The sequence below is a fragment of the Stegostoma tigrinum genome, chromosome 3 (genome assembly GCF_030684315.1).
Source record: "Stegostoma tigrinum isolate sSteTig4 chromosome 3, sSteTig4.hap1, whole genome shotgun sequence".
In the NCBI taxonomy this organism is placed as follows: domain Eukaryota; kingdom Metazoa; phylum Chordata; class Chondrichthyes; order Orectolobiformes; family Stegostomatidae; genus Stegostoma; species Stegostoma tigrinum.
In genome coordinates, this window is record NC_081356.1 from 62,975,521 (window position 1) to 63,263,878 (window position 288,358).

General features: G+C 40.3%; 1 protein-coding gene across 13 annotated transcripts; it reads right to left on the bottom strand.

The window, feature by feature from the left end:
• Positions 1-40,605: 40,605 nt before the first annotated feature.
• Positions 40,606-237,813, bottom strand: LOC125451054 (transducin-like enhancer protein 4). Of its 13 annotated transcripts, none has more exons than XM_048527742.2 (21): positions 237,243-237,813; positions 236,871-236,968; positions 235,532-235,595; positions 235,357-235,401; positions 172,761-172,823; positions 169,711-169,785; positions 132,098-132,133; positions 120,281-120,461; positions 115,488-115,504; positions 79,372-79,491; positions 78,263-78,316; positions 70,915-71,067; positions 69,361-69,493; positions 68,863-69,047; positions 64,138-64,211; positions 62,664-62,913; positions 56,678-56,925; positions 50,497-50,644; positions 48,745-48,895; positions 46,768-46,844; positions 40,606-43,944 (listed from the first exon to the last, which is right to left on the bottom strand). In XM_048527742.2, the coding sequence occupies exons 1-21, from the start codon at positions 237,264-237,266 to the stop codon at positions 43,837-43,839; spliced, it is 2,304 nt and encodes a 767-aa protein (XP_048383699.1). In that variant the 5' UTR covers positions 237,267-237,813; the 3' UTR covers positions 40,606-43,836. The 13 variants fall into 13 exon arrangements, with proteins under 13 accessions (XP_048383699.1, XP_048383698.1, XP_048383696.1 ...); XM_048527741.2 differs by having other exon boundaries at positions 120,281-120,464; XM_048527739.2 differs by having other exon boundaries at positions 169,681-169,785.
• Positions 237,814-288,358: the final 50,545 nt, after the last annotated feature.

Genomic DNA, 288,358 nt, shown 5'->3' on the forward strand with positions numbered 1-288,358 from the left:
TGTAGCCCAGTCCAATGAGTGACATAAATGGACAGCTCTGGACAAGAAATGTTCGGCTCCATTGACTGGTAATCATTTAACCTCATCCAGGTTGTCTCTCTGACTATTTCCGAGTGGAGATTTGCTCAGGCCTTCAACAGAATTGCTGAATCTGACAATTCTTCCATAGCGCAGAACTGTCAGAGGAAGGCAAACCATGCCCCCCTTCTCCCCTCCAACCCATCACGGCAGTCAGCCTCTGTATTCTGAAATTTAGACATACTGAAAGACATTTTGAAAGCTGCTGTCAAACCTTAAGTGCAAAAGGTAAATGCGACACTAGGGTGCCAGACGGGTAAGGGAGTTGGGTGCCAGGTGAATATGGTACAAGTTGCATTGTGTTCCAGTTGGGGAGGGGGGTTGGATGCCAGGTGTAGGATGCCAGATGAGTAGGGGTGAGGCTGCCATGTAGGTAGAGCACCAATCGCATAGGGTGACACCTGGGTAGAGGGTAAAATGCCAGAAGGGAGTTGGGTGACAAGTAGGCAGGGTGCTAGTGTACAAGGTGGTGAGATAAGTGATACAGTTTTTAGGGGAGGTTGGGAAAATGGGAAAATCAGGTTCAGTAGAGACACAGGAACAGTGAGGATCCTGAATAATTTGAAAAAAATCATTCACTTCCATCAAAAGGTGATAATACAGCAGACAATAGCCCTTTAACATTGCACACATGTTAGCATAGATTATATTTTTAAATCCTAACACAGACTTTAACCTCACAACCTTACTTAATAGTGCAATCTGAACACCATTTTGTGTAAAGAAAGCATTTCAATAGTATTTATTTTGGTCATATCACACAACAATGGTTGAGCCGTAGTAATACATGTTCCCATGCACTAAGAAATCAATTTATGCAATAATTTGTAAATGGATACAATTAGCCTCAGCCATATGACAAGTTATAGTTATGTAGCTGTATGTATATACCTGAATCACATACACTCATCATTCATACTCATTTTGCATTCTCGCATTCAACCACTGTCTCAGTCACTATCTCACTCATTCACACTCTCTTACTCGACCTTTTTATTCAATCAAACTCAGTTATTCACACTCGCACATACAATGCTTTACTGACGTATATAGTTGCTCACTCATTCTTCCTCTGTGGATCTCCCACTCCTTCACGGTCTTTCACTCAATTGCTCTTTGAATCAGCCTTTTCATTCAATCTCACTGAATTTCTTGCTTACAGTCTCTCGCTCAGCAACTCCACATGCTTTTCAGTAAGGCCTGAAGTTTTGTCATGATAGAGAGGCTCATCCTTGCCTCTGAGACAGGGAGGTTTTTTTTCAAAGAAGGGAAACTCCTCTGGTTTGCTGACATTTATTCTTTAGCTAATATTACTCGAATTGCTTTATCATGTTTGGTATTACATACCTTTTGTGGGATCTATCTAGGTACTCTTTAGCTATTATGTTTCCAGTACAACAGCAGTGGCAAAACGTCAAAGCCTTTATAGACCAGAAGGCATTTCAAAACACTCTGATACTGTGAACTGCATTATATTCATATAAGCCTTTCTATTTTCTTCAAGGATCTAATTTTTCTCTACTTGGTGTAGTGGCTCATAACATTCTGATAATTGGGCAGTTCTTGATTGCAGCAAATATTAATTTTCTGAAACCAATTGAAGAAAGGTCTAGGCCTGAAACGTCAAGCTTTCCTGCTCCTCTGGTGCTGCTTGGCCTGCTGTGTTCATCCAGCTCTACACCTTGTTATCTCAGATTCTCCAGCATCTGCAGTTCCAACTATCTCTGAAACAAAAACAAATCCACTTTGACTAATTTTAGCTTTTGTGTTGGCCTGACCTCTTGGACTTTAATTTTCTTCTCAGAATCGAAGTAACTGATGGATCATTCCATTTTTATTCCTGAGGAACTGAACTGCAATTGATGGCAAAATGTGATGCCCATGTTGAGCATCAAATTTGAAGTGAATTTACCCTGAAACTGAATTTAGAACCTATGCATATTAATACTAATTGCACAAAAAGTAAGGTATGCAACAGTATTCTTATACAAAGTTGAATGGCACTGTAAGATTAGACTGAGCTCATCATGAGGGCTTTTTAAATTAACGTCAACTGGTTATGTCCTAATATTGAGTTTAAAGATCCTATTTTTGTTTAAATTTCAATATAGGCTTTAATTGTTATCTTAAGCTATGGTCACAATTATATGATGAGAAAGGGAGCATGGAATGGGGGTAAACATCAGAAATCTTGAGGGCGTGAAAGTCCTGCCGAATTTCATGACAGAGCATTGTTATTGAATTTTTGTAATCCAGTTCCTACTCAGTAGATTGTCAGGTTGGTAGGCCTGTTGCCAGGCAGAAAGACCAATGACAGAAGATCATGGTTTCAGATCATTTGGACGATCCCTGAAAATGTGAGGTGTCAGAGCTGCATGGCAGTACGGAAGAGGGACGTGGCAGTTTGAGGGGATCTGTAGATTCAGGGGCAAGAGATTCAAAATCTAATGTTGATTGATGGATGTCAATGCTGCTCTTCCTTGTTCCCAATAAATCCTCTAAAAAGTGCCTTCCTTCTACAGCAGCTATATTAACTACCAGGACAAACTGGCTCCACAACAGTTAAATTTCAGGTTTGTTACTGCACAGTGTGAACCTAGTTCAATATGCATTGACCTCATTCTCTAAGACATGACACTGATAAACCATGCAATCTGCTGGTATAAAACAGCAACATGCAACATCAAATAGTAGTAGTACATGGTAGGCTAAGATAATCTTTCAACATCTTTCATTTTCAACGTTATCTTTCATGGTCATCAGATATCTCAAAGCAATTAAAACCAGATGAAGTACCTTGAAATATAATCAGTGGTCTCCTGTAGGAAACATAGTAGCCAGTTTGCACGCAGCAAGCTCTCACAAGCAGCAGCCTGATAATAGCCAGGTCATCTTTCTCTGTGATGTTGATTGAATGGCAAATAATTTCCAGGAATAACAAACAAGAATAAAATCCACATTATACTTTGAAAGGGTGCCAGGAGAAACTTTATGTCCTAATTTGTATTATCTATCCCTTTCACTCTCTTACTTAGCAAGAATCTACCTACCTCTGCTTTGATAATATTCAAGGACTCTGTTTACACCAAACTGTTAGGAAGAAAGTTTGAAAGATTAACGACTTTCTGAGAGAATTATTTTAAAATTCAGCTTGGTTTTAAACAGTTATCTGTCAAAACATCCCCTCCAAGTTGTTTCTCTCTCCAGTCATAAGATATGGGCATCACTGAATAGGCCAGCATTATTGCCTATCGCTAATTGCCCAAAGGACAATTAAGAGTCAACCACTTTGATCTGGGCCTGAAATCCTATTTATGCCAGACCTGGTAAGGATGGCAGGTTTCCTTCTCCAATGGAATGGACATTGGAGGAAATAATTTTTGTTTTAAACTTTGTTACCATAAGACTACTTTTTAAATTCCAGATTTATAGTAAATTTAAATGTACCCATCTGCACTTGTGGGTTTCAAACACATATGCCCAGAATATTAGCATAGGGCTCCAGGCCATTAGATCAGCGACATTGCCATTGTGTCACCATGTCTCTATCTAACCTGTCACGAGCCCTCAGGATTTTATATATTGCAATCTTACTTTTCTAAATTCTAAGAGGCACAAGTCTAACTATTCCACATAAGACAACCCTCTAATTCCAGCTATGAATCTGGTAAAGCTTCTCTGAACCGCCTCCAACACATTTACATCCCTCCCCAAATAAGATGAACAATATTGAGCACAGTACTCCAGATGTCTCACCAATGCCCTCCCTACTTTAGTATTCAATTCCTCTTATGAAAAATTATAACAACATATTGGCTTTCCTAATTACCAGAACCTGTATTATCAGCTTTCACAACATACACACAAGGACACGAGATTTCTCTGCATCTCAGAACCCTGTAATCTTTCACCATTTCAATAATATGCATATTTTTTATTCTGCCTGTCAAAATGGACAGCTTAACAATTCCCACATTTTAGTCTGTTTGCTAAATATTTGCTCACCCACTTAAACTATATCTTTTTGAAGCATCCTTATGTCCTCTTCACAAAATAATTTCCTCTCCCTTTGTGTCATCAGCAAATTCGGCAACTGGGCCATCAGTCACTTCATCTAAATTAGTTATGTAAATTGTAAGCAGTTGAGGTCTCAGCACTGATCCCAGTGGACACTCCATTACATTTGCTAATATGTAAAGGACCCTATTTGTGCCTACTGTCTGCTTTCTGTTAGCCAGCTAATCATTTATAAATGCTAATATACTAACCACTATATTGTGAACTTTTATTTTCTGAAATAAAATTTATTGGAGAATATTACCAAATGCCTTCTGGAAATGTTTTCTTTTTCAGATCTTTTGCTCTTAGACTGAAATAAGAAAAGAACTGTTTTAAAAACCAAGGATTGTGGAAAGGGTTGCTACACTTTCAAAAGCAAACCAATGGCATTTATGTGCTGTTTACACTGCTGGCTCTTCAATCATTGGGGAGATTTAGTTGCAGGTGAACTGGCACCAAGAGATGTGTACAAAATTAGATTTGGCCAGCAACAAGTACCTGATTGGTCTGTGGAGTGCTGACAAGCTGTTGATGACAAAGGACTTCTGCCTGTCAACAATGACCTGATGTCAAGTAGCCAAACAGCTTATGAGTCATAACCCTTGGAGTTTCTCTGCCATGAAAAACAATACCAAAATGCCTGTTTGTTTTCCTTCACTATTTGTTGTTAAGTTCTAACCAATAATTCAGGGATTTTTGTGCCTCTTGCCTGCCAGTAATCATTCCTGGAGAAGACTGGCTGAGGAGCATCAGGTCCTGTCAAGCCAAAAGGAACATGTCAGTAAACTCTGGATAGAGGATTTTCATCTGCCTCCCCAGGTATCCCCCCATCTATCTTGTCTATTTTTTTTAAAGAGTGCCTATCTGCATGAGTGTGTAGGGAGAGTTTTACAAGGAGTTGAAACTTTTAACCCTTAGAGTTCCACAAAGACATTTCGTAAGTGCCAACCTGTACCCAGGTTCTATTTATTGTAATAAATAGCAATTATTGTTAAGTACAGAAATGTGGCCCATGGTTTCTGTCAACTTGGGTCTGAAGAAGACAAGCAAATTCGAAAATTCTGCACACTTTGATAAAATTCTCACTCTCCATGACGATTTTAGAAAAAATGACCTTTTATTTCCAGTGCACCAGTGGTGTTGAGCTTTTTGATACTGTTGCGGAGGCACTGATCAAAGCAAATGAGGAGTACTCCATCATTCAGCACACTTGAGCCTTGACAGGAAGACGGGATCTGTGGACTCAGGAAATTATTTACTTGTTGTAGGATTCCTTGCCTCTGATCTGTTCTGGCATTTACAAATATCTATATTGTTGGTCAGTCCAGTTAGGTTTGGGTGGCACAGTGGCACAATGGTTGGCACTGCTACCTCATAGTGCCAGGGACCTGGGTCTGATTCCACCATTGGGCAATTGTCTGTGTGGAGTCTGCACATTCTCTTTGTGTCTGCATGGGTTTCCTCTGGGTGATCCAGTTTCCTCTCACAGCCCAAAGATGTGCAGGTTAGGAGGTTTGGCTGTGCTAAATTGTCCCACAGTGTCCAGGGATGTGTAGTCTAGGTGGATTAGTCATGAGGAATACAGGGCAACAAGAATAGGGATGTGGAGTTTGTCTGGGTGGGATGCTTTTCAGAGGGTTGGTGTGGACTTGATGGGCTGAATGGTCTGCTTCCACACTGTAGGGATTCTATGATTCTCTGATTTTGTGACTAACGGTAACCTCAAGGATTTGATAGTGGTGGATTCCATGAAGATAATTCTGTTGATTGTAGAGAAAAGATAAATCCCAAGGGCCTCATAACTTACATCCTGTGTTATATACGTGATGGATGTAGAAATAGTAGATGTACGTTTTTTGTCACCTTCCAAAATTCTGCAAATTGAGGAATAGAGATGGTAGATTGGAGGCTGGGAAGTGTAACACCGCTCATTAAAACAGGAGGAAGGGTAAAATGGGAAAACTCCAGTCTGATCAACCTAACATCAGTAGTAGGTAAAATGCCCGGATCTATTATAAAAGATACACTAACTGGATACTTGGAAAATATCAGTTAAAAGTCAAACTCAGGATAGATTTATGAAAGGGAAATTATATTTGACAAACCCACCAGAACTTTTAGAAGACATATCCAGTAGAATAGAAAAGTAAGTATCAGTGGATGCAGCATTGTTTTAATTTCATAAAGCTTTGATAAAATTCCATATAAAACATTATGGTGCAGAATCAAAATACATGGGAATGGTGGAAATACACTCACATGGGATAAGAATTGGTGAGCAGGGAGGAAACAGAAGGAAGGAATATATAGGTATTTTTCAGAATAGAAGTCAGTGACTTGGGAGTATCTCACATATCAGAGATTGCTCCCTAATTAATCACAATAAATACTGAGAATTTGGATGAGGGATTTAAAGATGATGTCTTCGAGTTTGATGACACAAGATTAGTTAATGTAAAGAGGCTTCAAGCAATTTAAACAAGTTGCGTGAGTTGGCCGATGCATGACAGCTGCAGTATAACATGGATATAAATGAGAGTTATCCCCATTGGTGTTATCTACATCTAAGTGGTGATAGATGGGGAAATGTTTATACACGTTGAAACCTAGGTGTCCTTTTACACCAGTCATTGAAAGCCTGCATTCAGATGTAGCAAATGGTTAGGAAGGCAGGTGATATGCCTTCCTTGCAAGACAGTTTGAGTACAGGAGAAAGGAAGTTTTGCTGCAGTGTACAGGATCTTGGCGAGAGCACACCTGGAGCATTTTGTTTACTTATGATCCCCTTACCTAACAAAAGACATAATTGCCATAAAAATGGGTAAAGGTAAATAGAAGCCATAGAAGTAGCACAGCAAATGTTGATCAGGCTGAATTCTGCAATGGCACGTTTGTTGTATGGGGAGAGATTAGATTGACTGGCCCTGTATTCACTTGAAAAGAAGGAGCCCATACAGGGCTGGACAGACAGGTTGAAATCCATCCCCCCCCCCCCCCCCCCCCGCCCCCCGACTTAGGGTCCCAGGACGAGGATTCACAATCTCGGAATACAGGCTTGAACATTTACGGCTGAGATGAGAATAATTCCCTTCACTCAGAGGTTGCTGACCTGGTTAAATTTTCAATCACATAAGGTGGGGAAGACCAAGTCACTGAACATATCTGAGAAATAACTAGATAATCTTCTAAACACTAAAGGTGTCAGGGGGTATGGGAAGAGAATAGGAATATGGAGTTGAGATAGATGTTCATTCAGGATCATACTGAATGGTGGAGCAGGCTTGAATACCACTGCCACCATTTTCTATGTTTCTACGTTAAAATTAGATTCTCTCTGTTGGAGTGGGTAATTGCCTGGCAATTGTGTGGCATGGATGTTACTTTCCAATCATTAACTGAAGTCTGGATAATGTCTAGGTCTTCTACATTTGGATACGGACTCCTTCAATAGCTGAAGAGTTTGTAATGGTGCTGCACATGAAGCAATCATCAGTGAATATCCTCACTTCTAACCTGATGGTGGAGGAAAGTCATTGATGGGGCAGCTGGAGATGGTTCAGCATTGAACACTTCCCTGAGAAATTCCAGCAGGGATGTCATGGAACTGACATGACTGACCTTCAGTAACCACAACCATCTTCCTTTGTGCCAGGTACAACTCCAGCCCCTGGTAAAACCAAAACTGATAGGATTGTATTTTCATCAGGCAGACACCTCAGTTTTAGGTATTCTTGGTGCTGCTCCTTGCATGCTTTCATGTACACTTATTGAAGCATAGCTGGCCTCCTAGTTTGATAGTAATAGTACTGTAGGTGGATATACTGGGCCACAATATTTCAGATTATGGTTGAGTATAATTATGCTGCTGTTGCTGGCTTACAACATATCATGAACATGTGGTCTTTAGTTGCTGGATCTGTTTGAAATCTATCCTATTTACATGGTGGGAAGTTTTTCTGATCTGTTTTTGTATCTCCTACAAGGTCAGATATCAAAGAGGATAAAATCAAACCAGCAGACCCATCAATGTCACATCATTCAAGCTCACCCTCTGTTAGAGAGATACTTCAAATCACTTGGCCATCACTTGCAATTAGAAAGGGCCACACAGCTTGTTGTCTTCAGGGAAGGAAATTAAATAGATTAGGGGTATTCCAGGTTAAGTCTCAATATCAAGAAAGAACAATGTCCTTTGTGAAGAACATCTGAGAGGTTAAAGATGGTCTGGCAGAAACGTGAGCTACACGTCACAACCAGGATCAACGGCCCTCAAACAAGACACTAATAATACTTGCAGGTCTAATGAGATTGTGTTCTATGAAAAGTGTAGTCAGAGACTAGGGGGAAATGGATTGTGGTAATTGTAATACAGCTATGTACATGATATTACAATGGTTAGCCAAGGCAAAAAAAGTCAATGTTTCAATTTCTGAACAGGTTAATATTCATGTTACATTGGATCAACCAATTCTACTTATTTCACATACAAGGAGTAGATGGGTGCAGTAAAGGAGACAGACTCCAGCTTTTAGAGAGAGCCATATAGCTGTACCAGCTCATACACTCCTAGTTATTATGCTTGTCTCCTGGTAAAGTACCCCATGATGGGATGACAGTGTAAAAGGGGATGTGGACTAATTGGATCAGCTACAATATTATTGCATGCAAAGCAGACGCTATGCACTGAGTTTTCCAATCCTCCTCATTTGTACATTGGTTCATATATTCAAAGTTTCATGAAGTGCTGCAGAACTTGAAACTTGTTGAGGATGAAAGTGCCCTGGCAGCTGCCAGGTTAGTGAATGCACAGAAGGAAGAATTTTTTGTTAAATTCACAGACCAGCTGAATATTTAGGGAGTTGGAGACATTCCTGTTAATGAATCATATGTGAGCTCAGTCAGTGCCTTGATGGACAGTTGTGTACAATAGATGATGCCTTCTGCTTGTGGGAATCCAATGATGAAGGCAAAGTCCATACTGCTCCTTGTCTGCAAGTTCCCATCTGTTTATCATTTTATGTGGCATGCAGTTCTTACCAACAAGGTATCAGTGACCTCTGAGATGCTTGAGAGATGCACAATGATCTGGCAGGACACAGAGGCAAAGAAGTCCAAGATCACAGGGATTTTAATGGTTACCAATATTGCATGGTGAATTGTTTGGAGAGGTCTGATCAGTCCCACAGTGACCTGGGTCCAAATCTGCCAGATAGATGTAATCTCCTGTGGTACCTACTCTGTAAAGTTCCCATGTTGTTCCTTCTACAGTTGTGTGCTCAATGTTAATGATACAGCTTCCATTACTTCTTGTCCCACTTTCCAAACCACCCCTCCCACAATCCTCTTTCATCATCATAATAACTATATTACAGTTACCACAACTCAATGTTCCCTAAACTGCCTTTATCTAGTCCTGAGAATATTGATTCTTGTCTCTGCTTGCCGCATCTCCACATTCTACCTTAATTCCATAACTAGCTGTTACCATGATTGCGGTCAGTTATATTCATAATGCCACTGATAGTTTCCTCGATGGCCCAGAAATGATGGACCATATACAGAGCAAATAAGTCACATCTGACCAGATAGTAGGGGTCTGCTGGATGGTACTGCAGACTGATTCTTGGAGAACTACTATCATGCATCACGTAGATCGTTCAAACTTCAACCATGGTGAAATGTTTTAGTTGCTTGGATGAATCAATGAAAAAGAATGCCATAGCTAATGAATTTATAGGAGTAGGATTGTGCACTTTTGAAAATGCACTGTTAGTGAGTCATTAATAGGGGAAAATACCTGATGGTATGCTAGTTTCTGCCGCATAGTAAGTTCCAAACGAAATATCAAGTCAGCCAAAATATTCAAAGGTAGATGACTATCATGAAATTGTTTGGGGAAGGATCAAAACTATTTTTGTTTACTTTTGTTATAATTAAAAATTTACATGATTTCAGGTCAAAGAAGATCTGTTCTGGCCCAGCTTGAAAATCTCTCAGATTCCGGACAAATTTATATTGTAACAGCTGGATAAATGACTTTTTGTTGTAGTTAGAAATATCTTGTACATGCATAGCCGTGCTCAGGCCCTCAACTGCACTTTGTTACTGCAGACGCTAAAATAAACAGACGTTAATTTTCTAGTGCATATGGAGATCATTTTGACAGTTGGTATAAATGGGATTGGGAACTGGTGAATGTGGCAGCCAGTCAGTAATCCAGATTCACATTAAATGTTTGCATTACAGCTCCTGTGAAACTTCTGTTTGCTAGTCTAAATCCCTGTATAAATCCAGCAAGTTGTAAAAGAACCTCAAATCACATCATAACAATAATTACTTCAATTCATACACTGCTCTGGAATAACAGTGAACAATGTCATGTAGGTGTTCATGTACACTCCTCTTTTGACAGATGAAAGAAATAATAACATTTACATGTGTCTGCAGAAGAGATGTTAACATTTACATTCTTTAACAGAACTTGAATTTTAATGGAACTGAAATGTCATAAGATCAGTAGCTTCCCAAGATTCACAAAAACTAGGTCTTCTACAAAAGGCCACCTCTGAAGGGCAAGTCATAACTTGCACCCTTACTTGTTTAACGATTAGTACTTCGCTCTTCAAATACTGCTGTAATTCAGCTCATTGTGCTTCAGATTTTTAAATTACAATGTACAATACCCAAGGGTTGCACCAGTATTATCTACATGGTCTGACATAAGAATGGTATCTGCTAGATTTCACATTTGAAATTTCAAGCAAGGAGCAATCTTTATATTGCTTAAAATATAGTTTGTTCTCATAAATTTACTTCTGATTATTTTATGATGCGCTATTTATGATATAAGTTAATATCTTTGGTGGTATAGTGATAGTGACACTGAACAAATGTTAATAAATAATAGCAGTGGTTACTGGGGCTGAGAAGATTAGCTTCCACAAACATACCCAACTTTATTTGTGCTAAATATGACTCCAACCAAAAGACAGGAGATAGGGGACATACTACATGGATATTTTGTAAAATGTTTAATGTGAAGAAGGCTACGGGAGGCAGTGAACATGAGGAAATTAAAAGTGACATCTTGAAAAATGTCCATATTGGAGAGGAGATTGTGCTGAATGTCTTAAAATGTGAAAAGATGGATAAATCCCTGGGATCTGATCAAGTGTACCCTAGCATTTTATGGGAAGCTAGGGATGTGATTATTGGTCCCCTTACTGAGATACTTGTATCTCTAATAGCCACAAGTGAGCTGCTGGAAGACTGGAGGTTAGCTGATGACGTGCCACTATTTGAGAAAGGTGACAAGGAAAATCCAGGGAACTATAGACAAGTGAGCCTGGTGGGCAAGTTGTTGGAGGGAATCCTGAGGGACAGGAAGGCAAGGACTGATTAGGGATAGTCCACATAGCTTTGTGCATGGGAAATTGTATCGCATGAACTTAAGTGAGTTTTTTTTAAAAGTAGTAACAAAGAGGATTGATGAGGTCTGAGCAGTAGACATGGTCTGTATGGACTTCAGTAAGGTGTTCGAAAAGGTTCCTTATGGTAGATTGGTTAGCAAGGTTAGATCACAGGGAAGAGAGGGAGAACTAGCCATTTGGATACAGAACTGGCTCAAAGGTAGAAGACAGAGGGTGGTAATGGTGAACAGCTGCCTTTCAGACTGGACACATGTGACTTGCAGTGTGCCACAAGGATAAGTGCTGGGTCCTCTGCTTTTTAATCATTTATATAAATGATTTGCAGATGAACATAGGAAGTATGGTTAGTAAGTTTGCAGATGACACCAAAATTGGGAGTGTAGTGGCCAGCCAAGAAGATTGTCTCAGAGGTGTGGCAGTTGGAGTTTAATTTAGAGAAATTTGAGGTGCTGCATTTTAGAAAGGCAAGTCAGAGCAGAACTTATAGATTTAATGGTAAGGTCTGGGGGAGTGTTGTTGAACAAAAAGACCTCAGAGGACAGGTTCATAATTCCTTGAAAGTGGAGTTGCAGGTAATTAGGATAGTGAAGGCAGTGTTTAGTATGCTTGCCTTTATTGGTCAGTGTATTGCGTATAGGATTTGTGAGGTCATATTGTGACTGTACAGGACCTTGGTGAGTCCACAATTGGAATACTGCATGCAATTCTGTTCTCCCTGCAACGGGAAGGATTTTGTGAAACTTGAATAGGTTCAGAAAAGATTTACAAGGATGTTGCCAGGGTTGGAGGGTTTGAGCTTTAGGGAGAGGCAGAATAGGCTAGGGCTATTTTCCCCAATGCTTCAGATGCTGAGGAGGTGACCTTATAGAGGTTTATAAAATAATAAGTAGCATGGATAGGGTAAATAGGCAAGGTATTTTCCCCAGGATGGGGGGAGTTCAAAACTAGAGGACATAGGTTTAAGGTGAGAGGGGAAAGATTTAGAAGTGACCTAAGGGGCAACTTTTTCACACAGAGGGTGGTGCATATATGGAAAGTGCTGCCAGGGGAAGTGGAGGTATCTGTACAATTACATTTTTAATTTTAAAAGGCAGCTGGATTGGTATATGCCTAGGAAGGGTTGAGACGGGTACATGCCAAATGCTAGCAAATGCGACCAAAAACCAGCACTATGAAAGAAAAACACTATGAAAGACAGACAACATAACCATTACCAACACAGAGGAAGAATGAAAGTGAGAAGGAGTTTAAAACACACTGATTTTACACAACCTGAAGAGGTACTTCATATAAGTTTGGGGAGGTAGGCAAAATATCTCTGAAGCTTAAATCTGCAAATAAAGATTAGAGTCTTTGGAGGATGTATCGGTGGATATGTAAATAGGAAATGGGGATAAAGACTTGGAGAGACTTGTGGAGCAAAGGGTTAACTGTATTAGTCCTAAAAGCATGTGCTGAAGGAATTATGAAGATGCCAGGTCTCAGGAGACTGAGCCCTAATAGAAGAAACCACAATTTAAGTCTTGATCTATCATCCTTCATTATATAGTTTATAGGCAATCAAACATTAAAATTCGCTCTAGATTTGTATTCATCCTTTGGATGTCTCAAACTCGTAGAAATGTCTGATAAAATGCCAAAGAAAAGCAACTTATGACAGCTCAATGATTGCTATTTATATGTGTCATAGACCTACTTACGAAAAGGATAATGATGGACGTGTTTGAGCAAGATTGATAAAGTTAAAATCTAACCTCAGACGGGACAAAGTGATCCCTTATTGATTCTGCAATGCATAAAAGAGCCAGAAACATGACTTTGGTTTACAATGGTTAAATATAATGGCCACTCTGCATACTTAATAAACAATATTTGTTGAGGAATTAAGCAGGATGAACAAATCACATACAGGGAATGGTACCTACTACTGTCAGCCAATCTGCCATGGAGCCAATTAGATGTTTCCTTCTCTTCAAATAACCATGACGGCATATGAGTTGATAGCTACAAACTGAAGAATCAGACTATGTATACTCACAATGTTTAACATCCACAAGGCAATTGAAGCTGATAAATGATCATATTTGTCAAGATTCTCAAATACAAGACATTTACTCCTAAGAAAATTGGAGCTTACAATAGAGGAACCCAATAATGGACTTGTGGCTCAGGTCGCACTTCAAGTGGTACACTCAAATGTGCAACATGAACCTTTACTTGGTTGCAATTGATTTAATGAGCTTAACCTTACCTCAAGAACTCTGTAATAATCATTATGAAGATTGTGCAAGTAGTGCTTAAACAAAGACATGACTGGTTTCATTAATGTATTGCTGCAAGATATCGGGAGGTAGAAAGAACAGATTCTTATTCAACAATGTCCATTATGAACAGGATGGTATCAGAAGCTATTGCTGAGGCTGCACAGAACAGCTTAAATATGAAAATTTATTATCACGCAAAGTAACAGATTGGGTTGAAACAGTTACTCACTATTTCAAACAATTACAAATGGACAAAGTCTAATAAGGGTCAAAGCCACATTGACCATGGCGAGATTTGTAACAGAATCAAAGTCCAATATAGCAGAACTTATGTTGACAGCTTTTCACTCCATTTTTGTACTTTTCACAAGTGACATGGTAAGATTCTCATGAGAGAAAGTCCAACAGATGAGGGTTAAAGCTTATTAAATGCCATGTTACAGTACAAACTATCTTGCTAAAGTTCAACTTTCTATCTTGTCCACCAAATGAGATATACATCAAGAAAACTTGCCATGGAAATCAGGGCAAGCTCCTGATGAATTCAGCTTCCCACTTGTTCAAAGGGTTTCCATGTTGGACACCAGACATCAAAATTTCAGGATAAACTCAAATGGCACTGGCAACATCCAGCCCCCATTCATGGACACTGGCATACAACAACACGTGCCATGAGGGTTCTTGGAGGCTGATACATCTCTAAGCCACTTATAGGATGCTTCTGCATTTCAATACTATACCTTGGTGTGCAATGTAAATTATCATTCGAATACTGCTGCAAGGACATTGTGTGCTCAGGGACATGCAGTCAGCACAGTGGCACATACCAAGTCTCTGTGCCATGCCCCAAACATAAATTTACTTAGTCTTACTCACTCACTCACTTACTTAATTATTTAGACTTAGAGTTGATGTTATTTAGTCTTTTATTGGCATCACTCTCCTTTTTTTATCCTACTTTATAATATCTGACTTTCACTCAATCCTGCTGTTTTTATTTTAATCAATTTTCTCAATGAGAGCCTATTAATCATTCATGACAGCAGCAACAACTTCCAGTGGCTATTTTGATCGTTATTGGGCCATAGTTTTGGCACATTTTTGTCATGCTATTCTGTACAATGCCCGTGATTTATAAAGAACAAAGTTGGACTGAATATTCTAAATGCAGCCAAACAGTCAACTTTTTTTGCCTTTGAATCGATCAAGGATTCAAGCCACATCCCGGGGTTTGAATGCATAATCTACAGTAATCTACCATAATATCATAGTTGGAAGTGCCATATTTCAGATGTTACCTGTTTTCTTGGTTGGATACATAAGACATCATGGTAATTTTTCTCAAGTGGGATCTCTAGGTATCCTGATCAAATTTTATGCCTCAAAGAAACACTTAAAATGATCTTAAATACACTTCACTACTGCTGGTGGAACTTGCTGTGTAGAATATTGTTTGTATTACAACAGTAGCCACACTTCAAAAATTTTATTCACAGAAGGGCGAAAACAGCATGGAGTGGTTGAAGCATCCTCTCAATGTTTGACAAAATGATCTTCTGGAATCCATAAATCCATTGATGAGAAGTAGCATTGAGATGGTTAAAATTTTGATTAAACCCACCTTAAAATGATCGAATGTTCACAGTGATGGTTTACACAGACCTTACTTCACTCTCAGCAGTAGTTCCTCCATGTTGAATTGAATTCAACTTTGTGAAGGGATTTAATTTTAATTTTAATTAATTTAATTTAATTTAAAACTGGAATTACACTATTTGCCTCAAGCTGGACATGGTGCTGAGAGTTAATGAGCGTTTCCATGATTTGGGCATAGTTTTAACTGTTTTAGACTGTGATGGAACAAATGTTGATGAGACGGCAAAGGTCTCTTTAATCGTAACCCTTATACTTGAGTTGGTTTGGAAAGCTGTTTCTGAAGTTGAATCTGAGGCCATATTTATATAATCTCCTTGCATCTCACATGTTCAATTTTGATTGCCAAGGTGTTGAATTTTTTCCAACATTACACCATTGTGTCCCATGAGGAGGCTTTCCTTCATTTGTGTAATTCAAAGACTTTTCAATTGATTGGTCATAAATTAGATGGCAAAAATTTAGTGTGGAGCAGAATTCCTAATGAACAGTTGAACCAGTAGCTGAACATCAACATTTGATTGGTGAACCATTGTGTACACATTGGAAACCAGCTTGTGGAGTTGTGAGTCAATCTGTTAACTTTTGTATATAGAATAGCATACCTGTGAGGTTACAGAACTTTTGTTTTAAGATTATCATGTGCATCTGATAGCAGTGGAAAAAAAAACTGCAAGTTTTAAATCTGTTTTTTTTGTGAAGGTTTGGACAAACGCAAACATAATTGTTCTTAGATCGGTATGTTGACGTCTGGTGGAACAGCTTAGGGCTGTTTTATAAGTCTATACATTAGATTTGTTCTAAACCAGACAGAAAATCATTTGCCACCTGAAAAAGACATGATGAAGCTGAACATCTAAAATTTATCATTAGGAAGAAATAAAGGCTTCTAAAAATGGAGGAAAAATAATATTCCAGTGCCTACAGTTGAGAAGAAAATACTCTTCAGGTGCATTATTCAGTGACATGCCAAATTGTATTTTCTTTTAAAATCTTGTCTGCTACAGTTCATCTGCTGCTGTGTAAATTATATGCAAACAGAAATCTGTCTCCTGTGAAAATGCAGCCTTGTATGTTACATTAGCTGCTAAAATTTCAGCATGTTTGATCTAGTTAAGGGCAAATAACGAAATGTCTTCTGTTTTTGCAATTTAAAACAATTATTACAACAAAGAAAAAATGTGATTTTATTAAAAAGATTTGTCTGTTGGTCATGTACTTTATGGTGCTTGTCGGAACTATGCTGATTGCACTGGTTAGTTTGCTTTCCCAGTAAGTACACATTATTTGGTTTGTTGAATCATTTGCCAACAATTTAACTCAAATCTTTTTCTTTAATTTCATTTTGATCTAATTGTGTTCTATTAAAACAAAAAGTTCAGTTTCTTAACCACATCCCAATAAGCACAAAATAAATCACCGAAGTACTGAGATTACCTTCAATATAGCAAGAGTGACAGCAGAGAGACTCACTAGTGCTGTATAAATTAAGTTATTAATTGTATTTATTAGCAGGTATGTGTACCCATGATGATGATGATGATGATGATGTTATTACCATATATAGATCTGTCTTGAAACATTCCTGTGTTCATAGTTATATTGAATAAAATTTGTACTTTGGAACTGCTATACAAATTTGCTTTAAGTTCCCAAACATTTGTTTGGCAGTATAAAAATATTAGTGATTAGGTGACAGTCACAAAATTAGAAAAGATTGGAGACCATGAAACTGAAAATGATTAACATATTTCACACCAGCAGGATAAAAATCAATTATAACATGTGTGAAATATCATTTAACAGAGTACAGTGTGCAAAGCAATCCAGGAAACCTATGCCAGTAGAATAATCACACTAGGCCACATGTGAAGCAACTGTTTGATATTTCAAAGACAGTACCAACTGCAGAGCTTGTAAGATAGAGACATTTCTCACCCTTGAAGGAATGTTTATGACATTAGGAATTGCATTTGTTACATCAAAATTCATGTCCTTGCTAAGTTGAAGAAATGTTAACCCAAAGTCAAATTTCATTTTGAGACACACTTCTACAGTAATTTTGACATTTGTGATTATATCTTTTAAATCGCAGTCTGAGTAAAAGCAGCAGCTGCACAATGAAGCAAACAAAAGCTTGAAGAATGCAATTTGGAAAAGATACTCAGGGACAAATACTGTGCCAGTGCTGTACGTTTTGGGACAAAAGTGACAAGGTGTCTAACCTAAAGGAACAGGTTTCAGGTAGCCATAGCACCAAGTACGTCAGCCAACATCTTAAAAGAGAGATTCCCAAACTGTGGGTTGTAATCTCCACTGCGGCATGGGATTGAGAGCTCAGGAACAGTAGAGGCAGAAGTGGAGCAGAGACTCAGATTAGATTTTGCAGTTCTGGGATCTGATTGGCAAGGCCAGTTTGAAAGTATGTAATTATTTTTAGCTGACAACCTGGCCTGATCTGATGAGCTCTGAGGCCCAGCTGCTGACACCAACAGAAGTTACTTAATCAGCAGTGTCTTAGTTGTTATTTGTGCCCATCTCCTTGCTGTTTGCTTCAAAACCTCACTGTCAGCCAGCCCACACTAACTGCCCTACCCCCACACTGCCACCACCGCTTTCAAAATTTTCACTCTGGAGTGGCACCAAGTCTGAACTAATGAAAATTGTCACATCAGAAGAAAACTTAAGTTCACTAATGCCATTAAGTATGGAAACTGCTGCCCTTACTGGGTCTGGACTAAATGTAAGTCCAGTCTCACAGCAATGTGGTTGAGTCTTAGGTGCCCTCTGACAATTAGGATTGGCCAATAAATAGGTTTTACGTAGCCCATGACTCCGACATGCTATTAATGAATAAAAGAAAACACTGCCTTAAAATTTAAATTTACTCATTTTACAGCTTACAACAATCTTATAGTGTTGGATAAGATGAAATTATTTAATTAAAATTGCATATATTTGTTATTTTTTTCCAAAGTTTTTGTGCCTGATTGCGTTTGCAGTGGCAAGTTAGCTTGCAAATGATACCTCCTCAGGCAAGGAAGTACATTTCATATGGTTTAAAAAAAGAGATGAAGTGATGTTAGCATTTTTCTCTCCATATTTCCTTGAAAAAAGAAATTGGCATTTTTTCCTGGGACAAAATAACTTGGACGACATTTTATTCCATCTGTCGTATTCTTATTCCACTCTGACCCTGTCTATATCTCTCGAAAGCATCATATCCATCTCTTTATCATTTATTTTCCTAATAAAGTTTGAATCACCATCAAACCTGAAGCTCAGTCACCCAATGTCAATCATACACGTTGATTGCAAATTCCTGTGGCCCAAGCACTAATGCTTAAAATATCCCAGTTAGCATACTAACCCAGAATGCTTCGCTTTCTGTCCTTTTCCTAATTCTCAGTCCAGGTTAATATATTATCTCTATTCCTAATTTTTGGAATAATTTTGACCATCACATTTCATTGAATGTTTTTAGAAAACACAAATACACTACAGCCACTGATTAATACTTATCTATACTACTGGATACATGCCAAAAAAAATTGCTTGGAGATGGAATTCCATTTTATAAATCTGCCATGACTTTGATTCTAAGTGTGGGACTTTATTAGATCAAATGGGAATGGGAAGGGAAAGTTGGAAGGAGATGGGGATGGCAGCTTGATCTTGACCCCTGTTTCTGGAACAGCTCTACACTAGCTGAGTGATTAAGACCAGGCAAGCAGGATTGCCAACCATTCAGCAGCTGGAAATGAGAACTGGAGGTACAGACTACATTGTCAGCTCACATGGAGGCAAGTGAGGGTACAAGTTTAAAAAGTCCAAGCTTCCTTTGGTCATTCATCCCTCCTTCCCATTAATTCCCCAGTATCACCCTATCAGCGTGAAGCATGAAATTTAGATGATTTGTTCCCTTTTAAGCTGGTGAAATATCTAGTTTACATGGCATATTTACAATACTAACTAGGTAAGATCGCAATTTATGAAAAGTAGGGCTGTTAACAAGGGATTTAACAAGCTATGACGACTGTCAATTAGGAACTCGCTGCTGCCTACTAGGAATCTTGCTATCTTGAGAAAAATGAACAAGATGCAGTGATATGAAGTTGATGTTGTGGTTGGCCTTGCTGAACATCTTTCCGAATTTTAGCATTCATCATGCCATAGCTCACACCACTCAAAGCCTGATAAAAAGGACATGGTCCAAGCTTATTTTGCATTTTTAATTGTAGACTGAAATGGAAAATGGATTGTATTTAAAAGAAAGGTTTGTGGAAAGGATTGCTGCATTTAAAAAAGTAGCACTGATTGTAAGTGTTGTTTACAATGTTGTTTATTCGACTAGTGGGGGAGGTTTAGTTTCAGACATACTCTCACAAGGAGTGTGTACAAAACTCAACTTGACTGGGAAAACATAGCTGATTGGTCTGTCGAATGATGACCGTTGTTGATGGCAAAGGCATTCTTTATGACAACAAATAAGTGACAGGCTTCCAGATAGCTGAACAACTTATGCAGTAATGATTGCCCCTCCCGGAAAGAAAATGTTGTCCTTTCCTCTGCAGTAAAATGAAAGCACCTAAAGCCTGCAGAGAAACAGTTCATTTTCCCTTGTCAGTTTCTGTAGGCTCACCAATGAGTCACACCCTATATAATTTACAAACTTTTTGCTCTGTATCTTCTGCAAGGAAATGAAAAACATTTTAAGAAACAGATCAAGCAGCAGCGAGTGCTGTCAAGTCAAAAGGGTTCACAAGAAACCCTGTGGACATGGACCATTGGAACTGACTTCCCAGTTTCTCCCTCAAGTCTTTAACTTGTGATGACGTTGGAAGTAATGGGACTTGATTTCCAACATGTGATGCTGGTAGCCCATCATGTTAGTGCTAAAGATACCAGCATTACCTTGCAAACAATAAAGGGACAACTGTAATCATTGGCCACTTTAATCTGCTTATATATTGGGCAAATCAAATCAGCAACAAAACTGTAGAGGAGGAAATCCTGGAATGATTACGATTTGGCTTTTTGGGTCAATGCATTGAGGAACCAATTAACAAACAGACCATTTTTGTAATCGGAAAGGAAAAATTAGCAATCCACGTGTGTGTGGGCCCTTGTGGAAAGAATGATCATATTATGAAAGAATTCTTCATTAAGATGGAGAGTGATGTAATTGATTCTGAGAATAGGGTCCTAAATCTAAATAAATGACACTAAAATGGTAAGAAATGCGAGCTGGTTATGACAAATTGGGGTACGTCACTTAAAGAGATGATGGTGGACAGGGAATGTCAAACATTTAAAGTGCACATGGAGCAACTGTAACAATCGCTGTTCATTCCTGTCTGGCAGGAAATTAAATAGTAAAGATAGGCCAAGCATGGATAACAAGGGAAAAACAGGAAATAGATCAAAGAAAGGCACATGCAAATTGGCCAACAAAAAAATGCAGCCAACATGAGGATTGGGAGCAGTTTAAATTTCAGCAAAGGAGGACAAAAGGATTGATAAACAGGGGAACAATAAGAGTATGAGGAAGCTTGTGGGGAACATACAAACTGACTATAAAAGCTTCATAATATATGTGAGGAGAAAGTATTAGTGAAGACAAATGTAGGTCCTTTACGATTAGAAATAAGTAAAGTCATAATGGGGAGCAAAGAGATGGCAGACTAATTAAACACAAATTTTCATTGTGTTCTCAAAGGAAGACACACATAAAGTCCCAAAAATGTTGGGGAATGCAGGATCTAATGAGGAGGAAGAACTGCAGGAAATTGCGATTAATAAGGAAATGGTGTTGAGAATTAAAGGTTGCTAAACACCCAGGACCTGCTAATCAACATCCCAAAGCATTTAAAGGAAGTGACTGTAGGAATAATGGGCAAAATGATGATTAACTTGTAAGATTCTATAGATGCTGGAACAACCCCTACAGATTGGAGAGTAGCTAATGTAACCCACCATTTAGAAAAAAAGTAGAGCGAAAACAGTAAGGTCCAAACTGGTTAGCCTGACCATCAGTAGTGGTGGAAAATGTTACAGACAATTATAAAGATTTAATCGCACACATCTGCAAAATAATGACAAGATTGAACAGTCTTAACATGAACTTACGAAAGGAAAATCATACTTGACAAACCTACAGGAATTGTTTGAGGATGTAACAAGTAGAGTTGATAAGGGGGAGCCTGTGGTTTACTGAGACTTTTAAAGGCTTTTGATAAGTTTCCACATTAGATATTAGCAATGTGAAATTAAAAGGACAAGAGATCTGAGATTGTGTGCTTAAATGGGTAGAGAACAGGTTAGCACAAAGAGTAGGGATAAATGGCCTTTTTTAAAGTGGTAGGCAGTAACCTGTGGGTTACTGTGGGGGTCAGTGCTAGAACCTCAGCTATTTGCAATATACATAAATGATTTCAACGAGGGAACTAAATGTAACATCTCCAAGTCTGCAGACAACATAAAGCGGGTAGGAAGGCGAGTTGTGAGGATGATGCAGAGGTACTGAAGTATGATTTGGGCAAGCTGAGTCATGGAGAAGTGCAAAACAGATGAACTGCACTCTGGTTAATTGTGGCATCCATTTTGTTAACAATAGCAGGAAGGCAGATTATTTTCTGAACAGTGATCGATTCAGGGAAGTTCACCAAGATCAGGGTTTCCTTTTACACTAGTTGCTGAAAAGAAGCATGCAAGTGCAGCAGATAGAGAAGGCAGCAAATGGGTTGTTGGCCATCATAGCAAGATCTGAGTACAGGAGCAGTGATGTCTTGCTGCAATTTGCAGGGCCTTGGTGAAACCACACCTGGAGGCTACTGTATGCAGCTTCGGTCTCCTTATCGGAGGAAAGATATTCTAGCTACAGCGGGAGTGCAACAAAGGTTTACCAGACTGATTCCTGGATTGGCAGGACTGACGTATGATGTACGAGACTGGATTAGTAAGGACTATGTTAACTGGGGTTTAGGAGAATGAGGGGGGGATCTCACAGAAACCTATACAATTCTAATAAGAATAGACAGGATAAACACAGGAAGACTGTTCTCGAAGACCAGGGTGTTCAGAACTAGGGGTCATAGTTTATGGATTATGGGGTAGGCCATTTAAGACTGATGTGAGGAGAAACTCTTCACCCAGATAGTAATGAGCCTCTGGAGTTCTCTGCCACAGAAAACCGTTGAGGCCAAACCATTGAATGTTTTGAAGAAGGAGTTAGATGTAGTTATTGGGTTCAAAGGAATTAAAGAGTATGGGGAGAAAGTGGGAGGAAGGTATTGTGTTGGATGATCAACCATGATCATGCAGAATGCCTGAGTAGGCTCAAAAGGACCAAGGGGCAGAAGCAGCAAGAAGCGCGCTAACTAAAAAGGCATTGTGCCTATTCCTTTTGGGTGAGTAACAATCATGTTCCTTGTTTCAAACAGCTCAAACTAACCAGGAAAGGGCCAAGACTTGTGATGAGGTCCTAAGCTTTGTCTCCAAAACAGAAATTGGTGGAGAAACTCAGCAGGTCTGGCAACATCTGTGGAGAAAAGCAGAGTTAATGTTTCAAATCCACATCTGGTGAAACACGGTAGCTATGCCCTGGGTTAAACATGTCTATCAACACACACACACACACAGTAAAAGTAGACTATTCCACCAGTGGATACGATCAGGCCAAATCTCTTTGATGACTCAATTCTACTTTCTTACCAACTTGAAGAGCTTTGATTCCTTTGTTACTCAACAAACTATTAGAAACAACCTCAATGACCTTGCCTGGTGTCTCTGGGAAAAGGTACACAAAGATACAGGACCTTCACCTAGAGAAAAAAAACTCAACTCCACCTTAAAATGGGAGACAGCTCCTCTTAAATGGGAGACCCCTCATTCTAGCCTCTTCCACAAAGGCCTCATTCTAGCCTCTTCCACAAAGGCTGAGATTTTCTCAGTGCATTGTTATAGCTTCCTTAATAATTGATTCCAGCATCTTCCCTATTACAGATGTTTAGCTACCTGGTTTACAGTTTCCTGCTTGTTGTCTCCCTCCTTTCTTCAGTAGAGAAGTCACAATTGTTACGTTTCAACCTGGTAGGTTCCTTCCAGAATCTAAGGACATTTGTAAAATTAGGAACGAAGTGTTAACTCTATCTGCAGCCACTTCTTTTAAGATCCTAGAGTGTGAGCTATCAGGCCCATGGGACTTGTCAGACGTCAGTTCTAATCAATACGTTTAAACCTAGTGATGGTAATTGTTTTAATTTCCTCTCTTCCACTGACCTTTTGCTTTTCGAGTATTCTTGGGAAGTTTTTTGTCTTCTACAATGAAACACAGGATCCTTGTTCACTCCTTCTATCATTTCCATGTTTCCCAATAATAATTCTCCAGGTTCACCTTCTAATGGAGCAATACTCAATAGTTACTATTTTCCTTTTTATGAACTTTATATTTATAGCCATTCATTTCTCATACTCTAGTTTCTCCCTGATTTTATTTTAATCATTTTTTCTAGCTTCCAAAATTTGTTCAATCTTCTGACCTACTCTATTCTTGTATGCTTTTTCTTTCAATTTGACATCAATCTTAACTTCTTTAGCTAACTACTAATGGTAGTGCTTAGTGAAAGTCCATTCCAGTCCTAGCAGATATACGAACATATGAATTAGGAGCAAAAGGCGGCTACTCAGTGCCTTGAGCCTGCTTCACCATTCAACAAGACCATGGATGATCTAATTTTAACCTCAATTTCACATTCTTGCACATCCTTGATGACCTTTACACTCTTGTTTGTAAAGCATCTCTCTCTCTCTTCACCTTTACCGCTGGCAACAGGCAAGTAACAGACCCTTCTTGGATATGCATTTGGCTAGAGTGAACTGTGACCCTAACAACAGTGTCTCTTATTAGTATATTTCTATTTAATCACCCCATGGTCAGTTTACTCCTACATTTTGCTGCCTCCGTTCTTGTTCATAGAAGCTGTGAGAACCTCAAGCCCACTGGACAATTGCAGGGGCTGAGAACCCTTCACTTCTACCTCCTTGATCTTCATACTTGCCTCAATCACTGTCGTGCCTTCCTGTCCCTGGCTTCAGAGCAAATCCAAAGATAATGTGTCTCTCCCTGGTGTTCCACTCCTGAATGTGCCTGAAGAAAGCTTGGACAATGAGCCAATTATAAATGAAGAAAATAACAATAAAACAGAAATGTAAGTTATGGTAGAACTTTATGCTATTTAGAAATATTTTAACTTAAAATCAAATTTAAAAATACAAAATCAGCTTCTTTCTACAGTACATAATAAATGTAAATAACATGAGATCTATAGTCTCCTATAAAACCCAAAATTATTGGCTTAAATTATGCACATTGCCTAGGTCAGAACTGTAGGAGATACTGCGATATTAGAAAGCTAATAGCTTGCTGGCCTTCATAACAATAGGAATTGAGTATAGGAGCAAAGAGGTCCTTCTGCAGCTGTACAGGGCCCTGGTGAGACCGCACCTGGAGTATTCTGTGCAGTTTTGGTCTCCCAATTTGAGGAAGGACATTCTTGCTAGTGAGGGAGTGCAGCGTAGGTTCACGAGGTCAATTCCCAGAATGGCGGGACTATCATATGTTGAAAGATTGGAGCGACTGGCTTTGTATACACTGGAGTTTGAAGGATGAGAGGGGATCTGATTGAGACGTATAAGATTATTAAGGGATTGGACACTCTGGAGGCAGGAAGCATGTTTCCGCTGATGGGGGAGTCCAGAACCAGAGGACACAGTTTAAAAATAAGGGGTAGGCCTTTTAGAACAGAGTAGAGGAGAAACTTCTTCACCCAGAGAGTGGTGGATATATGGAATGCTCTGCCCCAGAAGGCAGTGGAGGCCAAGCCTCTGTATAGTTTCAAGAAAAAGATAGATAGAGCTCTTAAAGAGAGTGGAATCAAGGGTTATGGGGATAAGGCAGGAACAGGATACTGATTGTGGATGATCAGCCATGATCATAATGAATGGCCTACTCAAGCACCTATTGCCGACTTGTGTATCAAACCTAGTGTTATGTTCAGGTGGGGAGTAATTGACAACTTACCGCTGCTGATATTTTGAAATGCTTTTAGTCAACCTGTTGTGTTATGTCATGACACACCTCTGGCAGTTGGGACTTGAATTCGATCTTCTGGCTCAGAGGTAAGGATGCTACCTCTGTGCCATAAGATCTCCCAAAGTTGGTGTTTTTTTCTTAAACAAGTTCTGGCATACTAAGTGAGTGAAATCTTGCTTAAGTGTATAAAGATCAGGTTCTAGTATTGTGTCCTTCACTGCTTGTCTGAGTTCTTTGAGAGTCCCATTTAATTGAATTAACTGAATTCAACTCGAGTAGGATAAGAGCATGTGAACATAGGAATGTGAGTAGCCCATTTTAACCTCTGGAATCCATTTCAAATTCAATGTGACGACAGCTGATCTGTGAATTAATTCCACGTACCTGCCTTTGCCTGACTTATGATGCCTTTGATTATAAATCTAAGATTAATTGATTATCAATGTACTGTATTCTCTGAGGCCAGTTTGTCCTTCCCAATGTGTGGTGTGCACAGTTTCTCTGAGTAGTCTAGGTGTAGCATATTCGGGGCTTTGTATAGCTGAAGCATGATTTCTACCCTTGTATATTCTAGCCCATTATCTTTTGAATTGTTTTCCATGTTTTGTCTTATTTTCATGCTCTGTTTACTCCGATTATTGATTTAGACCTCCACTATGTATAGCTTATGGATGATCTTGTACTTGCGGCAGCTGGATTTCAAAGCAGACAATTTTGCTCCAAGTGTAATGTATTAGTATTCTTTATCATTGCTGACTGGGTTATCATGTACTGCCCTTGAGAGGGTGTTGGTGAACTGCTGAAATCCTTGGTCTAGGGCCATAATAGTGCTGTTTTGAAAGGGTTCTGGGATTTTGACCTTATAAGCAGTGAAGGAATAGCAGTGTAGTTGAGTCATAGCAAGAACTGCAGATGCTGGAGTCAGAGGTAACGAAGTGGAGCTGGGGGAACACAGCGGGCCGGGCAGCACCGGAGGAGTGGGAAGGTTGATGTTTTTGTTCAGGATCCTTCTTCGGAAATGGCGGGGTAGCAGGAATGGAGCTTAGAAATAGAGAGAGGAGGGGTGGGGCTGGAGAGGGTGGGTGGACTGGTGATAGGTGAGTGCATGTAAGGAGTGGTGGGGATTGGTCAGTGAGGTGAGAGGGGCGGGTAGGTGGAAGAGAATATGGACAGCTTGTGTCAGGTCAAGGAGGTGGGGATGAGAGGGATGTTTGGATGTGGGATAAGACTGGGGTTGAGGAGATTTTAAAGCTGGCGAATTCCATGTTTAGGCCATCAGGCTGTTGGTTCTGGAAGCAGAACATGAGTTGCTGCTCCTCCAGTTTGGGGGTGGCGTCATTGTCACTCAGCAGAAGGCCCAAGATGGACATGTCATCGAGGGAGCAGTGGGGGTGGTTAAAATGGTTCACAAACAGTTTGTTGCGTACAGAACGCAGATGCTCTACAAAACGGTGTGAGTCTTCGTTTGGTCACAACAATGTACAGGAGGCCACATTAGGAACAGTGGATGCAGTGGGCCTGAACTATAGCCTTCTTGCCTGTCTATCCACCCCTCGCAACATTCTATGCAAGCATTCACTTATCGCCATCTCACCTGCCATCCCCATCCCCACGCCTTCTCGCTCTCTTTATTTTTGAGCTCCCTTCCCCCTCGCCATTTCTGAAGAAGGGTCGCTACCCGAAATGCCGGCTTTCCAGCTCCTCTGGTGCTGCCTGGCCTGCTGTGTTTCTGCAACTCCACACTGTTATCCCTAGTTCTGAGTCAGCCTGGTTTATTGGTTGGAAGGAAGCCTGAAGATGTTGATATTCCCCATGTATCTGCTGCTGTTATTCTAGTTGGGAAAGATTGGGGTTGGAAGATATTGTTTGAGTTAATGCAGTGCATCACCTAGATGTTAAATTCTGATAGTCCATTGTATCATTGATGGAAGCGAATATTAAAAGTAGTGTCTTAGGAAACAATAAAATGGGCTGCCTTATTCAAGATTATGTCAAGCTTGAATGTTGTTGGAGCTGCATGCATCCAGGCAAAAAGAGCAGATTCCATCACCCACCTGACTTGAGCCTAATTGTCAACAAGCACTGGGAAAACAGGAAATGATTATTTGCTACAGACGTCCTGGCTTCTTAACTGCTCTTGTAGCCAAATGTTTGCACGGCTGGTCCAATTTAACTTCCGGTCAAGTGTAGACCCCCAGGATGATGATAGTGACGAACCCTGTGAACGCAATGCCAGTGAATGTAAAGTCAAAATGGTTTAGCAGTCCCTTTTTGGAGTTGGGAATTGCCTGATACATATATCATGAGCGATCCTCCCCGAGCAGGGGACAGTCCCTGCTTTTATACCCTTTGTTTTATGTATCTGCCAATTCAATTACTACATCTGAGAACAGGATACAGCTTTGATCGTCACGAAAAAGTACAAAATGCGGAGGAATGGGATTGTGGGAGATATAGCAGTTTGGATCGGAAATTGACTTTCTGAAAGAAGACAGGGTGGTAGTTGATGGGAAATGTTCATCCTGGAGACCAGTTACTAGTGGTGTACCGCAAGGGTTGGTGTTGGATCCACTGCTGTTTGTCATTTTTATAAACGACCTGGATGAGGGCTTAGAAGGATGGGTTAGTAAATTTGCAGACGACACTAAGGTCAGTGGAGTTGTGGATAGTGACGAAGGATGCTGTAAGTTGCAGAGAGACATAGATAAGCTGCAGAGCTGGGCTGAGAGGTGGCAAATGGAGTTTAATGCAGACAAGTATGAGGTGATGCACTTTGGTAGGAGTAACCGGAAGGCAAAGTACTGGGCTAATGGTAAGATCCTTGGTAGTGTAGATAAGCAGAGAGATCTCGGTGTCCATGTATACAGATCCTTGAAAGTTGTCACCCAGGTTGACAGGGCTGTTAAGAAGACATGCAGTGTTTTAGCTTTTATTAATAGAGGAATCGAGTTCCGGAACCAAGAGGTTATGGTGAAGCTGTACAAATCTCTGGTGCGGCCGCACTTGGAGTGTTGCATACAGTTCTGGTCACCACATTATAAGAAGGATGTGGAAGCTTTGGAAAGGGTGCAGAGGAGATTTACTAGGATGTTGCCTGGTATGGAGGGAAGGTCTTATGAGGAAAGGCTGAGGGACTTGAGGCTGTTTTCATTAGAGAGAAGAAGGTTGAGAGGTGACTTAATTGAAACATATAAAATAATCAGAGGGTTAGATAGGGTGGATAGGGAGAGTCTTTTTCCTAGGATAGTGACGGCGAGCACGAGGGGGCATAGCTTTAAATTGAGGGGTGAAAGATATAGGACAGATGTCAGAGGTAGTTTCTTTACTTGGAGAAGAGTAAGGGAATGGAATGCTTTGCCTGCAGTGGTAGTAGGTTTGCCAACTTTACGTACATTTAAGTCGTCATTGGATAAGCATATGGACGTACGTGGAATAGTGTAGGTTTGATGGGCTTGAGATCGGTATGGCAGGTCGGCACGACATCGAGGGCCGAAGGGCCTGTACTGTGCTGTAATGTTCTATGTTCTATGTTCTATAATGAAAGCTAAGGGATGTTACTACCTTCCGGAACACTTCTCCCCCTCCTTGGGGTATCGTGTCCGAAGCTTGGCCTCAAGCTCATTAACTCTAAGCCAAGGTTTCTTAAAGCACGGACACTTATTGCAAATATTGCTGCCATCCATCACACTGGCATCCTCTATCCACAGAAACTACCGCTGCAATACATCACCCTCACTTACATCTATATTTTGTTTTCACCAACTAATTTTCTTAAATGCATTTTAATTAATGCTTCTAGTCCTGCTTGTCATCATCTTATATCAGTTATTGTTATAGTTAGTCTGGTTGAAATTTCCCCAACTTAAATAACAGAAAATATTCACAAACCAATTTCTTACCTTCTTTCCCGTTAAATCATAGTTTGATGTTCTTTAGAATATTCTGATCCCACAGGCTCAACCTGTTAGCTTCTTCCCTGCTGTTATCAGGCTAATGGATGGATCTCTCATATGTTAGAGTTGATCTTTCTTTGCATCTTCTCTGTAGCTGTAACACAGCTGCATTCTTTTCTATGCTCTAATGTACATACACAAGTTATGATTTGCCTGGATAGCATGCAAAACAATACTTTCCACTGTATCTTGGTGCATGTGACAATAATAAATCAAATCAAAGCTGTATCTCGGTTACCCTCCATTTCTGGTATGCAACTTTTGTTTTCTTCAACTATTAGAACTTTAAAAATGCAGGAAATGGGGCACCTCTTTCTCACTCTGCACCAATTTGTACACGTACCAAATTCCTGACTTCAAACTTGATCAACATTGCGTTTACATATAGTTTCCTCTTCTTATAACCCCTTACCCTGGCTCCCATAATTCCTCAAAAGACAATTATACATTCTAAAATTTCCTATTGTAAATTTCAATGGGAAACACCTGTATTGAGACCTTCCTCTGGTCATCCTACGGCAAAACTAGGTAAGCTCCTATTTAATAATAAATTTTAAAAATTTCAGAGCAGATATAACAAATAGCATGTGATATGAATATTTTGAAGGCAGAGTCAAAATGGGAGTGACATACTTCTACTCACTACTATTAATTGCCTGTCATACAATATTTATTTCATTACTAAGTGTAGGATCATCCATATCCATAAACTATCAGTGTCTAGGACCTTTTGGCAATTCTGCTGATTATGACAATTATATGCAAAACATTCATTTTAATGATATTCAGCTTATAAGCATCATGAACGCCAAACATCTGTGCTTATTTTCCTTTTCGGCTGTTCATGAAGACAAATGCTCTGAATTCGTGGCAGACTTATTACAATATGATTAAAGATCCACTCTGAGTAGCAATGGGATGTCTGGTTTATCTGTGCGGTAGCTCTGCTTGGGGAATATTGAAGTGTGTTTTCTCAATTCCGAATGAGTTAGAGATGGGACAGATGACATACTGGTTATCTGAGGTTCTTACAAACTTACACATCAAAATCACTGAAGTAAAGGGTAAAATTGAGGCTCTTTGGTGTTAGTGAGTATAATTCAGATAACAGATTTAGGAAAAGTTAATAAGCCTCTGTTTATCCAAGAGCTTACATACTCAAGATGATTTCTTAGAAACTCTACACATTTACAGACCTGTGTTGAGCCAAGGTTGCTCTGGTTTACACAGAAGTGAATGGGAAATTCTTCTTTCCCCGAGTTGTAATGTGTTCACAGTGTCATGATCTTGCTTGGTCAAACATGTGTTACAAGTCAGGTCTGCATCAGTATCTGCAGTTTTCTAAAGGGAGAAGTATACATCTTTTACAACTTCCCTCCCAAGTTTAATGTGCAACTTAACCTTTATCTTTTATGTTCAATTGCAAAATATGTCCACGTGTAATTTCTGGACAGTTGAAATAGATTAGCAATTTATACCTTCAATAGCCATTTTGGCAATTGTTTTCAATGCTAGTTAAAATACAATACAAAAATAACCACAAACCAGAACAGTGAAACAGCATGTTATATTAAAAGAATTATGTTACAGTACAGAGACCACTAGAGACAGACTAGTTGAGGTTACATTTCCAGTGTTTCAAATCTTTGCTTTAAGTAAAACAGAGATTACTATTTTCTCATACACGTATGAATATCTAGTGTGGTCCTGCAGCATTTTACACTTCTGTCCTCCTACTGTCACATTTATAACTAGTCATATGTGACCAGTTCCTTTTAAATATACAACAAACATTCAGAACAGAAATGCATATTGTCCATCCATTAGTTATAAAACATAACTACTGATTTTAAGAAACTTTTAAATATAACAATTTTTCTAATGAAGAAAAGGGGATAAAAAGCTAACATGTTGACCACAGGGCACTTTCAGTAGTACATAATGCATCTGTACAAAGAAACTTATTCCTTAGTTAGCCATTTTTTTCTTTTTGCTTACTTGTGTTATAACAGCAATTTGGTAGCTCTAAATCTTAACATTATAGTTAAAACCTGGACAGCTAGGGTGAAAAGCTGCATGGCCTCAGAACCATCCCATTAACAGGCACATTTTTATTTAAATTTAGTGGTATAAAGGCTATCAGCAGACAGGAATTAATATAACAAATATTTGCAATTATTCTAAGAGATTTATCACAATATTAATAACTAAAATTGAGGATATGGTGGACAAGTTCCTTGAAGTCAGGTGATCCACCAAAATGGCCAAAAAGGCCCCTGGGCACCCAAACTAGATTTCTACATCTTATGCATCTAATTGAGAAGCATGGCTGGTTTCCTTTTAGGCTTGGGGCAGACAGTTAGGCCTGAACAGATTTAAAAGAGAGAGAGGAAATGAGGAAGGAAAAAGAAAAAAATAGCCAAAATGTAGCAGTCATCGAAATGTACAACAGCGTTGTTATTTTGTAGACTTGCTCGCTATCTTCCAATGCTATTTGTGTTACCTTATAGAACTAAGGCCATTATTTGGACCACAGGTTTGCCAAATGTGTGCATAAAAATATAGCAGTCACGGGAACATCACTCACAACATAAATGCACTTTACAGAGTTTTTAGTATCATTGTAATGAATAATTGGTGATGTCATCATGTCCAATGAAAAGATTACAAAATGATCAACATTCCAGAATGATGCTCAGCACTGCATCTCCCGTCCCAACTACTAATTAGACTTCCACATAACCTGCATTTACCTTTGAAAATGAACAGCACTGATAAAATGTCAAAGTTTGATAATTTTGAAAAAAAAAGGTTTTGAAGAGCACAAACATCATCACTTCCACTGCACATAACATGTTAGGTGTCACTCTATAATACCCTTATCATTTTCCTACTGGCACACTGCAGACTGCAGAGTTACATATCTGCTAGACTCAAGCTGAGTCAATGGTCTAAAATTATGTAGTACATAGCTATAGAAAATTGTTGATAAATGCAGTGTCCATGACTGATCAACTCCGTAACTATATACAGTGGTGAGCATTATGTTTAATACTTTATTCAGACAACATTAAAAATATTAAAACAATGCTCAGTCATGAATTTAGTTCCAGTGGTAAATCAATCAATCTCTTAGTACACATCTAACACTAGACTAACAAAGTCTCAGTGCCTGGAGTGGACCATAGGATTGATTTATTTTTTGTGTTAATCACATTGGCAATGATTTAACGTTAAGCACATAGGGGACATAGAAAGTTAACTTGTCTACAATCTTCAAAACATATTAAAAATCACTCTCAGAATGACAGATTTCACATCAAAACCAGTAGAGCTGGTCTTCATCGTACAGGTATCTGGGTGAATACAAGTCACACAACAAGTCATTTTTATTTTTTTGGAACCAGAATTATATTTTGATAACCAACCATAAGTACATCTCTGCATAAGTAGGCATTTGCAATATCTGGATATCTAATCCATACAAAAATTTAAACTCCTGGTTCAATGCCCCTAATGAAAGAGGGGAAAAAAGAAACCCACTGATGATCTATTGTCAATTTTCTCGGTGCACTAAAACAAAATATAAGTCAGTTTAATTGTAATGATGGGTATACTAGACTTGATCATTTAGAAAAAGGTTATTTGAACTTCCAAACAACTGGGGCAGAATTGTGTCTACGCCACCTCGGTGTAAAGCAGCTGATGGAACTAGAGTGTACATTTCAGCAGGAAGTATTCCATGCAAGGAAATATGGCATTTAGATTTCCCCAACTGCCTCTTGACATATCAGAATGAGAATTGGGCAAGATCTTCCTTGCTGATACACAATTTCCGAGCTTGACTTGTCTGGTTGCATTTGATTTGACTAAACAATAGAAGTGAAAATCTGTTTTTTCTTTCCTGAAGAACATATCTTTAAAACAACTTGTCTGCTACATTAGGAAAACAAATACTGTGTTATTTTAAACTATTTTTTCTGTTCCTTTCCAATAACAATTAGAGCTTTGTATTTAATTAAACAGGTATTTCTGAAAAGCGTACAAGTTTTGTCAGAGCTTTTTTGCTTCCGTTCATCAGGACAATTTAGAAGAATCCAAATTCAAAGGGAAAACCTTACTTTATATTGCATGAGAGATCAGTGTTGATTGTTTGGCAAGTGGACTTTGATTGGTAGAGGTGTAGCCAATAGGGAATGCAGCCATTACTGCTGATTGACAGTTAACAGCCACACTTTGCTTAAATTGGAAACCAGGCAGGTTGACTCCAATTGGTCAAATCATTGCCCTGAGAAATGAACCACACGTGGCTATCACCTACTTTGATGTGTTGAAACAGGCGTCAAGTGTGTACATGTTCTTTCTGTCTGCAGAGATTATGGCTGTGTACATTAATATAATTAATAGCAGTCAGAGTTCATTGTCAACCAATCAGCATTCTCTTCTCATATATTATAAATGTTGGATTTTCCCATGAATTTGTGATCTTGTGAAGCATCCTCATGACTGCAAGGCAAAACATTTTGATAAACTGTGTCTTTTCTCAGTAATACTGAAGTCTATTGCACCAAATAACTATTTGTAAAATAAACACTTAAATATCAAGTGAATTTTTTTAAACAACTGTATCCATAAATATGCACTTTTGCTAAAATACGCAATTGTTCACATTTTCAAGGTCCTCAACTGAACATAACATCTGGCAGATCACAAAGATATCATTCTTCCCTTGGTTTTACACCCCTTACTTCATTCTCATGACCAATAACTACTCTCTACATTCACATGGCATCTCCCACGTTAAAAAAAAAATCATCTTTGACAGGAAGAATGGTGATGCTGTACAGGAACCATGAATTAACTAAAGCACCTTTAAAAAGGTTTTGTGGAGGCATTTTGAGAAATGGTGAGATAAAACAGCAAAAAAATGCAGAGATAGTAGGAACTGCCAATCGTTGCTGAAATCCAAGGTCGACAAACAGGAGGCTGGAAGAACACAACAAGCCAAGCAGCATTTGGAGGAAAGGAAAAGTCAACATTTCGAGTATTACCCTTCTCCATGACAACAAAGTAGTTTATGGAAGCTTTTCCATATTTTAGGGATTTGATAGCTGAAGACTGCCACTGATAGTGAATCTGAGGGAATGAAGATCCATAACACAACAACAGTTTGTGTCGGCCTGCAAATAGCAGTGTAAAACCTCTACAGACAGACTTGATTCACTGAATGAATGCAAAACCTTCATCCTTTTGTTAAAGTCCAATGTGGTTGAGCCAACAGGTAGATTTAAACTGCTGAACACTTACACAAATGATCTTTGCCTGGAATGCCACTGGGAAAAACTAAAGTCTTGAAATGAACAAGAGTTCCAATGATGGGGATGGTCAAGTACGCACACAAAATAGATGATAATCTGGAGGTGATCAGATGAGAGATCAGGATCAATCAGATTCCAAGGCCGTACACCATGTTCAGTTCAAGCGAGCAATCAGAGAAGAAAGTACACATCTGAGGTGAACAGAATTACTTTGATTTCTACATGTTGAACTAAGAAAAGTTCTGGCTTAACCTAGCAGACTTCAAATTTAAAATGTCTATGCGTAAGACCAATTTCATTAAATTACAAGACTTAGTTTTTGTGACTATTATCATATTCTCTTGAACGTGTATTTTGATTTTTCAAATTGAGCTACAGATTCAGTCCAGCTTAAGGCATACTGTTACACGATGGTATATCTGAAAATGTACGGCGAATTCAAAGCTCAAGTCCAATCTAGGGAATACTTGATATGGAAAATGAAAGTACTTTCTGCACAAGAATCAGCAACATGGATAGACCGACGGAGCTTGTATTAAATTTTTCTATTGTTAAGTTACAATAACACAGGGACTTTTAGGGCTCAGTTATTCATCCTAACCAGTCACAAAGAAGTTCATAAAACGTATTGAAAATTGTCCCTTTGAAATTATCTTCTACTGTTGTTATTACGATCTCCACATAGTCGAGTTTCCTGAATGTGATGTAAGGGTTGGATTTTCTGAGCCTAGTCCCTGTTGAGCAGTGAATCTATTTGCAGATCAGGAAACAGAATGGTATGGGAGTTAATTTTGTTGTGGCTCTTCATTTGAGCCACAACATTAGAATCTCACCTTAGTTAGGGAAAAATGATTTTGTCAAAGAAACGATTACTAATTAAAGGGACTATGACATGGATTACAAAGGGCTCAAATATACAAGGGGCAGTTTTTGTATTTTACAGCAACTGCAGTAATGGATAAGGCAGTTCACTGGGTCTCTGACTCTTGCTTGGAGATCCTGCAGTGCAATTTGAGAGACTTAGTGGAGGTGAACTCTCCAAAGGCCAAAAGGAGAAGTGGACAAGTTCTCCAAACAAGCAAGCTTGAGTGTAAGTGACAGAAAAAGTAAGGTCGTTTCACCAAGAGGATCCAGGCCTCAGGAAGCTACAGTTGGTGAGGCATAAAAGTTTCAGATGTCAAGTCGCACTCTGTGACTCCAAATATTATTTTTGCACAGCACTACTCTTGTTGACGCACCTTTAGTTCCATTCATTTTCTTTCTGCAGGTAGATTACATCACATCCTAGACAACATATATACTCACATTCATCATGTTATCCTTTTGAACCCAGAGTCACATTCATCAATTACAAATGTTGTCTTCCTCTGGAGACAGAAGCATGCGTACTTTTGGAAAGGCACAGATTGAATATTAGTGATATGGTAAGTGGTGGTCACTTTATTGGTTACTGATAATGCGTGCCATCATAGATCAGTGGGAAGGAGGTCTTGTTCCAGGAGATTGCCAGAATTAGTAACACCCTGCAGGGATAAGCTGAGTTCCTGAAGCACTGGTGCTCAGACATGTTGGGAGAGATGATCCTCTCCCTGCTGATCCCACTTTGAAGGAGGTCTTCCTACCTGCCAGCACAATCTTAGTTTCCATCACATTTGCCCTGACAATGAGCATGTGACAGAGCAGAACGTAGCTGGGGCTTCTGTCGCTGACTCTAGTGACATCAGTGATGGTGTTACATCATGTCTGGTCCACAATCAGAGATGCAAGTTGCAGTTGCAGAAGCTGCTTTTATGTTGTGTAAACTAATAGCAGGGAAGTGTAGTTGACAGTAAGTGAAGTGTCAGACAGGTTAAGTACCTTCCAAAAAGTTGACGATCACTGCCAAGAACCAAAACCAGTCAGACAGAAGGGCTTTGAACAGCAGCCTCTCAAAGGCCATGGCTGAAGCTTCTCACTTTCACTGAAAAAGCTTTTTTCCACTGTACATTTAGCTCAGTATACCTGGCAAGTTAGCATCAATTGGTCTATCTTGAGCGGCAAATCCACAATACATGGATAAAACAGTACTCTGTTGCTTGTTAATTACTAACTTAATGTTAGTTCTTGAGACAAGAGACCCAAAAATCCCTGCCGTAGTGATTGTAATGGAGGTCAGCCAGCTGGAATATGAGCTCCCTGATTGGGGTTTTTAATCTGATCTGGTTATGGAGCCCAGGCTGTCAGGTAAAAAGGAGTGTGTCAGAGATGCTGAAACTCTAGTAGTACTGTCTCATTTAGGAGGCAGCTAAAGTCAAGAACTGGTCATGCACAAATAAAGGCTGACTTGGTGACTGATATTGGCTTCTATGGAGTTGTTTCACCTGCTGGTCTTCAATTCTGGTGAAATTTGGAAAAAGGCAGAATGACGCTGGGATTCCAACATCAACTTTAGGACATTTATACTTCTATAAGCACAGAAACCTGATTCACCTTCCTAAAAAGTTGGAGGGCTGCCAACTGCCAAGATTGGCTGCATAAACAGCCCGTCCCACGGCCCTGAAATGGCATAGAATTATAATAGAAGCAGTGAAATATAGAAGAAACCTACCAGTCTTCACTTCTCAAACTTCATGCCTTCTGAATACCAGCTCATGCCTTGCCAGTCATCATGCTCCTCTATGCAACTCACACGGCCCCTATACCCTCCAGATACAGTTACAATATTTAAAAGTCATTTGGTTAGGAAAGCTTTGGAGGGATTTGAGCCAAATGCAGGCAGGAGGACTAGTTTAGTTTGGGAAAATGGTTAGCATGGACTAGTTGGAGCAAAGTGTCTGCTTCAATGCTTTATGACTGTATGACTCCATACAAATCTACGGACAACTCACAAAACCCCACTCATGCCATAGCCTTTTACAGCCCCTATACCAACTAAGTGCTGTGGTCAGATATATTGGTGATGAAAATTGCTTCTTGCTGCATCCATAAATTGTAGATGCATAAAAAAATGTTCCGTCAACATTCTCCACTATGAGTAACAATGGTGGTTGCTGGGTTTGGGAACAGGATTTCTGGAAGCAGGGATATGGGCACCACTTGGCTAAGGAATAGAATCCTTTAACCTCAGTGAAGATTTTGGACTTGTCCATGGTTACACTGTTGTTGTTAAGGTAGTTTTAATTCCAAATTTTTAATTAAATGCAATTTCCACCAGCTTCCATGTTGGGATTTGAACCCATGTCCCCAGAACATTAGCTTGGGGTTCTGGGTTACTAGTCCAAGAACATTACCACAACTCCACTATCTCCCCCTAATATTAGATTATCACAAAAATATTTATAGTTTGCTTTCCATCAGATCTGCCTGCACATTTCAGCAAATCTATAAAGGGGTAATAAGAACTTGCTAATATATCCTGTCGATAACATTCCAGAACACTTCATAACCGTAGACGAAATGATTGAAACCTACACCAAGGTGACTTATAAAGGAGGAGAGCGAGTGGGTAAGCGGAGATTCAGGATGGAATTCCAGAATGTAGACCCAAAATGGATGATAAAGTTGCCCTAGAGGGGAGCAATGCATAAAAGTTAGAGGCTGACACAGACAAAATTCTTCTCATCAATGTGATGACAAGGTTAATAAAAGGAAATAGCAGAGATTTTAAAAATGCAGAAGAGAATTTTAAAGTGGAGGTGGAGGATGTACATTAGAAACGCGTTGTTCAGAACAGAATTATGGATGACAAAGTTTTGGATGAGCAAAAGTATATGGCAGGGGGAGGGGAGTAGGAGACTGGTAAGGAAACCACTGAAATATCAGAGGCTGGAAGTCACACAGCCAGAAATGAAAATTTCAAAAGCAGACGGTTACCTGGAAACAATGTGATGTAATGAAGATTATGATTGTTATTGTTGCATCTTCATGTAAACTTTACTTTTCATCTTGTCATGTACTGACTTAAAATTAAGATAAGATGATGTTATATCCTTGTTTATTATGGAGTTCCCAGGTGTCAGTAATAGATCTGAATTATGAATACCAGGGAGTTCTGGTGCATTAGTAATAGGATGTGGTGCATCGAGCCGTGCAAAGTTGGCAAAGTGAAGGTGAGCAAATGTCGTCAACGTTGACCACATGAAATCTCTACAACACTGCTGCCAGGACTTGGAGCCAACTATGAAAGTTGACCTTGTAGCCATCTGCTCCCACTCTCTTCCAACAGTTGTCCTCAAAGATCTCCTGGTTCCGTAGGAGAAATGGCATCTCTCTTACTGCTCATCTTGATCACCAATGCTTCCAATGAACATCGTTTACCCTGGAACTTACTCTAGAAAGAGACAATAAAATGTGAGGCTGGATGAACACAGCAGGCCAAGCAGCATCTCAGGAGCACAAAAGCTGACGTTTCGGGCCTAGACCCTTCATCAGAGAGGGGGATGGGGGGAGGGAACTGGAATAAATAGGGAGAGAGGGGGAGGCGGACCGAAGATGGAGAGTAAAGAAGATAGGTGGAGAGGGTGTAGGTGGGGAGGTAGGGAGGGGATAGGTCAGTCCAGGGAAGACGGACAGGTCAAGGAGGTGGGATGAGGTTAGTAGGTAGCTGGGGGTGCGGCTTGGGGTGGGAGGAAGGGATGGGTGAGAGGAAGAACCGGTTAGGGAGGCAGAGACAGGTTGGACTGGTTTTGGGATGCAGTGGGTGGGGGGGAAGAGCTGGGCTGGTTGTGTGGTGCAGTGGGGGGAGGGGATGAACTGGGCTGGTTTAGGGATGCAGTGGGGGAAGGGGAGATTTTGAAACTGGTGAAGTCCACATTGATACCATATGGCTGCAGGGTTCCCAGGCGGAATATGAGTTGCTGTTCCTGCAACCTTCGGGTGGCATCATTGTGGCAGTGCAGGAGGCCCATGATGGACATGTCATCAAGAGAATGGGAGGGGGAGTGGAAATGGTTTGCGACTGGGAGGTGCAGTTGTTTGTTGCGAACTGAGCGGAGGTGTTCTGCAAAGCGGTCCCCAAGCCTCCGCTTGGTTTCCCCAATGTAGAGAAAGCCGCACCGGGTACAGTGGTCCACTGTACCCGGTGCGGCTTTCTCTACATTGGGGAAACCAAGCGGAGGCTTGGGGACCGCTTTGCAGAACACCTCCGCTCAGTTCGCAACAAACAACTGCACCTCCCAGTCGCAAACCATTTCCACTCCCCCTCCCATTCTCTTGATGACATGTCCATCATGGGCCTCCTGCACTGCCACAATGATGCCACCCGAAGGTTGCAGGAACAGCAACTCATATTCCGCCTGGGAACCCTGCAGCCATATGGTATCAATGTGGACTTCACCAGTTTCAAAATCTCCCCTTCCCCCACTGCATCCCTAAACCAGCCCAGTTCATCCCCTCCCCCCACTGCACCACACAACCAGCCCAGCTCTTCCCCCCCACCCACTGCATCCCAAAACCAGTCCAACCTGTCTCTGCCTCCCTAACCGGTTCTTCCTCTCACCCATCCCTTCCTCCCACCCCAAGCCGCACCCCCAGCTACCTACTAACCTCATCCCACCTCCTTGACCTGTCCGTCTTCCCTGGACTGACCTATCCCCTCCCTACCTCCCCACCTACACCCTCTCCACCTATCTTCTTTACTCTCCATCTTCGGTCCGCCTCCCCCTCTCTCCCTATTTATTCCAGTTCCCTCCCCCCATCCCCCTCTCTGATGAAGGGTCTAGGCCCGAAACGTCAGCTTTTGTGCTCCTGAGATGCTGCTTGGCCTGCTGTGTTCATCCAGCCTCACATTTTATTATCTTGGAATCTCCAGCATCTGCAGTTCCCATTATCTCTAGAAAGAGACAGCTGCCTTGGTGATCATTTTGTCATTATTTAAATAGTAGCAATATTCTTTGATACAGATAGGATAGCTGCATTTACAAACTGAAGTCTGGCTACCCCAAATGGCTTATGAACAACAATGCAGATCATCCCTGCTAAGTACAGAGATGCCAGTGGTATTAAGACGACACTAGTGTGAGGCCTTTTTGCTCAGATACTGCCATCATTCAGATGATATGGGTGCATCAAATTTACATGTCCATAAGTACAGGCTCAGACACGTTGCAAATCAGAACTCATACTCATAAAACTTAACCTGCAGCTCATAAAACCAGAAATAAACAATAGTTCTCATTGCTCAGTTGAGATCTCTAAAGCTATTGACAGTAGGATGCGGGGACCACCTATTCCAACTTTGGATTCATTATGGTACACAGTTAAGCTTCTGTTCTTGATTTTCCAAATCTGACTCTCTGACTACTGAGCATCAGTGTCATGAATACCTGGATGAAGACCAAGAAGAACACCAATACAAGACTAACAGGAGCAAGCTTAGGAGCTGCAAACTAAACAGTGATGTAGTCATTGCTTGGAAGAAGACTCCTATATCACAAACTGATGCAGAAAATCGAAAGGAATTTGACTTAAATGGCTGCAGAAGGGTGATGTTTTCATTGTGCTGCTTAGGTATGGAGATAGTTGCCATTGACTCACAGCAAATATATTTATCGTGATGATAAATTGGAAACTGAACTTTCATACACCCTCAAGTGAGGATTACTTCCTCTTGAATTTGCCCTTGATGCACACACATGGAATTCAGTTCTTCCTTCTATTTTGCCTCGTGCTTTCAATCTGTGGGAGTTTACTCAAGTAAATATTACAGTACTCATTTCTTTCTGATGCACTCAAACACTGGCAGATGAAAATGTTCTTGGCAACTCTTGCAAAATGTTAAAATAGAAGCCTACATTAAAGTGGTCAGGAATGTAACCTAAACCTAGGAAGCTACCTAGAAAAAATAAACTAAACGTACAAAACTTCCTTCAAAGGGAATAAGGTTAATTTAGATAGCAAAGAACCAATTACCATGTTTCCAAGAACAGACGGGAAGCCTATTGGTGTCTGTTAGATTTTTCTGGGTGCAATAGTTAAATAATGTGAAACAGGAAAATTGAGAATACTGATGATATTTGGGCCAAAGGCAAATTTTTGCAAGCTGTACTTGAACTGAAATATTGAGAGATACATTACTGGATAAACAATAAAGAATACATGGTCCACAGAGGTAATGATATATCCAATTGTCATAGTGAGAAGCTTCAGTAATTTAGCAGAACCAATAAGTCCATTCAATATAGTACATTCATCTCAGGGTTTATACAGCAATGTTTGGACAGTTCATGACAGTCTCTTCATTGTAAGTTACTTTATTTTTCTATTATCACGCTTATACAAATGGCAGACTATATTAGTATTGGTGCATTGGATGTAAATCCTGTTGACATTCAAATCTATGTAAAGGTTGTTCATGAACATCAGTCACAAACCCACATACAAAATCTCCAACTACCACAAGAGATAAAGCATTCTGCATTATTCTTATTTCAGGAGTTACAGCTGACTTCCTTCCTCCTTTTATTCCTTATTCTTCCACAACCGTATAATAATGTTAGACTTTTTAAGTTGGCAAATAAAAACTGCTTTTCATCAGTCACTAATTGACTGTCCATGACATTGCTCACAGGAAATGAAGTTTAGGTATGGAAGTGGAAACCAAGGTCAGGAAGTGAGAATGGTGAGGTTGAGAAGTGAATTAGAAACAAATGAGGTCAGAAGGGATTGTAGTTAATAATGATTAATTTTCAGATTGGAAGAGGTTTGAGGAGATTAAGAAACAACCATTCATTGGTTAAGGACAATGAATACAATAATAGGAACATTTATTACAAGAGCACTTTAAGAAGTGATCAGAGCATTCCAAGACTTTTAGGGAAGATTGAGAAGACCAGAGCCTGAGACGGTGTAACAATTTTGACTGACAACAGGTTGAAATTGTTTTTAAATGACCTCAAAGTTAAAAGTGGGAGGATAAGGGTCAGTAAGGCCTGTGCAGAGAGCCAAAGAATAAAATCCTGTGGATTAGTTGATGCATTTGAAGCTTTGGAAAATGTACAGAAGGTAAACAATTGGTCTGAAGGTGGGGATGACCATATGAGGGATAGATAAAATATGGAATGGATGACTTCAACCACTTAACTTAGAATTTTGATTTTGTATTTTCCATTACAAAATTTAACTTAAGCAATTTATGGTGTGGGGCACTGAGGAGTCAACCTAGCTGCTCGAAAATATTTATTTTAAGAAAGGGGTCTGTTTGATCACTTTATTGGTAGCTATTTTTCAGAAAGTATGAAATAATTTACAGAGTTTAATGTTTTCTGGTTAGATTTTTTCCCCCAATATGTGAAGCACCTGAGACAATCAGCATGTTTCACAATTTACAGATTTCTCACACCCTTAGATACTTTCTGCCCTATTCTTCACAATGCTTGGAATATAGTGTGGTATGATATTCATTCTTGTTACTTTCAATCCTGTGCCCTTCTGACAAAAACAATGTTAACCATTTTCAAGCATCAAGTGATCATTCCAGGACATATCAAACCTTAAGGTTTCTGGTTGCCTTACCTTCATATTTTCAACAGGCTTCACTTTTGGCAAATTTCAAGAATATTACTCAAACTTGACAATCCTGTTTAAAAATATTTTGCTAATATTGTAATACAATACAGAATTAATAAAACACAAGATCAATCAATACTGAATAGAAGTACCACCCTCCAACCCCTTTCCCAATGAGCAATAACTGACCTTGATCACCAAGGCTGAAAGAGAGCTTTGGTGAAATTAATTACAAAAAATCTTGAAAAACAAAATAAATAGTTGAAACCTTCTGGTCCTTCATTCAATTAATGGCAAAAGAAGCTTGTCCCATCCACTCAATAACTGGATTTTGTGGGTTTTGTGATCCTAGATGGTTGTGTCCAGACATTATGATCAAATACAGCACAGAGCTGAGAAATGATACCAAGGACATTAAAGTCTTTGTTTTGCAAAGTCAGCCATAAAGAGCAAATCTAACAAAAGTGCTATAGTGAAAGGTATCTTTGTGTTCAGGCTCCATTCCTAATAAATAACTTCATAGACTGTAGCCTTCTTGTCCCCAGAGCCAGTGACAATGTATTTATCATCCACTGAGATGTCGCAGCTCAGCACTGAAGAGGACTCTTTCGACTGTGAAGTTTAAAAAAAGTCAAATAAATGTAAGTGAAAGAAAATAAGCTTGTCTATATTATTATGGAACACTTAGCGCCAATGAGTACTTTGTTAGAGAATAAACAATGTAAATAATTACACAGAATTTAGTAGTATGCCACGTTTAACTTCATGCTCCATTGCTGTCAACACCAATTTTAACAGAAGCGCGATTAGGTCAACAAACTAATGCTACTGCCTTCACGTGAGTAGTCTTTGTTTTTTTCTCCTCAACTATTTCCTAAGGCCAAACCACTTTCTTGGCAATATATGCCTTGCTTTTCTGGTCTGTCTGTTCAGCCTGCCTGTATGAATCAGTGATGTATGTCCCCATTCAGAAATGGGGTCAAGAATTCCAACTCTCAACCACAATGTTGTTGATTTCCAGCTCGAGTGCAGACACAGTGGATTCTACAGCACTTTGGATGCTATATAAGCATTGTTTCTGCATAATGTTCCACAACATAAACAAATAATTGTTGGAGTTATTTCACATGATCCAATGGATACTGTCTCAGAATCGAACAGACCTAAGCCATAATAAAAATTGCAAGGCTAATGGACAGATCTCTGTTTGAGCATACTGAGCATACTGCCTGGAAGCGCTCAAAGAAATGCTAATGGGATGGGCTGCATATTCAAAAGGAAACCTGTACAATTTTCTTGTCGGTTAAATTAGCTGGGCAAAACAATTATGCTGGTTTGCTAAGGGTGTAGTATCATCCTGTGTGATCTTCTTCTATTTGCTAATTTCAGACAATTGATTATACCTACTGAAGGAATAAGGAAATCATTGTGTATCTTTTTGGAACATTTGTTCCTGTACTTTTAATGAAGGAATGTATGTATTTACAGAAATTTTAATTTCTAAATTTTTTTGGTGGTCTTAGCCTTTTTAAATTCACTATGATTGGCACAAAATTTACTATTTAATTTAATATACATTTTAATTCATGTGCAACTGCAATTTGTTGACATATTACTATCTACACTCTTTTCCTTTCTCCTCTCCCCAAAAATTACATCACCCACATTTACAGTATTCATATACGCGCAGTTTAGAAATCTTGTGGAAATCGGTGCAAATAATAAAAAATAATAATAAAAAAGATATAATTTTGAGCCCAATCACACAACCAAGATCTATGAGAATATATATCTATTAATTTGGTAGACTACATCCAGTGAACTAGCTAAACAGTGACTTTGGCTGTGAATTTAATTTTTGATTACATTAAGGGAGGAAAAGCAAGAGCTAAATTGACTAAAATAAGAAATCAAAATTAATAAATGTCAGTTGACTAAACAGCCAGTTAAAGCTTATCTATCCTGTATCCTAAGACTCTGATAACAGCATGAGTCAAACTAAAGTTTTTGGCTCTATTTTTCTTCCAGTAAACTGTTCTCATCATTACCCTGGTTTGAAATAAAGCTTCCTCTTCAGCAAAAAAAATACACTTCACCTCCTACCTTTATAAGCTTTCTTATATATTTTTCTTTGTAAAGAAAACTACCGAGGGTGATGAAAATGTCTAAAACACAAGATGCTGATATCTTTCCTCATAGATCAACCTATTTGGAACAAATCTTGTTATTCTTCCCTGTATCTTTTCTAATGTGCAAATCCCCTTTTTTGTATTGTGAAGTAGTGGCTGACAAGATAGTATAACCAACACAATTAAAGCCTAATTGGACTATCTTTGCAAACTTGTCCTCACTTTGAAGTGAAAATGGATTAAGGCACCAGAAACACATTGCAAATCTTTGCAGTTGATATATGGAGTCAACTTCATCTCCATACTCTGGACTTGTTTCAGATCCAGATTCAGGACAAGTTACTGTTCTGATGGACTGGGCTAATCTCAGCCAGTTTATTTATTTTTTGCTAATTCATTCACAGGATACACAGTGCATCTTGCGAATGGCACATACTGCTGCAACTGTATTTCAGTAGTGGAGGAAGTGAATGCTGAAAGTGTTAGGTGGGATGCCATTCAAGTAGGCTTAATTACGTTGAGCTTGAGTATTGTTGATGTTACATTCATCCAGGCAAGTGATCTGTATTCCATCATACTCTTAACTTGTACCTTGTAGATAGTGAACAGGGTTTCAGGAGTCAGCAAATTACTCCTTGCAGAACTCCCAACCGCTCTTCTGCACTAGTGTTTATATGGCTAGTCAAATTCAGTTTCCGGTCAATAGCAGCTCCCAGCAAGTTGCAAGTTGGGGGCACAGCAATGGTAATACCATTTACTTGCTTGCTTGCTATTACAAAATGACCTGTAGTCAAACATTTTATAAATGTCCAAAAGGGTTTTGATGGGAAGTACTGAAATGTTGAACCATATGAGCACAAAAGAACTGGTGAGAAGGTGGGATCTCTCACCGTCAGTGAATTTTAATAGTTTTATATGGTTATGTTTGTGCATTGTTTCATGTCAACGAATGTCATGTTTCCCTCTCCCAATAAAAAGCTCAAAGAGCTTCATCTGATTTTATACTGTAATTGTAATTAGTTAGAAATAATAATTGACATAATATATTTTTATGCCAGAATAAAAATAATTTAAAGAATAAAAGAATAGAATGTTTGAAATATCTTTAAATGCATCTATTGCAGTCAATAAAATTGAAGTAAATTGGGCTTCTCGATCTCCCTTGGGTGTATTCTTCAGATTTTACATGCACACTAAATTACCAGGAGATTCAGTGATCTATTGTCTATGGATTATAAACACTTCAGTGTTTTAGTACAGCATAACATAGGCTTGGAGACAGAAATTATTAACGATCCATCCTTACCTGAAATATGCTTGCTCCATAAGGTGTTCTCCAGGCGTTCAGCAGATTATCCTTGCCAGTGCTTACAAACCACTTACCTAGAAGTCAGTTTCAAACAAAAAGAAATCACAATTTTCAGAAATTATTTTTGGGTTTATAATCACCATACTTTTTTTAATAAAAAGGTCATTATTTTGCCAAACACCATTTTCTGTGAGAACCTGTATTCTGGATTGAAAATTGCTTATAATGTACTCAAATGAACTTTCTATGGTATTTTAGGAGCATAAGAAATATGATCAGGAATAAAATATTCATCCCCTCAAGCCTGCTCCACCATTCTTTAAGATTATTGCTGATCTGTCCCATGCCCTTTTAGTGCCAGCTGATCATAGCCCTCAACTCCTTGATATTTCAATAATCTGTCTAACTCTGATTTAAATACTTGCAGGGATATAGCCTCTACAACTTATCTTCTATGTTTCAGAATCTTATGTTTCAACAAGCTCATCCCTCATTCTTCTAAAATCTAATGAATTCAGGCCTAACTCATTTAGTCATTCTTGATAATTCAACCCCTTCATTCCAGGAATCAGCCATATTAACATCTTTTGACCAGTCTCCAATACCAGTATATCCTTTCTCAAATATGGGTCCAAGATTGTAAAGTGTTGCAGGTGCTCACCAACACCATGTATAGTTGTAAAAAGACTTCTCTATTTCAAACTCTGAACCCCTAGCAATCAATGCCATGATTCCATTTGCCTTCATAAATACTTGTCGTATATGTGTGCTAACATTTTGTTTCATGCACAAGAACAGCTAGAACCCATTGTGCTGCACTATTCTACAGCCTCTCTCCATTAAAATAATTTTCAACCTTTCGATTCTTCCTACAAAAGTGCATAACCTCACCTTCCCTAAAATAAATTCCATCTGTCAATTAATCTGTGTCCCTTTGTTGATTCCTATATCCTCATCATAACATGCCCTCCCATCTATTTTTAAATCAACAGCAAATGTTGATAACAATACACTCTGCCAGCTTCTCCAAGTCATGAATATAGATAATAAATAATTGAGGCACTAGGTCTCATCCTTGCGGCACTCCATGAGTTACATATTTTCAACCTGAAAGAGATCCAACGTACTAGAATCTGGTGTTTTGGAATATTTCAACCAATGTGTCCACTATTTCTGTTGCACTATACTACTTATAATTTTTGCCTCTTCCTATCACAATGTTGACTTGTTTATAGCACTGTAATGGAACCATGGTAATGCATTTAGCATTGAATCATTCACACTTAAATTTGGTAAATTTTCTCCCATTAACCTTCAATTATTCAGAAGGTTGATCCTTTTTGTTTATACATCAAAACTGCTTCCACAGATAATCAAAACGGCATTTATTATCATTGGCTAAATTCACTTCAAACTGAGCACTAATCAAACATAAGAAAAATAGAAAACACCAAAAAAAAACTAAAAGGAAGCATTAAGAGTTACCAGAGGTGTTCCTGTCTAGTAAGAATTTACATAAGGTTGCACAATCATGTAGATGGGGAATTATTTGTATAATCATTACGCCACCAGCCTGCTGAAAAGGCCAGCTTTTCACATGCAAACACATCTAATTTAGCAGCTAAAATGTTTATGGTTGAGATGAGTCCTTAGTTCTGAACAGGGAAAAAAAAATTCTTCCAAGTAGGCAAGATGAACTCCTGATGGAAACCAGCAGGAAACTTCGTTCAACATTCAGTGAGCAAATTGAGCAAAGGGAATATTATTGGAGTCTAACTACTACTTTCAATGTGTGCCGAAGGGTGAAGGGGGTGTGACTTTGCCATCAAGTCCCTTTGAAGGGAGAGGATTCAAGGTCAGTTTAGTCCCATAAGCATTTTTTTTTAAACTCAGCTTTCTTTCCCCCCTTTAAGAACAGTTGAATATGCATCATCGACACACATGATAATAAATAGTATCATAAAGAAAAAATACCACAATGAGCAAACTTAAGGGACAGCACACAGCTCTCATGGAGATGCAATTGGTATTTGTCCGGCTTTGTCACATGCAGAACCTCGACATTGCTGTTTTCCATTCCAACTGCAAGCCACTCTCCAGTGGGGCAATATCCCAATGAAAAGATCTAGGATGAAACACGAATCATAACTAGCCTTTAGAATCGCTTCTCTACAAGAGAGTTCATTTAGTAAGTAGTTTCAGAGATAGCAGGAACTGCAGATGCTGGAGAATCTGAGATAATAAGGTGTAGAGCTGGATGAACACAGCAGGCCAAGCAGCATCAGAGAAGCAGGAAAGCTGACATTTTGGAGCTGGAGCCTTCTCAATTTTTTCTGAAGAAGGCTCTAAGCCCAAAACGTCAGCTTTCCTGCTCCTCTGATGCTGCTTGGCCTGCTGTGTTCATCCAGGTCTACACCTTGTTATCTCATTTAGTAAGTAATAGGGCATTAAAAAAATCTTGATTGTCCTAAAGCAATATATGATCAATTTTGCAAAGAAAATATTCTGATGCAATAACCTGTCAGTGGAGTTATTAGTTCTCTAATGTAATGATGCTGTAAGGATTACCTTTCCCTATCAGTAAAGCATTTAGGATACTGTAAATGGAAACTTCTGAAGGCACGCATTTTCAGATATAGTTGAAATGAACACATAAATTTCAGAATGTTATCCATAAACACAAAAATATGTGTTTGAAACAAAGTCTTCCAAGCGCAGCCTTCCATCTCAAAAATAAGATTATTGCCATAACAGTCAGTTTTGTGATAAGGATTGCCTGGTGTGGCTCAGGTGACCTATTCTAGTATGGTAGTATCTACTGCAATTGCTGCACATGAACACAAAGGGCTGAGAAGGTGCATCATTCGCTGGCCTCTATTATCTCTGGGCTCTTAGCTAGTTTAGCTTTTCATTTCTCCTCACCTCTTCCAATGCCTTTCTAAACAGTCAATTTCTAGAGGTCACAGTAGTTAGTGATATATCTCAGTTGTTAGTTTTAATAACTGAAGTTTTCAAATCTTCAACATATGGAAATGTTTTGATTATACTGCCATCTCATAAATTTGGTTAAGCCAGCAGAGAGGTCACTGGTTTAGCAAAGATAGTATGCTGACAGAATGAGCATGCTTTCGGATCTCTGAGTTGGTACCATTGTCATGCCAGAGGGTGTGTTTAAAGCAGCTAAGGGGTAAACTGTCTAATGTTTTATTTTGCCTAGCATAAGTTGTTCAGATAACATAGATTTCAGCAGGGGTGCGGACTTGGTAGACTTGTTGTTTGGTATTCTGTCAGGTTCCTAGTGTTCCACAGCCTCTTATTCAGTTTGTTCATAATAGCTGAAGCTTTTCTGATGCATGTGTGGATTGCATGTGACAGATTGTGAAATTTAAACTTATAAAGCCATCAAAAATTTCAAGTAGACAATTGTCAATGCTGATAGATGGTGCTATGACAAAATCCTGGTCAATTTCCACAATGTTATAAGGCAATTGCTTATGCAAACAGTAATTCTAATATCTTTATACCAAAAACAAAACAAATTGCAGAGCACATATTTAAATCTTAGCCAATAATTGTAAAGCATATTTGGGAACCTCTACTGGCATAAAGCTGCAGCAATCTGTTCATTTGACATTCAAAAATAACTTCAAATTTGCTATTTTCTTGGCTTTGCCATCTTACAAACACTTTTATCCCACAAATTTTCCCATTCTCTCACACACTCACCTGAGATGTGAAGTCATGCTGCTGCAGTTGCCTTCCTTCTCTGAGATCCCAGGATCTTACAGTGTTGTCTAAACCTCCCGTCCAAAGTTTAGTACCATCATTTGAAATGTCAATGCAGCTGGCTCCATCTGTGTGACCTTGGAACTGCCTATTAGCATCAAGCAAGCAATAGGTTTGAGCACATTTCCTTATGGGGTCACATTGTTCTTTATATCAACAATTGTGCTCATGGTCCTCCTGCATCATACATTTGTTAAATTCACATTTTAGAAGACATATTCAACCGTTAAAAGACTGACATTACTGAAAAGTTTTAAGATTGCCCAAGAATGCCACACCGAAATACTAGGTTGAATTTTCGTCACCGAGGTGGGAAATTGAGTTGGATTGGTTTTTAGTTGTGAAAGAAAAGAAACACTGATTACTATTCAGATTTTTAGCTGGGGCAGTATTGAATTGATATGGAGGTGGATTCCCTGCCCTCTCAAAACAAATGTTGGAACAATGAAAGCGGGTTCAATGAAATGTTGGCCTCATGGTCTTATCAGACTATGGGACTAGGGAGCTAGGTGATATCCTGGGGACCCAGGTTCAAATCCCATCATGGCAAATGGTGAAATTGGGATTCAATAAAAATCTGGAAATAAGAACCTAATGACAACCATGAATCCATTGTTGATTGTTGGAAAAGCCCATCTAGTTCACTGATGTCCTTTGGGAAGAAAACTGCCCTCCTTAGCTGGTCTGGCTTACATATGGCTCCAGACCACGGAGCTATAGTTGATGCTTAAATTGCGCTCAGGGCAATAAATGTTGTCCTAGCTAGTAACACCCAATCCCATCAATGAATTTTTTAAAAAATCATGCATCAGGAACAACTCTGTATCCTTCTGCCTCCTCTCTCACCTCCTGTTCCTCCACCATTAATCTCTCATCCTCCAAGGCCTCATTATCCTCAAAGTCTGTAGTTCTTTTGAGAACCACCTTATGAACAGTGTACCACAGGACTGCAATAACAAATGCTTTTGCAGGATGGAATTGGAGGGCATGAGGCAAAGCTGGATCAGGAGGCACCAAATCTTGTCATTAGTAGCCAATTAGCAGTACAGTGGCTGTCAGACTGAACAGGCAGCACTGTTTGTACTGCCTTTGTGCTGCTGCTTTGGGGCCCACTAGTATCCTTTCAAAGGTGGATCATTTCAATGGAGGATGCATCTATATCAATCAGAAGTAGAGTGGGGCATCCTGGACTGGCAAATGATAAAGGATTCGTGGCAGCTTTCAGGAATGCACCTACAGGACTGGATTTTACGTTTGTCAACTGGTGGGTTTGAAGGCAGAAGGGGCATTTAAGGGGTGGGGTAAATGCCGGGAGAGGGGTAATTGGGGAAGCTTTGGGTGACTTGTGCTTATTGAGACTTTTACACTTTGTTTCACCCTTACTCCTGTCCTCAGCAAAGTCATCCCTTCTCCAGATTTCCTTACTTCCCTTCACTAAGATGTCAGACTCCTTGGTTTGGTGGGACTGCCCATTCCCAGAGGTAACAAAGTAGTTCACTTGTGCAGTGATTTTGATGGCTACTGAAAGGGCATAGTAACAAGTGCTGCAAGGTCTTTAGCAACGAAGAGCACAGATCCAAGAGCCTACCTACCTGGACAGTCACAGTCTCTTACAGCACTCAATATCCTCCAGGTGCCACTGCCTTTGGTGGTGTGTCCGCTGTTGAGGACTTGGTATCTGTGGGTGTTCTACCCAGTCTTTCCTCTCTTATACCCTGTTAATGCTTGGAGCTGTTGTCCCCATCTGCAGGGTGCTGTCCTTTGGTCCCTAGGCACAAAACCTGACAGTTGTGTCCATATTTTCCATTGAAGCTTTCTAGCTGGGCATTTGTTACCTCTGGGAACAGCAAGTCCCACCAAGCCACACTAAGCGTGTTAGCAAAAGGAGGTAAGGAAGTCTGGCCTGACGTAACTTGGCAGTCTTACCCATTATTCTTTGTTCCCTTAACATTTTGGGGCAAGTGTGGAGTTATCCCTATCTGAGTGTCCACTCTCCTTGCTACTGCCCAGCACCAAGGGCACATATTACCAAGCGCCCTTTGACTGCTGACCTCAAGTGATTCTCTGGGGCAGCCATAACCAGCTGCCCACTATGCTACCTGCCTCCCCTCTGACAATCTATTTCTGGAGACAGATCCAAGCATCTGGCACTCCATAAATTGGAATATTTATTCAAAACCAGCATTTGATGAGCTTTAAAATAGCTTAAATTGAACTTAGTTGGAAGGAGAATGGGCTTCCTGTCTCACCCCATGCCCAGCCTGTAGATTGTTGTCATATCGGTAACAGCATAATGAAACAGTTACACAGCCTAGTACTGTTGTTTGTAAGCCTCCTCATACGCAACTCCATTCCCACCTTGGAGAGACCTTAAAAATTTAGGCCACTGACATTCAGTTGAATACAGAAAATACATCAATGTCTTATTTCCTAATTTAAAAATAAATCGGATTACATTATTTACACAGTAATCAAGCACATTCTTGTGACATCCACAAGTGGCTGTAAACAAGTGAATTGATTTAAGTTTAGTGACTATTGTAACATGGGGAGATTGAAGGGAATAAGCGATGGCCTGGCAATCATGTCACTGGACCAGTAACACAGAGAGTCAGGTAGTGTTCTGGGGAACCCAAATTCAAATCCACCACAGAATTTGAATTCATTAAAAATTTGGAATTAAAACTCTAGTGATGACGACCATGAAACCATTGTTGATTGTGGTAAAAATCTATCATGTTCACTGATGTCCTTTAGGGCTATCCTGATGTCACATGAGCAATGTAGTTGACACTGAACCATTCTCTGAAATGGCCTAGCAAGCCATTCAGTTGTATCAATCAATAGAAAAGAAAAAGGAGAAATGAAACCTGGTATCAACTAAGGAGCTGTAAATGAAAGTGACAAATTCAGCCCTATTGGCCCTGCAAAATTCCTTTCACTAATGTGCGGGGCTAGCGCAAAATTACGAGAACTGTCTCATAGACAAGTAAAGCAACAGCCTGACATGACATACTCACAGAATTATACCTCACAGACAATGTCCCAACGACCATCACTACCCTCCCTGGGTATATCGTGTTCCAACAGCAGATCCAGTACAAGTGACAAGGCAGTGGTATAAATTGGGAAGGGAGCAGCTCTTGGAGTCCTCAACATTGAAAATGGACTCCATTAAGTGTCACGGCATCAAATGATGCATGCGCAGGGAAACCTCCTGCTGTTTACTACATACCAATCTCTTCCCCTCAGCTGAGGATCAATACTCCTCCATGTTGAAGAAAACTTGGGAGGAAGCACCGAGGATGGCAAGGGAGCAGAATGCCTTCAGAGTGTGGGATTTCAATGTCCACCATCAGAACGTCTCAGCAGTACCACTATGCTCAGAGCTGGTCAGGTCCTAAAAGCTTGAACTGCTGTACTGGGTCTGTGGCAGGTGGTGAGGGAACCAACAAGAAGGGAAAAACAGACTTGACTTCATCTTCACAAATCCATTTGCTGCAGATGTGTATGTCTGTAACCTGTTGGTAAGATTAACCACTGCACAATCCTTGTGGAGAGAAAGTCCTGTCTTCACACCGAAAATACCATCTGTCATGTTGTGTGGCATCATAACCATGCTAAATTGGACCGACTTCTAACAGATTAAACAACTGTACTCAGCACAATGTATAGCCCCATGCCTGACATATCTTACACTCTACCACTGCCATGAAACCAAGGGATCAAGCCTGGTTCAATGACAGTGCAGGAGGGCATGCCAGGAACAGTGACAGAAACTCCTAATAATGAGGTGTCAGCTTGATGAAACAACAAAATAAAACTATTTATGCATCAACAGCGCAAACAGCAAATGATAAACAGAGTTAAGCCATTTCACATCCAATAAATAAATCTAAGCTCTGCAGTCCTGACACATTTAGTTGTGAATGGTAGTGGACAACTGAATTACCTACTGGGAAGAGGAATCTCCACAAACATCCTTGTCCTCAACAATGGAAATCACTTAGCTCCTGACCTCATTACAGCCTTGGTTAGAATACCAAGGTCACATTTGACTAAGTGAGGCATGATGGAATCTTAGCAACACCGCAATCAATGGAACATTTTCCACTGGTTGGAGTCATAACTGGCACAAAGAAAGATGGGCATGGTTGTTGGAGGTCAGTCATCTTAGTTCTGGGACATGTTGCAGAGATTCCTCAGGGTAGTGTTCTAGGCCCAATCATCTCAGCTGCTTCATCAAAGGCCTTCCCTCTATCATCAGGTTAGAAATGGATTGTTTGCTGATGATTGCATAATGTTAAGCACCACTCAACTCCTCTTACCTTCACTCAGTCTATCAGTGTCAATATCCTGGGGGTTACCATCGATCAGAAATTGAATGAGATTAGCTACGTCGCTACTGTGGCTACAAGGTCAGGTGAGACAACAATTCTTGCAGTGAGTAACTCCCCTCCAGACTCACCAAAGCCTGTCCATAATCTACAAATTACATCAGGAGTCTGGTGGAATACTCTTCGCTAGCCTAGATGAGGGTAGCTCCAACAACATACTTAATACCATCCAGCATAAAACAGATCACTTGATTGCCACTAAATCCACAAATGTCCACTCCTTCCAACACCAATGCTCAGCAAGAGTAATATGTACAATCTACAGAATGCACTGCAGGAATTCACCAAATATTCTTATACAGCACCATCTAATCCCACAACTAAACCACAGAGAAGGATAAGTGCAGCAGATATATGGGAATATCACCACCTGCAACTTCTCCTCCAAACCATACAATATCCCAACTTGGAAAGATAGCACTGTTCTTCAACGTCGCCAGATAGAAATCCTGGAATTCCCTCCCTAACAGCATTATGGGTCTATTGACAGCACATGGGCTGCATTAGTTCAAGATAGCACTTTAGTCCTCAAGGGCAACTAGAGATGGTCAACAAATGTTGGCTAGACAGTGCTATCAACATCCCATGAATGAATAAAAGAAACCATTTATACAAGGTCGCAAAAAAGGCAAATGATTTCATGGATCAGATAATTTGATTTACTTGTGTTGGGAGAAGGAGAAAAGTTAGGCAGGACATTGGGAAATTCCTTTTCTATTTCAAAAATCATGTAATGGAATCCTCCTGGCTCATCTGAGAAGTTGATGTTTTAGTAAATAGCATGTCCAACATTGGAGAATTTAAATGCTGGCCTAAATTATATAATTTGCGGTGAAGCTTGAATCCATAACCTACATACTGAAGGTTTCTACGGCTGCCAGTTCAGGTGTGCTGACACTCAATTTAATTTAAAACAGGTTAAAAGTGCATTGTGAATTTGGAGTGTTTTCTTTCACTAGCTGGGCTAACTGTTTATTGATAAGTGTATTTATGGTTAACGTGCAATAAATAATGCCTTGTTATTTGAGATAGGGTCTTAACAAGAAGAGACTCTTATCATACAATACCACTGATAATTGGATAGTTCTGACGAAGGGTCACCCAGACCCAAAATGTTAACTCTGTTTTCTCCTTCACAGATGCTGCCAGACCTGCTGAGCTTTTCCGGCAACTTTGTTTTTGTTACCACTGATAATTAGACAGCCTCAGAGAGAGCATCGGAAGGAAGAAAATGTACCTGGAAATGGCATTTGAATTTAATTTTGATCAGTTTCTGTTATGCTTCTGTAAATTTCTGATGACTGTTTGATTTTATTATTGTTACAGTGCCCCACCAGGCACAACCAAAGCAGCAATGTGTAAACTTATTACTATTTAAAAGCATAGGATGGAGGAATTCCAGACTTCTGCTACTTTTTTGTGGCCTTGAGAAGTTTGTGGGCCACAGTTTTACAGACTTTCGACCTGGTTTTGTTTTTTCAACAAAGATAATGCTAAATTTTTGGTTGCACCTCAGCTGCATGTTTCGTATCTTTGGGTGCCATAGCAGCTGCTGTCCTACTTATGTTTCATTTGTTTATTGTAAAATATTTGAAAGGAGGAATGGTGGCATCCAACTGGTCCAACAATAACAAGCCACTAATGGTTGTTGACCAGGTGATACAACAGAATATACATTACAAAGAAGTGGCATTCAAGTTTTCTGAAAAGTAATCAATTCTTACCTGACTAAGGTCTGATTGTGCAGATCCCAAACAGCAATATTACCGTCACTACAGCAGGAGAAACAGACTTTGGAGTCAGGACTGATAGCCAGAGCATAGCAGGCAGGAGCAGAGGATGTCAACTCTGCCTTTATACGAGGAGTTGGAGCCGCCAGGTCCCAGATAGATAAAGTACTGGCTTCCCCACCAACAATTAGGGTACGACCATCAGGTAATAACTTGCATGATCGAATGTAGTTGTCCCTATTCTGTTGAAATATAAGCCATGCAGCAAATGCTTACAGGGGAAAGCTCAAAAACAATATGGACTTCAAAAATAATAAATTATTTAATAGTTTTGAACGGTTTTACTGAAGATCAATGCAACCAGTGACAGATTTGAACCTCACCCTGCTGACATAGCCCAGCAGCTCCATCACTATGACATTGATATAACTGCCTTAGTGAGGCCTGCTCCGTGCCACAAGTTTAGCACAAAGAATCAGGTGGCAGTTACACATTATTGTAAATGTAAATGTGAATAAGAACACCAAATCAAGGGGTTTGATTTCGCCATAAAAAAGCCAAGCTAGTTGATCATCTCATTGAATTCTAATGTATGATACTAGAATGCCTTGTGACCCTTCAGCTCAAGTATGTAGGTCCCACTCCTAGGAGGTAATGAATGAACCCAAAGACAAAACCTAATAAATAATCAGCAACTAAAACCCAAGACTAGAACATATAGTTACTCTTTGTGCAGCAATTTGAAGAAGTGTGATAATTGTACAAATAGAACAACAAAATCCCAAGATTAAATTTAGTCTTCGATTTGCCCCCAATTATTTATTTAATATTAAATTGTGGTTTAATACTTTGTAGCTGATGAACACCAAACTGTGAGGGTTTTTTGTGGCATAGTGGTAGTGAGCTAGAAGGTCTGGGTATGAGTCCCACCCAAAATTTGTCATAACATGTACGAAGAGATTGATTAAATGTAATCGTACCAAATTGTCAGATTGAGGGACTAACACTGTGGCTGGCCTTCTTTCACGTCTTAATGGTGTCCCTATTGGTATTTTTGGTACTGAAGCTATGCGCTAAATTATACAAGGTGTTAGGCTTCCTAACAGAGCTCCCCACACAACCCCAGGCTAAGTGGCTAGAGAGGTGGCCGAGTACAGCAAAAGGAACTCTTTAATGGCCAACTAACCATTAATGGGCACAGGCAGAATTCAGGAACAGAAAGTCAACAGGCGCTGATCAGAAGCCAGCAAAAGAGTCTCCAGGCATTCAAATAAAGGAACGTGGTCCAAAACCAAGACTTAGAGAAGGATACGGGTTCCTGCCAAGTGGCAAGCTGTCAAGCTGTGGTGAAGGTGGTGAGAATGCCAGGGAGGGGTCTGGGGTTCAAGAAGCCATAACAGGAGTGGAATCTGATGCCAGGGGAGGGGCAAATCAAGACAGTTAAGGAGGGACCACTCCTGCCCACTAGCAGTCCATGTAAGAAAACCTGCCCCACTCTGTGGGCCCGGCAGCATCAGAGGAGCAGGAAAGCTGAAGTTTCGGGTTGGGATCCTTTCTCAGCCCTTGTTATCTCAGACTCCAGCATCAGCCGTGGGCCTTTCCCACGGGCAGTTAAATCCTGGCTGCAGAAGGACGAGACCCTTAGGAGGATATTGGGACATCAACTGTCCCACTGGTGGGCATGCTACTAGCAATATCTCCTCCTGGGACCACTTGAAAGAGAACATTACTGCCATCTTGGACTTGAAATTAAGGGAATGCAAACAGTTCCAAACAAGTAAATTTCCTGAGATTTCCGTAAAGGCCATTAAAGCACAATTGTAAAAGTACTTGAGGATGATCTATAAGAGCACCACTACTGAACCGTGTGAAAACAAACAATGGCTCTAATAGTGGAACATTGTAATGCTCATAAAATATTGTTTTCATTTCATTCAAGGGATGTGGGCATCACTAACTGGGCCAACATTTATTGCCCATATTTTGTTGCCCTTGAGATGGTGATGGTGATGGTGAGCTGCCTTCTTGATTTCCTGCAGCCCTGGTGTGTAAGTGAGGCAAGGTGGGGGTTGAGCGGTGAAGTGAGGCAAGGTGGGGGTTGAGCGGTGAAGTGAGGCAAGGTGGGGGTTGAGCGGTGAAGTGAGGCAAGGTGGGGGTTGAGTGGTGGGGGGGGGGGGGGGGAGGGGTGGAAATAGTTCTAAGATCATGACCCAGCTACGGGGATTCCCAGGTAGCGTTAAGTATGGCTTAGTGGAGAGATTGCAGGTAGCGATGTTCCCATTTATCTTCTGCCCTTGTCCTTCTGGTTGATAGGAGTTGGGAGTGTGTAAAGATGCTGTTGTAAGAGATTTGAGAGTTGTTGTATTTTATCTTGTAGATGGTACATACAGCTAACAGTGTATGCTGGTAGTCAAGAAAATGTATGCTGAAGGTGTTAGGTGGGAAATCGATCAAGTGGGCTGCTTTGTCCTCAATAATTTTAGGATTCTTGAATGTTATTGGAACTGCACCCATTTAGCAAGTTGAGTCAATCTTATCGCACTCCTGATTCGTGTCTAACCTCTGGCCTGCTCTGAAGAAGTCATATCCCACTCGAAACATTAACCGTATCTATCTCCAGAGATGCCGCCAGATCCGCTGAGTTTGTCCAGCATTCGGCCTTTATCTCCAACCTGCTCTCACTGGTTCAATTCAGTTTCTGGTCAATGGTAAGGCCTAGGATGGTTATGATGGCAGATTCAATGATGGCAACACATGGCATGTCAAGGCAAAGTGCTTAGGTTCTACTGTTGGAGAATGGATTTTGCCTAGCACTTGTGTGGCTCGAATGTTACTTGGCAACTTTGGCTGAAGATTGTTGCAAATACTTCAGTTTTATGATATCGATTTCAAACTTTGAACTTGAAAAGACAAACTTTGTTTTAATGTGCATTTTGACAGTGAGGTCAAGCATAGCTGCAAAAATCTACCTGTGACTCTCATTCACTGTTGGTAACATAGAATTGCTACCACAAATAAAGTTGATCATCACTCTGTAAACCCTTAGGTGTGGTCATCAGCAGCATCAAAAAATCTCCTGACATGATCTCCTGAGCCTCCTCTCGACTACACTGTTTACCTGTCTACTATTCATATCTAGATATGGCAGAACTGCAGAGCTTAGATCTGATCTGTTTGTTGTGGGATTGTTTAGCTTTGTCTATTTGAAGCTGTTCATGCTGTTTGGCATGTGAATAGTGTTGAGTTGTGTCTTCACACACCTTATTACCACCTATGCCTGGTGCTGCTCCTAACATGACCACTTGACTCTTCACTGAACCAAGGTTGACCCTTTAGTTTATGTTAATGGTAGAATGGCAGGTATGCCAAGCTACAAGGCTCCAGATTGTGATTAAGTACAATTTTGTTGCTGCTAACAACCCATTGCACCACCATATTCAATAATGTATTTCGTTCAGCATGGCAGTGATGCCATGCAACACAATGGAGGGTATTTCATGAGAATGGGTATGTCAGGCAGTTGCTTGATTTACTGCAAGACAAACCCTCAGATGTTAGTAAGGAGGATTTTGCAGAATCAACAGGGCTGCATGTGCCAATATGGATTATGGTACCCCAGTCAATGTCAAGTGACCCATCTAGTTTCATTCCTTACATCAGACTTTGTAGGTGTTAAATATAACTGAGTGGCTTTTAAGAATATTTCAAAGGGCATTTAAGAGTCAACCACTTGGATGGGGTCATAGCAGATCTTCCTTTACTAGTAGATTTGAGTGAAATAGTTGGGTTTTTATGACAATCACCAATGATTATACATCTCAGAACACTGATGCAGGGGATTAACCAGAATTTTCCAAAAATCATCTAAAACAGGAATTGTACAAAATGGATTGCTGGAAGTGGAGAAGACTGTCTATACTTTTGATAGTTAAATATGCTTTGATACACAGAAAATAGGTAAGGTTTCATATGGTCAGCCATACATAGTCATAAAAATTGAGAATATTTTATAACTGATGACTGTAATTGAAACAATTAACAAGTACTGAAATTAAAATATTGTAATAAAACTGTGCAAGCTGTTTAAATTGAAATGTCAACATAACGTATTGTGCAGCATTGTAAAAGAGGTCGAAGGATACAAAACGCGTAGTCCACTTCTCAGCAATTAGTTTTGACTGTCAAATTAAACAAGGTATATGGCAAAGTTGAACTTTGAAACATGAATGTTCAGGGCAACTGAATCCAAAAGTCACAAATTTGAACACAAACCAGCTTAGTTTCTGATTAGCCAGACAACCAGGTAGTGAGCTCTAGGAAGGCACTAACAGCTTGTTTGGAGGCAGGCCAACTACCCTAACAGAAGCTGGAAAAATTAGACTAACACAGCATAATTGAATAATGAAATAAAACTAACTTTTGCTTATGTAGCACCTCTTTACAAGTTCCCAAAATGTTTTCTGGTTCATTGCTCATCTCTGAATATAATTATCATTGTAATATGGAAAAATACAACAGCCAATTTGACCCTAACAATATTGCAAAACATCAGTTTGATAAATGATCAGTTTTTGCCGTTGTTGCTTTGGCTAAGGTGGAAGTAATGTGATGGGCCCCAGGGAATTGTCCTTTTTCTCTTAAAATAAAGATAAGGGGTGAATTGTGGGGGGAATAGGGTAGTGCTGGCATAATTTAATGCTTCATCTAAGAAAGCTTTAATGCAAGTTCTGCAGAGCTTCCACAACCATGCACTGAACCTGATACCTTCTGATTCAAGATTCAACATTACTACAACTAAACAAATGGTTTAGGGGGTTAAAAAAATTGTAATATCGTCAAGTTGACCTTCACTTTACTCAGAGAACTTTATTTGGCATAATAATGTACATAAACTGGTAGAAGGTGTTATTTATGTCAGTCAGTTGTTAGTCTGCCAAGGAATCAACGTTTAAAAGTATCCCACTTTAGTTTAATTTATAGCAGCAGTCTTTAAGATACAGGTCTGGTTTTCTAGAAGGAGAGCTCTTAGCCAACAAGGCAGCCTCAAGAAATTTAGTAAAATGAAATGAAAGTAGCTATGACGGCACTAAATTGCATGCTAATAAGGATTATTCATGTAAAACCAGTCATTCCCTCAAGGGTGGAGGGTTATTCCATTGAGGGTCCATTAATGTCTACAGCAGATGTCATGCTCTGGACAAGTGATTTCTTGCAGCAAGCAATTGATAACTAAATACAAGCATTTTCAATGCCTCTGGGGCTGTTTATGTAAATTATAGTACTGAGGTTACAATCATGTCTCATGTCTCATCTCTCAAAATTCTTTGCGGTGTTTTGTCAGGAGACTTTTTGATGCTGTTGATGACCACACCTAAGGGTTTACAGAGTGAGGATCAACTTTATTTGTGGTAGCAATTCTATGTTACCAACAGTGAAGGAGAGTCACAGGTAGATTTTTGCAGCCATGCTTGACCTCACTGTCAAAATGCACATTAAAACAAAGTTTGTCTTTTCAAGTTCAAAGTTTGAAATCGATATCATAAAAATGTTCACCTGATGAAGGAGCAGTGCTTGTGATTTTAAATAATTCTGTTGGACTATAACTAGTGTCATGTGATTTCTGACTTTGTTTACCCCAGTCCAATATCAGCATCTCCATATCATAAAAATGTTAGTTTTCATTACTGTTGACATTAATAAGAAATTTATATACCTGTGCTGGATGTTTCTTTTCCCATCTCAATTTCTCTCATGATCTTAACAATTAAAACACAAGCAATTCAGCACAGGTAATTTGAATAGTACTTGCATGTTATTATTACATGCAATAGTCAGGGACTTTAAACATCATTTCAACATTTTCACTTTGTAGAACTAACTCTCCTCTCTTGAAAGACATACACATTTTCTATGTCAGTGAAGCACATATTCCTTAATTCCTCTACTACCCAGATATCTTGTTCTCCTGCCATTCTCTTACCAGGCAGTCCAGTTGAGAGACTGGGCTCTTGTTTCCAGGGTGACTAATGTCCCAGACCTTCACACATCCTTTTCCACCAGTGTACACATGTCTCGTGGGATTGCTGATGGTCACTGCGCACACAACCTCACCATGGCTCAGAGAGTTCATTTGTCGAGCATGTCTTGGAATTCCAGGTCCAATTAGGGCATCAGGAGGAAAAGGCACAGGTTGCATTTGTCCATCAGCACTTACGTGAAACGAATAAGCACTATTGATAAAGAAGAAAAGTGATGATTAGGAAATTACTACTTTATTCAGTGCATTATTTTCTGTTATTAGTACAAAGATTTTCCAATAAAGTCAACATTCTGTTATATATTAGCATGCCCTTCAATCAAATTTTGATTCTAACATAATCTGATCAAATGTTAAACTTGGAGTGGAATTTTTTTATTGTACTGTGAATTTTCTAATATGCACAGAAACCATTCTTTTCTTTAAGAATTTACAAGTCAAGCTTTGAAAATTCATTTGTAGGATTCATCAGCCTAGCAATGTGAAACTTGTTCCCAAGGAAACACAATCCACTTACTTAAGAGATAAGGTAAGGTCAGGAAAGCTAAGGGTGAAGGGCCATTGTGTTAATACAATCTTGCTGGAGCTTAACTAGATAATAACAATTAGTTAGTGAATTTTGTTGGAGCACTGTCTTCCAAAGGTTTCTGATGCTGCATACAAAAGAATGCCAGCACCACATCGAAAGGTTTGCCCCTCCATAATGCATTGGTGAACCAGGCTTGGCAAATGACTCCAGTAGTATCCTTCAATACCATATGCCTGGCTAGTACAGATACTGTTTGGTTATTTGACAAATGACAAGCATTAAGTGGACACCAGTTATCTCAGTTACACAACAGGCATTTATGTTTCATGTGGTGGAAAGACCAATACAGAAAAGTTAGTATCATGCCACCTAGCAAGCTAGTGAATGGTCCAAGTGCTCTTGCTAACTGTACTTACTGTGCAAAGACATTTCTACCTCAACGTGCACAACATCTAAGAATGTCAGAAGTATTTAAAACAATCATAGTGGCAACTTCAAATAGACTAGATGCTTTAATATCTGTCATTCAATGGAATCTAAGCAAAGATTGCTCTATGTTCTAACTTTGGACGATGCTGGCAATACTTTCAGTGTTTCTCCCCCCAACTTGGAAAGCAACACCAAATAAACCCAAGCAACGGCTTCAAAGACACTGTCTCAGCTAGGACAGTGAAATGGCATTAGCATTTCTTGTTAGTTTGAATTTCATTATGTATAACACTTTAACAACCCAATATAGCCACTGAGATGCAAAATTTTGGGGAAAACAAATCACAAAATTAATTCCACTACGGCTTAATACTCTCCATTTACCTCCTTTTCCCGAACAGGTTAAATTATTTTCTTTTCATGCCTGGTTAACAACCTGAATGACATTAATCGACTTACGGTTTTCCACCAGGAATGCCACTTAAGTTTGGTGGAATCCCAGGTACGCGTATGTGATGCGGATCAAAACCAACCTAAAAGCAAAATCACCAGAATTAAAATCTTAAAGTAAATGGAATTGAATTGTCGCTCTTAACAAAAACATTAAAACTGGTTTCACTTATTAGAAAAGCATTTTGGATTGCTACCCCTTTAGTCAAACTGATGGATTCTTCCCCATTGGTTTAACAACCAATGGAAGATGGTTAAGAATCCCTATTCACCAGTTCCACTGGTGAAGTACAAATGACCTTATGTGGCCATGACCAGGCCTTCTAAAGGGATCAGGATTCTGGCTGTAGAAATCACATCTGTTGACAGATGCTGGCCAGAGACAAGTAGCTCCCTACATCATCTGCCCTAGAAGTATCGTACCCACTGAAGGCCTAGGTTCACAGAGAATACAGCATAGAGCATAGAACATAGAACATTACAGCACAGTACAGGCCCTTTGGCCCTCAATGTTGTGCCGACCTGTCAGACCGATCTCAAGCCCACCTAACCTACACTATTCCATGTACGTCCATATGCTTATCCAATGACGACTTAAATGTACCTAAAGTTGGCAAATCTACTACCGTTGCAGGCAAAGCATTCCATTCCCTTACTACTCTCTGAGTAAAGAAACTACCTCTGACATCTGTCCTATACATTTCACCCCTCAATTTAAAGCTACACCACCTCGTGCTTGCCGTCACCATCCTAGGAAAAAGGCTCTCCCTATCCACCCTATCTAACCCTCTGATTATTTTATATGTTTCAATTAAGTCACCTCTCAACCTTCTTCTCTCTAATGAAAACAGCCTCAAGTCCCTCAGCCTTTCCTCGTAAGACCTTCCCTCCATACCAGGCAACATCCTAGTAACTCTCCTCTGCACCCTTTCCAAAGCTTCTACATCCTTCTTATACGGCGGTGACCAGAACTGTACACAATACTCCAAGTGCGGCCGCACCAGAGTTTTGTACAGTTTCACCATAGCCTCTTGGTTCCGGAACTCGATCCCTCTATTAATAAAAGCTAAAACACTGTATGCCTTCTTAATAGCCCTGTCAACCTGGGTCACAACTTTCAAGGATCTCTGTACATGGACACCGAGATCTCTCTGCTCATCTACACTACTAAGAATCGTACCATTAGCCCAGTACTTTGCCTTCCGGTTACTCCCACCAAAGTGCATCACCTCACACTTGTCTGCATTAAACTCCATTTGCCACCTCTCAGCCCAGCTCTGCAGCTTATCTATGTCTCTCTGCAACCTACAGCATCCTTCGTCACTATCCACAACTCCACCAACCATAGTGTCGTCTGCAAATTTACTAACCCATCCTTCTACGCCCTCATCCAGGTCATTTATAGAAATGAAAAAACAGCAGTGGACCCAACACCGACCCTTGCGGTACACCACTAGTAACTGGTCTCCAGGATGAACATTTCCCATCAACTACCACCCTCTGTCTTCTTTCAGCAAGCCAATTTCCAATCCAAACTGCTATATCTCCCACAATTCCATTCATCCGCATTTTGTACAATAGCCTACTGTGGGGAACATTATCGAACGCCTTGCTGAAATCCATATACACCACATCTACCGGTTTACTCTCATCTACCTGTTTGGTCACCTTCTCAAAGAACTCAATAAGGTTTGTGAGGCACGACCTTCCCTTCACAAAACCGTGCTGACTATCCCTAATCAATTTATTCTTTTCTAGATGATTATAAATCCTTTCCCTTATAACCTTTTCCAACACTTTACCAACAACTGAGGTAAGGCTCACTGGTCTATAATTGCCAGGGTTGTCTCTACTCCCGTTCTTGAACAGGGGAACCACATTTGCTATCGTCCAGTCATCTGGCACTATTCCTGTAGACAATGACAAGTTAAAGATCAATGCCAAAGGCTCGGCAATCTCCTCCCTGGCTTCCCAGAGGATCCTGGGATAAATCCCATCCGGCCCAGGGGACTTATCTACCTTCACACTCTGTAGGATTTCTAATACCTCTTCCTTGTGAGCCTCAATCCCACCTAGTCTAGTAGCCCGGATCTCAGTATTCTCCTCGACAACATTGTCGTTTTCTAGAGTGAATACTGTTGAAAAATATTCATTTAGCGCTTCCCCTGTCTCATCTGACTCCACACACAACTTACCACTGCTATCCTTGATTGGCCCTAATCTTACTCTCGTCATTCTTTTATTCCTTAAATACCTATAGAAACCCTTTGGGTTTACCCTGATCCTATCCACCAACAACTTCTCATGTCTCCAAGCTAATAAAATGTGAGGCTGGACGAACACAGCAGGCCAAGCAGCATCTCAGGAGCACAAAAGCTGACGTTTCGGGCCTAGACCCTTCATCAGAGAGGGGGATGGGGGGAGGGAACTGGAATAAATAGGGAGAGAGGGGGAGGCGGACCGAAGATGGAGAGTAAAGAAGATAGGTGGAGAAAGTGTAGGTGGGGAGGTAATCTCCAGCATCTGCAGTTCCCATTACCCCTTCTCATGTCTCCTCCTGGCTCTTCTGTGCTCTCTCTTTAGGTCTTTCCTGGCTACCTCATAGCCCTCAAGCACCTTCACATCTCATCCTAACATAAGCCTTCTTCTTCCTCGTGACCAGAGATTCCACCTCCTTCGTAAACCATGGCTCCCGCACTCTACAGCCTCCTCCCTGCCTGACAGGTACATACTTATCTAGGACACACAGGAGCTTTTCCTTGAATAAGCTCCACATTTCTAATGTGCCCATCCCCTGCAGTTTCCTTCCCCATCCTATGCTCCCTAAATCTTGCCTAATCTCATCGTAATTGCCTTTCCCCCAGCTATAACTCTTGCCCAGTGGTATGCACCTATCCCTTTCCATCACTAAAGTAAACATAACAGAATTGTGATCGCTATCACCAAAGTGCTCACCTACTTCCAAATCTATCATCTGGCCAGGCTCATTACCCAGTACCAAATCTAATGTGGCTTCGCCCCTTGTTGGCCTATCCACATACTGTGTCAGGAAGCCCTCCTGCACGCACTGGACAAAAACTGACCCATCTATAGTACTCAAACTATAGTGTTCCCAGTCAATATTTGGAAAGTTGCAGTCCCCCATGACAACTATCCTGTCTCTCTGACTCCTATCGAGAATCATCTTTGCTATCCTTTTTCTCTACATCTCTGGAACTATTCGGAGGCCTATAGAAAACTCCCAACAGGGTGACGTCTCCTTTCCTGTTTCTAACCTCAGCCCATACTACCTCAGTTGACGAGTCCCCAAACATCCTTTCTGCAACTGTAATACTGTCCTTGGCCAACAATGCCACACCTCCCCACCTTTTACCATCTTCTCTGTTCTTACTGAAACATCTAAATCCCGGAACCTGCAACAACCATTCCTGTCCCTGCTCTATCCATGTCTCCGAAATGGCCACAACAAAGTCCCAGGTACTAACCCATTCTGCAAGTTCACCCACGTTATTCCAGACACTCCTGGCATTGAAGTAGACACACTTCAAACCAACTTCTTACTTGCCGTTGCCATCTTGCTTCCCTGAAACTTTATTTCGGACCACCCTACTCTCAACCTTTTCTATAGTCGAACTACAATTTTGGTGCCAATCCCCCTGCTGAATTAGTTTAAACCCACCCGAATAGCCTCAGCAAATGTCCCCCCCAGGATATCGGTACCCCTCTGGTTCAGGTGAAAACCATCTTGCTTGTAGAGGTCCTACCTACCCCAGAAAGAGCCCCAATTATCCAAGAATCCAAAACCCTCCCTCCTGCACCATCCCTGTAGCCACATGTTCAACTCCTCTCTCTCCCTATTCTTCGCCTCACTAGCACGTGGCACGGGCAACAAACCAGAGACAACTCTGTTTGTCCTAGCTCTCAGCTTCTATCCTAGCTCCCTGAATTTCTGCCTTAAATCCCCATCTCTCTTCCTACCTATGTCGTTGGTACCAATGTGGACCACGACTTGGGGCTGCTCCCCCTTCCCCTTAAAGGATCCCAAAAACATGATCAGAGACATAACGCAACCTTAGGCCAAAACTGAGCAAAAGAGAGATGGGGATGTGGGGTGGTGGCATTTGAGGGTGACTTGGGACAGCTGAGGTCAAGGGTTTCAGAGGTATGGGCAGGAGTTATCATTCAATGGTCCCCACTCTTGATGCTGGGTTTCTCAACCATGCACAAAGTTTTAATTATGACGGAGCCCTCCTGGTAGGCTGCTGGAAAATCTGACAAGGCTTGCTTGGCTATCTTTTAGGAGGAGCAGCGAAGCTTTGGAGGCTCCCATTTAATTCCTGGGACACCATGACATTGCAGGGATTTCAAAGATAATGAGTATTAATTAGCTCATTAATGAGCCTGATTGGCATTCCAATGCTGGCAGCCAGGAATCCAATGCCAGCTCCTTATGCCTGTGATGTAATCGGAGAGACTGTGCCACAGCAGGATCTCTGTCATGTTAAAGTGGATCTGACTGCCATGGTTCCCACCATCATAGGCTGCATTAAATCCATTTGTTCAAAATGCTTCAATTGCCAAGTGTATTTGCCTCTTCTTAAAGTTGGCAGTTGTATCCATGGGCACAGATTGAACTGTTTCTCTGGCTCAAATTCATTCAAATCAGCAGTCATCTTACTGCCGGAAAAAAAAGCTTCGTCAATTCAAGGTTAAAAGCCTGTTCGATTCACTCACCACTGGAGATCGGCCGTAAGCAGCTGCTGCTGCTGCAGCAGCTGCCGCTGCACTCATCTGAGGGGAGATATTGTGTAAACCTGCATATGCCCCTGGGCTTGTCAGATCGCCATTCATACCAGCGTGGGGCACTATTCCAAAAGGGGCAGGATAAGGGCATGGTACTGCCATGGGAGTCCTCAAACCTGTAAATTACCAGAGTCTGCTATCAGTGACTGTGAGCTCCAAATACCTGCAAATGCTTTTAGTTCATCACAGCTGGACATTTTAATTGTGAAATCCAGAGGAGAGAAAGAAAGGGCATATAAAATTACATGTTGTGGTTAGCTTCTCTAAGAGTGTTCCAAGTAAGAGTTGTAATATGACAACTTTTTGTAACGATAAATACGAGAAATTGAAAATGGATTCCTGACACATTAAATCAGGAATTCATGCCAGCAACAAAGATAAGATTAGATAGCTGTACAAAAAAACTGTTTATTGTCAACATTTAGCTACCTAATGGATCAATTCCTGGTGGTTTACCAGGGACTGGCCTCAATCCTGGAGTGGAATTGCTTCCTGGAGTAGGAGCATCTGTTCGTGGAGTTGGAGTGTTCGACTTTGATACTGGAGTAGTTGATTTCTCATTCTGTTAGTAAACAGAAAACTGCTTTGTCAGTACTGCAACTACAAATTGATACTACAAAGGTTAATTTCCTGCATATTAGAATTCTGCTGCTGAGAGCTATAGCCAACAACTAATGTAAAATTTTACCAGTATCATCAACTGCTGAAATCAGCAACTGCAATTGAAAACAATGTCAAATTAACCTTATCAAAAATCAATAGGATTTTTAAAAAATAAAACGCTGAGTTTAAATACTTTTTAACCTGAGCAAAATACAGACATGGCAGAGCATGCTACTCCTTAAACAGATGAGTGCAGGATCCCAGTTCACGATTTTGCTTGTAAGTTTCAGAATACCAAAGCCAGGCTTGAATTGGAGCATCAGCTTGTACTATTTGGGACACAATCACACAACTGGATTTCTCCAAATAGGCCAATTAACGACTGCAGGGCAGAAATGCAGGGATAAGGCAATTGAAAATGGAGGTGTTTACTCCAGCTGTTCTCATTTTTAAAATTTGAAAATGGCATCAGCAGTGGTAGATCCCTTATAGAAGGTGATCCCCTCAAAAGGCAACCTGCAGGGAGCTGTTAGATACAGAATGCCTCTAAGCCTGCCTGCAGCACTGGACCTCTGGGTGTCTCTGGGAAGCCGCCTTCAGGCAGCTGCATCGTTCCTCACTACTTCTGGAGACCTGAAGGCTGCCTTGAAACCCCAGTCAGCCTCAGACAATAGGCGTGAGTAGGCCTTTAATAGGTTGAGTCAATTACCCATTGCTTGGTAGTCTTTTACCCTCTCCCATTCCACTTTCAGGAAGATAGCCTTTCGTTGAGTTGGAGCCATGAAACAAGCAAAATAAAAACTGAGAGAACTGTGGATGCTGTAAATCAGAAACAAAAACAGAAGTTGCCGGAAAAGCTCAGCTGGTCTAACAACATCTGTGAAGAAAAAATCAGAGTTAAATGTTTCGGGTCTGATGACCCTTCCTCAGAACTCTGCCTCAGCATGAAACAAGCAAGTTGGCCAGTGATATGTAATTCCCTCTCAAAGTCTAAACAGTCAACAACAAGTTTTCAAATAGTTTGGCATTTCATAATGAAGAAAGGTAGAGATCCAAAACATCAGCCTTTCTTTTTCATGGGTAGTCAGTGGCCAGGGAATCCAGGATATTTTCTTCCTGGTTCAGATTTATAGCTTGTTGTCAGGCATTGTATATTTGATTTTTAATTTATAATTAAAATTCACTCATCATTATCCTGCTGAAAAATCACTAGGTTTTACCACCCGGTTCCATGTACTATAGCAGTACTTAAAGATAATCTCTAGAGTAGGGCAAACATGACAGAAATGAAAAATACTTTAGGTGAATTAGAATGCCCTCTGTTAGCACTGATAATTTCCATCTGAAGAATTCATGTAGAAAGCTACAGACAATACTCACAAGACCAATTTCTTTGGACTTTGAAGAAGGAGTACTGCTGGAGGAAGCAATTGAAGCTGGACTTATGGGTGCATCCTTTTTTAATAGGCGAGATTTATCTAAGCCATTTTCCCGTGGTGAGTGTGGTGGGCTACCTCGTGGTGAGGTGGGATCCTGAAAACAAGATTGCAATTTTTAAGTTAGTAGCATTACGAAATAGGGGCAAAAGACATGGCTGTACTTATGAGCAATAATGGAAAAGCCATATTGATTTCTCCTTGAATAATTTACTGAATTTAGTATGGCCCAACTGGTACATTTTCAGCTCAGGGGCATGTAAAGTAGGTCACTTGGCCAGCTCACCTCCATAATACAGGGGTTGGGGTGGGCATAGAAATCAGCAGCACAGCCTCCATGTATAAATAAGTGCTGGCAAACGCATGTTAAAGGGTTATTTAAAATCAATATTACTCTGTCTATTCCATAGTATGATTGGTATGGGCTGGTGGGTGCAGTACAGTAGCCAAATTATTGTCTAAAGCACAGGAAGGAGGTAGAGTACTATCTTTGGAGGCTGCTGTCTGTCCAACAGGGCACCCCCGAATCACGTACCCTCTTTCCTCCTCGAATCTTCTATCATGTGGCAAGCTCATCACTACACAATGCACCCCCTCAACCCCCACCCAACCCCAACTAATCTGGGTCTAGTTTTCCAAGAGTTTCCTTTATGGGCCTGCCCACAGTCCCAGCAGTGCCCACTATGGAGCTCTGGCATTGTCAGGATAGTTGGATCTGTTGATCAAGCAGATTGGCTGGCAGCTATGGAGGATAGGACCTCCCCTCACTGAGGGTTGGAAGTCCCATATTGCAGTAGTTTAACCTGCCCACTTCCAATTATGGCTATAGGGCAGGTTTGCATTCTGTTTGAATGACTCATGCTGTAAATTACTGCCCACTGCTCTTTGTGCTGTGATCCTACACTGGTGTCAGTTTATGATTTATTAACCCAGCAACATAATGACAGTAGGGACTTTAAACTTCACTTATGTTGTGTAAATCAAATCAGCAATGGTAGTCTAAAATCTCGGTTTATAAGAGCACTTTTGTGAAAGCACACTTTGTCCATACATTGTGGAACCAACTTGGAACTTAAGATGTTGTATTGTTATCATTGAAGCAGGGCTAATTTGGTCGATGGATTGATTGATTGATTGATAGATAAATTATCAAGAGGATTGATGAAATGCCGGAAATGTTGAACAAATAATACAAAAAAGTTCTCAGAAAGAGACGGTAACCCTGAGATTTCATTACTAATCAGTAGAGAAAAGTTGAGAAAAACTTAAAAGAACTAAAGGTTGACAAATCACCACGACATGATGGCCATATCCGACAGTTCTAAAAGAGTTAGCTGCAAAGACAAAGAGTGCCCTTCTTTTTCCCAGGGCAGAAATGACTATTAGGAGGAGGCATAATGTTAAGGTGATTGGAGGAAGATATTGGGGAGATGTCAGAGGTAGGTTTTTGCAGACAGTGGTGGGCATTTGGAATGCACTGCCAGCAGTGGTAGTAGAGTCAGATACATGAGACATTTAAGCAACTTTTAGATAGACACGTGGATGTTAGCATAGTGTAGGGCATGTGGGGTAGTTTGATCTTAGTACTATAATAGGTCAGCGCAACATTGTGGCCAAAGGGCCTGTATTGTGCTGTACTGTTCTATGCTCTGTGATCTTCCAAAATTCCTTACATCATTGAATGGTAGCAAATATAACACCATTATTCAAGAAAGGAGGAAGAGAGAACACAAGGAACTATAGTACCATTAGTCTGTCAAGTGTGATGACTGAGTCGTAACCTGATTTTAACAAAGGAGAAACATCTGAAAACTTAATTTCAGATTTTGAGGGTGTAACTTTTAGGGTGTGCAGAGGGGACACAATTAGTACAACCTTTTATTCTTTGATGTGACATAGACATTGCCAAGTGAGCCAGCGTTTATTACCAATTTATTATTTTCAAGAAGGAGGTGACAAGTCATCTCCTTGAATCACTGGTTTGAGGGGGAATTCCAGGATAAATGACCAACTGTTCCAATAATTGAGTATTATCAAAGCCCAGGGAACCAAAGTTATGTTTAAAAGGCCACTCTGTACCCAGTTAAACTCTGACAGTTTACAGCTGCCCTGACTTTTGCCTTGAACATGTCAGATGGGGGAAATTTCTGCCCTGCTGTGTAGGAGGGGACCTGAAGGTACTGCTGAGCAGGATGGTCTAAAGGCAGATTTTCTTCCCAAATGGCATTTTGGGAGCCCCTATAGCACTTAGACTGCAGTGGTTCAAAACTGCAGCTCAACACCAGGTTCTCAAAGTCAATTTATGACAGAGAATAAATACTGGCTGGCCAGCAAAGCTCACACCGCACAAGTGAATGAAAAATGAAGGCAGAAGCAATATGAACAAAAACAGAAGTTGCTGGAAAAGTTCAGCAGGTCTGCCAGCCATCTTGAATCCTTCTACCTTATTGCAGGTTAATTTCCTACTGAAGTGAGGTGGGGGGAGGGATGGGTACTAAGGACGATGAAAAACAAAGCCTAATCATTGCTTAAGTGCTGAAGTTATCAATAGAACCATTAGAACTTAAAATACAACCAATAACCTACTTAGTTGCAGTCAGTTTGGCTTCTGCCAAACATACTTGATCTCAAACTTAATCTCGGTGTCAAACTTGTGACATGAAAACAGCTCCCTCGAATATCAAGACACCAATCAATCAAATGTGGCAACAAAATGGTCGAGAAAAGCGGAGGCCAATGAAGGACAAAGGAAATACTCTCCTCTGGTCCTCTTCCTGGAGATTAAAAGTGCCTGAGTGTAGAGCCAAGGCATTGCAACCACAGAACATGACTACTGTGGTTCTTTAGTGAAAGGATTTTTGGTTTAACCACCTTTAGATCTTTCATTAATGAACTTCCCTCCATCATAAGATCAGCTGTGAAGTTATGTGCTCAATGACATTCATCAAATTCAACAGTTACATTGGACAAAATTTTAGAGGGGTCTGGGCAACATGGTCCATAGCAAAGTTTGTGGCAGAATTAGATGAGAAATCTGGTGAGGCCCATCTCAACATCGGGAGCACCTCAGTACCTCCTCTCTGATTTTTGCAAGAGACATGTTGAGATCTTCAACACGCATCAATGGGTTGCTAATTGACTTTGATTATTGCTTATAAGATGCCTTGTTGATGGCTCACTTGCCTCATAAATATTTGGCTTTCTATCACAGCAAATTCACCAAACAAATTAGATATTGAGAAAACTAGAAATGGGAGCAAGAATGTGTACTTGGTGAATGCAGCAGCTGCTTGCTCAAGAGATAGATGGTACATGCCCATTAGCACCCAACATGCGCTAGCCCCTAAGAGTTCACATGCCATCTCCACATCGTCTTTTCTGTAATTCATTGTAGCATCATAGAGTGTAACAGCAGCTATCATGCTGCAGTATGGATGTTGCGTATTGAGAGGCACAAACTCAGTTCATGCACCAGACCAAGTTTATGCAACTCGTTCCCATTGTGCCCTATCACTCGGAGTCTACCTGGATGCCCAAAGCAACCTTAACTTGCTCTGGCTTTTGATACTATACCCCCCTCAGCCAATCTAAACACTAAAGCAACAATTAGGTTTCTTTTAGAGTAGGGATGGCGAGGGAAGCAACCAGCTTCAGTGCATGTCTTAACCAGTTCAGCCTATTTATTGTTAGGATTATAAAATTTCATTGACAACCTTCCTTAGAACTTTGCAATGAGTAATATTCCATTTATGTCTAATTACTGGGAAAAAAAATGATAATTCAGATGACTGGCTAGCTAACATTTGGTTCAGAATAATACCAGTAACCTGGATTTAATTCCCATTGCAACAGAGGTCAACTTGGGACCCTGCCAGAGAGTGGAAGGCAATTGCAAACCACCACTGACAAAAACTAACAAGAAGAAGATAGCTCAGCATGAAATGCCAGCAGACACTGAGCTAACAACTACCTTTGGGCAGAGCACTCATGGATGAATGAATGATGAATTAAACAGCAGTAGGATTAAATATGCTTTGGCAAGAATGAGAAAATTCTGGTTAAAACATCAATGCAAGTAGGAACATAATCTAGGGCAGTACTTCACTGTATTATTGAGAGCTATATTGAGAAATGCGAAAAAAACTACTTTTTTGGAAAATATGTTAAACTGAGGCTTTATCTGCCTGCCTAGGCTAACAAAGATCACAACTTCTTTGTAACCAACTCCCAATCTTTAACACCGATCTACCCCTCTTTTGGAATGCTTTAACATCTAACTTCCTCCTTAGCCCACATTTCTTACTAGTAACCCACAAGAACAATCACAGCTCTGTGGATTGACAACATTATTTGTTTCCAGCAATGTTGGCATTGTGTTCAAATATCCACACTATTGCTTCTCTTCTTCTGCAGAAGAATGTGCACAAAAAGCCCAGGAATCCTTATGGCCCACTTTGAGAAGCAGCCCGCTAAGCTGGCAGAATGGGGGTATATTCTGACAGTGAAGGAAAATCTGGATCTTTACAGCCATTTAGTGAGGAAGTTTCCAATTTCCTATTGTTCCTTCACAGGAAACCTTAGATTAAGAAGGCAGCACACACAACTAACAAATCTTGCTGGAAAAACACCAGTAGGTCTGTTTGCTTTCTCTATTTTTGATTTTCAGCATCCACAATTCTTTGAATTTATTTTCTAAACAAACCTTTCAGTTTTTTGCTGCAGTCCTCCAGATCCCATATCAAAAGAAAAGCTCTCAGCCCCTTGGCCCATGTCTATTATTCATGTGACCTATACTTCTGAGGAGGAAAAGATGCAAACTTCGGAGGATGTGCTGTCAAGGTGCTGCGTCACACTGTCCACTTATAGAATCATAGAATCTCTACAGTGCGGAAGTCCACACTGGCTTTCCAAAGAGCATCCCACTCAGACCCAGACCCACCCCATACCCTATCCCCGTAAACCTGTATTCCCAGTGGCTAATCCAACTAACCTACAAATCTTTGGACTTTGAAATCTGCACTCTTACTCTCAATGCTTTTTGCAGTGGTAACAGTTTCTCATCATCTACTCTGTACAGACTCTTTGTGATTTTGAAAAATCTTCTTAAATCACCTCTCAGCCTACTCTAATCTAACTTTATGACTGAAATTTCTCACTGTATGAGCCATTCATGTGGAGGTGGTTCCTCCAAACCACCCAGTATTTCCTTTGTTCCTTCTCTCCAGGTCAAACTAAATTAAACCCAGAATCAGAAACCAGAACAGACCATGAGAGTGAGTCTCTTAATGCTGATGAATTAACTGCAGAAACTTTCAGCTCTGCAAGCCCACAGTCACATTCTGGTGAGCTCAACTCTGACGCAGACTCACAGATACGGAAGGGTGAAATGGCCAAGGTTTTTGAATTGATTCTAACTCAACTCAATTCAACTCAACTCAACAACTGCGAAACACTTCCCCCCGCAGGATGCCAAATGCTTCCATCAGCTCAGGCCAAGCAGAGGACCCAGAGCAGGCCATACGTAGCACGTGCAAGGTATAGCAAACAATCATGCTAGTATAGATCCATGGTCTGGTGAGCACTGGAGTGCTCCTCCTGAATGGTCAGGCAAGGCTAGATCTTCAGGAGACCAATTACATGTTCAAATATTGCCCTAGTCAACGCATGAGCCACGAGGTGGTGCTATTCAGGATCAGTCTGAGGGTTACTCAGTGGGGGTCATTAGCCATAGTTCTGAAGTACCCCATCTTATTCAAGAGCCGGGGTACTGCAGAGGAGCAAACATTCAAGCAACCTGAGAGTTGCACAGAATGTAAGCATCGTGACAGCTCCCTAGAACGTGGGCACAAAACTAGATGTTGTCTGTGGTCACAAAAGAGCCCGAAGAAGTGTTCTCTACCCTATAAATGAAGCTCCTGACCTTCTGTGTTCCCCCTTGCACCCACCACTGTCATTCCTTCTTCTGTATCCTAGTATCCTCCCTCCACTGTCCAGGATCCTTCAGGTGCCTCTAGCAACCACATGCTTTAAATTCTATTCCCTATTGTTTCTTTCAACTCAACCCACATTCATATGAACCTTTTCAGCTGTGCCCCTTTTTGAATTAATCTCTGCATTCCTGCCCTGGTCAGATGGGGGCAGGTTTGTTGACCCAGTCAGTGTTCACTCTTTACAGAACTACAGCAAGACCACATATGATTCAGATTTCTCAAGCTGGTTGGCCTGGTTAGGCTTCACTCCTTACAGTCTCCAAACCACAACTGAGAGTGAAATGGAAACTGTGGGGTTATGCAACTCTGACTCCATCCATTCAGGCTTCTTTTGACTAACTTAAAAAAAGAACTCTCAGGGAGCTCAAAGTTCTTTATCCATTACCTCTGAAGCAGGCATTCTGGTACCACTGTAGCAATACCTCTTTGCAAGAGAAACAGCACAGAACAAATCTCTCTTAAAAAGCACTGCACCATCAAAATACAAACATTAGACTTTTCAATGAGCTCAAACATGTAGAGGGTACAATTTGGAAAGCTAGTTTAGAAACGTTTTGAATACTCAGATCTAGATGTCTAAGAGGAAACAAAGGCACATCAGAGGCTTTTAGCAGTAGTGCAGTTGGGTGATTTTTAGAGATGAATGGAAAAATGCTGTGGAAATGCAAGCTATTCTGTTTCTTTTGTTGATCAAGAATCATTTACAATATTATGGAAACTATCCTGTTCACTTCTTTACAAGAAAGGTTTGATAGAATCAGGAAAATGTTCTAAAAAAGTTACACAATAATTTCAGGATATTTATCTGACCTTCTGGCTTCATTCATTCCTGGTCTGATGCTCTTCACAGATAATGTTTCACTCCTTGTATGACTAATATTAGTGTGGTTATATCTCAGATATGACCATGTCAACCATTCATTCTGAATGACATTTTCACCTAGTTTTTATAACTGTCATATTATTGTCTTCTAATCACTCCCTGGCATGCAGTTTTACTTTATATTTACAGATAAGCACAAACAACATAGAGGTTTATGGAAGTTTGTACCAAGTATTCAAAATTGCACTGAAATTTAATAAAATATTTCAGATAACCACATTTTGCATTATATTGAGAGACGTCACTTTTTAAAAATTTTGATAGCCATTTAAATTCGATTCAACAGCTTAAAACAATACTGGATTGAAAGAATTGTCAGCCAAAACAAAAGCGATCCAATATTAATAGGAAGTCCATGTTCACTGTCAACATGAAAGAAATTGTGACATCCAATCTTTTTAAAACAAAACACAACAAACCTCATTGGAGACATCCACGACCAAGTTGTCATCACTCTTCTCTCCATCACTATCCTAAATATGAATACAAAGAAATAATACATATTCTATTAAGATCTGCCATTACACATTAACTCCAGATGCATTCAGACAAATGCTTAAATATGTTGTAATAATGGGGTTAACAGCCTATGCATGGTTAAGAGATAATTACATATCAGAAAATATTTTAAAACAGTTGAATTAATGTCACTGCAGTCCCCATAATAGCCATGATACCAGACTGCAATAATACAAGAACAGAAAGCTTTGTACTGAAAGTGCAGCTTAGACACTAGTCTTTTACTTTAATGGGATTCTTAACATCCAAGAGACTGAAGGGACTTTTATCCTGGGTCAAATGCAGTTGGCCTATCTCTGACCAGTCCTCATTTCATATGGTCTCACACAACAAGGCTGAAAAATAGGGAGAACAAAAATCACACCATTTGTAGTGTGGAATGCTCCTCTGAGCTTGGAGTTGAGACGTGTTACATTATTGGGAATGAGCTTCACTCCAGATCTGCATATATTCAGCATATGATTGATGTACAAAATGGGAGGGAATATAATAAGATTACACAGCAACCCACTAAGAGGCATCATATTTGGTACAGTAAAGACGTGTGCTTATTCACCTTGCAAAACAGCAACCACCCTTCTGCCATCAAGACATTTCTAGATCAAATTTGCAACACCATTGTATAATAACAAGCATGTGACTCAGTATTCCTGATCTAATGCCTCAGAGGGCTATAATGTTACATTTTCCCATGTCTGTTGGGACTAATGCTAATTCCTTTCTTCCGCACATGAATAATTCAGCACATAACTCGCACTTTCAGAAAAGCAAATCTATTACTAGACAGTTCGTTGAATTTTTTTGCCCTAGCAATAAGATTATCAGCATCATTTTCCCCTTTTACCTCACCTGGGTGAATGCTTTTAAAAGCTGAAAATTTAAATTCATAAAAATACGAAAGGAGGAGAAATATAATTCACAGACAAATAACTGAGAACAGCACAAGGTTTAATGACAATTAGATTTTTAAAAAAGTCATGACATGCCCATCATTTCAACTGTTACTCACATAACGATTTGCTAAATCTTTATCATCGGTCTTCTGCTTCTTACTATCAGTAGAATAATCATTTGAGTTTCTGTGCTTCTCTGCAGTTCTGAAACTGGCTGATGGTGACACTGAGGAGCTCTGAAATGACAAACATTAACCTATATTATATTCATTTTGAGACAGATACTATTAGTAAGAGGTTAAAAACCAGTTAGTGGAAAATCTCAGCAGCAAGTAAAATGTGTTTATTTAGCTATGATTATCCAAAGGACATCAGAAGTGCAATTGTTCTCTCTGTTTAATGATATCATATTTTAGTAAGTAGTCTAGATTAAATAAAATCATAATAGCACTGAGTATACTGACATAGGTTGGAGATGCAGGCTGTCAAGTTGCAGGTTCTGATGGACTTCATCCTAGTGTCTTAAAAGAGGTTGGTACTGAGGTCGAAGATGCTTCGGCATTAATTTTCCAAAATTTGCTGGATTCTCAAAAGGTTCCATTGGACTGAAAAGTGACAAGCATCACTCTTCTATTCGTGACAGAGCCAGAAAACATGAAGCTATAGGCCAGGTTGCTTAATGTCTGTCTTGGAAAGGTGTCAGAATTGATCATTAAACGGATTATAGCTACACTCTTAGAAAAACTCAAGATAATTGGAAAGAGTCAGCATTCTTTCCTGAAAAAGAAAGCATGTTTAATCACCTTTTATATATCTTTGAAAATGTAATGTGGGCTGTGGATGAAGGGGAGCCTATAGACGTGCTATATTTGAATATCCAGTAGTTTTATGTCGCACCTTTTCAAAGGTTACTGTACAAAGTAGGAACACATGATGTTAAGGGTAGAATGGGAATGGACAGCAGATTGGCTGACTGGAATAAAACAGAGAATTTGCATGAATTAGTCTTTACTTGATTGTCAGAAAGTGTGGCAAATGGAGTCTTGCAAGGGTCTGTGCTGGGTCCCTCAATTTTTTTTTACAATTTATCATAATACCTTGCATGAGGACAGCAAAGGATGGCAGCTAAACTTGCAGATGAAACAAAGACATGGAAGTGTATTGCGAGGACTTAAGGAAGTTGCAAATGAATATAGATAGGTCAACTGCATGGGCAGAAATGTGACAGGAATGTGGGAAAACATGAAGTTGTTCACACTGGCAGGCAGAATAAATAAGTGTTATTTACAAGAGAATGGTTGCTGATTTCAAACATGCAGAGGAACTTAGGTGTTCTAGTGCACGAGTCACAAGAGGGTGGTATGTAGGTACAACAAGTAATTAGGGCTAATGGATTGCTACCTTTATCAGAAGCATTGCAAGCAGTAAAAATGATTTGAGGTAGCTCTGTCAATAAAGGCTAAGATCAGTAAAGGAAGAAATTATCTTGGTTCAGGGAATCAATTTGGTTGAAGACAAGAAATAGCAGAGGAAAACCAGATTTTGAAGGAGTCATCTGTAGCTTATCTGACAGAAGCTACACTGTAGGATGAAGATATAATGGGGGTTTAGGTAAGAAAACTGCATGAGATTTTAATCTTCACACAGATAAGATTAGTCAAATTGGCAAAAAAAAGTGGTGCATTAGAGTAGATCATAGTGCATATTTGGTAGAGTTTCTTTCTACAACATGTTCTGGGACCAATCAAGGAAAAGGCTGTTTTATACGTGGCATTGTATAATGGAACAGGATTAACATATGGCCTCTTCTAAAAAAGTTCCTTTAGGTCAAGGTGAACATTAAATGACAGAATTTCACACTCAATTTGATGATGGGAAACTTGGGTCTGAAACAAGTGTCTTTAACTTCCCAAGTAAAGCAATTGGAAGGGTAGGAAGACAGAGTTAGCTAAAGTGGAAGTGAAAAATAGGCTATATGGCAAACTGTAGAGAAGCTATGGCAGATAGTTAAGGAAATATTTCACATCTCTTGTTAAATATATATTCCATTGTGAAATAATGTTTCTCATGAGTAAGTGTAATTTTAAACACACTATCATATTGAAAGAAAAGGTACACTTGCTTCAAAATTATTGGTAGGCCTGAAGACTGCAAAACGTCAGAAAGGATCAGAAGATGACTAAACAAATATTAAACTGGGAGAAACTGGAAAGAAATAAATAAAGTTTTACAGCTGGTGAAACATTTCACAAACATATTTCAAGGAAAAGCATAAGCATTGATTCCTTATCGGGTGAGGCTGCAGAATTGATAATTGAAACAAGAGAATAGCAGAGACTTTGAACGTATTTTTATCTGTCATCACAGCAAAAGACACATAAAAGCATCTCAAGAATTGTAGAAAAGCAGGGGACAAGAATGAGGGAGGAATTTGAAACAATCACCATCACTGGAGTGATAGTATCAGAAGGTAGAGTCAACAGAGTACTGTGAAAGAGAAACAGCATTTGACAAATTTATTGAGTTATCTGAAGATACAGAACCAGGGTCAGGATAGGTATCACTAGAGAAAAGACAAATGAACTAAAGGCTAATAAGTTGTCCCTGAAGATCTGTAGTCTAGGGTCTTAAAAGGACTGGCTGCAGTGATAGTCAATTTGTTGGTTGTGATCTTCATGAATTCCTTAGGTTCCTCAAAGGCTTCTACTGAGTTGCAAAAATGTAAATGACATTATTCAAAAAAGGAGGATGAGGAGGACGACAGAGCACAGCAACTGCTACTCAGTATAACAGCTGTCATTGGGAAATGCTTGAATCTATTAAGTATATACAGGAGGACATGTAGGAAAGCATAGTATCAGAAGGTCGAGTCAACAGAGTACTGTGAAAGAGAAACAGCATTTGACAAATTTATTGAGTTATCTGAAGATACAGAACCAGGGACAGGATAGGGGAAAATCGGGCAAAGTAGGGTAATTAGACTTTTAAAAAAATTGATAAGTTGACACATAAAACAGTTACTATACAAGATAAGAGCTCATTTGTGTTGGGAGCAACATGTTAGCATTATGTTAGGCTGGAGGATTGGTTAACTAACAGGATTCAACAGGATATTTTCAGGCTATCAAATTAAAGCTACCAAGGACTGGTTTTAGGAGGCTCAACCATTTACAATCTTTTTTAAAAAATATTCATTTTGAGGGATGTGGATGTTGCTGGCTGGCCAGCTTTTATTAGCTGCCCCTAGTTGCCCTCAAGAAAGTGGTAGTGAGCTGCTTTCTTGAACCGATGCAATCCACAATGCCACGAGGGAGGAAATTCCACCATTCTGACCCAGCAACAGTGAAGGAACCGTGATTTATTTCCAAGTCAGGATGGCGAGTGGCTTGGAGGTGGTAGATATTCCCACCCATCTGCTGCCCTTGACCTTCGAGTTGGAAGTGCTCATGGGCTTGGAAGGTGCTGTCTGAGGATCTTTGGTGATTTTGTGCAGTACACCTTGTAGATACTACACACTGCTGCTACTTGGGGAGGGGATTGGATGTTTGTAGATGTGGTGTCAATCAAGTGGGATGTTTTGTCCTGGATAACGTCAAGCTTCTTGTGTGATGTTGGAGCTGCACCCATCCAGACAACTGGGGAGTGTTTCTTCACACTCCTGACTTGTGCCTTGTATACGATAGACACGTTTTGGGGCACTGGAAGATGAGTTACTCATAGCGGTATTCCTAGACTCTGACCTGATCTTGTAGTCACAGTGTTTATGTGGCGAGTCCAGTTGAGTTTCTACCTGAGTGATGTAGATTAAGGAACTGACTGTGCTGTAATAAGATTTGCTGATGACAAAGTTAGGTTGGAAAGCAAGTTGTGAGGAAGATACAAAAAGACAATCTGTAAAGAGATAAAAATGGGATGTGTGTAGCCAAAGGGAAAATAAAATGGCAGATGGAATATATTATGGGAAAAAGGAGGTTTTCCACAGAAAACAGACTAGCAAAATATTTAAACAGAGAGAGACTGCATAATGCTGCCATACAGAGGGAACTGGATGTCCATGTACATGAATCACAAAAATGTTTGCATGCAGGTACAGCAAGATATTAAGAAGCCAATCAAATGCTGTCCTTCACTGTAGAGAGATTTAATAAAAGTAGATAAGACCTGTTACAACTGTCTACGGCACTGGGGAACCCACTGAATTTTCAGTTTTTATCTAGGGCATAATTTTAAAGTGATTGGAGGAAGGTATATGGGAGATATCAGAGGTAGGTTCTTTAGAGAGAGTGGTGGGTGCGTGGAATGCACTGCCAGCAGTGGTAGTAGAGTGAGATACATTAGGGACATTTAAGAGACTCTTGGATAGGCACATAGATGATAGTAAAATGAAAGGTATACACAGGTTACTTTGATCTTAGTAGAATAATATGTCAGCACAACATCGTGAGCCGAAGGGGCTGTACTGTGTTGTACTTTTCTATGTTCTATATGTTCTGTGTTCTTAATTAAGAAGGGATATTCTTGCATTTAAAATAGCTCAGAGAATGTTCATTAGATTGATTTCTGGGATGGAAAGGGTTGTTTTACAGGAAAGATTGAGCAGGTTTGTCCAAACTCATGGGAGTTTAGACAAATGAGCAGAGGTCTTGTTAAAACAGAAATGAGTTGCTTAAGATTCTGAGGGGGTTTGACTAGATAGGTGCAGAGAGGCTATTTCCTCTGGTGGAGATGGGGTGGGAAATGGTGAGATCTAGAACTAGGGAATGCTGTTTAAAAGTAAGTGGTATCCCATGTAATATTAGGAAAAATGTCTTCTCTCAAATGAACATGAGGCTTTGGAATTGTTCCACATGTAGTAGTAAAGGCTGGCTCATTTAATATATTAAATGCGAGGTACAAGGCTTTGATCAACAAGTGGCTCAAAAGGCATGAAATTGGAGTCAAGGCCACAATCAAATCACATTTATTGAATGGCAGAGGAGGTTTGATGGGCCAAATAAACCACTGTTACTCTTATTTCTAATGATCTCATTAAACTCCTCCAGTCTTACAACACTAAATTCTATTTCCCTTTGTCACTGGTTCATTTCGCAAATTACTACCACCTCCCCCCAACTTTCAACTCCATTGCCCCACTATTGGCAGCTAAGCCTTCTTCTGGTAGAGGAGCACAACCAAGAATTCAAATCACTAAACACCTTTGAACCTTCTTCTAAGATTACACTGCAACGGCCTTTGTGCAGGAGCTTTTGGTCACACTCATGGCAAGTATTTTGGCTTCATGGTCTTTTTCTTAGAAATGAAAATACACTTCTATAAAAAATCCAGGTACCCTTTAAATTCAAGAAGCCATTGCATAAAAACATGTCAGCAGCAAAATCATACCGTATGAACGATGAGGAAAAGCCATACTACTCTCTTCTTCTCATTTTGTCATTCAGAGCATTTGAGGTGGCTATTTCTTCCCCACAAACTACAGAATCTATTCAGTTCCTCTGCTAAACACAAGAATATGGAATTTCTCTATTTAACTTAAATTCCAAGGTGATTGGGACCACAAATTTGGCAGCATTTCAAAAAGATTTGAATTGTGTCAGTTGTATTGGAGGCAAAGAGCAATATGAGTCAGATATCAAGTAATTGAGAAGTTATTTGCAGCTGCAAAATGAAGTTACTGTTTTGAATTTGCATATTGTAAACCTAAATTGGAGAAATTATTGTGGTAAACCTGACATTCAAAACACTTTGAGTTTATCTCCATGTCGAAAATATACATATGCAAATCTGCAGCAGTTCACTAACTTTCAAATGCTGATTGCTTGTAACAGACAACCATATAGAAATGAACGACTGGTAAGCAATATGTCACTAACCTGCATTAAGACATATAAACTAACATTACTTCTATTAGCAAGCTTGAACCATGTCAATGATTTGTAACATTGTATATTAAAATGCACAAAAACCTCAAAGTAATTTTCCTGCAATTAATATTCACACTTCTGAGTTGACTGTGCATTGATGAAAATAAAAATCACTGTGACAGATGCTCACGCTAAATTGAGAAAAACAAGACAAACTAATTTGGTTTTTAAGTCACTTTATAATAGGAACAACATTATTTCACCTGGACCCTTTCCTTTAGCTGTAGCGTTTTCAGAGATACAAAACTGCCTTCAACCACAAATCAGAAAACACCTGAACAAATCAACAGATATGCTTCACAATTTTGTGTTCTTAGCTTTCATGTCAAAAAGCTTCTATTAGCTCAAGATCTATTCTGACCTTTTGACCTTTCCTTTGTTCTCGTTTGTACGTAATAACTTCACAAAATAAAGAACTATCTTAAATACAGGTTAACGTGCAACAGTGAACTCCCACAATTATCTGCCCAGCTGTCGATACATGTTCAGCCCGTACCTGTCGAGAACACTGTCAATATGAAGCAGAAACCCAATAGTAGATCAAAACTGCCGCCTCAAAACCTTTTCAACAGGAAATGTAGCATTTGGTGTCTGTTGCTTCAGTAAACATACAGGACAATTTAGTCATACAAAGTGTTTATTTAGTGGTTAACATTCTTTGAACCATGAAGCAATGGCTTCTCGAAACATTTCCTGTGGGCTGACTGGGTAAATTGAATACTGATGGACTATATTACATTGCTTTTGTGGCAAGAAACAGGAGAAGGGGAACAAAAATAGGCTTACGCATTTAATGTTTGCTTGTCATCACCAGCATCTGATTAATAAAGCACACTTTGTTCATCATGCTAAATTAATTTTAAGCGTACATTTACATTAAAAAATTGTTAATAAAATTATATGAAAAAATCAAAAGAATAAAATGTTTTCTAAGAGACAAAGAGGTTGAAAAAAATTCTTAAGAGTAATTAATGTATAGATGCTAACACTGAAAGTATATTAATGGGCTAGATTTTGTGGTTAGTATCAACAACACTCACACACATTCACTCTACAGGAGTGGCCCACAAAGATCTTGTGGTCTCTTGTGATGTAAACATTCCCCTTTCTAACTTGTTTAAATTTAGTGCTGAGTCAAAGGATTCTCCAGGCATGGAGATGCAGTGATGCTATCAAGGGGAGTATACAATCTATGCTTAAGTACTCTCATAAATATCAGGGGAGCTAGGAGCACTTTAAACTTTGTTATAGATTTAAGTTTTCAGATAACAAAATAAATGATTATGATTTGATTTAGACAAAAAGTACTGAAATACTAATACAAAAACAAAGTTGTCACTAGGCCAGTAATCTGGAAGTCCAGATTAATGCTCTGGAATTAAGACATATGATATATTTGCCTTTAATAGGCAAGGCAGAGTTTAAGTGCAGGAAGGTTATTTTGGAAAGGTTCAAAAAATTAGCTCATTCACTGCTAGGAGTATTTTGTGCAGTTCTGGAATCCATATTATAGGACAGATCTGATTGCAGTGGAGAGGGTGCAGAGGAAATTTAACAGGATGTTCCCTGGGCTGGAAACGTTTTGTTATGAAGAAAGTTTGGATAGACTGGGGTTGTGTTATTGGGGGAAGAGCAGATAGAGTGGGATATGTTTAAGATTTATAGAAGTTTGAGGGGCATAGACCAAGTAGACAGTAGGAACTTTTCCTCTTGATGGAGGGATCAATGACCAGAGGGCATAGATTTAAGGAAAGGAGCAGGACGTTTGGAGTGGACATGAGGAAATTTGTATTTCACTCACAGTGGTGGGAATCTGGAACACACTGCCCATCAGCATGGTATAGGCAGAAACCCTCATTACACAAGTACCATTTAGATGTGCGTTTGAAATGCCAAGGCATACAAAGCTATTGTTCAAATGCTGGAAAACGGGATCAGAAATACTTAGGTGGCCAGAACTGAATCGATGGGCTATAGAGTCTTTTTATGTGCTGTAGATCTCTGCAACTATGGCTCTTTAGACTGCCTCGAATGAAAGTTTTTCTTTCCTTATATGAAGAGCATAAACTGTTTGCAGGACTGCAGTGATCCAACAAGTGACACAGGTTGAGCAAGAGCTGCCTATTTTTATATTCCATCTTCTTTGAAATAAAGGCCAACATTCCATTTGCCTTCTCTACTTGTTGCCTCCTCTAACAGCTCTATTAAATTTGTTGTCAGGCATGATTTCCCATTCATGAAGGCCAGCTGACTCTGCTTAATCATATTATGTATCTCTGAATGCTCTGCTATTACATCCTTTATAATAGGCTCCCTAATAACAGGCATTAAGCCAACTCGCCTATAGCTACCTGTAGTTGTGTTACTCTGCTTTTCAAATCGAGGTGTTCCAGAATCAGAACATAGCGTGAATGACAGTACTTCTAGAGAGCAGATTCACTCTTCAGGTCAATACCTATTCCAGCAACATACACACAGAAGTACAGATAATATTCCTATATGTGTATGCTTTGTCAATGACATTGAGTTGATGCATAAAATCAAGGAAATGTATATGGAAATCTGCACTTGCTAATAGCAGCATCACATCATGAAAGACGTATCGTCGACGGCAATAAGAACCAGGTGAATTTAGGTCAGATCAATTGCTTTAGCTTCATCTATGCAAGCTATGCAGTCTTTCCTGACCAGGCAAGTTGCAGGTGCAGATCACTGCCTACTCACCAAGACAAAGAAAACTATGACAGCTCAGATCTATTACCTTCCTAGTGACATATACACCAAATTTGACAAGAGTCATCAGTTGACAACTCTTAAGGAATGACATCATTTGAACAGGAGGATCAAGATATCCCATCATCACTGTCATATTCACTATTACGCAATTCTGTCTGTATCTGAGTTGTAAGCTTTTCACCATGGATACCAATCAAAAACCAGTCAAAAAATATTGGCACAAACCAAAGCTGCCTAGATTGCAACAAATTCTAGTAAAAGTAATGGTGTCAATATAGCTTACTGTTACCAGCAGAGGTCATGTTTGGAAAGGAAATTAAGGCTTCCCTGCCATGCCATCATCTGTCCAAGTTCTCACATATAAATACAAACTGTATGAAAAACCAGGAAGAATGGAGATGTGCATGACTTACATGCATAGTCGGGAGTACCTAATCTGCATTAAGGACAGGTTAGAGTCGTACCTCCCATACAGGGTAGATGACTGCTTGCAGAGGCTGTTGAAGTGTGCAGTGAGCCAAGATCATACAAAGTCACAACACTGAATGGAGCAACATGAAGGAGAAACAAAAGTCAACTCAGGGAACTCTACAATACACAAAACATACAAAGTAAGGATGGACAATAAGTTTGGGAAGACCATCAAGATGCAAAACACTAACAAGTGAGAGACTCCAATACATCCATGGGTCAAGAGCAAACAAGTGTTTAGTCTAAATTTCTGTTAGGTCATACTATTACAAGATCCAGAAAGATTGTCAAACCACCTGTATACTCCTGGACTCATACTCTTAATTTTTTACATTCTTGTCTCTGTGGAAACAGCTTTGCAGCAACTATATTGTATGATTATATTCTGAGTGCATGTCTAGGAAAAATAAGGATTACTTTAAAAGTGTGTTGCCTTAAGATATGCTGATGAGCCAAGGACTTAATTTAAATTAAGCCACGTTACCAACTAGCATGCGTAGTTCAGGCTGAACCAAGCTAGGACGTAGTATACACACTTAGCTGCAACTGCAATTTTTTAGTCTAACCTCTTACATTTACAAGTAAGCCGAATGTGTATTATGGGTAACTACAGAAAACACAGCAGCCACCTATTGGTTGATAAATCAGTTTTCCTCCATGCTGAGCATCACCTGAAAGAAGCTCTTAGGATGGAAATGGAACAGAAGGTACTGTGGATTGGGTACTTCAACGTTCATCAATTACTAAGTGTGGATCAGTAGCACCATTAATGACTGAGGTGGCCCAGTCCTTAGGACAGAGCAGTTAAGCTGGGTCTGTGACTTGTAGTGAGGCAACCAACAAGGGCAAAAACAAACTTATTTGAACTCATCCTCGAATTTACCTGTTGCAGTTGCACCTGTCCACTGTAGTATCAATAAGAGTGACCCTTACATTGTTTTCTGTGAATACAAAGTCCCGTCTTCACATTGAGAATACCCTCTGCCATGCTTTGTAGAACTATTACTCTGCTAAGTGCAGCAGACTTTGAAAAGTTCCAGCAACACAATGTGCTGTAGGCCAAGAACAGCAGAGTTGTCATCAATCACTGTCTGTAACTTAATGGCACTGCATATGCCCCACTTAAGCATTACCTTGAAGTCACAAGATTGACCCTGGTTCAATTAAGATTATAGGAGCGCATACCAGGAGCAGTACCAAGCATACTTAGAAATGATGGGCCAATCTGACAATGCTACAACACAGAACTACTTACATATTGTACTGTGGAAGTGGCATGCAACAGAAACAGCTACCTTATCCCAGAACTAATGGAATGGATCTAAGCTCTGAGGTCTTGTTACACTGACTTATGAATGATTGTGAACATTTAAAATCAACTAAGAGAGGGAGAGTCCCCATCTTCAATAACAGTAGAGCCCAGCACATCAGTGCAAGAGACAAGGCCAAAGCATTAACATCTATCTTTAGTCAACAGTGTCAAGTGAATGATCCACCTTGGTCTGCTCCGGAGGTCCCCAGCATCAAACAAGCCCGTCTTCAATCAATTCAATTCATGCCACGGCTAAAGGCAGTCAATATTGCAAAGAAAAACAAGCCTTAACAGTATTTCAGTAGTAGTACTGAAGGCTCGTGCTTCAGAACCAGCAATTCCTCTAACCAACCTATTCCAGTACAACCTCAACATTGATTGCCATTTACTTGGCAATGTAGAAAACGGCCCAGCTTCGTCCTGTCCACAAAAGCAGGAGCAATCTAACCAGGCCAAGTATTGGCCCATCAGTCCAATCTCAATCATCAGCAAAGTGATAGTAGAGTTTATAGACATTGCTATCAAGCAGCAATTGCATGTGAATAACCTGCGCACTGATGCTCAGTTTGGATTCTGCCAAGGCCTCTCAGCTCCTGACCTCATTGTAGATTTGGTTTAAACATGGATGATACAGCTGAACACCAGAGGTGAAATGAACATAACTGCCCTCAACATCAACCAGCAATTGACTGAAAGTGGCATTAAGCAGCCGTAACAAAACTGGATTCAATCAGAATCAGAGAAAAGGTCTTCAATGACTGAAGTCTGCCTAGGACAGAGGAACAAGTTTGTTGTTCTTGTGGGGTCAATCATTTCAATCCAAGAATATCTCTGCAGGTATTCCTCAGGGTAGTGTCCTAGGCCCAACCATCAACAGCTACTTCATCATGAACTTCCCTCTCTCAAGGTCAGAAGTAAGGATGCTTGCTGATAATTGCCAATGTTCAGCACAATTTGTGATCCCTCAGATACTGAAGTGTTCATGCCTAAATTCAGCAAGACCTAGATGACAGGCTTGGACTTGTAATTGGGAAATAACATTAACGTCATACAGTACCAGGCAATGACCATCTCAAACAACAAAAACAGAAAGTTGGAAAGAAAACTCAACAGGTCTGGCAGCATCTGTAGAGTGAAATCAGAGTTACTGTTCAGGTTCTGGGGAGAACACTGCCTGAGGAGGGCATTTTCCTGACATGTTACCCACTAGAATAAAATCAGCAACAGGTGCATACATGACAATTTGGGCCACTTAAATGTTTTTTTAAAATTTTTAAATTTCTCCAACCTGTCATCAGGAGTCGATGGGAAGATTATTATCTAGGTGCACAATATACAGGTTGTGTACAAGGTAAAAAAGTTATCAGAATAGGAAGGTTTAAACAAGCAGTTTCTTAGGCCACATCTCAGCTAAATTGTAACATGCAGGAGCACCAAGTGCAGGCAAGAGGAATTATAAACAGGGAAAACTGACAGCACATTGAACATGCTGATGGTTGACTTTCCAAAAGTGCCTCAATGTCACCTAACCTGCAGACTAACTATTTGGACAGGTAAACCGAGGTTTTTGCAGCAGAGCTGTACACTTAATACATTTGGTTTTGGGAATGAATACTGTCAAACTAAACTAACGTTTTACTTTCAAGTCCCCTAGACCCATAATCTGCCTCAGATTGTAACAATAGTTTTAAAAAACAAACACCATGTAAAAGAAAAGTTTAATTGAATTGCAATAATTCCTTGCTGAAGTCCAATAACCTGTAATTAGGGCAGCCTGTCTTACGTTTCTAACCTCACATCTCATCTTAAACCAAATCACCAGCCCTCAATTATATGGCTCACTGTAAACCTGCACAGAAAATTACCACTTAATTATACTGAAATTTGCACCACTGAAAACTATTCTCAATTGTCAATTGAGAACAGTTGGAGTTGATTGAAGATAGCCTGAGGAGATCATAACCTGCTGTGATATCGCACAGTCCACTCCATCAAATATCATTAACTTATGTAAAAATTCAGGGGCCTTCTTTGAAATATATCAAAAAAATGTTCGGAAGAATAAAAAAATCAGTATGGGAACTGTTATTCAAGTTAAATAAATGCAATTCATTATTGAATTCAGAGACATCCTATGAATTCCCACTCTGACAGCCAAAGCAACACGCTAAGAAAACGTAATGATCGGTGATTTGCGTACTTCACCATGTGTAACAGCTTGTTACATGTTCTATTACAATATCTGAGAATTTCAGTGTAAATAATTGACTTGCAGAACTGTATTTATATGGATGCAACATTCTTGAGACCGGTCTGCCTCTTAAAATTAGTATGAAAAACAGCAAAGACTAGCAGATCAAGTGCAAATAATTTTGAATACGGTAAATGCATTCAGAACAATTACAGTATTATAATGTGTACACTAAAAAGAATGTGCATAAGATGAACAGGTTATGGAATTTAAGCTTTGGAGAATGACTTTTTTGCAAAGAAAATAATTTCACACATTTCAGTTTCAATTACAATCTTAATAACTCACATTTCTACCTGACATTCTCTACCAAGAGAATGGAATCAAGAGGTACAGACTATACCAAAGGCAGTAGGGAGGGTTGTGGATAACGAGTGCATTTCTGCAACATGTATCTGATAAATCAGGTATACCTTCTAAAAACATGGGACTGTGGTGTATAACAATAGTGGAATAAACTGAGGATTAACTGTGACACATAATAAGATACTTACTTGTGACAGAAATTACTTTTCCAATATTTTTCCTTCTTTTAAAGGCATCAGTTCTTCCATGGTTATAATTTCAAGGTAGTGGGTTTAGGAGTAAATGGCCTAAGAGTTAATTCTTCCAGTGGTAGCTGGGACAGTGGTGACCAATCAAAATTTCTGTAGCTTAATATGGGCTTTCCATGAGTGAACACTGGATAGTATCCACAGCTGGGACCCCTGCCTGATTTCCCCCTGCCTTTACTCTTCCTTGGTCCAAGAAGGCTGAGATTAACTGTACACTACTACAGTAGCATTCAATTTTAAAGGCTGCTTACATGTAATTACAACATATTTCAGGTTTGTATTATCTGACTCACACACTTGCATACACACACATTCTGTCTCATCCTGATTCAGTATTACCGGGATCAACTCTGCATTTTGGACTTCCTTTTGCATTGAGTAAACACAATCTTGACTTTGCAAGCCCGACTTATAAAAGTGACTGCCTGCACTTCTGATTTTTGGTCTGGGACGAGCTGGAATGGAAATTGGGTCGGGCAGCCGAGGAATTGCCCGAGACTGCCAGGTCTCAAGGTGGGCTGTGCAGAAAGCCTGTGGATGAGCTTGAGCACTATGGTTAAAGTTTAAAAATAAAACCTGAATCAGAAAACACCTTGTTCTGTTCTCATCCCTCCACATTCATGCCCCACAATGCCAACCCATATTTATATAGCAATCCCGATACCCACCTACCCACCTGTCTCCATGTCTCAAAACATTCCCATGGTCCTTTATAGTCCCTGTGCCAACTCATATACCACTATCTACTTTGTCCCACCCCCGAAATGGCAACTCTCCTATTATCCAGCATGAGCATTAATCAGGAGGCAACCTGACAGAAAATACAGTTTATTTATAATTTCACTATTGGGATAGGCATCTCTCACTGATACTAGGAAACTGCCAATAATTGAAATTGCTTCAACTAATTGCTTATGTACATAAACATTTCACTCAAGTACTGTGATGTCTATTTAAACAAATGGCAGCTGGTGAAAACTTAAGTTCAACATCTCACTTAAGTGGTTAATCCCTTCTGTCAACAAATGTGTCCATTAAATAGGTAGATGATGTCCATTGGCACCCTACCGTAAACACTGTGGGAAATCAGTCATGCAGCTCAAATCCTATCATTGTTTCACATGTACCGATACTCTGAAACAGATAGCACACAGTTTTAGAACTCCACTTCTTTTGGGAAATTTTCAAATGCTACAACATCTCCCAGTTAGCACCACCACCTCCAATGATGATGTCGCAGAAATCTCTCAGGATGCATTGGTACAGACTTCACCCGTATCCTCCACCACCACTGAAGCATTAATCTCGGTGAAACCACTATCTAGAGTAGGCTGAGGGTCACAATCTGGTAAGCACATCTCTGCTTCCTCTACTGGCTACGGATCCAGGCCAATGTCCAAAGCCTGACACTCACATTAGGCAACTGCTGAGCTCGATACAAATAATGTGACAAATTGTACCAGTAGAGACAGGCAGAGGAAATCAGGTAGTGATGCCAGAGACAGTGTCAAGAGCAAAATACAGAGGAGATCATCCTCTACATAAAGATCATGGCTCATACATGTAGTTCTTGTTTGCTACACAGAAATGGCAGCAAGACCTAAGTCTAGCACAACACTCAGATGCCATCAGGTACCTGCTAATACCTGGAATTCATCACTGTAGTCTCTGATGCACACAACAATGGCAAGGCTAGGGGCCACATGCAACCTTACCTCACTCTGGGTAGTTCTTCATCCCAAAGAGGCATGGAGAAATGAGCCAGTACCCAGGAGAAGGAGTGTTAGCCAGGCATCATGTGAACTTCATTTCAGCACACTCCAGAAGTCTTCCATCCCCCTTCTGCCACTGACCCCAATGTCTGCAGCAGGTCAAACAAGGGAGGCTGCACCTAAGCCTCTGCAGCAGGCTCACAGCAGGCCGGGACACTCTAAACCTCAAGCTTCCAAATGAGATGTGCAGAAGTTATCACAGTTAGCAAAGCATAACAATCAGCAGCCTTCATCTTAGCTGAGGATGTCAAGCCAGTGACTGGATAAAGTGAGAGGAAAAGAAAGATGACAATATTTTGGAGGACACATGGGTGGCAAGGGCAGTGATTGTGTGTCCCTGGCCTGCAAATCTACAAACGATGCTGGTGTTCCAGTGAGACACCCACTATTGTCTCAAAGCAAATCTTGGATCAAACATTTGGAGATTGTGATCAAGGCTCACGAGACTTATTTCAGGGATAGTGACCTTGTCTTTTTATCAGATCACAGTATGTCCGATGGAGCCTGTCCTGGAATGCAACATTGCAGACCACACAGAGCCAATTTATGTGAGTAATGGAAAAATGTGAATGGACTCTGAAGGATGCGAGAAGGAAACATTTATATTTTATCCATTTATTTACCTTTATTTTATCCTGGCTGGTCTGTACGTTGTCAGGCCAAAAGTCTTCTGAATAAGATGTAGGCAATACATTACTGAGCTGTGAAGGACTTTGTTTTCTTGAAGGGATGGGAAGGAAGTGATACAGTAGAATCACAGTCAGCAACAATGTTCAGTGAAAATAATGCTACAGTCAAGAAACCAAATGTTTCTCCAGGACTTTGGGACTGTGGGGGAACAAGGCAACTAGTTATATCACCCAGCACACAGGAAATCTGGAGAGCATGATTCAGGATACATAAGCCCTAATATGCCTCTTCTTGCTTAATCTGCTGAATCATGGTTTGCCCCAGGAACTCCTGGTTCCACAACACACGATGGTGCAGCTGGAGTCATGCACAATTAGAACACAGGCCAGGTTTGTTCATGAAATTTGATGCTTCTGTGTGACCATAGTAACAGCACAATTAAATTACAGAAGTACCCTTTACTTAATATAATAGTGCAAAAGGAAACAGTTCTCAACGATCTCTATCCTAAAGAGGAAACAGTGGCTTCCAAGTCAACCGGTTTCCAAAAGAGCAAAACATAAAAGCAAGCAAAAATAGATATCCCAATCAATTATTCTAAAATTGTTTCTGCAATAAGGTTGTCATCACCTTGTCTGCCTCAGATCATTGTCCTGGCTTCTTCTTACTAGTGAAACCACTTACTTCTGCCTCTTGCATTCGTCTCCCAAGATATTCCCACTTTATTGAGCAAGGATGTTGAAGGTACAGCTCAACACAACATACACTCTCTCGTGTAAATTGCAATGCATTGCCTGAGTGCACCAAGCATTGGCATCTCATTTTTCTGTGGCCTGTTCAATAATTATTCTTGGGGAGGCATGTGTAGCATTGTGCATCTCCTTGGTGTCAGTCTGAGCATTTCTGACAGACATCATCCGCCAAGTTCTAAGGGAATGGCCCTTGTCTCCCAGCAATTAGTCCTGTCCATAATGTGGGACAACAAAAGCTTCAGCCACCTGTGGGTGCTCCAGTTGTAGGATTTGTATGGATATAGTGCACAGCTCTGGGGCATTTGGCCACTGTGGTCACAGATGATCTGCACATTCAGAAACTACAGTCCTTTCCTATTAACATACATAACTGGTTGTGGTTGTAATGTAGTTGGAACTGATTGCACCATGCACCACCGATAAACCTGTTACGACAGTAAAACCTATTGTCATGGCTGATTTACGCACTGAAGTGAAAACAGCATTGACCACTGCTTAGATTTATCAATGAATGCAGGTTCTCAAATTCTGCAAAAGTCCCCAACGGTTGCCTGAAGTCATCCACTTGCGTCCTTACCTTATATGTACCAAGAAAGGGATTGCTTCCCACTCCAGAGTTCACCTAGCAGCTTTAAATGTAGAGACAATACCTTGGGAGATCCTGAGATACTATTATCTGCCAGTTACAGTATCTGCAGCAATACCTTCCTAGCCATTTCCCAATGACGACGTGTCCCCTGTTGCTCTGGCCATTGAGCCTCTGAAGGCTGATCTACAGCCTCTGGGTGCTGTTGCTGCTCTTCCATCCAATGGCACTGGTTCCACCTCAGTAGCAAAAATGACCAACAGGAGGTCAGGGTTGATCTTTGCTGTTGTGATTAATACAACTTTTCCACAGTCAGCCTGGAAATCTAAGTTTTCGCTCAGCACACTGAGAACAAACAAATCCTCCTCACATTTAGGTGTAGCCTTTTAGAAACTGGAACTCTGACTGCACGAAGATAGTGAGATTTGCTTTTCTTCTATGAACATGCTCAACAACTTCCTCCATCTCCTGTCATCCACCAAGTTCCTCGAATCTTTACCACCCTCAATGATTTGCAATCTCTGTCACTTATGTTCCCTGACACCACCTCCCACTCACATGAATCTCACCCATGTGTTTGTTAATTTCCCCATTTTGTTTGCTGAGCCCTAACAATCCAAATCCCAAAGCTGCCCTACACTCCAGCCTTCCACTGTCAAGGCCACCTACTCCTTGAAACAACCACATGAGACTTGCACTCCCTGAGTCTGATCTACCAACTTCCTGCCCTACAAGATCTAATGTTACACTGTAAGTACCCTTCCACCCCTAGAAAGGCAGTGCTGCACCACTTTCCCAATTGCACTTTAGCATAACCCTAAGCCATAGATCCCTTAACCCTTTGGACTTTAACCTGACCCATGGATACAACCAGACTTCTTACCTTCAAGTCTTTGAATAGACTTGGAAACCTTATACTGCAACTCAATACAAACATACACACCAGTTACAATCAACCATTCGGCTACCTGCAGGGTTGGAATTTTTGACTGTACAGAAGTTAATTGGGAAGAACAACTGAATTCTGGAGAGTTACGCTCTTAATGAAAAGCTATTGCATGCAGATAACCTTCCTGCAGTTGGGAAGTTTGAGCCACCTTTTGATCTTTTATTCCATCTTTTCATTGCAAATGTTTATCGCAACAGCAAGAATCAGATTTTGTGGCTCTCCCCTGATTAAGTTCACATGCCCCACCCTATCCTTTTCTTGCTTCCTCCAGGACTAGAATATTCCACCTAGTGTTTTATTGAAATGCTAAATTGAATTGTAACCAGAATAGGAAAGCTGTACCTCCACATAGACATATGTGAAAGAATAAAATTTAGAGAGGCTGAATCAGTGAGAAAGGAGCTCAACTTATTCATCATGCTCTACGATCAAGATTTAGGGTTTAGAGTAAACACTGCTGCAATATTGTTCAAACACTGGGCTCTACCTGACGTAAACAAGGGAAATAAATTTATCCAGGTTATTAAAAAATTCCTATAAAGCTAACACAATAGTACAAAAAACCTTCAATAAACTTTAAAGAAATGCTTAATACTAGGAGTACAATTATTTTCCAAATGGCTTTTTTTTAAAAGTGAAGATAAAGACAATTCAAAGCAACTGTAAGAAATAATGCCTTTCAGACTAAAATTAACAGTTATGATACCACAGAAATGATTGGCAATTAGCGATACATTTATCATGTTTAGAGATCACCACTAGACAAGCAAATTTTCTGCGTTTTTTTTAAATATAAAAAAGTATTAGAACTTCCAGGATAAATAAAACAAAACTAAAGAATCCATTTGAATTTTACTGAGTATTTTGCTTCATAATTACATTGTTTAAACATCACATGGTTAACTTGAATCGGAATACAAACTCTCTTGATCGCGCATTCACAGTTTTTAGTTCAGCTTCATATTAACAGAAAACATTCAACAATAAAGAATTAAGCTTGCTGTTTTAATAATATTCTAAATATACTTTCCATACAGCCTTTATACTTCATTCATTTTAAGCCATATACACCACAGATATGAATTTCTTCCATAGTATTAGTTAAATTTATTCAATAATGCAGTATCTGGACAGGATCCAGAGGGAATGCAGGTGGCACAAAGAAATTTATAATATAAAAACAGTGATTGCTTCAGTTCTCCTGCTTGTATTTCTAGACAGACCAATAAAACCTACTAATACCTAGATTTACTAGAAAATTTCTATTCATTTCTCTGCGTAGCAGAAACTAAGCTAATAAAGTCCCACCGAGAGCACCGTCAGGCTAAATCCCTCAACCACTGAAAATGCTGGCTTGCTAAATCTCACTTCACTTTTCCATTCTGCCAAACACTTAGGGCAGTGCCCAAGGGAACTCTGCAGTTTATCCCTCCTCACGCAATGTCACAGACAGAAGCCTGAGTGGTCCAATCATTGCTGAGAAAAGGATAAAACTAAAAAGATTAAAACACAGATGTTCATGCATTTCAAATACATCGTGCCCTGTGGTCTGTTACTGGGGCAACGAGAGACCACCAATGTGCATTTTATTGGCTTTATAAAATGGATCACATCATTGTAAAAGTATTGCACGATAACAGTGGTGCTTTAGCTGAACTTATTTGCTCATCAATATTTTAACTGCATTTTCTATGTACAAATGATTATTTAAAAAAATCTAATAATAGACCTCAAAAAGAAAACTGAAGAAGATTTTTGCTTTTGTTTATAGTTCCATCATAGAAATCAAAATGTCCCCCATTTTAAATCGGGACTAAATTGCATTAATTGTAAACTGAATAATAAATAGTTTTTTTTTGTTCGATGTGTACACAAACTGGTAAACCTGTAAGCAAAAATAAATCCTTACTCCTGTTCTCCCTCAGTACTTTGTGCCAACTGAAATATAGCACCAAGAAAGCTGGCTGTTGAACAGAACACAAACACACACATCCTCAACAATATCAATAAACCTTTAATCATCTGGGCAGACATAACAGCTTCACCTTTCCTGCACCTACAACCTCAGCTTTCTCCTCTAATCCAAGCAGGATCCGACAGGCCCAGGCCAGTCAAGGGAAACATCACAAATCTCAAAGGACTACTGTGGTTCAAGTGTTGATTTACAGAGGGCCAGCAGAACAGATCAATAGGAGAACAGACTACATTCAAACTCACAGGAGAAAGCGAACATGCTGAGACAATAATTTCCTGGGAAAACTAAAACCTAATGAGAATCAACTCTGTCCGTTTCATTCAGACAACTAACCTCTTTGTGGTCGATGGCTTCCTGACAGACAAGAACCCGAGGCCTCTTAATAGGATTTCCATATGATTTTCAACACCTGCCTAAAAAGTTATTTGTTTATATTCAGAGAGAGCTTCTTGATTCAGACATCTGCTTGTAGTACTATATATCTTAGGAAGCAATCTAGAAAGCAGTTTTGTTGGCATGGCAACATGGATTTTCATTCTCTCTTTTAATGCATAATAAAGTACAGCATTTCTAGTCTTCACTCTAAGAAGGCTAAATTATACTGACCTGGAGAATTGTTTATCAGTTTCAGTTGTTTCCTTTGCAAAATTTAATGTGCAAAAGAAAACTGTTTAATTGTTATTGCAATATTTCAAATTACATTATTAAATCAGACTAATACATTCCCTTGTGCAGTATACGACATAAATCAGTAACTCATTTATTTTCATATACCGATGACTTAGTCAGGAGCTAACGATAATCATTCAATTGTCCCATCAGCGACTGAAACATCTACAGGTTCTGTGTGTTATAAGATAAATGAAGTTTAAGCAGTGTTAGGATAATTTAAAATTAATTTAAAATGCCAGGTCACTATCATATATTTCATCATTAAGACAATAAGTTAAAAATTCCGTGAAAATGGTTCTCACCCTTATGTTTAATGCAACAAAAGTATAATTTAAGAGACTGACAGGGAGAAAATATCAGGAAAAGAACCCATCAATAATACATCTTTAAATACATGTGGATTAAATGACTGACAAGGGTGTCAGAAGTTATCCTAGGGATACAGGAATGTGGAATCGAGGCCAGAATTAGAGTATCCATGTTCTTATTGAATGGAACGGTAGGACTGAAAGACTGAATGGCCGTCTCTTGGCCCTAATTCATATGTTTAAATGCAAAGCCTGGCAGAGACAACAGGCTGAATGGGATCCCTTTGTGCTGCAACTATTTTATGAATATTTGCTGTTGTATAATTATCAAATGCTAGATGTCTACTTAGACAATGACAGATGTTTGCCAATATCCATAGAACTTAATAACTGATCTATCTATTTAGATTACGTTTGAAAACTGTGAGATTCAGCATAACAGAAACTTCTTCCTAAATCGAGGGATAGGCTATCAATTGTCTTTTTCAAACAAAAGTATTGGAGAGGACAATTTTCTACATAGTGGTTTCTGACAATGATGGAGGAAAGGGTCAACTTCCAGCTTCCTAAATGTCTTTTCAAGTAGGAATACTAAATGCTACATAATTGGAATTTGTCATAACTCTAATTAATTAATCCAAAACATTCTTGTCTATTTTAGCAGTCCTTGTAACCTATTTAATTCCTCAGAGATGCTGGCAGGCAGCAACTCCTGTAAGCAGAACTCACTCTCCTGAGAGCACTTCTCCATTCACATATCACTGAAGTAGCACCATTGAAACTCAAGACTTCTATTGAATTTTAAGACAACTATTGTCATCATAACAGCTTAGATGAGCCTGTTATCATAATTGTTCAACTCCCTCTTTTAGTAGCAGGGTGAAAAAACCTCTTTAAAAATCACGAAAAACAAGTGTGTGTCTGTGTGGTTCGGGGCATTAGCAGGGTTTAAATTATTTTAAATAATTAAACTTTTAAATGATCAAGTAGAAGTTGTTTTATGGTGAGCTTTTATGTAATTGTCCTTTTCTTCTCATATACAGTGGAACTTTCATTATGCTAATCCTAAGTATATTTTTGTGAATTTTCTTTTACATTTAGCACGACCTACAGTGACTGCAATTTTTGTATACATTAATTTAGAAAGCATATGTGAACTTGAGGTCTGAAAACTGTATATATTACATAGAAAAGAAAGTGCATTGTTTTAAGAATAAAATTTTAATATTTTTGGTTATTAAAAATAACAACGGATAGAGGGATCATGAACTACCACTAGAAATGTGAGATTTTGACTTTAATATAAAGTTCCTGTGGGTGCATTACACCATTATAAAGGCACTAACAGAAAAAAAATTGCACTTATTCACCATTATATTTTGCATAAGACATTAATCTTGTTGCATTAAACATTAAATAACATTGAAAATTAAATTTTAAAAAAGAGCCTAATAAAACAGTCAACTTCAATTTTCTATCCCCTAGAAGGTTGCAGTGGATTGATTTATAGGAGAGAAAAAAAACTTTTATTGCAAGAGTTTTCTTTGTTCAAACAGTACATCAGACAATCAGTACAACACCAAACTTTACTTGCTCACATTATATCCTGCTCTAATTGTTGCCAGTGTACCCTTTACTTTGCACACTAATGGCTTCCAAAGGAGCTATAAAAAATTTCAGGCATCATTAATTTAAATTTGCACTGAAATTTCCCCTTGACAAAAAGCCAAAATTGATGATTATTTAGAGCACGCGTAATGCCTGTTTGCACATAACTAGAGGAGAAAAGGGAAAAATTAAATGCAAGAGGAAATTTATGTCATGTTTATTACCTGTTAAATGTTAAAGAGCATTATCCTGTGTGAATAAATTATCTTGTACATGAATACAGAGTGCAGCTGTTGGGAATTGCCACATTCTGGCAGTTAAACATCAGTATTAGTCACATGGTATAAAATCGTAAAAAACCTCTCCTACCCAGAACCACTTAAGAGACGACAGATCAATAAAACAAGAGACTAACTGCTACTTTGTGCATTGCTGAAAACATTTAAGGAAATTAGTAAGCTATTGTATCTGGAAATGCTGGCAGTTAACTTTTCATCCTAAGCTAAATCATTCTGATGAGACTGAAAACTTCTGAAACGAAAATTATTTTCTTTTTAACTATAAAATGAGCTGGTGATTTCTATCACTCAAAGCTAAATTAATACCTGTAATTATTTATCCTTCCTTAGGGAACTGTATCTTGTATGGTTCACATCGTCTCAGGGAAGCAAAATAAAAGGGGCAGAAAATTCATATCAGCAGCAGTGCTGGAGACAGAATTAAGGAAGCCGATGCTCTCTTGGGAGGTTGCTTTGCATCACCAGCCACTTTTGGTGCACCCAGCATCACATATCATGTTGAAAAAGGCATATGTGAGTTTCCACTATGAGCTCCAGAAATAGATGAAGTGGTGCAACAATCAAGATATCAAGCAGCCGTAAGGTGAGGTCCAGTGCCCCATTTTGGGTCGCACCATTTTGAAAAGCTGATGTGCTAGCAACACAAAAAATAAAACTTGAAGAGAAAGCTCAGAAGATCCTGCATGTTACCCACTTTCCTGTATGCTTTAGTAACTTAGACACCAAGGCAAAATCCATGGGAGAAAAAGACAGGGTTTTGTATTGTGGATGCTACGATGTGTGCCAATAAATTCCATTTACAGACAACATGGAAAGGTACTTGAAATTACAAGGAATTAAAAAAAAACTCAAAGTCATTCTGAAAAGAAAATGTCAGTGTTTTGGCTAGTTAATCAATGCTAAAACATGGCAGTAATCTCCTCAAGAAGCCAAAATGCAGGCAGCAGAAAGAGACATAAACATCATCCAACTACACTGAAGTTGATCACAGAGCAGTGCAGATATGAAACAGTGGATGACTCCAAACAACCCCAACATTATCATTCATTCAATAAATTTGCTCTACAATCAACACAAATCAGCTGGCTGGGTGTTTTCAGACTGGAGGCCTGTGACCAGCAGTGCACCACAGGTATCTTTTGCTGGTTCTACTGCTTTTTGTCATTTATATAAATGATTTGCTTGTGAACATAGACGTATGGTTAGTAAAGTTTGCAGGTAACGCCAAAACTGGAGGTGTAGTGGACATTGAAGATAACCTCAGAATACAACAGGACCTTCATCCCAGTCGACCAAATGGGCCAGGGAGTGGCAGATGGAGTTTAATTTAAATAAATAAGAAGTGCTGCATTTTGGAAAGGAGAATTGGGGCAGGAATTATACATTTAATGTTAAAGGTCCTGGGGAGTGTTGCTGAACAAAGAGACCTTGGAGCGTAGGTTCATAATTCCTTGAAAGCAGACCTGCCAGTCGGCAGGATAGTGAAGGTGGCAACTGGTATGCCTGCCTTTATTGGTCATTGCATTGAGTTGGGAGGTCATGTTGTATAGGACATTGGTTAGGCCACTTTTAGAATACTGCATACAATTCTGGTCTCTCTGCTATAGAAATGATGCCATGAAACTTGAAAGGGTGCAGAAAAGATTTACCAGGATGCTGCCAGGGTTGAAGGGTTTGAACAATAGGCAAAGACTGAATAGGCTGGGGCTATTTTCTCTGGAGCATCGGAGGCTGAGGGGTGACCTTATAGAGGTTTATAAAATCATGAGGGGCACGAATAGGGTGAATAGGCAAGGTCTTTTCCTCAACCGATGGGGGAGCGGGTCATGCGCATCCAAAACTGGAGGACAGAGGTTTAAAGTGAGAGGGAAAAGAATTAAAAGGGGCTGAAGGGATTACTTTTTCACAGAGGTGGTAGGTGTATGGAATGGGCTGCCCAAGGAAATGCTGGAGGCTGGTACAATAACAATATTTAAAAGGCATCTGAATGAGTAAAAGAATAGGAACGGTTTAGAGGGATATGGGCCAAATGCTGTCAAATGTAAATAGATTAATTTAGAATGCCTGGTTGGCATGGATGCGTTGGAACGAATGGTCTGTCTCCATGCTGTACAGTTCCGTGACTATGACTCCAAGTGATCAGCTACAAGAAGAGCCCAGTATGACTGTTACCTAAACGTTCAAGCACCCAACTTGAAAATAAGGATATTTTGAATAATCTCTGCTACTGTAAAGTCTCTGGAAGTACTCTGAAGTTGCTCCTGAGTTTAATACAGACTAACTGAATTCTTTCACAAAGAACAGAGGATTTGGTGCAGAGTCCATAGAATGACTGCAACAGATATGCTTCACTTGAAATGCCTCTGAGTTTGCAACACCGTAGGGAGACAAAGACACTGCAAAAGGCAAAACTCTGTGAAATATCCTCTGTCAACTAAGTGTTGAACTTTTCATTTATGTCAGCCATGACTCAACATGTAGCACTCTTACCTCTGAGTCGCTTGCCTATGTGTTCAAGTCTCAATTTGAGGCTTAAGCACAAAAATCAAGACTGACAGTGAGCACGGTACCAAGCAAGTATTGCACTGTCAGAAGAGACCTCTTTCAGCTCAGATGTTAAATTGAGGTCCCATTTGCAAGCTTTTACCAGTGGATGTAAAAAATTCCATGGCACTATTCTGAAAGAAAGCATGGCACTCATCCTTAGTGTTCTAGCTAATATTTAACCCTCAAACAATATCACAAAAAAAACAGATTATCTGATTATCACATTCCTGTTTATGGGAGCTTGTTCATTGCATTTGAATTTCCTATGTGACAACAGGAACTGTATATCAAAAATAATTCACTGGCTGTAAGGATTTTATTATATCAAAGTGGCTATGAGGAGTCCTGTCTAAATGCAGTCGTTTATGTTAATGCACCATGGCAGGGAAAGGAGGCTATCTGACAGGCTAGTCAGTGTTTTTCTCTGTATACCTGTCTACAGGCCCATCGGCATTTCCAGTATTCAATACCACGGAGACCCTAATCCAGCTCATGACTGTCTACCTGCGATCACATCCTCCAGGAGAAATAATATGAATCATTATTTATCCCTGGCTCGTTTGCAACTGACAAACTACATGCTGTTTCTACCTCTTGTGTTCCCCACCACCACCACCCCCCAACTACCCCCACTCCTCCCCCGCCCCCCCGCCCTGGCCAGTATCTACCCAGATCATGTGATATGGATTCTTCCCTGGTGCTGAGCCTATGCTCCCTCCCTCCCTACTGAACGTGTCGTGAGGCTGCTACATGCAGGAGCTCTGAGTTGAGCGAATGCAGAAAAGCAAAAAAGGGGCAAATTGGATTGTAAGTAGACATCCATGGTCACACCCATCTACAACTTGTCATCATGCTAGAAGAATGGAGGTGAGATGGGAGTTAAGGAGCATAATGCAGAAATATGCCATCATCCTAATGCCACAGATTCTACCACAGTCCTCTGCATCATGGGACCGGCTATCTCCTCTGTAGCATTCAGGTGATGAAAATGTCTTTATTTTCCACTAATTCTGCTCTACAATCTTTCCAATGCATGCTGCCTTATCCTGCAAGCAAGAAAGAAGAATGAAGAAGATTAAATAGCACCACATTCAGGTACAGCACCTCCCATACCTGAAATTATATGTATGTGGCAAGAGGTGGGTATAAAGCTGGCAGCACTGTAGGTCCATAAAGATAGGCTGAAATTGTTGGATGTTGGGTGTGAGCCCTGAGTGCCAGGGACTGAATGAAGAAGTTATGATACATTAGACAATGTGCGTCTGAGGACCAGTGAAGCAGGAGATAGCGTGTGAAAAGGAATTCACTGACCTTGAGCTTTCATAAGAAATCATTAGACTTCTTGTGATAGTGCTACTAGCTCCTTGGTTCCAACACCAGGAATCGACCTTTCTGACCATCTGCTCCCAAAGTCCTTCCCCAAGACTTGGATGAAAAACAGTGTTTCGGTTCCTGAACATCTCCACGACTAAAACTCCCAGAACCTCGTCAATTCTACTGGAACTCTATCTCGGTCCTGGATTTCCATTTTACCTGTTCACAATTGTAGTAGCAGCAGTCTCCTTTTCAGTGAAAACTTCCTTCAGGAGAGACAGACTGTCTGTAGGAACAGAAGGCTGGCTATAACTTGTGTTATTAAACCTTGTTGCTCAGCTCCCACTCAAACACAGAGAAAGCCAGTGGAAAGGGAGATGATATTTGCACCTCTGCTGCAATTAAATCAATGAGGTGGTTGCTTACCTCCACCACAGGTTTGGACTTGTGGGCATAATGCGGGTAAATCTTTAGCTCATTATGCTTTACAAATACAGAAGGTGGAAAGTAATCCCTTGAATTTTACATGGATCCTTTAAGCAATGAGTAATGTTCGCTTTTTTTTCAGAAGACGTAACATTGTCTAAAGGTGCATTTGCACAAATAAATGTAAGTACAGGTATGCAGTAACTGAATAGTAATTGAAGATTTTGATGGGCATTAATTGGGGATTCTCCTGAGCTCCTGTAAAGGGTAGCAGATTGAAACTATGACAGTTGGTTTTGAGGGGAAAGGTTAAAATACTGATCTATGCAAATAATAGTTTGTAGATCATGTAAGGATATGATTCTAATTCTTTCCTCACTATCTGATTTCTTTGATTGGAACAATGGGCAGGGAATGATTGCTTAATGGCAAAGATTACAAACTAAGTAAAAGAAACTCAGACGTAAAATAGAACTCTCAGTCATTGTGGAAAAATAAGGGAGAAAGCAAATTAAAATTGTCATGTCATTATGAATGAAGGCCCTACAAAAAAGATGAGTGAAAGAAAGGTTACAGTTTGCCATTGTTCATTAGGAACAAATACAATTGAGAAAGAAAATCTCTGAAAGTAAATGAACAGAATTGAGCCACTGACAGCCAGGCAGATTCACGAAAAGAAATACATGCAGACATAAAGCGTTAGGAGTAAAGAAGAATTAGAAGAGTATCTCTCAGTGTAATGCTTTATAGAGGATAAGGAAACTTTCTGTATAGTTAGTACGTTTGAGAACGACACCAAAATGTGTGGTATAGTGGACAGTGAAGAAGGTTATCTAAGACTATGAAGAGATCTTGATCGATTGACTCAATGCACAGAAGAATGGAGTTCAAATGGAGTTTGGTTTGGATAAATGCAAGGCAAGACTTGTACAATTGAAAATAGGGCATTGGGCAATGTTGTAGATCAGAGAGATCTCGGGGTTCAGGTACATAATATTTTGAAGTTTGCATCACACGCAGATAAAGATGATTAGGAAGGCATTTAACATGCTTGCTGTCATTGCTCAGACCTTTGGATGTAGGAGTTGGGACGTTATGTCGAAGTTATACAGGATGTTGGTGAGGCCTCTTCTGGAGGACTGTGTCCAGTACTGGTCGCCCAGTTATAGAAAAGATATTCTTAAGCTGGAGAAGGTTCAGAAGAGATTTACCAGGATGTTGCTGGGAATGTAGGGTTTGAGTTACAATGGGAGTCTGGACAGACTGGGACTTTTTCACTGGAGTATATGGGGTTGACAGGTAACCTTATGGAGCGTTATAAAATAACAAGGCATATAGACAGGGTGAATGGCAGGCGACATTTCCCCAGGGTTAGGAATTTCAAGACCAAGAGGCATATTTTAAAGGTGGAAGGAGAAAGATTTTAAAAGGACATGAGAAGCCTTGTTTCTTTTTTAAACAGAGTGGTTCATGTATGGAATGAACATCCAGAGGATGTGGTGGAGATGGCTACAGTTACAATGTTTAAAAGACATTGAGATAAGTTCATGAATAGGAAATTGTTGCAAAGTGGGTATAATACATATGAATTGGAAGGCAGAACATTATAATTTGTTTGTAAAATAATGGTAGGGAAGAGTGCATGGTCCCTTCCAAAATGTATTTTTTCAGGCTTGGAGATTTAAAAAAAAAGTCTACAGGCAGCAGCAGATGCACACAGCATTCTTGACATTGAAACATTGTATCAAAAGGGTACACTGTTAGCAGGCAAAGCAGCATTTTTACCAAGACAACAGGTTTTTGAATTTAGCCAATTAATTTAAACCAGGCTCTAGGTACCAAAGTCCAATTAAATCTAAATCTGAAGTTTTTAACAACTTTGGATTAATCCTCTAGTAAGAAATTAACAGCTCATCAGGGGTATAAAAGAAGAGGGTATTTGAAAACCACAGTGAGAGCAAATTCCTATCTGTTAAAAAAGCAGCTCTCAATAGCCTTCAGCTCTAAAGAAAAAGAAAATCATTGGCTCTCACAGAAATTTCTAAGATCTCAGAGTAAGCACCATCTGAATAAAGGTACTGTAGCACTGAGTTAACATTGCTGACACAAGAATTTGATGGTGGAAGGCGCTCCTGACTGGAGGACAGAGGAGAAGGCAAAGAACTGTCTGGAAGACTCATCCTGACTGTAATTTCAAAAGTTTTTGTTTTATTAATTTGTTTTATAAAAGTGGGATTGGACTTACATCCATTGGAACAGCACACCATTAGAATTTTGTTTTATTCAGGAATAGTTAGGAGTTAAGGGGGAACTGTTCAGTTTGTTAGTAGTTCTGTTAATTGTACACTATCAGAGTTAGATAAATAAATTGTTACTTGTAGATTATGAAGTGAATTTCAGAGACTTTTCATTTAACCACTTGAATAGATTACGAGGCAAGGTAAGCTTCTCTGGATATTTCAGTTTTAGTTATCAGGAGGGGGTTGACCGTTCCTTCGTAACAAAACGTTGAGAGGAATATGGGTCAAGACCAGCAGGTGGAATTGGTTTAGTTTGGGATTATGGTCAGCATGGACTGGTTGGGTCAAAAAGGGTCTGTTTCTGTGCTGTATAACTCTATGACTTCTTGTCATCTTTCATTTTACAGTCCTCCAAATTCAATTGTAACTAAAAACTAATTTACAGTGATGTGAACACTTAAAGGACGTTGAGCTATTCTAAAAACACAATGCTGAGGTAGTGAAAATGATCTAATATTTAAAATGTGATTAAATTGCTAGGTAAATAATAGGAGTTAATAATCTGAACTCACTAACTTCTCATTAAAAGAGCCAATAATTTTCTGTCACCAATTATTTTTGTCCACTTATTTTGCTGAAGCATTATTTTCAGAACTGTAGTTTGGACCACAAATGCTGCTATAAATTTTGACTCGTTCAGATTTAAAGGCCCAGAACATTTGGATCTAGGAGAGAATGACCAGGACAAATGCAGATTGAATGGTCAGAATTTGGCAATGGGTCCAAGCTCAACCGAGTTCTACTCCTTTTTCATTCAATGAGAAATTTTGCTGGGAGCTGGCAAGGTAGCTGCTTCAAATTACAACGACTGATCTCAAAAGTGACAAGGTACAGGGCACGGCATCACCCAGAAATCCATTTTTACAGGGACACCACATTCCATCAGGTTGAGCGGAACTACCACTGTGCTGAATGGGACAGATATCAAACAGATCTAGCATTTCAAATCCAGACATCCAAGTGGCACTGTGACTGCAGCAACTAAACTGAATGCAACCTCAACTGATCGCCTCATGGGCCGGCACATCTCCCACTGTCCAATTACCAAAAAACTTTTCATAAAGTGCAGCAAGATACGCCAGAAGCGAGTCTAGGCATACCTAAAAAAAGGTGTAACTCTGTGAAACTACAAAAAGACAAAGGGCTACTTGTGTATCAAGGCAGAACTAAACAATTGCACTACAACAGATCAGATTTAAACTCTGGAGTCCTGCCATATTCAGGTGTGAATGCTGATGTGTTATTAAGCTTTGTTAGTTGGACGAGGATCCTCAAATATTAACCATCCTTAAATGAGACCGTTAGCCCAGCTAATCAATGCAAAAGGCAAGGCGAAAGCACTTGCAATTATTGTCAGCCAGAAGTGCTGAGAGGCTAATCAATCCCGGTCTCCTGCTTAGGTCCACGGAATCATAGGTGCCAGTCTTCTGCCTGAATTTATAGCAAAATAAAAACTGCAAGCATTCAATACTGCAAACGCTATAGGCTCTAACAACACTAATGGAAGACTTCTGCTCCAGAACAAGCCACACCCTGAGTCAAATGGTTCCAATACAGTTACAACAGTGTGTCCACTGGAACTTCGATCAGATATGTCCTTTCCGCAAAAATCAGAAGCAATCAATGTAGCCAATTACCACACTATCAGCTTACATTTGATTATTAGAAAAATCATGGAAGAAGTCATTAATGGTTTTGTTAAGGAATACTCACACAACAACAGCTCACTGATGCCAAATTCAAATTTGACCACAGTCACCTGCCTCCTGACTTCATCCAGCCTTGGTCCAAATGATACAAAGCCCAGGTGTATTCCAGAGATGAGCAGAGTGACTACTCTTGGCATCAAAGCAGCATGTGCCTCAGTATGAGACTAAGGCACCCTGGCAAAATTGAAGTCAATGGAAATGGTGGTTAGGAGAGAGTTCTCTCCACTAGTTGGAGTCACGTCTAGCACAAAGGAAGATGACTGTGATTGTTGGTGGTCAGTCACCTCATCTTCAGAATACCTGTAGATAGTATCCTGGGACCAACCATCTTCATCAGCTGCTTCATCAGTGATCTTCTCTGCGTCAGAAGGTCAGGTTAGAAATAGGGATGTTCGCTAATGATAACATAATGCTTATCATCACAACTCTTCAGATCAGTCGTGTCCACGCCTAGCAAGCCCTGGACCACGTCCAGGCTTGAGTTCAGAAGTGGCAAATAACATGTAAGTGTCAAGACAATGACCATCTCCAACAACAGAGAATCTAACCTTCTCTACTGGACATTGCTGAATCCTGAACTACTAACATCCTGGCGGCGTTACCATTGACCGGAAAGTGATCTGAACCAGCATACCTAAGCAGTGACTACAAAAGCAGATCAGAGATTGGAACTCCACAGCAATTAACTCACCTGCCAATTCCCAAAGATAATGGGAACTGCAGATGCTGGAGAATCCAAGATAATAAAGTGTGAAGCTGGATGAACACAGCAGGCCAAGCAGCATCTCAGGAGCACAAAAGCTTACGTTTCGGGGCTAGACCCTTCATCAGAGAGGGGGATGGGGTGAGGGTTCTGGAATAAATAGGGAGAGAGGGGGAGGCGGACCTAAGATGGAGAGAAAAGATAGGTGGAGAGGAGAGTATAGGTGGGAAGGTAGGGAGGGGATAGGTCAGTCCAGGGAAGACGGACAGGTCAAGGAGGTGGGATGAGGTTAGTAGGTAGGAAATGGAGGTGCGGCTTGGGGTGGGAGGAAGGGATGGGTGAGAGGAAGAACAGGTTAGGGAGGCAGAGACAGGCTGGGCTGGTTTTGGGATGCAGTGGGGGCAGCTTTTGTGCTCCTGAGATGCTGCTTGGCCTGCTGTGTTCATCCAGCTTCACACTTTATTTTGCCGATTCCCAAAGTCTGCTTATCAGCTAAGAGGCATAAGTTAAGAATGTGATGGAATACTCTTCACTTACTTGGTTGAGTGTGCTCTACTGGGTCAATGTCATCCAGGACAGAGCAACCTACTTGATTTAGTATCCCCCAATTTAAATGTCCACTCCTTTCACCACCTCACATAGTGACAAAAATGTATTCTCTTACGTAAAATGCCCTACAGCAACTGTTCAAGGCTCCTTTGACAATACTTTTCAAACCAGTGAGAAATAACACCTGGTCGGACAAGGACAGCAGACGTTGGAATTGTCTAACACAGAGGATTGTGAAAGCTCAGTGTCTGAGTATGTTTAAGATAGACATTGATAGAATTTTGATTATCTGTTGTGTGCAGAGTTATGAAGATGAAGAGGTTAAAAGGCATTAAAATATGTTTGATCAGTCCTGATCGTATTGAAGTGTGGGGCAGGTTGAATGGCCTACTCCAGTTCCCATTTTCCAGTCTGAATACATGAATCAAGAGTAGGGCCATCTATTTAGCCCCTTGAGCCTGCTCCACTCAATGATAGAACAAGGTGCAGAGCTGGATGAACACAGCAGGCCAAGCAGCATCAGAGGAGCAGGAATGCTGATGTTTTGGGTCTAGACCCTTCTTCAGAAATGGGGGAGGGGAAGGGGATTCTGAAACAATTAGGAGGAGAGGAGGAGGTGGATAGAAGATGGATAAAAGGAGAAGATAGGTGGAGAGGAGACAGACAGGTCAAAGAGGCGGGGGTGAAGCCAGTACAGGTGAGTGTAGTTGGTGAGTTAGGGAGGATGTCAAGGGGGCGGGATGAGGTTAGTAGGTAGGTAGATGGGGGTGGGGCTTGAGGTTGGAGGAGTGGATAGGTGGGAGGAAGGACAAGTTAGGGAGGCAAGCACATGCTGGGCTGGTTTTGGGATGCAGTTGGGCGAGGGGACATTTTGAAGCTTGTGAAGTCCACTTTGATACCATTGGGCTGGCAGGGTTCTCAAGCGGAATATGAGATGCTGTTCCTGCAACCTTCGGGTGGCATAGTTGTGGCACTGCAGGAGGCCCAGGATGGACATGTCATCTAAGGAATGGGAGGAGGAGTTGAAATGGTTCGCAACTTGGAGGTGCAGTCATTTGTTGCGAACCGAGCATAGGTGTTCCGCAAAGCAGTCCGCAAGCCTCCACTTGGTTTCCCCGATGTACAGGAGGCCACATCTGGAACAGCGGGTATAGTATACCACATTAGCAGATTTGCAGGCGTTCCTGCTATCCTCCTCTCAATGATATTATGGTTTATATATTAATGGCTTCAACTCCACGCATATGGGTAATGATGGGATAGTGTGGGGGAGGGGCTTAGATTAGTTCACAGGTTGACGCAACATCGAGGGCCGAAGGGCCTGTTCTGCGCTGTATTGTTCTATGTTCCATGTTCTATGTTTCTTCCTACCCAGACAACCTTTCACTCCTTTGTTAGTCAAGAATCTTTCTACCACAGTCTTAAAAATATTCTATGATGCCTGCTCCACTGTTGTTTGGGCAACAGGGTTTGACAGATTCAGAACCTGGATGTTTTGAATAAGAATCCTATCGATGTGAAATGTTAATTGTTTCACTCTCCCCAAATGCTGCTAGGCCTGCAGAGTGCTTGTTTTTGACCTTTTTTAAGATTTCCAGCATCTGCAGTGTTTTGTTTTTATCCCTGCTTCTACAGTCCCCTCCTTTGCAATAAACAACATTAGTCAATTTATACCTTTGAGACTCTATGTCCCCTTCACAACTTACCATCATAACAATGTTTGTGTTGTCAGCAAATTTAGCATTGGTACATTCACTTCCTTCAACCAAATAACTTATCAATTGAAAATAGTGGAGGCCTCAGCACTGTTCCCTACAGCATTCCACTCGCCACATCTTATCAAGCTGAAGTTGACCTAGTTACACTTACGCTCTGTTTCTTATTGGATAACAAATCCTCTACCAACACAGCTATATCTCCTACACCATGAGCTCCCATGTCAAGATCCTCCCTAGCCCAGAGCTGATGAGCTGAACCCTGGAACTGGGCTGGTAATACATCCCTCTGGATTCTTGCTCCGCCAGAGAACTAAGTTGATTCCCAACACCACCTCCCCTGCACCCTACCTTCCCCCAGCTGACTATCCTCTCCCTTACTGTGTCTACATTTGCACAAATTTTTCCCATTGAAATGGCTTTCTATACCATGATGCCTTACTCAGTTAGTTCATCCACATACAGACTCAAGAACCTCAAATCCACTGGACAAATGCAATGGTTAAGTTTCTTCCCATCTACCTGGCAATTGAGTCTGCCTCATTCACAGTCACTCTTACCTGTCCTTGACCACTAACTAAATAAGATTCCCTATCCTCAGAGGTATGAGTACCTTCTGGAATAAAGCGTCCTTGGTGAATTTCCTCTTCCCCTATGTGTCAGCACTTGCACCTCAGCCTCCAGTGAATAAAATCAGAGCTGAAGCTTCTTGAGTCACAGACAATTACTGCAAACATGTTTCTCTGGATTACAGTAGAGTCCAGGAGATTGCTCAGTCTGTCGTCACAACATGTCACCTGCCCTCCCATTTTTATTGCCTTCATTAAGCAATTAATGTAATTATCAAATTAAATTACTACCTTTTCCCACTTTCATTTACTGCACTAGTTTAAACCTCAATTATTCAATAAACCTTACACGTTGCTTTGCAATCCACACACTTATCCTGACTTGGAGCTATATCACTGTCAATGGATCAAAATCCTGGAAATCCGTTTCCAACAGCAATTGCAACAGATGGTCGGCATTGGCTCAATAGGCAGCTCACTATCACCTTCTCAAGAGCATTTAGGAATGAGCAAAGATAAACCTCAACAATGGTACCTACTTCCCTTAAAGGAATGAAACAAAACTGCAAAATGAGCAGGAAATTCTCCAGTGCATTGCCAAAGATGTTTCTCTAACCAGCAAAAAAAAATTGTGTGTGACCTTTGTCGAGTCAACAGTTACCTCCTTTCAGAAACAAAATCATAAAAATAACTAATTGATTTTAAAGGACTTTGCAATACCCTGAAGACAATGAGGAGATGATTTACAAATACAACCGTTTTTTTAAACCACTTATATTTTACATCTCAAAGAGGTAGTCGCATTTAAACAAGTATCTACACTGAAACAATTCTTTGTACTGTAAGATTAAAGTACAGTTCTGGCTAATTGTTTTGTTTGGTCACGAACTTTGGCAATTAAAAAAAGCCAGCACTTGCTAGTTAACCAGCAAAATAAAGGCGTTTTAGGTGTCTTTATAACGTGCAATGCAGCATCTGCTCAATATGCTCCCACCTCTGGCACATATAAATGTAAGAAAAGCTAGGTGCTCATCTTTCATAATGTCATGTTTACAGTTCTGGCTAATTGTTTTTGGTCACCAACTTTGGCAATTAAAAAAAGCCAGCACTTGCTAGTTAACCAGCAAAATAAAGGCGTTTTAGGTGTCTTTATAACATGCAATGCAGCATCTGCTCAATATGCTCCCACCTCTGGCACGTATAAATGTAAGAAAAGCTAGGTGCTCATCTTTCATAATGTCATGTTTGCCTGGTTTCCTTGAGCCAGCCTAAAATAAGTACCTATTTCCCAGTTACCATCAACATTGGTCAGAAGTATAGTGGTACATTATGAAGGAACGAGCTGGTCCTCTGATTGTAGAATTCCCTTTGATGAACAATAATTTCTAATTTCAGCTCAAAAATAAACATATCAATAAGCATAGTTTTAAAGATGGTATTTGCAATTGACTTGACCAACGCATTCTTGTTACCGGTACTGCGATAATGTCAAAAGATATAGGAACATATAACTGAAAATGAAAAAGGAAATAAAAAGTAAGAAGTCATTCATGGAACTATTTTTAAAAATCCCTTTTGTGAAATAAAAACAATCAAAAACTTACCTTTACAGAGTCTCTGTCTGTTCTCATTTAAGTCATGTCATGAGGGAAATGAATGAGGTTGCAGTCAGGTTTAGATCAAGGACAAGTAGCAGCAGCATTCAGGGAGGGTGGAGACAGGTTGGAAGAGAAAAACAAGTACTTGTTATCATCAGCAACATTGCTTTACACCAATTATCAGCTATGCTGTTTCAACTGTATCCAATTTTATGCAGTTCACTCCAACGGTATCTCAAAATTAACTTCCAGATAGTGCAATGTAAATCAACTTTTCATCTGATTCTGATGTTTCACACCTCATTTAAAGCCAACATAGGATGTCTCAAAATAGATTTGGGGGTCACGAGGGATGACGAAAACTTGTCCTTCCATACACAGACAGAAATTCTAATTCACTGAAAACCCATGCACTTGCCCGAAGTTCAAATTGGATCCACAATTTCTATTCGTAAATAACATAAGAAGTACAACTGAAGCAGTAAAAAAAAATGTGGCAATACACACAGCAAACTGTAGTAGCAACTGATAGCAATGCTCTCTACAAAGTGCCATAAGATGCAGAGCCATAAGGGTCAAATAACTCATGCACAAGCATGGTCCCTATAAAATATGTACAAGTCACATGACAATCTTAAGCAGTACACAAAATAGACTGCATGCAGCAAACAAAAATTACGTAAAAATATTTTGCATAACTACAATTTTTGTGGATGTGTTTGTTTTATCCAATATGAATTTAATAAATTTGTGGCTTTGAAAGCCAAATAATATAACAATCACATCATATTTAAATTGTTTGGCTCTTGCTTGCAAACACAACTGGACATTACATCCACTCAGCAGGATGAATTAGGGCTCGAATATTTAGTGAAATGATACAAACTTGGTCATTCACTTTTTTTGAATAATATTCTCAGCAAAAACCTCCTCAGTTCAACCACATACAACAGTAGACACTTCAATAACGCAATTAGTCATTACCATAAATAAACGTAAAATGTTATGGACTTGTTTTAAAGTTTTCTGAACATTTGTTAACTTTTAAACCAATCTTGTATACCCACCGATGAGTAAATAAAGAAAGCAGGTGGATAACTCCATAAACTTCAGCCACAAAATTGTTTCCAATTTAAGCACTTCTGCAAGTGAAAGTATTTTGTTGCCAATTCATTTACATTTATACTGTTGAGCAGCCATAATGTTGATGAATTGGCCAAAACAGATCCTTCCAGCAGTTCAGGCTGGCAAACTATGGCAAATCTAAGGAGTACATAAATCAGTAAATAAGGGGTAGGCTAAGCAAACCTGGTACACTTATTGCCAGTTGACAGACTAAATGCAAGTGCCATTTTTGGGAGCCACTGGTAATTCCTTCCATCAAAATCTCCTAAAATTCCTCTCCCCAGGAATATGTAGATATCTTCCAACAGCACTACAACTATGTTAATTATATTATATACTCATCTCCAATAATTCTATTTCTATCAGAGGCAATCACTTAGGGTAAACAGGCTGTGAAACTGCTTTAACTGGCAAATTTGATGCTTCGGTTGTGGACAAAAACTGTTACTTTGCACAATAACATAGATATACAAATTAAATAACAAGATTAATATAAGGAGATTGTTCAGAAAAAAGTATCAACTCACATTTTCAAATATTCATCATGCTTTATCTTGGTTATAACATTCTCTCCAAATATAACCAGGGGAATTGCAGATTGACTAATCTAATTAACTGGTTGTGTTTTCTTCATAGTTAATCTAAGCAACATGAATATACATCAATCCTCCTTCTTTGGCATAAACTAACTACTGTATTCCAGCTTTGCGAGATAAAGCTAGCTATGCTGCGCAACAATGAATAATGAAACTGCATGGTAGATTAATTAGTAGAGTTAGATCACACAGGATTCAGGGTGAGCTTGCCAAATGGATATAAAATTGACTTTATGGGAGGAGACAGAGGGTGATGGTGAAGGGTTGCAGACTGCAGGCCTATGGCCAGTGGTGTTGCACAGAAATTAGTACTTGTTTGTCAGTTATGTGAATAATTTTGGATGAGAATTTGGAAATTTTCAGATGATACCAAAATTGGTGGTATGGTGGACAGTGAAGAACGTTATCTAAGATTATAAAGAGATCATGATCAACTGAGTCAATGGCCTGAACAGTAACAAATGGAGTTTAATTTGGGTAAACGTGCAGTATTGCATTTGGTAAAACAAACAAGGACAGGACATATACAATTAATGGTGGTGCCCTGGGTAGTGTTGTAAAACAGAAAGCCCTAGGCGTCAGGTACATAATTCTTTGAAATTTGCGTCACAGGTAGACAGGGTGTTAAGAAGGCGCTTGGCACACTTGCCTTCCTTGTTCAGACCTTTAAGTTTAGGAGTTGGGATGTCATCTTGAGGCTGTACAAGACATTGGTGAGGCCTCTTTTGGAATACTGTGCACAGTTCTGGTCTCCCTGTTATAGGAAGGATACTATTAAGCTGGAGAGGGTTCAGAAGAGATTTACCAGGATATTGGTGGAAATGGAGGATGAGAGATATAAAAATGGTAGAAAGACTGGGGCATTTTCCACTGGAGCATTGGAGGTTGATGGGTGACCTTATGAAGGTTTACGACATTATGAGGTATATAGTTAAAATGAATGACACGGGTCTTTTTCCTAGAATGGCGGGGCTCAAAAGTAGACAGTGTATTTTTAAACTGAGAGGAGAAAGATTTAAAGAGGACCCAAGAGGCAACTTTTTCTTAAAATACAGAATGGTTTGTGTGTGGAATGAACTGCTACAGAAAGTGGCAGATGCAGATACAGTTGTGATGTTGAAAAGACATTTGAATAAGTTCATGAATAGGAAATATTTGGAGGGATATGGGCCAAGTGCAGGCAGGTGGGACTAATTTAGTTTGGGAACAGGGTCAGCGGGGACTGGTTGGACTGAAGGATGTGCTCCACATTGTGTGACTCTGCCACTATGACTCCAGTTGGAACACCAAGAGATACAAGGGCTAAAATTTCATGTCTAGTCTCCCACAATCTAAAATCATATAATTTTGTATTTTACATTTTCTTAGAATTACACAGAACAATTCAGCACAGAAAGAGATACCATTCAGCTCATTTGGACAATGCTAACATTTATTTCATTCAAGGGTCTTCCTATCACTCATCACTGAACTATTAGCACAGCGTACTTTTTTTTTCATCAGTTTTTATTTAGCTTCCACTTCAACATGTCCATATTAGTCATCTGAACTACTCAAGGTAGTAAATTTCCCCATTTTATCACTTTCTGGGTGGTGAGGTTTCTTAGATTTCTTAAATTGGCCATCTCTAGTTCTTGCTTACATCTCATTCTTTTTCTTCCTGCTTTTTAAAATAAATTTTAAAAAACATTTAAAAAGTTTAGTTTCAAGAACCACAATGGAAAAATGAGAACTTTGCAAAAATCTGCTTCATAGTTTATTTGCTTCAAAATATAATTTTGAAGGATTAAAAGTTCAAATGTAAGAACAATGGAAAATACTGATTAACAAACTGATCAACAACCTTAGGCAAACCAAACAAGCCCAGGTTTAATTAGCTTGTGTTTATTTTACAAGATCGGAGTCAAAAGTGGGAATAAAAACCTAAATAATGGATGGCCTATTTCTGAACTTGCAGATAAAACAAGGGTGTCTACTGTTACTTCCGTAAAATAAGCCAAAAGCTGGAAAATCTGGGAAAGTGTACAGTTACCTTGGAGAATGTAATTGCTCAGATAAGTTGCAGAATCAAACAGCTGTGTTGAAGATAATATATTTTATTTATATTTCTGAGAGACCAATTCAGAGATTGCCAATTATCAGAGAAACAAGCTGTGGGAATAAAGCGCTCTTTTATTTATTTGTGTACTTTTATTTAAGCAAGGGGTTTAGTTTGGATTTTTAAGACTGAAAAGCAGCTGGTATATTTGCTCTAGTGGAAGGAATTTGCAGTGATCCTCACACAGCTTTGTGGTGGAAGGCAATAAGGAGAAGTAGCTTGGAAGGCTGAGAGAAATTAATTGGGTATCTGTTAGCAATCCAAACAAGGAGCTGAGACATCCACATATGTGAGATCTGTGAAGAAAGGTGAAAGGTGATATCGTCAAAAGGTCAGTGGAAGGATCCCCATAGAATCTTACCTTGGGGAATCAGGAGAAGTCCGAGGAGATCTAAAGTGAACTTCAGAGGGTAGCACACATTTTGAGTTCACTCCCAAAGAAGTGAATGATCATTCAGGACTGCTTTATTGTATAAGGTAGCTCTTAGGTGGACTCAAACGCAGAACTGAACTCACAGCATACATAATCATAAACTACGACATTAAGTAATAGTGTTTGCTTCAATTTTTTTGTGTGTAAATCATGTAAAGATAGGATTTCAAATTTTGGAGCAAAACCAATGAAGTACTCAGCCAGTTGAATTCTTGGTTTTTGTGTTCTGTTTAAAAAGTAACACAATCTTTAACAGGATCAAAATACAAAGAGAAAAATCAATTCAGGTTGAAATATTTAGAAGTGAAATTGATTACCTTTGTAAAGCAGTGATATTAAGGGGAAAGAGTGAGGTGAAGAAATGGTTTTAAGATTCAGACTAGACAGGACTTAACTGAATGACAGAATTGGTCAAATAGACTGAACAGTCCACGCGTTTTCTGTTGTTTTTAAAGAGAGATTAAATGAATAATCAAGTTGCCATTTCTAAGTTGCCAGTTTTTAAAGCAACAGTCTATAATCAATTGCAGATTTAAGCATTGTTTACCTCTTTGGTGGTCCGTGTCATGATGCTTCTTCTCATCTTTCATAGTGCTTGATAGTGCCAATAGTCCTGCACTGCTTCCCACTGAAGGTATTCCTGGGGGCTGGAGTCCAGACGGGTGTGGGGTGAGAGGTACTGGAAGTGCATGGCCATGGGATAGATGTTGGGCCTGTAACTGTTGCTGCTGCTGTGGAAAAATTAACTTGCATGAACATAGCATATGGAGAAATTAGGTGAAGTGCAATAAGTTAGAAAATAAAACAAGAAATCACTTGTACAATTACTAAAAATGCACTTGTAAATTAAAATCACAAGATCATTGGCATTAGATTTTCCACTTTCTTACAGACCAGGAACCCAAAACTTATGGAAAGTCAAACACATAGATGTCATGCTAATTTAGCAGGTTGGCTAATTATGTCTCTTTTTCTTCCTCCGCCCCCTCTTTTTTTCTACCCAGTTACCAGCCAAATTGAAAGCCTAGTGAGCTGCTGTACAAAGAAAAAGAATAGCAACAGGCCATAGCTAGGGAACTTTGGACATAGTCCTCAGCAAATGAGCAGGTGGGAGCCTGAAATAGGACTTAGATGAAAGGGAAAACAGGAGCAATCAAGAGGAAAACGAGGAAGGAACTGGGGAGGTCACTGGCTACAGTACAGGGTAACGAAATTACAGATAAGCCAAGGAAGCCCAAAGACTACCTTGATGAGCCATGTGCTATTACTCTACCTGATCCAAAAAAAACCTGTAAAAGGCACTTAAATTCCTAACCTCATTTTTACAGTCAGGTTTTCCAAATCTGGGAAGCCCAAGCAACCAACTAATTACTTTAAATTAGGTACTCAATTATACACAGCGGTAGTTTTAATTTGAACATGCCAATGAAGTATTCCATAAAAATGATATGGGCACACACATAGCAAGTTAGCAATATGCTCCTAGAGTTGAAGCCATCATTTGCTGGCTCACTCCTATCTTTCATAGGGGCAATTTAACTGAGAAACCCAAATGTCCATTTGCAGATAGTCATTTCAGGTATTGCATGTTATAACAATATAAAAATTCAGCTGTCATACAGCACCCACAATATTAAATGGCTATTTTTAAAACAAAAATAAAGTAGTTGCTGCTATACTATTATATTCCAATAATAAACAATTAAACATTGGCCAGATAAATTTCTTTTTAATGATCTAGTACCCATATCTACCAAAGTATAATTACTCAAAAAGATCCACAAAGTCAAATTTCTGATATTTCGTAAAATAAACACTAGTTTTGCAAAAAACTTGAAGATATAACAAATTGAATAACTCAAAACTTCTAGATCTAAGTGAGCAAGGTGAATATTCTGTACATTCTTTTTCCTGCCCTATAAATATTTATAATAGTTTGTGCTTCAATTCCCCATTCCTTCAAATTGACTGCTTAGCTGGCAGCGACAAATGTTCACTAAGGGATTGACTTAGATTTGTAATTCATGTCGCTAGTTTGAAATTGTAGAATTATGAAGAAATACCACAGTTTTAAAAGGATTATAAACCCAGATTAAAAATGAACAGACTTGAAAATACTAAATGCAGAAGTAATTAGTTCTGCATAAAACAGCACATAAATTAAAACTGAAGGAATATTTTATTAGTTTGAGTCAATTATTCTATGTCAATTATTCTATGTCATTCAGAATAAATGTAAAGTTGTAAAAAGTACTCTAAAGGAAACTAAAATATGTTACTGAAGGAAGGCGTCATAAAATAGGCCTCAAATCTGCACCTCCAAAATTAATTTACTGAAGAAATAAGCAGTATCTCAGAAACAACCTCCTCAGCATCTACAGCATAGCAATGGTGAGAAAAGTAAAGTAAATAACCCTGAGGGGAACCTCATAGCAGCCAACATTTAAAGCCTTCAGTGTCCTTAGTAGCACTTCAGCAAATTATTAAAGGAAACCTATGTAGCAGAGGTACAGATCCTTAGGTTTGCTCAATAATGGCGAAATAATTATGTACTCTATGCATGTTTAGTGCTGCACGAATAAAAGCTAAAGGTTTGCCCTTGTACTCTTTGCTACCCAGTGAGTCTGTGTTGTGACAGGTTTATTTGAGTTGGACTATGATGCATGCGCCAGTAACTGAGCTGACAAGAGTTTAAAGTCTGTTTTATCAGTACACTGGCAACACAGAAAAACCCTCAAGAGGTTAGTATTCGAGCACTTGACCTCAGCCAGAACAGTATGAAGCTCTGTGGATGTACTGACAATTGCGGGTAGGTAATTGGGTGAGGGGGGAGGGGAGGTGGTGTGTGGTGGTTTAAAAAGACTGAAATTAGCCTATAAGCTACTGAATATATAATGATTCATATCAAGGCCTAGGCATCAATTCCATTAGGATTCCTTCAATCAACACTAGATTAATAATATACTTGTACATTTAAGTAAATCTGACTACATATTAAAAGTCCATCTTCAATATTAGCTTCAGTACATTAGCTTCAATGAGCTGTGGCATAACTTAATTTGGTTGAAAATGCAACTATTTATTTCACTGGAGAAAACTATTGTAATTATTTCTTGAACAAAATATACTGAGATATACAAGTTCTAAAAAAGGATGTTTATTGTTCGAATTCAAACCTGAAAGAATATAGCCTGAAATTTTGCGATCAATGGTGAAGTAATCACATTCACTACTGATTTAACATAAAGCTGTGCAGAAAGGGCCACCATGTATTTATGCTGCTGACTTCCCCCTTCTTTATGGCAGTTTAAATCGAATGCCTAGTCAAGAGGATCTCCAGGTATACAGCAGCAACAATGAAACACTCTCGTGGACAGCAAACCAGGGAATTGAATGACTGAATCTCCTCAACATCTAATTTAAAAAAAACTTACATAGCAAAATAAATTATGATTAATTTATTTTCTACTTCAATCCAATGATATTTTTAAAAAGAACAGATGTCTTTTTAAAAAGTTACGGATTTTCATCATAAATGAAAACATTGTATTTTCCACAGATACTAAATTAGTTTTTCAGAGCCAATGTAAGTGTTGAACATAATTATGAATCTAAACACCATTGAAAACCGAGTTCCACCTCATTCCAGGAGGTGCAACCTTTTTTTAACTATGTTTGTATAGTGGGACTAAAAGCTTTTTTCAGATTTCCCATTGACTACTGGGTAGGAGTGTCTCAACACTTTTTCTCAGGAGAAACATGGAATCACTGACAAAGCTAATTCTCGGTTTCTGCCTCATTCTATGCAAATTAAAACTCCTGCAACAATACTCAGTTTCAGTTAACGATAATGACATTAACTAATGCAGATAATTTTTTTATGTCCTTAGCACTGCAAAATTCAATCAGAAATTTGCTCTACAGGGAAAGAACAAGCTCAAAAAGCAAAAGAAGTGCCAATAATGAGCTGCAGCAAATTATAATCAGAGTTTAGAATTGTTTTGTGCAAATTATCTTCCAGAATACCGCACCCCATAGCCATGTAGATCTGTGACCTAAAGACCAGATTATATGAACTGAATCTATATGGGTTTTAGAAGGAATGAAAAGTGCTTCCAAATCCCAGCAAAACAGCATCCAAACTCTTGCTGAGTTGCAAATCTTAGACTCATGTGGGCCATGTCCATTATTGTCAGTGCTTTCAGAATTCCATCAGTGCTTCTAAACAGATATGTATTTTTAAGTATAGATTGAGGTGTTCTAATTTAATGCTTGTCCATCAATTAGGCAACAGCACTGCGAAATCGCTGGCAAGTCAAAACTCCAGAAGAGCTAAATGAAGCAAGCAAAGTGTAAGAAATGAAAGAACTACAAATGTGGAGTTGCATAGACTTCAGGGACCATTTTGCCACAAAAAGGTAATAGTAACATGTGGCCCATCAGTCGTACTTGGACACATTGCTCCTAGCAACAATGGTTTGTATAATAGATAACCTCTGAACAGACATATTGAAATGGTGTTACTGCAGTAGCGCAAAATAACTCAATTTTCTCAACTGCAGGTGTCAACTAATTTATTAACAAAATAAGAACCAAGGCTGTGTATTTCTGACCCTAATTGGTCATCAGAACCACTTTAACTTAAAATTACAACAGAAAACTACGACAAGAAAGTGAAAATTGGCTCTATTTACATTGAAGATTTGGAGGCAGAACATAGCATAAGATCAAAATAACAAGTCAGCACAGTGATAGCAACTTCTCTGCAATACAAAGCTAAATTCAATATCTGCATTCACCCAAGAAGAAAAGAAAAGGCAAGCAGTGAGCACCAAATAGCTATCCCCATATAGCAGTTTGCAAATCTCACGTGGCACTCATTCAAACTAACATATAGGCGTGTCCTAACAGGGAAATGGAGCCAAAGGCATCAAATGCAGAAAGCCCACTACCCATAACTTTCTGCAGTGACAAAAGCAGCACTCTTACTTGTTCTAGCTTGACAAAAATATCATGGTAAAAAGGTTTTAGGCCTTTAAGCCCATTTTACCTGTCCCTTTAAGTATACTATACCTGGCACAGCTACATGAGGTTTGTGCAGCACAAACTCCATCCATTTGTTCCTGAAATACACTATGGATTCCTACAAACTAGGGCCTAGATATGAAAATTAAAGACAGGTTGTTCAGCCACTTTCAGGGAGTTGCTTCCATACCTAATTACAGTGGGGCCGCTTCTTAATCAACATTGAAAGCTTGGTTGCATTTTTTTTAATCAAATGGACAATCCAAGCTGAAGATCTTATCTAATCATTTCTTCTCTACCCCTGAAAGCTGTGACTATTCAGTCATTGAGTATTCTAGCTCTAAGGGAGCAAAGTGATTTGGGAATAATGTAGAAAGATAAAGCTGACAGACAGGATCAGCCAGGGTCTTAGAGATAATGGGAACTGCAGATGCTGGAGAATTCCAAGATAATAAAATGTGAGGCTAGATGAACACAGCAGGCCAAGCAGCATCTCAGGAGCACAAAAGCTGACGTTTCGGGCCTAGACCCTTCATCAGAGAGGGGGATGGGGAGAGGGAACTGGAATAAATAGGGGGAGGCGGACCAAGGACGGAGAGTAAAGAAGATAGGTGGAGAGAGTATAGGTGGGGAGGTAGGGAGGGGATAGGTCAGTCCAGGGAAGACGGACAGGTCAAGGAGGTGGGATGAGGTTAGTAGGTAGATGGGGGTGCGGCTTGGGGTGGGAGGAAGGGATGGGTGAGAGGAAGAACCAGTTAGGGAGGCAGAGACAGGTTGGACTGGTTTTGGGATGCAGTGGGTGGGGGGGAAGAGCTGGGCTGGTTGTGTGGTGCAGTGGGGGGAGGGGACGAACTGGGCTGGTTTAGGGATGCAGTTGGGGAAGGGGAGATTTTGAAACTGGTGAAGTCCACATTGATACCATTAGGCTGCAGGGTTCCCAGGCGGAATATGAGTTGCTGTTCCTGCAACCTTCGGGTGGCATCATTGTGGCACTGCAGGAGGCCCATGATGGACATGTCATCTAAAGAATGGGAGGGGGAGTGGAAATGGTTTGCGACTGGGAGGTGCAGTTGTTTGTTGCGAACTGAGCGGAGGTGTTCTGCAAAGCGGTCTCCAAGCCTCCGCTTGGTTTCCCCAATGTAGAGGAGGCCACACCGGGTACAGTGGATGCAGTATACCACATTGGCAGATGTGCAGGTGAACCTCTGTGCAGCTTTTGTGCTCCTGAGATGCTGCTTGGCCTGCTGTGTTCATCCAGACTCACATTTTATTATCTCAGCCAGGGTCTTGTTGACTCGAGGAACAGTTCTGGGGAGTCAAATGATTTATTTCTGCTCCTCTTTCTTATGTTCACTCCGAAATTTTAAATGTAATGTTACAAATGCAACAAAGCGAAGAATGACTTAATTTATTCATTTGAATTAAATAGAAATCTTCTCATTGAATAGATGGACAAAAATTGCTCATTAACTGGTATCAATGTACAATTCTGAAATGCTAAGTATACATATTTACATGACAATTTTACAAAAAGTAATGACAAGCTTTAGGCACGAGTGTTACGGGTAGGTTAACGTTAGACAGGACAAAGTTAGATGGAGAAATATATTAAAAAGACTTAGCCTGTTTAAATCAGAATCAGGTGACATGCAGTATTTATGCTCACAGATATACTATATCTAATAATTGGAGTAATCTATCAAATAATTCTCATCTTACTCCTTAGAGACTGCAATGCTATTTCTGCAAGGTAGAGCTTAATATGCCTCTTATGTCTGTGGGGAATTTTATGTTCACATATATGGTGTGAGTTTATTTAAAAATGATACCATATAAAAATTTACAAAGATGAATGATTGCTCAACGTGCAAAGTTCAACCAATACCTCAGTGACTACTGTACATGCAAAAATTATGTGGCTACTTCTAAGATGACTAAAAGAAAAATTCTAAATATACGTATTTACATGACAAATTTACAAAAAAGGTGGTGACTAGCTTTAGGGATAGCAGGAACTGCCGATGCTGGAGAATTTGAGATAACAAGGTGTAGAAATGGACGAACACAGCAGGCCAAGCAGCATCAGAGGAGCAAGAAAGCTGACACTTCGGGTCAAGCCCCTTCTTCAGAAACGTCAGCTTTCCAGCTCCTCTAAGGCTGCTTGGCCTGCAGTGTTCATCCAGCTCTACACCTTATTAACTAGCTTTACGGACTTGTGTTGCAGATAGGATAAGCTTTAGAAAGAACAGGTTACATGTAGAAAAGTCAAGTGGGATAGCATGTAAAGCATTTCCAATTATTACTGGGTCCTCTAATCATCTCTATAAAACCAAACAAACACTCCCTAATCTTAATAACAAGTACAGCTCATAATGAGTTAACCACCTAATAGCCAAGTAGTTAACCATACAAAAGCCATGTACCATATTAATGTTATATATTAAATATGTATACACCTACAAACATTTGTAAACATGCATACACATGACATATGTACTGAAATAAGCTGCACGCATGCAGAGCAACAAGGGTGCAAAAAAAAACTTGAATATATAAAGCATTTTTCACAAAGAGAACTGTCCCAATGAAGGGAATGGACATCGAGTCAAAGAAAAGAAACAGTACCAAGGTTGAAATAAAACACATTTCTTTCAAATGAGTGACGAATGAAAATCTAACATGGAAAACTCTACAGAAAAATTAAAATTGGAGAATGAGTATTTTAAATGTAACATATCCTGCAGAATGGGAAAACCAAATCAAATAGCTAGTGAGCTTCACAATCTTTGTTGATAACAAATCATCCTTTAAAGATATGTTTTGTCTAATAAATATATAAGTATTAATTAAAAATAATTGAAGATTATGTTCAAGCCTTCTACCAGTTTTGAATTACCCAAGAACTTGAGCAGCCTTGGAATCCTTCATAGGCAGCATGCTGGCTCAGTGATTAGCGTTGCTGCGTCTCAGCGCCAGGGACCCGGGTTCAGCTCCATCCTAGGTCAACTGAATGTGGAGTTTGCGTGCTTTCCCTGTGTCTGCACGGGTTTCCTCTCACAGTCAAAAGTTGTGCAGGTTAGGTGGATTGGCCATGCTAAATTGCCTTTAATGTCTAGGAATGTGCAGGGTAGGCAGATTAATCATGGGAAATGCAGGGTTACAGGGATGGGGCAGGGGGTGGGATGCCCTTCAGAAGGTCAGTGTGGGCTCCATGGGCTGGATGGCGTGCTTCCATACAGTAGGGATTATATGAATTCTATTTCTTTCACCACAGCACTGACTTATTAGTGTTAACCTGCTAACAAATCAGCACCTTTTCTTTTACCTGTTGTGGTTCTTTGAAATATGACGTTCTTGGGTTTGTCCTGATGAGAACAATTTGGAAAGCTTTGGTAAAAATATCTATCTTTTCAGCAATGTATAAGTTAGAAAAAGTTCTGAGCTGGAACAATGCAGCCAAACGATACTTTAGGCTTCCAGAATTAGAGAAAAAGACAGGCATGTCCAAATGCTGCACATTATCAACTTTTAAATGGAATGGCAATCTTAGATCTATAACATTAAAAAACATCAAGGAGCACCTGTTCCAATCATATTGATTGAGAGACATGGAGGACTCCTGTTAATTGTCTCATTGATAATGACCATGAGAAAACACTACCTGAGTAATGCTACACAATAAAGGCCTGATCTGTCAGCTACATTGAAACCAAACTCATGCTAGAAGTATTTTAGAATCTAATTGTTTTCTTCGTTAATGGATTTCAGCATAACCCTGATGCCTCTATTCTGATTCATCACCATCTGAAGTGTCTAGTTCCATCACTAAATATAATTTTATGAATCATTCCAACCTTACATTTAATGTAGCTAAAATCAAAATGTGGTCATCATTGACAAGATTGGTAGTTATTACCCTTCTCCAGTTACCCTGAGAAAGAGGTAATACAACCTGATACAACTGATTGGTTCTTAACTGAAGTCTGTAGCAAGTTGGTGTGGGATTAAGTGTCACAAATAGGGCACACCAGGTGAAAATGGAGGTTTCCATTCACATGGGAGTTTGACTTTTAAAATGTATTCTCTGCATAAAAACGTCATTAGCAAGCACAATTTTTTTTTTGTCCATTCCTGATTTCCCACCAGAAGGTAGTGTGTGCACCTTCTTGAAACATGATAGTCACTGTGGACCAGTTGATCTTTTAGGACAATCTGACATCTTCAGAGTTATCATACTAAGTCCATCTTTTTGTATTACAGACTTCTTAAAACTAAACTGAATTCAAATTCTCTCAACAGTCATGGTGAGATCTGAACTCACTTCTCTGAATTCTTAGTCCAAACACTGGATTACAGCATGAGCACCATAACCACACTTACCTTACCTATCATGTGATTTAGTGATGTGTCTCTGCATCATGTGGTGCAGAGAGTCAGGAAACAGACATTCAAGCACAGGTGGAAAAAGTTTGTCGAGAGTGCGCTTTGTAACATGTACACAAGAGGAGGAAGATTTCTCCGAGCCAAATCTACGTATGCCTCATATGGAGGATAAATAGTTTTCGGAATTCATGAAGCAGAGCTAGTGATGCATCACACTATCGTTCCTGAATTCCCACAGAGATAATTGCAATATAAAGCCACATCTGCAAAGAAAAATTTACGTTTAGACTATAAAACTAAAGCACTAATCTCCAGCACTTTGGAAATGCATACTCACCGAAATCTCAGAAAGAAAAGAGTAAAGCATAAACATAAAACTGCAGAGATCTGTAAGAAATCCATCCAATAAGTTTTATCCATAGAATAAATCTCTGTCATAGTATTTTTCCATTATTCTCCCTTCCATTACTTTCTAATGGCCCTCCAATAGGATCTAATTATTGTCCATTCTCAAGGAAGTTGCTGTTTGTGTAGAAGGCATTTTCTGTTCTCCCACTTCAGCTATAACTCCATTACTGCTGAGTGTGCTCCTGATTAAACTACAGCTGAGTCTCCAGTGCAGTTGTGAATGCTCTTTTTAAGTTCCTTCCAGCTACCACTTTCCATAGTCTCGTAGTCCCCTCTTTCACCAGTTACAATGTCTAGATGGCTTGGTAGTCACTCTCCTGCCTCAGTCAGTGGCTTATGGGTTCAAATCCACACCACGACTTGCATATGATCCGTGAAATGTTTTGGAGTTTGAAATATATCATCTGGGAGAATCCTGGGAGGACAATCAGAGCAGGGGAGAGGTGGTCAAATTAGGAAGAGTCATGTCACGTCAATTTCTTAACATGGGCCCACCAATGGGCACTCCTTTCAAGGAAAGTGGGAACAAGAGTAAATGTCCTAAAGTAATATTGCGTGCCTTTTCCTGTTAGTAGACAAAAGGAGATGCAGGGTTGGTTAGGGAAATGTTTTAAATACTAAGTGGTGGCCTAGTTCATGGAAGGCAGCTCTCCTGACCATAACAAATTGGTCATAGAGGTGGCTATCCTCCAGTAGGACAATTTTAAAGTCTTTTAAAACTTTCTCCAAGATAGGAAATTTCAAGTCTAGGAGGCATATTTTTAAGGTGAGAGGAGAGAGAGTTAAAAAAGACATGAGGGGCATTTTTTTTTGTTTACAGAGGCTGATTCGCATGGAATGAACTTGCTGAGGAAGTGGTGGATGCTGGCACAATTACAACATTTAAAAAAATCATTTAGATAAACACATGAATAGGAAAGGTTTGCAGGGATTTAGACCAGGAGCAGGCAGGTAGTACTACGTTCAGTTTGGGATTATGTTCAGCATGGATTGATTGGACTGAAGGGTTTGTTTCTGTGTTGCATGACTCCATGAGTTTGTGTAGCATCAATGGCCACCACTTTTCAGCTGCCTTGGCAAATGCTGGTCTTTTGATTAGACTGACAGCTTCAGTGGGTGGACACTACGCTTTCCTATTCTGGAAGGGTGAGCCAGCGGCAGCTTATTTATATGAGGGGACATAAAAGAAAACCACAGGGGGATTCTGCCAACTGATCAATTACATTGCCAATGGGCATTCCTGACCAATGTCCGAATCAATCCAATGACAAAATTCTGTCTGCTTCTTACAAATGCAATTCTTTCTCTTCCTAAGCCCAAATCCCCTCCTCTGAGATACAGAACCAAGATATCAAATCCAGACTTCTCTGGAGTCACTCCAGACTTCCCTGTTGTCCCAGGAAACCCAATGATCCCACATTTTCCAACTTTCCTAACTGGTCAAGAGTTCAAAAACTTGTTTTTCCAGCCTCATTCACAAAACATATGCTCCTACTTACTTCATAATAGTCACAGACTGAGTCTTGACCCTGCAAAACTCCTAAATTCTTACTGGTATTCCTAAATTCAAGATCTCCAAGATCCAATGCCTCCTAAATACTGTAAGCCTTTCAATTCTTACTGCAGGTCCAATCATGTTCTGTTTACAAACCCTGCAAATTTATCATATTTGCATGCATCTTCCATCATTACCATTACAATATGTTCTTCTCTAAACAGTACAATTAACAAACTGCCATTTATTTTAATCTGCTTGTAAATAGAAGCAAGTAAGAAAAATTAACTACCAACTAAAAGATCATGTTATTCTCAAGTGGGAATTGGATTCATTTGTAAATGAAGAAAGGATTGCAGGGTTGTGGGAAAGAGCAGGGAATGGAAATAATTGCACAGCTCTGTTAGAGAACTGACACTTCTATGAAGTTTTTTCCTTCTTTTTCTCCCCCCTCCTCCCACACTTTCTCAGCCCGATACAGATCTGATACTTTGCTTTCAGACAAAACCCTTTGCAGTCTATTTTTTATGTTATTGTGCAGATATAGAAGGAATGAGAAAGGAAAGCGGTAGATTAATTTTCTTTCTCTTCATCTGCTTACTTAATTAAATCTTAATTGTTTTTATGTAAGCTGTCAATTTCCTATGAACCACTCTCACTTTACCATAAATTCATTTGAAGTACTGCAAAATAATACAATTTCTGACACGTCCAACAATATTACAGCAGCAAACCTGTTAGCAATTTATCTTCCTTACTGGCTACCTATGAAAAATTAAATTTGTCTCCTGACTTAAAAACAATAGCAAAAGGTGAATGGCAGGGAAGACACAGACATAGGCATAATGAATGCACATGCAAGTGAAAGTGGCCACAAAAGAGAGATCAAGCATGAAAAGCAAAGTCAGACAAGAGAGAAATAATGAGAAAATGTTAACACAATTGCTTATTGCAGTTTTCTACGTTCTAGCATAAATAATTCACCACAGTATGCTAATTCAAAGAGATCATCATCAATTGGTAGATCTTCATTTGGACACTTCTCAAACTCACCAATAGCCAGCATTGAAACCTTCTCTTCTCTGTGTGCTATGGTAGAGATTAAAAAGTTAATGCCAAGCACGGTAATACTTTCTTCATACTGGTTTTGAAAATTCTCAAAAAAAAACTTAAAAGAGAATATTTTGGCTCATTTCAACATTACCTAAACAAACCAAATATGATTAAAAACTCTGGTGCTGGAAATTTGAAACAAAAAGCAGAAAGTGCTGGAGAAACTCAACAGATCGGGCAGCATTTGTGGAAAGAAAAGGAGTTAATGTTTCAAGTCTAGTGACCTTTCTTTAAAACAGTTCTGAATAAGAGTTACTGGGCTCAAAACGTTAACTATGCTTTCTCTCCACAGATGCAGCAAGATCGGGTCAGTTTCTCCAGTAATTTCTGTCTTTTGACTCAGATCAGATGCTCACTGGTGAGTCTCAACAACAGCAACAATGTGCACTTACATAGCACCTTTAACATAGCGAAGCATCTTAAAGCAGTTTACAGGAGTGATTTAAAAAATGCATTTACAACAACTGACAGAGAACCTCAGAAATAAATGTTAGAATGCGAGACCAAAATATTGGTCAATGAGTTAGGTTTCATCTAATGTTTTACAGAAAGGCAGAAAGATTTGCAGATGAAATTCCAGAGTTTAGGATCTAGACAGCTGAAATCACAATATCAACTGTGCGGTGAGAAAACTACAGGACTGCAAGAGAGGCTGTAATTGGAGGAATACAGGGTTCTGAGAGGTTCAGAGCTAGAGTACGTTTTAGAAACAGTGAGGCATAAAACCAGGGAGGAATTTGAACGTGAGGATGAGAATTTTAAGATCAAGATCTTGCCGGACCAGGAGCCAATACAGCTGAGTGACGATAAGGATGATAGGTGAATGCAATTTGGTGCATGTTAAAATATTAACAGACTAATAATATTTGCTCAGCTTAAGCATAATAAATCTAGAAGAGAGGATGTTAGGCAAGAAAACACTTGAATAGTCTAGTCTGGAGACAATAAAATCACGGATAAGGACTTTAGCAGATGACTTTAAACAATGCGGAGAAAGATCATGTGATGGAGATAAAGTAAATGATCTGGTAACAAAGAGGAAGCTCAGCTCAGAGTCAAACAGATGGAACTGTTGAGAAGTCTGGTTCTGCCAGATCTATGTAATAATTAGGCAGGAGACATTCAAGATCCTCCAGATCAGGGATGGTATCTAGTATTTTCAAATGAGAACCTTTACCTGTTGTCTTCTGCTGATGGCACCACCCATCCTGGAACTACTCCATTTTAAAAAGATTGGGTTTTTCTGAGGTATAGTTAAATGGATCCTAGCAAACTTGCAAGGTGGTACTTGTTCACGCACTAGTCTACACATCAAGAGATGACAAGCTATTCTAACATACAACAGAACACAGATAAAGCAAATCTTCCTCTCATTAGGGATCTGGCCATCAGGCTTTTTCACTTCTCTAGCCATAAGTCAGATGTCAATCAGTCGCCCAAGCACAAATCAGCTACATTAGAATATCAAGAATAAAGCTTGGGAAGCTAACACAGATTTACTGGAAGGTTTACATATTGATAGTTTATCTGTCAGTCTGTGTTATGACAGATTTTCCACGGGCATCAAATCCTGAGGTGGGTCTTGAATCCAGAGGCCTTGCCCTACACTGCACCGTGAAATATCTTCAGGCTATATCCAATTTCCTTTTGAAAGTTCATATGAAACCTGCTTTCACAATCTTTCAGGCTGTATAATGCATTGAAATCATAACTTGATGCATGAAATAAATTGTCCTAATTTTCGATCTGCTTCTTTTGTCAGTTCTTTTAAATTGTCAGCATGGAAAATTTCATTGTTAGGTTTAATGACATTTCTGCGAATTATTAGACTTTCTACAGCTTTCTATTTAAATCCTTTGTAACACTGCAAGTTAAAAATTATTGCAAAACGGAAATTCACATATGATGTGGACTGCCGAACCAGTGTCTCAATCACTTAAAGTTGCTAGTCTATAAGGTTTCTTTCTTTTGACTACTTTTCAATTTCCAATAGCTGGTTTTATTCCTATAATTACTGCTGAACTGTTCCCTGTGTAATGTCAGGAACAGCACAACTCTAGACAATATAATAGCTCTGCTTTCTTTCTTGCTGCTGCCACTTTTGTATAATTCTGCATAATTCACTTGTCAATGACTTCAAAGCACCTGAGCTGTTTAACAAATACATTCAGCAGCTGGTGACAACACTATTTCCTTCCCCATACTGCACAATGATTAAGAATTGTTCTCTTACTGCAGAACAAGCATCACACAGATTATGGGCATCCACAAGTATTTCCAATGACTTCGAGAAACAGGGCAGATCAGTCTGGTCCTGGCATGCAAACCAATCTTTGCGATTGATGAGAATCACTGGTGGAGCACAAGCTCCTTTCTGGTCTGCCACCTCGCCTTACATCTTGGAAAATAAACATATTTCTAATGTGCGTATGAACCTGGAAGTACTTCCTCTGACAGATAAGAAATTTGCAGCTTCTTTTCCCCAGGGCGGGGACATCTAAAATTAGTGGGCATAGGTTTAAGATGGGAAGGGAAGATTTTAAAAGGGTCTTGAGGGGCAACTTTTGCAACAGAGTGGAGGGTACATGGAAATGGTAAAGGCAAGTACAGCTACGATATTTTAAAGACATTTGGATAGGTACATAAATAGGAAAGGTTTTCAGGGAAGTGGGCCAAAACACAGGCAAATGGAACTAGTTCAATTTAGGAAATCTGGTCAGCATGGATGAGTTGGGCCAAAGGGCCTGCTTCCTTACTGTATGACTCTGTGACTCTCTTAAGTGTAATGTCTATTAGAAACATGAGAATTAATTTTCTTTTTGACCGCAATGAAAGTAAAACCTTTGGTTCTGCTCTGATCCACTGCAGTCTCCTTGGAAGTCAGGAAAATATGTGCAAAATAGAAAGTAATCCAATTTGGAAAATGGTAAATTCACTTGTCACAATGAAAACCATTTCTTAAGACAAAAACAAATCTTACTGTACTAAAAATAAATGAAGACCAGGGGCCTAAAGTGGACCATATGTCAAATCAGGAAACACAATTTTCTTACTTGTGGGTCCACCATAAACATATCTGATCATAGTCAAAAATAAAACCCGCTTGGGTGTTCTTTATTAAATGCAGTGTGATAAACTCAAAGGCAAAAATAAGCACTCACAGTATTAGCAAAGTAAGTACGAATAGAAGTGGACAGTGAAATCAATGTGATCACCAAATTCAAAATTTGCCAATATGATGAAGCCACCAATAAAATCTATGGTAGGAACCTTACAGGGATCTGAGGAATACAGACAATGTAAAGTATGTGTCAAAACTGGATAAATCCATCAAGGCTGATCTCAATGGTAGAAGCAACTCGCACAATCTTTTATGATTTTCACAGGTAGCAAGGTACAAATCTAGCTAGGAAGTAGTGAGTTGCAAATTAAGAAAGATTATTGCTGGATTAATGCTTAGTTGGCACCCAACATACCTCATGAGGTTGAGGTTCTTACAACTAAAGAAAATAATTTAATTGGTTGTTAATTTCACTGCTGTTTGTGGAATCCTTCTATGTGTAAAATGTTTCCTGCAAACACCCAAACATTTTTAAACTTATTTTGCATTTGAAACATTTTGAAGATGTGGTAAGGTACTTTTCTTCTTCCCTGTTTAGACGGCTATAATTGGGATCCTCAAAGAGGTAGAGGCTGCCTATCCTATGCTCACCAAACAATTAACGCGTGTCCCATTTAACTCAATAGGCAATTTAGTGAAAGCCTGTGACCATCACTTAATCTGTAGATCATAATGTATTACCTACAGGTCATTGCGCATTTACAGATCATAATAGCCTTCTCATGCAGTTACCTAATCAATACACACAACTAATCAAATAGCCAGAGAGTCTGATCACTGGGGAGCTTAGAACAAGATCCTGTTGATAGAGATGATACAATAATCAATTTGCGGTTATACTTCTCAGATTTGATTAGTAGGGGTTGGGGCAGGGAGATCAAGTACAAAGTAAATATATCTTTACTAGAAAATAGGTAAGGAAGCAATTCATTGATTTTCTAAGTATAACTATGAGACAAATCGAAAATAAAAAGGAAAAATTATTGTCGGATCACTCATTGGAGTCCAACTTAGCAGATGCAAGTCCTGAAATAAAACTGTCTGCAGTTCCATGCGGAAAAGCAACCTGTAATCAATTTTCAAAAACTCACTGTTATATTTCAGTATTTCTGATCACCTTATGAAATAATGTTGGAATGATATACATTCAAGTTATAATGCTACCACTATGAATTTACCTCTCGCATAGATGACATGATGACTCAATGGTTAGCACCTCTGCCTCACAGTGACAGGGATTTGGGGTCAATTCTAGCTTTGGGTGTGGAGTTTGCACATTTCTCCTGTCTGTGTGGATTTCCACCGGGTGCTCCAATTTCCTCCCACAGTCCAAAGATTGCAGGCTAGGTGGCTTGTGTATTGATGTGTAGTCTAGCTGAATTAGCCATGGTAAATATAGGGTTGTGGTGATTGGGAGAAGTCTGGATGGGATGCTCTAGGAAGAGCTGGTACAATTCGTAGGGTTGAAGTGACCTCTTTCTACATGGTAGGATCTATGATTAAATATTCTAGAGAGAAATGTTGATGGACATGTAATAAATGATAAGAACTAGTTTCTGAAGTTCTGATTTAACAGGCTAGCTGAAGGCAGCGAAAATCATTTAGGTCTTTCTGTGGGACATACAAATTCTTGCCTTGCACCCACTCAGAACTCCATGGGATGCAGCCTTCCTTTTCCTGTTACAGGACCCAGAGGGTCTAAGTTCACACAAGAACTGTCAATCAGAGACTAGCAGATACTTTTCTGAACAGCAGCACCATCTGGGAGGCCGCCAGAATATCAATTACTGAAGCACAAGAGCCAGACCAGAAGCAAGTGAGAGCAGTTCGGTAGGCAGGTACAGATTTGGAGGGAGTACTTGAATTGGCAGCAAGGACAGGTGACTGACCCTCTGTGCAGAAGCCAATGGTGGACCCATCAGTCGCTGAGTGACTCTGATCGAAGCCGTTCAAAAGCTGAAAACCCCCAGTGGCTTTGTCATTGCTTTTTGACTAGCCATGCTTTAGCATCCTAATTATTGAGCAAAATTTTGCACCCCTTCCCCCTAACTGGAGATTACTCAGGGCAATGGTGGGGAACTGGCATTCTGCCTCCAATCGGATTCATTGCTCCAACCATTGAGTACAGGTGGTGGGACATTATGTTGGAAGTTGTACAGGATGTTGGTGAGGTCACTTTTGGAGTACTGTGTACAGTTCTGGTCACCCTACTACAGGAAAGATATTATTAAATTGGCGAGGGTGCAGAAAAGATTTACAATAATGTTGCTAGGAATGGAGGGTTTGAGTTATAAAGGAAAGGTTGAAGTGGCTGGGACTTAGTCACCGAAGCATAGCAGGTTGAGGGGCGACCTTATAGAACTTTATAAAATCATGAGGGGCACAGATAAGGTGAACATCAAAAATCTCTTCCCTAGGGGAGGGGAGTTCAAAACTCGCAGGCACATTTTTGATGAGAAAATGATTTTAAAAATGGGCCAGAGGGGCAACTTTATCACACAGACAGTAGATTGTATGTGGAGTGAACAGCCAGAGGAAGTGGTAGATGCAGGTACAATTACAACATTTAAAAGACATTTAGACAGGTAGAGGAATAGGAAAGATTTCGAAGTATAGGGGCTAAACATAGGCAAGTGCGACTATTTTAGTTATCCATGCTGGCCAGGTTTGCCAAAGTTGGATTGAAGAGTCTGTTTCTATGCTGTATGACTATGACACTGTTATTCAGCAACAGTAGAAAGGCCTTTGGCCTTCTGCCTGCAATACGAATCAAGGCTTTTTATTTGGCAACTAATAGCCACTTACGGGCCAGCTCCAACTGTCACGAGTATTAATCTGGTGGTGGATGGGGCTTAACATTCAGCATGTATAAGAAAAAGATCCTGGGATGTTTGCTTATTAATGCCCGGGGACCAGTCCCTCATTCTAACCACACCTGCTTGCAACCCCAACTTCACAAGTTCCCCCTGCCATGACCCATCTCTGCTCTGAGCCCAGATGACCTCCAATTGACTGATAACTCTCACTGGGGACTTCGACCTCCCCCATCCTACTGCAGGGTTCTGATCCTGGAGAAGGCCTTCCACACACTGCCAATGACCTGACTGGCCCAAACTAATGGCAGGCTTTGCTAAAAATTGACTCAATGGACTTGCTGGCTCTTCCCTGACAACTGAAACCTGAGATTCAGGCTATGATTTCCCAAGCAATTACATCTTGCAGGGTATCCAAGGCAAGCAATTATACAGTCACATTTTGAATTACATACAAGTATTAAAGGAGGTGTTAGAGACAGGGACAACTGCTGAGAGTCTTTGGCAGAGGGCACAGGAATATTCCAAGTTCTTCTCAGTTAGACACACGTACTGAGTCTTGAGGATCATCCAAGAATAGAACAAATCTGGAAGTAGCAATTGAACTCGTATGAGATTCTGTTATCATTTCTAGAGGTACTGAGAAAGAGAGAATGGAGGAGGCATCTCTGGCATCTGTACCATATATTAGGTCTTTGCATTCAATTGCACCCCAATGGAAAGCATGCCCACCAGCACAGTTGGTGCAATGCTATAGGGCCACATCGGCTTCCTCCTCCGTCGGGACAGCGTACTGACATCATCTTCTTCCACCTGAAATCCCAGTCCTCCCTGTAGTATCATGTTATGCCAAGTTTAGATGACCACTCTGATTCTGGGCACTCAAGCTATACTGAAATCTGTTCATGTAACCTGAATCACACCTTCAGCAATCCAACGGCTTGCTCAATGATCCCCTTCATGGTCATGTGGCTTCAGTTTCACGTTTCTAATTCATCACTTGTGGATCTACTCAGAGGTATCATCAGCCAGTTATCAGCAGATCCCAGAGACATTGACAAGTCGAATCAGTAGTAAACTGGGGACAAGTGGAAGCCCTGGCAAACATGGCATCGCTTACCTAGAAGATACACATCTGTTCTGCAATTATGCTTCATCTGCTCAATTTCACAAAGAAATTCAGAGTTGTAGTAACCTTGGCCACCACTGACACAATGTGCTCACTAGCCCATTGGCTGAACAACTTACTCTGGGAGGCAACGAATGTTATTGATAATCACTGAGACAGTGTGAGCTTTTACTTTTATTCATCCTTGGGATGCGAACATCACTGGCCATGCCAATAACTGTTGGCTTCCTCAACTGCTCTGGTAGTTAGTAATGAGCTATACTGCTGTTAGTGAGGGAATTTCAGGTCTTTGATCCAATCGGTGAACGAACAGCTCGAAATCCAGGTGGAGAGACACTTGGAGACAACTTGCAGGTGGTGTTATTCACATTACTCTGCTGCCTTTGTTCTTCCAGGTGGTAGAGGTTGTAGGTTTGTAAGGTGCCAAAGGAGCCTTAGCAAATTGCTAAAACGCATGTTGTAGATGGCTCACATGTTACTTCTTCCTTATGGAATGTCAGCATCATTGTGTGTTACTTATCGTCCAAAGTTGTTGTTGAACTGACTGGTTTGAACTGACAGGCCATTACAGAGGGTAGCAGATGTCCTTCACGAAAAAGGACTTTGTTTTTAAAACAAAAAATGATATTTTCACAATGACTATAACTTTAACTATCTTCCAATTCTAGGCTTCATAATTGAATTTAAATCCCACCAGCTGCCATGGTAGGATATAGTCAGCACATTAGCCTGGGCTTCTAGATGACAAGTCCAGTGAGACAACCACTGTGCCACTGTCTCCCCACTAATGTATAATCACTGCACTAGTCCATTGGGTGGATATCTTGTTCCACAAGAGATTACATGTTTAAAGTGGTGCATGAATGGCAATCAAATGAGCTTTTTAGACTTGGATCAAGGTCAGAGTGTTGGTGGAGCTGCACTTACCCAAGCAAATGAAAAGTATTTCATCACATTGTTAACTTATGCTTTGTAGATTCTGGGCAGGCCTTCAGGAAACAGTAACTGAGTTACTTGCTGTAACCTTCCCAGCTTCTGGCTTGCTTGCTTCTTAAGTAAAAGATGTGGTATTTGCACAGCTGGTCCAGTTCAGTTTCAACAATAACCGAAAAGAATATTGATAGTGGAGGATTCAGCAATGGTAATGCCATTAAAAGATGAAAAGAAGAGATGAGATTTTCTCTTGTTGAAGATAGTTAACACCTGGCACTTTGGCAATCAACATTTGTGGTACTGGTTGTCAGCCCAACACTAAATGCTGTTCAGGTCTTGCTACATGTGGGTAGGAACAACTTCAGTACGTGACGAATTGCAAGTGGCAACAAACAATGAGCAATCATCAGCAACCATCCTCATTTCTGACTTTATCTGGCAGAGAAGGGCATTGATGAAGCAGCTGGAACTCCTGTAAAATTATCTGGGAGCTGTGATAATTGACCCTCAATAACTGCAACCATCCTCCACTGTGCTTCAATGGAGCATTCTTCTTCTGATTACCAGTTCCATGAAGTTTGCTTAATGCCACGGTGAGTCAAATGCCACTTTGTTGTCAAGGGCAATCATTCTTACATCAACTCACGAATTCAACTCTTTTGCCGCATTTGGACTAAGTTTGTGATGATGACTACAGCCAAGGTCTGAGAAAGGTCAGTGGACCCAAAATGTTAACTCTTATTTCTCTTGACAGGTGCTGCCTGACCTGCTGAGCTTTTCCAGCAATTTCTCTTTTTGTTGCTAGACCTGAGTGACCTTGGCAGAACCCAAATTGAAGATTGATAAGGAGGTTATTTCTGAGCAAGTGGCACTTGAAAGCACTGTTGACGACCATTTCCAACACTTTGCTAATGATTGACAGTAGACTGAAAGGGCCGCAATTGGCCTGCCTGGATTTGTCCATCTGCAAACAGAACATACCTGAATGATTTTTCACCTTGTCAGTAGATGCCTATCTTGTAGCTATACTGAAACACCTTGGTTAAGGGCACAGTTATTCAGCTGTGTAGATGTTCACTGTGTATCCTATGTTGGAGATCTGTAGTCACATCCTCCGCCTTATGGAGCAGCACAGGCAAAGGAGAAGGTTACTGCACAACGGTTCTTGTTGCTCTTGTTAGTGCTACTCCTCATGTACCTCATCAGAGATACAAGGTAGAATTGCATAAGTTGCTTCCACACTGCAACGATGGCTGAAAATGCAGATCAAAGTAAAATAAACTCCAAATAGCAAGAATAACCTTCAGTATTAGACAGCTCATTTGTACCAGTGAAAACATACGCTCAGGAAAAAAAAATCTTCAGAGCAAAGCTTTTCACTTTGGCAAGGAAGTGACATTCCTGTTCAGTATTTAAAGGCTTTTCAGCTGGTCAATTTCACAGCCTTGTCAATTCCCATTGTGCTTGTGTTTTGTTGACCCTGATAGGTTTCAGACAGCTCAGGAAGCATATACACTGGCATTTAAAGTCAGATTGCAGGATTAAATCTTATTTCAGTTACCTCTTCATCCACATTTAGTTTTCAGATCCAGTGCCCTACAGATTTCTCTCACCCTGGTAAAATCCAGTACGATGGAATAACAATGATCTTCCGTCATAGCTCACACTGTTATGCTCCCGACACACTGACATTTACTACCAATCAGGCCCCTCCCCCACTCCTTCCCACCACTATGATTTCTTACTCTTAAACCTCTTGATCATTCAGAAGATTTTTGCAGTCAATGTGTTTGGTCTGGTGACCCTTAACTCTGATTTCTCTTCTCAGATGCTGCCAGACCTATTGCGCTTTTGAGCAGCTTCTGTTTTGGTTTCCGATTTACAGCATCAACAGTTCTTTTGGTTTTCATTATGAAAATTTTATTCATTTGAGCAGGAGGCATGTTCTGGAGACTTCCACTGCCAACTCCATACAGAGACCTTGGGAAAGAATCGGTTATATCATGTCTCCCTCAAGGAGTAATGACAGACTCTAAAAATAACTACAGTTCAGCAGGACCTGAGGGAAACAATCAAGATCTGGTTCTCTCAAGTGAATGTTAGAACCAGTCAGATGTGACAACACTATGGCTTTAGGAGGTGTATTTTGGCCTTGCTTTTTAAATAAAGAGAGATTGAGACAGACATGCAAGTAGTCTATTCCTAGCCGATGAAGTAAGCAATTTGAGAGGTCTTGGGTGTTTTTTTTTAAAAGTTGGAACCATTGAAGCAGCATAAAGGGGTAGGGTCAAGCTCCCAGAGAACCAGGACTCTAGATTAACTTTCAGTAGAAACTGTAGTCTTGAAACTGGATGTGGAAGCTGTTATTCCCCTCTATGTTGCAGCTAAAAGCCGTTGTTCTCTTCCTACCACTAGAATTACACACAAATCAATCAATGTTACCAAATTTGCCTTTGCCAAGGGAGTTTTCATGGAATGTTGCTATACTGGAATAGTTCTTGTTTAGAATTTAAATAATCTCTTACTTGGTTAAGTTTTCCAACAGAATTATTTCCATTTCTTCATTCTTTTGTTTGTATTTTACTGACAAAGTAAGCATAAAGTGTGTTTTGCTTCAAACTCAGTAGCCTGACCAATCCAATTGTATCCGGAACATAACACTTTCACACTGCTTTCATAATTAAAATGTGGGCATCTAGGCCATCTCCTTGTTATACGTGAAGGGAGTTTGGTCTGGTCCATAAGAAATTGGGGTATCTTTTTGGGGTCAAAATTTCAAACTCCAGGTTGGGTTTAGAATTATTAGACTCAAGGGCAATGAGTCATGAATATTGGCGCTTTATTTGGGGGCAGTGCTTTTGATTAGTTTAAATAGGGTGTGTCTTGTAGAGTAATGGCTCATCCAGTCACAAAGTGTTTTCTGGTTGTGGAAAAAGTCGCGGAGGGATTTTTACGGAAAATGAGCAAGGCAAAGCTTTTGGAATTGCCAGACTAGCTGGAGTTGGGGCTGACTTTGTCTTTGCAAAAGAGTGGTAATTGCAACATCAGTTCGAAATTTACAATGCCAGAACTGAACTCGGAATCTTCAGAAATGGCTAAACTTCAACTGCAAATGGAGCAACGAGAATTAGAGGCAATGGCAAGGGAAAAGAGAAAAACAGAAAAGAGAAAAAGGAAAAACATCCCTGGCAGAAAAAGAAGAAAAAGAAGAAATGAAACAATTGAATTACCATTAAAAGCAGAAGAAAGGGAGAAAGAAAGAGTTTTTGAACTTCAAAAGTTAGAACTGAAATTTCAAAATTAACAAAGTGATGGAGCTAGAGGGGAATGTTAGGAGTAGCGATGAGGACAGTGATGGAGAACAATCCCATTCTAGCCAAAGGCTCCGTGGGGATCTGCTTATTTATGTCCAAGCTCTGCCTAAATCCGACAAGAACTACAAAGAATCCTTTTACATCCAAGAAAATGGCTAAACAAATGAAATGGCTGTGACTATGTGGGCATTGCTGATTCAAACAAAAGTTGATAGGTAATGCTTGGTGAGGCATTTGCACCATTATCAAAGGAGTTATCTGGGGCTTATCAGGAGGTGAAAAATGCCATTTTACATGTGTATGAATTAGTGCCAGAAGCCTAAAGACAATGTTTTTGGAATCTAAGGAGAGAACTTGGTCAAACGCACATGGAGTTTGAAAGGGTCAAACAAAGTAATTTCGATCAGTGGGGGAAAGGCATTGAAAATAGATCAAACATATGACACACTTAGAGAAACAAATATTTTGGAGGAATTCAAAAGTTTCAAAAGTAGTGAGGATTCATGTGGAAGAGCAGAGAGTTAAGACTGTGTGATTAGCAATGGAAACAGCAGACAATTATGAGTTTGTTCCTAAATCAAAGTTTAGCTTCTGGCATCAATTTCTGTCCATGACATTTAGAAATTGGGGAAAACAGAATTCCTCAGATGGTAAGTGAAAAGGAGGTTGCATTATCGATAGTAAAGATAGTATACCACAGGGTAAAAAGGAAACCAGTGAGGAGGGAAGAAGGAAAAGCGCTCGGGTGTTTTCACTGCAATAGGTAAGGCGCATGAAGTCACAGTGTTGGTGGTTTAGAAAGAGCACAAGGAAGACAGATATGGGTAAACAAGATAAGCCAGTGACTTTTGTTGAAGTGGTAAAGCAAAGAACAATCAAAGCTAAAAAGCTGCAAAAGAATTTACAACATAGTCAGGATAATAAAATGTGAGGCTGGATGAACACAGCAGGCCAAGCAGCATCTCAGGAGCACAAAAGCTGACGTTTCGGGCCTAGACCCTTCATCAGAGAGGTTAGGGTCTAGGCCCGAAACGTCAGCTTTTGTGCTCCTGAGATGCTGCTTGGCCTGCTGTGTTCATCCAGCCTCACATTTTATTATCTTGGAATCTCCAGCATCTGCAGTTCCCATTATCTCTCTCCTCTACAACATAGTCAGGGATTGGTTAAGGAGAAAGTGTCAAACCTCTAAAGAATTTACTTGTGTGAGTAAGGGTTACTGATGTATGCCAGGAAGAGCATATAAAGAAATTAAAATTTTGAGATACTGGAGCAAGTCAATCTTTGATGGTGAAAGATAAGGAGGTATGTAGTTCAGAAGGAGTATTGCCAGCAAATATGTTAATATGTGGAATTCTTAGTAACAAGAACAGTGTTCCATTATATAATGTGAGGTTTGGAGAGTCCAGTGAAAAGTATTGAAGTGGTGGTAGGAATAATAGAAAAATGCTTGGTTCCAGAAATGCAGTTTACCTCAGTAAAGGTATAGCTGGTAGGAATAATGCCTGTGGTTGAAAAGCCAGTGGGAAAAATCAGACAACTGAGGCATTACATGAAGTTATTCTGGGAGTCTTCATGACTGTGAGGTAACAAAAGGTCACAAAGCCACAGGTTGAAACTGAAGGAGAAATCAAGGACAAGGAAGTTGAAGTTCATTTATCAGAAACTATGTTTCATCAAATGGTTGAGGGAAAAAAGCAAGAACAGGTTGAGGACTGAATGGATATTTTAGTTCAGAGAAATTAGTTGAGTTGTAATACAATGAAAAACTAAAGTATACACAGAAGAAGAATTTCAGCGTATCCAAAAATGTTACCATCTTGAAAATGAAGTCTCAATGAGGAAATGGAGCCCAAAACATATGCAGGGAGATGAAAAATGGTCAGAAATTCATCAAGTTGTATTGTCAGTGGGTTATGGAAAGGTGATGTTGCAGATGGCACATAATTACCAAGAGGTGGTCATTTGGGAGTAAGGAAAACTCAAGTAAAATACAAAAGTATTTTTATTGACCTGAACTGCACAGAGATGGGGTTGAATTTTGCCAGACATGTCAAACGTATCAGATAATTGGAAAACCTTAGGCAGTGATAAAACTCAGCACCTATTGTATTCATCCCACATTTGAGGAACCTTTTACAACATCTTAATTAATTGCATAAGACCCCTAACTAAAACAAAATAAAGGGAATCAGTAAGTGTTGAACATAATGGATGTGTTTACTGGATTTCCAGAGGCCATTCCCATTATGCAGCATCATGAATAAAAACATTTTAGAAGAGTCACTCTTTTTTTAAAACTAAGTACAGGCTAACCACAGAAATAGAATCAGATCAAGGGTGAAATTTTACATTAAAATTATTCATGTAAGTTATGGATAGTTTAGGAATGAAACAATTCAAATCCGCTGCACACTATCCAGTATCACAGGGAGCATTAAAACAATGGTATCAAACTTTAAAAACCACGTTGAAGGCTTATAGTCAAGATCATCCAGAGGATTGGGATAAAGGAATTCCATTTGTAGTCTTTACAATTACAAATGCACCTAATAAATCAACTATATTCTGTCCATTGGGCATGAGGTGAGAGGAGCACAAAGAATTAATTAAGGAGAGATTGGTGAGTCACATTTCAGAGTCTGCAATTTTTTGGGTGAGATTAAATAGAGTGGGCGAGTTGGCTAGACAGCGTTTAAAAGTAGCACAGTATGTGATGAAACAGGATGCAGACAAGAAATCAAAAACATTGCAGTTTTACTAGCGGAGATAAAGTGCTCCTGTTACAACCAGTGGTAGGTGAACCTTTAAAGCCAAGGTTCAGTTAGTCTTATCAAATCAAAAAGAAATTGAGTGAGGTGAATTATTTGATAAGAGCACCAGAAAGAAAGAAATCTAAGAGTGCGTGTCATGTGAATATGCTCAAAATACATTTTGATAGGGAAGGAAAGCAAAGGGAGAATCAGAAGAACTGTGGACGCTGTAAATCAAACAAAAACACAAAGTTTCTGGAAAAAACTCAGCAGGTCTGGCAACATCTGTGAAAAGAAATCAGAGTTAGTGTGCCCGGACCCAAAATGTTAACTCTGATTTCTTTTCTCAGAAATTTCCGGTTTTGTTTGTGAAAGCAAAGGAGAATGAGCTACTGGTTACAACACAATGAGGAACTATGTTCAGATAATTCTGAATTCTACATTCCTCAATCTAAATTGGACAAAAAGGAAGTTCTCAAAAATTGTGACAAATTATTGAGTTGAGTTACATTCAAGAGGAAAATTGAAATAACATGAAAGAATTATTACAATCACAAGGAGATAGGTGGGAATAAACTGGGAGGTACTAATCTAATTACGGATGATGTAAATAGGAAATGCTGCTCCACTTAAGTAACATCCTTCTCGATGTAATCCTCTAAAGCTGGCACAGGTTAAGAGATTGAAAGCACGCTCAAAGACAACATATTCAAAGCAAGTTACAGCGACTGGAGCTCACCCATAGTCACAGTACCCAAATCAGATGGTACCCAACAACTATGTTTGGGCTGTCGCAGCGTCAATGAAGTTACAAAATCTGATTCATACCCAATTCCATGTTTGAAAGACAGCGCTGAGAAGGTGGGACAAGCAACTTCATTTTGCAGCCTGTCTTAGAGGATAATGGCAGGTACCTTTATCCAAAGGAGTGAAGGAAATTTCGGTTTTCATGACGCCAAATGGACTATACCAGTTTAAGTCATGCCATTCGATATGAAGAACGTTCCAGCGACATTTCAATGTCTAAGTAACAAGGTCATTTTTGGATTACCCAGCTGTGTGATGTACATGGACAATCTGGTGATTTTTACTCACACACGGAAGAAACATTTAAAGCTTCAACGAAATTGTTCAATCAACTTCAGAAGAGAGGCTTGATGATAAACCCAGCTAACAGTGAGCTCGCAAAAGACCATGTCATATTCCTGTGCCAAGTCATCGGACATGGATACATGGCATCGTGGGAATGTGAAAACAAAGGTTATTGGGGAGTTTCCTAAACCATTGATGAAGAGGAAGTATCACGATTCCTGGGGCTGAGCAGATTTTGTCAGACATTTGTACTGAATTTCAGCAGTGGGATTGTTCTACTGACCGCCCTATTGCAGTGCAAAAACGTTCTGTGGATAGAAGAGTGCAGAAGGTATTTGACAACCTGAAAGCCATGTTGACCACTGCTCTGGTGTTAGTAACGCCTAAGTACACAAAGCCACTCAAGGCGGCTATCGATGCAAGTGATGTAGTTGATGATACTGTATTCTTAGAAGATGACAAGAAGATAGAAAGACCAAAAAGCTGAATATTCATCAACAGAAATATTCCCCAATTAAGCAGGAGACCTTGATGACGGTGGTGCAACATTTCAACATTTATGTTGCAAGTAATGTGTCTGAGATAATTGTATTTACTGATCAAAATCCATTAAAGTTTTTGGAAAAAATAATCAAGGGTAAAAATCCAGACTATTTAGATACAGTTTATTGTTGCAGCCATTCAATTTGAAAATTTTGCATGCGGCAGGGCAAGAAATGTAATTGCCGATGCCTTATCGTGACTTTGAGTGAAGATGTTTGGTGGCAGAAGAAATGGATTGAAATGGACTCTAGTATTGAACATTTGTATGCTTATAGAGTCAGAGTCAATGTAATGTACATGTATTGCAGTGTACTAATATCATATGATGAAAGGTTTTTGAAAATGAAGCAATTTTTCTACAATGATAGGTATTTTTTAAAGTGGAAGGTGTACTGACATCATTTTGTTCTATCTTCTTTTATGAAGAGAAGTTTGAACAGATGCACAGAGCAGCCTGTTCCAAGCCAATAAACAGCTTGTAGAGCCTTGGTTTTTATTTAGAAGGATAGGACAATAGAAGCAGCATGAAGGAGTGGGGTCAAGCTCTGACAGAACTAAGATTTTATTTTAAATTTCAGTAGTTGTTGGGGAATTGAAACTGGATGTGGAAGCTGTTCTTCCTCTCTTTGTTATAGCTAAAAGCTTGGGTTTTCTTCCTGCTACTAGAATTACATGTGAGACAATATATTTTTCTAAGTTTGCCTTTGCCAAGGGTGTGGTTATGGGATGTTACTATATTGTAATAGCTGTTGTTCACAAGTGAAATAATCTGTTATTTTGTTAGGTCTTCCAATAGAGTCAAGTTATTCAAATTCTTTGTTCTCTTGTTTGTATTTTATCCACACAGTGAGAATAAAGTGTGTTTTGCTTCAAACCTGCTAGCTTGACCAATCAAATTACATCTGGAACATAACACTGTACGCTTGCCTTTACAACTAAGAAAAAAAGTTTGTCTGTATGCTATCTCATTGTTATTTTTGAAGGGGGTTTGGTCTGGTCCATACCACAGAATGTTAACTAACCAGAAAAATTACACTTAACTTTCTGAAATGCTCATATTTGAAAGTATTAGATATTATTAAAAACAGTTGCAGTTGGACAGCACACTAGCTCAGTGGTTAGCACTGCTGCCTCACGGCGCCAGGGACCCAGGTTCGATTCCAGCCTCGGATGACTGTGTGGAGTTTGCACATTTTCCCTGTGTCAGCGTGGGTTTCCTCCCACAGTCTAAAGATGTGCAGGTTAGGTGGATTGGTCATGCTAAATTGCAAGTCGTGTTTAGGGTGGGAAATGTAGGGATAGGGTAGAGTGTGGATCTGGATGGGATGCTTGTCAAAGGGTCGATGTGGACTCAGCAGGCCAAATGGCCTCCTTCCACACAGTAGAGATTCAATTATGGAAATTCCCAGACATAGGATAAACATAAAAATGTAAAAACATAATAATATAGAAGTAAGCCATATGGTTCCTTCAACCTACTTTACTATGACTTCACTATGAAGTTGACTGATCTGATCTTAACCTCAACTCAAACTTTCCTGTCTGTTCCCTATGAAAGTTGACTTGCTATAGTTCAAGAATCTGTCAGTTTCCATCCTTAATACACTCAACGATCCAGCTTTCACAGAATTCCAAAAATATAACAGTCCACAGAAGCAGCTCTTTCTAACCGCCATCCTAAATGATTGACATTTTCTGGAACTATGCCCCTAATTTTCGAACCACGCTCCAAGTCCCACCATCACCCCCGGAGGGGGAGCGTCCTTCTTAACTGCTCAAGCCCCCACTGAAATTGAAAACTTCAATATAATCAGATCAATAAGATCTTTTCATTAATCCTCATTTTGATGACTATTTTTCTGAGTTAAGCATATCATTGTTTAATGGAGGTATCCAGCAGGAGCACGAAAAACAAACATTTTTCAAACCTCTTAACATAAACCTGCTGAATATGCATCTCTAGAGACAAGTCAGTCACAGCAACTAACCTGAGCCACAAAATTCACATATCACAGCCTTGTAAAAAATAAGATACTCTGACTATAAAATGGATACTGTTTCTGCTCTAGGCATTGGAATCCTGAAGGATGATATTAAGGTGGATGACTTCTAGCTGAATTATATATAAATGATGTCTTAGAATAATAGATCATGTTAGCTAGAATTTCTCTTAACTGATTAGAAACCTTAACTTCCCTGAACTCTTGACCTGCTGACTACATCATGTCTTGGGGCATTAAGTTCCAAAGATCAGGAACAGCCTAGCGGATCGTTGGATATAAACAGGGCACTACATTTAACCTCAAAGACCTTTAGGAATGGAACTGTCCGCAAGCTAACTATAAATCATTGCGAGTGGGCTCCAAGTGGAGTTAGAATTGAGTTGAGCTATGATGTACTCCCTCTGGGAATATAAACTCAGGTAAGGTCTTACCTTGCAAGTTTTCTTTCATTTAAAATTTTTCCTGGCACAAGAACAATGAATCTCACCTGCCATTTACGATTTGTTCAAAATTAAAAAGCTAAATAATGGTCACAAGGATTAATAAATAATTAAGCCAAAAATACACTCTAGCTGATATATACACTCTTAATGTAAATCTACTTCAAAATTCTCCATTCGGAATGGCCTCCTAAACCAACGTAAGATATGGCACGAACCAGATTAAAGTTTAGCCTCAACTGAAACTTAAGAATTTAATATGAAATGAATGATCTTAAAATGTATGTTTCATCTCAGCGAATTCACTTTGCAACATACTAAAGCAAAAACCTTGTGAAATCGGCAGCAGAAAACAGTTGATTATCACAACAATGTTTACACAATTAAAAGACTTCACTACATGCTATCACAAATCAATAGAGAGGGAGGTTCAGAGGTATTCTAGTTTAATTTTGTACCTTACTCAAGCCACAGAAGAGACAGGGTCCAATTGCACTGCTCCATCACCACCATTGAGGCATCAACATTTTAATCAACTTCCTTCCTTAGCTTTCACTAACAGTTCAAGCTATCAGATGTGTTTGACATTTCCAATCACAAAGCGATCAGAATGATTGCTGTTTTCCTAAAAACTACAATTATTTTCTGTGGGGAATAATTGTCTAAAATAGTAATCATTTAAATGTAAATTTCTGAAACGACCAACAAATTCAATACAGATGTTCAGCTGTTCAAAATCTTCCAATGGCAAGACTATCAGAGTCAAATTTAAAATTAGTTATACATATGGTTAGAAAAAAAATACAGACTGCAAATCATATTCTAATTATGACCAACACCTAAAAATTTACATTGTTTGGTCATTCCTTCAATACTGTTTATGGGAGTAAACAGTGTGCAAATTGTCTGCCCAATTTCCTACATTACAATGATGACTAATTCTTTAAAGAAGTAATTCACTGGCCATAAAGCACTTTGTACATCTAAACTTGTGAAGCATACAATAGAAATGGAAGTCTATCTTTCTGCTGAATGTATTATCTTAAAAACAAGGACACTAAGTCAGGAGAAATGTATTTGTTTATATCAATGGATGGGAATTTTCTAGAATGGCATGGACAATGGTGAGTCAGTTAGGAAAATATGGCAAGGAAGGGAAAATGAACATCAAGAAAATAAAAAGTCCACTATTCCATGAGAGGTTTTAGCAACAAGATGAAGAATCTCATGAATGAGTGGTGAAAGGTATATCTGCATGCACTGACATCATTACCTAAACCCACCTCATTTATATGCAGGTTGCCATGTTCCCAGGTGGAGGAGAAATGCTACATGGTACCAATTCCTAACATGAAAGTCAGAGCAGTACCTGGTGACTCCAACTTGCTGCTCCAGGCTTCCCTCTTGACCAGCCTTCCTAAAGATGAATCTTGCAGTCATAGAGACATATAGTACAGAAACAGACCCTTTGGTCCAACACTTCCTATTCATATATTCATCCAGATGTGTTGCAAACATTGTAATTGTACCAGCCTCCACCACATCCTCTGGCAGCTCATTCCATACATGCACCACCCTGTGTGAAAACGTTCCCCCTTAGATCCCTTTTAAATTTTTCCCCTCTCACCTTAAACCTATAGCCTCTTGTTTTCGACACCCACCCAGAGGAAGAGACCTTGGCTATTCACCCTATCCATGCCCCTCATGATTTTATAAGCTTCTATAAAAGGTCACGCCTTAGCCTCCGATGCTCCAAGGAAAATAGCCCCAGCCTATTCAGCCTTTAGCTATAGCCAAAACCCTCCAACCCTGGCAACATTCTTGAAAATCTTTTCTGAACACTTTCAAATTCACAACACCCTTACAATAGCAGAGAGACCAGAACGGCATGCAGTATTCCAAAAGTGGCCTAACCAGTGTCCTGTAGAGCTGCAACATGACCTCCCAAAATACCTCAGGGTAACATCCATTGGCAGAAGCTGCCCACACATCATCCATAGAAGTTGGCAATCGGACAAGCATTAGCCTCACCACATCATTATGGCATATCCCTGGCTCATTTAGAATAAATTTCATGACTTCAAGATTGCACTTTGGGGCTCAGTGACACATTAGATTACACCATTGCTGCCAGGCCACTTTGCACACTGGGACAAGCACACACATCTTGTTGTAATGAACAAAACGTCGTGGGACTCTTCCCTTGCTTTCTTGGTGCTCCCTCACTTTGTACCTACTTGGATGCTTAAAGTACCTCTACCTTGTCTTATCTTCCCTTTATTGAACATTGCCACCTCATTCACAATTTACAGGGTCACAGTGCACCGGTCTTGCCTTGTCTTTTAGTGCAGACACAAGGCCAGGCAGCCTGTCTTGTTTGTCAGCAATGATCAGTCAAGGGGTGGAAATGTTGCTGTACAGCTCCATTCTACATCAAATGATACAACTCCACCATATGACAGCAGGTTTTGCAGAAAACACACTGCTCATGTTCCATCTAAATGGCCATGTCTCAAAAAGTCCGAGGGAAGCAGCATCCAGTCAAGTCCAGGAGAACTGCTGTCAGTCAGGGGTTGTCATCACAGTTCGTGGAGTTCACTGTCCTACCTCACTCCAGTGACTTTAACGTGGTCATCTGGCTGCTTGGGGCACTCAGGGTCAGAGATTCCATACCATTAAGTCTGGTGAATGGCCCATAGTCAGTCTTACAGGTCCAGTGTAATTAGTCTAGGAACTAATGGTAAGGCAGTCGGATGCTACACAGATCAGTCAAGGTTCTGATAGCTCATTAGTTTAGGCTGTCTTTTCAAGACGGAGGCAAGTGTAGGCCGCAGTCTGTCCTCAGGAGGGGTGGTCCATGAATACTGAAGGGAATTATCAGGAACCGCTGCTGTGTTGGGCAAGTTGAGGAATTCAGCTGTGGGGCTGGGATACAGAAGGGACAATAATTATGAAGTGTGAGAGATAACAGAGCATTGAAAGGCAGATGATACTCCAGGAGAAATAGTCACCATCTGGCCAGCTTCATAAGGAAGAACAGTGTATTACAATGTATGGCATAATTAAGATTGAGGCCTGAGCTCAGGGATAAGTGAGGAGATAAGGATTTAAATTTAAAAAAGGAGTTGTGTAAGAAAATGGGGATATATAAATATAGAAGATAGGAACAGGAATAGGTTATTCTGTCCTTTGTCCTGCGACATCTATATTTACTACTATATCTATATTTTTCTTGAAAACCTGAAACCCGATATTGTTGACAACAAGTGTAACACATCTAGGTCTGGGAGGGCATCTAGATTAAAAGGGTGTACTGGCAATGAATTTTGTGAGGCACCACCCATGTTACTTTCCATCCTCATTTGAATAGCAAATGCGCAGTGGAACTTAAACTTGGCTGCCACCATACTCAGAGTGAAAGGTGCAAGTGCATTTATCTAGGTGCGTGGGAACAGGCACTACTTGGGGCAACTGTACTAACCAGGTACATACAGTTCACGCTGAAGACATCTACTATGTCAGAAATCAGCATGTAAACAGCATACAATGATCAACTGTGTCGAAAATTATTACTGGACACCAGCAATTGTGACCAGTAGTCATTACAAATGAATTACACTCATCTGTGAAGCACAGGTAAATCTCAGCTGACCTTAAAAAAAGGGGGAGTGTCCTCACAGGACAGGAATCACAAAGACAATCCAAGGCCCTATGGGCTGTACAAGGACAAAGAGCAGATACCGTCCCACCATGCACTAACAAGTACCTGACAACAGGCTCTTGAATGAAAGCTGTCATTCTTGGGTTGTGTTGAGATTCAAGATGGGGCACAAGGTTTCCTATAATCTCCTACTGTACTCTCCGACAAGACATGGCTTGTGCTGAATCTATCGGAATAAAGTCCACTATATTAAAGGGCCATGTCTTGTCATTCCTCGGCCTTTCTTGTCAGAGTTATCCATATCCCACAGTATAAGGACTATGTTGAACTATCCTTTGCGAGGGACATGGTTGCTGACTGCTCACATTACCATGGTACTACTTTCTTTTGATATTCTCCCCACAGCGTCATTGGAATTGCGACCAACAGATCCAGCTAGACCAGGGGTTATTGTCGCTGTGGCCACTGACCAATGAAGGCACAGAGAAATGGAGGAGGAACAAATGTGTCAATAAGCCCAGCAGCAGCAGTCCACAGCCTCCACATGCAGGCTACACAGCTGAAGGTTCAATCAGGATGTGGAGCAGGTAAAGAAAGCTCAGATTTCATTCCCTCGAAGTGAGAGTGAGGCACATTGCCAAGGCAGACCGGAGATGTCACAGAACTGTGTCATTTGCTTCAGCAGGACCTATATCCTGATGGGATAAGTAACATTCTGTGCACATGACCATCAAGGTGACATGTGCACCAAATCTTTACGTGACCAGCTACTTCCAAGGAGCCACTGGGGACCTGTGTCAGATTTCTCAATCCTGAAGCCACAAATGTATCAAGGCTATTACCAATGCAATTCAGGAAGGATCACACTGTTTTTATTCTGTATTCCCATGATGTGGTCGGTGCTACAGCCTGTGCAGTAGGCTTTGCCAATATTACTGGCTTCCCTATGTGGTAGGCATATTGAGGGCACCATACCATAACAAAGCTGCATTCTTCAATAGTGAAATGTCCCATTAGGCCAATGTACAAATCATCTGTGGTCATCAGTGCCACACCTTAGAAGTTTACACCAGTGTATCCTGGGAGTTGTCACAATGCCAATATCCCCAAGAACTCTCAGGTACCTGCTTCATTTCAAGGCTTGAATTTTTTATAATGAGTGTTGAAGGGAGACCAAGTTGCATGCTGCAACCATGACTCTATTATGCAACCCCATGCCTGATGCCAAACAGAACATACATTGATTTGTTCAACGAGATTGCAGTTTTGCTCGCCGATCTGGTGTGTTTGATTACAGATGTTTTGACACCCAGCCAGGCAACATTGTCAGTGCATTTCTGGTGAAGCACTGGTGTTCTGTCTCGCTTGCTATTTATATGCCTCACTTTGCTGGGGTGGTTAGTATTAATTCTGGTTCTGTTTTTCAGTGGTTTGTAAATCAGGTCCAGTTCAATGCATTTGTTGATGGAGTTCCAGCTGGAATGCCAACATGTTATCTCCGCAACAGACCACAACAAGATGACACAACACAGTAAGACACATGAGTCACCATACCATACAGCATAGACCTATCACAGATGACCACAAGACTATTCAGACCCTTGTGTATTAGGGTAGCCCACAAACCAACAACCATCCTGTGGCAGCTACTGATGAATGTAAAAGGATCCCATACCCACAACCAATAAAACTAATGTAATATACAAAATACCACGCAAGGACTGTGAGAAACATTACATAGGCCACATTGAAAGAAAACTGACAATAAAGGATACACAAACACCAGCTAGCCACCCACGAGACACAACCAATTCTCACTGGCCTCAATACATATGAACAAAGAAGGGCACAGGTTTGACTGTGACAACACATCCATACTAGCACAAGCCAAACAGATATATGCCAAGGAATTACTGGAAGCCTGGTGTTCCACTGGAACTCCATCAACAAATTCCTTGAACAGGACCCAAGATGCAAACCACAGAAAAACAGAACCAAAAGTGATGTCTAGCAAACCACCCAGCAAACTGAGGCATATAAATAACAAGTGGGACAGAACACCAATGCTTCATCGGAGGCGCACTGACAATGTTACCTAGCAGGGTGACGAAACATCTGCAGTCAAACACACTGGCTCAGCGAGCAAGTCGACGACTTCATCCACAGCCTGAGATACAAATCTTGTCAAAAACGTTAAACATCTATGGGCACAACAACTTCAAACTGGCCTGCAGAGGGGAAACAAATGTCATTCATCTGAGTGTGACCCGCAAACCTCTACTTGCTGCACTAAAGCATCAGAAAACAGGCACTACCACAAAATTTAAAATATAAACCACCTATCAACAATCCACAGGCACAGAGGACAGCTGAACAAAATGGCTGCAGAATGATAAGGGTTACAATCAATGATGCCCACAACCCCCTCCACAAATACTAGCAGGAAATCGCATGCCAAAAAAAATTCTGTACTCCAGCACAACTAACCAAGGATGGACATCCACACTGGAACACCACAACACAGATCAAGAACATCTCAGAGTCTGTAAGTGGTCTGTCTGAGAAGACCGTCCTAGCACATAGACTGAATTGTAACTAGAGACATACCAAACAAAAACTGATGCCCTGGCTGCACTGGAATTGACATGAAACAGCAACAGACTCGGAGGAAACAGAACAGACCAACAGACAGACGGCAGTCCCAACACTGAGCAGAGAAGGCAAGTTCAACACATTCAACACAGAAGAGAAGAAAGTCCTGGATAGACTCAAGAAAGACAGAAACATTGTAATCTTACCAGCAGACAAAGGACACATGACAGTAATCCTCATTACAGCCCAATACATCGAGAAAGCAAATGCACTTCTAGCGGATACCAACACCAACCAACAGATGGTGATAACCCAATGCCACGGTTAGGGAACCAGAATACAACAACCCTGAGGAAATGACACAATTCAGGAGATAGCACCAAGACAGATTACCAAAAAAAAATCCAGAGGAATCCAACATACCCCACTTCTATGGGCTCCCTAAGGTACACAACTCAGGCTCCCCCTCAGACCCACTGTTTCACTACCAGGCAATATGGACTAGCCAAAGAACTACAACAGAAACCAAATTACTTAGTTGACAACACTACCTACTCCACCAACTCCTCCCAAGAATTCCTTAACCTTGTCAAGGACACCAGAATAGAAGAGATAATGATATCCTTCGATATACAGCACTGTTTACATCCATAAACATCGAGCTAGTCAAAGAGAAAATGCTACACTGCTGGACAAATCAGGAAGGCAGGCACCGCAAGACACCAACACCATCAATAAAGGACAACACTCTGAAACTGCTGGATCTGTGCCTCATAATCCACTTCACCTTCAACGACCGTATTTCAATCAAATATACAGAACCCGAATAGGATCCCCAATATCAGGACTGATTGCAGAAATGGCAACGCTAAAGTTAGAATGGACACCTCCATGATTATCAAATGTACAAAATTAAAAGAAACCCACTAACACAAACAACATCCTCACTGGAATAACATTCACAAAAGAAGAAGAGAATAATAACCAACTACCTTTCCTAGACATAATGGTAGAACAGAAGAACAATGGGGAACTCCAGACTAGCGTATACAGAAAAACCACACATACAGGCCAGAGACTTAATTACACCAACAACCACTCCAACACTCATAAATGGAGCTGCATCAGAATATTATTCAAACAAGCCACAACACACTGCAGCGACCTGGATTTGCACAAAGCAAAAGAGGAACTCTTATACGGAGATAACATGGTGTGAAGCTGGATGAACACAGCAGGCCAAACAGCATCAGTGGTGCAGGAAAGTTGACGTTTCAGGTCGAGACCCTTCTTCAGATTTCTGAAGAAGGGTCTCGACCCAAAATGTCAACTTTCCTGCCTCTCTGATGCTGCTTGACCTGCTGTGTTCATTCAGCGTCACATCGTGTTATCCCAGATTCTCCAGCATCGGCAGTTCCTACTATCTCTGTAGCACTTATACAGGAGTGTTTTTTTAAGAAAGGAATGGGTACCCAAAAAAACCACAATCTGCTATTACCTCCACAACAGACCACAACAAGATGACAAAACACGGCCAGACACACTAGTCACCGTACTGGACATCAGAGACATTTCAGAGATGGCCACAAGACTATTCAGACCTCTACGTATCAGGGTAGCCAACACACCAACAACCATCTTGCAAAAGCTACGGACAAACATATAAAGGATCCCATACCCAAAACTGGATATGTGCAAAATACCATGCAAAGACTGTGAGAAACATTATATAGGCCCAACTGGAAGAAAACTGACAATAACAATACATGAACACCAACTAGCCACCACGAGACATGACCAATTCTCACTGGTCTCAATACACACGGACAAAGAAGGACACAACCTCAACTGCAACAACGCATCCACAATAGCACGAGCCTGAGACATGCCAGGGAATTCCTGGAGGCCTGGCATTCCAACCGGAACTCCACCAACACACACAGTGAACTGGACCCGATATACAAACCACTGACGAACAGAACCAGAAGTGATGCCAACCACCTCAGCAAATCAAGGCATGTAAATAACAACCGGGATGGCGACGAACACCAACACTTCACCAGCGGCGCACTGACAATGTTACCTAGCAGTGCAATGAAACATTTACAATCAAACCCACCAGCTTGGCGAACATGTCGACAACCTCATTCACAAGCCAAGCTACAAATCTTCAAAAACTTTAAGACTTGTTCAACGTTGATTCCATTTAACACACTGATAATGCCTCACAAAATAATTTAGGGTATTCTCAATGTCAAGTTGGGTTTCTGTCTCCGCAATGCCGCAATGAGATAGTCATTCTTAGCCAATAACGTCGTGGGCAAATATGTCTGCAGCAGGCAGATAGAGGTCAAGTATGTTTTGACCTTTCGCTAGTTTCGTCACGAACCACACAATCGCAGCCTAGTATCTATGCCATTATGGTGTCGACAGCTCAGTCAGCAGTATTGCTGCCAAGCCAGTCTTGATAATGGTCATCGAGATGTCCCACCCAAAGTACACGCTGCATCCTTGCCACCGTCAGTGCTTCCTCAAAGTGGCATTCAAAACAGAGTACTGATCCATCAGCCGAAGGGTACAGTATGTGGTAATCAGCAAGTGCTCTTCTTGCCCATGTTTGATATGATGAGACTTCACAGAATCCAGAGTTATTGTCAATTCCTGGAGCAACTCTCTTCCAAACATACACCACTTCACCACTTCCTTTGGTGGGTCTGTCCTGCCAATGAGGCAGACACATGTAGGAAGACAGAGAGTGGCATCAGGGACACCGTCTGTCAGGATACGATTCCACGAGTATGACTATGTCAGGCTGTTGCTTGACTAACTCGCGAAGCAATTCTCCCAGTTTTGGCACTAGCCCTCAGCTAGGACTTTGCAGAGTCCGGGTCATCCTGTTCCATTCCTATTTTTGAGAATTTCTTGCAGTTGATACAACCGAATACCTTGGCAGTTCATTTTAGAGGGCACTGCAAAGTCAAGTATATTGTCACATCTAGGTCAGACCAGGTAAGGATGGCAGTTTTCCTTCCTGAAAGGATATTCATGAATCAAAGGATTTTTTGCTTTTACAACAAGCAACAATGGATTAATGGTTATCATCAGACTTTTAATTCCAGATTAGTGAATGCAAATTACACCAACTGCTATGTTGAAATTTGAACCTGGGAGCTAAAAATACGATAGGGGTCTCTGAATTAGTAATCCACCAAAACATCATTTGGTCACTGCTTTTCTCCATATGTTTCTGTGAGAAAGATTAGTCATGCAATAGATTGACAGTCAGTGGGATAACTCTCCCAATTTTTGGAAAACCCTCCTGGATTAGTTATGAGGACTTCGCAAGGTTGAGTGACCTGTGTTTATCACTGCCATTTCCAGTGCTTTGGATGCAGCAATAGTTCCAAGATGTCCTCAATTCAAGAGATCAGGAAGTAGAACTGGTTTGTGTGGACATGAGGAATAGTAGAGAAAGAAATCACTAGTGGGAGTGGTCTATAGGCTAAAGTAACTACAACGGAGGGCTAAGCATTAAAGAAGGAAAATTGGGTGCTTGTGCTAAAGGCATGGCAATAATTATGGGTGATCTTAATTGAAACATAAACTGGAAAAATCAGATTAGTAATTATAGCATGGATGAGAAGTTCATAGAATGTTTTTGAGATAGCCTCTTAAAGCAGCATGGTCTCGAAACAACCAAAGAAGAGGTTATATTAGATTTGGGATTATGTAATGATACAGGGTTAATTAGGTACCTCAGACGCAAAGGCACCTTTAGGCTTTGCCGACCATAATTTGATTGGATTTTACATTCAGTTTGAAAGGGAGAAAAATGGGTCTGAGGCTAGTATGCTTATCTTGAGTAAATGCAAATAAATCGGTATGGAAGTCGAGCCAGCTGGAGTGAAGTGAACTACGAGGCTAGGGTATAGATCAATAAAGAAGCAGTGACAGACATTTAAAAGGGATGTTTCAGAATAATCAGAATAAGTATATCCTGACTATCACCATTCACTGTTAATTAAAGAAGGACAATATCAAACTTAAGGAAAAACATATACTTGCACAAAGGTGAACATTAGGTCAAATGATTAGTTAGAATATAAAGAAAGGATAGAAAATTATTAAAAGGTTAATCACAAGAAAGAAGTTAGATAATGAGAGGACAGGAAGTTGGTGAGAAATATTAAAATGGATAACAAGAATTTCTACAGGTATCGAAATAGTGCAAACAAAGTGAGTGTTGAACTTCTACAAAGTGAGGATGGAGAGCTACAGTAATAGTAGATAATAAGGAAATGGTGGATAAAATGAACAAACATTTTGCTTCTGTCTTCACTATATAGGAATCAAAACATGCCAGTAATGTCTGTAAATTTGGAACATGCAGGAAGAAAAGAACTTGAAATCGCAATAAACCACAGCAACATGACTCAGCAAACAGCTGTGGGCTGACTAGTCTCTGGGTCCTGATGGACTTCACTTTAGTTTTAAAAGAGATTGCCAATCAGGTGATAGGTACATCAGTATTAATTTTCCTAAACTGTCTTTCTTCTGCAAATATTCCATCAGACAGGCAAGTAACAACTATAACTCTTCTACTTAACAGAGGGGACCAGAAGCCAAGAAACTATAGGCCAATTAGCTTAATCTTTGTTGTGGGGCTGGTGTTAGAATTTCTCATAGAAGGAGGTTATAGTTAGTGCTTAGAATAATTCATGGCAATTCGGAAGAGTCAGCATGGGTCTGAGAAAGAAAAATCATGTTAATTGATTTATTCTGAAAGAGTAACATGTGTTATGGATAAGGGGCAGTCCATTGATGTGGCGTACCTGGACTTCCAGAAGTTAAGGTGTTACATAACAGGTTATCATGCAAAGTGGAAGCAAATGATGTAGGGGGTAACATAACAGGGTACATGGAAGATTAGTTAAAGTACCACCCTTTAAGGGAAGGTGGCAGAAGATCGAAAATTATTAGACGATTAGCCTGACCTGGTTCGATAGTAAGATTTGAGAGAGTACATGAGAACTGCATCGAAAATAGGGTTGAGGCAGCATGGTTCATCAAGGGGAGATCATGCCTGGTAAATCTGTTAGAATTCTTTCTAGTATGGATAGAGGATTGGCTATGTGGCAGACAGCAGAGAGTGGGCATAAAGGGGCCTTTTTCAGGAAGGCAGCCAGTGACTAGTGACTACAGAGGTCAGTGCTGTGACCACAACTATTCACATTATTTTTAACGATCTGCAATGAGGGACTGAAGAAAAATGAAAACAGAAATCAGGTCAGGTGCTATCCAGGGAGTGAAAGAATTAATGAAGGAACGAAGGACATTGTTGCCAAGTCTGTAGATGATACAAAGATACAGGGAGGGACAGGATATGTTGAGGAAGCAGGGAGCCTGCAGAAGTATTTGGACAGGCTAGGACAGTGGGCAAAGAAGAGATTGATTAAATACAACATATATTATGTTGGTTATATACTTTGGTAGTAAAAATAGAGGCCTTGACGATTTTCTTTATGAACAAAGGCTTTGGAAATCTGAAGCTCAAAGGGACTTAGGAGTTCAAGTTCAGGATTCTCTTAAAGCTAACATACAGTTTCACTCAAAAACCAAAACAACTGCGGATGATGTAAATCAGGAACAAAAACAGAAACAAAGTTGCTATGAAAGCTCAGCAGGTCTGGCAGCATCTGTGGAGGAGAAAACAGAGTTAACGTTGCAGTCAGGTGACCCTTCCTCAGAACTGATGGTGTCTGGGAAAACATCAGTGTATAAGCTGAAAACAGGGAGGGCAATGGGGTAGGGAGTAAACGATAGACTAGACCCTGAAGAGACAGACAAGGAGGTATCACCTTGTTGAAAAAAAAGTTTATTAATTGAAGTTAGAATGTTGACTTTGCAAATTAATGTTCAAGTCCATTGCAGGATCAGGCAACAAACCAATGGCAGATCTAGACAAATATAATTCATGATTCCAGGCATCTGGAAAGTCTTATTTTTATCTCATATGCTGAAAGGACAGACATAAGAAAAAGAATAACCAGATTTGTTAGTTTCTTTGAAGCATTAAGAATGTACCATTCTCCTGAACAAAATCTAAAACTAGAAATCTCTCAATTTCGAAAAATTTTGAGCAGAAATTTTTTTATTATTTATTCATGAGATGTATCTTATTGGCAATGCCAGCATTTGCTGCCCATTTCCCAATATTCCTTAAAAAATTGGTGAATCAGCTTCTAGAACCTCTGTGGTACATTTTATGAAGGGACAAGCAGTTTTTGGAGAGATTTCCAGGATTTTGACTAGATGACTGGCAGTGTAGAAAGCATTAGACAACTTAAATCATTTAATTCCTATTAAAACAGTAGATAACTGGGCAGCATGGTGGCTCAGTGGTTAGCACTGCAGCCTCACAGCGCCAGGGACCCAGGTTCGATTCCAGCCATGGTTAACTGTCTGTGCAGAGTTTGCACATTCTCCCCCTGTCTACGTGGGTTTACTCCGGGTGCTCCGGTTTCTTCGCACAGTCCAAAGATGTGCAGGCTAGGTAGATTGGCCACGCTAAATTGCCCGTAGCATTCGGGGGTATGTGGGTTATAGAGGGGTGGATCTGGGTGGGATGCTTCAAGGGGCGGTGTGGACTTGTTGGGCCGAAGGGCTGTTTCCACACTGTAGGGAATCTAATCCCTCTAATAATGAGGTGATAACGATCAGGCCGGGAGGGTGAATAGTTGTTAATGGGGACTATTAGTGACTAATAACAACAGATAGTATGTAACGGCAGGCTATGTGATAACAAGGCTTGGCGTGTGGGGTGGGGTGGGGGGCTGGGTCATGAGAGTGTTTGGGCCCTAAAATTATTGAACACTATATTGAGTCCGGAGAGCTACAGGGTCCTCAAGCGGAAAATAAGATGCTGTTCTTCCAGCTTGCATTGAGCTTTGCTAGAAACACTGCAGCAAGTCAGAGAGACGTTGGCCAGGGAACAGGGAGGTGTATTAAAGTGGCAGACAACAGGTAGTTCAGGGACATTCCTGAAAGCAGAGCACTGATGCTCTGCAAAGTGGTCACCCAGTCTAAGCTTCATTCCCCAGTGTAGAGGGGGCCACATTGTGAGCAACGAATGCAGTAGACTAGATCTAGGAAGCGCAGGTGAAGTGTTGCTTCACCTGAAAAGTATGTTTAGGCCCTTGGGTACTGGGGATGGAGGAGGTAAATGGACAGGTGTCGCACCTTTGCTGGTTACAGGGGAAGGTACCCTAGCGCTGTGGAGGTGGTTAGGGTTGACAGAAGTGTGAATCGGGTGTCCCGGGGGCAACTGTCCTGGCAGAAGGTGGATAAGGGAGGGGAGGGGAATGTGTCTGGTGGTGGCATCTTGCTGAAGGTGGCAGAAATGGTGTCTGATCTTCTGGATGTGGATGCTGGTGGGATGGTAGGTAAAGACAAGGGGAACCACATCAGTGTTGGGGGAGGGAGGAGAAGCGGTGAGGGCGGAAGATGAGTCAGACCTGGTTAAGGGTCCAGTTGACAATAGAGCTGGGGAATCCTCAGTTGAGGATGAAGTTGGACATTTTGGAGGCTCCCTTGTCGAAGTTCTGAGGAGACATCACTGGATCCGAAAGGTTAACTCCGGTTTTTTTTTCTTTCACAGATGCTGCTAGACCTGCTGAGATTTTTCAGCAACTTTGTTTTTGATGCAGTTTCAGTTGGCAGTTAGGAATATACATGCAATGTTGCCATGCATGGTGAGAGGGCTAGAATACAAGAGCAGGGACGTACTGCTGTGGCTGTATGAAAGTCTGGTCAGGTCGCATTTAGAATATTGAGTGCAGTTTTGGGCTCCACTTCTAACAAAAGATTGCTGGCCTCAAAGAGGGTCCACAGGAGGTTTACAAGGACGATTCCAGTGACAAAGAGCTTGTAATCTGTACAGCAGTTGAGGACTCTGGGTCTGTGCTGAATGGAGTTTAGAAGGATGAGTGCAGATTTGATTGAAGCTTACAGAATATAGAGAGGCTTAGATAGAGCGGGCATGATGATGATGTTTCCACTGGTAGGAGAGATTAAGGCCCAAAGTACAATCACAGGAGTGAAGAGATGACCCATTGGAACTGAGATGAGGAGGTATTCTTTCTGTAATTAATCTGCGGATATCATCTCCTCAGTGTGGACCCCAAGTAATTGAGTGTATTAGAGAGCAGGAGCATGTGACAGATCGAGATATAGAAACGTCCTTCATTGGTAAGAGGATCTAGGGTTACAGGTAGAAGGCATGAGATTGGGATTGAGAAATATATCAGCCATGATTGTATGGCAGAGCAGACTCGATGAGCTGAATGCCTAATTCTGCTCTTATATCTTATCACTCCAGAGAAGAGTACAGATAAGTGTGTCATTTTCTGATTGGCAGAATGTAGCGAGTGGGGTCCTGCAGGTGTCCGTGCTGGGTCCTCAATGTTTTACAATTTATATCAATGACCTAGATGCAGGGAGTGAAGATATAGTCGTTGATTTTGTTGCGGACAGTAAAAGTAAATAGGCAAGTGTGTTGTCAAGGGGACATCGTAGCGCTGCAGACAGCTCTGTATAGTTTGATCGACTGGCCAATCATGTATATGGGGTTAGGTTAGCCCAGTTGGCCGGAGAGCTGCTTTGGATTGCAGAGTTCCAGTACTGGCTGAGGTTACTACGAAGGTCCTGCTTTCTCAACCACACCTCTCGCTTGAGGGCTAGTGACCCAAAAGTTAAACCACCACCTGTTGTCTCTTGGTAATAAGAAAGCAGCCCAAAGGGCATCTGCGGCTATAGTAACTGTCCTTAACATTAGATATAATGTGGGAAAATATGACTGTTTACTTCAGCAGGAAGAGAAAAATCAGAAAGAGAGAACAGTGAAGAATTTTGAAATGGAAAGAGAGCTCGGTGTTCTAGTATATAAGCCACACAATGTTAACATGCAGGTACAGAATGTAATTAAGGCGACTAATAGAACATGAGAGCAATTGAACACAAAAGAATGTTAAGATCAAGTTACACAGGCCATTAGTGAGACCACATCTTGAACAATGTACACAGTTTTGGCTTCCTTATTAAAGTAGGATGCAAATACGTTAGAGGTGAATCAGGTAGTTTTGTTAGATTAATACCCGGAATGAACAGGTTATCTTATAACAGAAAGCTTTTCTGGCCGACCTGTATTTCATTGGTGTTTAGTTCAGAAGAGTAGGAGGTGACTTGATTAAAGTTTAAAAGATTCTAAATGACCTCGACAAGGAAAAAATGGAAATTATGCTTCCTGTTGTGAGCAAATTCTGAATTGGGCCCAGGGTTTTACAATACTGGGTAACGTTTTGGGTCAACTGTTTCCTATATACATAATGAGAACATCACCTTGAAAGGATCTCCACAACTCCTGCCTGTGTGTTTTTCCTCTAGGAGCCAAATTACTTTTTTTGCATTCTAATATCTGACGGGTTTGTTCCACTTAAAATTAGTACACTGCCCTGTTATAATTTTTCCTAGTTATTTCTAACTAATTACTGAAAGTATAGAACTTGTAGCATAGCCAGGAGAGAAAAAGCCCCTGCTGTGGAAAGGTTCAAATGTCATGCTACATTGAAAGTAGTAACTGTTCCTTGAACCTATGAGCACAATATTTCCCTCACTGGAGGCAGAAAGAAAGGTGGCAGAATGGGCAAATATGTGGATGAGTAAGCCCGAGATAGATACTCACGGCTTCCTTCCAGCCTCAGCAACGAAGTGCTGGGCAAAAAGGTCCATTTGGAACTACAGCTCTAACACCCATCAATCTCCTCTCCCTGTAATTCCCACCCAAAAAGAGACACAGAAGACAGACTTACCTCTTCACCAGAAAACCAAGCCTCCAGTGGCAATTTCAAAAACGAAGAACTTACCAGCCTCTAAGTGATTGACAGCTTCTGGTGAATTCAGACAGTTCACAACTTACGATTTGCCAAAAGACATGCCAAGAAGCTCTTAACAAGCTGATTCGAGTTTACTCTGGTGAGCTTTCTTATTCATAGAGATAAAGCCATGCCTCAACAGTTAGGCAATATACTGTCTCCCATAGACAATGGAAGATTCATACTTCTCTAAATAGGAAGTAACATCCAAACCATCCGGGTATCTCTAATTGGGTATGGTGCACCCATAATGCATCAACAAAAACACAAAGTAAGCTATAAATAGATCAAACTTAATTAACAGCAAGATACTGCAGCTGTAAACCTGAAGTAACACAGAGAATGTTGGAAAAACTCATCAGGTCTTGCAGCATCTGTGGGGACACTGAGTTCATGTTTCAAATCCAGTATGACCTTCTTTAGTACTATGTCACACAATCATTATCTTGGTTTCTCTCTCCACAGAAGCTGCCAGACCCGACTGAGTTTCTTCAGCATTTTGTATTTGTTTGAGGTCAAAGTTAAGGATGTCATCCAAACCAATGCTAATCATTATTCAGCGGTCAATCTAGTCAAGACATGCATCAGCGAAAAGTGAACTTACCTAATTGTGACAGCAGATTCAAGTCACAGGCAGTATTACAATTCCTAAATCATGACCTTCTGACTGGGAACATCTAGTCAATATTGAAAATCACCAGCTGTTTTTTGCTTTAGCTTACAAAGTTCTCTATTGAATATTAAAGTTTCGGAAGTATTCCAAATAAAATTATAAAGACATTTTGTTTTCTTGCAACCATCAGATTTTGATTTGTGTGTGCATGAGTCCTTAATAATGACTTTTAATAATGTCTGATACATAAAATGTCCAATTTCTAAGGGATCATAAAGCATAACTGCACAGTGTATTCAACCCCAATTCTAAGAACTGAAGCATGAAAAGCTCAGAACAAACATAATTCACAAATTTTCATGATTGACTTAGTTTCATCCCACTTTGTGGAAGGCCATTAGCAGGAAATGAAGGTCACTCTTCTATTTTATTTCATCTAATTAACTGCCAATATCTTCCATGTAGTCGTCCAAGCTCCAAATAGCTCTTAAAGTAGCCCATTAAAAAACAACTAGCAATCAAGCCACATCAAAAGCCACTATCAGCTCCAATCGGAGGGTTCCAATTTCCTATTTCACAAAGGCAAGAAAACTGAAGTATTACCTACACTCCAGATTGATTATTCAGTGACCCTTATCTATATCTTCACTCAGCAATTTGAATTTTAATCAAACCAAATGGAATAATTACCATTTCAAAGTGTATTTGATACATTGAAAAAAACAGAAAAAAATCTTCACAGACAACACAAAAGAGAAAAATTGTTCCATAGCGAGTTAATTCAAATAAAATTTTATAAAATATAATTGCTAGAACCAGCTGCACAGTTATATGAGAAGGAGATTACTGTTGAGATAAAATAATTTTTTTAATTTTAGCATAGACAGATTTACTAGCTCTTTTGTGTGACTGGCTTCATTGCTGAGAACATCATGCATGTGTAGATTAAAAGATGGAGGATTCATTGTCTAGTTGTGTTGTAGTTACAGCTGTATTAATTTATGGGCTTCAGGACAGGGTTGAAAATGAAAAAGAAAAATAGTCTGCCTCATTCAGTGAATTTTTTTACCTTAAGCAAAGTTATGCTTCAGTGAAAAAAAATGAAAGACTTAGTCTATTTATTACATATTCAATACTTCTTTCAATAATTTAGTTTTAAATAATTCATACTCCCATATAAAATTCTTTCTTTTAAAAAAAGAAAGATTGCTACTCAAGAAGATTTCTATAAGGGGAACGGCTGAATCTAATTTAAAAAAAAGAAATGACTGCAACCAAAATACCAAATGAATAAAAACTCTCCAATTTTGGAGCATAAAGTCTTTACTGGACCAGGTGAATACCAAATGAAATGATGTCAACCATTTCCTAGAGATTCTGCATGTCTGCTAATTTTCAATTGAAAACCAGGAGTTTCAGGTAAAAATCAGGTACATTACAAAATCAGAAAAAGGTCCGTAAAGCAATTACTCAAATTTGAATACGTATCCAGACATCATATTGTGTAAATTAAGATTCTATTTCAGAGCATCACTGCAAGAGTAAAACTTAACATCAATAGCCTTTCATTGGATGGTTACCATTTATTGTCTCTGTGCCATTATGTCAAGGCAAAAGAAACCTTTTTTATTCCTTGGTTATTTTAGGAGTCTTTTCAGAATACAGACAAGATTCTCGCACATTCTCATTAATCACCTTAAGAAATCACTATTATCCCCAGACAATTCATTTCCTCTAGGGACTGAAAAACATATTGCAGCATAAATTTTACAAGTCTGATAATAATGACTAAGTACTAAACTTTGAACAATTAAAAATAATAACTTGTTAACATTTATTTCAATGATTGTTTGAAAATACATTATTTGCTACTGTTGGAAGCAATGGTGGGCAGTCAGTTGCACATTTTGCCAGGGGGAGTATGACTATTTTATGCCACCTGCACTAATGGAAATATTTCAATAATATAAACTGAAGAAAGTAAGTGGTTCATGATATCTCTTATATGGTTTAAATTTTTGGTGATCATCTTTGTGTGTCATAAGATATGGTAATGATTAATACCTCACCAAACATGCAAATATTATCATACCAGCAATTGCAACACACAAAAAAAATTAATACTTTGCAGTTCCATCTTATTGCATTAATTACATAAAAAAGGCCAGCCAATTATCAGAATTCAAATTTTTATTTGCCTTTTTGTTTGGAAAAACTAAACTGCCAAAAGTTCTCTGAGTCACTTAATCAATGGAGAACATCAGGACATTTATATAACACACAAGATTTCACAACATTTAATGCTTATATGAATTACAGCCAATTCATTTTGTTTTTAAATGTATAATTGCACGCCTAAATAATCACAAATGTTTATTTTTCTCTGTTTAACACTGATTAGGATTTGAAATTACAACACACAAGATTCAACAACAGTAGCTAGATTGAATTGAGCAATAATTTATGCCTGTATCTTTAACTTAAAATTGAAATTAAAGATAATGGATCCCTTTGCATGTGATCTCCCTCATTTTAATTGTTAAACTGGCTCCAGCAGTGGTAAGGAGAGTAATAAAATGGGTATACACACTGTAAGGGGCAGACTTTGAAGACCACGTACCCCGATGATTGCGTTTAGCTCAGCCATGGTCACTTGCTTGGCCCGCTCCACTGCCTGCACCACTTGCTGTTGGTGCTGAAAGTGAATTTCAGAAAGCAAATAATGTCAGTTTCATTTGCATTCTGTAGCATTAAGTCATTCTTAAACCTAAGAGTGAAAAACCTCATTGGTCATTGACGTATGTATTGTTCACAGAGCATACTGAACTGCTCAATCCAATCCTTTCTCTAAAGGTTTATTATGGCAGCAATGCAAAGCTTGAAATGGTTAAAAAATTTTAAACTGCAGAAGAGAACTAAGTCAATTAGTTATACAATTATTAAACTGTCCTTGCATCTTAGATCTAAAAAACTGAATTCTTTAGAGAAAAAAATCCTATGTATTGACAACTATCTATGGAATATATAACTATGCATTAATGGGTATAAATAAATATTCATAAAACATTGTTTGAATTTAAACATCCTGGAGCAATGATACTTGAATACTTGCAAACTTCTAACAAATACATCAGAATAACAAGCTCTTCAAAATCCTTAAAACCAAAGGACTGCACATGGATGATACAGTGCATTATGGCACCTTCACAAAAGATATTCATTAGTTTTTACAATTTAAAGAAGAAACTAAAGTATAACAAGTGGAGCTCAAAAATAAACTGAGCCGTTTATACCACTCCCAACAGCATTTAGCCAAAATGAAAGACACTAAATAGTTGTGGCACCCACTAAACATAAATCATCAAGTACCCTCATCTTTAGCAGATTCATTAAAATCTACTAAGATGAAAGAAGAATCTTTCAGAATGAAAGGACACATTGTTATAATATTTAATTTACAAGTTAGATTACACATGTAATTCATTTAGGGCCTTGTGACCTAATTTTAGTTTATCAGTGAATGGGCTTTGAGTGAGAAAAATTTGGGCCTTATTATCTCATCTTATTCCATAAAGTAATTCACAACATATGGATCCAAATCTTCTAAGCAGTGACAATTCCAAGTGGATTGCCACCGGACTCAAAAATTCCCCTAAATGCTACTGTTATTTCTAGGAATTTCTAATACTGTCTTAGAGCCTTACAGCTCAGACATGGATTATTTGGTCCAAATCAACCATGCCAACCAAATTTCCCAAATTAAACTAGTCCCATTTCCTTGCATTTGGCCTAGATCCTTCTAAACCTGAAATGCTCAACTACAGTGTCCCTTGAGAAACTTTGTTAGAGCAAAGTAAAGTTGAAGATAACAGGAAACACCACCTTTTAGCGCCACTAGCTGCCATAGAATGAGTTTAAAAGTTCACTCTTCAAAATATTATTGAGAAAGCTATGAATGGATCAGTGGATGAAAGGAGAGTGGGTGAACTGGTGAAGGGTAAAAGAGTAAGTGAGTAAGTTGGTACAGTAGATGAGGTAGGTAGTCACTGAGGGGGCAGGTGGATGGTTTATGGATTAGTTGGGATGGATCAAGGAGTAGTTAGGTGGTAAGGACCAGTGGTAGTTTGGTGGTCAGGGAGTAATCAGACGTAGTCAGACAGGGCCAGGATGTCAGTCATTGAGGGTCAAATATGGGCTTGCACTAGTTTTTTGTGTCTAACATTTTGTGGATAGTTAACCAGGTAAGTATCATGGAACAGTCTGAAGTCTCATGCAGGACCCTGAGGAATTGCCCTTCGGAAATTATACCTCCAAAGTAATTCGCACGTTGGTCCACGTGTCAGGATTTCCAATGTGTGTCTTCGGTCTCATATCTGGTCTCGGAATGATCTGAAGACCACAAGATCTGATTCATAATACTTTTATGATTTTATCTCTCTGGTACCAGGCAGCCACTTAAGTCTCCTCACTAACACAGCAAGCTTAATCAACCCAATTCCTACTGGGTTTTTTGAGGGCAAACACTTTGATTTTAAGTAGTTTTTTTTAAATTAGACACAAAATAGGTCATGAGTGCAATATTATGTGCAATAAAACTCATTAAATCTCTCTGTTCATATTTATACACAAATTTTGTGGGGTGACAGTGGTGTGATGGTACTATTACTGGACTAGTAAGCCAGAGGGCCAAGCCAATACTCTGGGGAAAGATTAGTCCAAATTCTTTCATGTGGCCTGAAATTAATCATAGAATCTCTACAGTACAAAAAAGAGGTCATTTGGACCAGAGTCTGCACTGACCCTCCAAACAGCATATCAAGCAGACCCAGAACCCCTCATTTACCATAGCTAATCCATCTAGACTGCATATCACACGACAGTTTAGCATGGCCAATCCATCTAACCTGCACATCTTTGGACCGTGGGAGGAAACTGCAGCATCCAGAGGAAACCCACACGGTGTGTGTGGGGAGAACGCCACAGTCACCCAAGGCTAGAATTGAACCCAGGTCTCTGGTGCCGTGAGGCAGCAGTGCTAACCACTGAGCCACAGTGTCATCAAAATGGTTTGAACTTAATTAATTAACGTGTAATTGAAAGTTCAACTCCGTTGTAGACCATGAAGTTATCGAGGGCTTCAGTAGTTGTGACACGGTGGTAGTGCCCCTACCTCTGAACTGCAAAGTCTGGATTCAAGTCCTACCTGCTCTCAAGGCATGTCATAACATGTCTTTTAATCAATCAGTTCAGACATCTACATATAAACTTTGCACAATTATAAAAGTTATCAACACAATTTTAAGAAGGAAGCATAAAGAATATATATCTGCCAACTGTGCACATTTGATATATATTATAATAAACAGTCCCCTTTTATGCATAACATTGAAAGCAACAGGCAGCTTAAAACAAATTTTATTTTACGTGTATATTGGTCTGAAAACACACAAACAGACACACTCAGACACATACCCCTTGAGTTCTAGAACATCCAAAACAGCAAATTCTTTAAGATTTATAGTGCAAGTAAAAGCAAGAGACCTCCGTTTGGAAGTTTATTCCTTAGATTTCATCTGTTCTGCATCAAGTAAACAAAACATCCGTGCACAGGAAGCCAAGTAACATCTACACTACCAGAATCACAAATATGTAATATTAACAACAGCTTACCTCCTGAGACAGGAAAGGAATGACCTGGGCACAAATGGCATTTAGTCTCTTGACAATCTCAGCCTGAAACAGAACAATAACCAGGTTCATTGTGTATTGTAATAGTGATTGCACTAATGACAAAGTAATAACTATATTTTCTTGTTGCAACAAAGTGACCTCCAATACAGTATCAGATCTAGCCGCTTACATAACATGACTGCATAGCTGGCACCAATTAAAAATAAAGCCGAATAAAACATTTTCCTCAATACATCATGTAAATTCATAAGAGATCATAGGAACTGGAAATGCTGGGGAATCCAAGATAACAAGGTGTAGAGTTGGATGAACACAGCAGGCCAAGCAGCATCTTAGGAGCAGGAAAGCTGATGTTTTGGGCCGAGACCCTTCATCTGATGAAGGGTCTTACAGAGAACCAGCAGAGATAAAATGAGCCAAATGATTTCCAGCAGCATTGTCACTATTTTGTGATTCTATAAATAACTAAATTAAATCTGCATATCCACTGGATATGTATTAGGAAGCACTTTTCTTCCGAGAAAGTTTGGAAACAGCAAACCAAATCTATTAATATCCCCTCCCTACCTCCCCACCTATACTCACTTCTACAGCCTCCATCCCCGCCCCTTTAACTTGTCTGTCTCCTCTCCACCTACGTTCTCCTCTATCCATCTTCGATCCACCTCCCCGTCTCTCCCTATTTATTTCAGAACCCTCTCCCCATTCCCCTTTTCTGACGAAGGGTCTAGGCCCGAAACGTCAGCTTTTGGGCTCCTAAGATGCTGCTTGGCCTGCTGTGTTCATCCAGCTCCACACTTTGTTATCTCAGATTCTCCATCTGCAGTTCCCATTATCTCTATTAACTATGGAGTTTTATTTTGTTTAGTTTACCAGTCAAACAATACAAACAATTTTAATGCTGCTTTCCCAACACAGACCCACTCTTCCATTATCACAGTGATCATTTTAAGGGGCAAGATGACACTAGCAAAAAACTGTGAATGAATGGACTCGGTAATGTCACTGGAACCCTAATGCCTTTTAGCCAAACCACTTCTTGTGTTTTTTTTCCCCTCAATATACTAACTATGCGAGACAAGCTGCTACCAGACTAACTCCTCCAAAGGAACTAACTTTTTTTTTTCTGAACTTATTAGGCTCCTCTGCAATTACATCTAGCAAACAATTAGATTTTAAAATGGAATTCACAAGTTACAGAAAAATTAACTTCCATCATTAGATCAGTAAAGTGCATGTGATTTTGATCATTTGGCTGAATACAAACATTCTACACACATGCGTAAGATCAAAGGTCCATCTACTTTTTCATATTTTTCAACAGTATTCACTCTAGAAAACGACAATGTTGTCAAGGAGAATACTGAGATACAGGCTACTAAACTAGGTGGGATTGAGGTTCACAAGGAAGAGGTATTAGAAATCCTACAGAGTGTGAAGGTAGATAAGTCCCCTGGGCCGGATGGGATTTATCCCAGGATCCTCTGGGAAGCCAGGGAGGAGATTGCCGAGCCTTTGGCATTGATCTTTAACTCGTCATTGTCTACAGCAATAGTGCCAGATGACTGGAAGAAAGCAAATGTGGTTCCCCTGTTCAAGAAGGGAAGTAGAGACAACCCTGGTAATTATAGACCAGTGAGCCTTACCTCAGTTGTTGGTAAAGTGTTGGAAAAGGTTATAAGGGAAAGGATTTATAATCATCTAGAAAAGAATAAATTGATTAGGGATAGTCAGCACGGTTTTGTGAAGGGAAGGTCGTGCCTCACAAACCTTATTGACTTCTTTGTATATAGGATTTCAGCAAAGCGTTCGATAAGGTTCCCCACAGTAGGCTATTGTACAAAATGCGGAGGAATGGAATTGTGGGAGATATAGCAGTTGGAATTGGAAATTGGCTTGCTGAAAGAAGACAGAGGGTGGTAGTTGATGGGAAATGTTCATCCTGGAGATCAGTTACTAGTGGTGTACCGCAAGGGTCGGTGTTGGGTCCACTGCTGTTTGTCATTTTTATAAATGACCTGGATGAGGGCGTAGAAGGATGGGTTAGTAAATTTGCAGATAACACTAAGGTTGGTGGAGTTGTGGATAGTGACGAAGGATGCTGTAGGTTGCAGAGAGACATAGATAAGCTGCAGAGCTGGGCTGAGAGGTGGTAAATGGAGTTTAATGCAGACAAGTGTGAGGTGATGCACCTTGGTGGGAGTAACCGGAAGGCAAAGTGCTGGGCTAATGGTACGATTCTTAGTAGTGTAGATGAGCAGAGAGATCTCGGTGTCCATGTACAGAGATCCTTGAAAGTTGCCACCCAGGTTGACAGGGCTGTTAGGAAGGCATACAGTGTTTTAGCTTTTATTAATAGAGGGATCGAGTTCCGGAACCAAGAGGTTATGCTGCAGCTGTACAAAACTCTGGTGCGGCCGCGCTTGGAGTATTGTGTACAGTTCTGGTCATCATATTATAAGAAGGATGTGGAAGCTTTGGAAAGGGTGCAGAGGAGATTTACTAGGATGTTGCCTGGTATGGAGGCAAGGTCTTACGAGGAAAGGCTGAGGGACTTGAAACTGTTTTCATTAGAGAGAAGAAGGTTGAGAGGTGACTTAATTGAAACATATAAAATAATCAGAGGGTTAGATAGGGTGCATAGGGAGAGCCTTTTTCCTAGGATGGTGACGGCGAGCACGAGGGGGTGTGGCTTTAAATTGAGGGGTGAAAGATATAGGACAGATGTCAGAGGTAGTTTCCTTACTCAGAGAGTAGTAAGGGAATGGAACGCTTTGCCTGCAACGGTAGTAGATTCACCAACTTTAGGTACATTTAAGTCGTCATTGGATAAGCATTCGGACGTACATGGAATAGTGTAGGTTAGATGGGCTTGAGATCGGTATGACAGGTCGGCACAACATCGAGGGCCTGTACTGTGCTGTAATGTTCTATGTACTTTTTCTTTATAACTGCAGCAGACAAGAAGCCAAGCCAGAAGGATAACATATCCTACGTGTCAGAATAGGCTTATTTCAAGCATTGGCAAAAAACATCTCCCCAGATATGGAGAAACCCATATTCATAAAGGTTCACATCACGACACAAACAAAACTACTAATTCTTCAATAAACACCTCAAATAGCTTCAAAACATATTCATTGGCAAATAATAAATACAAAACATTACACAAGTACCACAGCTACGTCGGATTTTTCAAGTTTACAATTCAGGTACGCAATGTTGTAGTGAGTAAAATACAATAATAGCGTGTCATTTTTCAAGCATGCACTATTAACTAAGACAAAAAGTATCTTGGAGTGACATGACGATTGTAAGCTAACACTCTAGTTCAGGAGAATTAGCATTTGAACTTTGCTTTCTGGATTAGGCTATCATTAGAACCCCTTGATTATATCACTGCTTTGTAGTCGCTAAATCATAAATTACAGCCAGTGCTGATTCTTCAAGGAGCCATTTACTCTAATCCCATTTTCCCAGCCTTTCCCTGTAATCTTTTTATGTTCTATTTGCGATGTCATTGCGAATAATTATCCAATCTCCTTTCAAATTACACGAAAATATTTCTCTCACATTCTCGTCCGGTCAGCTCAATTGGCTGGTGGCTGGCTTGTGACGCAGAATGATGCCAACAATGTGGGTTCAATTCTCGCACCAGCGAAGGTTACCTTCAAGGACTCTCCTTCTCGAGCTCTCCTCTCACCTGAGGCGTGGTTACCGTCAGGTAAAACAACCATCAATCATCTCTCGCTGATGACAGACCAGCCCTATGGTCTGGTAAGACTGTGGCAACTTTGCCTTACTTCAAGTAGACCAATTTCCAATAAATGGTCACGTAAAATTTTTCTCATCATTCCTTTGCCATTCGGAATAACATTCTACATTTAGGCGCTCCTCCATCACCACCCTTGGTTGCTTACTGTCGCACCAGTACAACAGGTAGCAGAACAATGATAATACAGTCAGGAGAAAGCTATCTTGGGAGCCCTCAATATCTGTGCTGGACCCCATGAAGTCTCATGGCATGGCATCAGAGCAAACAGAGCAAAGGAATTTCCTGTTAATTACAACCTACTGCACTTTTCAGGTGATAAGCAAGTTCATTTCTTAAAATAGCTAGGGAGCTGCACTAAGAATACCAAGAACACAGAATATACCTGAGGTTGAGGACTTCAATGCTCACTACCTAACATTAGCTTGGTAGCATGATTATTGATTGAGCTGGCTGAGTCCTGAAGTTATAAGTGGCAAATTAGCTCAGAGCTAGATTAGTGTCAGTTGTCAAGAATACCAACATGAAAAGGAGGAACCTCTTCAACCTCTCCCTCACCAACTCACTTGGCACAGACCAATTTGTCCAGACAGTATGGGTAGAAGTGACCTCTACTGGGTTCTTATGGATGTGCCATCTTCACATTAAGGAATCTCTCCATCATGTTTTGTGATGCTACAAACAAGCTAAATGAGACAGATTCATTACAGGACATTTGAAGCTCGTAAAGTTGTGAGCCACTTCAACTCCTTCTCCCACTCCCTGGACGACATGTGCATCCTGGGCCTTCTCCAGTGTCAACTGATGCCACTCGAAAACTGGAGGAACAGCACTTCATATTTCACCTTGGAACCCTACAACCTAATGGTCTCAATATGGACTTTACGAACTTCAAAATCTCCCCACCCCTGACCTCATCCCAAGACCAGCCCTCTCTCTTGTCCCTGCCTCCTTGACCTGTTCGTCTTCTCTCCCACCTATCCGCTCCTCCCACCTCACTGACAAACCCCACTCCCACTTCCTACCCAAACTCACTTACTAGCTTCATTCCTGCCTCCTCGACCTATCCGTCTTCTCTCCATCTAACTGCTCCAGTATCCATCTTCTATCACTGCCTCCCCCTGTCCCTATTTATTTCAGATCCCCCTCCCCCATTTTTGAAGAAGGTCCAGGCCCAAAACATCAGCCTTCCTGCTCCTCTGATGCTGCCTGGCCGGCTGTGTTCATCCAGCTCTACACCTTGTCATCTCAGAACTGACAGGTGCTTACATGAATAGAGGACAATTAAACCAGTAACTCAAGGAAGTTGCTTCATTAATGTCATTATCCTTAACAGTATTGCAGCCCAGCAGATGAATGCATAAGACAAGGCTAACGTGTTGGCAACTGTCATCATCTGGAAGTGCTGATGCATAATCCATCTCAGCCTCCTCTCAAAGTCCTCAGCATGACAGAAGTCAGACTTCATTTAATTATATTCACACCACATGATAGCATGGAACAATTGAGGTCACAGAATTAAGCAAAGGCTATGGGCCCCTTAATATGTTGACTATTGTATTGAAGACATAGGTTCCAGAATAAGTCACACCTCCATGCTGTTCCAGTGCTGCTAAAATGCTGAAATCTACACAGCAAGGTGAAAAATTGCCCAATAAAAGTAATTTCCATAAAAAAAAACAGCAAATCCAATCTGGCCACTTACTGATCCATCAGTCTATCCACAACCAAAGTGATAGAAGGTGTGGTCAACTCTGTAATCCAGTGACATTTATCAATTTCAGTTCAAAACCTGTCAAAGCTATACCGCTCTAGATCATATTACAACCCTGAACCAAGTGTGGCCATAAGAATTGAATAACAGAGGTGAGATGAAAGTCAATGTCCTCAAAATCACGACAATATTTAATCAAATGTGGTATTAACCAGGCCAAGTAAATAAAATGTCAATGGGAATTAGAGGATAATTTGCTTCCTTGTCAACTAATTCTGGATCTGTAACAACCATTAAGTGGTCAATTAACAGTCACTTGCCTCCCACACCATCATTCTGCAAGGAGCAAAAGGAAACAACTTACCTTCCCATCACTGGATTCTGTGTTTAGGCTTCAAATGACAGGCTTTACAATCCAGAAGCTAACAGCCTCTGCTGGTTAGCAGCTTCTAGGAAGCAGAAACACCACTGCTGAGGCTTGTAATAGGGCCAGCACCTGGCCAAAGCACACCAGTCAGCTCGTAACAAGCTGATTAGCACAGCCATTCAAGTGTTCTCAGCAGTGGGATTGACAAGTTCTTTGACACCTAGCATGCCAGCCTCCACACCCTGATTTGATCTCAAAAAGGAAAAACTGTGACCTATATTTCAAGAATACAATCTGTAGCAAATAGGAAGAAAGATATTACAGCGGGTGCCCTGGAGTTTCAAAATACTTTCGGCAAGCTATCATACCGGAACTTACTGGGAGAAGAGCACGGGATTACGGGTACAGCGAGACTGTTAGATTACAGGTTAGTTAGAAGACAAAGTGAGAAAGGCTTTGGTTCAGAGTTAATCATGAATGTACACAGGATGCCGATTTCTTCATTATGTGACTCGGATACCCGTGGAAGAGGTTAAGTTCATCGGCTTTTAAAAATTATGCTGGAAGTGACTAGGCCAAAAAGGATAACACAATTATTTCTAGGTACAATGAAGAAATTAGCTATTGTAAAAGTAGAAACACATTGGTTAAGCTTAAGGTAGTGTTCAATTGTTCTGTGTTTGCTCATGGGAGTGTACTTACTGTTGATTCTCACTGCTTAATTGGTTAAATCTGGATGAGGACTTAAGAAAAAAATAACTAAAGCTGTGAAGCAGCTAGAGGCCACAGCTATAAGCACGGAGGAAACTCATGAAAAGAACTGCATAATTTACGTAAACAAAGTACCTACACAAATGTAAGCAGGTATATCAACACTGCATATCTGTTACATACTAAACATTATATATAAAATTAAAAGTACAATAGATATAATAGATACAAGACTATAAAAACTCTGTAACTATGACTATAGGAATTCAGAATGGGCAGATGAATTTTCCCAGCTTTTGAGCAATGTTAGCAATAGAAAATCAGTTGGGAAGATATGGCAAGGTCAGAAAAGTGAGATTCTTGATGTCAAGAAAAATATCTAGTTTTGCATCAAGATAAGTATCTTGCTAGTGAGTGGTGAGAGGTCCGTCAGCATGCATTAAGTCTCATTATTACTCTGATTTGTATTCATTCTGCTACTGTTCCACACAGCAGAGAGAAACTAGTAACAGTTCCTAAAATTGAAGTCAGAGTAGATACCAGTGGTTACAGCTTGCCACATGCTCTTCCTGGGACTCGATCCTGGTCAGCAGGAAACAACATCTCACAGCATACTCCATGGGCAGCAACAGCCTGTACCATACATCCATGGAGGCTGGCATCTTACATGCGCCAACCTCATCACATCGTCATGGTACATCTCTACTCACTCAGAATACAGTTCTCAACTTCAATACTGTATTTCAGAGCGCACCGACATCTTTCTTTGTAATGCTGCTGGCTGGCTAGTCTGTGCTCAGGGACAGGGACCCATTAGAACATAGAACAATACAGCGCAGAACAGGCCCTTCGGCCCTCGATGTTGCGCCGACCTGTGAACTAATCTAAGCCCCTCCCCCTACATCATCCCATCATTATCCATTATAGAACATAGAACAATATAGAAGTATCACCACCAGAAGCCCAGGCAAGTACAAACCAAAATTCTCAGGGATACGCAGCAAGTTCAAAAAGGATTTGTCCAGGGGGTGGCTCCTGGAAGTCATCAGATCAGAAATATAAAATGTTTTAAGGTCCCATTCCAAAACATCCGCATGCAAAATGGTATTGCAACCAAGTTAGGATGAGTAGACTGGTTATTTTTCTTCTCGTTTTTCCACAAGCTGCAGATTTTAATTTTCAAAGGGAGGTGATATTGCCAAATTGTTATTCTGTACATAACTCAATATTGCAAACAAGTCAGTCAGGTCACATTGGGTAAAAAAAATTGTTGCATATTGAAGCAAGTTACATCTCCAGGTCCTTCGTCTGCTTGCTCAGTGTTCACTCACATTGTGTCTATGTAGGTGTTCACAGTATCCTTATTTTCTTTTAAAATTCATTCATGAGACATGGACATCACTGGCTGGCCAGTATGTACTGTCAGTTCCTTGTTGCCCTTGGGAAAAATGAGCTGTCTTCTTGAGCTCCTGCAGTCCATGTGCTGTAGGTAGACGCACAATGTCTTCAGGGAGGGAATTCCAGGGTTTTGACTCAACGACGGTGAAGGATCTCCAACAACCACAACCAGCTTCCTGTGTGCTATGTGTGACTCCAAACGGTGAACAGTTTACCTTTTGATTCCCATTGGCTGTAGTTTTGCATGGGCCCCTTGATGTCAAGGGCTGTCACTCTCACCTTTCCTTGCCTTGTCTTTTTGTGCATTGTTGTTTCATTCAGAATTTACAGGCTGACATTACTTCTGTCTTGCCTTGCCGTATCGTGCAGGCACAAAGCCAGACAGCCTGACATGTTTGCCAGCAATAAACAGTTCAAGGGGACAGATATGATGTTGCAAGGCATCATGCTTTGTTAAAGATGGACAGCTGAAATCCTGGAAGGTGCCAGCAGTGTTAAATACTTCCACTGCTGGTTAACATATAACAATGAATGACTGGTGCCAAAGAGGTGTGGTCTATATAAAATTAAGGGAGCAGTGTGAAATTGTGTGAGATAATTTGCTGGAGCTTGTGGAGAGAAGCCCTCCATGAAACTGCCTGAAATTGATCTTTAGCAGATTTTTGCTAAAATGCAGACCAGAAGGCACTAACCTTTCTTTGTCACTAACCTTTCATATGGTATGAGATTGTGGAATGCACGAACTACAGTTATGACTGAAGCCAAATCCATGGAAACACTGAAGAACATGTGAGATAGGTGGCTGAAAGTGGTAATAAGGAGTATTTGGTAATAGCTTCATGAGCAATGTTTTTCATGTGAAGAATAAATATCAACAACTAACTTCTTGATCCAAAAAGCCTGTTTCTATCATTGTAACTAATTTATGCAAAACTGAAATGATGTAGGAAATCAAAGACTGTTCAACAGCAAGTTAGTAAGGTGGGATTATTTCAAAACACCAGCTGGTTGCCAGAGAAGGGCATGGGGAAAAAAAAAAGTAGAACAGTAAACTATACCAGAAATAAATTCAGAAAGTTTACAAATTTTTTTAAGAAGGAATTGGATAAATACCAAAACAAGAGGACTTAAGAGGCTTACAGATAAACGTCAGGAACCCCGGGCCAAGTGTACCTGATCTTGAAAAGAAACCAGAGCTGCGGCAGGCCAAAAGACCTCCGGAGCTGAATATGTTCTTTTTTCCATATTGCTGTTAATGTTAAATCTACGCAAATAGGAATCACAGGAGAAAATGGGTAGAGCTTGCTACTTACAACAGCTTTTTTAAGCAGTACAAAAACAGCTGTTTTTCTACTTGTGTACCAGTCATTATTTTAGGTCTGCACGCATACAGAATTTTAATGAGCCGAAAACACAAAGATAGACATTTGTATTGTCATACTTAAGAAGCACAGATCTGAAATAGCCAAGTTTTTGAAAAGTCACAATCTGAAAGCTTAGGCATTTGTCAATATGGCAGAGACACCATGGTATTTATAACTACAAACTAAAGACAAAAGACAGTCATTTGATCATTTCAAGTTTGACCGTATTTATTACATTTTTTAAACTGCTTCTCTGCCTCAACAGATGCTATATTTAATACGTTCCACATATCACACATGAAGAAAAGAAAAATTGGAGGAGGTGAGATGTTGCAAAAAACACATAAATGCCATAAATGAAACACTAAGGACAGAGCTTTCTCAGCTTGTGAATGACAGAGGGCAACAGCGAGACTGTTCGGAAAACATGGCAACAGTGAAAAACTGAGATTCTCAACTCAAGAACACAAAGGCCAATTTTCCACTTAATGTTTCAATGTCTAAATGAGAATCTCGCTAGTGAGCGGCAAGGGCCTGTATGCATGCTGTAACATCCCATTATTATCTAATCTTACCTCATTTATGTGCAGGTTGCTATTTCTGCAAGCCCAGAGAGCAACTAGATGGGCCAATTCTTGACTTAAAAGTCAGTAACCTGGCAGCTGCACCTCGCCAATATCTTCTCCGGGCATACAACTTGGCCAGCATTTCCCAGCTTCCCAGGGTACACTCAAGAGCAAAATATTGCAGTTCTGGAAACAAACACAGAGACTGGTAGAGAAATCCAGCTGTCTGGTCTGACAGCTTCACCTTCATTAGCTGAAGAAAGATCACACTGAGCTTGAAACAAACTCTGCTTCGGTCCACAGATGCCAACAGATCCACTCAGAATCTGCCAACATTTTCTGTTCATCCCAGCACACACTACATGGGCAGCAACCCCTTGTACCCTCCATTCACAAAAGTTGGCATTGGGAAATGACCAGCGTCAGCACACCATCATGCTAGATCTTGAGCAAATGTTTAATACAGTTCTGCTCTTCAGTGCTGCAGTTTGGAAGCTCACCAACACCTTAAATTGCAACACTACAGCTAGTCAGTTTTGGATACAGGAACAAGCACCCAGTTCTTGCAGCATAATAGAGCGAATCTTAGAATCTTAACCAGCATTCTTAGCACTCACTCACTTCGTACTTACTTGGATGCTCACAGCAGCTTTACATAGGCAGAAAGGCAGCTGATCATGTTTGTTAGCAATAAACAGTCAAGTGGGTGGGCACGTTTGGATATAGCACTCTGCTACATCAATTTCACAGCTAGAGCATGAGCCAGCAACTGAGAGGGCAAACATGCTGCATTTGCTCCACCTAAGTGGTTATGTCTGCAAGTCTAACTTAGTCAAATCAAGGGAAACTATGGTCAGTCAGAGGACTGGTTTGTCGTCAGTCAGGAAAGATATGCGGCATTCTGTGTGCATGACGAGGAAGAACAGACAGCAGGAGTTTGGAGGAATGAGATAGTTGAAAGTAATTGAGAGAAGATTCTACATGCAATATTGAGAACATACAGTGGCACAGAATGGTGACTTCAACTCCCCAAATATTAATGGGGATACGATAAAAATGAAAGTCACAAAGGGCACAAAATACATTTTTTAAGCCAGTATGTAACAAACTCAATGAGACAGGATGCAAGTAGATTTAGTCTGAGAAAGTGAGGCTGGGTAGGTGGACAAAGTAGAAATGTGTGTTAATTTTGGAGATAGTGATCATACGTACAGTTAGATTTAGCACCAATATGGAAAGGAGCAAAAATAGTACTGGATTAAAAGCAACGCCATGGCTCAGTGGTCAACACTGTTGCCTCAAAGTGCCAAGGACCCAGGTTCGATTCTACCTTTGGGTGACAATCTGTGTGGAGTTTGCACGTTCCTCCCCTGTCTGTGTGGGTTTCCTCTGGGTGTTCCAGTTTCCTCCCACAGTCCGAAGATGAGCAGGCTTAGGTGGATTAGCCACAGGAAATCTAGGGTTACAGGATAGAGTGGGGTGGGGCGGTGGTCTGGGTGTGATGCTCTTCAGAGGATCAATGAAGATCTGATGGGCTGAATAGCCTGCCCCACACTGTAGGGATACTATTCTATTCTATTCTATTCTACTCTGCTCTATATTAGAGAAAATCAAATGCTACCAAGCTAAGAAATGCCCAGGCAAAAGCAGTCTTGTTACAGCTACCTGTCAGCAAGTAACTGGTAAATCAGTAGGAGATGTTCTAAAGCACAATTCCACAGGCAATGTAGACATGTCTCCACAAAGGAAAAAGGGTGATACTGCCAACCAAGAGCCTTTTGGCTATCTGGAAGCATATATAAAACAAAGCAGACAGTACAGTAGAAAGTCTCAAAATGTAATACTTTAGGAAGTTTGAAGGAGCGTAGACATTACAAGGGTCAGATGAAAAAGAAAATTAGAAAAGTAAAGGAAAGATTTTTAAAAAAGGCCAGTAATATGAAGGAAAATTCCAAAATGCTTCATTAATATGTTAAGAAGAAAATGACTAAGTAAAGGGTTGGGCCTATCAGAACGTACATGGTTACTTATGTGTGGATGACGATATGAGCAGGGTACTTAGTGACTGTTATGACTCTATTTCACAAGGAAAAGGGGTGATGCAGACAATCCCATTAAAGAGAAGCTAAAAATATTAAATAAAAGTTTAAGGAGAAGATACAAACTGGAGGGACTGACTTCCTAAAAAGTGGATAAGACATCAGAGTCAGATGAATTGTATCCGAAGCTATCAAAGGAAGCTAGGGAGGGGGCAAAAACAAAGGGGACATTATGACGATGTTTCAAATCCTCACTAAATACTGGTGAGATACTGAAGTATTAGAGATCTGCAAATGTTGTACCCCTGTTCAAAAAAAGTATACTCGAGATAGACCAAATAATAACAGGCCAGTCAGTCTAACCTTTGCAGTGGGATAATTATAACTATAAATCCTACCTCAATATTGATTCTTACGTGGATTTGTCAGGGATAGTCAGCATAGTTACTTTATGGAAATCTTAAAAATACAAATAGATGCCACCTCTTGCCCCTTGAGAAATATCACTGACATTGTTTGAGATAGATTCTCCACATCAGCTAGGAGATCGGGTATACTAACTGCTTTGAGGATGCCGATGTTAACAGTCCCAGCATAGAATACATGATCATCCAAAACCAAATCTGCTCAACCAGCTACGTGCTAGGGTGCTGAGCTCAGACTACCGAAAGCAAATCTACTTCACCAAGCTTGGCGAAGCCAATCAAACTAAGGAAATGTTTCAAAGACTTCCTGAAGGCTTCCCTCAAGAAATACCACAGATGTTAACGCAAGGGAGATCTTTGTTCAGGAGAAGTCGATTTGTAGGAAACTTCTGTAAGAAGGGACAGAATTCTTTAAGGACACCCACAGCAAGAGAAAGTCTGGAAAAGGAACCAGGGAAAGGAGTGGCAATGATATCAAGGTCAAGGTCCAATTACACATCCTGGAAATACCTGGCAAATCAGCCGAAAGAACTGAAATGATAGATGTCCAGGTGACTATAGTTTTGGACTTCTATCTGGAAATTCTCTTGTCTTCCCACCACCATAACTCACTTAACCAGGTCTTTATGGCCCAAGTAAATGTTGGAACCAATGTGCTCCCTCTTTACTTGAAGAATTTTAAAATAAATTACATCTAACCGGCAAGCCACAAGTTCTTATTTTACAGAAGCAAGTCTCATTAGTCTATCTCAGTTGATTTCTTTTTGAACGGTTAAGTGCTGATGACAAATGCTGGGGGGGAAATGGCTTAGAATTACTGAGCCTAACAGTGTGGGTGATCCAAATTAATGCACACTGTTAACATTCCAAGATCATTGAACGAACCTAAGTAAATTAACATATTTACTGATGTTAATTCAACCCTCACAATCTTCCGTACAGTGAGTTCTACTCACATACTTCTGATTTTAGTTTTCTCAAAGTGGTATTTTTAAACAAATCTGGATGCTGTGACTTCTATTTTAATAAATAAATGACAATGTTAGATATTAACCTATGAAGCTGAAAGAGCTTTCATTTTCTGTTTTAATAATGCATGATGCACTGTTGCTGAAGATATTAAATCATAATAGCAAGAGAACTGTTTCATGTCTTTTATGCTACAGTACACACAGTCTGTGCCTTACATGACCTACAGTAAGATGATCCAAGTTTTTTTTCCAGGCATCCTAGTGTCCTGGGGGAGTGGTGTTAGCTATGGCAGCACCAGTCATCTATATCTATAAAACAAAACTGCTCCTGCACTGGAACAATAATGAGTATTTATCTTATTAATCAGCACAATGGGAATGTGCACCATCAAATGAATAGCCACAGTTGAACATGTCATATAGTTAGAGATCTGTCATAAATATTCAAAACGATTGCTGGAAGCAGGAAAACTTTCCTGATTATTATCATGAAAAAATACCAGTTGTTTGAAGATCAAATAAGTCAGGGAAAGACAATACTTGAGTATCTTTTGTGCCGTGCCTCGCAAATTTTCCAGCCATGCCAGTTACAGTTTATTCTTGCACTATTTAAAGGTCTTTAATTGGCTAGCTGAAATATTAACTAGTAGGTAGTGAGAGATAGTAGGAACTGCAGATACTGGAGAAATTTCTGAAGAAGGGTCTAGGCCCGAAACGTCAGCCTTCCTGCTCCTCTGATGCTGCTTGGCCTGCTGTGATCATCCAGCTCTACACCTTGTTACCTCGTGGTTAATCCTGTCTTTTTCAATTACAATTCATTCAGGATTGATAGCGTTGTTTTAATTCCTTTATTTTGACCAATCTGATCATAATATCTCAAATCTTCCTTTCACCATTACACCTGTATTATCCTTTAAACACAAAGAACAAATCGAGTGTTACAATCCTAATCTAATTGGAAACATCTGACAGATTGTGGAAATGCAACTACGGATTCAGTCTTCATTAGGTAACAGTGAAATCAATCAAAAATCCAATAATAAACTCTTGATATCTCAGTGACTACTGGAAACCATGCGGCCTGGCCTTGTACTTTATTCTCCAACTTTTATAACCAATCTCGGCTAAGGTACCAGTTGGGACACAAAAACTGGCCTAAGTGTCTTGGTGGTATGACGATAAACAAGTAGACCACCTCGGTTCCTAATCCTGCCTCTTGTCAAATAAAAACATCTGAATGATAATGTGGGCAGAACAGACATGGGCTCTATCGTGGTACCCTCTGCTTCAGGATGGAAAAAGGATCAGGAGCTTGGTAGGCCTGAAGGAAACACTCCTGCTCCTTCTGGCTCACACATAGTGAAACTGTAAATGAAAATGAGAGGGGCGGAGCCAATTCTGAGGAAACACTGCTTATTTAAATTAAAAATCAATACTCTGTTAACATGGATGCACCAAGCTTAAAAGACTTTACCAGCCAACTCACCTTGAGAACCAATTAATTACGCTTCCCCATTAAAGCTGGAAATGGGAAAAATAGGGCAGGAACTGAGTTTATATTAAAAATTTCTCACTGTTATCCCAATGTACTGATCTTTAACAATTAAAATTCCATCCTCCCTATTGGGCAGTTTGCTGTCTCACTTTACACAATAGAGGCTTACTTATATGTCATTATTATAGGATTATTAATAACCATTAAACTCGTCCAAAAAATTAGTACATTAAAGAAGAAGTTGAAAAGGTATGCAAGTAAGACTTAGGAATCAAGAAAATGCAGTAAAGGAACTGATCTCTAACATGCAGCCATCCCAGAAACAGCAACACTGTGATGATAGAAACTAAGCTTTCACTTGAAAAGAGAGCAAAAATTATGTTTTTTTAGTGGCACTAATTGTCAGAAGGCAAAGACTAGAAAGTTAAGAAAATTTGATGATGCATTCTCTGTTTAAAAAGGAAGTTACTACAACAACTCTAGCATTCTACGGTCACCATGTAATGTGCCCTCCTTCGTCCTCAGGGAAAGCCAGATAGTGAAGCATCATTTATTTACAGACCCTTTCACAGAGCTTGGGTTATCAGACAATAATACTGTCAAATAAACACTCCTAATGGTCTACTTTTGAAATGGAGTATAACATAATGGCAAACAGCCCAAAATCCTTTCCAACCCAGCTATTAAAGGATGTAGGTTATTGCTATTGTCACCATTGATATTTGTCATTGTAATGTAATTAGAGGCCTAAAATGATGCATTACTGCCTGTGGCACGATTTTATTAAAACCTTTTCTTCTGTTCACTGAACTGCAACCTGGTGTCTGATGAGTAACAGACAGCTTAAGGGTGAACAGCAGATTCATCAAAGATTTATTTTTCACTTTGAAGTGTAGGCCACATAGGAAAAATGAAAAAGCAAGAGAAAATGCTGCACCACCTGAATTTCATTTGGTCACTTGAAATTCTGACTGCATCCGATGAATGTTGCGTTGGCAACAGATTCCAAGCCTGCAAATCACATGGTTAATCATAGCCCTTAATCTGCCATCCATCAGTGAATCCAACCATGTTGCCAGAGCTGTAACTTCCAATCAGATTTATAGGTCACGTGGGTCACACATCTCTGAACAACTACATTCATTGATAGCTTGGGCGATTTGAAAAGAACTGATTTCTTACATGCTGCCTATCATGGGTGAGGGGTGGAAATGGAAGAGTGACGAGGAAACAAAGATTGCTAAATGCAATAAAGGCACTTGAACTCTTCCAAAACGTTCCTCCCATGGATGCTTCCTTATCATCTATTTTGTTTCCAAGCAAAACATAAAAAGCCCATTGACATGTCTTTTTTCAGCAGGCAAAACATTACTCTTTATTTTGAAAAATGCATTTCCCAAATCAGCTATTGAACTCTGAAGCCCTTTTTTAATTCATTGAAAGGCTCAAGTGAAAGCTTCATTATATTCCAGAAGGATAAACATTCCAAGTTAAAAGTACATCCAAAGTTTAGACGTACATTGTTTAAATTAACAGAAACCACACGCAACAGCATCACTGCTTCTACAACCACTAAGTTTCTAAATAACTGGATGCAGTTCTGTAATCGCATAAAAATCACTAGTAACCCTTCCAATGAAAAGAATTTATTGCCAAAAAGGTGGTGTGAACCCAGGTTAGTGTGCATGTGCATGTTGGCAGTGAATGCATACGCTGATTTGTTCTATAAATTAAATTGGTATTAATGAAAAGCAAATTCCACCTTCAAGCTGACAAGCGACTGTTTGCCAAACTTAAATTAACAGTATATCAAACCCTACCAACTCAAAGATATAGATTATATGTTAATGTGACAGTGAAAAGGCATTGTGTTTCCATCAAGCAACATTGTTTAAGTCATGAATTGAACAATTTGACAACTGGAATTTTAAAAAATCTGTATGGATGTGTTAAGACACATCGCCCCCATGCAGTCTCACAACTGGCCTCTATAACTTACACTCCAGGTCCCAACTTCCCTGCACCATACTACTCTGGCACCCTCCACACCTGGCAACCTACCCATTCACCATATGTTCACCACCCTTAACTCCTCAATTATCTCACATATGTTTTCACAGCAACTTTCACAGTGTCCACTGGACATCTGAACTTCAGAAAATGATATTCAGTGCTGCAAGATGGGGCACGGCTTCAATGAAGATTTTCTCTGCTGTTGGATTCAAGGCCTTGAAACAAGAATCTCCAGCACTGAAGTCATTAGAACACAACTGGTGTATTTTTTAACCTGATCAGTCAGAAATAGGTTTTCCAACAGTGTTTGGAATTTCTGGCCCAAATCTCGTGCTATAATCAACTTAGTGCAATAAATTGCTTTCATCTGAGTCAGTAAGTTATATGCAGTTTCAAGTACAAAGACAAAATTCAGCACACCAAGTAATCTAGGCTTTCAATTCTACAGTGTACAGGAAGTGCTGCTTGTTGCAATAAACCTTCTTTGGATGAGAAGCTAAACTAAACTCTTGTCTGTCTGCTCACATTAGGTTTCTTCGCGGATAGGTTAAAAAGAAAATCACATGGCACTATTTGACAAGGGGTAAGTGCCCCAAACGACTTATTTTATTGCTCAAAAACACAGATTGCCTGGTACCTCAGTGCCGCTGTGCATTTTAAAATAAGTTACAAATTAGACTAGATTCCCTACAGTGTGGAAACAGGGCCTTCGGCCCAACAAGTCCACACTGCCCTTTGGAGCATCCCACCCAGCCCCATCCCCATTCCCCTATAACCCACACACCCTTAAACACTACAGGCAATTTAGCATGGCCAATCCACCTAGCCTGCACGTCTTTGGACTGTGGGAGGAAACCGGAGTACCCAGAGGAAACCCACACAAACACGGGGAGAATGAACAAACTCCGCACAGACAATTGCCCGAGGCTGGAATTGAACCCGGGTCCCTGGTGCTGTGAGGCAGCAGTGCTAACCACTGAGCCACCGTGCCGCCCACAATGTTAGATGTTATTTGAATAGGAAGTCTATTACTAATGGCGTGAAAAAGATTTGAATTTCTGAGTTTCGTCCACGTTTTCATCGCTATGCTGTAAAAAAGGCCCCCTGAGAGAATTAAGTAGCATCACTTATAAGGGATATTCCAAGACCTCAGTATGTCCTAAAATATTTCACAGCAAATTAATTACATTATTATTTAAAATAGAAATATGGTCAACAATTCTCAAAAAGCAAGATCTCAGAACTACCAGCAAGATAAATGAACTCGATAGTTTTAAATGATTTATGTTAAGAAATGTTCTATTCTTTGAATCTTGTCAGACAATGTCCTAAATTACCTGCCTTTTCAGGTGAATTTATCTATTTAGAAGTTTCAAAAACAGAAATTGCTGAAAAAGCTTAGCAGTTCTGAGGAAGGGTCACCGAACCCGAAACATTAACTTTGAATTTTTCTTCACAGATGCTGCCAGACCTGCTGAGCTTTTCTAACAACTTCTGTTTTTGTTCTTGGTTTACAACATTTGCAGTTCTTTCAGATTTTATTTAAAAGTTTCATCTGGTACAGTAACCTTTAGTACTGTAAAAAAGTGTCAGCCTTCTTTTTATGTTTGTATCCCTTAAATAGTGTAAGAATTTCAGGTTTTAGGGGTTTTCTATTCAATTCCTACCATTGATCAGCTCATACTATTCCAACACATAACTACATTCCATACAAGAAAGAAGTGTTGCCACAGAAATTTAATTATATCAAACTAGCCTTTTTATAAATATACATTCAAGTTGTGTTCCAAATTTAATTAATTAAGTGTGTAGTGAAGGGATTGTGCAATTATTTTTCCTCTGAGCAAACTGGTGGGAGGAGAAAAAAAGAATTTCACAACATGTAACATTGATGCTTCACCACAATATCCCAAAACAGAGGTTCGACTGCATTGTAAACAGCTTGGTGCTGATAACCCAATGGCTCTATCAAAGCATCTATTTTGCAAGATAAAATATCAACCACAAAAGTACCTGGCTATCTGCACATGGAAATTTCTGCATGGAATTTGGCCTGAAGGGACATAAAACAGAAGAACTTGGGGAAGTCTGTATATTTTTAAGTCTTTTTTTCACTGCCACCACAGTGACATCAATTTTCCCATGGAGCTAAAAACTGGTGCTGGCTCTACTCACGTGCCATGTGGTGCCAATTACAGCCTAGGAACCTTCACTGCTCAATTTGGGGCCTTCTTCTCATGCCTGGGCTTCACTTAGCAGCCAATCTCCTGCTCCTTTGTTGCCACACTCAGCTCCCCTCTCCCATTTGGCCCTTCAATCAGCAACCTGCACCCCTATCCCTCCTCCGAATTCGCCACCTCAGCATCTATTCGCATGTCCTCAATTGCTCCAATTCCTACCACTCACTACCTCCTTCCCTCACTATTTTGCAGTGAACAGTGAAGCAATACAGCGGTAAACAGGAGAGAGGCAGTAAGGAGTCAGGAATAGGGTGGACAAGTCCTTGGAGTGGGGAAAATTGGGATCCCAGGATTTGAATTTATTTGCAACATTTGAAAATCACTCATTTTTATTGCTACTATACTTTTACACAGACATCTCACTGTGGGGTCACTGGCAGTGATTTCACAGGGTCTGTGATTCATTTTAACTGATGCAGTCAGGCAGTTGTGAGGACAACAAAAAAAGCCTTATTTTTACATTTATTATACATACAGTTTTTTTTTCAATTTACCAATAAAAGAATTCAGCAATGTAAAGTATTTTACATTACAGCATATAATATTTAATTGCAACTTCTGACAAGAAAGGTTTCACAGAACCTAACTACAGCTTTTACATTGGTTTCAACGGGAAAATATGATTTACTTAAAGTCATGACTTACAGGAATGAAATCATAATATTAGAACAGTTTGAGATTCAGTAAATATCTGGATTTTCATCAAAGCATTCAAACTTTGGTCAGATTATAAATACACACTAATGATTAGAGGCAATTCAAATCTTATCAAACCTCAAAATAAAATCGCAAACCTGCTTCCAACATGCCTAGTTCAGAGGTTTAATCAACTTGGAATCAAGGGCAGATAGCCAGTTCACTTCCAGGATCCATTTGATTACTTAGAAGATATAATGACACTGACATTAAACTTCACCAAAAGGTAGTGGATGGAGTAGAAGAAAATATTTTTAGAACAAAGATAGATAGATTCTTGATTATCAAAGGGACAAAAGATTATGTAGGACATGCAGGAATATACAGTTGAGATTAAAATCAGATCAGCCATGACCTTATTGAATTGTGAAGGGCTGAGTAGCCTACTCTTGTACGTATATTTGAGACCACCCACCATGCTCCCCCAACTTCCAGTAAAAATTGCAGGCTCCTTTATCTATGGTGGCAGCCAGTTTGGAAATACTGTTGCCTGACTGGAAGGCAAATCTAGCAATCTAAATAGGAGTCTTGTCTCTTAAATAAAGAGTTTTATGCTTTGGAGTTAAAATTCCACAGCATGTCTTTTGTTGAGGCTCTTTTCCCCAGCTCCTTTACAAAGCTCTCAGGTGTCACTGTGCAGGCCAATATTCCTTATATTTGGTATAAACGTCATCTTTTTGTTTGTCTTACCATTTCAACTCCTGCGTTAAATCAAATATGATGAAGTAAAGACACCAGCTCTCATAATAACAGGGGAGTGGTTTATAAAGAGATGACATTAATAATGACCACAAGTTGTATTTAAACAATGCCTTTAAAGTGAAAAAGAAGTTCAGACAATTCAAGGAAGGGAATGGATATTAGTGCCCAAATATCATATAATATCATAAATGTGGAACTACCCTTTAAACAGTGGAAAAATTGTCTGCAATAGAATTAAAAAGGAACAATGCTCACTGTTTCACTGTTGACATAAACTTCAGGATTATTATTGCTGGATTAGTGTGACAGATTGTGGCATAAATCATTTCTTTTTCACCATGTGATATCTCTTAGCTCACATTTTGATTTTCAGCTCCAAATGTGCAAAAAGCCGTTGGAGTGGGACTATGAATTTCAATGCTTGTTAAAGGAATTTAAAGTTAGTGAGTCTGATACGATCATAAAGTATGGCTTCTTGTTCTGTAAATAGTGAATTCTTCAACAGACACTTAAGAACTTTATTGTATCCGATCATAACATGAGTCTGGGATCTGCCTATAGTGAACAGTGGCTTAATGACAAGGTAGCTGCAATGGCAAAAGTTGATGGTTGGAGGGCATGAGCTGACATGAATTTGCCTAACTTGGCATAGAAGTCAGATTGCCATCTGGGAGCCTACAGAACATAGGTAGGCATGAATAGTATGACGAGCCAAGGCAGATAGGTTCAAGTGCATGAAGTGTCATGGAGGGTAGAATGGGTAATGGGGCAATGGAGGGTGTGGGGTTGCATGGATGTGATGTGAAGACTGAAGGAGTGCAAGGTTATTTTCTGTTTTATTACATTTTTCCATATCTTTGACAAAGTGCCAGTGCCACCACAGCAGGTCTTCTACCAGCTCAGTCTCTGCACCCAGCAACTGCTGCCCCTGCTCTCATTCCAGAATCACCTGTGATCCTATCCCCCACCCAGGAACATATTAAGTTGGAGATAGATAGGTTCTTGATTGTCGAGGGGATCAGGGGATATGGGGAAAAAGCAGCAGAATGGGTTTGAAAAACTTGTTAACCATGATTGAATGATGAAGCAGACTCAATGGGCTGAATGGCCTAATTTCTGCTCCTATGTCTAATGGAACCAGAATTCCAACTTCTGTGGCACATTTCACCCTGGTTTGGTTAGTGGAACTCAGAATAAACATTCAAAAATAAAAATTCAATTTTATTATAAGTTTTTATGACAGCATTGGGAGAATTGTTAACTTACAATTGTTGTGAACTTTAATACTGGTTGGAGTCAGTAACAAATTGCCCTGGTGCATAGCTAATTGTCCTGAAATGATATTATTCAATCTACACAACAGATGAATTTCATGCCTCAGCAATTGATGCGAAGCATTCCTTGATTTTTGTCAAAATCCAGGTCCTAACACCTGAACTTGGATATCTCTGCCTATCAAAAGAACTGTGGGCGCTGGAAATCAGAAACAAAAAGAGAAATTTCTGGAAAAACTCAGCTGGTCTGGTAACATGTGCTGAGAGAAAGCAGAGTTATTGTTTCAAGTCCAATCACAGGTTTTCTAGCAATTTTAGTTTTTACCTCTGTCTGCCTGTGGTCACTCCAAAAATGGGAAATGCTTGCGCTGTATACATTTGCAGTAACTGACAGGCCAGCAAGAACCACCCCCTGAAGAATTTTGTAACCAAATTGGTAACTTGCTATGTTTACCTTTCAGGACTGCAATCTTCATCTTAGAGCTGGTCATAAGAAGTTAAGAGGAAATATGTTGTCACCTACTCTAAAATATTTAAAAAGCAGATCTCAACATCAGTTCAGATTTTCCAAGGAGTGGCAATCTCACTTCCTTTTTACTATTCCTTTTACACATTTCTGAAAGGAGAGTTTGATCAGGGCTCTTTCAGAAATGCAGCCCGTCACTTCCATTCTGACAGTTCTCTCCTGGTGCAGAACTGTCAGATAAAGCAAACCACATCACTGCAGCACCCCGCACCACCGCACCCCCACCAGCTACCCACCCACCACCACCCCACACCCTTTCACAGAAGTCAGCTGGCATATCCTGAAATCTAAAGATCCAGAATTAAAGACAGCCACTTGGACAGTTACTGTCAAATAACAAGCAAATAAAGTTTGAGGTTAGAGTGCTAGGGGGCAAGGTGCCAGGTGAGTAGGGTGTAGGATGCCAGGTCAGTAGGGTGCCAAGAGAGTGTGGGGCTGGGGAGTACTCAGGTACCTGTGTGCAATATAGCAAGGGAACCAGTTAGGTAATTCAGGCAAGTTGGAAGAAATTGGGTCTGGGCATCAAGGGAGCCTGGGTTTCAGGTCCCAAGGAGGATGGGATAGGGATGCAGGGGAAGGGAGTTCAGACAAAGTAAGGGTCTTCTCTGGAGTGAGGGAGGTGAAAGAGAGTCCATAGTGGGTGAGGAGCATACTAGTTCTAGAGTAGGGTAAGAGGGCAGGTCAGTTCTGGAGCAAAGGAAGTGTGGATGGGACACAGAGAATGAAAGCAAATTGTGGTGGGACTGAAAAGATCCAGATCAGGGGAACAGATGCCAGATTCAGGGTGGGAGGGTGGGTATCAGCTCTGGTGTGGATTGGTACAGTAAGTGTTGGGGGGGGTGGGGTGTTGTGGGGTGAGGGGTGTATGTTTCTGACTGGAGCAGGAAAAAGGGGGTTTTATGAAGGAGAGAGAGTTTGCAGAGGAAGGAGGATGGAGTCCAGAATGGTGAAGAGGGTCCAGTGGAAGAGGGTCCAGTGGAAGAGGGTCCAGTAGAAGAGGGTCCAGTAGAAGAGGGTCCAGTAGAAGAGGGTCCAGTAGAAGAGGGTCCAGTAGAAGAGGGAAAGAGATTGCAGGGTGAAGGTTCAACAGTAAGTGGACTGACTAAGAAGTGAGTGAAGCCACAAGCGGAAGGTCAGAAATAATAGGGTGGGTTTAGTGGTACCACAGGCCACTCTAAAATGGCAATGAATCATACTGGCAAGTAACAACTCAAAACAGCATAGTGACTGGAAATGAGATTACAGGCCTCATTAACTGAATGGTCTTGAAACAAAACAATATAATAATAGGGCAATGCTACACGTGGATTTAGTGTACTGGAATGTCCACAAGTGACTACAGGCCAAAAACAACAACATATGCAGGAAGGGAGTTTAATTACTTGATTATTAAAAAGAGATGGAATGGCTTGTTGTAAAATCATAAAGATTCTCCTTAGCTTTTTATTCTATTTCTACCATTTCAACACTGTATTTAGTAGTGTCTTTAATTTCATTAACTACTCCAAGGCATAGTGCAAGGGTATTAAGCAGAAAAAAAATGAAACCCAGCCAATGGAGATGATATCAGGACCAGCTATTAAAGGCTGAGGCAAATGAACAGATTTCAGTTCTCAGAGGGCCGTTGAAGGTTAGAGGTGAAGCAGTGGAGATATTTAAATAGGTGCACGCAAATGTGAAACTGTGACAATGATGAAGCAAGAACCCAACACAGATCAATAAGCAAATGATTGAATGGCTTGGAATATAATCAGCAGAGTTTGGTTACCAAAGTTATGAACGAGTGATAGGACAGAGAGTATGGAAGGGGTCAGGAATCTAACTTTAGACACAGTAGGTAAGGAGACAAGTTTGAGAAGGGGCAGTCAATACAGGACTGTGTGTTGCACTTAAATGCATGCTGTATTTGAAACAAGGTAAATAAGTTTGTAGTGCTGATTGAAATTGGCAGGTACAATGTTGTGGCTATCACAGAGACATGGCTGCAAGGGGATCAGGGCTGGAAACTAAATATTCAAACTAAATATACATGTTCTATTGAAGGAACAGGCAGATAGGCAGAGGGGCGGAATTGTCTTGTTTGTAAGAAGTTAAACTAAGTCAATAGTAAGAAGTAATATGGACTTGGAAGGTACAGAATCTGGGTGGATAGAGTTGTGCAACTGGAAAGAAAAAAAACCCTGTTGGGAGTTATGTATAGGCCTTTAGCAGTGGTTAGGATGTGAGGTAAAGACAATAATTAAGAGGTAGAAAAGGCATGTAAGGAAGACACTATGACAATAATTATGGTGGACTTCAATTTGCAGGAGAACTAGGAAAATCAGGTTGGTGGCAGATTTCAAGTAATTTGTGGAATGTCCGTGAATTTCTTTTTGGAGCAGCTTGTGGTAGAGCCCAACAGAGTACAGGCAATTCTGGATTTGGTGATGTGTAATGAGGCACCCTGCAGTTTGAGAAGGAGAAGGTAGAATCACATGTACTAGGATTACAATTGGGTAAAGGTAACTACAACGACATGAGGGAGGAACTGGCCAGAGTGGACTGAAAGGGGAGCCTAGCAGGGAAGATGGTGGAGCAGCAATGGCAGGAATTTTTGGGAGCAATTCGGGACACCCAGCAGTAATGCATCCCAAGGAAGCAGCAGCATTTTAAAGGTGAGGATGAGGCAATCACGATTGAAATGAAAGTCTAGACCATGTAAGAACAGAAGAAACCCATTCCAATGTGCTGAAGATTAGTGGGGAGCTACAAGATTGGGAAACCTTTATAAACCAGTAGGGGGACAAATAAAAACACAATACAGGGAGAGAAGATGAAATACGAGAGCAAGTTAACTCGTAATAAAGAAGTGTTTTTTAGACATCTAAAAGAAAGAGGCAAGTGTGGACATTGGACACTTAAACAGGAGGCCAGAGAAGTAGTAATGGGAATCAAACAAACATCAGATGAACTGAATAGGTACTTTGCATCAGTTTTCTCAGTGGAAAACACAAGCAGCAGACCAGAGCATCAAGAAGCCAGGGAGCAGAAGTGAGTACAGTGACCATCACTAAGTGGGTGCTGGGGAAGCTGTAACAATCTAAAGGTGGATAAATCACCAAGACCAGGTGAACCACACTTGCAGCGTCCTGACAGAGACAGCTGAGGAGATTGTAGAGATATTGATGGTGATCTTTCTAGAATCACTGGAGTCATGGAAAATGCCAGAGGACTGGAAAATAGTTAATGCAACATCTCAGTTTAAAAATGGAGAGAGGCAGAAGAGAGGAAGCTAGAGGCCAGTTAGCTTGACCTCAGAAATTGGCAAGATTTTAAGAGTTCATTATTAAGGATGAGATGGCAGAGTACTTGAAAATGCCTGATAAAATACAGCTGAGTCAGCATGATTACATCAAGTGAAAATCATGCCCTACAAATCTCTTAAAATTCTTTGAGGAGTTTACTAGCAAGTTAGACAGTGTAAGTGATCCATTTGGGTTTTCAGAAAGCCCTTGACAAGTTGCTTCAGAGGAGGCTGCTAAATAAGATAAGAGCCCATGATGTTAGGGCAAGTCCTTGCATGGACACAGAATTGGTTGATTGACGGAAGGCAAAGAGTAGAGATAAACAGGTCCTTTTCAGGGCGGTAGCTGGTCACTTGTGGAGTTCAGCAGGGTCAATTTTGTAACAACTATTCATGTTATACATTAACAATCTGGACAAAGCAACTGAGAGTATTGTTGCTAAGTTTGCAAAAGACAAAGAGAGGTGGAAGGCAGGTAATGTTGAGAAAGTGGCGAGGCTGCAAAAGGACTTGGACAAGTTAGGGGAATGGGCAAAGAAGTGGCAGGTAGAATACAATGTAGGAAGGTATGAGGTTATATACTTTGGTAGGAAGGGTTGAGGTATAGACTATTTTCTAAACAGGAGAAAGCTTCAGAAATCTGATGGGACTTGGGAGACCTAGCTAACTAAGAGAATCCTGAACACATTGGTTCAGTTGATGTTTAGGAAGACAATGCAATGTTAGCATTGATCTCGAGGGGGCTAGAACACAAGATCAAGGATGCACTGCTGAGGCTATGTAAGTCTCTTGTCAGGCCATATTTGGAATGTTGTAAGCAGTTTTGGGCCCATATCTAAGGAAGGATGTGTTGGCATTAGAGGCTGTCCAGAGAAGGTTTACAAGAATGATCCCAGAAATGAAAAGCTTATCATTTGAGCTGTGATTGAGGACTCTGGGTCTGTACTCAGAAGTTGAAAAAGAGGAGGAGGTAGCTTATTAAAAAAACTTACAGAATACTTGCAGGCCAGGATAGAGTTGTTGTGGAGAAAATGTTTCCACTAGTAGGAGAGGCAAGGACCTGCGGGCACAACCTCACTGTGAAGGGACAACATTTTAGAACAGAGAGGAGGAAGAGTTTCTTCAGTGGTTGAACTGTGAAACTCATTGCTGCAGTAGGGCTATACTGACCAAATCATTGGGTGTTTTTAAGACAGAGATAGATAGGTTCTTGATCAGTAAGGGGATAAAGGGATATGGTGAAAAGGCCAGAGAATGAGGTTGAGACCCGAAGGTCCGAATGGTCTAATTCTGTTCCTGTATGTTACACAGTCCTATGGCATGAACTCATGTTTATGAAAGTGACAGGCTGATAAAGAGAATATTGGAAAACTATAGAAATAATGAACTTTCCCATGCACTTGAACTGAATCTGGAACAAGGGTGGTGCTGGTTATGAGGATGATAGTATTGTAAAAGGTAGTGGTTCTGAGAGTGTTTTTGATGAAGTTGCATCAAGCTCCAACCAATCTGACGGGTGGAGAAGAAACAGTCTACCACAACATCCAGATGGAGTCAGAAATGCCATCTCTGGTTCCTGATGATCATTGTCACTTCAACTAAGTAGCCAGTGGAACGTAAACATATCACTATCATGTAATTTATTACATCATGTTGTGCTTCCTCTCAAAGATTTATCCTCAATCACTACAAATGTGATAGGTTCTTGAGCTCAATTACGCCATGCAGCTTCTGTTTAATGGGGTGGATGAGTCCTCAGACCTGCGTTCAAGAATTGCCTCTCTTTTATTTGGACCACATCAAGATTTGGGACATGATCAGCTCACAACTGAGTTCTCGCTCCTCAACAGAGTGGTGCTGTCATAAGAAAGCTGCTACTGAGGAACAGGTTCCCTCATCAACCAGGTTTTAGGTAGATGGCAGAACAGCAAGCTCTGGGTGCTGGGCAGTCCAGACTTAGGGATATTCTGGGTGGCAAAGGAGCAAGCTGGGCAATGCTGGCGCAATCGACTTACAGGACTTCAGTCACAGGCCAGTACATGGCCTAAGCAATCCAGAGTGTCCTGACTGTTGTTCTTGGCTATGGAATACACAGTGAATCAAGGCAGGTCAGGCACGCACTGAGCACCTGGATGAACTGACACCATCTATGTCTAGATGTTGACATTAGCTCAGACACCAAAGAAATCTCCCTTCAGGATCCAATGCCTCACAATTCAAGCTCTCTCACCAAAATTCCCTTTATGCCTTTCAAAACAATAGTCGCTGATAAACATTCTCCATTTCCGAAACTTTGCCCGATGCTGGGATACGCCTTGGTGTAACATCCTACCTTTCAGTGACAGAAGATCCTTAATAAGGGGGTCTACCTCTTTCCACTGGAGACCGGAGATGGAGAGCTGTGCACAGCAGTCCCATGCAATAAAAGGTTCAGTAGGTTCACTGGATGCTGTGCAGTTTTGGTGGCCTGGAGGAAACTATCTTTCACATTATATTGATTGCTTCCATTGATAACCCTGTTTATTATCTTAAAAGGAGCAGCTTTAAATTATCTGACTGCTGTTCAACCCCATACTCCTAATCTATGTTCTGTATCTACACCCACCCCACAGAGGGTGGATGGCTCAGAGTACCTCCTCACAAGCCCCTCCTGGTGCTGGCCAAAATGGTCATCAACAAATCTAGGCAGCATAGTATATCACTGCCTGTTCCTCTTGCCTCATTGCAGCATGCCTGGCGTCCCTGGAGAGGGAGTATGCAGTGTCCACCAGCGCATTGGAGACCTTTAGGAACCAGTTGGCCCTGCTGGGACTTGGGTGCATCATCACCACTAGTAACAATACATTGATTTAAACTTTGAAAAGTTTCCAATACAGTTTTCATTGACCATTTGATCTTTGTTTTGTCACAATGCCAAAGCAGGAGCTGTCTAACTTACGGTTTTATTTAAAAAGAGTAAAAAGGACTCATGGCAGCACTTTACCACAACCACAAGCCACTAGTAGTTGATACCACAATGAATGGCAGCACATACAGTGGTTACAAGACTACTGGTTTGCGAAACCACAATAGTTCGATGAAACTTAGAAATATAATGATTTCTTGGAACAAAAATAAGCTGCCTTCATTGTTTGGCAGATAAACCCAAGGTTGCCAGTCAAGAAGGCAACATTCCAACAGCTCAAGGCTGAAACCCAAAGACAAATTCAGAAAATAAAGGACAAGTAGAGAGAGGAGAAAACTTGAGAGATCCAATGATATGCTGACCATGATGACATGCAAATCTTTTTTGAAGCCACCTATAGATAACACCCCTTATAAACCAAGGTCAAATCAACAAAATCCCCTTTGCTTAAAGTATTGAAGGTCTTTTCTTGATAATTATGATGGCACTCAATGTTGCAAATAATGTTTTGAATACCTCCTGAACTGTGAATCTGCATGGCAGTTGATATTCACCAGGCTATCCCCAAGTACCCTGGGTATACCAATGGGACACTTGCAACAAGCATTCAAACAGACACAAAAGAACAAAGTTTGATGCAGATCTCCCATTGATCCACTAATGGATTCTACCACAGGGTACAGGTTTGATAGAAAAATTCTGTCCATATCACTAAGTCTCAGACTCTCCCCCTCTCCCACACAAACATAGTCGCTCCTTCTCCTACTTGCAAGTGTCCTCCCTCCCAAGTCTGGCTTTGGAAGCCTGCTCCATCATCTTGATTTCTTCCTTTAGGGGCCCGGTGCCTGCAGGAGAATGAGGGAACCTCTACTTACCCACAACCACAACTTGCTCTTTGACTGGGGCCTCTTACACTGCATCCCCAGAAACATGGAGACTTTCTGTGACCCACACGTACCTAGTAGAAATCCTACACAGAATTTGCTGGAAAAGCTCAGCAGGTCTGACAGCATCTGTAAAAACAAAATAATAGTTAACGTTTCAGGTCCAGTGTCCCTTCCTCAGAGTCCTAACCCCTGAGCCACCAAGCAACCCCACACAGTTGATGCACTAGGATCCCAGCTAGCCTAGCAGCAACAAACACTGTGAAATGGCTTCTCATTGGAGATGGTCCACTTGTACTTCTTGAGCTTGAAACCACAGTGGCAGACAAGATCATAGAATCCCTTCACTGCGGAATCAGACCATTCGGCCCATCAACTCCACACTGAACCTTCGAAAAGCACCCTATCCAGACCCACCCCATCCCTGTAACCCTGCACTTCCTATGGTTAATCCACCTGGCCTGCATGTCCTTGGACAATTTGGGCAATTTAGCATGGCCAATCCACCTAATGTGCACATCTTTGGACTGAGGGACAAAACCAGAACACCCAGAGGAAACCCACACAGACATGTGGGGAATGTGCAAACTCCACACAGACAGTTGTCCAAGGCTGGAATCGAACCCAGGTGCCTGGCACTGTGAGGCAGCAGTGTTAACCACTGAGCTACCATGCTTTGTCCAAGTACTTTGTCCAAGCTTCTTCAATGTTGTCGGAACTACATTCATCTAGCAAATGTGGAGTATTCCATCGCACTCCTGACTTGGGCCTCGTAGACAGTGGGCAGGTCTCGAGGAGTCAGGAGGTGAGTCACCGACGCAAGATTCTACGCCATTGGTCTTGTAGCCACAGTACTTACATGGGGACAATTCTTCAATTTCTAGTCAATGGACAACCCCAGAGTGATGGTGTTGCAGGTTTCAGAGAGGCAGTGCCATTGAATGTCAAGTAGAGATGGCTAGATTCTCTCGTTGTTATTTGCACTTCAATGATAGCTCAACTCAAAGATCAACTGGCTGCCAGTGCAAGTGTTAAATGCCAGCTAGATGGAAACCATTTAACCTCAGTTGCCTTTGTGCCGAAAGCAAACTAGCTACCTCAGACATATATGATCTACAATTGGCTGATGACTGCAGAGTCACTATTCACTGTATCAGATTTGCAGGCCATTCTCAAGCTCTTTTTCTGCACACAAAAGACTGAGACGGTCCTTGAACGTTGCCAAATATTCCACTTCCCATATATGTTGAAGAAGAAACTCTGGGATATATTAAGTACTTATCATACCTTGGAAGCCTCTTTTCTAAAAAGGCCACCATTGATAAGGGACCTAGCAAGGCTTATCTGCATCAACTCCACTTCTACAAATGGAGGATAACGAGTGCATGATGGCAATGACACTTGCTAGTAAACAAAAGTCCTAGTGTACAAAGCAGTCACCACCAACAACAGTATTGAGACAGGCTCAATGTGTTGTTAGTGTATGTGGATACTGCTGGCTAGGCCAGCATTTACTGTTCATCCCTAATTGCCCAGAGGGCAGTTAAGAGTCAAACATAATTCTGTAGGTCTGGAATCACATGTAGCCCATACCAAGTAAGGACAGTAGATTTTCTTTCATAAAGAACATTAGTGAACCAGTGGCAGTGACACTTAAGAAAATTAAAGAAATTCCATCAGCAGTACCCTGCCACATCCTCTGGATTTAATGAGAAGGCTGTCAATCAAATGAGTATCCTTCTTGAATCCAGCCGTCCAAGCAGATCTCCTGCAAAATCAATTTCAATGGCCTAGACACTGCTTGCATTACTGAAAAGTGTCTCCCACGCCAGGTCCTTTCTCTTCATTGTCAAATAGCCAATCTTCCAGGAAAGAACAAACATTTCAAAAGATACTCTGAACTCTGCCTGAAACATTGACAATCATGACTCAGAGTAATTGCAAGCTATCACTCAAAACAGTGAAAACTTGTCCATTAAACTGTATTATGTTTCAAGTCCAAATAACTTAATGATAAGGCAGAGCTGAAGCACAGAAGGAAAGAAATGGAAGCAAATCCTGCCTTTCAGATTTCACCACTGCAAGGGACAAACTGTCTTGGTCAGGAGCTCAAAGATAAAAAATCAAAAGGTTAAATTGTCAGCCAAAATTTAGCCTGTTGAGTCACATGAAGACCCATGATAAAACCTTGATACACAATGATATCACTGTTGAATAAAAGGACAGGCAATGACTCCAGAGAGGACAGGAGGAAGTGGTATTGTGGATGTTAAAAAGTAGGAGGTTGGAAGTTTAGCAGGTCAGGCAGGGTGACAAGATAGTGAATATGCTAATTCAGCATGGACAACAGGCACAAGTGGGGACTGAAAGTCGATGGAAACAGAAAAATAATTGAATTAGGGAACAGAGTAGGAAACAACGTTTTTTTTGCCTTCCCCAAGTCTAAACACATGGGCTGTAGTGGGTCCAGAAGGAAGTTCACCACCTTCTCAAGGGCATTAAACACTGTTCCAGCCAGTGACAACCACATTCCATGAGAGACATTTTTAAAAAAACCTGGAGGAAACTGCAGCTCATCCAGGAATGATCGCCAGATACTCAGAGCCAATGGAAGAACCAAGACAAATCACGGTCAGTACAGCCATGTGTTACATGGATGGACAATTCCAAAACTAAATGGTGTGCAAGTGGTAAGGAAAGCCACACCAAATATGCATAAGCTGCAACTGTGTAAGGATTGAATTCAGGTAATCATAATCCAACACAACTGGACAAAGGTGAAGAGGCACAGGATAAAGATAGTGTGCTTCACCAAATCATGGATACATATAACATTTTCATAGGTAAAGTAGGTAAATAGGTTAAGTAGGTAAATCAGTTTTTTTCCCTAAGGTATGTTGAGAGTTGCTGAATTTACATAATCCACTGATCCAACTGGCCTTTAGACATGTATCCACATCAAACTTAAGTCAGTTGACCTAAGATTTAAGACCCTAGACTTGCTCCTTCTAAGCTTCAAGTAGGAAATCTTTGTGTTCTGCATACCAGAGTGAATTTAAAATTTTTGTCTGAATGGAAAACAGCAACTCACACGTCACACAATTCCCTCAGTTATGACAGAAACTTACTGTTCTTTGGTGTAGTACAAGTTGCATCAGGTTTAGGGGAATGAAACTCATCATGAGGAAGGCCAACATTTCTTGCCGTATCTTACCAAAGTTTCTACTTCAATTCCTGTCGCCAACTCAATGGTAAGTAGCACATTATATCTCTATCCCATCCATCAATGCTATAAGAATGTGCCACTCCCCAGACAGTAAGCTCTGTACTTCCTGCAGCCATGCTGTCTTCAAGAGCCCACAGCACACCTGAAGGAGAGTTGTATCCGGCATCTGCCTCACTCATTACCGGTGACAAGATAGAGATGGCTGATACAGGCAAGTTGGCACCAAGGTTCTCCACCTGGAGGTCCTGGCTGATGGGGTGTTGCGCAGGAGGGCTGCCCTCTGCCTGAGGACAAGCAGAAGAAACTGTACACAAGATCTCTGACCAGGTAGACAACCACCCAGGCCAGTGCCCTGCCCACAAACTTTGCTGTGTCACCAGGCCATGAGCCATACTCTGCTCTCTGCTACCTCAGACTCAATCTCTCTCTACTAAAGGGCTCTCCTCCAACCAAGGCTTCTACTCTGACACATCCCTCTGCTCTATGCAACATCTGCCCTCACTCGCTTCCCTAATCTCTCTCTCACAGACACACACACAAACACACACACACACACACACACACACACACACACACACACAAGGTTGATGTGAGCGAGAGAGAGAGAGCGAGAGAGAGAGCGAGAGAGAGAGCGAGAGAGAGAGAGCGAGAGAGAGAGAGCGAGAGAGAGAGAGCGAGAGAGAGAGAGCGAGAGAGAGAGAGCCTATAAGAAGCGGATACTCAGCCTGGCTTGAGAGGACCAGGACAGGTCTTGCAGGGGTGCTGAAACAATTACATCCTGTCAAATGAGTAAGTCCCTCTTGTCACAGCATTGATCGCTGGCATTCACCACACGGACAGTGTGTTGCATTAGGCACCTGCTTCTAACATCAGCTGCGACTCCCTCTGTCTTTTTGCATTAAAGCTGCAGCAAATCCCCCGGAAGAGCTATCCATGCTCTCAGAAGAAGAGCTGTTCACAGTGAGGAAGAGTTATCAGCAAGGCTGCCCAGTAGCTTACCCAGCATGAGTGCCACTAAAATTATGGTTGCCTGGATCGGTGAAGTGAGAGTGGGATGAGAAGTTGCTGAGGACCTCATACCCACTGATGTACAGGTGGGTGAAGGAGGACTGCCAGAGACCAGGTACCTGTACTGCCCAGGACAGAAGACCACCCTGTGAGCCTGACTATGAAGGATTCATGGGCACGCTCAGAGTCAGGTTAAGATCAGCAGATAGGCGCTCAGTATGCTGTGGCTCTCCTCAATAAGAAGCTGCAGCGATATGGTTAGCCCAGTGACTGTCTAACTGTCTCCATTGACAGACTGGAGGATGTGATGGACAGATATGCCCAGTACCCTGAAGACAGGCTGGAATACCACACACATCTCCACACCATCACCCTGGTCCTCAGAGCCAAAGCCAGGCCGAGGTTAGAAGAACTAAAACAAATTTGCAGGAAAAGTTCAGCAGGTCTGGCAGCATCTGTGGAGGAGAGAACAGAGTTAACATTACGGGTCGGGTGACCCTCCCTGAGGAAGGATCACTGGACCCAAACGTTAACTGTTTTCTCCTTCACAGATGCTGTCAGACCTGCTGAGCTTTGCCAGCAACTTTGTCTTTCTTCCTGACTTACAGCATCTGCAGTTCTTTTGGTTTTTAATCAAAGCTAGAAGAAGTTCTCCATCCTAACTCGGGGATGGGGCAATACCAGGAGGAGCCATACAGGGCCCTTAGCTGCATACACTCAGGAAACTGCAGAGATGGTCAGGGCCTCCATCTTAACCCTGCCCGGCCCCATACGATCCTTTAAACTTCACACTCAGCACGTCCAACCCATCCAGACAAAAGAAGTGAATCACCCAACCAAATCTTGAAAGCCAACTATCTCCATGATGGAATAGGTTCTCTCCACCCATCAAAGCAACAGGGGAGCTCAGTGAGGTGCAGCAGGAAGGAGAGGCAAAGACAGACTTTCAGAGAGCACCTGGGCCCACGTTGACACTTAGGTATATATTTTGAGTTTGTGATAAAGGTCTGTTTTTCATGGTTCGTGTGGTTTCTGTGTCTTTGTTCGGGGATTGGATACTTTGTTGAGCCACTCAGTATCAGTCCTCGATCCCCAAGGATGCACTATGGTTGGGGAGATATACAATGATGACCAATGACATCACATGGGAGCAGGGACAGAAGTGTGTGTACATGGAGAAGCTACCAAACAGCATAAACAGCAAGCGATAGAAGAGCCAAGTGATCTCACAACCAACAGATCAGATCCAACTCGACAGTCCTGTCACATCCAATTGCAAATGGTGGAAGATAATTAAACAATTCATCGAAGGAAGCAGCTCCACAAATACGAGGAGTCTTATCACATCAGTATAAAAGATAAGGCAGAAGCATTTGAAGCAGTCTTCAGCCAGAAGTGCCAAGTGGATGATCCATCTTGGCTTCCTCCTGTAGTCCCCGGCATCATAGATGCCAATCTTCGGCCAATTCAATTCACTAAGTGATATCAAGACACTGAATACTGCAAAGCTTTTTTTGCTTAATTCACTTGTAGGATATGGGCATCCTGGCTAGCCAGCATTTATGGCCCATCCTTATTGCCCTCGAGCACATGGTGGTGAGCTGCATTCGCGAAGTACTGCCTTTAGGAATTAGTTACTGGATTTTTGACACAGCAATAGTGAAAAAACAATATAGTTCTGAAGAGGAGTCACAGGGCCTAAAACATTAACTCTGCCTTCTCTTCACAGATGCTACCAGATCTGCTAGGCTTTTTGAGCAATTTCTGTTTTGGTTTCAGACCTACATGTTATCCAGCCTTGAGTCTGACCACTGCCTTGACATTCAATGGCACTGCCATCATGGACTCCTTGGCTGTCAACATCCTGGGAGTTACCACTGATCAGAAACTCAGTTGGACTCATTACTTTACTGCCTGCAGGAGCTGGGAAGGCTGTGGCAGGTAACTCACCTCCTGGCTCCCTAGGGCCCATCCACCACATGGAAGGCACAAGTCAGGAGTGTAATGGAACACTCCCCACTTGCCTGCAAGTGTGTAGCTTAGGCAACACTCAGGAGGCTTGACACCATCAGGGAAATGCAGCCCACTTGAATGCCACAACATCCAGAAGCATCTACTCCCTCCATCACTGACGCTTAGTAGCAGTAGTGTGTATTATCTGCAGGAATCGCTGCAGAAATTCACCAGGGATCCTTGGACAGCAACTTCCAAGTCCATGACCATTCCTGTCTAAGAAACTGGGGTGGGATGTGGAAGCAGATCCATAGGGATACTGCTGCCAGCAAGGTCCCCTTCAAGCCACTCATCGCCATCCTGACTTGGAAAATGTATCATCACTCCTTCAATGTCACTAGGTCAAAATCCTGCAGTTACCTCCCTAAAGGCAGTGTGTGTCAACCCACAGCAGGTGGACTGCAGCGGTTCAAGAAGGCAGCTCACCTCCACATGCTTAAGGCAATCAAGGATGGGCAATAAATACTAGCCAGTCAGTGGCACCCACAACCGAAAAAAAAGAACATCATTGGATGCACATCATTCTCTCATGAGAATCCCATCATGCTGCTTGAGCAAAGGTGGGGAAGGGATTATGAGGAGATGAGCAATGTCAAGACAAACATCTCACCTGATTCTATCACACATTTCAACAGTGCCCACACTGTTTAGTTGCTATTAAAATTCCCCCCAGGTCTTGTCTGGATACAGAAACAAAATATACAACAAGCCTAATCCAGACACATGGGAATCACCACAAAGTTTTATTTCTCATATCTAAATTATTGTTTCTATTTAGTCATGTGAAATGCCACTTTGTTCAGGCTGGAAAAGTACTGTTCATGCCCACAGGTCACAAAAGAGATACAATAAGCAAGAAACTTTTTAAGTTTCACACAATATGGACAATTGTGTTGTATCTTTGTATCTTGCAGAAAGCCAATGGACTGTGCCAGCAGCTGCAAGAACAGTCTTTTTCCAGAGAATAAGATACATAATACAACTTTTATAAAAAGAAATGAAACTAAATGAAAAATTTGCAACACTGCTCCAGGAACCGTGCCAGTGGTAGAATATACTCGTCCCTACACAAAGTTTTCTTTCTCAGTTATGTTCAAAGAGGCAGCCAGGCACTTCTCCATAGAGAAAAGGCAGTAATCCTGAGGCAGTCTTTCATTCCTGACAGCTAGATTCATAGAACACATGACTTATCATGCACATAGCCTCCAAATCAAGTAAATACACAGTATGGCATAGAATGAGGGAATCATTTGCTCAAATCACAAAAAACTGACACATTTCAAGCAAACTTATTTTCACATATTTATTTTCAGCTCTTCAGAAAATACACTAAATACAAGCTTATATTTGAAAAAAAAGCTGTTTTAAAAAGTGAGTAAAAGATTTGTCAGAAAATCTGAAACCTCAAAGCTAAATCATTCATTTCTAAAGAAACAAAGAAAACCAGTGGAAATAATTGTTCTTCCATTTTCAATTACTCCCTTAACCTGCCATCCCGCCGACCTCAACAGGAGAAGGAGTGTGATTGGAGTTCCATCAGTGGTAGTGAGAAGTGGTTCCAGAGTGGGGAAGGGGGTGTGACAGCATGGCGAGGTGGGGGGGACATAAAGGTTTTGGATCCTAACTGTAGGGACAGCATGTCTGGTTAATGAATGGGACGGTGTCATTGCAGCTGTGAGAGTTCAATATGGGGCCAGTTAAACATTTACTCTGGAGTGACAGGATATGCTTTTTATATAATACTTATTACTTTTCCTGAGTAACTATTTGCTTAATTTAAAAACTTAATTCTAGTGAAAACCTCTGAATTGTCTGCATTAAAAATTGAGGCTCATGGAGGGTTCCAGTTGTGGAAGAACTACCCAGCGGAATCTTCAGAGATAACAGGAACAGCAGATGCCGGAGAATCCAAGGTAACAAGGTGTGGAGCTAGATGAACACAGCAGGCCAAGCAGCATCTTAGGAGCAGGAAAGCTGACGTTTCGGGCCTAGACCCTTCATCAGAAAGGTCTAGGCCTGAAACGTCAGCTTTCCTGCTCGGCCAGCTGTGTTCATCCAGCTCCACACCTTGTTATCTCGGATTCTCCAGCACCTGCAGTTCCTATTATCTCTGAAACAACTTTAACCCCACAGCAGAATCTTCAGTCTCCTGGGCAAAAGTCTGCATTTGGTACAATGGGGTTTGCTCAGGGGTCATAGGCTCACCTCCCATCTATGCTGAAATAACTGTGACCAAGGGAAAATCTAGGCAGATAAGTCAGTAAACAGCCAATTAAAAAGTACAGATTTTAAAAATTTCATTCTTAATATTATATTTCTACAACAACTTAGATTTAGTCTTTTGCAAACAACAATATCTCAACATGACAATGTGAAGAACTAAAATTAGAGAACTTTGAGTCTTAATTGTATGTACAGTCAGTAAATTGATTAGAAACGGAAGAAGTAACAACCATCAGTACTCTCTCCATAGTCACCAAATTGGATAAAAGCAGATGCAGGAATTACACTGAGATTAAACCATACCCAGTTTTCTAATATAAGCAGCAGTAATTTGTAACCACCTCAATTCACAGGGTCATGGATAGCCATGCCAAACAACACAAGAGTCAAGCCCCAAAATCTTGAAATCCATGCTCAAAAGAAAATCAATGACTTCATTCAAGTGATTACGCTCAGTGAATGAATTTTCAAATGGCACAACTCTTCAACAAGCCTCTCACACTATTCAATACATCACAATACACCCTTTTCCTCACTTACCAATAATTTCTAGCCATTGCAGCTCACATTTCTCAATTTGTAACTTTACAGCACTGTCAGACACCTAGCAGTGCTGCAGAATTTACATGCACATCTCATCACTTGCCCACACTTTCAACAATTAAACCATGATGGGTACATCACCAAACGACATTGCACCACATTCATTAACACATCTTCCTCTTTCAGGACCTTGTACTACAACTGCATGCTCTTGTCCCATTTGTGGGGACAGGGCTCACCATCATTGCAATGGCCATGGCATGCAGTTAAGTTATAAACTGAAGAAGCTGGAATGTTCCAACCACTGCCCTAATCCCACTCCTAACTTACCCCTCATATGATTTCTAAACTGTAGATGATGCAAGAATACATCTCATGCTTTACATCACCTTTGCACCACAATCCTTTGCCATTTCAGATGCCAAACAAAATGGCACCTTGGCCAAACAGCGACAGAAATGAAGGAAGACAGTGATGGAGAAGAAACACTGTCACTCTCAGCAACAAGGTCAGTTACTCAAGTGTAATTTAGAGGATAGTTTAATGGTGGTATCAGCATATGTTATGGCAACAGGTGAGAGACAAGAGCAGTTCAGACACCAGTTTGTTGGACAGTGAAGTTACAGTTCTGCTGCAGGGGACTCTAATAATAACCTCACTGGGGGCTAACCTCACAGGAAAGGCTAAAGATTATGCTTCATACAATGTTTAATTGATTCTCAGGCCCATTAGAAAGCAAATGTCTATTATCATGGAGCACAGAGCAGTCCAACCATGTGCACAGATGTAACCCCTCCTCTCCAGCATGGGAATATGGACATTTCTATGAGAATGGGGAGATGCATTTGTGATACAGCATCCCTGTCTCAGATTCCATAACAAAAGCAGATATTTAAATGCTAAATGAAACCTTAGACAGAAGTCAAGTCATTAAGGGTGGTACGGTGGCTGGCACTGCTGCCTCGCAGTGCCAGGGACCCAGGTTCAATTCCGTCATCGGGTGACTGTCTGTGTGGAATTTGCACGTTCTCCCAGTGTCTGGGTTTTTCCTCTCACAGTCCAAAGATGTGCAGGTTAGCTGGACTGGCCATGCTAAATAGTGTCCAAGGATGTGTGGGTTAGGTGGATTAGCCATGAAAAATGCAGGGTTATTGGGAGGAGCGGGGGGTGGGGCAATGCTGAGCCAGAGTGGGGTGCTCGTTGGGTGGATTTGTTAGGCTAAATGGCCTATTTCCATACAGGGGATTCTATAATTCCAATTTACTGCCATGCAAGTTCTAACTGATGCAAATCATAGCAGTGGATACTAGTGTTTAAAAGGACTTGCAAAGCATTGCAGCAGTCCACAATCTATCCTTCATTGTTTTAGCATTGGTGAGGCACTGCTCCAAAGCAGTGACAGAGGCATCATGAAGCATGTCTACAGGAGCCATTCTCAGGCTGACAGCATTCATCCTCCCTCCGCATTGAAATAGTAGCAATGTCTTTGATGTTGCCCAACAACCAGACAACCTTTACAGTCTAAAGCCAGGCCTTCTAGGGTGTTATGACCAGACCACGAGCAATGTTTCCCAATTTGTTATGGCTCCATGTCAGAAACACCAAACTATTAAACCGTCAAGCAAGAAGAGATGAAATGTCTCCACTTCTTTACTAGCCGACCCCCTAGTTGGTTGTAACAAGATTAATTTTAAAAGGATTTCTTCCCTTGTGGAAATCTTTCTCCCAGGCCAAAATGAACTGTGCTTTAAAAAGATAATAAAATGTGAGGCTGGATGAACACAGCAGGCCAAGCAGCATCTCAGGAGCACAAAAGCTGACGTTTCGGGCCTAGACCCTTCATCAGAGAGGGGGATGGGGGGAGGGAACTGGAATAAATAGGGAGAGAGGGGGAGGCGGACCGAAGATGGAGAGTAAAGAAGATAGGTGGAGAAGGTGTGGGTGGGGAGGTAGGGAGGGGATAGGTCAGTCCAGGGAAGACGGACAGGTCAAGCAGGTGGGATGAGGTTAGTAGGTAGCTGGGGGTGCGGCTTGGGGTGGGAGGAAGGGATGGGTGAGAGGAAGAACCGGTTAGGGAGGCAGAGACAGGTTGGACTGGTTTTGGGATGCAGTGGGTGGGGGGGAAGAGCTGGGCTGGTTGTGTGGTGCAGTGGGGGGAGGGGATGAACTGGGCTGGTTTAGGGATGCAGTGGGGGAAGGGGAGATTTTGAAACTGGTGAAGTCCACATTGATACCATATGGCTGCAGGGTTCCCAGGCGGAATATGAGTTGCTGTTCCTGCAACCTTCGGGTGGCATCATGGTGGCAGTGCAGGAGGCCCATGATGGACATGTCATCAAGAGAATGGGAGGGGGAGTGGAAATGGTTTGCGACTGGGAGGTGCAGTTGTTTGTTGCGAACTGAGCGGAGGTGTTCTGCAAAGCGGTCCCCAAGCCTCCGCTCGGTTTCCCCAATGTAGAGAAAGCCGCACCGGGTACAGTGGATGCAGTATACCACATTGGCAGATGTACAGGTGAACCTCTGCTTAATGTGGAATGTCATCTTGGGGCCTGGGATGGGGGTGAGGGAGGAGGTGTGGGGACAAGTGTAGCATTTCCTGCGGTTGCAGGGGAAGGTGCCGGGTGTGGTGGGGTTGGAGGGCAGTGTGGAGCGAACAAGGGAGTCACGGAGAGAGTGGTCTCTCCGGAAAGCAGACAGGGGTGGGGATGGAAAAATGTCTTGGGTGGTGGGGTCGGATTGTAAATGGCGGAAGTGTCGGAGGATAATGCGTTGTATCCGGAGGTTGGTAGGGTGGTGTGTGAGAACGAGGGGAGATCCTCTTGGGGCGGTTGTGGCGGGGGCGGGGTGTGAGGGATGTGTCGCGGGAAATGCGGGAGACGCGGTCAAGGGCGTTCTCAATCACCGTGGGGGGGAAGTTGCGGTCCTTAAAGAACTTGGACATCTGGGATGTGCGGGAGTGGAATGTCTTATCGTGGGAGCAGATGCGGCGGAGGCGGAGGAATTGGGAATAGGGGATGGAATTTTTGCAGGAGGGTGGGTGGGAGGAGGTGTATTCTAGGTAGCTGTGGGAGTCGGTGGGCTTGAAATGGACATCAGTTACAAGCTGGTTGCCTGAGATGGAGACTGAGAGGTCCAGGAAGGTGAGGGATGTGCTGGAGATGGCCCAGGTGAACTGAAGGTTGGGGTGGAAGGTGTTGGTGAAGTGGATGAACTGTTCGAGCTCCTCTGGGGAGCAAGAGGCGGCGCCGATACAGTCATCAATGTACCGGAGGAAGAGGTGGGGTTTGGGGCCTGTGTAGGTGCGGAAGATGGACTGTTCCACGTAACCTACAAAGAGGCAGGCATAGCTGGGGCCCATGCGGGTGCCCATGGCCACCCCCTTAGTCTGTAGGAAGTGGGAGGAGTCAAAAGAGAAGTTGTTGAGTGTGAGGACGAGTTCCGCTAGGCGGATGAGAGTGTCGGTGGAGGGGGCCTGGTCGGGCCTGCGGGACAGGAAGAAGCGGAGGGCCTTGAGGCCATCTCCATGCGGAATGCAGGTGTACAGGGACTGGACGTCCATGGTGAATATGAGGTGTTGGGGGCCAGGGAATTGGAAGTCCTGGAGGAGGTGGAGGGCGTGGGTGGTGTCACAGTCCATCTTCCGCACCTACACAGGCCCCAAACCCCACCTCTTCCTCCGGTACATTGATGACTGTATCGGCGCCGCCTCTTGCTCCCCAGAGGAGCTCGAACAGTTCATCCACTTCACCAACACCTTCCACCCCAACCTTCAGTTCACCTGGGCCATCTCCAGCACATCCCTCACCTTCCTGGACCTCTCAGTCTCCATCTCAGGCAACCAGCTTGTAACTGATGTCCATTTCAAGCCCACCGACTCCCACAGCTACCTAGAATACACCTCCTCCCACCCACCCTCCTGCAAAAATTCCATCCCCTATTCCCAATTCCTCCGCCTCCGCCGCATCTGCTCCCACGATAAGACATTCCACTCCCGCACATCCCAGATGTCCAAGTTCTTTAAGGACCGCAACTTCCCCCCCACGGTGATTGAGAACGCCCTTGACCGCGTCTCCCGCATTTCCCGCGACACATCCCTCACACCCCGCCCCCGCCACAACCGCCCCAAGAGGATCTCCCCTCGTTCTCACACACCACCCTACCAACCTCCGGATACAACGCATTATCCTCCGACACTTCCGCCATTTACAATCCGACCCCACCACCCAAGACATTTTTCCATCCCCACCCCTGTCTGCTTTCCGGAGAGACCACTCTCTCCGTGACTCCCTTGTTCGCTCCACACTGCCCTCCAACCCCACCACACCCGGCACCTTCCCCTGCAACCGCAGGAAATGCTACACTTGTCCCCACACCTCCTCCCTCACCCCCATCCCAGGCCCCAAGATGACATTCCACATTAAGCAGAGGTTCACCTGCACATCTGCCAATGTGGTATACTGCATCCACTGTACCCGGTGCGGCTTTCTCTACATTGGGGAAACCGAGCGGAGGCTTGGGGACCGCTTTGCAGAACACCTCCGCTCAGTTCGCAACAAACAACTGCACCTCCCAGTCGCAAACCATTTCCACTCCCCCTCCCATTCTCTTGATGACATGTCCATCATGGGCCTCCTGCACTGCCACAATGATGCCACCCGAAGGTTGCAGGAACAGCAACTCATATTCCGCCTGGGAACCCTGCAGCCATATGGTATCAATGTGGACTTCACCAGTTTCAAAATCTCCCCTTCCCCCACTGCATCCCTAAACCAGCCCAGTTCATCCCCTCCCCCCACTGCACCACACAACCAGCCCAGCTCTTCCCCCCCACCCACTGCATCCCAAAACCAGTCCAACCTGTCTCTGCCTCCCTAACCGGTTCTTCCTCTCACCCATCCCTTCCTCCCACCCCAAGCCGCACCCCCAGCTACCTACTAACCTCATCCCACCTGCTTGACCTGTCCGTCTTCCCTGGACTGACCTATCCCCTCCCTACCTCCCCACCCACACCTTCTCCACCTATCTTCTTTACTCTCCATCTTCGGTCCGCCTCCCCCTCTCTCCCTATTTATTCCAGTTCCCTCCCCCCATCCCCCTCTCTGATGAAGGGTCTAGGCCCGAAACGTCAGCTTTTGTGCTCCTGAGATGCTGCTTGGCCTGCTGTGTTCATCCAGCCTCATATTTTATTATCTTGGAATCTCCAGCATCTGCAGTTCCCATTATCTCTGGTGCTTTAAAAAGAGCCAGTTTATGCAGATGTTAAATTTGCCATCAACCGTGCCTCTATTAATTACTACATGTGAGAATAAATCCTAATGCGCCACATGAACATACAGAGAGGAGTCTAAAAACACCAAAGTTTTATTTTTAAAAATTGCACAGGTCAGTCTCTGAATTGTTTGTGAATAGCAGGTAAGATGACATTGAAACCATTAGTGGGTTACACCAGTAGCGCTGACAATGGCAGCTGAGCCATCATTTTCACAATCCTTAGTTTTGTTGAATGGTTGCAATTCTGATTTCTTTTCACTGTGATTAAATTTAGAATGAGACACACAGTCATTTCATTGTCCTGTTTCTTTCTGTCTGGTTCGCAGCACTTGGAGTGAGAGATGGTTTTCTTTTATCCGCAACATATTGGTGACTAAGGGATAGTTCTTCAACTGTGTCTTTCTCAGCACACTACACTTGAACACAGGTCTACACGTGCAAGAATGTTCAGATCCACCAGCACATTCCAGCAGAGTTGAAACTGGCTTTTTCAATCTTGACATTGTATATTCTTCAAAGGGAAAACACAAAATATGTCTGTAGTTTGGAACATAATTTATAGAGGGTAGCTTGCTATTGAATAGAGGTTACCAGCTTTTCATTATCTTTGTAGCCATAAGAGATCATATTCCAGTCTGTTTTTGTCTTGCCTCTTCGCTACATAGAAAAATTATTGTTTGAAGTTTTGTTCACATCATAAGTGAAATGTTCTGTGGGGCTTTATCCAGACAACTACTTCATTTATATCTGCTACCATTTTTGGTTGTAACAGCCCTCTTCATAGAAAACAAATTTTAAAATAACTAATTAAAGATGTCTACAGTATTTCAAGGTTCTAACTTGTGACCATTACAAGGGTCAGACAAAAGCAAAATACTGGGAATGCTGGAAGTCTGAACTGAAAAAGAAAATGCTGAAAATATTTAGCCAGTCTGATAATACCTATAGATAGAGAAGTTGCTTTTACATTTCAACTTTGAGAACTTTCACCAGAACATGTCCTGGATGGAGAACAGAAGCCATGACCTCAAGCAGTTAAAAGCGGGACAGCTGTGAAATCCAGCCATGGCTTCCCGGCCTTGTGGAGGCAGACTCTTCCCTGACTTTCCAATTCATTCGGAATTGTGAATGAACTGCTTAGCACTCTGGTTTGCACCTGAACATAATTCATATGTTCATTAGTATGAAAAATGTCCATTCCTTACATGTGCACCTTTTAGCCATTTGAAAAGATTCCTGTAGATTATCATTTTCTTGTAAATATCACATTGCTTGATTTTGTGAATGTTTCGATAAACAATAACGTTGAGTAACAGATTGCTTTACACTAAGTTGCAGTGACAATATGTGCATGTTCCAGAACAGTAATTTTACCGACACTGTCCCACAAGTTTGCCAAAATATTTATGGTAGTCATTTGATCCTAATTGGATTAATAAAATGATGCACTTTCTGATGCTTTTAAAACATAAACTTCAATTTTATGACTGCCTAATCTCTGAAAATGCAACAAGTTTCAGATTTGTATTATGGCAGATTTACAAGTTTAGTATATACATTGTATTATATGAAAGAAACACTGATAAAGTCGGCAGTAGATGCAGTAATGAGAAAACTGCATCAAACCAAAATTTAAGACACTCCTCAGTTGAATGTAAAATGAAAAAAGGCAGGAGAGCTCAGTTATCCATCAACCAATGGTTACTAATCTTGAAGGTTACTAACGTATTTAAAGGCTTTTGCTGTTGGCTAAAAGATTGTTACTTTCACCTAAATTACAAATTTCATTTCGCTTTAAAATTAATTTGTTCATTTGAAAATGCTTCAAAACATTAAGATCTAAAAGGTACAGTACCAGAGTCATGCCTGTGTTGTCTTTCCATTTACATTCCCACAAAAACACTATTCTATAATGTGATATTTTGATACCAATTTGATGTAGAGAAATGTTTCTAAAAAGTGGCAACCGGTACAGTGGTATTTTGAGATGCATTTTCAAAATGTACAACTGGAATGAAGATGGGGGAGGGGAAGATGAACATATTTTACCTTCAGAAGATAGAAGATGCAGCAAAGAATGCAGCATGGGAGAAAGTGGAATTCAGTCACAGGGAAGGTCATCGTGCATGCAACAAAATTAAAGAAATAAAACATCAGAAAGGACCCTGTAGCCAGGAAAGTGGTGAAGGGCTCTTTCTTAGCTTAGGTACCATAATGGTGAGTGATACAAAGGTGAAATGCAGAATATAGAAGCACAAGGATGCCCAAGGGGAAAACAGGGTGCTGGAAAGGGGCGGGACTCATGACAACAGGCAAACCTAGAATATTCAATGTAATGAGGTAGTGACAGATAAGAACAAATGAAATAAAATACCATATGGTGAAGGCAGCGTAATGCATGAAATAGTAGTGTAAATCCGAAATCATGTCAAGTCACAATCTGAAGTAACAAGTGGCAGCCTTCTATCTCACGATTTGAGTTTTTTTAACGCCATAGTGGTCCACGCCTGGTTAAATATCACTCATGTGACTCAGTAATTGTCCTGCTGTTGGTTCTTCTGCATTTACAATCAAGAGAGAAAGACCATTAAGAAAATGTGCACGATACAATGGCCTCAGTTTTACAGGACCTCCTTTTGCCAGCCGAGCTGTTCATTTCCTCCTTGCTTTTATAACGTCCTTCCAAAAAGTCAGGAATGAGAGGTCCTGTCTGCCAGTTGTAACTATCAAAATCCACAACTTTCACATTTGATTTACAAGTATCCTTAAGAGGGGGTATGACTCAAAGTATGTCATGAGCCAGTAACACATTCACCACTCAGAATTCCTTTGGATATACTGCTGACATCCATCCAACGAACATTGATGACTCAGTACAGACATTGTGGGTTTAGCAATGTATCTATGCTGGTGACATTAGCACACTCTGGACTTCCACGTTGGTGACTTTGCCCTCCCAAGATACATCAGAGACGGCAAAAGGTGAAAAATTTCTATGGTTTTCTCCAGTGATCTCAACACTGGAGTGAGGTGCATTGAGAATGCAGACTTGGTAGAATCACGTTTGGTGTTCTCAGGTTCTTCTACTGTTTGTGCGTAACTGCAGCTTTTGTGATGCAAATGTCAATTTCAGCACCATGTGAAAGCTTTCCAGTGATTGTGGAGCCTGGATGTGTGAAGCTACAGATAAAAAAAACTTTAGCATTACACTACTGATGCAGATAAATGCTAGTATGATAACATCTTGAACCGTGAAACTAGTGTTTCTAGATGCTGATTGTCATACCAAATTCTGTCCATGCATGACAGAGTCCATTCACTTTCTGCTGCAGGTGTTTTTCGGGACCTGGATTTCTGCCCTTGGCAAATGAGTCAATAGTTTTGCCAAGTCCTCCACTGTGGATTTGACATTGCCTATCTCTCGTGTTATACTGAATCTATGATGTCTGGAGTATCCTCAATGAAAAGAGTGGTTCCTGCTATGCTTTGTCGGAATAAAGTTCAAAGTAATCTTCCAGTCATCACTCTCAACAACTAGTTGTTGCAGTTGGTGATGGCCTTCCATGACTTTGTTTTCAAGACATTATTTTCATTGCTGATGGATCTGTTGCCTTTTAATATCATTCAGACTCCTATATTCCCTGTGTTGAAGAACAGCTGGATGCCTGCCAGAGTTGCTACCAGTAGTAGTGACCAGCAGACTAGAAGACTATGACAGTGGCATAGTTGTACAGCTGGAGGATGTTACACTATTAAGAGTAATGTAAGCCTTTGAAAATATACAACTCAAGAATTAGATTATCAAACTGGAACTGTTAGAAGACCAGAATCAATACAGGTGAGCAGGAGGAACAACAGGCAAGTCAGAATTGGAATGAGATCAAATAGAAGCAGCAGGGTTTGGTGCACTCAACTTTAAACTGGGTAAAAGATAGATGGCCAGTAGAGAGAATACTGGAAGACTCAAGCCCAGAGACAACAAATTTGCGAATAAACTGACGTAAAGATGAAGGCAGAAAATGCTATGATGACAGAAAGGGTTACGCAGGTGGAAGTAGCCAATGTTTTCTACGGCAAGTATTTTACTGCACTGAAGTATCTGCCAGGAATAAGTATTAAAATGGCTGGATTGTAGTTTGAATCCATAAACTCTTGATTGAGAAGCAACAGTATTTGTATTAAATTAATGCTGTCAAAGAAAGCGAAAAATGAAAAGAAAAATGAGGCCGGAGGGAGGACTAAGTAAAGGGAGAAGAAAGATTAGAGATAAAGACAGAAAAAGATGATTAGAAAAAGGGGTTACAATTAAAGCATGACAAGTTCACATAGAGGAAATTTCCATTACAAGTATGGGCATAGGAATTTATATTTGAAAGAGAATGATGCGAGATTCTACTTCCTAAAATGGGGTCAGCATTATGTTTGCACACCTAGACTCTTAACTTCCTTGACACTCCGAGGCAACATTTAATCTTGGTTATATATGAACACAGAAGACTGACAATTATTTGCCAAAATCAATGCCAATAGTTGCATGTAACTGAAAAAAAAAACTGGATGTGAATACAGGTGGTATGGCTAAGTATATTTGCAGATGCCACCAAAATTCATGGCGTAATTGGGCAATGAAGAAGGTTACCTCAGAGTACAAAGGGATGATCAAATGGGCAAATGACCAAGGGGTGGCAGATGGAGTCTAATTTAGACAAATGAGGTGAAAGCACTCAGGGCAAGACTTCGGCAATTGGTACGCTTGCCTTCATTGGTCAGCATTTTGAGTATAGGAGTTGGGATGTCATTTTGTGGCTAGAAAGACATTGGTGAGGCTGCTTTTGGAATACTGCATTCAATTCTGGTCTGCTTGCAGTTGGAGTGATGGTATGAAATTGGAAAACGTTCAGAAAAGATTTACAATGGTATTGCTAGGGTAGGAAGATTTGAGGTAAAGGAAGCAGCTGAATAGGCTGGGGCTATTTTCTCTACAGCATTGGAGGTGAAGGGGTGAACTTAGAGTGTTATAAGGTCATGAGGGACATGGATAGGGTAAATAACTAAGGTCATTTTCCCAGGATAGGGAAATCCAATACCAGATGGCATAGGTTTAAGGTGAGAGGGGAAAAATTTAAAAGGGACCTAAGAAGCAACTTTTTCCATGCAGAGGGTGGTACAATTTGAACCTTTAAAAAGCATCCAGATGGGTGCACGAATAGGAGGGGGTTAGAGGGATTTGGGCCAAACGCTGGCAAATGGTACTAGATTAATTCAGGATCAGGTCAGTATGGATGAGTTGGACCAAAGGATCTGTTTCCATGCTGTACATCTCTATGACTCTTCATGTAACTTATGCCAATTAGTTACCAATTATTCTCTCAAAATAAATCTACATTAAACTGTTTCAATTCAACAGTTGCTGACAAATGGCTCAATGTATAAAAAACCCTAGATAACAAAGTGTGGAGCTGGATGAACACAGCAGGCCAAGCAGCATCTTAGGAGCACAAAAGCTGATGTTTTGGGCCTAGACCCTTCATCAGAAAAAAACCCTGATGAAGGGTCTAGGCCCGAAATGTCAGGTTTTAATTTTAATGTGTTGTCTATTTTAATGTGTTGTCTCTAATATGTTTCACAACGATTCCTCCTCATGGTAGAAAAATGTCTACAATCAAAATGTATTAGTCCTCACATGGCTTTAAAAAGTTTAAGAGGGTTAGAAGCGCCTTGGACACATATGCTTACTATACAGTAATGACTGACACATATCAGACATTATATGATGTTATTACATGGTTATGGGTGATACTTCTACAATGTTGTATTAACTATATTTGAAACGTGCACTTGGAGGTATACCTGTTTAATAATGTATCGCATTACCAATTATGTGAAATTATTTCCATTCAAGCAAATAACTGTCATTAACTGTCTCAGGCTTCTGGCACCCATGATTAATGAGGCTTCTGCATTTGTAGAACATTTCTTCCCATTCCCAAGCAACACAAAAAACTCTTTCCTTCTGCTATCCACAGTGTATATTTTCCATAAAGTTCAAAAGCCCCATGAACTTCCATGCCAAAAATACTTATTTAAAATTTATATGTGATACGATCAAAGTAACATAAATCTAAAATTCACACAAAATATTTCATGAAATAATGACATAGGACACTGGGAAAAAGCATAAGTAAGTGAAAAGGAGTCAGAAAACAGTGCTATGAATTCCATCAGTTCTGACAGAATTGAGAGACAGTTAAAACACAATTCTGTTAGTTGTGTTTAGCAAGTTTGATTCTTTTCCATTCTGGGGCAACAATCAGTAGATTCTCAGAACCATAGTTTTCAAATGTAAGAAGCAAATACATATTCTCTGGGCTACATTTCTACTCCTAATTATTCAAGCTATCCCTGTAGCCTAACGGAAAATAACAGTATTTAATTGACCCAACACACACATACTTGGGTACATGTTTCCAGGAGAGATGTAATTATTGTCATAATCTGTTAAAGTACAATGTAAAATACACCACATGTGTGTCTACAGAAGACCAAAGCTGATGAATATCGCACAATTATAGCTAATTGGATTTTTGGAAACCAGATTACATTTAAGCAGATCTTTACACTGTCACTATACAAACTTCACAGTTCAGCCAAATGACAAAAGCTACAAGATATATAGAGATAACAAAGTGTGGAGCTGGATGAACGCAGCAGGCCAAGCAGCATTTTAGGAGCATAAAAGCTGATGTTTTGGGCCTCGACCCTTCATCAGAAAAATCATTTGAAAAGTGTAGTTTGGAAGATTTATTCTCATGTGATCTGACAACACCCATATTTTTGTTATACTGTACCATGTTGTAACAGATCTTTGTATCACAGGATTTGATTCCCAAGTCCGTAGTACAATATTAGTGTAATAGCAAAGAATCATAATTTGTAAACTTGAAGAAATATTGCTTTGGACAATCAATATACAGTACATCACAAAAAGCCTTCACTGATTCACTGAGAAAGGAGAACTCACTTTAGCTTCTGTGTCACAGGCTGTGGGTTGAAGACCAGCTCCAGGATGTGAGCTCAACAATCTAGGTTGACACCTCCAGTGCAGTATGGATGGGGATGATACTATCAAAAGGAGCTGTCTTTCAAATGTCAATACACCCAGGCTCCAGGTTGAACACATCCCAGCTCACAGCCAAACAATATTAGATGGGCTTTAAACATGGAAGGTAGGACCTGATTTCCACTGATATGAGAAAAAGGACAGGTCACAAAGTCAAACCCAACTATGTCAATGTCAGCTGCTCGATTGCAGAACTGGGCATCTTAGACCTTCTGCTATTTTCAGATTTCAGGTTTGTTTTGGAAGTCAGCATGTTTCACACTAGCTCAGAGATGTGGTGAATCATTGAGCAACCACGGTTTTGAATCAGGAACCTGATGAAAAGGTACTGCTGATCTCACATGCCACAATGAAATCCAAAGTGTCAATTTTGGAAGTTCAAATGCAGTAATTGATGTTTTGAAAGGGTACACGACCGTTAACTTGAACAGCATTTTGAAAGTGAAAAAGTCTTCAGATGCTTTAGAATATTGTGCATTATATGCAGAACAGGTGAAACTCAAGTCTGATTGTATTTACGTCTTTTAGCTTCAATGATTTCCTTTAGGTTCAGACATCAGTATAGCTGTTTCAAAGCAGTGATAGGTGGCTCACTAGGTTCAAATGTTTAAAAGCTATCCAGCTATAAAAGGCGTTGTGGTGTAGTTTTTCAAAGGAATTTCATTGTTAATGCTTGGCTGGTTTCCAAACCAAGAAATTAAACCAGCTCTGCTGAAATGAGTTAAACAGTCGATCAATGAAATCCCATTTATGAATGCTTAGCTGGGTGCAAAATTCAATAATGGATTCTGCTTATCATGAATTGTAGACACAGCTATCACAGCAAATGTAACAGTTGTCATTTCAACAGATCCACGAGCTGTTAATTAAGAGGGTTTACAAGTGAACTTTGTTTTGACAGATTGGTGAGCTTCTTTATACTACCATAGGGCTCCTGATTTCTGTTTATAGCAGTTTTGATTTTATGGAAGAGAAAGGGTGTTTGCTGGTGAGAGATATAAATATAAATATAAATACAAATATACAAGATGTAGAAGATAAAAGGGGTCTGCAAATAGGAATGGGCTTTTTAAACAGGTCACTTCATCATCAGCCTGCCTCCATCTCCACCTTGTGCATACTTACAGAGGAGGCATGCCACTCTAGGCCTTCTCTGCCACAAAGTATAGGTGAATACAGCATGAGCAAATGTGCCAAATCACAAGACAAGTAAACCTTTAAATCCTAACTTCCTCCTCCAAAATGAAAACCGAGTCTCTCAATTTTCATTTAAGTGGGCATAAAAGATCCCATGACATTAATTTGAAACAGCAGAATTATCCTGGTCAATACTTATCATTTAATCAACATCATAAGGACAAATTATTTGGCCATGATCACAGTGTGAAGGCTTCCTCTCACAACACGACTGTTGTGGTTTTTACCTAACAACAGCAATGATACTTTAGGAGAACTTCACCAGTGTTAAAGGGCTCCGGGAGGTCTGGTATCATGAGAAGCACCATATAAATACGGAACTTTCTTTTCCCTTCTTAAGCTTGAATTTTACCGCTCTGGCCTATTCTTTAATCTCACATGCTTACATGCAGAAATATACACTTCAGCTGGATTCATTACAAAAAGTAAAAATAACTGCTGCAATTTTGTTATGTCCAATCTGTCTATTGAACAAACCTTGGAAGCTTGATAACTTAAACTGTTATTAGCCTTTTAAAATACAATTAGGCTCGGAACACAACTGGTGGAGCTCCTGCACTTGAGATGCCTGACCTCCAACAACCACAACCATCTTCCAGTGTGCTAGTTATGATTCCAACTAGTAGAGAATTCTCTTCCATTCTCATGGACTCACTTTTGATAGGGCTCCTTGATACCACACCCGGTCAAATGCAGCCTTTCTGTTACTGGCAGTCACTCTCACCTCAAATCTGGAATTCAGCATTTTTGTCCATGTTTGCAACAAGGCTGTAATGAAGTCAGGAACTGAGTGGCCTTGCCAGAACCTAGTCTAGACATCAGTGAGCTAAGCAAGTGCTGTCTGATAGCACTACTAGTAACGCTTCCCAGATAATCAGGAGCAGAATGACGGGTTTGGCCAGGTTGGATCTGTCCTCCATTTTGTAGAGGACACATGTGATTAATCTTCCAAATTGTCAGGCAAATGCAATGCTGTAGCTGTACTGGAACAGCTTAGCTAGGAGCGCAAAGAGTTCTGGAGAAGAAGCCTTCTGTTCTATTGCCACAAGGTTCTCAGGCTCACTGCCTTTGCAGTACCCAGTGTCTTAAACCATTTTGGTGAACCACATGAATCAAATTGGCTGAAGACTGGCACCTGCAATGCTGGGATTGCTGAGACCAAGATGGATCATTCACTTGGCACTTCTGACTGAAAACAGCTGTGGATGTTTCAGCCTTACTTTTTATGATAATGTGATATGGCAGTGTCTTGGCTTTGGAAGATCTGCAAGAAATCTCAAAGAATTTCTGCAGAGCATCTTCTAAAATGGTACACACAGTGCTACAGTGTGTCAGGGCTGCACATATGGTACAAAATGAATGATATTGCACAGTTGTTCATAAACTAGAACATTTGGCACACTACTATATCATGGATGCATTTACACAATGATCTCACAGCCAGGAGGAAGGCATTTTCCAGGATATTGCCTGGACTGGAAAGTTTCAGTTACAAAGTGAGTTCGGATAGACTGCAATTGTTTTCTTTAGAGAAAACGTGACTGGATGGAGATGGTGGTGGTGTTGGTGGTTGGGGGTGGGGGCAACACAAACGCATAAAATAATGAAGAGCATAAGCAGAACAAATGAGAAGAAACATTTCCCTTTGGTGGAGGGATCAATGGCCAGGGGCAGAGTTTTAAGGTAAGGGACAGGGGATGAGAGGGGATGTGAGGGAAAAAAAAATAGCCAGAAGGTGGTGGTGTAATCTGGAACTAACTACTAGTCAGGGTGGTAGAGGCAGAAACCCTCAAAACATTCAAGAAATATTCAGCTGTGCACTTGCAATTCTAAGGCATATAAGGCTATAGGCCATATGCTGGAAAACTGGATTAGATTATCTAGGTTTTGAGGAAGAGTCACCAAACTCAAAACGTTAACTCTGATTTCTCTTCACAGATGCTGCCAGACCTGCTGAGCTTTTCCAGCAACTTCTGTTTTTGTTCCTGATTTACGACATTCACAGTTCTTTCAGTCTTTATTTAGATTAGCCGGGTGCTTGTTTTTGATCAGCACAGACTCTATGACCCTACACGAGAGGTAAAAGTGGCAGTGACTATTTTAATAAAATGAAAGAATGACTTGGGTTTATGTAATGTCCATCACGATATCCCTTACAGCCAAAGAAATACTTTTAAAATGCTGTCACTATGATAATTTTGTTGTCATGAAGGAGCCTTGTAGAAAGCACATTTCAGTTTCTTACTTATATTTAGTGCCAAATCTCTTCTCTGTCCTGGTCAAACAGCTACCAGTACATACTGAGGATGATCACGTGGTCCTATTGCTTCTAGCTTGCAGTCTGGGCACTTACTCACTTTGTCAGTAATTGGAGTCTGCTAGCTTTTATGTCTTGTATTGCTTTTCAGCAGAGAAGGAGGAGGACACAGGAAGCTTGTCACAGCAGGGAACACAAAACCGTAAAGAGATAGACACATTGCTGCACAACATCAGACTACAATCAAAGCCAACCTGTAGCAAGTGCCAGCAGCCTATACAGCAAACACACTGCATATGCTTCAAGGTGAATGGCTACGTGTGAAAGTTAAAGGACAGCAGTCCTCAGTAGGATCAAGAGGGGCTACAGTCAGTCAAGTGGTACCTTCACAGTCAGTCGACGGGCTTGTTCAATTCTAGATCAGTGATTGGCCATGCCAAGTTAGGCACTGGTTTATCAGAGTCTGGAGATCAATATCCTTGCTCATTGGGGACTGGGCCATGGTGAGCTCTGCAAGTTGTCCAGAGATTATAGATAGGTCACTCAGGGTGCAGTGGGGCCATCAAACAAGGGGTGGGTCAATATGTCCTGCAAAGAACCAAGGGGAAGGTTTCAACAAAATAGAAATGGAAGGAAGAGCTGTCAGTGGTGATCCAGGAGAACAAAGGTTGACAAGGTAATCCCCAGTGAGTGAGCAGGAAGTGCAGATGGCAAGAAGGTTTAGTGACTTGGTGGATGAGACGGGTTAGAACCATTGATTGGGCATAATACATGCAATTAAGCAAGTTGTATTCCATGAATCCTGGTACAATTATGTGCACTGTGGTGAAAACAGAGTGAGTAATGGTCCTATAAGTGTGATGTAGAATAGAAAAGATAGTGACACTTACCCTTGTAAAGTGCAGAGAAACACGGACTTTCTTCATGTGCTAATAACCCAGGCTGCTGTGTGTGCCCAGCCCAGCTGTGGCTCGTTGCATGGCTGCTTTGTTGACCGACGAGAAAATAAATAGCCCTCCTTTGCACAACTCCGCTCACCAGATCCCCGTCTCTGAAGCCAGGTGTGAGGTCACCTTTCTGGATCGTGTCCTCAGCAATAATGAGCAAATTCCACAGTATAATAGGCAATGTCTGGCTTGCAGCATTTAAAATGGTATGCCACTAGGTTTCATATACGACGCCAGCAGGGTGAATGCTAGAAGGTTCCGGCAGTGGCAAGCACCTCTACATCTTCTGCCACACAACTGCACAAGGAGGGCGCCAAAGAGCCGAGGTGAATAATTAACAAGGTGCAGTGTAAAAAGATTTACTGAGAAAAGTCACTGCAACAGATGGTGGACCAGGTGCCATGAACCTCATTTATTAACTAACTCAAGTGGGATTTTTTTTTTAAATGACTGGCAAAGGAACTCAATACAATATGATGGGAAAAATTACACAGATGGGGGCAGCACTGTAGCTCAGTGGTTAGCACTGCTGCTCTCACAGCACCAGGGTCGATTCCATCTGTGAGCAACTGTCTGCATGGAGTTTGCACATTCTCCCCTTGTCTGTGTAGGTTTCATCCAGGTGCTCTGGTTTCCTCACCCAGCCCGAAGATGTGTAGGTTAGGTGGATTAGGGAATTGCAGGGTTACAGGGATCGGTGGGGGCGTGCTGGGTCTGGATCGAACATTCAGAGTATCAGCGTGGACTCAATGGGCCAAATAGCTTGCTTCCACGCTGTAGGGATTCTATGATGATCTGGAAATGCACTGCTGAAAAGCACTTTGAAAGATGATCCAATAATTATGTTTAGGAGAAATTTGATAATAACTTAAAAATGAAAAAGATCCAGAAAAGGAAAAGAAAATGGGAGAATCTGGAGAAGGTGCAGGAGAGTGAGGCTAGCTGATTTGGTAGTCCTTTCAAAAGGTACAAATCATGTTGGGTCAAATGATTTTGATTTGGGTTGCTTTAGACATTTTGACTTTCACTGATGATGTTGTTTAAATTCACACCATCCTGAATGCAAACTCTGAAAAAAAGTCCTATTGTGCATAGAATTTCAATATTCAACATAAATAGTAATAGAAATTGACATCATAACAATTCTATTAGGAAACACTCCGGAATAGGGGACTGAGAGTCAATTAGAACATTAGACATAGCCGAGTGCTTTAAATTAACGCAAGGCCCCTATTTGCCTTTAGAAAATGCTGCAACATTCATTACAATCATTAGTGGACAGAATCCAATAGTGGAAAGGGCCATTAAAAATCTCCAGCTGGTGTTTCTTTTGATTCAATAGGCTAATTTTAGGATTGAATGTTGCAATCTAATACCTACTCTTTTAGACAACTGGTTTGTTAAATTCATGTTTTTTATATAACAACACTACTGTATGGTCCTTTAAAATCATATCTACACAATAAATCTCACAAAGCACCAATTAATTGGATTAGAGCATTCTAAAATAAATTGATATCTGTGCTATTTACAAGCTATTGTACATTCAATACCTGCCTATAATCTCCAAAATAGGTTTAAAGAAAATGTAGTGACAACTGGACTCAAATACAGACTTACAAAATGTTTCCTTTCAATTCAAATAGGATTGATTAGAAATAAAATAGAATCCACTTGATATTTAGTGCATGTCAATAGATGTCTTATTGAGTCCTTAAGAATATATTCCATTAAAACTTTAGTCACTTAAAAAGGTGCTCTGAAGCCTCGAATTCACTTAGTTGCACGTTAACTTCATCCTCCATCCAGCAAATAGTCTATTCTTGTTGCCACACATGGCTTTTTATCTGCTCTGGACAGCATATTCCCGAACAGATGAAGTAGACGCCAATTGATTTGCTGTCGACCATGGTAAATTAATAGCAACAAATTGCTGAGAGCCCCTGTCTCGCTGCTCCACCATGCTTCAGCAGTTTTGCTTTATTTGCTTCATGATGGGCAGCAGTCAAGCCTCTTCAAGTCAATTTCTTCTTAACAACCTGCAATACTTCTCAGTAGTGAAAATAGAGCCGTCGCTTGTAAGCCAGAAATCAATACTGCTATTGCCCTTAGAAAATGCTAAACAAGCAGTATTGACAATCCACTTGGTGCTGGAGGGTATCGGATATAATGCAAATCTATATTCCTCTCCTTCTTGTAGTCACTGTACTTCACTAAAAGGTTTCTAATGTTATTTATCATCATTTCCGATCGACTACTGCAGTTATGATTTTGAGATTCAATCAATGGGCCAAGCCCTTAAATTTGTATTTAATTGTTTTGAACAACAATCACATTTTTATTGCACATTGCTCACACTAGAGATCTATTCTGCCAAAAATCCTTACAACAGAAAGCTTCTGATTGATATCAAAGTGGAAACAATAAAGGGCTGCAAAGAAAAGAACCTGTCATCATCCATGCAATGTTTCCTTTATGTCCTTAGCTTTCTAATCCACATATGTAGTCACTTCCAAAACTGACCAGTTTTTTCAAGACATCATATTCAGAATAATTTTTAATCTTACAGAGTGAAAATAATTATCCACAAACACAAAGTAAACAATTGCACCAGCACTTCAGCTGCCAGCAAAACACATTTTTAACACAAATCAGTTATTATATACATAACAGCAATTGCAAGGTTGAAATTGAATACTGCGGCTCAGGTATCTGTTATAAACCACTTAAATCAGCACTCTTGCTGCTTATGATGTCATCTGAACCCCCAGATTAGATTAACCATAACCATTTTCAGTGTTACTCTGTGTAGTCTGTCATGCATAACACTGAGATACATATAGATTAATAGCTTTAATCTTAACAGAAAGTGAAGATTGTTAAAATAAGCTTTATTATAATTGATTGAGAGAATTGTAAAGTGTGACTGTAAGCAATCCGCTATCAATTCCTGTAGCATAAAATCAAGTACTGAAATTGACCAGAAAATCAGAGACTACCTAAGTCTTAGACTGCTGGCAGGTTCAATTAAATTCCTCAGATCAGTTGCATTTTGAATTTTCATCTCACGTGCTTCAATACTTCATACAGCATATGAAATGCTAAAAACAGAATGCAGGACGTGTTGGAAATAGATCACCAGCATACTGATTATACAGAATCTAGAATTTCACTTAAGCCTATGAAAATTTACACTTAAGTATAACTATTCACTGCAAGTTTTCAAAGCACATTTATACTGCGTAGAAATCGGAATGACAACAGAAATATGTCCACATCATCTTCATACAAATAGCTACAGGCTCTGTCCTTAAAAGAACAGGAAAAAAAAGACATCTTCGTTATTTAGATTTTAAAGAGGTGTACCAGGTGGAAAAAGGTTTAAAACAACTCTCTTACCTCTTTAAATATTATTCATATATTTATAATATTAGCATTCGTTACTTATTTTAACTAGGGTATACCATTAAGAATAGATTTCAGAATTAATGGTATTTCAACTTGCATAGTGTACCTACATCCTGAATAAATGCAGGACCTTACACCATCACCATAGTCAATATCTCATTACAACAGCACTACTGGCAGCTATTGTACAGTCAGTTACAGTGAAACTTACTGTTTAAATACAAAATTAGATTACTTTTAAAATAGCAAGCATATCACATTGACTTTTACATCTAAAACTGGCACTAAGTTTGAAATTGATTTTGAAATATTTATCATATATTCCCCACAATTTTCAACACATTAAATGTGAAGCGAAATCATTGAAAAATACATTAATAACAAAGCAAAACTCAAGTAATGTTGCAATTCTCTCCGAAGGAGCGTATTCTTAAATATCTCACTTCAATGATTTCCTCGAAAGGAAACACAAAAGGAATGAGAACCAAACAGAATGCACAATAAAATTTAAGAACAAAAATCAACATTATGGTGTGACTGGTGCAATAGCATTACTTCTGACATTTGCTAATTCCATCGCAAAATCATTGCAATCATCATGCTATATGGTAATGCAATTAGGTTCAGAATACCTTAAATGAACCTGTGAGTGGATGGTGGGGAACCAAAATCTACGCATCTAAAATGTGCACGTTACCACATACTGTGAAACATGTAGAACTCGAGAGAATCACCCTGGAACTCCAGTGATACAAGTCTGATAAGTGAATTAGTCCATACTGATTTCAAAATAAGGCACAAATGCAAAACAGATCAATGCAGCAGAAATGTTGTCTATTTCCCAATGAAGAAGTCATTGAAAATATCTGGAAGATAATACAAAACATTCTGCTGAAAGGTTGGAAGCAAAATCAGAATGTAAGTAATGGCTTGTAAGATTTCCACAGTGTGTATGTATACACATATGCATGTGTATATACAGATACACCTGATCAGAAAAACCCATTTTCTAAAAAGAAAAATGCTTTATTCCTGAAGGTCATGTCAGCAAGAAAGAGAGATTTTAAAATATTCAAAATCACTGTATTAAGGAACTGGAAGCCACCAGCATCTCTGATCATTATACAATGAGTAAATAAAATGCTAGTTAAGGGTATACTTTTTTTTTGTCCAGAACTGAAGTAAATGAATGTAGGAAATCACAAGACCCACAAATAAATTTTTTTCTGAAGAAGCTGAAACATCAGCTTTCCTGCTCCTCTGATGCTGCTTGGCCTGCTGTGTTCATTCAGCCCTACATGTTGTTAACCCACAAATAACATTTTATATAACTATAAATCCTTCAGAATACTAAATATTTGCAATAAGGCAAACCCTACTGAAATACTGAATATTTCACTTAGTTCACAGACTCCGTGGTGGACAAGATCCCACGAACCACCGAGGACATTAATTTTAAATTACACCAAGTAGGTGATAATAAACCAAAATCAGTGATGTCATCATTATTCGATAGTCTGCATTTCATGTTCAGCAAAGCAATGGCTGTTTGGAAGCAGAGTGTACATTTTCCAATTATGCTACAGTGCAAATATATCCAGGTAATTTGCACAAACTGCAGATACAGACGTTCACTAGTTTTACAAGCTGTGTTACAATCTTATTGTGTACTTTTTTTTAAAAAGCTGCAATTGTTTGACTTTCTTTATTTAGCATTAACATTCCATTTCACTTAAAATAAAACTACTTCTCATGGCCAAGCCTTGAAACTAGCTATTATTTTCCCCTTCAAGAGTTGCAAACAAATAAAGACTAAGCCTGCGTATTTGATTCTTACATGTAGCAAATACAGGGAAAAAAAATTCTAAAATAATCCTTTTAATTTACAAAAATAAGATATTTACTCATCTCCAAACTTTTCTTCATATAATTTTACCATCTCACAGGACTCCTAGTCCTTGAGAGAAAAACTAAAAAAAGCAGCAGACTAGTGAATCAGCTTCATAACTAGAGTTGAACTGAATAGGGAACTGCATGCTTATCCCACAGCTGTGTATAAAAATCAATTTCACTATAAAATTAAAGACAGCTACGTTCCAACTTAAGCTGCTACATGTGAATACCATAAATGATATTCAAATGTAAAATGTAAATTGTCTTTATATTTTTAAACTATCAACATACTTTATTTTAAAGATAATGCTTTACTCAAAGACACTTATATCCCTACCATGTCCTCATTTGAATACAAGCCCTCTTACCCTCCCCTTAGGCAATCAAAGCAGATGTCTTTTTAGAAATTATCCTCCAGAGACTGTAAGGTGGACTTCTCAAAACTCTTACTTCCTCACATGGGGATTCATAAACTGCAAACTGCTCAATTTCACCAAGTTAAAAAGGTGTTCTTTAACCTGAACTAATGACCAGTATGCAAGAAGCACCAATTTGATCCTCATTACTGCCCCTTATCAAGGCTCATTTGCTGTACGATTTTTGAAACTAAGCGCCAATATTTCCTGATTAGACCATAATCCAAGTGGTGTCAAGGGACCAGTAGAGGGGGTCTTATTCTAATGATGCCTTCTTCCAGACGACAGTGCAGTCTGAAAAGCTATCAAATTACTCTGCTCCTTTGTTGATCTACATTTTCCACTTCCTGCTCACTGTATCCAAAAGAATGAATGAGTGGCCACTTAAAAAAATTTAAAGAGTGTTGGTATTGGTTTATATGATCACCCTTCATATACTGTATTTTAAGAAATCATAAAAGATTATTCCATACATTTTAAATTCATTATCACTTCTGACAATTTTTCACACACTCTTCAAAACTCATCCTTATTTAATATGCTTTGAAGGGAGCAAAAAAAGATAGTATGTGCAATTGAGAGGTAGTACATCATTATCCACCTCATTACTTACAAATCAACAAAAGCAACAATCCTGCAATACAGATACCATTTCCCAACCACAAAAGCATTATCCTCTTGGATTTTCAGCTTTCCCAAAGAACACGCACGGCTTTATTTACAAATACATTGTAAGGACAGAGTCACAGAGAACAAATCTGTAGCAAGCATCCCACTTTGAGCAATGATGCACAGAAGATCCCTCAAAAGGTGATGGGGAAATTATGCTAATCATTTTACAAATGAAAACAGAATTCGCATTTCACAGGCAGGATATCCCATTATTTTACAGAAACATCTTAAATGGAGTTACACAAAAAATACCTTTCTTTGCTTGATTTATGCACCTGTTCCTGTGACTCAGAGTGGAATTATCAATCATGCTGACAAGGACAGTACGTCAGTGCACCGCCACTGCACTTTCACAAGAGTGAAAGATTTATTACTCCAAACACAGGCAAACAATCAATGAGTGTTTTTAAAATCATGTCAAAAAGGATATGAGACTGTGGTCAACACTTAGATTTTGGGGCTCGATTTCAAGTAATAACATTGCACGGCATGGGTTGTACTATCTGAAATTCTGAATAGTTAGGTACCATTGTTGAGATAGGTTTAAAATAGCCAGTATCAACAGAAAAGTCCTGAACTGGAAGCTTCAGATACCATCACAATCTTACAAATTTCAGCCACCATGTTTGCATTTTAAACCTCCTGACTCTCAAATGACAAAGAAAAAAATGTTGGTTTGATAATAGTTTGGATGTTAGAAGTTATTTTCATGCTGAAGACATTGTTGAAATGTGATTCTCACAGCTGTTCAAAACACAATACATACACGTCACGTGGAATAAACTTCAGCAACAAGATGTGTCCCACTATCATGATTTTGGTTTATTAAACAATACAGCAGGTAGTATGTAATGTACATCTTCCTTAAGGAGTTCAATAATCCTGTAAATTTCTGCCATTTTCAGCAAAGAACTCTCAATTTCTCCTCTTCAAAATCTTATGACACACTTGCGTAAGTCTATTTCAATGCCCAATATCACATGTTCAAGTAACAAACATATCCCCCAAATATTTATCGAAAATGAAAGATTCTTACCTGTTTGTGCATTTCTATATTCAGACCATAAGACATTTCATAATACTGTGAAAAGAACATAAGATATTGTTCGTAAAGCCATCTTGATTTTTGCATTCACAGTCACAAAAACTGAAAAATATGGTGAATTAGCAACATCTGCCATTATTTTAAAAAGAGTCATGTTTAAACTTACCATGACATAATGGCGTTGCATTTCAGTCTTTTCACTGGCCAGCTTTTCACATTCCAATTTCAAACTGTTTAAATAAAGAAAAATTGTTCAAGACGCTATCTGGACATTTCATAGACTGCGCTGCAGGCTACTCTGCGTAAACGATCTCACCCGGATGATTAGAAGTGTGGGCTTACCAAGTCAGGGTGCACTTAATTAGTACTGTACCATGTTTTGTTGTTCTAGAAATGATTTATGACGCCAACTCTGAGTACATGACAAATGTGACAGTATGTATTCTAAGAGTGATTTTAATAAGTACAAGTAGAATCCCAAACCTGACACATGCAAACATTGACAAATGCGTCAACGTTATTTCTTTCAATAGACTCAATTCATTAGAACCGAAAAGGAAACCATTATTTAACGATTAAAAATACTAACTCAATTGGTACAAAAATACAGGAGTTCTGAAGAAAGCAATACTTGGTCCACGACTAACAAAGCCAAATTGTGTAATTTATAAAGTTTAGACTCGCTGCAAAAACAAAAGCAAAACAGGATCCCAACATTTGAAAAGACAAAACGCGCCGTACCTCAAAAAGTATGTAAATACAACTATTGAAAAGCGATTTCAAAAAAAGTGATGCAGCATATTTTTCAAACAAAAATGAATCGAAGTTGCAGATCTGCCGGGCTGTACATAACTTTTTTTTTAATGCAGCTTTGGGGGCGTTCCAGTCATAAAAGATGTGATTGTTTCACACTTTGTAGCCTCTACATGTCAGCCGAAAGAAGTGCAATCTCTCAGAGAATATTGCTCCTTCACCGTCACATCACATGAAAGAGAAAATGTGAACGCGAATGAAAGGAAATCAGAACACTATGATTTAAAAATAATATCGAAACGTTGAGTGCATTGAGGACAGCGATAACCCGAGTCCGGAGTCCCTCACAACCGTTCCGATCACTTGTTTTTAAAACATTTCGGAAGAAATTCAACAGAATGTAACGACTCAGTTGAAGCAAGTAACCTTAGTACCCCATTGTATTGATGTTACAAATCTGTCTTCACTGCCAACACGACAAAGAGTGCGAGCTTTGCACTCGTACACCATCCAAACAGTAGTAACCGAGAGAACATTTCCCTTCAGACTGTTAAATAGGAGGAAATAGAAGCTTACATGCAAAACACCAAGTGTGGACAATATATACCATAGCCCCATCTCTGCGAAAAGAAGACGGCAAGAAAAGGACGTTTTAAATATCCTCACCCAATTTGTAGAATTGCACTTAGCTTGTACTTCCAGAAACATCAACGTAGCCAGGTTTTCTTTACATAAAAAGCTATTCTATCTACCTGTGATACTGCGCCTGCAAAAACTGAAATTCTTCTTTGATGCGATCACACGATTCGGAGATGGTGAATTTAAAGGGCTGTGCGGGTTGATGAGGCGCCTAGAAATAGAGAGAAAAAAAGCATCAGTACCGAGACAAGTCGTCCGCCAATCCCATCAATTTGCTATTCCTTCACGTTATTGACAAAGCGAACGGAAACACTGCACCTTGCACGTCTCCAAATATTTACTGAAAGACTATAATTAAAGGCGTGTTGAGAGAAAGCTAAAGCTCGCGTTGTGATTGTCCGTGTGAGATGTTTGGAGAAGAGGAGGGAGATAAAATAAAACATACAAAAACACAACACACAAATACAACACACGAACACACTCACAGGATGTCTGGCTTGAGGATACATCTCGCTGGGATTTTTGTACCAAAAGCCTTCTCGGTCGATCAGGTCAGTATTAGTGTCATTTAAGTTCCTTAATTTAAAAAGTCACCAAGTTGTAGGCGATCCGGTGGAAAGCAATGATCTGCCCCTCTCTTTAAATCTCTCCGATCCCCCCAGAAAGCGAATGAAACAAACAGAAAAAAAGTGGAGCATCGGGATGAAGACTGCAGATTCTCCGGGAGATTTCCTCCGATCCGGGATCCTGCTATGCCGGGCAGCGACTCGAAGCTGCCTCACAGCATCTGTGAGTCCAGACTGGCCGTGGGAGAGGGACAAGGAGGCTGGGCTGCAGGCGGAGTGGCCGCAGCGGCGGCGGCAGCAACAGCAGCAGCTTCGTCCCTGCCCTTCATCCGATAACAGACCGAAGTAATGACTCGTGTTTACCAAATTTAGAAACGCCGTGTCATTAACATTCTTACAGATTCACACCCCGGTCAACTTCACTTCAGCGAGGGAAAGAGGAGGTACAGGGGATGAGATACTTCACCCGGTGCCGAGCGGAGCAGAGCGGGGCTAGGGGCAGGGCGCGGTGTACAGATGGACCCTGGGATATGTAGTCCATTCGTCCGTTGCTCCGAGCTGCAGACTACGGACTACACGCGCCGTTCTAACTACAATGCCCATTAGGCTGCGCGGCGCAAACACAGCCCCGACCGCTGCCGTTTTGATCTGCGGCCCAATGGCGAGCGGCGCCTCTCTTTCCATCACTCATCCCGTTGCGCGTCTGTTTCTACGCATCCGCCAATCGCCGAGCAGAAGCATGTTGGCCACGCCCTCTCGTTCTCCAGTGCTGGCCAATAACGAACGGTCCTGGTTGTTGTTCCCCACGTGGGGGGGTGACGAAGGGCTAGTGAATGGACCAATGAGAGTGAGTAAAAAGTGCACGGCTGACGCCTGGCGGCGCAGAGCGCGTTGCCTTTCGCTGGGTGCTCAGGCTCTTTTTTAACCCTCCAGCGAAAGCGGAAAGTTGGGAAAAAAAGAGGAAACATTTGTTCATCTGTCAATCAAAGTAACGTGGGCTCTGCCGGCGTTAGGTGAAATGAGAGTGTTTTCCTCTCATGCTTTATTCCATCCGAACGCTGTCTGCAGTGTTGGTTAATTAGGGTCGAATGTCTCTTTGCAAAATACTCGAGCAATCTGTCATTACAGAGAGGGTTGGGGATCCCCAAGGCTCCGTAAAGGTGAGCAAGGATATGGAGTCGGGAGGTGTGGAGGAGCACTTGGCTTGCACCTCCAGAATTTGACATGTTTTAACTTTGGATAACAAAACCCAATTCAAAAGCAAGCATGTCGAAAATTATGCCTCACCACATTAACGCTTTCACTCCTTCCTCAGGAAAACAGTGTTTTCTTTTTATTGATTAATTTTCCCCCAGAGCGATTCTGGAAGGAACATAGATGATACCCAAAAGATAATTTCAGTTTTATTTTTGGCTACTTTCTGTATAGAAGCGCTCGCGACTGCTGTGATGCTAATATTTCTTTGGAAGGCAGAAACGGAGACATAAACTTGTAGCGATTCGATCCATCACTATGGCCGACATTCAAAACACAACTAGAACAAATAAGTAATATGTGACCACTGTACAAGACGCTGGCTAAATCGTTGCCTTAGATCTGAATTTTAATTAAAAGGGGCGCGAATATAATGTCATTGAAATAATATCTTTTACAGCTAATTCAGTTTTCCTCCCATTAGACCGCTCTGGTATAGTCCAAAAATTGATTTGGTGGCAAGATTGGGAGCAGCGGAGACGGCCGATGGAGTGGTGTTCTCGTCATTTGTACAGTTTCTATTGTAACGCTGTTTTCCTTCCGGCAAAAGATTTCAAAACGTAATAGCCTTCCCTTGATAACAAAGTGCTTCTGTTTTATGTTGTGAGATAGTGTTTCCTTTTGTTCTTGCCATATTCTGTTTACATTCTTATCAGCCCATCTTTTGATTAAATGATTCTGGTAGGAGTTTCAGTTTGAAAACAAAGTGTAGTTGTGTTTGTGTCAATTTTCAGTTGTTTGATTTACATATTTCTGGCAACATTGTAAGTGGAATAAATGCTCCATAATACTCTTGAAACTTAACTGGCCCACGTTCCAAACAGGAAATGTGACACATATTTTAAGGTGTCTTCTGAATGAATGACATAGAAGACACATCATTAAGAGAGTTGTATAAGATTTGGCATTTAATTGGGAGCAGTAAGTACTTAGAAGTGACTAAAGCACAACGATCGTTATCACAGGCAAGTTTTACACCGACTAAGCAGTTGGTTTCAATGTAGGCTATCCAGAGTATTCTAAAATTGGTTTGTTAAAGCGATTGAGTTTTCCACTCCCTTGTCATTATGTAACCAGCAAGGCATTAATTATTGAGGACATTAAGATTTATGAAGAACTTTCACAATAAAGAAAGACATTAACTGAAATCTCAAAATCTGCCCACCCCTTCCGGGTTTTCTAATTGCTAAAAGGTGTATATCTCGCCCGCAACTTGTGTCTATTTCATTCAAACTTGTAATTCTTCATTATAAACTGTGACTACAAGACAGAAGAAATTTATCACCGCTGTTTAAAACAGTAATTAAAACTGTACCTTTCAAATAGCTGTAGGCATTATTCACAATGAGTTCAGAGTTAATGTATTGGGGTCTTTATTAATGTATTGGGGTCTTTATTTTTGCATTGGATATATCTCAATTCTAATCACTAGTATTTGGATTCTATTAGAAATCAGTTGTTAATATCCCCATTTACCGGCGGAAAATGGTTCAAAATGAGCCTCTTATTTTCGTCCAGTGGTCTAAAGACGGCAAAATAGCGTTTGACAAGATTGTCTAAAACAGGCGTGAGGATCCTTGCATATGCAAATAAAGAGGCAAATACCAAATTTAAATCAGCACGGAGATATTGAATAACGGTGACACTGGTACCCTTCAGGCTTTTCAGGTCGCCGAGGCGGCCACTAACAAAAGGTAAGATGTTGCTTTCTACTTCACATAGAACTACGAGAAGCGCGACTGTCCCTGTCATGGTGCATGCTGCCTTTGCATGGATAATTCTGGAGTCGATTACGGATCCTGGAGAATTTCAACCCAATTGAATATCCTTGTAAGATGAATTTAGATTATAGGATCAACTGTGTTTGGAAGCATGATGAATAATGTAACATTAAGTTTAGATAGTCAGATATGAATTAGCTTTCCGGATTCTCTTATTCTTAGTAACAAGATTGAAAATGAAATACATTTTAAAATCAATGGTTTCTGCAGTTCGTGTTGAGGTAACTGCGAAAAATTGTGCGGGGGTTGTTGCGAAAATTCGTTAAGACGAGAAACGCAAGGTGTACGGGTAGTGAGTTAACAGTTCGTTTCAAAATAGAAAGGTAAATAAGCCAAAGTGTGAAAGGGTGACATTGAGCCAGAAATAGAAAAGGAGTGAAGTTGTGGTCCAAGAACCTCTCTGTTCTGCGATATTTCTGAAGATTTATTATGGCCTCGACCTTTCTAATTTTTGTTTCCTTGGGTATTCCAAAATTCAACATTAGTATCAGGTACAAACATATTCTTCCATCTGTAGATTCCACTTTTGAATGTAACCTGCAGAGATGGGGAGGACATTTATATTCTCCAAGAGCTGTAAGGCTCCTAAAAGTATTTCTTTTGTTTAGCCGAGCCTGAAGTAAAAGCCCCACTGCTCACCATTGTTTAACATTAAGAACCAATATTCTGATGCACCAAGAACAGACATTGAGAAGTTCACCCTAAGTATTAATTTTGGAAAGGACGCCAGGTTGAAATAGAAGTAAAAAATTATTTATTGGTCCAAAAAATTTTAGGGTTGGGGAATTAAGATGCTGTTTAGTTGAAATGAAGAGAGTTTGAACTGGAAGGTGAGCACGAGGCTTAGTGATCTTGTACAAGCAGAGAAGTTGGAAGTGGAGTTGAAGTGGACAGATAGATTGAGAAGGTCATTTTTGAGGGAGCAAGTCAGTAAAGTTGGCAGAAAATGAGGTCAAAGAAGTTGAGTGTGTGGATGTTCAAACAGGTCTGTACTTTGAATAACCCAACACATGGAAACTCCAAGATAACCAAGTGTGAAGCTGGATGAACACAGAAGGCCAAGCAGCATCTCAGGAGCACAAAAGCTGATGTTTCAGGCCTATGGAAACTCCAAATGTTTGAAGGCTTCACCTCCAGCCCAGTTCATGTGCTGCAGACCTTGTCAGAAAGAACAAACTCTAAGATTCTCTGCACTCACCAAATAAAGCCCAGATTCTGTTAGAATATTAGAGATAACACAGTGTGGAGCTGGAGGAGCATAGCATGGTAGGCAGCATCAAGGTCCCGACATGAAACTTCAACTTTCCTGCACCTCTGTTGCTGCATGGCCTGCTGTGCTCCTCCAGCTCCACACTGTGTAATCTCTGACTCCAGCATCAGTGGTTTTTACTATCTGTATCAGAATAGTCGCCTATTTTTGGGTTCTTCTACGGCAGCTCAGTTGGGCAAGGATGTGCTGGAATAACCAAATATGATTTGGCTTCTAACTTTCCCATACATTCAATCTTAAAGCACATGAGGCTATTCATCCCGTCATTCATGAGTTGACTCTTTGGATAGGCACTATGAATACTTACGTTTGCCTGCTCTTTGCCCTTAATTAACTACCTCCTTTCAAGTACTTACAAAATTCCTTCTGAAACGTACTGTTGAATAATCTTCCACCAGCTTTCAGGCAGTGCATTCCACATCATTATACCTTTCTACACTCACCAAAAAAAAAGCTCTCATCTCACCTCTAGCCCTTTTAATTAATGCATTCACAGGATATGGGCATCACTTGCTAGGCCAGAATTTGCTATCTGCCCCAAATTACCCTTGAGAAGGTGATGATAAGCAGTTTTCTTAAATTGCGCAATCTGTATGATGTTGGTTCACCCACGGCACTGTTAGGAAAGCAATTCTAAGATATTGAGCCAGAAATAGAAAAGGAGTGGTGACGTTGTGGTCCAAGTCAAGATGGTACTTGGCTGAACTTGGCAGGCGTACTTGCCTATAGTGGTGTTACCATGTATGTGCTGCCCTAGCCCTTCTAGGTGATAGAATTTGTATGGTTGGAAGGTATCCTTTAATTATAAATACCAATACCATTGGGAAAAGTTTCTCTTTGCTTACATTATTAAATCGTTTCACAATTTTTATGCTAACTGTCCTGTAACATTTTCTGTTGTACACAGAATAGTTCCAACTGTGGTAAGTCACCATAAAGCTGTCACCCCTCATCCATGATACACTCCAATATATTATGTGGCACATTTTCATATTCTTTTTGAACATTCACATAAAGCACATCAACCACACTACCCACATCAACCCTCTCCATTACTTAATGAAATAACTTATCAGGTTGTGATTTACTTTATGCAAACAAATAGCAAGGAGCACCAAGCCATTTGCCACACCAACCCCCTCCCCACCCTGAGCCTGCACTGCCAGCCTATAAAATCATGGATGATCTGATTGTGACCTTAAATCCACATTTCCATCCATCTAGATAACCTTGAACAGTATCTATTCACCTCTTAAAACTGTTGAAAGACATTGTTTTCACTTCTGTTTCAGACCTAGCGTTCCAAAGATTCATAAAGTACTATGAGGAAAATTGTCACCTCTGTTTTAAATGGGCAGCCCCTTATTTTAAAACAGTGACCCGTAATTTTCAATTCTCCCATAAACAGAGCATCCTCTACCTTATCTACAATATGAAGTCCCCTCAGGGTTATTTATGTTCTAATAAGTTACTTCTTATTGTACTAAACTCCATCATTTCCAAGTGTAGCCTGTACAAACTTTCCTCATTTGATAACCCAAGTTACGTCATCAATGACCTTCTCTCAATCACAAGGTGAAAAGTGGGAATGTTCACTGATGATTGTCAATGTTCAGCATGGTTCATGACTCCTCAGATTCTGAAGCAGTACATGCCCGAACCCAGCAGAGCTTGGATAATATCCACATATGGGCTTACAAGTGGCAAATATATTTTTGCTACACAAGTGCCAAGTAATTATAAACAACTGACAAGAGAGAATCACCCCATCACATATTGGCAATCAGTGATATCATGATTGCTGAATACCCCACTATGAACATATTAGCCAGAAACTGAACTGGACTGGCCATACAAGAGACTAGGTGATCTGCAGTGAGTAATTCATCTCCTGACCAGCATTCCCTCTAAGCATGTGCACCTTAGAAGAAAAGTTGCTCCTGACTCTCCAAAGTGTGATGGAACACTTTCCTGGAAGACCGTAGCTCCAGCAACACTCAAGGAGCTTCGCACTGTCTAGGACAAACCACTCACTTGATTGGCAGCATGTCCTCAAACATTAGCTCTCTTCACCACTGACACACAGTAGCGTAAGTGTTTAGCAACTGCATTGCAGAAATTCACCCAGGCCCATTAGACAGCACCTCCCGAACTCTCAGTCACTATCATCTAGCAGAACAAGGGCAACAGATAAATGGGAATCAGCTTCAAGTTGTCCTACAAAGCATTCACCATTCTGACCTGTATATATCACAGCGCAGTGTCACCTTTTCAAGAGCAACTAAGAATGAGCAATAAATGCCAGCTCAACCAGTGAAGCTCGTATACCATGTCTAAATTTTTTTCTAAAATTTCCACATTAACAGTTAGATGCTAATCCTGTAGCTTTACGTGAACAGCTTGGCTAGGTGGTAAATTCTGAAGCACAAGTCGTTAGTATGTTTGCAGAAACACTGTCCAGGTATACCACTTGCAACATCCAGTGCCATTAGCTGCTTCTTCATAACGTGTAGAGTGAATCACATTGACTGAAAACTGGTATCTGTGTTAGCCTCTTGGAACTTGGAACTTCTGGCTGTAGATTATTGAGAACACTTCTGCCATGTCTTCTTAACTGATGCATTGGGCTCTCCTGTCATTGAAGATGGGGATATTTGTGGAGCCGCCTCCTTCAGTGAATTGTTTAATAGTTGACCATTCACAACTGGAAAAGCTAAAACTGTGAACTTAGATCTGATCCTTTAGTTATGGAATTGCTTCCCATGTCTGTCCTGTTTGGCATGCAAGTAGTCCTGTACAATAGCATCACCAAGTTGACACCACATTTTTACATATACCTACTACTGCTTCTGGTAACAAATTCTGCATTGAACGAAGGTTGATCACAGGACTTGGGGATGGCAAAGTCATCATGGCAAAGATATGCTGGACCATGAGGTTGCAGATTGTGTTGGACTACAACTCTACAGCTGCTGATAGCCCACCAAGCCTCATGACTGCCCAGTTGTGAGTCGCTAGATTGGTAGAAAATCTATCTTATTTAGCATTGTGGTAGTATGACACAATATGATAGAGGCTACCTTCAATGTGAAGACAGGACTTAACCTTGACAAGAATTGGGCAGTGGTCACTCATACTGATACTTTCAAGGACAGATGCATCTGTGACAGACAGATTAGTGAGGATGAGGTCAAGTTTTTTTTAACATCTTGTCAGTTCCCTCACCACTTGTCACAGACCCTGACTTGTAGCTATGTCCTTTGGGACTCAGTAGTGGTGCTGCCAAGCCACTCTAGGCAATGTTCATTGAAGTCCCGCACCCAGGATACATTTTGCACCTTTACCACCCTAAGTGCTACTTCTCAGTGGTGTTCAAGAGGAGAACTGATTCATCAGCTGATGGGGCTATGTATGGTAATCAGCAAGAAGTTTTTTGCCAGTTTTTGATCTGGTGCATGAGACATCATGGGAATCAATATTGATGACTGCCAGGGGAGTTCCCTTCTGACTGTGTACCACTGAACCACCATTTCTGCTGGTCTGTCTTGCCAATAGGACAGGATATACCCAGAAATAGTGATGGTGTTGTCTTGGACAAAACCTTTAAGACACAACTCTGAAAGTGCAGCCAAGGTACTTGACCCATCTGTGAGTCAGCTCCCTTATTTGTGGCACAAGCCATCAGATGGTAGTGAGGAGGATATGGCAGGGTCAACAGCACTGCTTTGCTGTCATTGTTTCATGTCAGTTTGTCCATCTGGTTTCATTCAGTTTTTGAGAATTTTTAAAACCAGGTAAGGGTGACAAATCTCTTTCTCGAAAGGACATTAATGAAGCAGTTGTTTTTTATAACAATTGATAATGATTTCATCGTCATCATTAGCCATTTAATTTGAGATTTCTTACTCACTAATGTGCTGGAAATAAAGCTCCATTATTCCCAGAATTGTAATTGAAAAAAAATTGCAACATTCCCTAATTTACCTTCCTTTTTGAACCAGGCTGACAGAAAGCTTAGTGATAATGGGAACTGCAGATGCTGGAGAATCCGAGACAACAAAGTGTGGAGCTGGATGAACACAGCAGGCCAAGCAGCATCTCAGGAGCACAAAAGCTGACATTTTGGGATGGGTCTAGGCCCGAAACGTCAGCTTTTGTGCACCTGAGATGCTGCTTGGCCTGCTGTGTTCATCCAGCTCCACACTTTGTTATGACAGAAAGCTTAGACCAGGTTTCTGTACTTAGAAATGATTAGCATGTGTTACAAATCAATAGAATCTAACTACAGATAAAAAGTTATGAACCGTCAACATGTAATTCTACCAGTTAAAACTCTGACCCACTTATAAAACATCCCTTTTGCACACAAGACACAAAAACATGAGCGTTACTGGCGGAGGGCAAGACTGGGAAAATAGGTTGGTGCCCCCTGAGGATTTGCTGAGATGATTATTTGGCAAATCAGAATGCTATTTCCTCATTCTCTTTCTCCAGATATTTTCATTTGTTTACAGGAGTCATCCCAGGGTGACTTGTTCATACTCTATAAACGTCTCTGACTTATTAATGAAAAATCATCACTTTCAACATCTGGCCACATCTCTATTCATATGTGACCTCCTAGCTCCGGCTCACCTTTAACTAGGTTTTCATCACTGCTTGAACCAGCAGGTCTGTAAACACCACTTGCAATATTTGTCAGGTACTTGCTTTTAAAAAATACAGTAATCCCTCAACAGTCCTAGGCTTTTAGAACTGTTCTCTTCCCAATTTAAAAAGCCAATATTACTGAAAAATGAGAAGATATGATCTTTACCCTCAACACATCTCTAGCTGACTCTCATTTCTTCTCATTCCTGACCTCCTCTCTGCTTCTGTCTTGTCATCTCACTCACATCCTCCCAGGCTCCCTCCCAGTTTCCACTCCTGTAATGCTTTTCTCTTTGCTTCCATCTCCTAGTCACCTTGAGAAATCCCTCTCCCCACTCCTCTCATGAGCTCTCCCTCTTACCCTCAACCTCTCCTAGTAGCTACCCCATCACTACTGACCTCCCTACTTCCCACATCTAATCTCAAGCATTTCATGAATTGCTAGATATGCAGTTAGGTTTATATGTGTACATATAAGTCTTAAACACTAACTTGTTGTGGAGTGCTCTCGTGGTAAAATGCTCCATGTCTCACTCCTCCAGTTGCACATGGTAGGTTCTTCATTTCAAAATGTCATCAGCAACTGTGCTTCTAGTGAAGATCAAGTACATCGGGATAGAAAGAAAGCAGAGGGGTGAAATTCCTTGCATGCTTTGTACAATGCAACCTGTTATAGAATGATATTTGCTGATATTTTGAAGCAGGTTGTTACCATGAGTAGTTATATGTAGATCTGGGCTCATAAGAGCAAGAAATAATAGCAGGAGTTGATAATTTGGCCTATCAAGTTTCCTCTGCCATTCAAAACATAGCTGATGTTATTGTTAAAATTCAATTTTCCTGCCTCCTCTCCATTTTTCTTGATTTTCTGAGAGATTGAAAACCTGTCTGTCTCAGCTTTAAATAGCTCAATGATGGAGCACCAACAATCCTCTTTGGGTATAAAATTACAAAGTTTCAGGAACCTTTGAGTGATGAAACTTTGAAATAGCAAGGACTGTGGATGCTGGAAGTCAGAGTTGATATGATGTGGAGCTGCAGGAGCACAGCAGGTCAGACAGCATCCGAACAGTAAGAAAGTTGACGTTTCGGGTAGACACCTGAGAAGGGTCCCTGCTGAGCTCCTCTATGTACGGCAATGAAGAAACATCTCCCAGTTCCATCCTAACTCATCCAACTCCGTAATGGTGATACAGGGCCATTTTGTTCTAGATTCCTCAGCCAGGAAAATCAACCTCTTAATACCTTGAGCATTTTTAAATTTGTGGATGTTGTATTAAGATTGTCTTTTACTCTTCTAAACTCCAATGAGTATGTGCTCAACGTAGTCAGCCAGTAATCAAAAGATAGCACTTTCATCCCGAAAACCAGTTAATGATACTTCACTATACCACCTTCAATGAAAGTATTTCCTTCTTCAAGTACAGAAACGAAAGCTAAGGACATTGCCTCACATGTGATCCTACCAAAGCCCCTTAGAATTGTAATAAGATTTCCTTATTTTTGTATTGCAAACCCCTTGCAATAAAAGAAAATGTGCCAGCTGCCTTTCTGATTGCTTGCTGTTCACGCATAAGGGCTTTCTACCCTCTGAACCAAATTCAACAGAAAAATTGTTGAAAATTTATTTTAATTATTGCTCACGCATTGATTAACAATCTTTCAGTAATTGACAACAACAAAAGAATCATGCATGCCCAGCAACTGAACAAGTGAGACAGTTTTTGTGCAAACAAATAAACTTTGTTGAACAGCATGTTAACAAAACATTGACAGCAATATTAGAGTTATCAAAGTAGCCTATTGCTTGAGCATGCAACAATGTAATCAGCCTTCAATTCTGGCTATTGTGAAGTAATTTCAGTTACTTTGACAACCCTCAAGCTTTTAGTTTTCCAATTATAGATCATGCATGTCGCAGATTTGATTAATACTTCAATAAAAGATTTGTTTGTTTTGAAGCTATCCGTCCATCAATTCGTTATTCAAATAAATACTGTGAACAAATCATGAACATTGAAAAAATCTTACTGAAATGTGACATTCTATACTGCATGTAATAACAATGCAAGATGCCTAGAAAGAGTGTCACAGCAAGAACATTGTTTAGAACAATCTTCTGTTGACAAAAGAATAGCATACAGAGCCAATATTGTGCATCATCATGTAAGAATCATAGTTAAGATTGTCCTATGACATATCCCAATGGGAAAAGATACAGTTTAAATGTAAGAGAAATATAATCGACAAAATTCTTGTTGAATTTCCACCCGTGCAGTTTGTCAATATTAGCAAGGTAAGAATTGGAACAGTATAAGTGAGCTAATTATTTCTGGTTCAACAATTCCTGCTTGTAGCTACTATAAAACCATAAGACATAGGAGTAGAAGTTAGGCCATTTGGCCCATCGAGTCTGTTCCACCATTCAATCATTGCTGACTAGTTTCTCAACCCCATTCTCCCATAACCTTTGATTCCCTTGTCAATCAAGAACCTATCTTTCTCTATCCTAAATATACTCAATGACCTGGCCTCCACACCCTTCTGTGGCAATGAATTCCATAAATTCACCACTTTCTGGCTGAAGAAGTTTCTCCTCAACTCTGTCCCTTCACACTAAAGCTAGGCCTCAGGTAATGGCCTCTCCTGCTGATGGAAACATCTTCCCAATGTCTACTCTGTCCAGGCCATTCAGTATTCTGTAAGTTTCAGTTAGGTTCCCCTCATCATTCTAAATTCCATTGAATATAGACCCAGAGTCATCAAAAGTTCCTCGCCTTTTGTTCTTGGGATCAATCTTGTGAACCTCCTCTGGACCTGCTGCAGGGCCAGTATATCCTTCCGGAGATATGGGGCCTAAAACTACTTACTATATGCTAAATATAGTGTGACCAGAGCCTTATAAAGTCTTAGAAATATACCCCTGCTTTTATATTCTAGTCCTCTTGAAATAAATGCCAACATTGTGTTTGCCTTCCAAACTACTGACTAATGTGCAAGTTTACCTTAACAGAATCCTGGACAAGGACTCTCAAGTCCCTTTGCACTTCTGATTTCTGAATTTTCTCCTCATTTAGAAAATAGTCTATTTCACAATTCTTCCTACCAAAGTAGGACCTCACACTTTCCCACTACTTTACTCCCACTTTGAAATCCACTGTTTTGATATGTCATTCTCATTTGTCTTGTATCACCCTCATACAACAACTGTAACTGCTTTGCTATTACTCTGACTTGTGTCATCCAACTAAGCCTAAGCCTATTTACTTTCTGCTGCCCTCCACTTTGACTTTTAAAAGAGATCCCTGTAGCTATTTAGCTTTGACCAAATGTCCAAAATGCTCACGTTTTATTTTCTGGGTGTCACTTCTCAAAATTATTTTTGCCCTTGCAATTTGAAAATGTCTTAATTTAAATGTCTTAATTATTCAAAAATTTATCCAGCCTTGCCTTAAAAACATTCAGTGAGGTAGCTTCGACCGCTTCACTGGGCAGGGAATTCCACAGATTTACAGCCCTTTGGGTGAAGAAGTTCCTCCTGACCTCAGTCCTACATCTGCTTCCCTTTATTTTGAGGCAATGCCCTCTAGTCCTAGTTTCACCTGCTAGCAGAAACAACCACCCTGCCTCCACCTTATCTATTCCCTTCATAATCTTATATGTTTCTATAACATCTCCCCTCATTCTTCTGAATTCCAATGACTAAAATCCCAGCCTACTCAGTCTCACCTCATAATCCAATCGTCTCAACTCTGCAATCAACCGAGCAAATCTCTTCTGCACTCCCTCCAGTGTTAGTATAACTAAGGAGACCAAAACTGCATACAGTACTCTAAGTGTGGCCTCACCAGGACCCTAAACAACTGCAGCATAGCCTCTCTGTTTTTAAACTCTATCCCTCTAATAACAACAGACAAAATTCCATTTGCCTTTTTAATTAACTGTTGCACCTCCAATCCTACTTTTGGTGATTCATGCACAAGGACACCCAAGTCCCTCTGCACAGTGGCTTGCTGCAATTTTTTACCATTTAAAACATAGTCCATTTTGATGTTATTCCTACCAAAATCGATGACCTTACACTTATCAATATTGTACTTCATCTGCCAGACCTTTGCCTATTTACTTAGGCTATCTATATCCCTCTGCAGACTTTCAGTGTCTTCTGCACACTTTGGTCTACCACTCACCTTAGTGTCATCTGCAAATTTTAACACACCACACTTAGTCCCCAACTCCAAATCATCTATGTAAAATGTAAACAGCTGCGGTCCCAACACTGATCGCTGAGGCACACCACTAGCCACTGACCGCCAACCAGTAAAACACCCTTTACCCCTACTCTTTGCTTTCTACTGGGCAACCAATCCTCTATCCATGCCAATTCATTACCTGTAATACCATGCAACTTGATCTTATGTAGCAGCCTTTAGTGTGGCACCTTGTCAAATGTCTTCTGAAAATCCAGATACAGCACATCCACAGGTTCCCCACTGTCCACCATGCAAGTAATGTGCTCAAAGAATTCCACCACATTAGTTAAACATCACCTACCCTTCATGAACCCATGCTGGATGTTCCCAATGGGCCAATTTATATCCAGATGTCTTGCTATTTCTTCCTTGATGATAGATACAAGCATTTTCCCCACTACCGAAGTTAATCTAGCTGGCCTACAGTTACCTGCTTTTGGTCTACTTCCTTTTTTAAACAGTGGTGTCACATTGGCTGTTTTCCAATCTGCGAGAACCACTCCAGAGTCCAGTGAATTTTGGTAAATAATTTATCATATCGTTTTATGTAGAATTTGAAATCTCTGGTTCAAGGAAGAAAGTGATCAATTAAGTTTCCCATTTAATATTGATTATGTGTAACTGATGCAGGAAATTTCAATTTAAACAAATTAGGCTCTTCATGCTGTCTAACAACATCAAGAACCTCATGGACACAGACGTGCTAAGGTGGCATTAATGGACTCATGGACTGAACAACAAAAAGCTTAGCTGTGAAACCATAGTCCAACAAAAATCAATACTTTTCACAGAAGAGAAGAAAACTAATCAAAAAATAATTTATGACAATATTCAATATGCCACAATATCTGAACATATTTGAGTCAAAATTAGGGTTAGCATTGTCTACTGTTTATAGAGGCTATATGGCGCAGGAACAGGCCATTCAACCCAAACTGTCTATGTTGATGTTTATGCTCCATTCAAGCATCCTGTCTTGTTTGTGGTGAGGGAATCTAACAGCATTCTGGCCTTCATAGCAAGAGAATTTGAGTATGGGAATGGGGATATCTTGTTGCAGTTATACAGGGCCTTGGTGAGACCACACCTTGATCATTGTGTGCAGTTTTTGTCTCTTAGACTGAGGAAGGATATTCTTGCTATTGAGGGAGTCCAGCAAAGGTCCACCAGACTGATCCCTGAGATGGTGGGACTGACATATGAAGACAGACTTGGCTTGTAGTCATTGGAATTTAGAAGAATGAAGAGGGATCTGGTAAAAACATGTGAAATACTGATGGGACTAGACAGGTTAGATGCAAGAAGAACATTCCCAATGTTGGAAAAATCCAGAATGAGGGGAGATAGCCTCAGAATAAGCCATAACCCATCCAGGACTGAGATAAGGAAAAATTTCTTCACTCAGAGTTGGGAACCTGTGGAATTCTCTACCACAGAAAGCTGTTGGGGCCAATTCATTAGATATAGTCAAGATGGAGCTGGACGTGGTCCTTGTGGCTGAGGGTGTCAATGGTCTGGAGAGAAAGCAAGGGTGGGACATTGAATTTTTTTAAAAATTCATTCATGGGATGATTGCATCACTGGCTAGGGTAGCATTTATTGCCTATCGCGAAGGCCAGTTAAGAGTCAACCACATGGCTGTGGATTTGGAGTCACACGCATACCTGACCAGATAAGGCTAGTAGTTTTCTTCCCTAAAGGACATTAGTGAACCAGATGGGTTTTTCTAACAATTGACAATGAATTCATGGTCATCATTAGACTTTTAATTCCACATTTTTTAATTGAACTCAAACACCCCATCTGCTGTGGCAGAATTTGAACCCTCGTCCCCAGAACATTACATTGGTCTCTGAATTAACAGTCCAATAATTATACCACTAGCCCATCATCTCCCCATATTGCACAATCAGACATGTTCATATTGAATGGTGGTGCAGACTCAAAGAGCTGAATGGCCTACTCCTGCACCTACTTTCTATATTTCTATATTTCTCATCTAAATCTACCAATGTGACCATGTAATCCCTTCACTTTAATATTATGGTTAGCTTCCCCATATATGCAACCATACTGTTTTCTTCAGGATTTCCTTGCGATAGTGAGGTTTACATACTTACCATTCTTTAACTTGAATAAATGTCTTCTAAATTTCCTATTTAAATTTTTTGTGAAGATCTTTTTTGATGGCTACTAGTTATGCTTTTCCTCACAGAAGGAAGCATTCTCTTTGTGTGTATTCTATCTTGACCTTTCATAATTTTAAACACATCTGCTGTAATTTGGTCTCTTCCCAGGCTACTTTTTCTAAGAGAGAAGAGAAAATGTTAAACCATTCCAGATATATCAACATACAAATACCCATGTACTTCTGGAATCATCATTGTAAATCTTCTTTACATCCTCTCCAGTACCACTATATCCTTCTATAATATGACAACCAGAACTGTATGCAGGACGTTTAAGTCTTGTCTTACCTAGGTTCAAACAGATTTCGCATAACTTTCCAATTTTTACAAATTTTATCCTTCTATAAATAAAGCTTGGTACTTGGCTTGCTTTCCTGTGGCTAACTGTGGGACAATATATTAATAATAATATAACTGCAAGCTAAGATCTCTTTCTCCCCGACCCCATCTAGATCAGAACTACTTATAAATTAAGTCACCTCTTTATTCTTCCTTTAAAATCTATACCTCACAATTATCTTTGCTAAATTTCATTCATCAGTTAGTTGCCTGCTTTGCAAGTTTTTTTATTATAATTTCTTATAATCGTCCTTAGTGTTGACTATCCTCCAATTTATTATCATCAAAGAATTGAGAAAATATTGTATTTTTGATTTCAAAATACTTTGTGTCCAAAGTTTTAATGTAAGTTGTGAACAGAAGCGGTCCCCACATGAAACCTTGTGGGCACCACATTCTACCATCTGCCACTCTGAATAAATATCTCTTATTTACACTCACTGCTCCCTGTTTTAAAGGCAGGTAGCAATCTATTATGTCAATTGTCTCCAACTTCTCTAATCATACTTAATAGCCTTGTTTTTCACTTCTAGATGTGCTTCTATTATTTCCTTTGCTAAGAATTCTATTACTTCTCCGATCACTGATGTTAAGCTTAGAGTTCTGCAAATCCTTGATCATTACAGTTTCGTTCTGTTCCCCTTATTAAATATAGGAATTATGTTAGCTGTCAACTAATCCTCTGGCACCAAAACCTTTTCCAATGAGTTATTAAATGTGAACAGCCATGCATTTACCATCTCTTCCCCATATGTTTTTAAATTACATGGCTGCAATCCATCTGAACCAGAGAAGTTATCCTCTTCCAGGTTGTTAATTATTTTCTCAGTATCCTTCTTTTGACATAAATGCACTTTGTTTTCCCTCACCTTATCATTCCATGTCATGTCAATCTGTTGTATCTCTATTACAAATACCAAAGAAAATAATTGTCCAACGACTCTGTCTTGCGCTATTGTTACATGTAGTATCTAATTAGGTCCTGATGTCACCAGTTCTGTGTCACCTTGTCCAACAAGAGTGTGGGAAATGTGTCAATGAGCAAGGTGTCAATTTTTTCTGGTGACATGCCTTTAGCTGGCAGGATGTGCAAGCTGACAGATATGGATCTGTGACTCAGCAGAATGTGAGGGCACATTGAGACACATAAATGTCAGATGAGACCAGATTGATAGAGATTGTTGGTAGTTGAGTGAGAGGGTATGGTGAATTGAACAATAGATGAAGCATTATGTGAACTTGCGACAGGTCCTAGGACTTTGACCACCGGCATTGAATTCCATGGCTATCTGCATCCATTGTATTCAGTGTATGTGCCCGGAAGATCCCCTGACTCACTATGGATGTGGGGCATCCCAGTTCCTTGCCACCTTCTCTACTAAGGCCTCCAAAGCAGCTCCCACAAATATTGGAACCCATTCTCTCTGTATTGTGACATTCTTAACTTTATGCATGACAGTCAACACCTGAAGCTACTATGATACACTCTCCTTTTAAGAAGTGCGGGCTAACTTTAACTAATTGGTGCTCGCCAATTCACAATCTTGGCTTCCTAGTTGAGCAGTCAGACAATCAATGAAGTATTTAGCACTAACTGTATGCTGAAATTATTTAAGACAGAAGGTAGTGGGAAGTTGCTGTGTTGCAATAAACAGGCGTGGGTTCATTGCAAATTGCAATTTCTGCCACCATTTCTCATACTCATGTTGTAGCCCCATTACCTCCGTGCATAATACGTGTGTTTTCAGGTGCCTGTCTGTCACTGAAGACCACAAGGAATAACATTGTTCACTGAGGAAGGGAAAGCTATCGTGGGCCTCCTGAAAACGCCAATCATCCATCAATGGCTTTTTTTTTAACCAAGCTGTTTCTGCTAAGGAAAAAATGTTTAAATTAAATTGATGCCCCTCTTCAAGCTTGTAGGTCACAAGTCAGGTTTGAGTCTGTTACTTTCTTCCCCATCCTATCGTGGTACACATTCCTGCTATGGGTAAAAATTATACGCCATTTTCTTCTCAGCATACCAGCCAACAATCTGTCAGATCATGCATCTCAGTTTGAGAATTTGAGATTGTTTACATTTACTTCATTTGACTTCATCCCTTCATTTCAATTGTCAAGTTGAGCAGTGCTTCAACTCTCAGGTAGCTCAGAAGAAATTCCAGGCAAGTCTGAATCCAATTTATCCAGGTGTTAGCTTATTTGTTGGTCTGTCTGTCACATATTTCATGGAACCAATCAAAACAAGGCTTCTTAAGAACCTCTGGGTCAAAGTTTTGTGCAATTCTCTCGCAAACTTATATTGTACACCATCTCTCATCCATGCACAGAAAACATCAAGACCGTATAGCATAATTTGTTTAAATCTTAATCAATATGTTTGAGAACAATTACATGGTTTTGGAGGGAGATCAGATAGAAGCTTTGTTCCAAATTTTTTTACCTCTAATATATAACTGCCAGAGCCCACATTTTATATAGCCAATGTAATAGCAAACATTATACTGTTCTTACAATCCAGGGACATTGACAGTGTGCTGCTAAAGCTGAGAGGTACCCATTTTGTACCTATATTTATTGCTGAACTACGGGATCCACTTCAGTGACCCATAAACTTAGGACCACAACCTCAGCTTTACTAAACAAAAAGAAAGCACCTATCCAGTGTCACGCTGGATCAGAACCTTCCCATGCTGTTAATTGTAAGGCACCTATCTCCATCATGGTGCATCTTAGCCACTGTTTACTGTGTATTCTTCCTTATATATACAGATAAGAATTTAGAAAACCACTTGTCAAAGAACATATAATAACCTAGGTTGCTGACTTGCAGTTTTTGTGAAAAAGCAACAAATTTTGATCTGCAAAATACTTGTAAAAATCTGAGATTATCATGCAATGAAAATGCTATTTGACTAATTCTCTTAGTGAGGATAATTTTCACCTTCAGCACTTGAGCAATAAACTGGCAGAGCAGATCACCAACCTGTTATAGAATTTACCTAATTTGCATTTGCATTTCACTTAATTATAGCGCATCTTTCAAGTGTGCTCTCTTAAGGCAACCTCTTTCCAAGTGGGAGCATAAATTAGGAAATCACAGGAATGATCCCAACACTGAATGCTGCTGCAATTTCCCAATTTGTTGAAGCTGTATCTGCATATTCAGATGGGCTTCAAATCTGGTATCAATGGAATAAGAATACAACAATCTCCTGTAGTCCTCACTGTATTTCTGCCATTAAAAAAGTGGCAAAAACAGATTAACTGATTATTCTGCTTCTGAGTTCTTGAGGTGTGTAAGTTGACTACTACATTTATCCTGTAAAACAGCAAAGACTGCACTTCAAAGTAATTAATTTTATGTTAGGCACTTAACATTTCTTAAATTCATGAAAAGGCATTTCATTAAATGATAGTTCTTGCATTACACAGCTTGTGAGACAATGGAGGCAAAATTTATATAGCACCTTAAATGTAATAAAATGTCCCATGATGCTTCACAGGAGCAATATAAGCCAAATTGTGATTCCTAGTCATAAAATGACATGTTAGGTCAGATGATCAAAAGCTTGATTGAAGAGGTGGGTTTTAATAAGCATCTTAAAGGAGGAACGTGATGGAGAGAGACAGAGAGGTGTAGCAATGAAATTTGAGAGCTTAAGAGTATAGAAAACTAAAAAAACTGTAGTAAAAGAACCTTTTGGCATGAGCAGCAACAACATGATATATTTTTACAATATATTTCAAAATGAGGAAGTTCAATCTGAAGCAAATTTTCTTCATTAAATTTGAATAAGGCAAATGATGAAAGCATGAGGCACAGATTGGCTGAGGTGGAGTCAGTAAATACCTTAAAAAGCATGACTGTATATAGACAAAGAACAGTCTTTAAAGAACTATTACAGGACTGACAACACTTATACATTCCTCAAGGTGCAAAAATGCAAAAAGTCAGTCAATGTTGGCTGGAAATGGAACTGAAAGATCGTATAAGATTAAAAGAAAAGGCATATCAAGTGGCTAGAAATAATAATAAATTTGAGGTTTGGGAAGTTTTAGAATATAACAAAGGAGGCCCAAGTAACTGATAAAGAAAGGAGGAATAGAGTGTGTCTGCAATTTTGCAAAAACATAAAGCCGACTCGACAAGCTTCTACAGGTATGTAAAAAGGTAACATTTGGCTAAGCTGAGTGTGAGTGCATTAAAAGCAGGGTCATGAGATTTATAATAGGGAAAGGGGAATGGAAAAAGAAGCTAACTGGATACTATGTATCTATTTTCATTGAGGATGTTGCAAGAAAGCTCCCAGAATTAGTAATCCAAATAATTAGTGAGAATGTAGAGTTAAGTAAGTTGTTAGTAATAATGTTGTACTCGAGGAAATTAATGGTGCTGAATGTTGATAAGTACCTGGGGCCTGAAATTTTATGTTCTAGTGTGTTGAAGCAGGTAGATTTAGAGAGAGTTTATGCACTTGAAATTCCATAATTTCTGGAATAATTCCTACAAATTGGAAATTTACAAATTTTACCCACAATTTAAGAAAGGAGCAAGTAAAAAAAAACAGGTAATTACAAATCCATCAGCTGTACATCAGAAATGCTTGAATCTATCACAAGGGATGTGATCAATAGGCACTTGAATAAAAATGATCCAACTGAGTAGAATTGGTGTCAATTGCGAGTGGAAATCGTGTATGACAAACCTGTTGGAATTTTTGAAAGTGTTACTAACAAAATTGATAAAGGAGTCAATGGGTGTAGTATATTTGTGTTTTCATGGTACGGTCCCTAACAGGAGGTTAGATCACAAAATTAATGCACATGGAATAGAAAGTAATGTATGGGCCTGGATTAAGGTTTGACTAGCAGCCAGTGAACAGATAGCAGGAATAAATGGTCATTCACAAATTGGTGGACTAGTGAGACACCACGGGATCAGGACTTGGGCCTGCAGCTGTTTACAATATGGTTTGGATCTGGAGACCAAATCTAATACTTCCAAATGTACAGATGATAAAAGGCTAAGCAGGAATGTGTGTTGTAAGGAAGATTTAAAATTTTTTAGGAGGATTTGGAAAGCATTAGTGATTGGACAAGAATATCATAGTAAAAATATAATGTGGAAAAATGTGAGGTAATCCACTTTAGCATGAAGAACAGTTGTGCAGAACTTTTGTTTTTAAATGGTGATAAGTTGGAAAAATGCTTCCTCTTTGGGAGTCTAGATCCAGAAGTACAATTTTAAAGTAAGGGGGATACCATTTAAGATTGAGATGAAGTGATTTGTTTATTTTGCTCAGAAGGTGGTGAATCTTTACAATCCACAACCCCAGAGGGCTGTGGAAGCTCAGTCTATGAGTGTATTTAATGTAGAGGTTGATCCATTTTGGATTATCAATGACAAAGGATTATGATATAGTGTAGCTAAAATCATTTAAGTGTTCAGTCAGTCTTAAATGTATTAAATGGGGGAGCAGGCTGAATGGTCTTCTCCTGTTCCTATGAAAGAATGGCCAAAAATGATGGAACAATTTCAACTGGAGATGCTGAGCAGGTCAGAATCACATACACAAAGATATCTTAGGGGGTTGTGGAGACTGAAGGAGATTACAAAGATTGGGAGGGACAGGGTGATTGAGGGCTTTAACAAAGATGAGTGTTTTAAAATCAAAATCTTGCTCGAATAGGAGCTATTGCAAGCCAATGAGCATGGGAGGGGGTGGGCTGTAGGTTTCAGTGGGTAGAATGCTGGAGACCAACTGAGAGTGCAAAGAAATATTACTCAAGTTTAGAGATAACAAAGACATGAATAATGGCTGTAGCAACAGATGAGCTAAGATAAGGATGGATTCAAACAATGATATGAGGGTGAATGTAGATGGTCGCAATGATATGCAGACAATCCAGTTAAGCCTCCAGGAATCTGTCCACCAACAGTCTATTAAGATTGCTGAAGTACCAACAAGCACAAGTGTCGGTGCTTTCATGGAATACAAACCTGTTATTATCTCAGCATTGTCAAGTGTTCATCCTTTTCAATTATGTTGGTGAGTATTTCCTTCTTGCTGCTAAATATGTTCAACTATACAAAGTCAAAAAATGTACTTTGTCTACATTGTTCATCTCCAAAACAGCACTGCTGGCAGAAAAACCAACCTTGCACATTGATTGCCTTTATGATCTATTAATTCTGTGTATTGCTGATGGCCACTCATTATACGCATTAATGTCTTTGATTTTGATTTGATTTGATTTATATTTGTCACATGTACCTAGGTACACTGAAAATTTTTGTATTGCCTGCAGTGAGGCAGATGATACCATACAAATTTCATAGGGTGATAGAATAGGGTGAGGAATACAATATTACAGCATCAGAGAAGGTGCACAAAAAGCAAGATCAACTTTAGATTTGAAATTTGAGAGGTCCATTCAGAATTCAAATAACAGCAGGTAGAATCTGGTCTTGAACCTGTTAGTATGTCAGTTTAAGCTTTTGTATTTTCTGCCTGATGGAAGAGATTAGAAGAGATTATAACCATGGTGGGAAGGGGTCTTTGCTGATGTTGGCTGCCTTTCTGATACGCGAGAAGTGTAGATGGAAGCAATGGATGGAGGGTTAGCTTGTGTGATGGATGGGGCTATGTTCACAACTCTGTAGTTTCTTATGGTACTGGAAGAGCATTTCCACACCAAGCCATGATGCATCCAGATAGAATATTTTCTATGGTGTATCTATAAAATTTGGTAAAGGTTTCCTTAGACTCCTGAGGAATTAGGTGCATTGTTGTTCCTTCTTAACCATCACATCAACACTGCTGGGCCAGGGCAGATTGTTGGTAATTACCACTTCTAGCAACTTGACGTTCTCAACCATCTCCACATCAGCTCCGTTGATGTAGATGGGAGCATGCCCTCCATCTTGCTTCCTGAAGTCAATGACCAGCTCTTTAGTTTTGCTGATATTGAGGGAGGGAATTGTTATCTTTACACCATGGTTCTAAGCACTCTATCTCTTTCCTGTAGTCTGTCTTGTCATGTTTGAGATCGGGCCTACAACAGTGGTGCTGACATCAAACTTGTAGATTGAATTAGGATGAAATTTGCCCATACAGTCATGAGTGTACAGGGAATACAGTAAGGGGCTGAGCACACAGCCGTGCAGGGTGCCAGTATTGAGGATTGTCATAGAAGAGGTGCTGTTGCCTGTCCTCACTGATTGCAGTCTGTGAGTCAGGAAGCCAAGGATTCAGATGCAGAGAGCAGAGCAGAGACCTAGGTCTCGAAGGTTGGAGAGTAGTTTGTTTGAAATTATAGTCTTGAAGGTGGAATTATAGTCAATAAGTAAAAGCCTGATAAAAACCTTAGTATCCTCGTTATCCAGAGGTTCCAGAGATGAGTGTCAGTCTAGGGAAATGGTGGACCTGTTGCGATGGTAGGTGGGTTGCAAGGAGTCAGGAAGGGAGGCTAGAACTGATATGAGCCATGACTTGAAGCACTTCATAATTATGCAGGTCAGAGCCACTGGACTGTAATAATTGAGGCACGTTGTATGATAATAAAGTGTGAAGCTAGATGAACACAGCAGGCCAAGCAGCATCTCAGGAGCACAAAAGCTGATGTTTCGGGCCTAGACCCTTCATCAGAGAGGATGAGTTTTCTTTGGTACTGGGATGATGGTGATCTTCTTGAAGCAGGTGGGGACTTCAGATTGTAGGAAAGAAGAGGTTAAAGATATCAGTTAATACTTCTGCTGAATGGTCTGTACAGGATCTGAGTGCACAGCTAGGGGCTCCGTTTGGATCTGCCGCTCTCTGTGGATTCACTCTCAAGAAAGCCGACCTGACGTCTGCAGTGGTGACTGAGGGAACAAGTGCATCAGAGGCTGTTAGGGCAGGTGACAATGTTTCGCGAGCCTCCTGTTCAAACTGAGCATAAAACACATTGATTGCATGAGGGAAGGATTGTTATTTTTGCCCACTATTCATTGTAGCATGTAATGCCATGTAGGCCTTGCCATGAACAGTGGGTGTCTGTGTGTTAAGTTTAGGTCTCTAACTTAGTCTGGTATTACCTCTTGGCATCCCTAATGGCCTTACAGAGATCATACCTTGATTTCCTGCAAAGTTCAGGGTCATCTGACATGAACGCCTCACACCTGGTTTTCAATAGGCAATGGATTTTCCAGTTCATCCATGGTTTCCAGTTGGGGAAGATATGGATTGACTTCTTTAGCATGCAGTCTTTCACACACTTGATAATGAAGTCCTTAATGGTAGCGGCATTCTCCTCTAGGTTGGCCACTGAATTCTCGAATGTGGACCAGTCTACCAATTCCAAGCAGTGCCACAAAAGCTCTTCTGCTGCCTCCAACCAGCACCGTACTACTTTCTGACTGGGTTCTCACGTTTCAACTTCTGCTTGGAAGCTGGGAGAAAGAAGACAGTGTTGTGAACTGATTTTCTGAAGTGTGGATAGGGTGTGGAGCAGTCGGCATCTTTAGTGGTTTGTAGCAATGGTCAAGGATGTTCAGCCCCCGGGTGGGGCAGGAGATGTATTGATGCCATTTTGGTAGCATCCTTTTGAGGTTGGCCTGGTTGAAGTCATCAGCTATGATGAAAAAGGCCTCTGAGTATTCCTTCTCAAGTCCTTTTGTAGTGGTGTATATTTCATCAAGAGCACTCTTCACTTCTGCATGGAATGGTACTATCGGGATAGCAGACGTTAACATGCATGGCAGGAAACAGGGACCGCACTTCACTGTCAGATATTCTAGGTCCAAGATCAGTAACGTGCCAGAGTCACAATGTCAGGAGATCTTAATTAGAGTGCAGATCCCATTACCCTTTGCTTTACCCAAGGAAGGTGTGCAGTCCTTGTGGTGGATAGAGAAACCTTCAGGTTGTAAGGCAGGGTCAGGTGTAGCAGGAGTGAGCCATGTGTCTGTAAACCAGAGCACACAGAACTCTCTTAGTTCCCTCTGAAAAGTAAGTCCAGCTTTAAGTTCATCCATTTTGTTCTCAACGGCTTGAACGTTTGCCAGGAGTATACTGGGGAGGGGGCCTTGAAACTGTTGTTTCTGTCTTACCTGCAGGCCAGCAGGTCTTCCACATTCCCTGGTAAGGTGGCTGCTTCTGGTCAATCCCAGGCATTGGTGACACAAGTCTGCTGTGTCAGAAGGTAAGTGTATGCTCTTGGTACAGGTTGCGGCCTTGGATGTTTGAGGGGGATCTTGGAGTCAGTTGCATTGGGCCTCCATGTTGGCCAGTTCCCTTAAGGTCGGTTGCCATTCCAGGGATATTCGGGCCTCTTTGGGGTCGGGTCGCTGTGGGGTCAGAGTCCATTGCTGAGCTGCACGGATCTCACTCCCCTGGTGTCCTTATGTTCGGGCAAGTCAGGCCTGCAGGCTGCCAAGAGGCTTATTCTGGGCTTGCGATCCAGCATTAGTAATACTTGGGTCTGGATAATCATAGAATTTTTAGGCCTGCAAGATTTAAGGGAATGTTGTTCGTAATTTTAACAAACTTAGCATTAGGGTTTAAAAGAGCAGAATAATTGTAAGCAATGTGAGGATAAGATTTACTGTAGAGAGCTCACAAAGAATTGCCATGTGTCAGTGCCAGCTTGAATGAGGATGCATCCAATCCCAGTGGGAGCCAATAGACATCCAGCACAATACATCTCAAAGGTTTGTGTGGTCACCATGGATGCAATTTTGGAGCTTTAAGGACATTCATAGCATCAAAACATGCCAACGATGCCAATTTGTCATCTCATCCTATTTTTATAGAAATACCTATCCTCCAATTTACCGCAAACCACAAAAAGGGGATACACTAGCATTTCACATATACTTCAATTGAATTAAATAGTTAATTTTTAAATAGTTTAATTCACACAACATTTTTCTTTTCAATGAAATGTGTTCTATATGTCATAGGGGTTGCTTTATATCACATTCTGTCAATCAGTGCAGGAGGCTTTATGCATTAATTCTGGTATATTGGCACCCTTGAAGGGTGTTTCAAAGGGAGCTGGAAATAAATAAAGTTCCATCTGACAGTTTCTCATTTATGGGAAAGGAATCAAAGCTGTTTGAAACTTCATTTTCAGTCTCATACCCTGAAGATTGTGTTGTGATAATTCTGGATGGAACAGCTTATCTGAGAGGATTAGGTAAAACACGTTCTTTCTATTACTCGTAGCTCCAGCTTGTTCAACTGGGTAGACTGTGTCACGCAGTATCTCTGTCCCTACATATGTCACTAATCTTATCTATATCATTTCTTCTGCTTCTCTCTGAGCTTCAGCCTCTGCATCTTCACCTTTAATTTTGTGATGATACCTGGTAGCCTCCTTTAGAGCATTTATGGACTATATCATTCAATATGACTGTTATTCTAAATATTTTGAATCTTAATAGAATATCAGTGTAAAACCCAAAATAAAATTTTCGATTTCCAGTCTTTTACATTGATTGTGATCAAACAGTTGTTAAGGAGAAAAATAATTATGCAGTAGAATAAAAAGCTCAATCTGTACGAAAAATAATTTAATTGAACATTCAGAGAACTAAACAGCAGAATTCAATGTTAGCATTAAATGTTAAGTGTTAGAGGCACAAAGAAATTGTAAGCTATCTATTTTTGCCAATCTTCACAACTTGTGTTTAAAAGTTATCTCAAATAGATAACCTGCCACAGTCCACTCCCAGTTATCAATATGGTTTATATTAACACAAGGAAGGTTAATGATGTGGTTCAGTTGCATTGCACTCAAGTTACTTGTCTCACTCCATTTTGCTGAGATAATACTAAATGGTCACCTTTAAGTTTAGCACTTCCATGAGATTGTGGTTAGTAGGAATTTTGTTCATGAACATTTCTGTGAAAAGAGCTTTTCAGATTCACTTTGCAAATGATTAGTAGTTTGCTGTTCTTTGGGCAAACATGAATACTGCAATCAAATCAGAGGTGAAATCATAGAATCAGAGGGATTTCATAAAATATTAAACAAAACAAAACATGCCAATGACAGTAACAGCACTATATCATAGGAACCTGTCATTGCACTATGCTTGTTTGCTGTACCCTTCAACGTTTTTGTCTTCACATGTTTACTTAATTCACTTTCGTATATGGTGATGAAAGTGGCTTCAGTCGATGTTACAAATAATATATTCTGTTTTCCAATATCTTTTTTGCATGCAAGGAATTCATAAAAGGACCCTCCTACTTTCTTCTTTTCAGTGATAATCTTCTCTTTTCTAACCCAGTGACTCATTGCACAGGGAAAATGAATGAATGAATAAATGCTTTATTATTGTCACTTGCATTTTACAGTGAATAATACTGTAAAATACAGTGGAAAGCTTCAACTGTCACCACAATTTGGTTCCGTATTGAATAGTTTAAGCATAAAAAGAGTAATAAAAAACCTGAAAGAGAGTCCTCCAACACCTTGCCACCATCTGTGCTGGACCCACTAAGACCATACTTTAGGTGCTGTCTCTTCGCCCTTGGGCCCACCTCACCAACACTGAATCCTATGCTGACCTGCGATGACATCAGGAGTCCCACTCTGGATATACCACACTGTTGCCACTACGCCAGCACCAGGAATCCCTACCCCAGGCCTACTGCGACCAGGAGCTCGAGTACCAGGCCAGGGCACCACTGTACAAAGAGTTCTGCTCTGGCCACAAATGCCATCTTGGAGAGTCCACTGCCACTGCCTCTGATCGCTGAAGCACCTTTGCTGCCACTATTGCCAGCCTCAAACACCAAGCGGACATAGAAAATTGTTTGTTATACTACGAGTAAAGAGCTGCCAGTATGACGATAGCATGAACCTTGCTTAGGCGAATCTCTGATCAGTACATTTTAATGATGTGAATAACAATTGAGGAATTTTATTGTACCCCTTATTATAATGTTAGGAGTAGAGGATCAACTAATAAGTGTTCAGTGGGATAAATTAGAGAAGAGTCACCACTGTTTTTCTTGTCTAAGAACACAAGAACTAGGAGCAGGAGTAGGCAATTCAATTCCTCAAACCTGCTCTGTCATTTTATATGATCATGTTTGATCTCATCTGAAACTGCTGGAGTAACTCAGCAAGCCTGGCAGCATCTGTGGGAAGAAACCTGAGTTAATGATTTGAGTCCGGTGACACTTCATTAGAACCGTTAGTAGTTAAGAAAAGATGGTATTTATGCTGAAGCTGAACTGGGGTTGGGGGGGGGTGGGGTGGTGGAGGCCCAGATGGTTCTGATGTTACCATCTTCAGAAATCTCCACCTTTCCCCTCAACCGAAGATTCCTTGCTTCTGCGGTCAACAGGGTCCATAGCTGTGTTCGACCCATCTCGTGCATTTCTGCCCTCACCCTTTCCCTTCCCTCCCACAACAACATTAGGATCCCTCTGGTATTCATTTCCACCCCAACATACTCCACGTCCAAAGGATTGTAAGCTGCCATTTTCATCACATCCAATGGGATGCCACTACCAGACATGCATTCCTTCCTTCCCTTGTCAGCATTCTGCAAGGGGCCGTTCCCTCCAGGAGACTGTGGTGTCTTCTTCCTCCATTCCCAGCATCTCCCCACACTCCCGTGACATCTTCTCATGCAATCAGACAAGGTATAAAACCTGCCTATTTACCTCCACCCTCCTCACCATCCACAGGCAGAGACTAGAAAGACTTTCCAGATGAAGCAGCAATTTACCAGTACATCATTCAATCTCACCTATTTGCTGCTCACAATGTAGTCTTGTAGATTCATACAGCACAGAAAAGGCCCTTCAGCCCATCAACTCTGCACCAACATAACTACCACAGAAGTCATGTTAATCCCAATTTCCTGCACTTGTCCCATTACCTTGAATGTTATGATATTTGAAGTGCTCATCTAAATATTTTCTAAAGGTTGTAAGATTTCCAACTTCCACCAACTTCCCAGGCTATGCATTCCACATTCTCACCACCTGCTGAGAAAAGGTTTTTTTCCCAAAACCCCTCTGAATCTCCTGCCCCTCACTCTAAAACTATGCCCTCTTGTGATTGACCCATCAACCAAGGGAAACAACTGCTCTCTACACCCTGTCCATGCCCCTCATAATGTAAATACCTCAATTATGACCCCATCAGCCTCCTCTGCTCTAGAGAAAACAATCTAAGCCTATCTAGTCTCTCCTTACAGCTCAATTTCTCCAGCCCAGGCAACATCCTGGTGAACCTCCTCTGTGTCCCCTCTAGCATTATCACAACCTTCCTGGGGTGAAGTGACCAGAACTGCACACAATACTCAAACTGTGACCTGACCCACACTCTGTAAAACTGCAACATTGCCTCCTTTCTTTTATACTGTGCCATGACTGATGAAAGCAAGTGTCCCATATGTCTTCTTATCTATCCTATTCATGTGTCCTGCCAACGTCAGGGATCTATGAATAATTACCCCAAGATCGCTCTGATCCTCTAAACTACCCAGTGTCCTGCCATTCATTAAGTACTCCCTCATCTTGTTCCTTCTTCCAAAGTGCATCACCTCACACTTACCAGGGTTAACTACCATCTACCTTTGGTCTGCTTTTCTGATCAACTTATCAATATCTTCCTGTAACCTACAAACATCTTCTTCACTATTAACTACTTAACAATTTTGGTGTCATCCGCAAATTTGTTTAACATTCCCCCCAGCATTTTAATCTATATCATTTATGTGATTAACAAACAATAAGGGTTCCAGCACTGATCCTTATGGTATATCACAGGATACTGACCTCTCGACACTCAAACAGCCTTCTACAACCAGCTAGCTTCTGATCTATCTTACTAAGTTTCCCTGAATTCTATGTGCTTTAACCTTCTCAGTCAATCTCCCATGTGGGACCTTATCAAAATCTTTGCTAAAATCTACATAAACTACATCAACTGAACTTCCCTTATTCACACACTGGCTCACGTTTTCATAAAAGTTCCAACAAATTTATAAAATGTAATCTCCCTCTGACAAATCCGTGCTGACTATCCTTAATTAATCCATGCCTTTCCAAGTGGGTATTAATTCACTCCTTTAGAATTTTCTCCAGTAATTTTCACCTACCAGTGCCATGAGACTCACCAGTCTGTAATTTCCTGGTTTGTCTCTACCATCCGTCTTAAAACGTGGAACCACATTAGCCATCCTCCAGTCCTCTGGCACCTCCCCATGGCCAGAGAAGAATTAAAAACCTGTGTCAGAGCCCCTACAATTTTCTGCCTTGCTTCCCATAGCAGCCTGGGATGCAATTAATCTGGGTCAGGAGATTTGGCAGCTTTTAAGCCCAACAGAGCCTCCAATACCTTCCCATTTCCTATGTCAAACTATGTAAATTCCTGACAGTCTCTTTTCCTGAATTCCGTGCCTATGTTTTTCCATTTCCAGAGTGAAGACCGAAAGGAAGTGTTCATTTAATACCCTTCCAATATCATGCAGTTTCACACACATTCCTCCTTTAGTGTCTAATGGACCCTACTCTTTCCCTGATTAACTTATTCCCTTTAACCTATTTATAAAATATCTTCAGATTCACCTTAATCCTGTTTGCAAGTCCTCCTTCATGCCCCTTTCTGCTGTTCTACTTGCTTTATTAAGTTCTCTCCTGCACTACCTGTCTTCCTCTAGGCCGCAGTTGAATTTCTCCCTTTGGATTTGCTAAGAACCCTACTCTTCTTCTTCATCCAGTCCAGAATTATCTTAGACATCCAAGGCCCTCTGAACCTATTGCTCCTACATTTCTCTCTACATATTGGACCTGTACTCTCCCCAGCTCCTTTTTGAATGCCATCCCACTATCCCCATTGCTCTGCTATAGACTTACCCACAAGGAGCTTCTCCAGTCTGCTGTGGCCAAATCCTGCTTTATTTTAATAAAGCCTGCCATTCTCACAATCCAAAGCAGTCTTTTTCAGGCCGTCTTTTTCCTTGTCCAGAACAAATTTGAATTGTACCTTGTTGTGCTCGCTATCAGTAAAATGTTCCCCCATTACCGTAACACCCGGTTGTCTGGTTTCTTTGCCCAGGACCAGTTTCAGCTCTGCACCGTCCCTTGTTGGGCCTTCTATGTATTCATACAAAACACTCCGCTGGATATATTTCAAGAAGTGCACTCCCTGTAAACCCATAACACTGCAACTACCCCAATTTACACAGGGAAAGTTGAAATCCCCAAGTATAGTTACTCCATTATTACTGTCACACAGCACTGTGAACTGTCGATATATTTTGCTCCTATATTTCCTGGCTTCTCCTTTAGGGACAATAATACATTTCCAATAAAGTAGCTGCCCCCTTAACATTCTTACCTTCTATGCACAAAGCCTCATTGGAAGAACCTTCCAAGAAATCATCTTGCCTGTTTGCAGGAATTGACACTATTACCCTTTTTACACCCTCCTCTGTCTCACCTAAAGATCCTGTGGACAAGAAAGTTAAGTTGCCAGTCCAGCCCTTCCCTCAACCACATTTCTGTGATGGCAACAATATCATACTTGCATGTGTCAATCCACACCATTAACTCATCATTCTTACGTATTACACTCCTAGCATTAACATAAAGACCATCCAGCCATGCCATACTCTCTTGACACTCAACATCACTGAACTCTCTGTGACTTACTTCATTTGCTGAGGCAAGATGTGTCTCTGTTTCATTGATATTGTGTCCCTTCTCCCTGCCAGATTAATTTAAACCCCTCCCAACTGCTTTAGCAAACCTACATGAGGGATATTGTTCTGTGTGTGGTTCAGGTACAGATCAACATGTTTGTATATGTCTCACCTTCCCCAAAAAACAGTCCCAGTGATCCAGGAATCTAAATGTCCCCCTCTTGCCCCAACTCTTGAGCCATGTATTCACCTGTCCAATTTTCCCATTTCGAAGCTGAGGGCTTGCTGCAGCGTTCCGGTGGGTCTCAGCGCAAGCTCAAAGAACAACATTTTAATTTCCACTTGGGGACCCTGCAGACTCTAGGCCTCGGCGTTGAGTTCAAATGTAGAGTCAGATTCCATCCTTCCATGCTTTCTTTTAACCTACCCCACACCTAGTCCTGTTATGACAGGTGCTGCTTTCAGCACAGCCACCCATTTCCATTTTCCTCCTAGGCCCATTATTGCATTATCTTCATTTGGTAAAGCTAACCTATTTTCTCATTCTTAGCTATTATTATCAGTTATTCAGCTTATCTTCTACCCTGACCTGCTATTATTATCTCCTTGTTTACTTGCCCCTTTCATACCTCTCCCTGGGCTCCATTTACCTCTCCCCTTCCAAACCTCCCCTCCCCACCCCAAACACATATTCATTTTAGCTTCAGCACAGATACCACCTTGCTAGTTACTGAAGTGTCACCAAACTCAAAATGTTAACTCTGCTTTCTTCCCACGGTTTCTACTGTACCTGCTGAGACTCTCCAGCAATTTCTGCTTTTGGTTTCAGATCTCAAGCATCTACAGTTCTTTGTTATATTGTTATGGCTGGTCTTACCTTAACCTCAAATCCATTTTCTTGCCTGCTCTCCACAACCCTTCAACCCATTACTAATTAAAAATCTATTTATCTCTTACTTAAAATTGGTAAATGTGCCAGCATCCACCACAAACCTGGCTAGTTAATTCCATAGATTCACAACCATTTGAGGGAAGTAATTTCTCCTCATCTCTATATTAAGCCCGCTATCCTTTATCTTGAAAGTATGACTTCTACATTGTCCCATGTGAGGAAACGTCTCTTCTTCATTTAATTTGTCAATCCACTTTAGCATTTTATATACTTCAGTTGGATCTCCTCTCATTTTTGTAAACACCAGAGAATGTAGGCCTAAGCTGTTCAAACTCTCTCCAGAAGACAAACTCCACATCTCTGGAATTTATTGAGTGGACATCTTCTGAGATGCTTCCAATACAGCTATATCCCTTATTAGGAAAGGGCACCTTGTTCTGAGATGATGATAAGTCATTTGATTGCCTTGCATTTCCCGTAGACTTTTGGTATCTTATGTCATGAAGATAGACACAAAGTAGTTGAGATAACAAGGTGTAGAGCTGGATGAACACGGCAGGCCAAGCAGCATCAGAGGAGCAGGAAAGCTGACGTTTTGGGCCTAGACCCTTCTTCAGAAAATTCACAAAGTAGTTGTTTAGTTTCTCTGCTATTTCCCTGTTCTCCATTTTAAATTATCCTGTAATAAGCCATATTTGTCCGAGCTAATCATTTCCTTTTCAGACACCTAAAAACCCTTTTATACTCCACCTTTACATTTCTCATAAGCTTGCTTTATCAGTATATTTTGGTCACCCTTTGCTGACTTCTAAATTGCTTGCAGTCCTTAGGCTGATCACTTTTTCTGGCACCCTTCTTAGCCACTTCCTGTGATCTAAATCAATCTTTGATTTCTGTTGTCAGTTACAGTTGATTTATCTTTCACTTTGGGTGTTCGAACCTTAGAGAAGCATTTATCTGTTGGATGTCATGGAATACTTTTCAAATACTAGCTATTGCCTATCAACTGTCACATGTTATATTGTATTTTTCCAACCCAACATGGCCAACTTACCCCTCTTACTTTCATAGTTTCCCTCATTTTGATATAAAATCATAGTATCGTAAAGAGCTATATCACATTCAAACTTAAATGAAAATTGTGGTCACTATTTCTCACAAATTTCTCAAAGGCTCCTTTACTGCAAAGTTTATTAATCACCCTTTCTCGCTATATATAAACCTAAATCTTCAGCATGCTATTCTCGAAACCCAACTCATACACATATTAGGAATTCATCCTATAAAACATTAGCACTGATTAGGCTTAATCAGCCCATATGTAAATTTAAGTGACCAATTAAGACTGCATTATCAATAAGATACCAGTTTTGTTTTTCTTTTTTGGAACTGTAACCTGAAATGAAACTTGAACGGTTATACGACTGAAATACCAGATGAGTGTTGCAATTTGAAGATCAAGAGCTGTGTATTTTTGAGCCATGCAATACAATGTTGATTTTGAAACAGTGGGAAATAGAGTTTGTGATTGAGTGGCACTGATAATTTTTTTGCATTAAGGAAGTTCTGTTTGATGGAAGTCTTCTGATTGGTTGAGCAGCAGAGTGTTAAAAAGCTGTAATTGCCAGGGTATCAGAGGAAAACATCCAAAACCTGCAAATGGAAAGCATCCATTTGCTTCTTGTCCCTATTTCTCTAGGAAAATGATAGAAAACACTGAAGAAAGTATTTCACAAGAAAAGACTAAGGCACGCCCAATGATCAAATTGAAGAATGACCTATGGACAACTGTGCCATCAGTGCTAAAAATCAAGAAAAAGACTTTCTGAGATAATTCAACCCATACTTCAAATCTGGACTAGCAATCTTTGAAATTTTGTGTATTCCATTTACATTTACCATTCACAGTACTTGTAGCAAACTATCTTTTATCTGTCTTATTTCTTTTCGTTTTTTTTAGTGTGTGTGTGTGTGTGTGAGGGGTGTGGGAGGAGAGGAGGTGGATCTAGAGCGAGACCACCTGTGGAGAGTCCCCACTGTGGAGCAACTGCAGGCTAGAGAAGGACTGTAATATTTATCATTTAATTTTATTTCCTTATTTTCCTTATTTATGCTATGAAGAGCTGTTATTTTTCTGTTACTGACAAAACCTGGTAAATTATGTGATGAATAGCAGTCTGTCAAAAAAGTTGGTTGTCTTGGAGATCTAAGTGAGATTCTGCATTTTTGGGGGAAAATGGGATGCCATTATTGGCACACACTTCTGTTTTTCCTAACATACCTATGTTACATGCATCTCCAATTTTCAGATTTATACTGTGCTCAATATTATCACTAATGCTCAAAATTATTGCTAATGTTTGGTGGCCCATAAATGACCTCCATAATTGTTTTCTGCATGTTGCTACTTATTACCTTCACCCAAAGTAATTCCACATTTTGGTCCATTTTGGCACGGTGGCTCAGCGATTAGCACTGCAGCCTCACAGCGCCAGGGACCTGGGTTCGATTCCTGCCTCGGGCGACTGCCTGTGTGGAGTTTGCACATTCCCCCCGAGTCTGCATGGGTTTCCTCCGGGTGCTCCGGTTTCCTCCCATAGTCCAAAGATGTGCAGGTTAGGTGGATCGGCCATGCTAAATTGCCCGTACCGTTCAGGGGTGTGTGGATTATAGGGAGATGGGTCTGGGTGGGATGCTTCAAGGGGCGGTGTCGACTTGTTAGGCTGAAGGGCCTGCTTCCACGCTGTAGGGAAGCTAATCTAATCTAAGATCTTCTCTTGTTGATGTACTAACCTCATCCATTCGTAAGGGTGCTGTTTACTTCCTTTTCCATGTTTGCAGTGCCTCCTAAATGATGTGTGCGTATATGTAAATAATACATTCAGTTCCTAATCTCGGTCACCCTTTACCTACAGACAATTCCCACAGAACCTGCTGCAACTACAGGGAGGAATCCTCAGTTAGGCCAAGAGAGACAGTTCCAGTCAGGTGCTCAGCACTATAAGTCAAAAGCAATACCCACTATTAGGGGCTTAGACATGTCAGTTAGCCACTTAGGATGTTTAGGGTTGGGATTCTGTACCTCTATAGTCTGGGTTGTGGTCCATGGTTGGTCCTGCAGGGTCCAACTCAACCAGACCAGTGAATCAGCTTGGGATCGATGCATGTATCAGTTAGGATTCTGGTCAACTATTAGTTGGGGCTGTCTGTCCAAGTCAGCCAGGGGAATCTGATAGGCTTCACTAGGGGTAGCATGTTGGGAAATTAAGCCGCGCTATTCCCAGAGTCATTACTAAAGTTAAAAGAATTTAAAAAATGCAAAGATTCCCAATTTACTCAAACGTCACACCAAGATTGACAGAAAATACAGACCATGCTTCCATACTTAACAAAAATTACTATTTTCTACACGTAATTAGACTCCAGCTTCAGGTAAGCAATGTTGAACTGTTGGCATCTAACTCTACTAATTAAAACAGTAACCCCCTTATGAACTCCCCTCAGACATACACAGACAGGAAAACAAAACATGGGCATTAGGGAATGAAGGAAAATTGGAAAAGCAGATCGGTGATCCATGGTCTTTAGTGTCCTGACATGGTCTTGAGCTGGTCAGAATGTTACTTCTCGGTCTTCATTTTACACCCTAATGGTAGGTTCGCTAGTTCATCCTTTTAAAGGGCTTAAACTTATTAGTTAAAAGCCAAAGTGTAAGTAACAGCTGAAGGAAAGGTAAACAGGTTTTCTTTAGGCTGAAAGTGACTTTTGCTGCAGAGACAGAGGAAGTTCCTGAGCTGTGGGAATCCGAAAGCTTCTCTGTATCTTCTTCACAGCCCCCAACTTATCAACACATAAGATAACGTGTAGATGGTCATGTGGAATTTTGATGTTGTAAGGTTAACAGAGTCCAGGCTCAAGGAAGGTTAAGACGTTGTGTTACGTGTTACTGGGTATAAGGAATTCAGAAAAGATAGGAAAGGAAAGAAAGGATGAGAGGGAGCAGTATTGATTAATTAGAATATCCAGGAGTACAGTGAAATGTTACAATGTCACCTCTTATGGCACCATCTCAGGTACAAATCTTAGATACAAGAAGAGGAATAAAAAAGTAGTTGTATTACTTTATGGTGATTCATAATATATGTTAGAAATATGATATAGTTAAAGAATTACCATTACAATCAGATAAAAATATTCAACTAAACATTACATTGCAGCAGCTCAGCACAGGGCCATCCACCTGACCGCCTGCACCAGACTCTAGTCTAACAACCGCCCCCTCCCCGCTCCAAGCCTCCAGTCCAGTCCACTCCACACCAGCTCTCAGCTGCTCCAAGGTAAGTTTTCACGGGGACTCGCTTCTCCGCGTCAGCCCCTGCTCTGGGACTTGCTTCCCCTCACCAGCCTCCACTCTAGGATAACAAAGTGTGGAGCTGGATGAACACAGCAGGCCAAGCAGCATCTCAGGAGCACAAAAGCTGATGTTTCGGTCCTAGACCCTGTAGGACTTGCTCACTGCACCAGCCTCCACTCCAGGACTGCTTCCCTGCATCGGCCTCCGCTCCGGGACTCACTTCCCTGCGTTGGTCTCCGCTCAGGGCCTCAGTACCCTGAGTCAACCTCCACTCCAGGGTTCACCTCAGGGGCTCGCCAGTTCCTCCATTCCTCTCCTGGTAAGTCCACGTCAGTAGTTGAAAAAACATAGCAGTAAAGGAAGAAAATAACGAGAGAGAAAAAAAAGAAAAAGTTGTTACATCACTATAAGGAGAATACACTTGGTACCGGGGAAGAGTAACATTTCTTTACACAGGTTTCTACGGCAGGATGATGCTCACAATAAGTAACGTGTATTGCTTAGTTCTTAAATGGCAATACGTTTACATACATGCACTTGTCTTTGCAATGAAGTGTCACATATGTACATTGAGAAACATTTTGTTTTCCTTCCCTTCCCACTGTTTGAATGGTGAGGGGTTCCTCCTGGCTGGCAGCACTTGACCTGATGCATGGCTGAGTTTTAATAATGGTGCCAGCACCAGGAATCCATGGGGTTCCTAGCTACGACAAGTACTTGTGTCTGTGGTGAAAGGGAAGGTATGCTGACCAGGCCATCGTTGAAGCATAGAGCATAGCTAATGAATAACTTGCAGAGAATAATGTGAGAAATCTCACTAGGGCTCACATAGAGAGACATTGTCCTCAAACTTGCTCAATGTTACATGCAACCAGTTTCTGGTAAAATTCAGCACAAGGTTTTCTTCCCTAAAATGAATCATTTGTTTTATAAAAAAGAAAGACATTCATTTATAGAGGCCCTTTCACAGTCAGGACATGCTTCAAGACATTTTTACATTATTCCTTGAAAAGTAGTTAATGTTGCAATGTAGGAAATGCAACAGCCCACTTTGTGCACAGCAAGACCTCACATATTGCAAAGAGATAATGTCCAGACAATTTGCAATTAAAGGTAAATATTGGCCAAACATTAGGGAAAGCTGCCTGCTGTTTTAATTTTTCAGTAGTACAACAGAATAGTTTTTCATCCAACTGATAGGCAGCCGAGGTTTTTGTTTAACACCTCATCAGAAAACATGAACCTCCAAAAATGCAGCACTCTTTGGTACTGGAAAGGTTTGTCAGCTTTGATTTTATTGTATTCACCCTCTAAATTAAGGCTTAAGCCTATAGCATTGTAACTCAGAGCTATGAGTACTACCAGTAGAGCCATGTTTGATACAGTTACTTGCTATCATTTTTACTGGTAGTAGCCTGTTCACAAGATTGAGTTGAAATTCTCAAACTGCCATGGTGGCTTTAACACATGTTCTAACCAATTCAATAGTGGATGCCAATGGATTACTTTTTTTCCTAGTATAACAACTACAGGCTGAAATTTGCAAAATTTGACTGTGTCAACTTCAGGGAGTTTCATGGAGGGAAACCATCATGAGCCCTAGTATGCATTTCATTTCCATGGTGATGCTTTTATACAATCTTGTACTGAGCAGTGATGGAACTACTCCCTGGTCCTGGCACCGTCCAGCGCTTACATCACTGCCCCTCTACTTAAATCCCAGCCGCACACCTTCTGAAACACTGCAAGACAGAGATTGGCCTTCATATTTTGTGTCTTCAAGAATTGCAAAGGAGTTCTTGTAAGAGAGGGGCAAATTGTCAGTGAAACAGAGTGCCAGGGACCTGGAGTTCCTGGTGGAGATAGTGGAGAGGAGACCCTTATTCTTCCCGCTAGACTGTCAGAGATGACCACAGTATTGGCATCTGCCTACCAGTCTGATCTTATCACCCAGGTTAGTGCAATTTCCACAGTCTGCAGGAACCTTTGGAAATGCAGTAAGAAAGACTTTCTCCCTTTCACATGGGTAAGTGTCACCACCTTCTCTCTGCTACCTCACAGTCACGCACATTCCAACGCTGTACCCCACTTCCACTAATGCTCATGGCTTGCCAATCTTATGCTGCAAGCAGCATCTCTACCCAACAGAATTTCACCATGCCATTCCCCAAGCTATTAACACTTTTACTTCCTACTCACTCCCACATGACACCCCACTATTCTTCCTGCAACTGAACCAGTACAAGCAGCTGTGCCAGCTACTTTTATCTCAATCATTTCCGTCCTCATATCTCATTGCAGGAGGAAATGGCCAAGAGTAAAGCTGAAAGGGCAAAGAAAGATGGTGGGGTGACCAACATTTTGTTTCCTCACTCCATACAAGGAGAGGGGTAACACGGTGGCTCAGAGTGTAGGATTGGCATGGTGGTTTAGTGGCTAGCACTGCTGCCTCACAGTGCCAGGGACGCAGATTTGATTCCAGCGTCAGATGACTGCCTGTGTGTGGTTTACACATTCTCGCCATGCCTGCAAGGGTTTCCTCTGAGTGCTCTGGTTTCATCCCCAGTCCAAAGATTTGCAGGTTAGGGTGGATTGCCTGTGCTAAATTGCCCTGTAGTGACCAGGGTTGTGCAGGCTAGGGTGGTTAGCCATAGGAAATACATAATTGCAAGAATAGGGTCGGGGGGTAGGTCGGGGTGGAATGCTCTCTAGAGTGTTGGTGTGGTCTTGATGGGCTGAATGGCCTGCTTCCATAGTGTAGGGATTCTATGATCCTAGGAACATTGACCTCATGAGATAGGATGGAGACCAGACGTGCAGGAATGCAGAGAGCTTATTGTGCTGTGCTGCACACTTTCCCATTACTATAGCCATGAGTGTATTCCTAACGTTTTGAAGCTTCCAAGCTTGTAAGCTGCATTTGCAGTTAGGATTAAAGAGAGGTTTTTTTGTCTTTAGGTATCAACACATTTACAGTCAGCGAATGATGACTTCACCCAACTCAGTTTAGTTGTTGTGGGTTTGTCAAAGAAGATAGGTATGGGTTGATGCACTGTAGGATTATGAAGTCTCCGTTCCTCCTGAAGAATGTCCTTATTTTCCTACTCAATAGAATGCTGCGACTCACACAGATCCACTTCAGTCATCACGTACCCTCATTACATCCTCCACTGATCCAGAGTTAAGTATGCAACGGTCAGACAGCATCTTCTCTCTGTACTTCAGGGAACCCCATTCACCAGACAGGACATAAGTACCTCATGTTGAAGAGAGATTGCAGATTGCGTAGTCCTTGTTAGCTTCACTGGCAGAGGTGTTGCATATATAGGGCCTCATGACATGGCATTCTGACTGCTTTCTCTGTCAAGGCTGTAATGTTATGGACTCAAGTACTTCAGCAGACGTCACAGTGTTGTCACAGTGTCCCAGGACATCATTATCTGGAAGGCATTGTAACAAATGAGCTTGAGATGTGCTGTGATGAAGTGGTGAGGTTTATGCTTGACTGATGCCAGGCTCCTGAGATGGAGGGTGCAGACAAACTTCGCCTATGGAATAAGGCCTGAGGGTTGGTGGAATACGGATTCCTGGAGAAGAAGCTGATGAGTTGCACCAGCCAGGTACCTGCTGTAATTTTCAGGTTGGGAATTGTTGTTGCCTAGTTTCTCTCCATTGCCTGTGAAAATAGGAATGTGCATGTAAATGAGGTGAGATTAGGTAATAATGAGATGTTAATCCACACAAATAGGCCCCTAGCTGCTCACTAGTGAGATTCTCATTTAGTGTTGGAACCTCATACGCAAAATCGGATTTTTTTGTCTCGACATTTCAATTTTTCATTCTTGACATATTTTCCCAATTGTCTCACCATTACTAATGTCATTCAGGGCTTTGGAAAATTCAGCCATGAGAAATTTTATGCTCACACAAAAAAAAATTTGCATCTCAGGAAAGTAATTTGAATTGTGCATTATGTTGAATAACTTATCTATTTTTGTGGAAACACTATTTATGAATACAATTTTCCAAGATTGTCAACGGTTCATAGACTTGTTACTATGATGTCATTCCTGATTTGTTGGTAGATTTGTGACAGTGTTCATGCAACATGCTATTAAGCCGTATCCACTGCAATTTAAGATATGATTGCTAGGCTTTGATCCATTCATGATCTCTATCAGTTACTAACAAGGATAAATATCATTCTAGCTTCTTTAGTCACTTCCAAAGTAGGATCTACTAAGGTGAAGGGCATTAATTAAGACTTAATCAGTTGATTATTTCTCTCATTAGCCCTATTACTTATGGGTTAGTAAGTACAACAATTTTCCAAGTAGGGATTCCAAATTTAAATGTTTCTACTTTTAAATCATAATCTGCTTGCACAGTTACAGCAAAATGTTTAAAATAATGCCCTCATAATATTTGAAAAAGACTAAAAATGTTAAATACCGGAATTACTCTGTCATTGGTTAAGCTTAATACATTCATATTTATGTTACAGTATCCACATTTCAACTAAGGCTACCTCAATATTTAAAATGCCAACAATAATATCAAAGAAATGAAAACCACACCCGTTTCTAGACTAGATTTGCAGAGGGCTACTGGGAACAGGTCATGTTAGATCAAATATATGTGACATTTCTTGAAAGCTTGAAATTGATCTGGTCGTGTGCTCCAATTCTTACTGATGTGCTGCAGAAAATGTCTATCCAGTTACTATTACAAGGGAATCCAATGCACAAATAGTTAATGCATGTAGATTATTTCAATGCAAATGCATTAATGCAGAAAATACAGAATGAATCATAGCTTGAAGGATGGACAACCACTGATTAACTACACCAGTGTAATAAAGCCCAATGGAGCAATGACTGAAACATTCAGATCAAAATGTAAATCTTATTACATTGCGAACTATTTGCATGAAGGTATATTATAACATCAGTGGCAGTGTATAAAATTGTAATAATTCATATGAGAAAAGTGGAGCAAGTGATGAATTTTACTGGAGCACAGGCAATTAAAAGGTCTAATTCCTTGTTTTGGCAAGAATAAATAATTTTAAATGAGGCTATGAGTAGACAGTTTCATTTAAACATGGAAATGAGATTTATTGCTATAAATAAAGCTGCTGCTTTGTGAACGGCAATATCAAAACGGTACAGGGCAAAACTGAAATTTATTATTCTTATTTCAACGAATATGTGTAACAGCAGAATTAAAATGTCCTTGTGTTAGTCTAAGGTTTATAGTAACATTTTCTGAGTGATGACAGAAGTATCTATCATATTTATAACATTTCATTCTTATTGGAAAGTACAGTGTTTTGTTTGACTGCACATAATTTAACATCATTGTGACTAGCCTCCCAGGCCAATCCAGGTCAACTTGTTGGTAAATGCCATCTCAGTTCAGTTAGGTGTTAGTTCAACAGAATGAGTACCTTTGAGATCCCAGCTCATATGGAAGGAAATATGCTGCAAGTGGGGGAGTTCATCAGTATATTTGCATGTCATCACAGAGTTCATGCACTAAAGAAGAATTATTATAACAATCTTGCAAGTTGTTCCAGTATGCTTGCTTATGGAAACGTGAATAAAGGTATGAAATGACAACCATTCTACCACTGTATGATTCTTAGTTTTGTTATAATTTAATATATCAAGTTAGTATATGATCTAAAAAATCTCAACCGGAAATAAACCACAGTGCAACTGATGTAACACCTGTTATTTGAAAATCTAACTTTGGGAACAACGGAATAATAGACTATTCTTTGCCATGTTATGATTCCAGAAGAGACTGCCAAACTTAGTTTATGATCTGGTCAGGAATCAGTTCCTTTTTAAAATAAAATTACTTATTAAGAAAATAAAGCCACAAAATTTCACGGTTTTGGTAAACTAACTAAGTATTATCGTACAAAGTTAATAAATTAAGTCAATCTACTGTAAAAATATATCAAATTTGTATTCCAACATCCAAAATTAACATTGAGTAAGCAAAGAATACAGGCAAACTATGATTAAGAAAACCCTTTAGAACACATCAAATAACAGATGCAGCCAAGCTGATCACAAACGTTTCTCAGCAAGACATTAAGATAATAATGTTACTATGGGAGACCAAATTTCATTACACCATTTACTCCTTCAGAAGAGATTATAAGTGTTCACAAACCTCCCTCAAAAACAATGCCTATTCAGCCTGGATGCGTTCCTGTTTCTTCTTTGGTTAATGGGTGGTTTCCAGGCAATAAGACTCAACTGTAGAATGGCACCAAGCTGACCTACATCTCTTCCTAAAACTCCATCACACTAGATTCATCAGGCTGGACATCAGTTCAACGGAGCAGACAATAATTCAGCTTAATTAGGCTGTTACTGCTCATGAGATTCTCCAAATTTATGTCTTCCATACAGCACTAAGCAAATACTGCTTGTGGGCTTCCTTGACCATGACTCTCAGTTGAACTGAACTGCCATCATTTCTAGCAGCAGCTTTTTTCAGTTTCACTGAGTTAATAAGAGCCAGGAGAGCTTCCAAGTGTTACTTAAAGTGTAAGGTTTATGTATATCATTTATTTTTGAGCTAGTGGCATACAAGTGGTTGCTGTGGCATAATGGTGAGCACGCAGGTTTGTGACCACTGGGATCTGAGTTCAAGTCCCGGGGCAGCCTATTTCCTGGTCACTTTAGTGCTCAGCCTGGACGAGTCCCTTTTGTGGAATTCATTGCCACGGAGTGCAGTGGAGGCCGGGACGTTGGATGACTTCAAGAAGAGATCGACAAATTCTTGATCTCAGAAGGATGCAAGGGCTACGGGAGAGTGCAGGGAAGTGGAGTTGAAATGCCCATCAGCCATGATTTAAATGGTGGAGTGGACTTGATGGGCCGAATGGCCTTACTTCCACTCCGATGTCTTATGGTCTAAGTTTTGATCTGTGTATATAAAGAGGTTTAATGATTAACTTTTCAGCACTTCTGCAGCCATGTTTTTTTTAAAGAGAGAAAGTTCCTGCAGTGCAAATGGGCATTTGTTTGCATTGGGACAGTTTTAGGAATAGACATGCTAAGTATTGAAAACTACTAGGCTGCTTTCATTTAGAAGGATCAGGAATTGATTTTTTTTTGTGTACAGGAAACACAGACAGCTTGGAAAGCTTTTTTTGTTTCAGGTTGCAGACATCCTGATTGAATTTGGATGTATGAAACAGTTTCTCTGGAAAAAGGAGAAGTGTTTCAGAAAAGATAGGTAATACGTTACTTCAGTGTAAGGATTTAGTTTGAAATTCCAGACAGGAAGTATTTGGTTAGAATTCTGGAGGGGTTATTGAAGGTTGAGAAGTTCTGTACACAGTTGCATGAATACTCCAGGAAAAGGCTATCAGACTCTCAAGGCAAGGAATTGAAAGCAATAGTTGGGTTCAGCCTATAGATGTGATAGAGAATGAAATTCTGTCTGGTGTTTGAGTTCTGTAAATGAATTTTGTGGAGATAATCGAACATTGTATTTTCACTGTGTTTTGAAATCGCTCAAATTGTTTTAAAGGAAAAAAGCTTGGTTCATTCTACTTTATCTTTTCTTTTGCATGATAAACTTCTGTTTATTGTTAAATTCAAGCCGCTGCATTGCCTACTTATGTTTCAGTGAAAGATCAACTCGTTAAATACGAATAATACAATCCATCAAACCAGATTTCAGTCTGGAATCTGACCTGCCCCGCAATAACATCACCTGGGATCATAACACAAACACCAAATATTAAGCAATACAGAGCCAGATAATGGCAGCTGTGTAATAACACAAAATCATCCTCTCTGAATTTCTCTTTCACTGACAACTGACTCTGACCCTTGAACTGCTGTTCACTGACCCTTAAAGTGATCTGACTGGCGTTTCAAAACTCTTCAAGAGAATCCTATTACTATTACTAGGTAGAATTAAATGTTTTCAACATTGGACCATCTTGAGTTTAAATGTTATACTTTCAACAGGTTGCTAAGCTCACACAACACAAATGAGTACAAAAGATAGGATTTTATCACAGCTGCTTTAAAAACTGAGCTTGCATCTGTATGTCTTAACCTAACAAGAGCACTGGAGGATCGGATGCTACACAGCAATACCAATGTACAGATTCCACTAGGTTGTCTCACTTTACTTCTGTGTTATATTTATTACCTCTACTATACTGCTTTGCAATCTGGGCAAAATCTGACTAATATTTCCAATTTATTTCAACCGTGACAAAGGCTGGAAAAAAAATTGATCCCATATGCCACCATTTAACTTTAAATGGACACATCCTCTTTATTGAAGTTGCTGGTTAGATTATACAGCTACTTAACTATACTAGCTGCAGGCAAAAGTTGTGATATAAACATCTGCCAATTAACTAAATTGTGTGACCCTGCAGAATTGTATTCAACCAATTCAATATACTACGGATTAACTTCGTCCAATCAGTTAACTATTTATGTCATAGATGTTACTGAAAGTACAAAAGTACCTCTATAATTCAACTCACAAGAATTGTCTTTGACAATCTTTTATTACATTTCATCCAATTGTCATCTTCTGATTGTTTTGTTAATGCCGTTGAAATAATTTAAATCAACTGGAAAGTTTGATACCTTTCTTTATTAAATCAGGTCATATATTTTGCTTAGACCGTGTGCTTTTCCAACTTTGCTTATTAATTACTGTTGAGTATGTTGAGCAAATTTTGTTTTCAAAATGATCAAACAAAACATCTTTTCTCATTGCTTGTCAGTATAATTTTATGAACTTATTGGATTTTCTAAAACGAAAGTTAACTTTTTTTGGCTCAATGTTTTTTTTTCTGGAATTCATTTATTGATCTCAAAAAAGATGTTCTTTTTATGTCCAGTGTTAAGGTTTAACCCCATTCTGCCCATTGGCTCGACCACTGTGGACCTTAATATCTCCCCTGACCCTACCTGTGTCCCTCACACTATTCCCAAGCCATATGCTTTCAAATCAACCTATCCTTTGGCATCGTATCAAAGTTGCATATTCTAGTTTTAGTTTCCATCTTGTATATTTGCTCATGTTCCTCAAATTCGTAAGAAATCTAATGTTTCTGGTAAGATCCCTGCTGATATTACTGCTGTTCAAGGCAGATTGCCGAATGAAAGCTGGCTAGATAAATTACGTTTCTTTTTATTGATTCAAAGCTTTGGTCTTTCAATGAAATCTAAACCACATGGCTGCAAATTTAGTTTTAACAATAAAACAGAATTTTAGCATACAAATAAAATAAGAAAAAAAACAATTCAAGCTATCGCAATACAACAAATTGAAAGATTTCAAAACACATGGCAAAACAAACTCTCAAATAATACCCCATGTATATACAGCCGCTCAAAAGCCTGAGGAATTTTCCTTCCCAATGAAATTTATTGATTTGACTTGACTGCTTTTTGTTCAGTTCATATCCAATGAGCTGTGAAATCTTTTCCTTGAATACTCATATATAACTGAGATCTTAGACTTTCTCAGTTTTGAATGACCATTGCAGATTTCTGACTAAACACTCCCAATCCAGAAGTTTCATGAACTACACCTAATTTGACAAGAAGTATTCTTGCATCTGCAACCAGTCAGGGCTTTCTCAAACTGCGCAAAAGCTTTCTTTGAGGATTCCTGTGCTTAAAACAATTCTTGATTATTCTAACTGCAAAAGAAAACTAATGTATTTTTTCAATGTTTTCCCTCTCCTGTTTTGAATGTACACAATATAAACAAACTTCAATAAAATTCCAGAAGCACATATAGATTTAAAATCATGTTCCTGGATAGATTGAACTAGTTAATTACTGAACACCTTAACAAAACTGACAAACGCCACATGATACTGATTTAAATTCCAAAGTCAGAAAAATTTATGTTACTATCTATAAATCATACAGCTTTCATCACACTTCCTGCACTTTAAAAAACCATCCTATGATGTGTTGACTTTTTTTCTTTAACTTCACAGGGAAAAATAAAGTTAAAAAATGTAGAACAACATTTTTTTGTTGAATAACTTCCACTTTCAGAAGTAAAGCCAGCACCCTCACCCCATCCCCCTCTCTGATGAAGGGCCTAGGCCCGAAACGTCAGCTTTTGTGCTGCTGAGATGCTGCTGGGCCTGCTGTGTTCATCCAGCCTCACATTTCAATATCTTGGGACATGATTGCTTTGTTTCCTTTCTGAAGTCTCATTGCTGCAAAAGAGCTTTACTACTGTATTGGCAGTAGCATCCATTGAAAACTTTCAGAGACATGGGAAGTAGCACATAATTTAAGGAAATGTTACTGCACTGTTTTTTCTACATTGCTACATTTGTGCTGAAAAACGATTGAAATATTTAACGAGTTAATTTGGACCAACATTTTATCTGCTTCTCATATTGTCTTTGATTTGGCATTTCACCACTTGTTAGCATTGTAACCAATATATGTTTAGGTGCAGTGATAATGGGAACTGCAGATGCTAGAGAATCCAAGATAATAAAATGTGAGGCTGGATGAACACAGCAGGCCCAACAGCATCTCAGGAGCACAAAAGCTGATGTTTCGGGCCTAGACCTTTCATCAGACCCTCTCTGATGAAGGGTCTAGGTCCGAAGCGTCAGCTTATGTGCTCCTGAGATGCTGCTTGGCCTGCTGTGTTCATCCAGCTTCACACTTTATTATCTTAGCTACTCTTCCACGATGGTTTCCAAAAACTCTGACTCAATTGCATGCAAATCAGATATTGATCTGGAAGGCGAGAGAATAGGAACTGCAGATGCTGGAGAATCCGAGATAACAAGATGTGGAGCTGGATGAACACAGCAGGCCAAGCAGCATCTTACGAGTGGGAAAGTTGACGTTTCGGTCCTAGGCCCTTCATCAAAAATCTGATGAAGGGTCTAGGCCTGAAACATCAACCTTCCCGCTCCTAAGTTGCTGCTTGGCCTGCTGTGTTCATCCAGCTTCACACCTTGTTATCTCTTGATCTGGAAGGCGACAGGGCTTCTGTTTCTTCCAGGATGGTGATCCTGCTTTAAGCCCAAAAACAAAGTTGCTGGAAAAGTTCAGCAGGTCTGGCAGCATCTGTGAAGGAGAAAACAGAGTTAACGATTCAGATCCGGTGACCCTTCCTCAGAACCTGATTTACAGCATCCACAGTTCTTTTGGTTTTTATCCTGCTTTAAGCAGCTCCCAGCCAATCAAAGGGACAGCAATTCTTCAGTTCCAGTACAGCCACAGGGAGTTGGGGGGCCACTGCAGACGCTGCCCCTGGCCTGGAATTAGGATGCGTAGAGCAGGCCTCACAATGTGGACAAGATTGTCTGTCTCACCAATGTCAGTGAAGCAGGTCTTGGCAAAGGGAAAGTTTCTTTGTTGAAGAGCTGGTATCCATTCCAAAATGGCAGCCTATGCTGCCAGGAATACCCTGCATTGGTCTCAGGATGCCTGATCTAGAGAGTGGCCAACGACACAACGCCACAGAGAAACCTCTAGCTTCTACAGATAGATGCTCATTCCAACATCACCATGCCTTTGGTAGAATGGCAGCAGCAGTGGATGACATCCTTAAGTGGGGCATTGGGATCGGTTCTGGGGCAGGTGGGACCTCTACAAATTGGACGGGTTACAGCTGGGCAGGACTGGGACTTGATGTCTGTGGGGGAGTGTTTGCTAGAGCGGTTGGGGAGGGTTTAAGTTAATATGACAAGGGGATGGGGACCTACGTAAAGAGTCAGAGAAGAAGGCAGCAAGGATAAAAAGAAAAGCTAGAAAATGGAATAAGAACAGTGATAGGCTGAGAAACCAAGGACAAGATTCAAACAGGGCCTTTGAGAAAAATAAGGAGGAGACAAACACTGTTAAAAAGACAAGCTTAAAGGCTTTGTGCCTTAATGCAAGGAGCATCTGCAATAAAGTGGATGAGCTAATTGTATAGACAGATGTAAACAGGTTCGATATAATTGGGACAATGGAGACATGGCTGCAGGGTGAACAGGAGATGGGAGATGATATTTAGGAAGGACAGGCAAAAAGGAAAAGGTGGTGGAATAGTATTGCTGGTTAAAGAATATATTAACACAGTAAAAAAAAAGCATTTTGGATCTGACAATGTGGAATCTGTATGGGTAGCATTGAGAAATACCAAGGGGCAAAACACATTAATAGGTGTCATATATAGACCCCCAAACAGCAGTGGTGATGACAAGAAAGGCATTAAACAGGAAATTAGAGATTCATATGATAAGGGAATATTGATGATCGTGGGTGATATTAATCTGCACATAAATTGGGCAAATCACATTAGCCACAATTCCATAGAGGAGGAAGTCCTGGAGTGTATACAGAATGGTTTTCTTGACCAATATGTGGAGAAACCAACTAGAGAGCAGACCATCTTAAACTGGGTACCATGTAATGAGAAGGGAATCATTGCCAGTCTACCTGTCCGAGACACCTTGGGGATGAGCAACTATAACATCATAGAAATTTTTATCAAGGTGGGGAGTGAGGTTGTTGATTCAGAGACTAGAGTGCTGAACCTTAATAAAGGAAACTTTGAGGATACAAAGCATGTGTTGGCCTTGATGGATTGGAGAGAGTTACTTAAAAGGATGACAATGGATAGGCAATGGCATACATTCAAGAAACACTCGGGGAACTGCAACAAGTGTTTAGTGCTGTCTATCACAAAAGGAAAATGAGTAAGAGGGCCAATCCATGGCTTACAAAGGAAATAAGGGATAGTATCCCAATTCAAGGAAGAAGCATACAGATTGGCCAAGAAAAATAATAAATCTGAGGATTGGGAGCAGTTTTGAATTCAGCAAAAGACTACCAGGGGATTGATTAAGAAGGGGAAAATACAGTATGAAATTAAGCTAGCAGGGAATATAAAAACTGCTGCTAAAAGTTTCTACAGGTCCTGAAGAGAAAGAGTTTGGTAAGGACAGATGAAGGTCCCCTACAGACAGAAATGGAGGAATTTATAATAGGAGACAAAGAAATGGCTGAGGAACTGAATACATACTTTGGTCCTATCTTCATAAAAGAGGGTACAAATCAGATATCAGAATTGTTGGAGGATGCAAGATTGATTAAGAGGGAAGAACTGAGGGAGATCAATATTAGTAAAGAAACAATGCGGGAAAGTTGTTGGAATTGAAGGCCAATAAATTCCCAAGGACTGATAATCTACATCCCAGAGTACTTAAGGAAATAGCTGTAGAAATAGTGGATGCATTGGCAGTCATTTTATAAAATTACATAGATTCTGGATCAGCCCCTGCAGATTGGAGGGTGGTTAATGTCACTCCGATATTCAAAATGGGAGGTAGGTAGACAACAGGGAATTATAGACAGGTCGGCACAACATCGAGGGCTGAAGGGCCTGTACTGTGCTGTAATGTTCTATGTTCTATGTAAGCCTAACACGTGTAATGGAGAAATTTCTCAAATCCATTGTTAAGGATTTTATAGCGGAGCATTTTGAAAGCAGTGGCAGGATCAGACAGAGTTGGCATAAATTTATGAAGGGAAAATCATCCTTGATAAAATTGTTGGAATTTTATGAAGATGTAACTCATAGAGCTGACAAGGGGGAGCCAGTTGATGTAGATATTCGGACTTTCAGAAAGCATTTGACAAAGATCCGCATAAGAGATTAATGTGCAAGATTAAAGCACATGGGATTGGGGGAAGTGTATTGAGAAGGATAGGAAGCTGGTTGGCAGACAGGCGATAAAGAATAGGAATTAGAACATAGAACATAGAACAGTACAGCACAGAACAGGCCCTTCAGCCCACAATGTTGTGCCGACCATTGATCCTCATGTATGCACCCTCAAATTTCTGTGACCATATACATGTCCAGCAGTCTCTTAAATGACCCCAATGGCCTTGCTTCCACAACTGCTGCTGGCAACGCATTCCATGCTCTCACAACTCTCTGCGTAAAGAATGGGGTCAAATAATCAGAATGGGAGGCAACTCTGATCGACACCAATAAATTTTCATTTTGCAGCAGCTCTTAAAACTGCTGTTTCAAAATCAGGAGTTAAACACCAAACTCAAGCATCTAATCTCAGTTATTGGCAATTTAAAAAAATTTGTAAACTAGCGAAGATAACTAACCGCATTTTGCCAAGTACATGTTAATGATTAAATCATTCATTATTTTCTTCCATTAACGTATCAACTTAAAATCCTACATTGCCCTCATTCCTTGGGTTGGGCCCCAAGGTAAGAGTGATGGGGGTGAGACGAAAACAGCAATAGGTCTTAGGTGACATTATTTTAAAATAAATGCTACAAAATACACAGGAAAGGTTAAGCAATAATTTTCTGGTGATTTTTTAAAAGCTATC

Excerpts from the sequence above, each read along its gene's own strand:
- LOC125451054 (XM_048527738.2), bottom strand. The coding sequence starts at position 237,266 with ATGTATCCTCAAGCCAGACATCCT. Across the intron at positions 71,068-78,262 it reads TCGTGGATGTCTCCAATGAG|GATCCCACCTCACCACGAGG; the intron begins GTTTGTTGTGTT and ends TCTTGTTTTCAG. Across the intron at positions 62,914-64,137 it reads GGCATTCCTGGTGGAAAACC|TGCTTATTCGTTTCACGTAA; the intron begins GTAAGTCGATTA and ends CTTTATCAATAG.